This window comes from Brassica rapa, chromosome A10 (genome assembly GCF_000309985.2).
Source record: "Brassica rapa cultivar Chiifu-401-42 chromosome A10, CAAS_Brap_v3.01, whole genome shotgun sequence".
NCBI lineage: Eukaryota > Viridiplantae > Streptophyta > Magnoliopsida > Brassicales > Brassicaceae > Brassica > Brassica rapa.
The window spans coordinates 19,873,093-20,140,820 of NC_024804.2; the positions used below are offsets into that span (position 1 = coordinate 19,873,093).

At 35.8% G+C, this 267,728-nt stretch overlaps 53 protein-coding genes, 3 long non-coding RNA genes, 2 other non-coding genes and 1 pseudogene across 89 annotated transcripts; 27 read left to right on the forward strand and 32 right to left on the reverse strand.

Moving 5' to 3' along the window:
• The first annotated feature begins 6,213 nt into the window (after window positions 1-6,213).
• Window positions 6,214-7,926, forward strand: LOC117129340. Its single transcript, XM_033282948.1, has one exon. The coding sequence runs from the start codon at window positions 6,214-6,216 to the stop codon at window positions 7,924-7,926; it is 1,713 nt and encodes a 570-aa protein (XP_033138839.1).
• A 15,426-nt stretch (window positions 7,927-23,352) lies between these two features.
• Window positions 23,353-25,308, reverse strand: LOC103847588 (heterogeneous nuclear ribonucleoprotein 87F). 3 transcript variants are annotated; one of them, XM_033281531.1, is made up of 4 exons: window positions 25,109-25,308; window positions 24,726-24,886; window positions 23,825-24,648; window positions 23,353-23,752 (listed from the first exon to the last, which is right to left on the reverse strand). In XM_033281531.1, the coding sequence occupies exons 1-4, from the start codon at window positions 25,145-25,147 to the stop codon at window positions 23,583-23,585; spliced, it is 1,194 nt and encodes a 397-aa protein (XP_033137422.1). In that variant the 5' UTR covers window positions 25,148-25,308; the 3' UTR covers window positions 23,353-23,582. The 3 variants fall into 3 exon arrangements, with proteins under 3 accessions (XP_033137422.1, XP_033137421.1, XP_009122930.3); XM_033281530.1 differs by having other exon boundaries at window positions 23,353-23,680; window positions 23,729-24,648; XM_009124682.3 differs by having other exon boundaries at window positions 23,353-24,648.
• A 1,259-nt stretch (window positions 25,309-26,567) lies between these two features.
• LOC103847310 (SHUGOSHIN 2) lies at window positions 26,568-37,819 on the reverse strand. The gene is made up of 21 exons (XM_009124367.3): window positions 37,551-37,819; window positions 37,111-37,256; window positions 36,983-37,020; window positions 36,783-36,891; window positions 36,648-36,671; window positions 36,481-36,549; window positions 36,349-36,390; window positions 36,179-36,233; window positions 36,040-36,097; window positions 35,775-35,951; window positions 35,550-35,654; window positions 35,363-35,467; window positions 35,178-35,258; window positions 34,819-34,983; window positions 34,593-34,697; window positions 34,396-34,500; window positions 34,211-34,291; window positions 34,045-34,125; window positions 29,826-33,948; window positions 27,233-29,228; window positions 26,568-26,920 (listed from the first exon to the last, which is right to left on the reverse strand). The coding sequence occupies exons 1-19, from the start codon at window positions 37,594-37,596 to the stop codon at window positions 33,642-33,644; spliced, it is 1,899 nt and encodes a 632-aa protein (XP_009122615.1). The 5' UTR covers window positions 37,597-37,819; the 3' UTR covers window positions 26,568-26,920; window positions 27,233-29,228; window positions 29,826-33,641.
• A 1,146-nt stretch (window positions 37,820-38,965) lies between these two features.
• Window positions 38,966-43,928, forward strand: LOC103847312 (probable pectate lyase 18). Its single transcript, XM_033281526.1, has 5 exons — window positions 38,966-39,877; window positions 40,056-40,766; window positions 40,860-41,076; window positions 41,490-41,695; window positions 43,545-43,928. Exons 1-5 carry the CDS (start codon window positions 39,675-39,677, stop codon window positions 43,780-43,782), a joined length of 1,575 nt encoding a protein of 524 aa, XP_033137417.1. The 5' UTR covers window positions 38,966-39,674; the 3' UTR covers window positions 43,783-43,928.
• A 262-nt stretch (window positions 43,929-44,190) lies between these two features.
• On the reverse strand, window positions 44,191-51,288 carry LOC103847311 (protein RNA-directed DNA methylation 3). The gene is made up of 16 exons (XM_009124368.3): window positions 50,961-51,288; window positions 49,992-50,245; window positions 49,748-49,903; window positions 49,513-49,671; window positions 49,338-49,421; window positions 49,176-49,243; window positions 48,715-49,098; window positions 48,585-48,639; window positions 48,362-48,514; window positions 48,099-48,242; window positions 47,922-48,030; window positions 47,685-47,834; window positions 47,547-47,601; window positions 47,364-47,428; window positions 46,013-47,181; window positions 44,191-45,929 (listed from the first exon to the last, which is right to left on the reverse strand). Exons 1-16 carry the CDS (start codon window positions 51,178-51,180, stop codon window positions 44,478-44,480), a joined length of 4,677 nt encoding a protein of 1,558 aa, XP_009122616.2. The 5' UTR covers window positions 51,181-51,288; the 3' UTR covers window positions 44,191-44,477.
• Window positions 51,289-59,695: 8,407 nt separating this feature from the next.
• LOC103847314 (probable protein S-acyltransferase 15) lies at window positions 59,696-62,108 on the forward strand. The gene is made up of 7 exons (XM_009124371.3): window positions 59,696-60,451; window positions 60,976-61,068; window positions 61,152-61,253; window positions 61,333-61,404; window positions 61,522-61,620; window positions 61,698-61,793; window positions 61,889-62,108. Exons 1-7 carry the CDS (start codon window positions 60,038-60,040, stop codon window positions 61,979-61,981), a joined length of 969 nt encoding a protein of 322 aa, XP_009122619.2. The 5' UTR covers window positions 59,696-60,037; the 3' UTR covers window positions 61,982-62,108.
• Window positions 62,109-62,199: 91 nt separating this feature from the next.
• Window positions 62,200-63,487, forward strand: LOC103847316 (thioredoxin-like 3-2, chloroplastic). 2 transcript variants are annotated; one of them, XM_009124373.3, is made up of 5 exons: window positions 62,208-62,540; window positions 62,663-62,737; window positions 62,829-62,895; window positions 63,027-63,044; window positions 63,137-63,487. In XM_009124373.3, the coding sequence occupies exons 1-5, from the start codon at window positions 62,245-62,247 to the stop codon at window positions 63,239-63,241; spliced, it is 561 nt and encodes a 186-aa protein (XP_009122621.1). In that variant the 5' UTR covers window positions 62,208-62,244; the 3' UTR covers window positions 63,242-63,487. The 2 variants fall into 2 exon arrangements, with proteins under 2 accessions (XP_009122622.1, XP_009122621.1); XM_009124374.3 differs by lacking the exon at window positions 63,027-63,044 and having other exon boundaries at window positions 62,200-62,540.
• Window positions 63,423-66,522, reverse strand: LOC103847315 (OVARIAN TUMOR DOMAIN-containing deubiquitinating enzyme 9). 4 transcript variants are annotated; one of them, XM_033281534.1, is made up of 10 exons: window positions 66,347-66,519; window positions 66,053-66,118; window positions 64,915-65,471; window positions 64,758-64,831; window positions 64,549-64,603; window positions 64,383-64,457; window positions 64,106-64,300; window positions 63,919-64,003; window positions 63,779-63,835; window positions 63,423-63,695 (listed from the first exon to the last, which is right to left on the reverse strand). In XM_033281534.1, the coding sequence occupies exons 3-10, from the start codon at window positions 65,368-65,370 to the stop codon at window positions 63,643-63,645; spliced, it is 1,050 nt and encodes a 349-aa protein (XP_033137425.1). In that variant the 5' UTR covers window positions 65,371-65,471; window positions 66,053-66,118; window positions 66,347-66,519; the 3' UTR covers window positions 63,423-63,642. The 4 variants fall into 4 exon arrangements, with proteins under 4 accessions (XP_033137425.1, XP_009122620.1, XP_033137424.1 ...); XM_009124372.3 differs by lacking the exons at window positions 66,053-66,118; window positions 66,347-66,519 and adding an exon at window positions 65,613-65,728 and having other exon boundaries at window positions 64,106-64,154; window positions 64,227-64,300; XM_033281533.1 differs by having other exon boundaries at window positions 66,053-66,522.
• A 260-nt stretch (window positions 66,523-66,782) lies between these two features.
• On the reverse strand, window positions 66,783-73,935 carry LOC103847317 (probable lysine-specific demethylase ELF6). Its single transcript, XM_009124375.2, has 7 exons — window positions 70,295-73,935; window positions 70,045-70,123; window positions 69,871-69,938; window positions 69,438-69,588; window positions 68,844-69,337; window positions 68,603-68,767; window positions 66,783-68,523 (listed from the first exon to the last, which is right to left on the reverse strand). Exons 1-7 carry the CDS (start codon window positions 71,298-71,300, stop codon window positions 67,031-67,033), a joined length of 3,456 nt encoding a protein of 1,151 aa, XP_009122623.1. The 5' UTR covers window positions 71,301-73,935; the 3' UTR covers window positions 66,783-67,030.
• Window positions 73,936-74,165: 230 nt separating this feature from the next.
• Window positions 74,166-77,247, forward strand: LOC103847319 (synaptotagmin-3). 2 transcript variants are annotated; one of them, XM_009124377.2, is made up of 12 exons: window positions 74,166-74,460; window positions 74,603-74,701; window positions 74,799-74,849; window positions 75,060-75,183; window positions 75,272-75,390; window positions 75,462-75,563; window positions 75,640-75,714; window positions 75,819-75,895; window positions 75,967-76,216; window positions 76,290-76,649; window positions 76,725-76,853; window positions 76,951-77,247. In XM_009124377.2, exons 1-12 carry the CDS (start codon window positions 74,350-74,352, stop codon window positions 77,077-77,079), a joined length of 1,626 nt encoding a protein of 541 aa, XP_009122625.1. In that variant the 5' UTR covers window positions 74,166-74,349; the 3' UTR covers window positions 77,080-77,247. The 2 variants fall into 2 exon arrangements, with proteins under 2 accessions (XP_009122625.1, XP_009122626.1); XM_009124378.3 differs by lacking the exons at window positions 74,166-74,460; window positions 74,603-74,701; window positions 74,799-74,849; window positions 75,060-75,183 and having other exon boundaries at window positions 75,373-75,390; window positions 75,640-75,740.
• A 40-nt stretch (window positions 77,248-77,287) lies between these two features.
• LOC103847320 (metacaspase-9) lies at window positions 77,288-78,810 on the reverse strand. The gene has a single exon (XM_009124379.2). The coding sequence runs from the start codon at window positions 78,452-78,454 to the stop codon at window positions 77,483-77,485; it is 972 nt and encodes a 323-aa protein (XP_009122627.2). The 5' UTR covers window positions 78,455-78,810; the 3' UTR covers window positions 77,288-77,482.
• A 159-nt stretch (window positions 78,811-78,969) lies between these two features.
• On the reverse strand, window positions 78,970-81,302 carry LOC103847321 (protein PHYTOCHROME KINASE SUBSTRATE 4). Its single transcript, XM_009124381.3, has one exon. The coding sequence runs from the start codon at window positions 80,327-80,329 to the stop codon at window positions 79,118-79,120; it is 1,212 nt and encodes a 403-aa protein (XP_009122629.1). The 5' UTR covers window positions 80,330-81,302; the 3' UTR covers window positions 78,970-79,117.
• A 260-nt stretch (window positions 81,303-81,562) lies between these two features.
• LOC103847322 (alpha carbonic anhydrase 3) lies at window positions 81,563-83,325 on the forward strand. Its single transcript, XM_009124382.3, has 7 exons — window positions 81,563-81,788; window positions 81,875-82,098; window positions 82,188-82,294; window positions 82,385-82,487; window positions 82,580-82,747; window positions 82,864-82,917; window positions 83,016-83,325. Exons 1-7 carry the CDS (start codon window positions 81,725-81,727, stop codon window positions 83,124-83,126), a joined length of 831 nt encoding a protein of 276 aa, XP_009122630.1. The 5' UTR covers window positions 81,563-81,724; the 3' UTR covers window positions 83,127-83,325.
• Window positions 83,326-84,462: 1,137 nt separating this feature from the next.
• LOC103847323 (probable calcium-binding protein CML50) lies at window positions 84,463-86,471 on the reverse strand. Its single transcript, XM_009124383.3, has 5 exons — window positions 85,626-86,471; window positions 85,279-85,325; window positions 85,012-85,187; window positions 84,897-84,915; window positions 84,463-84,776 (listed from the first exon to the last, which is right to left on the reverse strand). The coding sequence occupies exons 1-5, from the start codon at window positions 86,374-86,376 to the stop codon at window positions 84,672-84,674; spliced, it is 1,098 nt and encodes a 365-aa protein (XP_009122631.1). The 5' UTR covers window positions 86,377-86,471; the 3' UTR covers window positions 84,463-84,671.
• A 1,082-nt stretch (window positions 86,472-87,553) lies between these two features.
• LOC103847324 (UDP-URONIC ACID TRANSPORTER 1) lies at window positions 87,554-89,525 on the forward strand. Its single transcript, XM_009124384.3, has 4 exons — window positions 87,554-88,148; window positions 88,576-88,679; window positions 88,870-89,098; window positions 89,182-89,525. Exons 1-4 carry the CDS (start codon window positions 87,693-87,695, stop codon window positions 89,326-89,328), a joined length of 936 nt encoding a protein of 311 aa, XP_009122632.2. The 5' UTR covers window positions 87,554-87,692; the 3' UTR covers window positions 89,329-89,525.
• Window positions 89,388-91,079, reverse strand: LOC103847325 (F-box/kelch-repeat protein SKIP6-like). The gene has a single exon (XM_009124385.3). It carries the CDS (start codon window positions 91,018-91,020, stop codon window positions 89,956-89,958), a length of 1,065 nt encoding a protein of 354 aa, XP_009122633.2. The 5' UTR covers window positions 91,021-91,079; the 3' UTR covers window positions 89,388-89,955.
• Window positions 91,080-91,231: 152 nt separating this feature from the next.
• Window positions 91,232-99,180, reverse strand: LOC103847326 (ferredoxin-dependent glutamate synthase 1, chloroplastic/mitochondrial). Its single transcript, XM_009124386.3, has 31 exons — window positions 98,755-99,180; window positions 98,359-98,671; window positions 97,698-98,140; window positions 97,490-97,621; window positions 97,309-97,407; window positions 97,114-97,184; window positions 96,836-96,932; window positions 96,624-96,716; window positions 96,398-96,543; window positions 95,827-96,313; window positions 95,598-95,755; window positions 95,379-95,508; window positions 95,237-95,295; window positions 95,052-95,157; window positions 94,870-94,966; window positions 94,678-94,793; window positions 94,413-94,610; window positions 94,235-94,345; window positions 93,924-94,163; window positions 93,745-93,843; window positions 93,562-93,657; window positions 93,285-93,482; window positions 93,136-93,210; window positions 92,936-93,064; window positions 92,768-92,866; window positions 92,560-92,702; window positions 92,385-92,478; window positions 92,056-92,294; window positions 91,899-91,977; window positions 91,734-91,817; window positions 91,232-91,651 (listed from the first exon to the last, which is right to left on the reverse strand). Exons 1-31 carry the CDS (start codon window positions 99,022-99,024, stop codon window positions 91,490-91,492), a joined length of 4,863 nt encoding a protein of 1,620 aa, XP_009122634.1. The 5' UTR covers window positions 99,025-99,180; the 3' UTR covers window positions 91,232-91,489.
• A 1,180-nt stretch (window positions 99,181-100,360) lies between these two features.
• LOC103847327 (metal-independent phosphoserine phosphatase) lies at window positions 100,361-103,216 on the reverse strand. Of its 2 annotated transcripts, none has more exons than XM_009124387.3 (6): window positions 103,147-103,216; window positions 102,210-102,360; window positions 101,672-101,834; window positions 101,472-101,582; window positions 101,130-101,261; window positions 100,361-101,007 (listed from the first exon to the last, which is right to left on the reverse strand). In XM_009124387.3, the coding sequence occupies exons 2-6, from the start codon at window positions 102,221-102,223 to the stop codon at window positions 100,717-100,719; spliced, it is 711 nt and encodes a 236-aa protein (XP_009122635.1). In that variant the 5' UTR covers window positions 102,224-102,360; window positions 103,147-103,216; the 3' UTR covers window positions 100,361-100,716. The 2 variants fall into 2 exon arrangements, with proteins under 2 accessions (XP_009122635.1, XP_033137426.1); XM_033281535.1 differs by having other exon boundaries at window positions 103,005-103,215.
• Window positions 103,217-106,280: 3,064 nt separating this feature from the next.
• On the forward strand, window positions 106,281-113,270 carry LOC103847331 (DNA gyrase subunit B). Of its 5 annotated transcripts, none has more exons than XM_018655622.2 (10): window positions 106,281-106,429; window positions 107,332-107,367; window positions 107,655-107,743; window positions 107,837-107,947; window positions 108,023-108,235; window positions 108,306-108,404; window positions 108,512-108,640; window positions 108,723-108,828; window positions 109,236-109,312; window positions 109,565-113,270. In XM_018655622.2, the coding sequence occupies exons 3-10, from the start codon at window positions 107,702-107,704 to the stop codon at window positions 110,324-110,326; spliced, it is 1,539 nt and encodes a 512-aa protein (XP_018511138.1). In that variant the 5' UTR covers window positions 106,281-106,429; window positions 107,332-107,367; window positions 107,655-107,701; the 3' UTR covers window positions 110,327-113,270. The 5 variants fall into 5 exon arrangements, with proteins under 5 accessions (XP_018511138.1, XP_033137418.1, XP_033137420.1 ...); XM_033281527.1 differs by having other exon boundaries at window positions 107,333-107,367; window positions 107,825-107,947; window positions 109,565-110,641; XM_033281529.1 differs by having other exon boundaries at window positions 106,282-106,429; window positions 107,311-107,367; window positions 107,657-107,743; window positions 109,565-110,641.
• A 7-nt stretch (window positions 113,271-113,277) lies between these two features.
• LOC103847330 lies at window positions 113,278-114,198 on the reverse strand. Of its 4 annotated transcripts, none has more exons than XR_001956797.2 (3): window positions 113,811-114,135; window positions 113,617-113,707; window positions 113,278-113,503 (listed from the first exon to the last, which is right to left on the reverse strand). XR_001956797.2 is itself a non-coding variant. In XM_018655625.2 (2 exons), the coding sequence occupies exons 1-2, from the start codon at window positions 113,854-113,856 to the stop codon at window positions 113,613-113,615; spliced, it is 156 nt and encodes a 51-aa protein (XP_018511141.1). In that variant the 5' UTR covers window positions 113,857-114,198. The 4 variants fall into 4 exon arrangements, 1 of the variants encoding a protein (XP_018511141.1); XR_001956796.2 differs by having other exon boundaries at window positions 113,617-113,722; window positions 113,811-114,120; XR_628763.3 differs by having other exon boundaries at window positions 113,617-113,713; window positions 113,811-114,086.
• A 503-nt stretch (window positions 114,199-114,701) lies between these two features.
• LOC103847332 (short-chain dehydrogenase TIC 32, chloroplastic) lies at window positions 114,702-116,791 on the reverse strand. Its single transcript, XM_009124389.3, has 9 exons — window positions 116,557-116,791; window positions 116,366-116,432; window positions 116,083-116,111; window positions 115,795-116,003; window positions 115,599-115,717; window positions 115,432-115,527; window positions 115,263-115,338; window positions 115,032-115,185; window positions 114,702-114,954 (listed from the first exon to the last, which is right to left on the reverse strand). The coding sequence occupies exons 1-9, from the start codon at window positions 116,770-116,772 to the stop codon at window positions 114,814-114,816; spliced, it is 1,107 nt and encodes a 368-aa protein (XP_009122637.1). The 5' UTR covers window positions 116,773-116,791; the 3' UTR covers window positions 114,702-114,813.
• Window positions 116,792-116,932: 141 nt separating this feature from the next.
• Window positions 116,933-119,615, reverse strand: LOC103847333 (probable methyltransferase PMT7). Of its 2 annotated transcripts, none has more exons than XM_033281540.1 (7): window positions 119,273-119,615; window positions 118,740-119,154; window positions 118,356-118,645; window positions 117,940-118,293; window positions 117,628-117,886; window positions 117,411-117,549; window positions 116,933-117,319 (listed from the first exon to the last, which is right to left on the reverse strand). In XM_033281540.1, the coding sequence occupies exons 1-7, from the start codon at window positions 119,442-119,444 to the stop codon at window positions 117,161-117,163; spliced, it is 1,788 nt and encodes a 595-aa protein (XP_033137431.1). In that variant the 5' UTR covers window positions 119,445-119,615; the 3' UTR covers window positions 116,933-117,160. The 2 variants fall into 2 exon arrangements, with proteins under 2 accessions (XP_033137431.1, XP_009122639.1); XM_009124391.3 differs by having other exon boundaries at window positions 117,628-117,874; window positions 119,273-119,613.
• Window positions 119,616-120,061: 446 nt separating this feature from the next.
• Window positions 120,062-123,583, reverse strand: LOC103847334 (nuclear intron maturase 3, mitochondrial). Its single transcript, XM_009124392.3, has 2 exons — window positions 123,365-123,583; window positions 120,062-123,208 (listed from the first exon to the last, which is right to left on the reverse strand). The coding sequence occupies exon 2, from the start codon at window positions 122,683-122,685 to the stop codon at window positions 120,430-120,432; it is 2,256 nt and encodes a 751-aa protein (XP_009122640.1). The 5' UTR covers window positions 122,686-123,208; window positions 123,365-123,583; the 3' UTR covers window positions 120,062-120,429.
• On the reverse strand, window positions 122,945-127,023 carry LOC103847335 (glutamate receptor 1.1-like). Its single transcript, XM_009124393.2, has 5 exons — window positions 126,257-127,023; window positions 125,218-125,921; window positions 124,820-125,132; window positions 124,217-124,542; window positions 122,945-124,134 (listed from the first exon to the last, which is right to left on the reverse strand). Exons 1-5 carry the CDS (start codon window positions 126,516-126,518, stop codon window positions 123,805-123,807), a joined length of 1,935 nt encoding a protein of 644 aa, XP_009122641.1. The 5' UTR covers window positions 126,519-127,023; the 3' UTR covers window positions 122,945-123,804.
• A 231-nt stretch (window positions 127,024-127,254) lies between these two features.
• On the reverse strand, window positions 127,255-131,491 carry LOC103847336 (triacylglycerol lipase SDP1). Of its 2 annotated transcripts, none has more exons than XM_009124394.3 (4): window positions 131,232-131,491; window positions 129,234-130,687; window positions 128,450-128,593; window positions 127,255-128,364 (listed from the first exon to the last, which is right to left on the reverse strand). In XM_009124394.3, the coding sequence occupies exons 2-4, from the start codon at window positions 130,659-130,661 to the stop codon at window positions 127,468-127,470; spliced, it is 2,469 nt and encodes an 822-aa protein (XP_009122642.1). In that variant the 5' UTR covers window positions 130,662-130,687; window positions 131,232-131,491; the 3' UTR covers window positions 127,255-127,467. The 2 variants fall into 2 exon arrangements, with proteins under 2 accessions (XP_009122642.1, XP_033137430.1); XM_033281539.1 differs by having other exon boundaries at window positions 131,107-131,459.
• On the forward strand, window positions 130,720-131,226 carry LOC117128881. Its single transcript, XR_004452277.1, has 2 exons — window positions 130,720-130,753; window positions 130,927-131,226. It is a non-coding gene; the product is annotated as an uncharacterized LOC117128881 (long non-coding RNA).
• A 322-nt stretch (window positions 131,492-131,813) lies between the features above and the next one.
• LOC108870218 lies at window positions 131,814-132,820 on the forward strand. Its single transcript, XM_018655550.2, has one exon. It carries the CDS (start codon window positions 132,152-132,154, stop codon window positions 132,395-132,397), a length of 246 nt encoding a protein of 81 aa, XP_018511066.1. The 5' UTR covers window positions 131,814-132,151; the 3' UTR covers window positions 132,398-132,820.
• Window positions 132,821-132,942: 122 nt separating this feature from the next.
• On the forward strand, window positions 132,943-139,070 carry LOC103847337 (calmodulin binding protein PICBP). Of its 4 annotated transcripts, none has more exons than XM_033281536.1 (4): window positions 132,943-134,443; window positions 134,547-136,274; window positions 136,311-138,775; window positions 138,854-139,070. In XM_033281536.1, exons 1-3 carry the CDS (start codon window positions 134,198-134,200, stop codon window positions 138,726-138,728), a joined length of 4,392 nt encoding a protein of 1,463 aa, XP_033137427.1. In that variant the 5' UTR covers window positions 132,943-134,197; the 3' UTR covers window positions 138,729-138,775; window positions 138,854-139,070. The 4 variants fall into 4 exon arrangements, with proteins under 4 accessions (XP_033137427.1, XP_033137429.1, XP_009122645.1 ...); XM_033281538.1 differs by having other exon boundaries at window positions 132,944-134,443; window positions 134,547-136,297; window positions 136,361-138,775; XM_033281537.1 differs by having other exon boundaries at window positions 132,946-134,443; window positions 134,547-135,432; window positions 135,496-138,775.
• A 263-nt stretch (window positions 139,071-139,333) lies between these two features.
• On the forward strand, window positions 139,334-141,154 carry LOC103847338 (probable F-box protein At5g04010). Its single transcript, XM_009124398.3, has one exon. It carries the CDS (start codon window positions 140,139-140,141, stop codon window positions 140,970-140,972), a length of 834 nt encoding a protein of 277 aa, XP_009122646.1. The 5' UTR covers window positions 139,334-140,138; the 3' UTR covers window positions 140,973-141,154.
• A 208-nt stretch (window positions 141,155-141,362) lies between these two features.
• On the forward strand, window positions 141,363-144,477 carry LOC103847340. 2 transcript variants are annotated; one of them, XM_009124399.3, is made up of 4 exons: window positions 141,363-141,569; window positions 141,778-141,836; window positions 142,245-144,122; window positions 144,232-144,477. In XM_009124399.3, the coding sequence occupies exons 2-3, from the start codon at window positions 141,806-141,808 to the stop codon at window positions 142,565-142,567; spliced, it is 354 nt and encodes a 117-aa protein (XP_009122647.1). In that variant the 5' UTR covers window positions 141,363-141,569; window positions 141,778-141,805; the 3' UTR covers window positions 142,568-144,122; window positions 144,232-144,477. The 2 variants fall into 2 exon arrangements, with proteins under 2 accessions (XP_009122647.1, XP_009122648.1); XM_009124400.3 differs by having other exon boundaries at window positions 141,367-141,569; window positions 142,251-144,122.
• Window positions 144,478-144,493: 16 nt separating this feature from the next.
• LOC103847342 lies at window positions 144,494-146,236 on the reverse strand. Its single transcript, XM_009124401.3, has 2 exons — window positions 145,814-146,236; window positions 144,494-145,430 (listed from the first exon to the last, which is right to left on the reverse strand). Exons 1-2 carry the CDS (start codon window positions 145,929-145,931, stop codon window positions 144,661-144,663), a joined length of 888 nt encoding a protein of 295 aa, XP_009122649.1. The 5' UTR covers window positions 145,932-146,236; the 3' UTR covers window positions 144,494-144,660.
• A 529-nt stretch (window positions 146,237-146,765) lies between these two features.
• On the forward strand, window positions 146,766-148,527 carry LOC103847343 (GDSL esterase/lipase At5g03980). Its single transcript, XM_033281547.1, is given in 3 exon segments — window positions 146,766-147,080; window positions 147,185-147,241; window positions 147,243-148,527. Coding segments are annotated over 3 exon segments (999 nt in total). The 5' UTR covers window positions 146,766-146,924; the 3' UTR covers window positions 148,029-148,527.
• A 244-nt stretch (window positions 148,528-148,771) lies between these two features.
• Window positions 148,772-150,819, forward strand: LOC103847344 (F-box protein At5g03970). Of its 5 annotated transcripts, XM_018655730.2 has the most exons (3): window positions 148,772-148,972; window positions 149,346-150,577; window positions 150,611-150,815. In XM_018655730.2, the coding sequence occupies exons 1-3, from the start codon at window positions 148,873-148,875 to the stop codon at window positions 150,614-150,616; spliced, it is 1,338 nt and encodes a 445-aa protein (XP_018511246.2). In that variant the 5' UTR covers window positions 148,772-148,872; the 3' UTR covers window positions 150,617-150,815. The 5 variants fall into 5 exon arrangements, with proteins under 5 accessions (XP_018511246.2, XP_009122654.1, XP_033137433.1 ...); XM_009124406.3 differs by having other exon boundaries at window positions 148,930-148,972; window positions 149,380-150,815; XM_033281542.1 differs by having other exon boundaries at window positions 148,952-148,974; window positions 149,346-150,819.
• Window positions 150,820-151,060: 241 nt separating this feature from the next.
• LOC103847345 (protein IQ-DOMAIN 14) lies at window positions 151,061-156,817 on the forward strand. Of its 3 annotated transcripts, none has more exons than XM_033281544.1 (5): window positions 151,061-155,039; window positions 155,138-155,226; window positions 155,308-155,598; window positions 155,770-156,078; window positions 156,149-156,817. In XM_033281544.1, exons 2-5 carry the CDS (start codon window positions 155,152-155,154, stop codon window positions 156,620-156,622), a joined length of 1,149 nt encoding a protein of 382 aa, XP_033137435.1. In that variant the 5' UTR covers window positions 151,061-155,039; window positions 155,138-155,151; the 3' UTR covers window positions 156,623-156,817. The 3 variants fall into 3 exon arrangements, with proteins under 3 accessions (XP_033137435.1, XP_009122656.1, XP_033137434.1); XM_009124408.2 differs by having other exon boundaries at window positions 151,061-154,941; XM_033281543.1 differs by having other exon boundaries at window positions 151,061-155,226.
• A 1,102-nt stretch (window positions 156,818-157,919) lies between these two features.
• Window positions 157,920-159,692, reverse strand: LOC103847346. The gene is made up of 2 exons (XR_004452275.1): window positions 158,572-159,692; window positions 157,920-158,494 (listed from the first exon to the last, which is right to left on the reverse strand). It is a non-coding gene; the product is annotated as an uncharacterized LOC103847346 (long non-coding RNA).
• Window positions 159,693-159,948: 256 nt separating this feature from the next.
• Window positions 159,949-167,439, forward strand: LOC103847347 (signal recognition particle 54 kDa protein, chloroplastic). The gene is made up of 14 exons (XM_009124409.3): window positions 159,949-160,208; window positions 160,289-160,424; window positions 160,744-160,811; window positions 160,900-161,001; window positions 161,073-161,225; window positions 161,300-161,377; window positions 161,485-161,610; window positions 161,689-161,791; window positions 161,868-161,968; window positions 162,047-162,184; window positions 166,554-166,773; window positions 166,846-166,931; window positions 167,016-167,141; window positions 167,218-167,439. Exons 1-14 carry the CDS (start codon window positions 160,050-160,052, stop codon window positions 167,320-167,322), a joined length of 1,701 nt encoding a protein of 566 aa, XP_009122657.1. The 5' UTR covers window positions 159,949-160,049; the 3' UTR covers window positions 167,323-167,439.
• LOC117128879 lies at window positions 163,124-166,479 on the reverse strand. Its single transcript, XM_033281541.1, has 2 exons — window positions 163,839-166,479; window positions 163,124-163,775 (listed from the first exon to the last, which is right to left on the reverse strand). The coding sequence occupies exon 1, from the start codon at window positions 165,912-165,914 to the stop codon at window positions 164,421-164,423; it is 1,494 nt and encodes a 497-aa protein (XP_033137432.1). The 5' UTR covers window positions 165,915-166,479; the 3' UTR covers window positions 163,124-163,775; window positions 163,839-164,420.
• A 396-nt stretch (window positions 167,440-167,835) lies between the features above and the next one.
• LOC103847350 (ABC transporter B family member 29, chloroplastic) lies at window positions 167,836-170,824 on the forward strand. Its single transcript, XM_009124411.3, has 9 exons — window positions 167,836-168,561; window positions 168,649-168,735; window positions 168,993-169,100; window positions 169,180-169,446; window positions 169,529-169,829; window positions 169,903-169,988; window positions 170,084-170,271; window positions 170,341-170,470; window positions 170,556-170,824. The coding sequence occupies exons 1-9, from the start codon at window positions 167,974-167,976 to the stop codon at window positions 170,700-170,702; spliced, it is 1,902 nt and encodes a 633-aa protein (XP_009122659.1). The 5' UTR covers window positions 167,836-167,973; the 3' UTR covers window positions 170,703-170,824.
• On the reverse strand, window positions 170,801-172,422 carry LOC103847349 (iron-sulfur assembly protein IscA-like 2, mitochondrial). Its single transcript, XM_009124410.3, has 4 exons — window positions 171,965-172,422; window positions 171,481-171,605; window positions 171,291-171,399; window positions 170,801-171,050 (listed from the first exon to the last, which is right to left on the reverse strand). Exons 1-4 carry the CDS (start codon window positions 172,163-172,165, stop codon window positions 170,985-170,987), a joined length of 501 nt encoding a protein of 166 aa, XP_009122658.2. The 5' UTR covers window positions 172,166-172,422; the 3' UTR covers window positions 170,801-170,984.
• Window positions 172,423-172,503: 81 nt separating this feature from the next.
• LOC103847351 (uncharacterized protein At5g03900, chloroplastic) lies at window positions 172,504-176,178 on the reverse strand. Of its 3 annotated transcripts, none has more exons than XR_004452274.1 (15): window positions 175,688-176,178; window positions 175,418-175,525; window positions 175,243-175,343; window positions 175,073-175,156; window positions 174,910-174,985; window positions 174,752-174,817; window positions 174,466-174,555; window positions 174,265-174,330; window positions 174,021-174,157; window positions 173,846-173,932; window positions 173,705-173,768; window positions 173,473-173,616; window positions 173,228-173,388; window positions 173,006-173,110; window positions 172,504-172,734 (listed from the first exon to the last, which is right to left on the reverse strand). XR_004452274.1 is itself a non-coding variant. In XM_009124412.3 (14 exons), the coding sequence occupies exons 1-13, from the start codon at window positions 176,081-176,083 to the stop codon at window positions 173,245-173,247; spliced, it is 1,563 nt and encodes a 520-aa protein (XP_009122660.1). In that variant the 5' UTR covers window positions 176,084-176,178; the 3' UTR covers window positions 172,787-173,110; window positions 173,228-173,244. The 3 variants fall into 3 exon arrangements, 1 of the variants encoding a protein (XP_009122660.1); XR_004452273.1 differs by having other exon boundaries at window positions 172,582-172,699; window positions 172,967-173,110; XM_009124412.3 differs by lacking the exon at window positions 172,504-172,734 and having other exon boundaries at window positions 172,787-173,110.
• Window positions 174,460-175,011, forward strand: LOC117128880. Its single transcript, XR_004452276.1, has 2 exons — window positions 174,460-174,602; window positions 174,674-175,011. It is a non-coding gene; the product is annotated as an uncharacterized LOC117128880 (long non-coding RNA).
• A 474-nt stretch (window positions 176,179-176,652) lies between the features above and the next one.
• On the reverse strand, window positions 176,653-179,814 carry LOC103847352. The gene has a single exon (XM_033281545.1). The coding sequence runs from the start codon at window positions 177,303-177,305 to the stop codon at window positions 176,790-176,792; it is 516 nt and encodes a 171-aa protein (XP_033137436.1). The 5' UTR covers window positions 177,306-179,814; the 3' UTR covers window positions 176,653-176,789.
• Window positions 179,815-180,054: 240 nt separating this feature from the next.
• LOC103847353 lies at window positions 180,055-182,450 on the forward strand. Its single transcript, XM_009124415.3, has 11 exons — window positions 180,055-180,480; window positions 180,731-180,803; window positions 180,906-180,924; window positions 181,077-181,196; window positions 181,322-181,391; window positions 181,477-181,520; window positions 181,611-181,652; window positions 181,748-181,807; window positions 181,899-181,966; window positions 182,069-182,126; window positions 182,209-182,450. The coding sequence occupies exons 1-11, from the start codon at window positions 180,117-180,119 to the stop codon at window positions 182,296-182,298; spliced, it is 1,008 nt and encodes a 335-aa protein (XP_009122663.1). The 5' UTR covers window positions 180,055-180,116; the 3' UTR covers window positions 182,299-182,450.
• Window positions 182,451-182,469: 19 nt separating this feature from the next.
• LOC108870210 (F-box protein At4g00893) lies at window positions 182,470-185,643 on the forward strand. The gene is made up of 2 exons (XM_018655536.2): window positions 182,470-183,770; window positions 184,148-185,643. The coding sequence occupies exons 1-2, from the start codon at window positions 183,742-183,744 to the stop codon at window positions 185,178-185,180; spliced, it is 1,062 nt and encodes a 353-aa protein (XP_018511052.1). The 5' UTR covers window positions 182,470-183,741; the 3' UTR covers window positions 185,181-185,643.
• A 390-nt stretch (window positions 185,644-186,033) lies between these two features.
• LOC103847354 (40S ribosomal protein S28-1) lies at window positions 186,034-186,805 on the forward strand. 2 transcript variants are annotated; one of them, XM_009124416.3, is made up of 2 exons: window positions 186,034-186,196; window positions 186,406-186,805. In XM_009124416.3, exons 1-2 carry the CDS (start codon window positions 186,089-186,091, stop codon window positions 186,607-186,609), a joined length of 312 nt encoding a protein of 103 aa, XP_009122664.2. In that variant the 5' UTR covers window positions 186,034-186,088; the 3' UTR covers window positions 186,610-186,805. The 2 variants fall into 2 exon arrangements, with proteins under 2 accessions (XP_009122664.2, XP_009122665.1); XM_009124417.3 differs by having other exon boundaries at window positions 186,172-186,207.
• Window positions 186,806-187,049: 244 nt separating this feature from the next.
• On the forward strand, window positions 187,050-191,538 carry LOC103847355 (protein TERMINAL FLOWER 1). Its single transcript, XM_009124418.2, has 4 exons — window positions 187,050-189,937; window positions 190,209-190,270; window positions 190,437-190,477; window positions 190,570-191,538. Exons 1-4 carry the CDS (start codon window positions 189,728-189,730, stop codon window positions 190,791-190,793), a joined length of 537 nt encoding a protein of 178 aa, XP_009122666.1. The 5' UTR covers window positions 187,050-189,727; the 3' UTR covers window positions 190,794-191,538.
• A 3,841-nt stretch (window positions 191,539-195,379) lies between these two features.
• LOC103847356 (probable glycosyltransferase At5g03795) lies at window positions 195,380-198,288 on the forward strand. Its single transcript, XM_009124419.3, is given in 4 exon segments — window positions 195,380-195,870; window positions 196,281-196,591; window positions 196,951-197,299; window positions 197,393-198,288. Coding segments are annotated over 4 exon segments (1,575 nt in total). The 5' UTR covers window positions 195,380-195,621; the 3' UTR covers window positions 198,059-198,288.
• A 5,260-nt stretch (window positions 198,289-203,548) lies between these two features.
• LOC103847357 lies at window positions 203,549-211,242 on the reverse strand (annotated as a pseudogene).
• A 4,092-nt stretch (window positions 211,243-215,334) lies between these two features.
• On the reverse strand, window positions 215,335-218,966 carry LOC103847359 (putative homeobox-leucine zipper protein ATHB-51). Its single transcript, XM_033282596.1, has 3 exons — window positions 217,349-218,966; window positions 216,178-216,533; window positions 215,335-216,050 (listed from the first exon to the last, which is right to left on the reverse strand). The coding sequence occupies exons 1-3, from the start codon at window positions 217,464-217,466 to the stop codon at window positions 215,832-215,834; spliced, it is 693 nt and encodes a 230-aa protein (XP_033138487.1). The 5' UTR covers window positions 217,467-218,966; the 3' UTR covers window positions 215,335-215,831.
• Window positions 218,967-231,671: 12,705 nt separating this feature from the next.
• Window positions 231,672-231,744, reverse strand: TRNAR-UCU. The gene has a single exon. It is a non-coding gene; the product is annotated as a tRNA-Arg (tRNA).
• Window positions 231,745-232,035: 291 nt separating this feature from the next.
• Window positions 232,036-234,445, reverse strand: LOC103847360 (probable 3-deoxy-D-manno-octulosonic acid transferase, mitochondrial). Its single transcript, XM_009124423.3, has 11 exons — window positions 234,253-234,445; window positions 234,071-234,164; window positions 233,946-233,988; window positions 233,617-233,739; window positions 233,384-233,503; window positions 233,218-233,296; window positions 232,940-233,056; window positions 232,773-232,870; window positions 232,583-232,676; window positions 232,368-232,487; window positions 232,036-232,274 (listed from the first exon to the last, which is right to left on the reverse strand). Exons 1-11 carry the CDS (start codon window positions 234,443-234,445, stop codon window positions 232,036-232,038), a joined length of 1,320 nt encoding a protein of 439 aa, XP_009122671.1.
• A 5,335-nt stretch (window positions 234,446-239,780) lies between these two features.
• LOC103847361 (glucomannan 4-beta-mannosyltransferase 9) lies at window positions 239,781-244,411 on the forward strand. Its single transcript, XM_009124426.2, has 9 exons — window positions 239,781-240,477; window positions 240,768-240,866; window positions 240,943-241,195; window positions 242,974-243,084; window positions 243,161-243,297; window positions 243,390-243,503; window positions 243,695-243,894; window positions 243,978-244,169; window positions 244,249-244,411. Exons 1-9 carry the CDS (start codon window positions 240,148-240,150, stop codon window positions 244,409-244,411), a joined length of 1,599 nt encoding a protein of 532 aa, XP_009122674.1. The 5' UTR covers window positions 239,781-240,147.
• Window positions 244,412-247,923: 3,512 nt separating this feature from the next.
• TRNAL-UAA lies at window positions 247,924-248,006 on the reverse strand. The gene has a single exon. It is a non-coding gene; the product is annotated as a tRNA-Leu (tRNA).
• Window positions 248,007-248,195: 189 nt separating this feature from the next.
• On the reverse strand, window positions 248,196-250,040 carry LOC103847362 (histone deacetylase HDT3). 2 transcript variants are annotated; one of them, XM_009124427.3, is made up of 7 exons: window positions 249,929-250,040; window positions 249,746-249,816; window positions 249,452-249,669; window positions 249,207-249,357; window positions 248,904-249,008; window positions 248,685-248,775; window positions 248,196-248,600 (listed from the first exon to the last, which is right to left on the reverse strand). In XM_009124427.3, exons 1-7 carry the CDS (start codon window positions 249,939-249,941, stop codon window positions 248,395-248,397), a joined length of 855 nt encoding a protein of 284 aa, XP_009122675.1. In that variant the 5' UTR covers window positions 249,942-250,040; the 3' UTR covers window positions 248,196-248,394. The 2 variants fall into 2 exon arrangements, with proteins under 2 accessions (XP_009122675.1, XP_033138490.1); XM_033282599.1 differs by having other exon boundaries at window positions 248,227-248,600; window positions 249,207-249,338; window positions 249,397-249,669.
• Window positions 250,041-251,207: 1,167 nt separating this feature from the next.
• Window positions 251,208-252,473, reverse strand: LOC103847589. Its single transcript, XM_033282949.1, has 2 exons — window positions 251,855-252,473; window positions 251,208-251,713 (listed from the first exon to the last, which is right to left on the reverse strand). The coding sequence occupies exons 1-2, from the start codon at window positions 252,471-252,473 to the stop codon at window positions 251,208-251,210; spliced, it is 1,125 nt and encodes a 374-aa protein (XP_033138840.1).
• A 698-nt stretch (window positions 252,474-253,171) lies between these two features.
• Window positions 253,172-254,251, reverse strand: LOC117129341 (glutathione S-transferase T3-like). The gene is made up of 2 exons (XM_033282950.1): window positions 253,442-254,251; window positions 253,172-253,273 (listed from the first exon to the last, which is right to left on the reverse strand). The coding sequence occupies exons 1-2, from the start codon at window positions 254,249-254,251 to the stop codon at window positions 253,172-253,174; spliced, it is 912 nt and encodes a 303-aa protein (XP_033138841.1).
• A 3,978-nt stretch (window positions 254,252-258,229) lies between these two features.
• CTR1 (serine/threonine-protein kinase CTR1) lies at window positions 258,230-263,343 on the forward strand. Its single transcript, XM_033282586.1, has 16 exons — window positions 258,230-258,894; window positions 258,978-259,279; window positions 259,383-259,524; window positions 259,780-259,883; window positions 260,002-260,207; window positions 260,508-260,771; window positions 260,961-261,001; window positions 261,278-261,346; window positions 261,431-261,531; window positions 261,622-261,706; window positions 261,820-261,918; window positions 262,154-262,222; window positions 262,337-262,468; window positions 262,588-262,682; window positions 262,771-262,975; window positions 263,118-263,343. Exons 1-15 carry the CDS (start codon window positions 258,307-258,309, stop codon window positions 262,865-262,867), a joined length of 2,394 nt encoding a protein of 797 aa, XP_033138477.1. The 5' UTR covers window positions 258,230-258,306; the 3' UTR covers window positions 262,868-262,975; window positions 263,118-263,343.
• A 918-nt stretch (window positions 263,344-264,261) lies between these two features.
• Window positions 264,262-266,086, forward strand: LOC103847365 (heat stress transcription factor A-3). Its single transcript, XM_009124431.3, has 2 exons — window positions 264,262-264,549; window positions 265,125-266,086. The coding sequence occupies exons 1-2, from the start codon at window positions 264,262-264,264 to the stop codon at window positions 265,998-266,000; spliced, it is 1,164 nt and encodes a 387-aa protein (XP_009122679.1). The 3' UTR covers window positions 266,001-266,086.
• A 336-nt stretch (window positions 266,087-266,422) lies between these two features.
• On the reverse strand, window positions 266,423-267,509 carry LOC103847364 (phytosulfokines 5-like). The gene is made up of 3 exons (XM_009124429.3): window positions 267,341-267,509; window positions 266,846-266,931; window positions 266,423-266,744 (listed from the first exon to the last, which is right to left on the reverse strand). The coding sequence occupies exons 1-3, from the start codon at window positions 267,441-267,443 to the stop codon at window positions 266,634-266,636; spliced, it is 300 nt and encodes a 99-aa protein (XP_009122677.1). The 5' UTR covers window positions 267,444-267,509; the 3' UTR covers window positions 266,423-266,633.
• Window positions 267,510-267,728: the final 219 nt, after the last annotated feature.

Below are 267,728 nucleotides of genomic sequence, written 5' to 3' on the forward strand. Positions count from 1 at the left end.
GTTTGTATTTTTCAGTTCAATCAAGTTGATCTTTCAATTTTGTTCTACTTCAATTAAAAAATGTGATTTATAAGAATATAAACAATCACCATTTTACACTAAATCATTATTTTCTTCGTATTTAAACGTAAAATCAAACATCACCAATAAATATGTTGAAAATGTAATCTAACAATTTTATATTATAATCTTCAAACCTAATATAAATATTATAAAATATTTTTTTCGTTTTGATGTTAATGTCTGAGTTTCATATTTTTTTATTTTATTTTTGTTGTGTTTATTCTATTCATTTAAAAATAAAATGTATAAAATTATGTTTAGTTATTTAGGCTAAATGGTTAAATATATCAAATCTCAATATTATTAGTATATTTAACTAATATATTAAAAAATACTTTGGTTTTCGATTTGGTTCGGTTTACAACCAAACCGAACCATTTGGGTTGATAAAATCTTGAACCAAATGGGTTAGACATATACTTTGGTTTAGTTTGGATTGGTTTGGGTTCGGTAGGGTCAGTTCGGTTTGGTTTGGTTGGTTTTTTTGCCTACCCCTAAGAGTAACCTAAGTGGCTTAGAGGCCAGATTTATGTCAGCGTGGCATGGGTTCGAAACTCTCTGCCTTGATGAACTTTTTTCGGCAATTTGTTTTTGTGTTTGGCTCGTAGCCATAAATAAACAAGGAAGGGCTCTGATCTCATCTTCTCTAGCAAAATCCACTTACAAGTAGCCTTAAGAGCTTTGCTCCACGAAGCATCATACGTCACAAACCTCTGTGATGTTTGAAATTAGGACCTTGATCCATTTTAACTAGTCGTTCCGAAAATGTTACCGCCAAAAATAAATTTCATATTGTATTTGCCGATCCTTCACAAGTTTTTTTACCAAACCTTGAGGAGTTTGCTGTGTTCCAACTGGTTGCTTAAAGTTAACGTAATTTTGTTTTCTCCTATCATGTGTAAATCATTGCTTGAGCCAATGCATAGACCTAATAGAATCAATATCATCAAGAGAATGTTCATTTTTTATGTATCTATATGGTAAATATATATGATGAGTATTTACATTTCACTTTTTTTTTTGTTTATGAAATATGTATTTACTTTTACATTACTAATTTCAGCCAAAATGGAAAATCGATCGGATATGAAATTATTTTCTAATAAATAGAGGAAACAAGTTGTGGTCGATCCAGGGGAACTCTAGAGACTTCCTTGAACACACAATCAACACTCTCGGTCAAAGCTTGCTGCCGGGATAGACTTCAACAGCGATCTTTTTGCAGGGCTTGGACAACTTTGCCACAGAGTTCTATCCTTATTCCTTTAAATATGCTGTTACACCGTTCTATTTGCTTTTGCGCATTTGAAAACCAGAAGAGAAGAGTGATCTTGATGGTTTACCGGCAATTAAGTTCCAACTGAACAAAAACATGAGACTCTTCAGAACATCACCTAACGCGACGGCAGTTCCAAATCACCATAACCCTATTTGAGACGGCTGTGTTATATGCGTCAGTGCGTCATCGTACCCCGATTAAGTTACTACAAGTTTCTATTAATTGATGAGAGCAGTTTTGAAAAGAAGATAAATTCTTATAAAATCTAGAAAACGCTTGATATTATTATTACACAAAAGTTTAAATAAAGTTACGTAGCCAACAAGTTCTATCATTACACACAAACCATTTTTGCCTCATAAAACATAAGTGACGACTAGATAAAATTATAACAAGCGATAACACATGAATCACAAACCACACACCACTCATGTAAAGATATCTCTCATATTAGACTCCTGCATATGGGACAAGAAGGAGTAGCAGAGTTTCTCCAGACCCACTGAAGAATACAACTTCTATGAAAAACATGTCGACAAACCTGCAACCCAAGAAGATAGTCTATCGGAGTGTAGGTAAGAGGGTCTCCACAAATAGTGCATTCTCTGGATAACATAGGCTCTGGTGCATTTAGGCGCCAAGATTCTCTGTGCCACCTATTATCCTGTCTCATAAGGATTACTGTGCCAAAAGCTTCATCACCTTCAACAGCAAAAGGGGTAATATTGTTGAAGACAACGTCATGGACATAGTTGGAGAGCACAGTTGCAGTATGATACCAATTCCAACCTAGATCATTAAAATGATCGGGTATGACCCTTATGTTTTCCGGAGGTGGGTATTCAAGAATGCACTGATGAAGTTTTTCTCTGTTTTCCAGTGCATCTAGGGGTAAGTATGGCGAAAATTCATACATAGGTGCCTCATCTCTTACTTGGCCAAGTAGAAGATCAAAACCTACTGTTGGACGAAAAATCGTTCGGGTAAATGATCTTCCCCGGACTCTATAAAATGGCACGCTGATTTCTGTCTCGGAGTTCTCACTTGTAAGTACTTCGGTCCCATAACATTCTACCACAGGAAACATTTCACGCCCTGCCATACTATAACCTGCAAATGAAAATATAAAATGTGAGTATAATTTTTTTTATACTTCACACACCATCAAATTACATATTTATTCCTTGAAACTTCCATATAATATCATATCTATACAAAGTTTAAGTCTCATTATATTTCTCCATAAATTGAATATTTCAAACCTATTTATACAGGAAATGGAAGTTTGAAACATATATACACGTTGCCAAAAAATAAAAATGCAGAGATGAAATTTCGAATGAAGACAAAATAGAGAAGACGAATAGCGTTGAGATGCGTAGACCATAAGATGGGGTTGTGAAAATTTTATTTTCATCAATTTCAATGGAATTATAAGCAATGAAGTCAACAACGGGAATGGGAATGCAGAGAAGGAAAAATGATTTTATTCTTCTAGGTAGAGAGAAACAATGTCGTTTACAAACAAACATTCCAAGCAATCTACTGAAATATCGAAATAATTTGAAAAAAAGATCTTACGCGAACAAGAACGGTTGGTCGTTTCTCCAGAAATACGAACCGTACGTAAGAAACTGCAGCAAACACGAACATGGGACTCTTTAAAAGACGAGGATAAAGTTAAGCAATCGTCATTCAAGAAAGAGGTTCAGAATCGAAAGAAGGGTGAATATTACCTTAACCCGGAGAATTAGATACAGCAGCTAGCGAGTGATCTGAATGTTTGTCGCGAGAGAGAGAGAGAGAGAGAGAGAGAGAGAGAGAGAGAGAGAGAGAGAGAGAGAGAGAGAGAGAGAGAGAGAGAGAGAGAGAGAGAGAGAGAGAGAGAGAGAGAGAGAGAGAGAGAGAGAGAGAGAGAGAGAGAGAGAGAGAGAGAGAGAGAGAGAGAGAGAGAGAGAGAGAGAGAGAGAGAGAGAGAGAGAGAACAGAAGTGAGTGAGACGAAACACAAGAAGAAATTCTATCGCTGATGAAATAAACTCAAGTTTTTATAAGACTATTGGTGAGGAATGGAACAAGAAGATGTGGTCGGTTATATAGGCGTGAGGTTGGATTTGGTATGGTTTGTCAAATTAAAAAGGTAATACGATTAATATAAGTAACGTGTTACTATGCAGTAAATCATATCCACCTACGTACGTTATGTATAAATTTTCAAAAAAAAAAAAAAGAAGAAGAAAAAAGTACGTTGTGTATATGGATCGCTATATAAAGCTAGTTGGGTAAACGTAGAACAATAAAAATAGACATTTGTAACTATAACAAACTCTTACGTTTTCACTGGTAAACAACATTAAATAACTACTCACAATGGATTAAATTTCCAAAATTGAATTACACAGAATCCAAACCAAACCACACTGGAAGTATATGAAATCGAAATAATACAAAAGTATTACCGTCACACGGCACGAGTTAAATCATTGTTTTGGTATTTTAAATAAGGGTTTTTAGTAATTAAATCCCTCGACTAAAGATGAATCGTAAAAAAACTCTCAACTAAAAATTCAGTGAAATAAACCCTCAACTTTAGTTTCGTTAACATATGTTACCTTCCGTCTAAAAAAACCATGACGGAAGGTGACATATGTTAATGGTTTATAAGTTGAGGGTTTATTTCACTGGATTTTTAGTTGAGGGTTTTTTTTACGATTCATCTTTAGTTGAGGGGTTTTATCACTAAAAGTTATTAAATGTTATTAAATTATTTATTATCATTTATATATTGTTTTAAGATTTATAAGCCTTTAAAACTAATTTATAAATTTTAATACATTAATATATTATAAAATTAATTTATACATCTTAAATTAATAATTTTCAGCACTACTTACAACTTATTATAACTTTGAAATATTAAATTATTTGATATTTGGCAATAGTGATATAAAAAAATTTGTGTGTTTATATCGTCATTGTCAAATATGAAATAATTTATAGTTTCTAAGTTATATTAAGTCTTAAGAAGTGTCGAGATAATTTATCCATGAAGTCAATCTTTCTATTTAGAGTATGACGCACTTTTTCCTATTTTCATGATTTCTGTCATCCGGCTCATACTTCTCCCCCCTCTAAAATAATGCCTTATTATTTTTATTCTCATTGATTTCTGAATAACTACGTTATAATTTTATTTTCTTGATCAATAATATATTTGAAACATAAAGTAATACAATAAGTCAAGAACAATATAGAAAAATAGGAAAGTATGAGCCTGATGACGAAAATCATAAAAATAAGAAAAAGTACGTCATACTCCAAATAGAAAGATTGACTTCATTGATGAATTATCCTCGACACTACTTAAGACTTAATATAACTTATAAACTTTCAATTATTTGATATTTGACAATGACGATATAAACACACAATTTTTTTTATATTACTATTGCCAAATATCAAATAATTTAATATTTTGAAGTTATAATAAGTTGTAAATCGTGTTGAAAATTATTAATTTAAGATGTATAAATTAATTTTATAATAGATTAATGTATTAAAAATATAAATTAGTTTTAAAGGCTTACAAATCAATCTAAAACAATGTATAAATGGATAATAAATAATTTAAAAACCCTTTAATGACTTTTAGTGATAAAACCTCTCAACTATTTTTAAATCGTAAGAAAACCCTGAACTAAGTTTTTAACATTATAAACCCTTAACTTATAAACCGTTAACATATGTCACCCTCCGTCACGGTTTTTTAGACGGAGGGTAACATATGTTAACGGAACTAAAGTTGAAGGTTTATTTCACAGGATTTTTAGTTGAGGGTTTTTTTACGATTCATCTTTAGTTGAGGGGTTTAATTACTAAAAACCCTTTAAATAATTGCACTCTTCTTTGTCCAAAAAAATAAAATAATTGCACTCTTCTATTATGAGATATTTTACCCTTCGAATTCAATTTCAACTGCCCTGAAATGCCATGTGCCATTCTGTATTGTACATTCAACTGCCGTCAGTTTCCTTGTCCCACTCTTCTTTTGAATCATTTACCACGCCTTCTCGAATTATTGTACTCTGCTATTGATCAATTTACATTTACCACGCCTTCTCGAATTATTGTACTATGCTATTGATCAATTTACTTGTCCAACTGTACTCTTCTTTTTTGAATCATTTACGGGTGTCTTCTTCCACTATTATACTTTGTTTTGTTCACCTTTTAAGTGTTTGGAATTAAACGGTTGAACATGTTTAGGGTGAAGCTTCGAACTCGAGAGAGTTTTAACTTTTAAGTAAAACCTCTAAAGTAAATAAAATATGATAAGATCTGAATTGCAAGTGATAATTTCTCTCCCAGGCGACTTTCTCGAGGCAGTATTGGTAGAGCTGGTTTGACTTTCCCACGGTTTTAACCTTTCTGGTTTATTGCCTTTCTAATCATGGGTGCTAAACAGACTTTTGTCTGACCCCCTTACCAACCCGGTTACTTTCCCCCTTTTAGAAAGTTTTCAAATCTCAAAACCACCTCTGCTCCATTTCCGACGAACTTCGGCGGCGGAGGCCGTGTAGGCCTTTCCTCTGTATCTCAAAACACTCGTGAGATGGAAAAGAAGTTTCTGAGACGTAATTTCATAGTTCTATACCACAGGACTTTTTGAAGAAAGGGTAGAGTCGACAGTTACTCCTCTACCAAAAGCCTCCACGAGTCATCGTTTCAGATTTCCCCGGTTCGCTCGTCTACAATCAGCATACACAGCACTTACAACTCGGCATATTCAAAGTCACTCTCAGTTTCTACGGTCTAACACAAAAGCTTCACAAGACGGACATAAATACTCTGCTCCTTGAGTATTTCAGCAAGATGACAACAAGATATACGGCAGCAGAAAAGGGTAAAGCCCTTGCTAGTAACCCTCCATCTCTAGGACCACCACGACTCCGCATGCGAGCTCCCGACTTTGATCCTACAGACCTAATCAAGGAGAACTCTCTGACCTTGGTGGGACGATTGACAAATACAAGGGAACAAAGGATGAGTGCTGTTCTACCTTACCTTGCGAGAAAATGGAACTTGGACGTTTCTTCAGGCTCAGACCTAGGCAACGGCTGCTTCCAGTTCCGTTTCAACAGAGAGGAAGACTTAAGAGACACCCTCCACAACAGACCCTATCAATATGGCAGGTGGATGATTATAATCCAAAGATGGGAACCGGTTATCTCGCAAACGTTTCCTTCCCAGATCCCTTTCTGGATCTCGCTTAGAGGCATTCCTCTTCACTACTGGCACGAAAAGGTGGTGCGCAACATAGGGCTCGAACTAGGAGAACTGGAGACGTACGAAGTAACCAAAACCTTAGCTCGGGTTCGAGTGATAGTAGATGGCCTCAAACCACTGATAATGGAGGCAGCTATGGATTACGATTCAGGAGAGGAAAGCATTATCTCATTGGAATATGAAAACTTAGGTAACCATTGTTCTCACTGCTACCGTCTCTCCCATCTACATTCCCAATGCCCAGAGAGAACCACTACTGCTCCCCTCCGAACAGAGGACTTTGTCTCAGAGCAACTAAAGGACCAAAGATCCTCCACACCCCCTCAGCCAAAAGCCAGAGAAACAAGAGAACCAGTTGAGCGTCACAACAAGCCGTTCCAACAACGCTTGGACCGACACGGGCGAGCCTTTGGTAATAGAATCTCCTCTACTACTTTGCACCCCCCGGGACCGCGCAACAAGCTAGCACCAAGTTCATTCTACCAGAATAATCCCCGCACTACACAAAGGCAGAAGGATAACAACCCCTATAACTACTCCTCCCCTCCATACACGAGGCGTCGACATAACAACCAGGAGGATAGACATGGAGATGGAAGTAGCGGAGAAACCAAGCGCAGATCCCCTGTTCTCCAGTGGAAAGCTAAATCACTATTACTTGAACATGAAGTTACCCCCCCAAGTGCCCCTTTTCAGCCTCCAAGACAATCAGTTGGGCGCAACTTGGAAGCTGTAGATTTCCCACCTAGTCATGAGCAACCTACAAGAGAAGAGGTGATGGAAGAGATTAGAGAGGCTACACTGCAATACATAAACTGCCCTGACCCTATGGAAAGTGCAGCAAGAAAGCAACGGGTTCTGCAGAGTGAGATGAATGGAGAGGTAGAAGAAGCAGCTACAAGAATCCTTCAAGCTTCAACATCTTCAGGAATGGCTCGATCTGAGACATTACTAATAGCAGATGCCTCAATTGCAGTAGCTCAGGTAGACACAGCAGCTGATAACTCAGCCAGGCCAGTAAGGAAACGTGGGCGCCCCCCTAAGCCTAGTGAAAGGAGAACTACTGTAAGGGTAAGCCCAAAAACCTACTCCGGCATGGGCTCAAAGAAGAGAAACTTAGCTCGACTTCAAGGTTCACCGGGGGTAACCTCACGAGCTGGAACTGCACGTGCTGGAACAAGACGGACTACTCAACAAGCCGTATCAGCCGCATCAGCCACTACACCACCAATAGTGTTGATACCGGCAAGTTCGGGGAAAAAGACGGATTTTCCTCGGCTAACTCCCGATCTTCCTTAGCAATGTTGAGCTGGAACTGCCGTGGGTTGGGGAACCCCACGACAGTCCAGCATATTAGGGAGCTGCGACGCCAAGCATCCCTAGATATCATCTTCCTCATGGAGACCAAGAATCCTAATTCATTTGTGCTTAAAGAACTTGAGTTCATGGATACGGATCAACACTTTTTAGTTCCCCCGGAGAGACCTAACAGTGGAGGACTTGCCCTTTATTGGAGACAAGATATCGACCTTCGTGTTTTATCTTCTTCAAAGAATGTAATAGACACTATTATTACTCATAAAGGAGCTACTGTCTTTGTTACCTTTGTGTATGGAGAACCGGAAGTACCTCATAGAAGTAACATATGGGACTATCTGATTGAGTTATCACTGCAACGAAACGAGGCATGGCTTCTAACCGGTGATTTCAACGAAATTGTCGACAATAGCGAGAAATCAGGGGGACCGGAAAGGGCAGAAGGTACTTTTGGAGCCTTCCGAAACATGCTCGCTAGCTGCGATCTGTTCGACCTCAAACACTCGGGTAACAGCTTGTCGTGGAGAGGCAAACGACGAAACTATATGGTTTACTGTAGACTGGATAGATCACTGGTTAATCCGGCCTGGTCTGATAGATTCCCGACTGGAAGATGTCAATATCTCAACTTTGAGAGCTCGGATCATAGACCGCTGATCACAGTCTTCGACTCAGCAAAACGACTCAAAGGGCGTCTCTTCCGGTATGATAGGAGACTTCGAGACAACATTGATGTGAGGAACTTAATCACCGAGATTTGGAACTCCAATACAGAAGCCTCGGTGAACACCCGACTGGCTATGTGCCGAAGAGCTATCTCGGACTGGTCTCGCGAACAATACTTCAATAGCAAGGAGGAGATTAGCAAGCTAAAACAAGAGCTGGAAACAGAATTGACTAACCCGCAAGGTGATGAGATTCTCATTGCTTCCCTCAACGTGAAGCTAAGAATGGCCTACAAAGCAGAGGAAGATTTTTGGCGACAGCGGAGCAGAGTTATGTGGCTATCATTAGGGGACAAGAATTCGGGCTATTTCCACGCTATAGCTAAAGGACGACAAGCTCGAAACCGTATGACGGTAATAGAAGATCAAGATGGTACAGCATACTATGAAGAAGATCAAATTGCTAGCCAGATTAGCCTCTACTTCTCTGATATTTACTCATCCGTCATTACAAGCGAAATATCTACAGAGTCAAGAGCAATTGTTGCATCAGCCATCACTCCATGCATCTCTGCCTCAACAAATGATAGAATCACATCGATACCTGAGGGACCTGAGATTAAAAACGCCTTGTTCCTCATTCATCCGGATAAAGCACCAGGCCCGGATGGCTTCTCAGCCAGCTTTTTCCACTCCAACTGGAGCACAATCGGACCTGCCTTGATTTCGGAGATACAAAGCTTCTTCAGAACCGGATATATGTTGCCTGCTTCAAACTCTACGCATGTTCGGTTGATACCTAAAGTCACAGGGGCTAAATTGGTGTCCGAGTACCGCCCAATAGCCCTGTGCAACGTCTCGTACAAGATCATCACAAAGATTCTCTCTCTCAGACTCAAGCCTATACTCCAAGATATCATCTCAGAGACACAGTCGGCATTCGTACCCGGGAGAGCTATATCCGACAATATACTCATCACCCATGAGATCCTCCATACACTTAAGACGTCGGAGGCGGAAGTTCATTGCTCCATGGCAGTAAAGACTGACATGAGTAAAGCCTACGATAGACTTGAATGGCACTTCATTGAAACAGTCCTAGAAAGGTTTGGGTTCGCAAGCACCTTTGTGAACTTGATTATGCAGTGTGTGAGTTCCGTCTCGTACTCTTTCCTTGTCAACGATTCAGTACATGGAAAGGTGATCCCATCACGTGGAATCCGGCAAGGAGACCCTCTATCTCCATATATATTCATTTTATGTGGAGAGGTACTGTCCGGACTGTGCAGGCGAGCTCAAGGCAGTGGACATCTCTCGGGTCTGAAAGTGGCCACTTCGGCTCCGCAATTGAACCATCTTTTATTCGCTGACGACACCATGTTTTTCATGGACACGGAGGAGCAGAGCTGCGCTTCATTGATGAAGATTCTACAACAGTATAAAACATCCTCCGGTCAGCTAATCAACACTGATAAATCTTCGATCTCCTTCTCAGCAAAGACCCCGCAGGTAATACGGGAACGTGTTAAATCACACCTCGGGATTGCACAAGAAGGCGGAGTAGGAAAATACTTAGGACTCCCGGAACATTTCGGTCGACGAAAGAAAGATCTGTTCACAAGTATAGTGGACCGGATCAAGATCAAAGGCGCGAGTTGGGCATCTAAACACCTCTCGAGTGCGGGTAAACTTGTTATGTTAAAGGCGGTACTTACTGCAATGCCGTCCTTTGCCATGTCTTGCTTTCTCCTACCAGTAAGCTTGTGTACTCGAATTCAGTCCGCTCTTACGAGATTCTGGTGGGACTCGTCTCCGGAGAAGAAAAAGATGTGTTGGGTAGCTTGGGATAGAATTACCGCCCCAAAGGCACTGGGAGGTTTAGGGATCAGAGACATCCAAGCCTTTAACAAGGCCCTGCTAGCGAAGCAGGCCTGGAGGATCATCACGAAGCCGGAGTGCTTATTGTCAAGAGTTTTACGAGGTAAATATTGTAGTAAAGCCCCCTTCCTACAAGTAGATGCACCGAAGACTGCCTCACATGGATGGAGAGGGATCCTGGTGGGGAGAGATCTGCTTGTAACCAATCTGAGCATAGCCATTGGAGATGGAGAAACTACACGGGTGTGGAAAGACCCTTGGCTAAGTATGGACAAACCGGTGAGACCAGTTGGCCCTATGCAGGAGCAACACCAAGATCTTTACGTCGCAGACCTCCTTTGCAGAGGAACTTTGGAATGGAATCTACCAAAAGTAATGGACATCCTTCCCCAACACGTACCAGAGATATTGCGCATCAAACCGAGTGTCACAGGGGCGACTGATTCCTATATGTGGTTGGCTTCCAAATCAGGAGTGTACTCAGCCAAGTCTGGCTATTATGCAGCAACAGCAGCGGAAGCAGATGCAACAGTTGAAAACCAGCGGACCTTTAAAGCAATTTGGAATCGCAAGACCTCGCCAAAACTACAGTTGTTCTTATGGAAGGTAGTCCAAGGGGCCTTGGCCCTAGGAGAGAACCTGGCAAAGCGCGGCCTCATGGCTAATGTGCAATGCAGGTATTGCGGTGAGTTAGAAACTGCAGAACACATCTTCCTCCACTGCCCCCGTACGAGACATATATGGAGTAACACGATTTGGTCCTCAAATTTCAACCCTGCAAACTGTGACTCCTTTAGTGCAGCTCTCTTGGCGTCGGTCTCAGGTATCATGCTACCACCGTGGGGACTGGCCGGAGACATCTTTCCATGGATCGTTTGGGGCATATGGACAGCAAGAAACCTCTACATCTTCGAGAACAGAGATTCGACGCCTGTGGAGATCCTCACTAAGGCCATTCGAAACGCAAGAGAATGGCACCAAGCTCAAGCATCCATCCTACCGCAGCGGAATGTACTAACACATGCTCCGATCCAACCCATAGACCCCGCAAGTATTCTCTGTTTTACTGATGCAGCTTGGCATGCTACCTCATCTAGAGCAGGATGTGGCTGGATCTTCTTATCACAGCAGAACGACCAACTGCACCAGGGAACAACGTCTTTTGAGAATACATCTTCAGCCTTGGTAGCGGAGGCGCTAGCTATCAGGTCGGCTCTTCTCAATGCCCTAGAGGCTGGTTTCACAAGAATCTGGATTAAAACAGATTGTCAAGCACTTGTTGCTCTTATCAACTCGAAGAATCACCCGAAGGATCTCTACGGAATCTCCCGGGACATCGAGCATCTATCCCTTTCCTTTGATTGTATTGCGTTTTCTTATGTCTCTAGAAACTTAAACTCCTTAGCTGATTCACTCGCTAAATCAGCATTGTATTTGGCTACCACCAGCTACTCTTAGTTGGGCTGCAAGTTTAATATATGGTTTGGTTGTGTTCAAAAAAAAAAAAAAAAAAAAAAAAGTAAAACCTCTTACAATCTCAATCAACCAGCTAATTAGTGTTTTGCCATAAAAAAAACCCAAAAATTAGTGGATACTTTTCTTAAAGTGCTGGTCCACTGGATTCGCGAACTAGCATTCTAGCACACGGGTGAAGTATTACCGAAACCACATTTGAGTTTCTACACTGGTGCTAACTTGTACAGCTTAATCTTGTTTCATTTGTGATCCAAACTCATTCTTCAAAATCATTAAAAAAATTCGCCACTTTGATTGTGCTTGTTCATTAGTGAAAATGCATAAGCCTGTGAAGGCAGACAAGCAGAAGAGTTGTAGCAAATGTCAGCTTTCGTTCACATAAATTCTCTCAGAACTCGAATACATATAACTAGTTCTCTCACACAAGCTTTAGATCACCACCAATACACATTTTGTCTTCACTTTGTCTCTTAAGGTCATGAGGCAACCAAAGGTTGCACATCTATATGAGTATTCTTCTATACATCGCTTAACATTTGGTTTCATCATTTTCTTTTTTTCATTGGCGATTAGATCTACACGTTCATAGAGTAAGACTGAAACGTGCCTGCATATAGTGATGTTATTTTTCAAAAACATCTAAATTTGGGATCATTAAAATTGAATGAAAGCAAGTTTTAATCAACTTCTTCAACAGTTATTAGTTACAAATAAAAAATTTGTAACTATGACATCAGATCCTCAGAAAATATACTCATATTTATGCTCTAATACATCTCTAGAGATTTGATTCAACATAAGGAAACATTAAAAATCGATGGGAACACTACACTCCAAATTAAAATCATTCAGAGAAATCTATAAATAACACTGGAAATGGTAAACATAATCGTGACATAAAGTGGAAAGTACTCATCCAGAGTCTAGGGAAATATATGAAACGTCTTGTAAATGGCTCTCGTGATTGTGCTTTTGCAAAAAAAAAAATGGCTCTCGTGATTGTGGTTGTCATCAAATATAAAGAGAAAGCAAAAACACTCATGTCGACATCTACGGTTTCTTTAATTTGCCAAACGAATCATCAGTTCTCACATGTATCTTTTTGTGCCCACTCAACATTTTTCCAAAGTGTATCGTATGCCTTTATTTATTTATTTTTTACTATCGTATGCCTTAATTTAATTGGCAATAAATTCTTCAAAAAAACTAGAAACTCGGTATGTATTTTTTTAAATAGACAATAGTAAATGAGTTATTCTTGGGTTCAATTTATAGGGTGAACCTCTAGATTCACCAATTAATAGAATTTCATTATTTCAAATTCGATATATTTTAAAAATAAAACAAAATATTGTCAAATTATATTATGTTTTTAAAATAAAAAGGTAAAAAGAAATAAATAAAAAATAATAATAATTAAAAAAAAAATATTTTTAACATTATAAAAATAACTAAACCCTAAATCTTAATCCCTAAAACCTAAACACTTGGGTAAACCCTAAACCCTTGGATAAATCTTAAACTCTAAATCAAAAACACTAAACACTAAAACACTCAAGGGTATCGTATTTAGGGTTTAGGGTTTCAGTGTTTAGTGTTTTTGATTTAAAGTTTATGATTTATCTAACGGTTTACACAAGGATTTAGGATTTCAAATTTAGAGGTTAGGGATTAGAATTTACGGTTTAGTTTTTGCTGATGATGTTAAAAACAAAATTTTAATTTTTTTTTTCTGCAACTACTATTTTTTCTTAACTTTTTATTTTAAAAACATAATATAACTTGACAATATTTTTTTTACTTTAAAAAATATATTGAATTTGAAATAATAAAATCTTATTGGTTGGTGAACTTAGTGATTCACCCTAGGGGGTGAACCCAAAAATAACTCATAGTAAATAACCGTTACATTTGATTTTGGAAAGAAACAAAACATTTGATTTTGGAAAGAAACAAAACATTCAACTAGGTAATAACCCGCGTCTTATGCGGGATGTGACTATTAGTTTCACTATTTTTAATAAAAACACATTAAATATGTTTAGTCTGTATATCGGTTCGGTTTTAAGTTACTTTTGTTTTTTAATCTCCTAAAATATAACTATTATTTTAAATTAATATTTTTTTGGTTCAAATCAAAAGAATCAAAATTTATAAATATTTTTCTCAACTTTATCCGAAAACAATAAAAATAATATATATATATATATAGTTTAGCTTTTGATTCGTTATTTGTATTGATTCAAACCGAAAAATCAAAAGTTTTATTTGAACCATTCATGTGACATTTATATTAAAAAATAGAAAATATATAGTGTGAACACATTTATGAATATAGTGTAAACGCATTAACATACTTATTATCAAATTATTGTGATGATATCACTGTTATGTGTTTATTATAGTGTGAATGTATTTATTACAACGCTTCTCCTTTTAATATATAAGGGATGTTACATTGTGTCATAGGACTAGGAGTAATATTAACTAAAAAACTTTTTAAATATAGTGATACAATTGTGTTATAGGAGTAATATCAATACTATTAAATTAGAAACATGACCTATTGATAAAGGTTATGTCCAATTTATTTTATAATAACTTCTAATTAATTATCTAAATATATTACATTGTGTCGTAGAAGCACCGTGGCCTAGTGGTCAAGGTTTAAAGGCTTATACACCCAGGTCTGGGGTTCAAACCCTAGACAACGCAATTTCTACAGGAAGAGGTATGGGCTTCAATTCCCGGAGAAGGCGAATTATGCAGAAAATTAGAGAAAATGTTTACAAGAGATCTTAAGCATGGCGCAAGGAGTACCGTCAGGAATGGATCTCATAGGGCTACTCAGTGTGATGCAGTCAGGCGTAAATCTTCATAAGGCAGGTAGAATTGTCGGCTGTAATATCATCTATGTAATATTTCTCATAATTTGTAATAGCATAATTAACGAGACAAAAAAAAAAACTACCCATTATGTGGGGCCCAACATTATTTACGTTAATAGAACTTACAGTCCTTTAGTGATCAAATCTTATTGGCTAAGTTCAATTTTTAATTTCCAAAGATTTAAGTTTTTCTATTGCAGTTGTCCCAAAAAAACTTTTACTATTTATACACTTTTTGTCACCTTGAACTTAATGCAATGGTAAAGACACAAAAACATACAAAACTTTTATGACATTACTATCACTATATATGAAATCATATCATGTAAAATTTAATGAAAATATTTTATCTATTTATACTATTGAATTACTAAACAAAATTGTAATTATACTTTATTATTAAAAAAATTAATAACTGTTTAGTAATAAGTGTAAAATTAATGTGTAAAATGGTTATGTTACAAGCGTGTAATTATGCAACATCACAAATTCAATACAATTATCAAAACCAATTATTATTAATTAAAAAAATATTTTATACAAATATGATATAAAGAAAAACAAATTAACGTAGACAATTTATCTGGATCCAAAGACTCAAACCGGAACCGACTCAAAAATACAGGTTCGGGTCCATGCTAAAATGCCTATTGGTTCTTTTTTAGACTTGCGGGTCTCTGTTCGGGTCTGAGTGTACCCGAGACCCGATCGGGTACCCAACAAATCCAAAAATTATTGTATATATTAAGTTTATTTAGGTGATTGGATATTTTTTTGGTATTTCAGATGTTTTTTAAGTTTGGGATTCTGATTTTTGGGTATAATTTCAGGTTTTAGGTAAAATTTTAGATATTCATAAAATATAATTTGGGTAATCAACTAAAATTTCAGATATCTTTAAGGTTTTTGGATCTAATTTTGGGTAAATTTTCTGGTATTTTTGCAATTCTTTGGATATTTTTAGGGTTTTCGGGTATTTTCCAGTTTTTAGATCCAGTTTAAGTAATTTAGGTCTTTTTGGATCTTAATACCTGAACCAACCCGAACCAAAATATATCCAAAATTCAAAATATTTTATCGGTATTAAAATTATCATTCCAAACCGATCCGAATCTGACAAGACTGATTCAGAATTGACCCAAAACATTATAAATACATATATGGGTTCAAATTTTCAAGACCCAAAGGTCTGAGGATCAAGATGCTCATGCCTAATACAAATATAATTATAAAAATACAAATATAAAAATTAAAATTAAAATTTTAAAAATATATAAAGCGACAAATATTCGCTTACATATTAAACCAGGCGATGGCTTGTGCCTTGCACGATCATCTTTAGAATTCGTAAATCTCATCCTGTAAGTAAGTAGTAGCTAAGCTCGAATGCATATGAATTTATTGAATAAATTTAAGAATACAATTAGAAATTTTAAAATATCATATACACGTCTATTATTCACTATGCATAATAATTTGTGAATTAATAAATATTATATTATCAAATCTAAAAATTATCGATAAAAGTAACCGCATCATATGCGGGCAACCAACTAATGTGAAATTTAAACACCTTTGTGATGTATAAAAGAGTCAAACGACTAATACGATTATGGTTGGATATTACATCTTATTCCTTTTACGGAATACATAAGGAAAGAAACTTGTATTTAAATAAAAAAATGGTTATGCATATAGGCTATAGCAATTGCTTTATTTTAACTTTTAATCAAACTATATATCATATAGGCAATGTCCTATTAGACGGTTCAGTTCCTAAGGTGCTGGACTGGACTGTATGCCGCTTCTTCGCCAGCAAGGAGCGAGAAAACAAAGTGGGCTGTAATGATGTTAGAATTTGCACCAATTTCTATCATTACTTCATTTAAATATACCATACATTCAGTGGTTAAGGTTTTGTGTTTGCTTTCGTAACAATCTTTACTAGATTTTTTACCCGCACATCCGTGCGGATAGATTTTCATTTAATAAATATATAACAGATACCATCGCGAAACTTTAAAAGATATTTACATTTTAGTATTATATATTGTATAAAGCTATAATGTTATTGGTTATGTTTCTTATTCGATATTATTAATGTATAATGATTTGTTTTATATATTTTACTTTATTATTAATTGTTATTATATATTAATATATTTTCGAGTTTGGTAAAATAAATTCATAGTATGAAATAAAAAAATGAGAATCTCCTTCATTTTTTCTAATTTTTACAGACTGAATACAATATATTTTAAAATTTTATTTAGTTATACTATAAAACTGATATTTTCTTAGCATAATTTATATTTCTATGTTATTTATTTTAGTATATTGTGGGATTTTATAAGTAAATAAATTATAATAATACTATATTACTAATTATGAAATCAATCGCTGCATTAATTTAAAAATATTTTAAAATTTTATTAAGATTTTGTTAGGTTTTTTAACATATTTTGTTATAAGTAAAAATAAAATTTAAATTTACAGTTAAAATTTATTTATTAATATCTATATAATTTATAAGATTTTTTAGAAATGTTATATATTAAATAGATTAACTTAAATAGTTAAATAGATGTAATTGATGAAATAGACCTAGTATGATTTTTTTATGGTATTTCTTTTAATAAAGAAGATATAAAATATAATTATAAAATTTAAAATAGCATACACTTTTATTTTATTTTGTTTCATAATAAAAATTTATTTAAATTAATGTATAATAGTATATATTATTAATTACGAAATTAATCAATGGTATTACTTTTAATAAAATATTTTAAAATTTTTAGAAAGATTTTGTTAGATTTTTTCTCAACATTTTGTTATAACTAAAAATAAAATTTAAATTTACAGTTAAAATTGATTTATTATTAATATCTTTATATATTGAATATATTAATATAAATAATTAAATAAATGTAATTAATGAAATGGACATAAATAAGGCTAGTATGACTTTTTTATGGTAGATAAAAATGGTACTTCTTTTTTAATAGAGAAAATTACACACAACACGTCTTTAGTTAAGAAAAATGTCAATCTAACAAAAAAAATTCTTAGTAAATGGAAACTTGTTTTAAGCGAGTCAAAAATTAAAAATGATTATTATAATTAATTATTCAGTTAAAAATAATTAATTATTTAATATTAAAATAATTAATTACTAAAATTGATAATATAATTAAAATGTTTATTATATGAATTTTGTATTTTAGCATGTTTTCAAAAGAAAATTAAAGGAAATCTGTAATATGTAAAAGTGTTAATAATTTAAACTTGTATATTTTATTTAAAAACTAATTTGTATTACATTGTGGATTTAGAAGCCCATATAAATAAAACAAAAGGTAAGTGTTCTTTCTTTTTTGGAACGCAACTTTTATAAAATCATCAGAGTTATGCAGTAGGAACTGCTACAAGGTCCAAAAAATCAAAACCTAATTTGAATCCAAACAAAAACTAATTTAGATCCAATAAAAACAATATTGGACTTAAGGACCGGACAAAAAACAATAATTTTATAAATAGCTGCATGAATAAGAATTGAACCGGATTTAGCCGGTGTAAGAGGAAGCATTATCGACCAACTGAGATATTGTCAGCTCTCTCGCTACGACAACAATCAACTAAAGTAACAATTTGCTAACTTGAAACCGTCCCGACCAGTATTGAGACCAGAGCCGATCCTTGTTTTGTTGAGGCTACAAGCTAAAAAAAAATAATGTGGCTCGTTGGGTTTGAACCTTTCACCTCTTATGTAAGATGGAAGACATTTAACCACCGGACTAAAGTCACTCACATTTATTTTGTGGCCGATACTATAGTTAATAATATGAAAGCTAGAAGCCCATGCTTCATTGGCTTCAGCCAAGGCCAGCTCTGATTGAGACAAGAAATCATCAAGATTTTGTATAATGAGACACTAGTTTTTCACTACAATGAGGTCTAAAAATTGTTGGATATTATACCACTTTCCGATTTGAGCATCAAAATTACACCATTTTCAATTTTGAAAATGTTATACTTTATAGTCTTGGCGAATGAGATTAAAAATGACGATAAACTAATCCGAATTAAAAAAAAAATTAGAAACGAGTCTACGTCTATGTAATATTTTTTAATATGTAAGCGAATATTTGTCGCTTTATGATGTATATTAACATGTAGATGTGCAACCTTTGGTTGCCTCGTGACTTTAAAGAGACAAAGTGAAGACAGAAGGTGATATAAAGCTAGTGCGGAAGAAAAAGTTATACGTATTTGAGGTTTGAGAGAACTTTAGGTGAATGATAATAAGTTATGGTTGGTTATAAAAAGTTATATATATTATGTTTGGTGGTATAGTCCTTTTTTTGTTTGGATTTTTTTTAAATGTTTTGTCATTGGTGGTATAGTGGAGAAATTAAAATTGTACATATCCCACACCATTTACAAAATTGTAGAAATATGGATGAAATATGCTAGAAAATATTTTGGGTATTTATGAATTGGCTGGAGTACTTTATTTACCAGGGGTGTAGCTCCCGCGCTTGGGGTTGTTGATGTAATTATTGCCCTCTCGAAGTGATGTCGTGTTTGCGAAGTTTGTGTTTCATTGTTGTCATTGATTCTAAAGGTTTGTATTGTAATAAGGTTGAGGTAAGGTGATGAATTGTGCTATTTTTCTGTGGTTCGTGTTGTATAGGCAGAATAGTTTACATGGTTGAATTTATTTGATGTTGTATTTATTTTTAAATAATGTTCATTCTCCTAAATTTGTAGATATTTGTGTTATTTTTTATAATTTGTAATTGATCATAACTTGTGTGAAAATTGGTGTAAGTGGTTGTTGTGCCTTAACAAGCCAAAAATATAATGAAGTTTTTTATAGAAAGATGAAAATGTACGGCTCGGATCAACACTGGACATTTAAGCCCAATTCATAAGAAAATGTAAGTCAACAGTTGATGGTGATATTGTTTCCTTTGTGTAGCTTGGAAGCGATTTCTGAATTTTCCTGATGTATCTATGTTGTATTATTTGTTGGAGGGTTTATTTGTACTTGTTTTTATAATAAGTTGTGAATTTGTAAGGTATAACTGATAATCCATTTTGTACTGATAAAAACTGCTTTTTTTCTCGCAAAATTAACTTTAAGCATATAATGGATGTTTAGATTGGAATTTGTCTAATCTTTGATTTACAACATCTGATCGGTACAATTATAAAATAGACATAGGGCTCAAGCATGATTCACCATTTTCTCCTATTTTGATGTTCAATTGTTTTCATCTCATCGTTTTTATTAACTGACATAAAGTCATCAAAACAAAAATAGCACGCAATACATTATTTATGCTCTTCTTTCTTATATACATCTCGGCCGCATTGCACCTACCGTATTCCAAAGTCTTTCGTTCGAATGCATTTACTCTATTTATACGTACAAATTGATGAGGGACAATTTAAAATGATGATCAGTCACAATTTCTATCTATAGCGACTAAACCAACATAGGTATAATTCAAATGTATATTGACCACTAAAAATGATTTTCATGTATTTTTCTTGATCATAAACTCATAACTCTCGTAGTTTTTTTTTAAATCCAATTTTTTTTGACAAAATATATTATTTAAACTTCTAATAAAAAACGAAGATATACCATCATGGACACACAGAAGAAACATCATGAACATATAGAAGAAACTAAAGATCAGAGAACATTGACATGAAAAATATAAAACATTTTTGTAAGATCAAGACCCGATTATTTATAATTGAAAGCCTTGCTAAGACACAATCTATATTCAAAAAAAAATTCGGCCGTACTGGGTTTGAAACACATATCAGACTAGTTATATTAAATTTTTAGTTATACAATAAATTTTCCCTGTTAAGTATCTTTGACTCATAAAATTATGTGTTGATCATTTAAGAGTAGGATGATATTTAACTAACAAACCCCATTTATAATCATTAAATAAGAAACAAATAGAACATAAATACACATATGAGTCGCACACTCTTATATTTTCAATTCATAAGGACAGCACAATATATAATGCTTCCTGACAATGTCCTGAGAGCTAATTGCTTTGTCTCCTTTGTCAAATGAAAAATGTGCCTCCGAAATCCTCCCAATAGACACAGAGGCTTTAATGCTTTTAACATGACGAGTCAAATTTTTGGGTGCCTTTTAATCTTGCTTGGAGGAGATGCAGCCATGGTCTCTCTTGATGTAACTACAACAAAACAGTGGTCATCAGCAGTTTTGAAGAATGGTTTTAAGTAGTTAGAAGAAGATATGAGAGGCTTCTGATGACATGCTAACCTTCAGGCTGGCTTTGTACAGCAGGTTCTTGAGTCTGAATTTGATCCTCTGTTTGGCTTTTACCAGGAGACGAAACTTTGAGCTGGTCTTCAGTGATCTTGAGGTAATCCTCGGTTGTGTAAGCTTTTGGTGATTCAGCATCATCTGCTTATTTCAAGGAAATCACCTTCACTAAAACTCCATTCATGAATATGAATATGGAAAACAATAACAGTAGTTACAAATTGGCCAATATAAAAAATTTAAATTTACTAAACCGGGCGCATCAAAGTATGCCTGCAACATACCCAAATATTGTTCATTAGATCACATCGTCTGGTCTGTCAGAAAAAAATAAAAGAACCAAACATGTAGCCAACTAAACTCGTTGGGCATGAACTGAAAGACCAAACCTTCAACAACAAAAAAAATATTACACGAACTGCACACTGCTAAACCCTCAATGCGTAACTTGCAGACCACAGAAAGTCACAAATTAATTTATTTATTTTATTACACTATATCAAAATTTATAACTTTTGATGATCTATAAATAGATACTAGTTTTATATGATTTGGACATATACGAAAAAGTATCATAAGTTTTAAACATTTTCAGTCAAATTATATTATATTTTTATTAAATATTTCATACAGTTTCAACTCTAACTATTTTTATTTAATTTTATAACTATTTGTCTTTAAAAAAACAGTTGTCTATGTTTGAACTGTTATTACTAGTTACAAAATCAGAATGCAAAATATGAAACAAATAAATAGATAAGGTGTTGATTTTTTTTTTTTTATAAAAATTATTGTGAAATATAAATATTAGATGTATATATGGAAGAAAGAGAAAATGATGTGTTAAGGTAAAAGTGTAAAATAGGATGTTGAAAAAACTAAACCAATGTACATAGTCTAAGAAGTTTATATTTTGTTTTCATCTACTCAGTGAGCTTTAATTGCTTGAGACGTACTAATGAACTGGAAGAGATGCGTCAGAGGCTGGAAGCAAGAAAGATGCTTGTGGAGAAGACATCAATTGCTTGTAAAGTCACTACACAAGATGTTAAAACGAAAGAGGATAGTCTGAGTGCAGAGGTGAGATCTTTGCTAGTTGGCGGCACAACGCTTTCAATCGCTAAAAGCAAATTGCAGGTACGATCTCATTCAACTGTCTCTTGGTTTTGTTATTAGTTAGTGATTTTGGGCGAGTATATATTGTTCGTGCTATGACCAATTGGTGAATGATTGACTACCTTATACAGTATGTTCTAAAATCTAATCACTCAATTTCTAGAAAAAAAATTTTTTTAAGAACCTCTAACAAGAGTTCTCCCATTTAACCATGAAAAAATCAATTACACTAACAAGAGTTTTAAATTTTTCAAATCACCCAATTAACTATAAAATTATTTATTCTCTTTTCAGATAGAACAAAATGGTATGGCCAATATGAAAACATCCGGAGTCCGACTATATAAAATTGTTGATTCTCTTTTCATAACTGATTCTCGAAATGGCCTTTTCATCTATTTAAAATTATTATAGTTACAAAGGGAAGCTATGAGAAAGCTATGAATCTCTGGTACTTTCAACTTTATGATTGTATTCCCGGCTGAGCACAACATTCTTATGCACCCATTTCACATATTAGGTGTAGTTGGTGTATTCAGTGGTTCCTTATTTAGTGTTATGTATGGTTTTTTGGTAACTTCTAGTTTAATTAGGAAAACCACAAAAAATGAATCTGCTAACGAAAGTTATAGATTCGGTCAAGAAGAAGAAACTTACAACATTGTAACTGCTCAAGAGTTTTAAATTTTTCAAATCACCCAATTAATTATAAAATTACTCATTCTCTTTTCAGATAGAACAAAATGGTATGGCCAATATGAAAACCTCCGAGTCCGACTATATAAAATTGTTGATTCTCTTTTCATTACTGATTCTCGAAATGGCCCTTTCATCCATTTAAAATTATTATAGTTACAAAGGGAAGCTATGAGAAAATGAAGATTTTTCATGACACAACATGAGTTTGGAACCAAGCCAACTTCAGGAAGCTTATCTTCTTCCATTGTCTTATTTCATTAATTAACTCATACAGAACAAAAATATGGAAGTCCAATTTGAAAACACCCGACTATATGTGAGAATAAACGAAGCTGTGATGCGTCAGAATAATCACAAGTAGTAGTAGTAAGCATTCATAGTAGATTAAGGAGATGAAACTCCGATATGTGTCAAAAGGGCTACAAAACCAGAGGCCTTTTTGGTCACGGCAATAAATAAACCAAAGAGTTTTCAAACCATAACATAAAGAAGAGAGAGCCCCAAAAGACTAAAGTTGGGGTTAGACTAGATAGAGAGAGAGAGACAGATAGTCAGAGACCAACTTAAAAGTCAAATCAGGTCTTTTATTTACTGATCTACCGTTACCCACGAGCCACTTGATGACGACGCTCCTACGTTTGGTTTGCATCCCCATGCATCATCATCCCCAGTGTTGGTTTCCCAGCCTCCACCAGTGTTGGCTTCCCAGCCTCCACCAGTGTTGGCTTCCCAGCCTCCACCAGTGTTGGCTTCCCAGCCTCCACCAGTGTTGGCTTCCCAGCCTCCACCAGTGTTGGCTTCCCAGCCTCCACCAGTGTTGGCTTCCCAGCCTCCACCAGTATTCTTGGAACTAAAATCCCAGCTACCCCAGTATCCTCTTCGTCCACCAAACCCACGACCGCCATCACCTAGACTGGACCAGCTTGGACCCCCACCACCATAGTTGTTGTTCTGGCTACCCCAAGCAAAACCACAACCATCCTGTTGACCCCAGCTTGATCCAACGACCTGGTTGCCCCAGTTAGATCCCCCACTAGAATAATTGTCCTTCCCCCAACTTGATATGCCATCGTTTGCCCTACCCCAGTTAAAGCATTCGCCAAATCCACCAACAGCATTCGCTTTAGCCCAGTTTGAACCGCCAATGCCAGCATCCCATCCTCTTCTTCCATCAAACCCCCAACCACCAAGCTGTTCAGAACTGCCATAACCTCGTTTGCACCAGTATGGAACCTGTCCACCATCTTTGTTCTCCTTAACCCAAGCAAAACCACCACCATCATGCTTGACCAGGTTAGATCCTCCAACTAGTTCAGCGTCTTTCGGGATCCGATGTGTTCCCCATAACAGTTTAAGCATCTGACCGTTGACATCAACCCATGAGGAGTGCTCTAGCATGGCCTTCTCTGCAGCTTGGCGGGTTGTGTAGGTGAGAAAAGCACAGCTCACACCTCTCATGCCAAAGTAGACAATAGACTCGATTTCTCCATAAGGAGAGAAACGATCACGTAGGTGCTCCTCCTGGACATTGGAGTTGAGACGACGGAGGTAGAGGGTTTTGACGGTTTGATCCCTAGGTGGATCCAAAGGGCCCATGTAAACCATTTTAAACAGTAAATCAACGGTTCCCGGATCTGGATTTGGATCACTTAAACTGCAGAAAAAAAAAAAGTTCATGTTAAAACAGAGAAGAAACATCACAAAAGTGTGTTTGAGAAAGAGCGAGCTTACCCAGTAGTACGATGAGCATTTGAGTTTCTGGGAAAACTATGTGAGAAAGGACATTCATCACCAGCACTACACGTGCGACCCGATTCGAAGAAACCGCAAATCGCTGGTCGGTTCATCCTAAACCGATCAACTTGGCTCTGCATATAAACACCAAGTTTGCTCTGCATATAAACAACCAAGCAGCAAAATAAGATTAAAACCTCTTTTTTTTTGTGCGAACACCAATCTATGATTAAAACCTAATCATATATCGTTCTAAGCAACCCATTCATTATATATTAAAACAATTCCGATCCAACACACACAAAATTTTCAAAACCCTAAACATAGACGAAGAGTAGCAGATAAAACATCGACAAGGTGAGATCCACGAAAGTTATTACCTTTGAGCGACTCAAGATCCGGTTCCTCTGATCCTTCATTCTCGACGCCTTCTCCTCTCTTACAAGCCCAATGGCGAAATAGGCGACGGCTCTTTCCTTACGAAGCGACAATCTTAACTTCGGATGAACCTAATATATATACGCGACGGCTGCTATTTCTTCATTAAATGCCCTTACGGGCCTCTGACCTAGTGTGTCTCAGCCCATTTAAGTGTATACCTTATCAAACTAAAATCTTCATCATTAAAAAAAATATATATAATCAAACATATTTTTCCCTAAAATAAGAGTATTGGTTTTATTAAAACAAGTAAATGAGTTTCTAAAATATGTGATATTACACAACTATATAGTAATCTTATATATTTTAATAAAGTTGAAGTACCATTTTGAATTCACCCTTAATATTTACCAACTTGTGCCACTCTTTTTAATTAAATTTTTTTAACATACACGATTGGGCTCAAAATCTTTGCAAATGGGCTCAAAGTCAAATTGTTCCATTAAATTCATTAGGCATTAACTTTTTTTCGTGTTATTTGGTTGATCTGAACCGAATTTAACCAATCGTGTGTGTTTGGTTATCAAAACCATTATAAATAAAAAAATCGATTTATATCAAATGTATTTTAATATATCTATAGATTTAATTCACTGATCATGGCATTAGCTATAATGGAATGGTTTGCTAAACCATTTATTTATATATTATACAAAAGGAAGATTTAGAGAGTTATTAGGTATTTCTTTCAGTATATTTCCCTACTATTAAAACTACATTGCCAAAATTTATAAATATTCGAATGAGATTTAAATCTATTGACATCTTACATTGTTGTGTAAGTGCAAGCATTACATTATTGTGTTTTGACATGTCTATATATTTAATTTAAAACTAGCACCCGGAGAGTCAAAATCTAAGTATACTTCTTAAAGAAACAACTTAACTAAGATATTTTTGAATAACTCTTACAAAAACAGGAGAAAATAATAATGTAACCGCTGCTTAAATACATACACAATACAAATAGATAGTTTAAACATAACAATATTTCTATTATTGTTATGAAATGAAAGTATTATTATAAAAAGAGGAAGCCAAATTTTAAAATCACTCTTGCACTAACAGTCATAAATGAATATAAGAACTGTGCGATTCCTTGCTTCTATTGATGTTGATCTACTTGATTCTTGATGTATGAACTATAGAATGGAAACGAGAACACACACAAGCTGATTACCCAGGTTCACCCCACTCCTCCAAATTGGAGATGCCACTATATCTCCTAGGGCTGAGCCTTGATCAGCAATCCACTACTTAGCTCTAATCTTGAGTTTGGATTACACTAACAGTACCAGAAATGACTAATGCACACACTAAATAAGAAGTGTAGATTATCAGCTTATACAATCGTTTTTAAGTAGAAGAGGAAGTCAAAGATAACCTTTGACTTGGATATACAAAAGCATGAAGTAAGCTACTGAACCACCAAAACAAAAAAAAACAAACATCACCACCAAAAGTAACGCTCAGAAACCAACACATTCTAAAGATGAAGATGGTTACTTGCAACCGAGAATCAACAAAATAACAGTCAGCCACCACAAAAGGCACCAAAATAAAAGTGCAAAAGGAAATGCCTTTTCAAGCTTCTCAGCATATTCTTTACAAGAGAAGAGTATATCTTGCTGCTGGTGCGTCTCTTCTCTGTTCGTTTGCTTTGCTTGACCCTCCAAATTGCTAATATCCGCTAGTTTTCACTTTTCTCCTCTGTGCACTGCTCATCAAAGATTCATTACGAATACAAACCTCTGCATAAATTTCACCACTGTGTTAGCAAAACCCCCAACACTAAGGTCAGAGCTAATAACAATCTCACCGAAACGAAATCAAAAACCCTAAATTCCAATAAAGGCATTAGTCGCGAGCAGCGAATGGGACGCGAGCGAGGATAGAGATATAATAATCCAATAGAAAAGACTCATAGGTGACCCCAAAGTTTTCGAATTTGATCGAAAAGGGGCAAAATACGAAAAAAGGTCTCACGAGATGAGAACAGTCAAATCCGGATAAATTACAAAGAGAAATCGAAAATGAGAAGAAGTAAGATTTTAAATTCGAACCTTCAGCAGCATAATTATCGCCGTCGAGAACCGTGGCGGAGCTCATGGTGGAGGCGGGGACGAGAAACCCTAAGTATTAAGGACTGGATCGGATTTTGGAATTTGAATCGAGGAGGGAAGACGAAGCAGAGTGAGCGGAGTGTAGGGTAAAACCGTCAAATTTTTATTCGATTCTTACTGAAACGACACACTACTTGTCGTTTTGATATATGTAGTGATTCGAATTATTCTTTGTCATCACTCTAAATATATTCCGAGCTGTTATGAAAATTTCATAACTTGAAAGTTACTTGAAAGTTTTAAAATACTAAAACTATGATTGCCTCGTAGCTTGCTATCTTTTAACAAAAAAAAAAATATGAAGTAGTTAAATTTATTCTATTTTTCCCCTCTTTCTTTTCTTTTCCCTTTTTAAGTTTTGTATGTTTTCTTTTTTATCTTTTACTTTCGAAGATATAATTGACAGCTTAATAATTGCACCAAAAATCTATCATTATTTTTACAAACTAAATGATATACAAGCATCCTTGACAAAAAAAAAAAATTGATATACCAGCATCATAGTTAGATTCTTAAATGGGTCACTCTAAATAGAGGAGCCCCAAGGAGAGGTTTGGATTGCATATTTTGCTAGTTAGAGCCATTTTTTTAGCAGACTTGGAGACCTTTGGAGATAAGTATCTGATGGTGCCGAGTCTTTGTTCTCGAACAGCCAGTTGCAACCTACCCTAATGAACCAACAAATCCATGGGAAGACTGTGATTCTATATGGAGAGAGAAGTGAAATTGTGTCAAAATCATTGGTACGAACGCTACGTTGAGAGAGAAGTTTGATTGGAGATCATAGTTTCAATCCATAGTCGGAAGAGGTGTTCAAATCCAAAGTAGCTCATTTTCTCACCACCATTTTGTATCAGAATGTCTCCCAACATAACTATTATCTTTAACTGAACTAAAAGAATCATAATTCATCTCAAGTTTCTAAACAACAAAATTTTATCGATCTACAGCCTTGCTCATGCTCGTACTTGTATTTTCACGTCAGAGGTATTCACCTAATCAGATATAGAACATAGAAATGTTATATTTATTGCAAGTTTAGATTAATAATTCGTTTATATTTATTACCATATTTAAGAAACTTCTGTTTTCTAATTTGGCTGGTCTTTTTCAGAAAGATAAGAGGAGAAAAAGAAGGGGATGTTTATAATGGTGGCTCATAAGAGGGTCCATATACTCAAGAGGACATCTATCACCAGCTTCTTCGGGCCTTAACCGTCCTTTCAAACAAATCCTCTCCAGAAGGAGACAATGTCAATGCAATACGTTATTGTCTGTCCATTCAGAGTTTACAACAATATAGGTAATGAAAATGGGAAGAGGACACACTAGATAACAAACCTTGCGGTTTCTTTAGTTTCTATAGCACGCTATTACTCCAGAAAATCTCCTACAAGATATTATTATCTAATCGTATCAGACTGTCACGGCTAAACAAAAGTGTTTACATGGTTTGTGGTTTCAGTTTCCTAAGAAAGTTTCAGAATTTTGATGCAACGCTAATCATTCATTGTGTAATTAAGCTGTTGTGTTCAAACATATGTCAAAGGGCAAAGGAATTGAAAACCCCAAAAGATGAACGGAGACTAATATGTTTTGCCAAATCCAAATCAAAATCCTGAGCAAATCTTGGCAACAAAAACAGTCTACAAACTAAGAACTAAGTTAAGGATCAACCCTTATGTCTCCTCGATTCCCTGCATAGGTAGAGAAGTGAATAGTGATTTCACAGTGAGTGCTCTGAACTCGGAACGTGCCACCTACACAGTTCACCAGAACCTCCGGGTAGAAATGTGGCTCCTCCACGTGCATGTAGGTGTGTCCACTCCGGAACACTTCCAGGCTGATCACTGCGCCACACTCACCACACTGATAATCGAAGTTGATTACTCGAGGATGCCAAAAGGAGTCCAAAATGGTTGGTAACTCTGACATTCTGCAAAAAAAAAAATCAGTATATAAGAATGGAAAGATAACAATTTCAATACACACATAGCAGTAGAGAGAAAGCATTAGCGATTGAATCTACCACATGCTTTTTATGAAAAACTGGAACTTTGAGCTCTATTCATGCTTTTTATGAAACAAGAAGCAATAAAAACTGGAACTTTGAGCTCACCACAGGTCACAAAAGAAACATGCTTTTTATGAAAAACTGGAACTTTGAGCTCACCACAGGTCACAAAAGAAACATGCTTTTTTATGAAACAAGAAGCAATAAAAACTGGAACTTTGAGCTCTATTCATTATCCCTTAAAATTAGGGTTTCAAGATTCAAAATCGCAGCGATAGACTCTCACAGGCTAATCTTTTATATAATGGGAAAGGACTACTAGGTATAAGAGAAAGATGGAAGAAGCTCTCACTACGTAAGATTACCTACATCACACCCAGAAACTCATCTATCTAATCCTCAGCAAAACACAGGTGCATCAAAAGACAGATCCAGCGACTCAAAACGAGATACTTGAAGATATATTCCGAAACCCAGAATAAAAGAATAAAGAACAACAGAAAAAGAGTAAAGCTTTACCTGAGAGGAAGGATTTGCTTTCAATCTCTGATTCTTGCTTGCTTCGACGAAAAGGCGAGGTTCTTGGGATGTGAACTTTGTTTGTTCGCCAAGACAGACAAATATAGAAGATTTTATTTTACGAGGAATTTGCTATCAATTGGGCCTTTACTGTTGTATAGCACGAAGCCCATACTCTAAGATAAAGCCCAGTAGTAGATCATAACGGTCAAACGTTTCGTACTTCAAATTTTGAAAAAAAAAAAACATGTTGTACCTGAAATAAAAATAAAATGTGACACTTGTAATGATCAAACAATAAAAGACATTAAAATTTTTTTACATTTGTTTTACTAAAATTTAGATAAAAATATTAAAAAAATGTGTCAATACTAATAATGTTTTCGATTGCAAGAACAATAATATTTAAGCTAAAGTACATAATTTTGGGTTTTTGAGCCAGTCCTAACCCAAATGGGCTTAGATCCATAAAATCCAAAGTCTCCGAAAGCCCCAATTTTTTGGGCTTATAAAACTAAATCCAAACTCGATAAATTTTAGGAGTAGACGAGTTCAAACTCCAAGAGTCAATCCTAATTAACATGTCTAACTGCTATTTTGGATTTTTTTATCCATTATGTTATATGTGTGTTGATTGGATTTAGGAAAGCTCGAGATTGTGCAACAAATGGAAGGATGGATACTAATGATAGGTTAAGGGTAGCCGGTTTATGGCACTTAATGCACATTATTCCTCAATCGCTTTTCAGTAATTAAATTCCTCAAAGATAAATCATAAAAAATCCTCAACTAAACATTATGTGTAATAATCCTTCAACTTTAATTTCGTTAACGTATGTTATCTTTCGTTTAAAAAACCATAACGGATGGTGACATATGATAACAGTTTATAAGGTGAAGATTTATAATGTTATTAACTTAGTTGAGGTTTTTTTACGATTCAAAAATCATTTTAATTTTTTTTTATCATTTATACATTGTTTTAGATTGATATAAACGTTCAAAACTAATTTATAAATTTTAATACATTGCTTTATAACCGATTTATAAAGCTTCATAAATATTTTAATACTTTTACATATGATTAAGTGTCACAATGATTTTATAAGTTTTTATAATTTCTGCTACTTGTTAGGATAATATAATCTAACATTATTTGTGATACTAATGAAACATAAGTAATTCAATAAATCAAAAATAATATATCAAAAATATTATCAAATTTATGAAATTAGTTTTAAAGGCTTATAAATCAATCTAAAATAATGTATAAATGATAATAAATATTTTAGAACATTTAATGTCTTTCAATGATAAAATTCTTCAACTATTTTTGAATCGTAAAAAAACTCATCAACTAAATTTTTAACATTATAAATCATGAACTTATAAACTATTAACGTATGTCACCATGCGTCACGATTTTTTAGACGGAAGTTAACATATGTTAACAAAATTAAAATCGAAAGTTTATTTTACAAAAATTTTAATTGACGGTTTTTTTTTACAATTCATTTTGAGTTTAGAGGTTTAATTACTAAAAACCCTTGTTATAAAAGTAATATTATAAAATAGTATGGGAAACCCCCATTTAATGTCTCTCTTGCATTATCAGGCAGAAGTGAATATAAGTACGCTAATCTGTAAAACATATATAGATTTTTTTTTTTTTTTTTTTTGTCGTCTTCCCATCTAAGCTAGATCAAGTGGAGAGCAGACGAGTCGATTCTCCGAGGAGCATCTCCATCTGTCCGGGTCTGATCTATATGGGAGAAAATATAATCTCTGGATCTTGCCTCTTTCGCTAACGCGTCTGCCCGGCCATTCTGACTCCGAGGAATATGAGATAGTCTCACATCCTCGAAATCATCTTGTAACCTCTGGAACTCTTCGAACTCTGTCGCGAATGCTGGCCAGTCCATCGGGTTTGTAATCATGTCCACTAAGTCCAAGCAGTCCGTCTCGAACCGTACCGAAGTGATCCTCCTGTCTCTCATACATGCGGCTGCCCAAAGTAATCCTTCCATCTCAGCATGTAAGGCTGAGAGGCTCCTGTTATACGCCCGTAATCCGAAGTATTCTACGCCCATTTGATCTTTAAGACTCCACCCTAAGCCACTGACACTGCCATTATTGATCCATGATGCATCAATTTGACAGGTAGGGATTTGGGGTATCCCATGGGGCACTGTCTCAACCTCTATAGTAGGAGGATCGTCATGATCTTCATCTGCTTTCTCCTTTTCATTAGCCTTCCTCCAACATTCTGCCTCAAGAGACGCATGTTGGAGGGTGGCAAAGGGAGATACGTCTCTCCCATTGAAAAGTTTATCGTTCCTCGCCTTCCAAATGTACCAACAGATCCATGGAAAGGTATCGAATTGTGGTCTCAGAAGAGCCACCTCTTTTCTCTTCCATAATAGGAAGTTCATGTTTTGATATATAGATGTACTCGGGAAGTAACCCGGAAGGGACGGATAGTCCGATAAAGCCCAAACCTGAAGAGCTGGTGGGCATTCAAAAAGAAGATGATTAATCGACTCCACTGGGCCAGCACATCTAGGACAACTCCTATCGGTGCCCAGGTGTCTATACATAAGCCTCTCTGCCGTCGCCACACAGCCCGAGATAGCCTGCCACAAAAAATGCTTCATTTTACTCGGGGCATTTATCTTCCACACATGGCTTTGTAGGCCCGTGATACTTGGTTCTAAAGCCCCTTCCTGTGAAAGACTCAACTTGGTCGATCGAAGTAGGTCATAACCGGTTTTAACTGAATAAACTCCTGATTTTGTGTGGTTCCAAACATATCCATCCGGAGCACGAGAGCGGGAGGGCTTGAGCCCAAGTATCAAAGGGATATCATCTGAGTGGAAAAAATCCCGTAGAAGTTGTATATCCCACTCCTTGGTATCATTCCTAATAAAGGACTGAACAAGGAGTTGGGGTAGTCTGTATACAATGTGGTCAGCAGGTTTAGGCGGTCGAGCCACTATATCTGGGACCCAAGACTCACTCCAAACCCTCGTATCTTGACCCGTGCCAATTGTTTTCCGTAACCCCGAGATGAGTAGAGGTTTTGCTGCCATGATACTACGCCATCCATATGATGGTGAGTATGTACGCCGATCTTCCAAAGGAGAAGTGTGATTATAGTACCTTCCTTTTAGAACATTTAATGTCTTTCAATGATAAAATTCTTCAACTATTTTTGAATCGTAAAAAAACTCATCAACTAAATTTTCAACATTATAAATCATGAACTTATAAACTATTAACGTATGTCACCATGCGTCACGATTTTTTAGACGGAAGTTAACATATGTTAACAAAATTAAAATCGAAAGTTTATTTTACAAAAATTTTAATTGACGGTTTTTTTTTACAATTCATTTTGAGTTTAGAGGTTTAATTACTAAAAACCCTTGTTATAAAAGTAATATTATAAAATAGTATGGGAAACCCCCATTTAATGTCTCTCTTGCATTATCAGGCAGAAGTGAATATAAGTACGCTAATCTGTAAAACATATATAGATATGCAAACCAGAATTAAATTAAACCAGTGTGTCATCAAATCAAAGGGTTGACTTTTCAGAAACAAGAAATGAGAAACACTACCAGAAGTAGTCACTTAGTCTGACTAATGCACACACCCATTAAAAGTGTAGATTTTTTCTTAGCTTACACAATCGTTTGTAAGTAGAAGAGGAAGTCAAAGTTAACCTTTGACTTGGATATACAAAAGCACGAAGTAAGCTACTGAACCAACAATCTTTAGCATATTAAGAACATAAGCTAGAGGCTAAGAGGAGATTCAGCAGTCTCGCCGCAACTTCACTTTAAGCGAGACTTCTCTGTATGATTGCACTTTCTCAGCGGCATGTCTCGATGTTCTTCTCATGGACGTTCTTCTCATCATTCCTCCGGTTTCCTCAGCTTCAGGCTTGTTCTTTGATTCTTTTTCATGGTCCTCCGAAGAAACCGTCGATGGTAAAAGATCACACTCTTGGACTGTGTTGATGCTTATAGACGGGTCTGTCACTACAACATCTTCGATGGCTCCATTAGTTTCTGTAGCTGTTTGGGAGTTACCCTTTGCTGATTGCCTTCTCGTTGTGACCCTGACGAGTAGACCACAAAGACAAAACTCACATTACATCATTGACACTCTAACCTCATCAGCGGAAATGCAGGAAGTTTCAATCCCACTAACAAACCTGCGTGTCCCGTTTGTATCTTTTGTGTCACGTCTGCTTTCAGATGGTTCTACAGCTTCAGATCCATCGCTTACTAAGCTTCTGAAATATTATCAAAGTGAGAAAAATCCAAGTGGTCTTAGCTAACTTAGACAGAGAAAACCAAAAACAGTATGTTTCAACAAACCTTGCATCATCAGCACTCAAGGTTTCAGTCACTTCCGGTTCTTGGAAATCAAACGTTGCAGACTGTTGTCTTGAAGAGACTCTGCCCATTCATACAAGAAATTAGTGACCTCTGGTGCATTGTTTTAAGTGACATCTATAAAGGATGCTACTAGTAAATAGTAGGTTATTCAAGCTGTTACAAACCTTCTCCTCTTGATCGTCTCCTTGGCTTCGTCTCTCTCATGGAAGCTTTTACATGGTTCAGCTTCTTTGGGCCTTAACCGAGCTGACCCTCTTCTCAAAGAAAGCCTGTTCGAAACGGACACAGTGTCAGTGCGATACATACAACGTAGGAGATTGAAGTGGAAAGAGGACAAAAGAATTAACACTAACTAACAAACCTTGCGGTTTCTTTAGTTTCTTTGACATCATCCATCTCAAGCACTGTTTCTGTTTGTTCACCTACTTGCACATCAAATCTGGAAGATTTCTTTCCCACACATTGCCTATGACAAAACAACCAGACAAAGGAATCGAATCACAAATAAGATATTCTTGTCTTCCTCTTGTTTCGGAACAGAAACTGATATTTTAGAAAAATGTAATTCTCGGACTGAGTATAAGAACCTCTTGCTATGCACACTGTCTTTTACCGCGTTAGCTGCATCAATAAGAACCTTATTGTCAACAATAAGGCTGGTCCCTTGAGAAACAAACCCTTTTTCAGCGTCATCTTCAGTCTGACACGTTACTTCGGGGATAACAGTAGTATCTTTGACTCCGGAAAGTTCCCTACAAAACAAACAATGCCAATAAAGGTTTACTTGACTGCTAAAAGCTTTCACACAAAACATGTATTCAACATGAAGCAGATAGGGGCCTTTCAGTGTTATCCAGGGGAGAAAATGCAAGTGATTTAGCTAACTTAGCTATATACTATCAATCAACGGGATAGAGAAAGCCAAAAACGATGTGTTTCAACATACCTTGCATCATCAGCACTCACGGTTTCAGGCACTTCCGGTTCTTGGAAATCAAACCTTGCAGACTGTTGTCTTGAAGAGACTCTGCCAAGTAATACAGGAAATTAGTGACCTCTAATGCATTGTTTTAAGTGAGATCTATAAAGGATGCTACTTGTAAATAGTAGGTTATTCAAGCTGTTACAAACCTTCTCCCCTTGATTGTCTCCTTGACTTCGTCTCTCTCATGGAAGCTTTTACATGGTTCAGCTTCTTCGGGCCTTAACCGAGCAGACCGTCTTTTAAAACAAATCCTGCTCCAAACGGAGACAACGTCAGTGCAATACGTTATTGTGCAATGGGAAGAGCCCAAAAAAAAAACACTAGATAACAAACCTTGTGGTTTCTTTAGTTTCTTTGGCATCATCCATCTCAAGCACTGATTCCGTTTGTTCAGTTTCTTGAACATCAAACCTGGTAGATTTCCTTCGTACACATTGCCTATGAAAAAACAATCAGACAAAGAAATCGAATCACAAATACAACATTCTTGTCTTCCCATTGTTTTGGAACAGAAACTGGTATTTTAAAAAATTTAATTGTCGGAATGAATATAAGAACCTCTTGCTATGCACGCCGTCTTTTATGGGGTTAGCTGCATCAAGAACAAACTTACTGTTGACAATACTGTCAACAATTTGGCTTGTCCCTTGAGAGATAACCTCTTTTTCAGCGTCATCTTCAGTCTGACAGTTTACTTCAGGGATAAAAGTAGTATCTATTACTCCAGAAACTCTCCTGCAAACCAAACATTACCAATAGAGGTTTACTTGACTGCCAAAAGCTTTCACAGAATACATGGATTAAACATGAAGCAGATATGGACCTTTTACTGTTGGCGTTCTCTTTAATCTGTATTGGCTTAACAACGGAGCTTTCTGAGGCTGAAAATGAAACGATATAGGGTAAGTATGAAAAAATATATACATCTAGAATCAATAATGAAGATATGATAAACAGTTTACCTTTTATCCTTGACGTTCGCTTTCTCTTGGTATCTTTGGGATTCATGTCATGCGCCTGAAAAGGTTCGCAATATCCATCAGAAACGTTTGATGGAACCTTGAAGTCGACAACAAAGCCAAATACAGTGCTCAATAAAATTATTTCATGCTCAGGAAATTCGAGTTAGCACCTTATCTTTCGTAGAGTCATCTGTAGATGGAAGTCCTTGCTCCTGGAAGAAATTAGGTGACAAATTCTCAAGTTAATAACTCTTCTTCCAGGTAACTATAGTCAATGGAAATATACTAAACAAGTAACTTGCCTCAGTCTGCATTTTCCTGGCTTCGAGTAACACATTCTTGCAGCCAAGTTCATGCTGAAGTAGCTTGAGCTAAAAAGGTACACACAGTGTCAGTTGATCGAAGAAGTTGTAACATAATGAAATACGAAAGCCTAGTTTTAAGCAACTTCAGTTCCAGAAAAACATACTCTGTCTCTGTTTGTATTGAGTTCCTGCTAGGAAAAAGAAAAGACAATGGAGCCAAACTTAGATCACATTATTTTAAAAAAAATCTCTTAATCTCTCAAAAACTGAACCATGAAAACTAAAGATGGAGAACACACCGCCAACATATGACTGTTAGCCTGTGCAAGGTGCAAATTCTTTTCCTGCACATTCCGTAAGTTAATCCTCAGTTTCTGAATCTCAACACCGCTCAGCTCAATAATTTTACTGCAGCCACAAAAACAAACATCACCACCAAAAAAAAACAAAAGCTCATCAAACTCACAAGCCAACACATTCTAAAGATCAAGATGGTTACTTTCTGTGCGCTAGAGCTTTCATCAGCGTCATGTTCTCCTGAAAAACCAATAAAGCAATCGAGAATCAGCAAAATAACAGTCTCCCACCACAAACGCAACAAAAAATCAAAGTGCAAAAAGGCAATGCCTTTTCAAGCTTCGCAGCATATTCTTTAGAAGAGAAGAGCAAATTTTGCTGCTGCTGCTGCGTCTCTTCTCTGTCCAAATTGCTAATATCCGCCAGTTTTCTCCTCTGTGCACTGCTCGTCAAAGGTTCCTTATGAATACGAACCTCTGCACAAATTTCACCAGTGCGTTAGCGAAACCCCTAACACTAAAGTCAAAGCTAATAACAATCTCATCGAAATAGAATCAAAACCCTAAAATCAAATAAAAAGGCATATGTTGCGAGCAGGAGCAGCGAATCGTGTACGAACAATAATAGAGATGCAATTCAATAGCAAAGTTTTCGAATTTGATCGAGAAAGGGGGCAAATTACGAAAAGTCTCGCGAGATGCGAGGAGTCAGCTCCGAACGAATTACAAAGGGAAATCGAAAATGAGAAGAAGTAAGACTTAAATTCGAACCTTGGGCAGCATAATTATCATCGTCGAGAACCGTGGCGGAGCTCATGGTGGAGGCGGGGACGAGAAACCCTAAGGAAGACTGGATCGGATTTTGGAATTTTGAATCGAGGAGGGAAGACGAAGCAGAGAGAGTGTTTGGGACTTGGGATTGTTTTGCACCACTGCAGGTTTTGTAGGGTAAAACCGTCAAATTATCTATGCGATTCTTACTGAAACGACATACTCTACTTGTCGTTCTTTGTATATGTGATTATTCGAATTAACTCAGAATTATTCTCCGTCATCACTCTTAATATATTTTTGAGCTGTTATGAAATTATTCATAAAATTTTCAAAACATTCAAATTTAATTGAAAATTTAAAAATACTAAGACTATGACTGCCTCGTAGCTTACTATCTCTTTAACAAAAAAATATATGAAGTAATTGAATTTATTCTACTTTTTCCCTATTTATTTTCTTTTTGCTTTTAAAAAAATTATTTTAAATTTTATTTTTATGTTTTACTTTCGAAGATATCATTCACAGCTTAAGAATTGTATTACATTTTTATCATTTTTTATAAAAATTGATATACATATATAATAGTTTGAAAAGTTAAATAGTGAGATTGTGTTCAAATCATTAGTATGGATGGTTATGTTGAGAGAGAAGTGTGCTTTGAGATCATAGTTTCAATCCATAGTCGGATTTTAAGCTCAGTGAGTATGAATGTTATACTTATTCAAAGTTTGGATTAATAGTTCGCTTTAACCGTACTGGCTATCACACGGGCAACAATGCCAACTTGGCCTTGAATCTCACCAAACGAAATTTGGAATTATGATATTTTCTCCAAAGATCTTTTTTATGGACCCGATTTTATTGAATTATTTGTACATAATTTCATTTTGTAGTTATGTCTTATTCTACCATTATTTTATTCACAATTTCAACATATTGTTCCTTAAATTGATTAGGTACTCCAAAATACTCCAATTGCAATAAACAACTGATTACAAACAAGTTGTTGAGAGCGCCACCTTTTGTCGATTAAAATTACCAAATAGATTATTAGCTAAACAGATGCAAAATTATTCACAAATTTATTTTCAGTTTCATTAAAACAACTGGAGTAATAAGTAAGGGTGGAATTATATTTTATTCTGGACATGATCCCCCTGATTATATGAAGGGCCATAATTGCATGACGTATACAATACAAATGTTATGGTAAGTTTTCAAAATGTAACTTGAGTAAACCTATATTAATCAAATCCTCAAAGCTTTCAGCCATACTGGGATTCCTTTGGATCATAACCAAGCTAATCAAACGAGATAAGCAAAAAAAAAAATGAATATTTGCATAAAATAAATAAATCAGAATGACGATTCGTAACAAAAAAGAATCTAAAGAGTTTATTGAGCAAGAAGGATAGATGACTTTCCAAAAATGACAAGTTTCCATTATGCGAGATTGCAAAACAAATTTTCCATTTGTGGTTGAAAAACAAGAAGAACGTATTTATGGAAACTTAAGTAAAACTCCTTTCCAAGAGACAATTCCGACAAAGACGGTCTTCACGAACAACTCTGTTCTTCGAGTTTGGACAAAATATTTAGAAGTTTTTTGCTCTTCTTGTGTGTTCACATCGAACCAGAATCTTTGACAGAGAGTTATATACATCTTGCATTCGAGGTAAAGATTCCTTTTTTCATATAGTATATCCTTTTATTTACGTAACTTGACCCGAGTTTAATGACAATAAAATCCATTTAAAAAGATAGTTTCAGGGAGAGGGATGTGTAGATGATCAGGTAATGCAACCTAACTGAGTCACTCTTACAAAAAAGTAAGAATCAGTTTGGAAGAAGGAGAGAGAAAGAGTCTTTTAAGGATTCTCTGTCCCTTCACACACTATCTCTATCTCCCTCCTTCCCTCTCTAAACTTCTTTTCTTCTACTTGAAACAAACTATAGAGAGATTAGATAGAGATTGATAGGGAGGAAACACAAATAAATTCTTTTTGACCCTTGATTATTATATAAAACACCAACTTGCACAATTCCCCTTAATATCCATATTTAAGAAACTTCTGTTTTCTGATTTGGCTGGTTTTTTTCAGAAAGAAGTGGAGGTTTATAATGGTGGCTCATAAGAGGTTCCATATTATTCAAAAACCATCATGCATTTGGATAATCTGGTTCTGCCTCTTGGTTTCTCTCTCTCGCCATGGAAGAGCATCTTACTCATTATCATCATCAGCCTCAACCTCAACATCTTCCTTCAATCTTTCCCTCCCACACCAACACCCATTCCCTGAAGATATTGTTCTTAATGTCCAAAGGTACAATATAAACTACCCTCTTACTCTCCTTGCATTTTTAATCTTTTGGGTCTTTATCATTCTCAAGTAATCCAACTTATAATTTGAAAAGGAGGAAAAAGTTGAAATTTTTAAAAAATCCTCTGTTTCTCAAGCCATAAGAAAACAGAGCATTAACATCCTCTGTTATCGAATGCAGGAAGCTCAACGATTCTCTCCACAGAAGAAACCTCCTCACTTACCAACAAGGCGACGGCGACACGACGGCCTCGGCGCCAATACCTTCTTGCATCACCGGAAACCCAATCGACGACTGCTGGCGCTGCGACCCAAACTGGTCTCAAAACCGCCAGCGCCTCGCCGACTGCTCCATCGGCTTCGGACAAGGCACGCTCGGCGGCAAAGGCGGCCGCTTTTACCTCGTCACCGACTCCTCCGACGACGACGCGGCGAACCCGACCCCCGGAACCCTCCGCCACGCCGTGATCCAGCCTGAGCCTCTCTGGATCGTCTTCTCCGGCGACATGGGGATCAAACTCAGGCACGAGCTCATCGTCGGAAGCTACAAAACCATCGACGGGAGAGGCGCGAACGTGCAAATCACCGGCCACGGATGCCTCACGATCCAGCAGGTGAGCCACGTCATCATCCACAACGTCCACGTTCACCACTGCAAACCCTCGGGGAACACTCTGGTCGCTTCGTCGCCGACGCACGTCGGGTTCAGAGGAGTCTCCGACGGTGACGGGATCTCCGTCTCCGCTTCGCATCACATTTGGGTCGATCACTGCTCTTTAGGGTACTGTTCCGACGGACTCATCGACGTCATCCTTGCGTCAACGGCCGTTACTATCTCCAACAACTACTTTCATCACCACGACGAAGTTATGCTCTTAGGTCACGACGACCGGTAAAAACAAAGCCCTTTGATTTTGTATCTTTTTAAATTAAAGCGTGTAAGTTTTGGATTTATCAATCTAACCCAATTTTTTTTTTGTGGAAGGTATACGGCGGACACGGGGATGCAAGTGACGATTGCGTTCAACCATTTCGGAGAGGGGCTCGTGCAGAGGATGCCACGGTGTAGACATGGTTATATTCACGTGGTGAATAATGATTTCACCGCATGGGAGATGTATGCAATTGGTGGAAGTGCTAACCCTACGATAAATAGTCAGGGTAATCGTTACACCGCACCTATTAATCCCAATGCTAAAGAGGTAAACATTATACTAATTCATCTATATTTTTGCCAACAAAATATATACTCAAACATGATTTTACAAGAAAATACAAGCATGATTTTACAAGAAAATACAAGCATGAGAAAAATGATGTGAATATTTTCCTCAAGTAAGGTAACTATTATATTAATCCATCTATTTATGCCAAGAGATACAATAAACCAAAATCAATTATCCAAGAAAAATACATAACTGAAAAAATAAAAAAAATACATAACCAAACATTCATAGTTCTCTTTAAAACTGGATATGTATTGGTGGGGACACTTTGTTTTTTCTTGCTGATGTGTCGGCAATAGTGGGCCATTAGCGCCTAGTCCCACGCGCCGGCAGAAGTCTTGTTTGCCGGTTACGATTATTTTGTCTTTATAACGTTGACGCCGTCACAGGTGACGAAGCGAGTGGACACAAACGAGAAACACTGGGCGAAATGGAACTGGAGGACGGACGGAGACGTTATGGTTAACGGAGCGTTTTTCGTGCCGTCAGGTGACGGAGTCAGCCTAGCTTACGCCCGAGCCACTAGTCTTCAGGCAAAAGCCGCTGGATTCATTGACCAGCTAACGGTCAATGCCGGCGTTTTCGGCGACCCCAGGTATTATATGATCTACTCTACTATTGCTCCATATCCACTGATCCACCCAAACAAGCATCTTTCTTATTACTGTTTTGCCAATATTCTTTATTGATTTTTTCCTAAAATAGCATTCACATTTTTATAAAAAAAAATTAATATTATCTGAGGAGCATATATACCTAATCCTTTTATTTTTATGAGAAAAATAAGTACTATTTTGAGTAATTTATAATAAAAATAATCATAGATTCTTTTACACAATTTCACTCCTGATTCTTAAGAGTAAATAATTTTTTCAGTTATATATTTTTCTGACACAGAGATAACACTTTTCTTTTTCTTTATCCAAGAAATATAGAACATGGATGTATATGCATGTCATAAAATGTTTTGGATATCAAATAGTTAGTGTACGTTACACATCAAAGTGTTGCGACAATTCCGAAATGGCAACAAAGAAAACCAAGACGTTAACATGAACATGCATAAAGCCTTTCTCTTTTCATTTCTTTGTTCTTTGCATGTTAAGAAAATATTATCTTTTACCCTTTTGAAAACCTCACACGTGCATAGCGTGTGGATCGGAGATCTAAAACTTCTAAAAGATGAAAAACCCAAAAAGCTTTCGTTTTCTTTTTTCTTTCAAAAAAAAAACCCAAAAGCCTTTCTATAGTGTCTAATCTATTTATATATATGCTTTTCTTGATGCTTTGTCGTATTTCCTCTACTACATGCAAAAAAATGAATTACCTATTAAAAATATTCATTTCCTTATCACCATTTCTTCAGCAAATTAGGGTTTGTTGGTTGTCTTTGTTTGACGACATGGTATATCCTTAAAACCAAACAACGAAACTATAATTATAAAATAAAAAGATTCATGTCCTTATTAGCAAGTTCTTCGCCCGTTTAGGGTTTGGTGGTTCCTTGTTTAGCAACTTGGTGTATATATCTAAACCCCACATATTGGAAGAACTTTAAAAACAAGAAAATAATATTCATTTCCTTGTTTAATAGATTTTTTTAAACTCATTCCTTGTGAAATAGTTCTTCACACACTTAAGGTGTGAAGTCTCATTTAGGGTTTGATTATCGGCTTTAATGGTAATGGACCGATATAATTGACTTTGTAAATGGATAGGCGATAAGACACATCTATATAATAAAGATGGGTTTATAGAATCATATTTCGTAATATATTCTTGAATCATCTGCTTTCCAGCAATAAAACAATACCTAGTGGGACCAGTTCAAAGACTATATAATATATAGATTCGATCTACTTACAGGATGTGGAATAAACAGTCATAATATGTATATATTATACGTACCTCCATCACCTACTTGGTGCTGCAATTGATCTTTTTGATATTTAAAATTGATAAAAATTTACATTTGACCCTCTTTTGCAAAGTTAAAGTATGTAAGAATGATGCGGATTCGCTTAGTCGTCTTGTTGTCAGAAATTCGATATTCCTTGTCAAACTACTTTAGAAGGCAGCTAAATATTTTTCACTCGTCACAATATTTTGTTTGAAATGTGAATTTCAGAATTATTTACTTGAATATATTTAGGGGAAAAAAACTTCCACTTTTATTTGATAGGAGAAGTGAATCTAAACGTAAAGTCGTAAACTCTTGCATGTGAAGAATTTTTTTATGTGAAACATGCATGTGATGGAGCAACTTGTTTCGTCTTTACTCCCTCTTTTGAGCTTTTTACGTTGATTCGTCCATTTTGATCAAAGGCTCATGTCACTGTTAGTATCCAATGATACAACACATTCAGATGAATCGTAATTATAAATAAGATATTGTTATTATGATGATTATAATAGTTGATGATATATATGGTTTGGTGGTACAGTGGGAGAAACGGCCAAGGAGGAGGTTTTTCCGGAATCACTGACGGTGGTGGGACCATCACACGCGGTTATAGTAAAGATGGACCCAGTGGTGGCGGGAGCGACAGCGATGGTGGCCTTTTCTCAATGATATTCGGTAGTAATACAAATGCGGCGTCGGCAGCTTTGAGGCAGGGACATGTCTGGTCGATTTTGTTCACTATCTTATTAAATTGGTATTTTTCAAACCATAGGAGATGATATTGGTTCAAGAGGTTTTATTATTTATTTAACCGTACAAAACAAGGGAATACAAAAAAAAAAATACATATATGTACACCACACACCCGTTTGCAAAATTGTAGATATATGGTGGAAATATATACAATATTTTGGGGCTTTATTAATTGGCTGGAGGAATCTTTTTAACACTATTTTAGCTCTCTATTTTTCATTACTAATTCTCGAATTGGCTCTTTCTTCTCTTTAAAATTATAATATTGTACATGAGTTTGGTACCTAGTCAACGTCAAGAACTAATTTTTACAAAACAAAAAATGATGTTGCAATAAGAAAACATCTGAGCAGGAGTGTGAAAATTGTGAAACTGTCAATAAATCAAAATGTGATGGGTCAAAATAATCACTACCAGTGAGCATCCATAGTAGATAAAGGGAATGAAAATGAAACTCCGATATGTCACAAAAGTCAAAAGAACCTACATAACCAGTTCTTGATGAGCCTTTAGTCACGGCCATAAACAAACCTAAGAGTTTTTCAAACCTCGAGGGTCATCAACAATAACAAGAGAAAGCCCACAAAAGACTAAAACGAGAGACATTTCGTAGCGTTTCAACTAAACATGGGCTTATAGACTAGATAGAGAGATAGTGAGACCTACTTACAAGTCACTCCAGGACTTTTTATTACCATCCGGATTTTTTTTTGGCTCCGGTTCACCACGCAGAGCCACTTGATGACGATGCTCCTGCGTTTGTTTTGCCTCCCCATGCGTTATCAGCTGCTCCACTCGTTTTAACATCATCACTTGGCTTTTTGCCCCAACCATCATTGTTGTTTCCTGCATTCTCCTGATCGTTAGCGGGGGTTCCCCAAGCTGCTGCTGCTTTGTTTTCATTGCTTGGTTTGTCACCATCAACAGCATTGGTTTCTTTCTTTGAGTTACTACCCCAGTCTCCACCAGTACTGGTTTCGTTCTTGGAGTTAGCACCCCAGCCTCCACCAGCATTGGTTTCTTTCTTAGAATTAGCATCCCAGCTACCCCAGTTTCCACCAGCTGATGATGAGTCAGATGGCTTTGCAGTGTTTGAATCCTCTCCCCACGATTTTTTCCAGTCTGATCCACCGCTCTGGTTGTTGCTCTTCCAAGTGGTGTTTTCTTGATTGTCTCTCTTCCAGCCAGATGATTCAAACGAGCGTCCTCCTCCATCTCTACCTAATTGGTTTCTACCTCCGCGGAAACCTCCTCGGAATCCCCCTCCTCTTCTTCCTCCAAACCCACGACCACCACTCTGTTCTCCCCACGGTTTAGAACCGCCATCATCTTGTTTGGACCAGCTTTGTCCTCCACCACCATCGTTGTTCTGCTTATTAGCCCAAGCAGAACCACCACCACCCTGTTGACCCCAGCTTGAACCGCCGCCACCACCAGCATCATTTTTCTTCCCCCAGCTAGAGCCTCCGCCGTCACTGCCTTGCTTTCCCCAGCTAGATCCACCACCAGCATTATTCTCTTGACCCCAGCTTGAACCACCACCACCACCATCACTTTTCTTCCCCCAGCTAGAGCCTCCCCCGTCACTGCCTTGCTTTCCCCAGCTTGAACCGCCACCACCAGCATCATTTTTCTTTCCCCAGCTAGAGCCTCCGCCATCACTGCCTTGCTTTCCCCAGCTAGATCCACCACCAGCATCATTATCTTTACCCCAGCTTGAACCGCCGCCACCACCGGCATCATTTTTCTTCCCCCAGCTAGAGCCTCCCCCATCACTGGCTTGCTTCCCCCAGCTTGATCCACCACCAGCATTATTGTCTTGACCCCAGCTTGAACCGCCACCACCAGTATCATTTTTCTTCCCCCAGCTAGAGCCTCCACCATCACTGCCTTGCTTTCCCAAGCTCGATCCACCACCAGCATCCTTCTCTTGACCCCAGCTTGAACCGCCACCACCAGCATTATTCTGCTTTCCCCAGCTAGATCCGCCACCAGCATCATTATCTTTACTCCAACTTGAACCGCCGCCACCACCAGCATTATTCTGCTTGCCCCAGCTAGATCCACCACCAGCATCATTATCTTTACCCCAGCTTGAACCGCCTCCACCACTGTCTTGCTTACCCCAGCTTGAACCGCCACCACCACCTGGTTTACTCCATGGAGCTTGATCCTACAACATTGCATACGTACAAATATGAGAGTTGAACATACTAAAAAAAACAGCAACAACAAAAGTTTTTCTTTCAAACTAACCTCCGAATGACCAAAGGATCTTCCCCTCCCAAACTGATCCCTACCACCTCGACGACCGCCACCTCTTCTACCACCAAACCCACGTCCTCCCCTATCAAATGTTTGTTCTGAGTACCCTCCATCATCCTTTTTGGCCCAAGAAGATCCACCATCTTTGTTCCCCCAAGAAGATCCACCATCCTTGTTTCTCCAAGAAGATCCACTTTCAACCTTTTTACCCCAAGCCGATCCTCCATCATCCTTATTACCGTCATCCTTTTTGTTCCAAGAAGGTCCACCGTCATCCTTTTTTCCCCAGGACGATCCTCCATCATCCTTATTACAGTCAACCTTTTTACCCCAAGATGATCCTCCATCATCCTTATTACCCTCAACTTTTTTGCCCCAAGAAGATCCTCCATCATCCTTGTTACAGTCAACCTTTTTACCCCAAGATGATCCTCCATCATCCTTATTACCCTCAATCTTTTTGCCCCAAGATGATCCTCCATCATCCTTATTACCCTCAACCTTTTTGTCCCAAGATGATCCTCCGTCATCCTTGATAACGTCATCAACCTTTTTACCCCATGAAGATCCTCCATCGTCCTTCTTACCCCACGTTGAGCCTCCATCATCCTTCTTACCCCAAGAAGACCCTCCATCATCTTTAACACTGTCGTTCTTCTTACCCCACGATGATCCTCCCTGGTCCCCGTCAGAGCCTTTATCATGTTGCCCCCAGGAAACTCCCTCTTTGTTACTTGCGCTGGAATTTCCATCTTTGTTTCCCCAAGTAGATTCTCCATTTCCTTTTCCCAAATCAGAATCAGATCCCGTTTTCTTTCCCCAAGAAGATTCTTCTTTCTTCTGGCTTGATTCTTCAACTAGTTTACCCCATACTGAGTCATCGTTTTGTTTGTTACCATCAGAGCTTCCACCATGCTTACCCCAAGAACCTGAATCTTCAACATTGGAAGTTGAAGCTCCTTGTTTTCCCCAAGAAGCTTCAACTTTTGGAGTACTTGCATCTCCCCAAGCACCAACAGTGCTAGCTTCAGGAGCAGGTGGTTTACCCCAGGCATTCCAACCACCGGATTGATCACCAGCAGAGTCAGGTTTGTTCTCAGCTGCTGTACTGCCCCACGTTGAAGTATTATCTTCTGACGTGCCTGCTCCTTTTGCCCAGTCTACCAAACGAGAAAGATGGAAAGTTAAAAGAATATAAGCTGACTAATCAGATAAAATAAGTTAGCAGGTTAGAATATCTTATAAAATGTTCATATGCTTCAAAGCATCTAAGCTCAAAGACGCATGTCATGTGTACTTGAAGTCTAATGAGTGAAATTGAACGTCAGCAAGAAACACCAACCTCCATTGTTGCCTTCTGTTCCAAGCATGTCAAATTGTTGAAAGGAACCCATCCCAGCATCCCCACTTGATAGCAACAGACAAGAGTAGTGTAAGCGAAGTTGGCATTTAACAGAAAGGACAATGGATGATATAACTACATAGAGGAAGAAATGTATCAGAACAGAGTATTCTAGGAAATTACCTCATACTTGGCACAGTATTTCTGTCACGAACCTCAGCAAGATGCTCACTTTTAACTGAAGCACACCATTACAAAAATTCAGAAGCAGAGCAGAAAGTATTGAATCGAAGTCGAAGGTGTTAACACATGAAAACAAACCTGTAAAAATTTTATGCTGGGAATCAAGTTTCACTGTGATATCTGAATAGCGCAACGCTATTACACGGCAGAGATACCCCTTCAGTGGACCTACACGTATCCTCAGCTTTTGGCCTATGGAATACATGCTACCTTTGTCTCCCTGGTTGGCTGCATATGATGATAACTCATGAGAAGGCTAAAAGGGCATTAATAGAAGCTAGGTAATAATAACTCTCCAAACAATAAAATGCATACAGTTAATGTATTTCTCCTTGGGCTGCTGCTGCCACTCTTTTTCAGGAGATAGTGGCGATTTAGGAGAGGATGCAGAATCTCCAAAAGCAGAAGCGTCAAATCCACCAGTCTTAGAGAAAAAAGAACGTCATTAGAATATGAAGATCTGTCAATTGCAGGGACTGGACTATCTCGTACCTTGTCATTGGATTCTTCAGTGAAAAGTTTAACTTTCTCACACGATTGTGATTTGCAACACAAGTATCCACCATTTTCTTCCTCACCCTCAGCATAAAGAAATATAATCCCTCTGTATACTTGCCTCACAACTCCTTGTTTACCCTGAAATTGTATTTTATGCATCATAAGTAAGAAGCGTTTACACAATTTCACCACCAAACCATGTGAAAGAAAAGTGCTACAGAAACAAACGGGATGATAGGATATATTAATAAATATACCTCAGATGGGCCTTTGGCAATCTTCACAACATCACCGATCGAAATTTGTTTGTTATTCAGATCCAGGGCAGAAAATTTTGAATCGAACGGTTCCTGCATCTCCTTTTTTCCAACACTGACTACAACAGGTCCATCAGAACCTTCTTTCAGAACCTGGTATCATGCAACTCATCAGGGACAGGCCATATAGTAATTATGAGAAGTTGAATAACTAACTACATACCTTGTAGCCGTCGCCTTTGTCATCCACTCCCACAATCAGACCGAAGTCTTTACGACTACAAAGGGAAAGAGATGAAGTGATTAACATATGAAATTACAACAAAGAAGCAAAAGTATGAACGACTCCATACCTGAAACAAACTAGATTATATAACTCATGGCTACTCTCTGACTTAGATTCTGATGATCCTTCTCCCTTTCCACCCCCTGATCCTTCTCCTTTTCCACCCCCTGATCCTTCTCCTTTCTCAACCCCTTTGCCAGCGGGAATACTCTTCTTCTTCTTTTCTTCACCATAAATTTCGGAAATCCACTCCACGTCGCCAGTTTCTTTCTCTTCTAAAGGAGCGAATTTTAGTATCTCCTCCTTTGATGGTTTAACCCCACAGGAAGTTAGTGAATCCAAGGATACTTTTTTGTACAGGAAGCCATCTTTCAGCATCAGGCTATCAAGATGCTCAAAAGTCATTCCAGTGTCACGATCACGTCTCACTTGAATGATAGGTCTGAACTCCCTGTGAAAAAAAAATAGGAGACAAGATATATTAATAATTGTTTTACCAAACGAGAAGAAAAGATCAAGTTTTCTTACTCAAGCTCGCTTGAGCTGATCAATCTTGGAGCTGGGTTCAGGCCTTTTTGAACAGCAACTCCTCCACCCTGCACAAAAGGTTACAAAGCAAATGATAAGCTAAGGAACATATGTAGAACACACGACAACGGTGGTAAATGAGCGTGAAGATAGGGTAGATACATATTTTTGGGTCAGTGCCGCTATATCAATCCTTGGAATCAACTTTATCAGAGCTTTTCCCCGAGTGTCACTCACAGCCACAACCTACAAGTACATAGAGCATAACAGTTAGTCAGCCATAAGAAGACAACAAGCTTAAAAAAAAGAATTAAAAAAAAAACAAAGGAAATTGTACCTGAGCAAGATCTCCTTTGTATTTACCACTCTTAATACGAGCCCATGTTCCCTCAGAAAAGGTTTTGGTTTTTCTTTGTACAGTGAGCAGATGTGGAGCTTCAGATTTAGGAAGTAGCATCATCCGAGTGGCGTAGATTCCGTTCAAACTCATGCATGCCTAGGAAAAACGAAAATCAGAATATCATACACGTTATAATAATCCCAAAGTTACATACTCTCAAAATGTTTATTACCTCAAGAACATCCTGTTCCTTGTCAGCTTCTATGAAGATAAACCCCTTGACATGCTCCACAAAGAAGACAGACAAGATCTTTAGTTTGGTGCCTATCTTCCTCAGCTCCACAAATTTGTGCATGAGACAGAAGACTGAATGCTTCTCCCGTCCAATCTACACACATTAACCAAAACGCGTCAGCAGAAATATAAGAACATATTGGGTTAAAGCATAAGCAGAAGAAGCCTAAGTATTAACATACCGCACACTTTATTTTCCATATCGGAGGATCATGAGCAGTAGGAACAAGAGCATCCATCTCGATGGAACTTTTCACATCATCAGCTGCGTATCTAACAAACCCAGAACCAGGCTTGTATCTTTCTTCCATCATCCTATCGTAATCATCCTCATTCATCTCCTCTTCCTTGGGAAAAACAAAGGAAGAGCTGCCTTTTCCCTTTCCCCCCTTGTCATCCTTTCCACTTGTCTCTACCTCAGGCTCATCTTCCATATCTGCTTCAAATGAATAGTTAGAGAAAGATGACAACTTTCTGCAATTTTTAGGCACGCAAGCCTTAAAAACAAGACATAACAGCTCGAAACTCAAACGAGAACTAACTCAAACACAAACCCAAGTCTCGCAAATTAGCGATTTGCAACAAAGATAGACACTTTACATCAAATGTGACAAAAACAGAGTCCCACACAAGACGAAACACGACAAAACAGCTCGAAACTCAAGCGAGAACAAACTCAAATACAAACATTAGTCTCGGAAGTTAGCTATTCCATTTCCAACAAAGATAGACACTTTACAAGGTTGCGAACAAAAAGCAGACATGAATCATCAAATGCGACAAAAACAGAGTCCCACACTAGACGAAACACGACAAAACAGCTCGAAACTGAAGCTAGAACTAACTCAAACACAAACACTAGTCACGGAAATTAGCTATTTCAACAAAGATCGAAACTTTATCAGATAACAATCTCAGTGCGGACAAAAACAGAGTCCCACACTAGACGAAACAGCTCGAAACTAACTCAAACACAAACCCTAATCTCGGAAATTAGGGATTCCAGCAAAGATCGACACTTTACCAAGTAAAAACCTCAGTGCGAGCAACAAACACAAACCCAAATCATCAAATGCGACAAAATCGAAGTCGACGAAACCAACATTCACGAACAGACAACGCATGCAAGAGAGGAAAAAAAACGAAATTACCGTTGAAGAGATCATCCATGTCGCATTCCTCGTCGGAGCTACCTCCATAGTACCCAACCTCGGCGGATTCCTCGAAGAACTGAAGAACCCCAGGTTTTTTACGCTTGCTGTTAATCCTCAAGCCTTCGTCTCTAAACTCGACACCTCCTCCTCCTTTTCGTTTCTTTCCGGAAGACGATCCAGCTCCGGCGATCTGTTTTCCCTTTCCCTTACGATCCATCTTTCTTCGCGGTGGTGGGTTTTAGGGCTTTCTCTCACAGTTTCATTCTACTCCGAGAGAGAGTGATGAAGAAAGCTTTTCGTCTGCAGGGTGTTGTGTATGATGATCGTACGACCTTTGACTGGGTCTTCTTTTACTCTCTGAGGCCTTTTGGGCCTGTTAAAAAGCCTTTTAACACTAGAATCTGCAGAGTAAAAAAAAGAGAGGATAAATATATTGGTGATTTGCCCTCGTATTTCTCTATAATTGTGGTTATGCCCTCGAATTACTCCATGTTTATGGTTATTCTGTAATGATGTGTTTGCCCAATGGTTGGTCTATAATCAATGTTGTACCCTCTCGCGTATTTAAGTTACCTTCAGTACGTTCTATAATTATGGTTTTACCCTCTGTTTGGTCTATATTTGTATGTTTACGCACGTGGTTTGGTTTGTATCATTAAGGTTTAACTCAAACGTAAAACTCGAAGCTCAAAAAGTCTTTGTAATGTACCAAAACAAGTAACAAACGTATCATCGTGACGCCCAGGCCCGTTATAAATTTCCTTCATGGACCAGAAATAAGGGCAACATTTGTGGTAGAAACACACTGTGTTTCTCAAAAAAGACAAACTAATATTATTTTATTTTTCTTAATTTTTTATTTTGGCAATTAATTGATTGCCACACGTAGAATTGGTTTCTAAAGATTTAAAAAAAAAAGTTTTTCATGAAGGTACTCTCTTGCTTCTTTCTAGTCTTTTTTTCTTATTTTTAATGGTGATATGCTCTTTTGGAATTCACTACCAAGAACACCATTAATGTTTGATATCTCAGAAAGAGTACCTAACAAATAAAATACTAATAATTTGAGTATAATTTAATTAACACCTTAATTTTAAATCAGAAAAATAAATCAAACCAATAATTTAGTAACATATGGAAGAATAATATAGAGAAGAGAATCGATTCTTTTGAACAATCGTCTCTTCTTCTCTCTCCTAGTTTTCCAATTATTTTTATTTTTTAAATTTGTAGAACCGGTATAACATACATACGGTGCGCTTGCTCTAGTGATGCTCTAAGTCTCTCACTTAAACCACTGAAAATAACTTGTGCTTAATTAATAGTATGATTCAGGTTTAATCATTACAAAATACAGCATATCTTAATAACATTATGCCATTTGACACGAAAACATCCTGTATTTGTAATTTTAGTATTTTACCAAAACACGTCTTTCACTTAATGGGGTTGACACTTTTATGGATGTATAAAGGATTATTTTCTTCCATAAACAGATGAAATATTGTTATTTTAACAGACAAACCAAAAGCTGTTTGTTGTTGGGGTAGATTCCTACTAAATATTGTCGAATGTCTAAAATGGATCTGCCTTTATCGAGGGATTTCTCAAGTAAACTATCTTGCTAGTTTTTACTTTATGATTAGACCATGCATAGAAAATAAATAGAGGCGAATATTTTTGGTTGAGAAATATTGTTTGCACTTTAAAATAAAATAAAATTAAAGACAAGATGCTTGACTCCACGTGAGATCCAAGTCACAATGTTTAAATGACCTAAATCACGCATTCCTCAATAAAATGGCTCTAATCAGCCCACAGTTTTGGAACAAAACAAGTCAGAGGAACTGGATTCAACCGTATATATATATTATTTTAATTCAGTTCACATACTATAGTACTATCCTTGTAGACCATACAGTACATAACCTCTAATCATAAAAGATGATGTTTTTCATTTAACAGTTTGAAACAAAAATACTGCCTCAATTTTAAAAATTTTAGGTGTTTTAGTAGGCTAACAAAGGTTAGTGAAGTTTTCTGAATTTCTGATGGTTTTAAAAAGATTCAGTATCTCTACAAGCAGGAAAGAAGCCTTTGTATTCTAAGTGTTTTATGATATGAAATTTTACAAAATCGAATGTCTAGCTTTTTTTTGTCGTCTATTAATAAATTAGAGCAAGACCATATCTAGCTTTACTAAATAAATATATACTTTTTAGAAAATTTAAATAGATATATACATATGCAGGATGTATAACTTCTGCAGTGCATGTGCAGCAGTGTAGGGTATCGTGTTGAATAGTATGATGAAAAAGTGTTCAATAGTATTATTAATTGTTTTACATAGATTTGCCAGAATAATTTTGGAGAAAATCAGAAATACCATGAGTCCATGACGTACGGGTAAACACTATGACAAAATAAAGTAATAAACATCACTTTGGTATAAACTATAAAGTATTACAATTTTTCAAGGTCTTACATGGGTAGTAGCAGATATATAAAAACGATGCTCTTTCTGACAAATGACGAAGTTAAAAAATAGTAATCATGTGAACTGGTTCTAACCATCCATGTTCCCATGTGGACACATGTAATTGACTTAGATCACTAATTAAGAAAAGATATGAAAGAAACAAGGCTCATCAGTCGTAGCACACAAAATTTGTATGGTCTATGATAAAAAAAAGTTCATTCATCATTGGGATAAAATATTTAAGTTAATCCGGAAAATATAAGCTTGCCAAATAATCATTTCAAAACTAAGAATTGAAAGGATTATTTTTTTAGTTGAAATGTTTTGTGTAACTGCAAAAACAATTGCGTTAAAAAAAACTGTAAAAATGATTATATCGAACGAACATGTCGTGATTGTGATGGAGATGGTCACGTACCTACATAAAATATCTTACCCAAGGTTTGCTTCACAATTACTAAAATGGGCTGTCAAGATTCAGAAAAAAAGTTTTCAAGATACAAAAATAATTGTAAAACGATATCTCAGTACACCACTGAGTCGGGGTCTGTACATTATGTACGTTCACACTGTGGTTTTCCTCTTGATCAGCCTTGAGTCAAGATTCGTGACCTAATAAACATATTAAATGTCATTAAAGATATCTACAAAGAATAAAGAATGCAAATTAAATTCTTGCTAAGAATTTTTTTCTTTCTTTTGAACAAGGCTTACTAAGAAAAAAAAAAGGCTTACTAAGAAAATGTTTCAAGTAGAAAATACGGAGTCATGGAATATACAACCAGATATAACCTATCAAAACGTGGAACGATGCAAAGGTACCAGGTTGTCTGCCATGATACGGGTGGAAAACCCATCTTCCCAAACAAAATAATTGCCTGCAACGTTTTTTTGACAATTATCTAATGCTTTTAATAAAGTTGAGTATTTCTAAGAGTTTTGAATATCTACGTTCAGATAATAGTACTAGTTAACCTATATAGATCTAATCGCAGGTGTATAAATAATATTTATTTCCAATCCGAGGTAGGTCTTGCTTAGAACCTGCGCCTGGTCGATGTTATTCATAAATAAATTGTTGTTACATTATGTCTTAAAGTTGTTGTTATGTATTTACTTAACCTATATAGATCTAACATAACTACCACTTTCTAAAACAAAAAAAAACTACCACTCTTTCACCTGTTTTTACCTTTTACTCATCTATTTGTCTGTTAATGGCATTAGCATTGCTGATATTTTCTCTGACACCATGTCTTACGAGTAGCAACTTAGCATGTCAGATTTTTTTTTCTCTTCTTGGTAGATTTTGTTTGATGATGTTGAGTATATATATTTTGTTCACTTATTCCCAGAAAAATACATTACAACAACTTAAACTTCTTCTTTTTTTGAAACACCAACTTAGACTTAATGTAACAATATTTTCTTTTCTTAAGAAAAGTAACACTCTTCTTCTATGCCTAAATTTATTTCCAAACATTCAACTGTATTGGTATTCTAAGATCCAAATAATATTTTAGCTAGTTAGTAGTACTGCCCTGACTATTCTCTTATTTTCATTGTTATTATTACTTTTTATCAACACTAAGTTATACACATCAGCAAATGCATAATAATTATTAATATACCAGCTTTTGGAGAAAAGACATCACTTTAATGGCAAAAAGAGGATAGAAAAAGTGGTGTCCATGTGAATGAAGCATTTTATCCACTTACGTGTGTTTTTTTAAGTTTTTAAAGTGGTAAATTTTGTAATGTATATTAATATTAAGAAGGAAAATGGTAGCATGCATAGTGGTTTTTATCTTAAAAAAACATGCATAGTTGTTCTGGTTTCTAGTTTTATAAAGCCTTGTGGTCTTTGGTGATCTTCAGGTGATAGTGTGGGAGACAAGGAATATCTCTCTGTTTGATGTGTGGTGTACTATGTTTATCAACTTGTCCTGAGCACTTTACGTGTATACACACTCACTTCCAAGCATTTTTTTTATAGTTAAATCAAATGCTTATGTCATCTAATTGGTAGATGTAGTTGTATGTACTAGTTAATGCTCTAGATTAGCCGAGAGTCGATGAAAAGTTAAAACCCACCATCATCTTGAAATCGGTTTTTATCCCATAAATTTTGTAAGTCTTCGGAGATGCACATCATTATAAGACCTTCATTCTAAATTTATTCACATATCTCTACACTATAGCAAGGAAACTGATATGTATCGCAGTGGTAATTCTTTTCAGAGGACATGTTGTTCATTTGATTTCATTATAACTCACCAAGACGGTCTTGGCAAGACCAATACGTTTGTAGTGCGGCCGCACTCACGATGTTTAATCTTGGGATCATAAGGGCCATCCTAACCTTGAGTATATATCAGTGTCAGCTTGAATGAAAACTAGCTCGATATTCTTTTCTTTTTAACACAATCTAGCTCGATATTCATCATCCATATTTTATAGGAAATTGATATTTGGTGTATGGATAGACAATCCAAAATTTGATCCGTTTTAAATGTTTGTGAAACTGTTTAAACTAAAATTCAGTAAAATATATATATAATGTAGCATTCATATGAACATTAACATGAACAGTTTTTTTTTATATGAAATAGGTAGAGTTTATATATATATATATATATATATATATATATATATATATATATGTGTGTGTGTGTGTGTGTATGTTACAGCATAGCTCTTAATGCACTTAGCGGAATTCCCTATACATAACCGAAAGAGAACTACATTATATGTTAATCCATTGATCTATAATTAAAATTGAACAGTAACACATAATGACGACATCATTAAAAACATACAGAATGATAGCATTCCAAATTACTAAATTAATATACCAGTAAGAAACAATAAAAATTAGAACATGTAAACACCTCATCATATCAACTATATAGAGAAACATATCTCTTTTTTTTTTGCCAGTGTAAGTGGACTATTCGAACTTGGTGTTAATTATTTTGTTTATAAACTTATCTTAACAAAAATGCAAATAAGGTTTTTAAACAAACAAGATATCTTTCTTAATATGAAATATCAAAAACAAACAAGATATCCTTCTTAATATGAAATATGAAAAATCTAATATTATTGGACACAAATACAAAATAAAATTTTTATATTGTTTGATATTTGAATGAAGGATTTGTAGGGTTCGGATCCGAATTGACTGTTCGGTTAAAAAACGATAAACGAAACAACAAGAAAACCATAAATATGGTCCGGTTCCGTTCGGTTTAATTTACCTAAGGTATTGTGTCTCTATAAATACCTTGCTCCAAGCCTCTTCTTCACTTGCCCATCTCACTCCCTGTCTAGTGCTTATCGTACACACCTATGCATATGTATGTTATGTATACGTACATACTCTTCTCTCACTTAAAAGATTTTAATTAAATAAGCATTTTTTACCAAAAAAAAGTTAGATCAGCATTTATGATAGAAAGTTAGTACAATATTGGTTTGTTGCGTCTGAGACTTTTCGACAGATCGGAAAATAACTAACCAGTCAGTATTTTTTTCACGCAATTTTATTTGTCCCTACAAAAATGAATACGGTCTAAAACAGAATATTCCGTATTTTGTTTGGAAACGAACCATTTACAGATAGACACGTCAGCCCTTGGATTCTGGAACGTATTTTCTCAACTTCAGCTATATATCTACTTTACTCGTCCCCTTGTTTCTTTCACTTCTTCTCAGATAGAATAGATATTGCGAAAAGATAAATCAGATCTTTTTCTGCTTGTTTAGTTAGCGATTATAATTATTGACTACTCAATCAAATTTCTTTTCCTTCTGTTAATTTGTATAGTAATATATACTCGATCTCTTTAGTGTGTGTGTAAATCTGATATAAGTTCTCGACGGATCCGTGGAAGAGAGCTCATCAGTCGTTTTCTGTAGGTGCAGCACCATTAAGATTCACATGGAAATTGAAAAAAACCCTAATTTATATTAATTAGGGTTCTGATATGTATATGAGAATCTTGATGATGCTGCATCAACAACCAACGGCTACCAAACACCTAACGCTTCAGAAAGAAATGATGTCTGGATCTTCGGTAAGAAACTGAAAACTATATTTCCATCTTGATTACTTTTATAATCTCTATTTTTCTTCTGTGTTTAAACATGTTTTACAGCTTTACATTTATATATATCGCATATATCTCATCCATTTTGTGTGTTAACTATTTTTTGTTTGACTTAGGGATTTATTACAATGAAATGAAAACTATTTTGTATTTGATATTGATGAATGGATGTATAAAGTTATGCGATATCTGAACTGTATTTCAGGATCTTAATACTTTAGGCCCCATTTGAATTGCGTCCTTATAGGTAATGCGATGATCAAGAACAACACGACATTGACCACAAATCGAATACTTATGTCATTTTAATGTTTTTGCTATCTGTTATAAACTTCGTCTCCAGACATTTCTCAGTTTCATAACATGATTGTAGTAAATTTATTCAATAGTCTTTCAGCTTCTATTTCTGAGTTATCACTTGATCTTAATTCTCTGTTATTGTTCTAATTTTGTAGTATTATAAATATGGTTTGTATGCCAAATCAAATCAAACATTATGGAGTGTTGTACATTGTACCAGAACTTTGTTTTCAAGTGGCTCAACTTGAGAAATATTTGTCCCTTTGTTTTCGTTTTAAATATCTCTAAAAGAAAATAAGAAGAGAGCATGTGAACACATTTTCGTATAATAATTTAGTTTCGTGTGAAAAAAAACTAAAAAAGTTTGGACCAAAAGGATTCGAGTAAGTCAGTACATCAAGATTGGTGGAGTCATCAACAAGACAGGTATAGAAAGTTAGAGATAATATATATGTACACGCCATATATAGACTCTTAGTCGAAACATATACACTTAACATTTAAATGATTGATGCTATCCCACGTATACATGGATACTATTACAGATGATACCTAATCATTAGTAAACTTTGGAAAGAGACACACCACAACTTGATATATGCATCGTATCGAAACATTAATGGAATTAATACTGGTTCCAAAATAAAAGAAATTAAGTTCAGAAAAATGTGAATTGCCCCACAAAAGGCCATTGAAGAAGATGGAGAATCTAAAGATATTGTGTCAGGTAGGGCATGCAATTAAGGACGATTTTGAGTTGGTTTGTCTTTTTGGCATAACTGATGAAAGGGAAATCAAATAGCTAGAGTAAAGGGTCAAAAAGAGTTGGTGATGATTTGGGATCAAGATCTATTGCGCTGATCACTAACATCTCAATTCTCACTAAGTACGAAGTTATTCTGTATATCTCACCAAAAGACCCAAAACCAAATATTATAAGCATTCTCAAGTATTTGATTATAAATTGCCAAAATATTTATTTTGTTCCACCAAAAGCCAGAGAACAAGTACAAGGAGTTAGTCAATACGAAATAGTGGTGATCGAGTGTAGACGGTACATTTGATACACACACACAAACACTCAGACCCAGTTATCTATGGCCTATGGGTATCTACTTTATTCTATGTTTCTCTACGTACATATTACATTTGTTATATACAAAAATTAATGAAAAGAAGTAGGAGTTAGTCTTATCACATTTTAAAGCTAGTTTCAGTCTCAGTCGCTGCATGTCTATATATAACATAAGACCAACATTGACTGTAATCTCAAACTAATAAACATATTTTCCTTCTTTTGTATGTGAAGGACAATAAACCGGTTCTCTATCAATCTATAGCCAAGTCTTAGTATACATGGAATATAATGTACACATATGTCCATGAATATTGTTGTTCAAAATTGACCTAAACTAAAAGTCTTTTAGTTTTACACTAGGCTAATGGAATACTGATTAGGGTTTTTCTCTTACACGAATAATAATCTGCAAATTAAATGCGCTCCAGCATTTATAAATTGGAAATTTTGATAACCAAAAAAAAACCTATATTTCACTAACTAACCATATCACCCCCTTTCTCATACTTTTTCTTCCCACCTCTCTCTACTCTCTTACTACAAATCTAATATTTTTCTCAATATAGTCATTCACCCTTATAAAGTTCCTTAAACATTTGTATAAACAGTAATTTTATTTTATTTTAAAAGAATTATAGGTATTGGTGAAATCTTTAACAAATCCAAGATGTATAGCATAATATTGATTTGCCTATAAGATGAATTTTCTTATCAATGGTTAATTAAGCATAAAATTTAACAATGTTATAGTGAGAGATAGAATAAAACACGTAGAAACAGATTATACCAATAAATGTAAGGGACACCGATCACATGGTAGACAATGAACTTATGGTAGCAATCCATTCATAGTACAATCTCCAACAAGTTATTTGTACTATATGTGTTGTCATACATACAATGTATACACTATTTTGAATTCTTCTGACGTATTACTTGATTGTGACATACCATTCACAAAAAAATCACACATACCACATTTAAAACTCTGAAAGACCATAAGAAACGTCATTTGTTCCCCTACTCGATGACGTATTCCATTATTTATTCAAAAAAAGTTGATGGATCTTAATGTAAGCCCAATAATTCAGAAAGAAGCCCATTAATGAAACTACTAAACATTTCTGACGGGCTTCGTCTCGACTGCGAATCACGTACCGCCACGTGTTCATTTCTTGTAAGTTTGACTCGCTTGATTTTTCTTTCTTTTAACATAAACCGGTGGCGAGTTTGCGAGCGACGGAGAGATCTGGCGATGAGTTGCCGGAGATTCTTCTCGATCCCGGTCCTTTCGGTGATTCTGGTGATGGGTTTGGTCTACTACATCACACTCTTCGTGTTCATCGACGATTGGGTTGGTCTACGAAGCTCCGCTGGGAAGCTAAACGCACTGGTCTTCACCTCCTTGGCGTCTCTCTGCATCTTCTCCCTCTCAATTTGCGTTCTTTTAGATCCGGGTCGTGTCCCTTCATCTTACGCTCCTGATGTTGAGAGTTCTAGCTGGTCCGGTAGTCATAACGTAAGCTCCTCTGTGTTTGATGATCTCTTGGTTTGCTTGGGAAGTTAAATGTATGATTGGATTAGGGTTTAGAATACGATAAAGGAAGAGACTTTGTGTGTTTTGATGCTCTTAGAATTATAAATCTCTAATCTTTTGAGCAGATTGTTATATTAGAAGCTGATCCTTTTTGTCTTGAATGATGATGATGAGTAGCTTAATTGATAAAATTCAATTGATTTTGTTTCTTAGGCTACAGAAGCAATGAATGTGATAAGTTCTTTGCGTATAAGCCCCTGTGTCCCTCTGTATATGATGATCTCTTGGTTTGTATGGAAACCAAGAGTCTTTGTGTGTTTGGTGCTCTTAGAACCCTAAATCCTAAATCTTGTGAGAAGATTCTTATATGAGAAGCTGATCCTTTTTGCCTTGAATGATGAGTAGCTTAAGTGTTTTTTTTTCTTCTGGTTGGTGTTAACATTATGATATAAAGTAGTCATGTTGTTCTGATTTGATGTTTTGGGTTGAATGAAACTTTATATTAGGGTACAGAAGCAAGGAAGTGTGATAAGTGCTTTGCTTATAAGCCTCTTCGGACTCACCATTGTCGAGTTTGCAGAAGATGCGTCTTGAAGATGGTAGGTAACACTTTTGATCGAGTGTAACTAGAAGATTCTTTTCTTTTTTTTTTTGTTTCTTAGATGTGTCTGTTTATGTACAGGACCACCATTGCGTATGGATAAATAACTGTGTTGGCTATGCAAACTACAAGGCTTTCTTCCTTCTTGTGTTTTATGCAACTGTTGCTTGCATCTACTCCACTGTACGTTATAATCCCATTTCTTGTGTCTTTTCTTATGGGGTGAGACTCTCCTCTTAAGTGTATGAATGTTATTATATAGGTATTGCTGGTTTGCTGCGTTTTCAAGAACGGGGAATCATACGCAGGAAATGTTCCACTAAAAACTTTCATGGTAAGTAATATCTATCAGCAAATCTAGCTTTATTTCGAGATAAAGAGTATTGCTTAAAAGAAGAACATGTTACTAGTCCATAGTCTTACACCTATCAGTGTTTTGTTAACTGTATAGGTTGCTTGTGGGGTCTTCATGATTGGACTAAGCATAACACTCGGGACTCTCCTTGGTTGGCATATCTACCTGATCGCCCACAATATGACCACCATTGAGGTATGTATACATTCGACTTCTTTTTGCCTACAATAGATTAATTGACAGTGCCTAAATGGTCAAATTTTTCTATGTAGCATTATGATTCAAAGCGGGCCTTATGGTTAGCTAGAAAATCAGGACAAAGCTATAGGCATCAATTCGATCGTGGCGTTTACAAAAACATCACCTCGGTACCTTTTCTTTGCAATCTAACTCTCTCTCTATCTTTTGTGTTCGTTCTTCAGATCAAGAACTTGACAGTAAAATGTTTGATTCCTTTTCACAGGTGTTAGGGTCCAACATAATCAAATGGTTATGCCCAACATTCACTAGGAATACTGAAGATGGTATCAACTTCTCTGCGTCTAGAGACAGCTAGCTATTCATCAATTGTATACACACTTGTACAAAATTTTGAAACAAAGTTCCTTAGTCTTTAAAGATTTTCTGCTGTAATATGAATAGCCTTGAGAGAACTCTCATGATCGTCTCAAAATTGGGTTTTATTGTCTCATAAAAAAGAAATGGAGTTAATCTGATACTTTCATTAAAACATGGGGGGCTTTTTGCTAAAACTGAGTACAGTGACCATTTATTATTTACTAATCTTGTTGGTGAGAAGTCTTTTTGGAGTGAAAGAGAATGTCAGAGATTGTGAACTTGTCTCCTTCTCTGAGATCTTTAAACCCAAAGATCTCACCTTTGGTTCCTCCTCGTCAACTCTCGAGCTCGTTCTATCAGTTGCCGAGATTAAAGTTTCTATCTTTTCCCGGGAAAAGCATCTTGGCAACGGGGAGAATCCGAGCAGTCGATGCCAGGAAGCAAGAGGTGGATGACTCGCCGGTGTCTGTCGAGCTAGGTCCGATAAGTAGCGAGAGCCACTTCGATGAGGTGATGGAGGAAGCTCAGAGGGTCGGTGAATCAGTTGTGATCGTCTGGTGAGGCTTTTAGGATTTGTGAAAAAGACTTTGACTTTGATTTGTTTGGTTCTGATTCTTTAACATAAAGCTCAAGTCTTTATGTTCTGTTTGTGTGTTTTATATGGATGGTTGTTTTGTAGGATGGCAGCTTGGTGCAGGAAATGTATATACTTGAGGCCCAAACTCGAAAAGCTCGCTGCTGAGTTCTACCCAAGGTTAGCTTTTTTTTTTCTGTTATTGTTCTTCTTCATTGGCAATGCTTGCGACTGCTGTGACAGGCTTTAGATCTTGTTTATACTTTTCCAGGCTGCGGTTTTATCATGTTGATGTCAACGCTGTGCCATACAAGCTTGTTTCTCGTGCAGGAGTTACGGTAATGAACCTTCCTCTTTTGGTTAACTCACTCTTTTCGAAAATACTTCTTTGTCTAAACATTTGGGGAGTCTTTACTATTTGATCTAACGACTACTGAATGAAACCTTTGTTTGGAACACTCTAACGCAGAAAATGCCAACGATTCAGGTGTGGTTTTATCTGTTTCCCATGCCTTGAAAATGATCTTATATTTTGGATCTTAAACTCTTTCTAATTTACGTGTCTTGTTCCCTCTACAGCTATGGAGAGATAATCAGAAACAAGCTGAAGTCATTGGTGGCCACAAGGCGCATTTTGTGGTTAATGAAGTGCGGGAGATGATAGAGAACGATTCAATCACTTGAAACTTAACAGTCTCAAGACTCTGCTGCTCTTTTTTCCCCTCTGATTGTTCTTAGTATAAGGTCGGTTCCTCGAGTAGATTAAACAGATACTGAAGTCTATTGCAATATCAAACGCTTCTTTTTGTCACATGTAATTATCTACTATAGTAACACACTCAGACTGGGATCTTTGGCGGGCAAGAACTGTAACCTTCCTTTTATCGATTTATTCCAACAACATATAAAAAAGTACACAACTTTTCAGCACACTATGGGGTCTATGGTTTAATGGGATTATGTTCAGTATACACAAGATCATTTTTGCTCTATAGATTCTAAGTTACGTTAGTAAAAAAAGAATAAACATGATGATGGATTTAGACTTGTTTCCTCTTTGTGCTCCCTTCAGAAGAAATCAGAGCTCAGAAAACCCAAAATTTCTTCTTCTTCTTCTTGCCCTCCGGTGCCGGCAGCTCTATACAAAAGTTAAAACTCAACTTAACATTTGATTCAACATAACTCCATGGATGTTTATATCATATAAGAAGTATCACATACCTCCTTCAGGATAGATTGAATTGTAATGGACCTCAGCCCAGAAGCTTAAACATATAACTGATTCACAAGCCAACACATGCATTATTATTATGAAGAAAAAAAAGGACTGTTACTAATTAGAACATTGAGAAGTAACTTACGGCGATTGGACTTCTGCAAATGAGGCAAGATCTCAATGTAACATGTATCCTTGAATGAAGTTATCACAAACATCCGAACACCAAACTGCCAATCACATCAAAAACAAAATGTCAAGTCTCTAAAGATTCTTTCTTCTTACACAAAAACTTTGTACAAGCTACGAAGAGCAGAGGTTATGGTAAGTACCCAATCCGCAGCAGCCTGAAGAGTCACGTGATCACCCCATTCTCCATTCCTATGTTCCCAATAATTCACTGTTAAGCATATATAAGTGGAAAGAACTGAGAGAAGAGAAAGAGTTTCAGACCGTTTCATTGTTTTAAGATAGTCGTTGTACGCCATTGGAACATAACCTTCATACATCTCTCTATTATACGCAAGCTGAAACAACAAACTAGAATGTCAAATCATCACTGAGACAATGGGAGAATTAGATTTCTTTTCTTGGCACTATATAACCAACCTGATTAACAACTTGTTCTCTAACAGCACTATGGTGCTCTGGAGAGCGGTAAAGCTGGTCTGATAGTGCTCGAAACTGAGAAAATATAATACAAAAACAAGTCACACACTGCTAGAAGTTACATCTGCAAACAACAATCAAAAACAAGAAGAAGAGAGAAATAAACCTGGCAGTTTCCATCTCCTTGAATCTTATTCTCCACCAAGCCATAAAGCTGCAATCTGTAGCGTATAGTTACCATTAGAAGAAGAAGAGTTCTCTCACTATCCATTCAAATAAATCTATAGAATTAAAGAAGACCGCTCTATAATGTAATCAAGACAATGATCATTTAAAACAGCTAACAGGTTACAACAGAACCATAACCAGACATACCTCTGAGAAAGCCGTTGATGATCAGAAACCTGTTCATCCTCTGACGGTAACTCTCCATTGATTTTAGGCACATGCTGCAAAAATCACAGATTTTAAACTTTTACATAGGCTTATGAAGACTTAATCTAGATCCATGACAAAGAGAAGATGAACTTACAGCAATAGGAATCATTTGGTTAAGCCGCTTCCCAAACTCAGACCAAGATTCTTCCTCTATCTCTACAGAACAAACTGATTCATCATCATCACGACCTGGTGAACTTCCCTCTCTTAACCTTGCAGCAACGTTCTTATCAATGTCTTCTTCCCCTTGATGAGGCCACTCTTGGTCAACAACTGAAGTTCGACTAGGATCATCAGATGCTTCAGCTCGATCAACTCTGGACAACTCGTCTTGGTAAAACTGAGCGATGACCGCATCATTGTCTACATAACTACCAGTCAAAGTGTGGTTGTTGTTGTTGTAACCTTCTCTAACATAGCCTTGAGCAACACCATCCGTCTCGTAACGCGTTACGCTGCGGCAAGAGCCAGCGTTTGTGAGTGTACACACCTCCAGGTCATGGAGACCCCACCGAACAGCATCCGGATCAGGCTGATTATTATACCCCATTAAATCCAAAAAAAAACTGAAAAGTATCAAACTTTATAATCACAAACGAGCCAAAAAGATCGAGTCTTTGGGGTTTGGTGTTGCGTGTAGTATTGAGTTTCCTGCAAAAGAGGGTAACGCGTGATCAGATGCATGCGTGATCCGGAGAAGGAGAAAGAAACCGGAGTTTAAATGAAATCAACAGATTGTTCAATTGGTAACATGATCATAGCGCAGAAACAAAGAAAGAGAAGAAAACCTACGAAGATGGGTTTGGTCGGAGAGAGATAGAGAGAGAGAATCGCAGCCGTTGATATAGAAAAAAAAACGAAAGAGCGATCGAGAAGACGGCAGAGAGATATTTAAAAGCCGTTTCACACCGTCGTGTTGTTGGTTTATCGGGAGGCGGTTTGTTTGTTAATCCTAAAACCCCGCTCTTTTTCCCATAACCCGTTACGATTCGTCCACGTGTCTTATTTTAAAAAATAGTTTTTTTAATCTCTAAAGCTTACCCCCTAACCATTGTATATGATAATAAATCCATAAAATTACCTAATTTCCATTTGTTTCCCATATATTGTAAATTTTTTCCCTGATAAAAACTAATTTTTTTATGGTCTATCTTAAGAGAATCTGGATTAAAATCTTTTTCTATATATTAGTTATACTAACTTGTAATTAAAGAGAAATTGGAATTACTTACTTAGATAACAGATGTTTGTATATTGGTCAATACTCCCTCCGTTTTTTAATATAAGTCGTTTTGGAACTATACACGTAAATTAAGAAATCATTAATTTTTTATATTTTCTAAATAAAAACATCATTAATTATTTACCTAACCACAAATCAACCAATAATAAAATAGAAGGTATATTATCATTGGTCATATAACATTAAGTGTTAATAAATTTTACATAGAAAACCGAAAACGTCATATAATTTGGAACATAAAAATTCTTCTAAAACGACTTATATAAAAAAACGGAGGGAGTACCTTTTTGGATTAGTTTTTATTGTCAGCACCTTTTGGATTAGTTAAAAGCCTAATATCGTGAATGGGGTTAGTATGTATTACTAGTCGCTGCCATGCTGAGGTACGAGGTGGTTTGCTACAGAATGCCCCTATCATTAATTAAATAATTACATCTCATTTCTTTGTTATTTTTTTTTAAGATACGTAATCGCTTTCGCTATAGATATTCGAATCCTTCATGGAACTGCAAACCCAACCTGCATATATAAAAATTGAGGATAATGGTGAACTCACGTGTACGTAATAAACATCATCTGATTCTGACATACATTCCAAGTTTATACACGTGTTCCTCAAATCCATCTACACATAGCTCATACTTCAAACGTATCTGACATAGATTCCAAGTTTATAAGTTATGTTTCAAATTAAAAAAAATTACATAAAATTTTAAGCATACAGTAAGAGATTTTGTACGAGAATCATTCACATTAACAACATTTTAAAAGCCGATTGTGACTTAGTTAAAAAACAAAGCAAAAACAAAAGAGTGTGAGGCAACCTTCATGAAAATGAAACACTACAGAAAGAGACATGAAAACACTAGACAATCAAACTAAAAAGTAAAACAACAAACCAGAACTAAAGTTTACAACAATTCCACAGAGAGAGGCTCTTTTAACCTCTCTTGCATCCCCACAATCTCTATGTCACATAATGTCCAGTCTTCCGTCTGTGACGGCTATAATCCGACACAAACCTAAACGAAAGCCCACACTCCTCGACCTTGCATTTGTACGGTCGTTCCCCAGTGTGCAGACGCAGATGCTCAGTCCTCGCCCATTGCCATTTGAAATTCATTGAACATCCTTTCCAAGGGCACGCCAATGGTCTTTCATCGTTATGAACGCGCTGATGAAGCACCAGATACTTGTGAGCCCTGAACTTCTTCCCACACCCTTCGTGCGTGCATCGGTTCCTCTTGTGAGCTGCTAAGTCCGCTTTGCTCTTGAACGTCATCTTGCATCCCTCTTGGTAACAAAGGTTGTGCTGAGTTGTCGTTGAGCCAGTATTTGGAGTTTTCTTGAGCCTTTTCGCAGTGTGTTTCTTCTCTTCATCGCTCGCTTCATTGAGATTGGATGAAGTTTCTTCGCATGTCACTTTCCTCTTTCCCCTTGACCTCAACCCTTCACAAGGACTCTTTATGAAACCAATGCTACTCTCTGGATGATAATCATTCGTCTCAGACTCTAATTCTATTTTCCGCTTCTTCTTTGCTTCCACGATAACCTTGGTGTTTCCTGAGCTTGCAACTTCGCTCTCCATGCTATTTTCATCATCTGCAGCTTGCAAGCCACTTGAAGAAGCTTCATCACCGTTGCTTGCCAGAGGGTCATCGTCACGGACCATGTCCACAACTATCTTCTCACTAGCAATGTTGGTTTCAGAAACTTCTAAACCCACTTGAGCTGAAGAATGTGTTTGCTCTTCTTGTTGCTCAGTGTGCCTTATATCTTCAGATACAGCTTCTCTATTGGTAGGTAGCACCACCTGTGATTGCTCTTCCTCCTCACTGTTAGCGTTAGTAGTTCTAGGTTCTAGGGCCACAGAGTGTCCCTGGTGCTCTCTGGTTACGGAAGTAAGATCAGCAGAGTCTCCAATCTCATTATTCATCTCAGAATCAACTGCACTAGCATGACGTGACCTATTGGCATTGGGATTCAACTTTTTCTTTCTCGAGTACTGGATGATCTTTTCTTCCTTTCTTCCCCCTTGTGATTCAACTTCTTCTTTCTCCCCTAATCTTCTCTCTGCTTTTACCTCAAGACGTTCACGAGATGTGAAACCCGAGGTAGTAGAGCAGGGTTTAGCTTTTGAGCGTGATTTCCTCTGCAGCCATTTGATAGTTGACATATCCAGCACGTGGCTCGAGTCCGAGAACAAGCCACCTAGAGACAGCGCATGCTGAATCTTATTAGTAGGAGAATTTTTCCTCACTTTGACACAGTACCGTAAGTTGATGCCGAGTTTCGAGGTCCAGTCTGCGCCGTACTCGTTATTTTCTTCACCTTCGATTGCAAGATCAATTAGACTCAGCTCTTCTTTAGACGCACTCTCTAACAAGACATCATCATATCTGAAAGGGACTTTCACTTCCTCTGCCACTATAGCCGCATGCGCCTTAAATTTCTGAAAGTCTGCAAACAATTCCAATAAAGGTTACAAAAAAGAATGATCAACAACAATCAACGGACTTTAACACAATCTTATACTTACCTTTATGGCAAATTACAAGGAACTTCAGTCCACCTCTTGACTGCAGCAGTCTCTGAAGTTCGATAGTGTGTTCAAGGCAGAAAATGCGAGGTCTTATATATCTGGATGACGTGTTCCACTCACAGTTAGACTTTTCTGATGACTCTGCCTTATCTTCCAGAGCATCTGTAGGATTAATAGAAGTACAATTAGATACCGTAGTTAGTCCATGGTTTAGATTAAAAAATGAGGGTTTGGTTACCTATCTCTCCTTGTCTCTCTGAGAGATCTTTTAATGCATTTTCAGAAGGCTGTACCACAGACATAAAAGGGAAGCCAAGAACGCCACACGCCACACATGGCAAGGTTCCAGAATCAATTTGGAAATCATTAAGCTGACCGTCATCATCGTCGTAGTACACATCTTTCAGCTTCTCCATGAACAAACTCAATTCCTCTAAAAGACTAGGGTTCTCCTCCTTATTCTCAATTTCACTTTTTGCCTCTGCTGGTGATGAAACCGCAGGAGTGGTAGCAACTCCAGTAGCTGCAAGAGCCAGGACACTATGACGCGGAAGTAGATCAGGGTCCCACATCACCAAACGAGAGCCCGGTTCTCCAAGTAGAACAGATAGATTCTTGTTTTCGTTCAATATATCTTCTACAAAAGCTTTCTTCACAAGGAACTCCCTTTCTTCTCTCTGTCGATCTCTCAGCCGGGAGCTACGACCACCTGGCAGCAACGAGCGTGGCACTCTGGAAAAAAATAATATTTACATGAATATGAGAACAAAATATGGTCCAACAAAACTTAACGGGTTCTATGTACAAAGGGAAAATTGAAATGTTGCCTTGCCTTGAAACAAAGGACATGGTCAAGAGATATAGAAGCTGCTGATGGGACAACATGGGGAGATAATTCATGGCCGCCCTACGCACAGCAGCTTCCTTAGCTACGTTGAGCCACTGTGGAGTTCCAAAATTGGCGGCTTCCCCACAGTTAAAACCTAGAAAACGTCAGATTAAATCTCCTTAGTTAAGGATTTTTTAAATTTTTTTGGCAAATATGTAATCCTAATCTAAGCCAAACTATCCACTTATACTATTGTGACTGATATAACTATATGGTTCTTCATTCTCCTGATTAGAAGATCAATACCTCATGCTATGTCGTAAAACACCCCTTTTCTCCAAAGCTTTATTCATTTTTTTTCATTTTCCCAAACCCTTTGAGAAGTGCAAAATGGAAGGAACAGACTGCAATCACTAAGACTTGAAAGAATGTTTACCGTGGCTGAATCCTACATGATAAGACCTTGGGAAAGTCACAACAAATTCACCAGGATTTTGTACCAACCTACATAGAAAATATAGCAGAACAAGAAAGTAAGAAAATTTTCACATAGTGCCTCACATCTCCACATAACAGAAGTTAAAGGTCAAATAAAATAAAAAAGGCCTACCTACAGCAAGGAATGTCAGATGAAACTATAATCTCAGGTGATACAAGAGTTGTCTTTTCTCCTAGTTGGGTGAGAGCAGCTGACAGTTACAAAGAATAGAAAACAGTTAATGAAAAACAGAACAAGTGTGGCAATGTCTAGTATCTATCATTACGTTAAAGCAATGAGATCTTAAGGCATTTTTCCAAAGACTAAACTATCAATCCTCATATGTATCATCTTTAGCAGTGTTTTTTCAGAAAGAACGTACCCAGTTGATCAAGGTTACTGCCATAAGAATTCTTGCGGATAACCTCTTCGAAATCGAGCGCATAATCACCAGGGACAGCGTACCAAGTCTTTGGCGAGCCAGTGTGAAGATAATTCATACTGTGAAGCTCATGGTCCTCAACGTGCCAGGCAAACCAGCTGAACAACATACCGATATAAACCATGGGAGACGTCACACCAGGTATGTCATCCGGCATGAAGCGTGTCACAGAGCCAGGCGAACGTGCGATCATCTGAAGGTTCCACGAACTGTTTGAAAGCTTCCACCCTGCAGTACCTTCCATTTCATCAACAACAACAACATCCATATTCTTCTTCTTGGATGGATCTTGAGCTGATAAACTCGGAGACACAACAGGCAACGAACTCTCACCATTCTTCCTCTGGTAAAACCCTCTCCCTCTCCTCTTCCTCTGCCGGAAATGCCTGAAATGCCCCTCCGGCTCGCCAAAGGCCGAGCCAGGGACATCGTTCGCATACTCTATATACATAGGCTTCTCCGAAGCCGCTCTCCAGAACAACGCCTCAACCACAACCGGCGACACTTCCTTAACCGTCCCTAACTGACTCTTATAAAAAGCCTTCGACTTTGACTCAAACTGCTCCAACGTGTACACGCCACCACTTTGCCACACCTGCTTAACATCACCACCCTCTCCTCCTCTGCTCTTTTTCCTAGCCTGGCCTAGCTCTTGCTGTCTAGTGGTGAACACAGCTCTATCCTCTTGCCCAAGCTTAGAGACGTCTACACCAGAAGCTAACTCAGGACACCTCAAAAGAGACTTGTTCAAGTTGCAAAAGACATACTTTTTCGATGGCTTGGGGATAGGAGGAATGATCTTGCAGATCCCAAAGGCGCTTGCTTGTTTCTCGATCTTGGAGATGTAAGCAATGGGATCTGCGAACTCGGTGTCTGTGGGTCTGAAGACGGGTGCCAAAGGCATGGCCTTTAGCCAATTGGGGATTTCGACATTACTACTACCCATCTCAATGGATCAGATTAAACCATGGACAAGACCACCCACCACTCTAAAACCCTAGATTCGAGATTCCGATTCCGATTAACAAAAAAAAAAGGTATTATCTTTCCTTTCGTTTCCTAACCAAATCAACACTGTGAAACCGTTGGGGCTAATACAAGCAATAGCGGTAGAATCGTTACTTGGGGAAAAGAGAGAGAGAGGAGAGTGAAACGATATGAAACTGTGCGGTTGCGCAACGACGGAGAAGAAGAAGAGGAGGTGGAGAGAGAGAGAGAGAGAGAGAGAGAGAAAGTATTTTAAATATTGAATTTTTTTTTTCCTAAAATTATTTTAAACTCCGCCGTCGGTGCATGTTAGCGTGGGATTACCAAACTTTTACGAGTGTGCGCGCGTCAAATTGCACTAACTAACCGGGGTGTTGTTTTTGGACCGGGCTCGGAGGCCTTTTTCTTTATTAATCATATAAAATAGCCCGTTACAGAATGGCCTTTATTCAATAATTTTTCTTATAGAAAAAATAAGAAGACATCTTAACATTCATGATTTGAAATGTACATTTTTTTAACAACATATTTGAAATGTACATATATACGCAAATGTCTGAATATACAGTTTTTTGACTTTATAATATACATTTGAATAACTCTGATAAATGATATCAATAATGACTCCAAACTAGAAAACATGTTTGAAATTAAAATTGGAAAAATAAGGATAGTGTATGAAGATGCACATCATGGAGATTACTCAAACAGGATCGACGAGTTTGGCTTCAGCAGCGATATCCAACATCCAACATCCAATATCCAATATCCAATATCCAATATCCAATATCCAAATGAAGTTCAGATACATTTATACGTATTAGTTTGTGAGATAACGTTCATATTCCATTTTAGCCATTAAAAGGAACATTAACACCTTCTCATTCGAATAAAGTGCTTTCTGACAACTTTTAAAAAAGTTTGATTAAAAGTACTAGTTGATCATATTGCTAAGAAAATTTTACCGTATGGAGTAGAGGCAAAACGTTGGCTACTTGGCTTTGAAAAGCTAAATTGCTGGTACAAAAACTTTTCGAGCAAAAATATCTAAGGATATGGAAAGCTAGTCTATCTAGATATTCAGAGAACAGGTTTCATAATGGAGTATCCTTTTACAAAAACAAAACTTATAGGAATCTACAGTTGTTGTTTCCAACCGAGAAAACAAAAAAATAAGAGTGATGTTGACATATATAAAATCGAAAATAAATATATATGATGTTGCAACTTGAAAGTACACTTAAGATTTTTTGAACAAAACAACATAATAATAATTGAAGCCAGTTTCAAAAAAAAAAAAACAACATAATAATTGAATGACCACAAAGTAGGTAAAGATATGACAAATGTCAGATTCAAGAAAAACAAATTTTCAAACACATATATAGATCGTAATTTCATAAATTCTGAACCATAATATTTGTTGTGGGAAGACAAGTAGCCTAGTGGCGGCTCTTGCTCTCGTCTCGTGTACATGACAGCTTGTGGTGGTTTCTAATCTCTCATCAAAGTATATATTGTATGGTATTTTCCTGGATAAAGAGAGGGTCTTTAGATAGTTTGAGTCGTTTGACCAATAATGAATATGTCTAAAACTATACTGAAAATGATACTATTTAAATTATTTTCATAGACTATTTAGATTTTTGACCATATCATTTTCTTAGTGTTGAATTTTTTTTTATAACCGTTTGCCTTAATTACACAATATTTTGAATAAATTGTTTTTTTTTTGTAACTTTTGAATAACTTGTTTTAGTTAGACATCAATTGATATATTTTCATATAAAAAGCTTATAGGCAGCACATGATAATGTACTTAGAAATGTTTGAGATGCTACCAAAAGAGCTCATTGAAAGAAAAAAATGGAGGACGCAAATGATACTTTATACGTCAGAAGTATCATGCTTCGCGTGTTTGGAATGAAAATAACGTTTGAACAAATCAATTCAAATGCAACACATTTTACTAGAATATAGAAAGATTGTAATGTCAAACGTTTTTTTCAGGTTTCGCGGTAGATCTTGTGCTCTCTTTTTTTTTTTTAGTTTCTGTCTTTTTCACGATTTTCCGTTGATTTGCATATTATTATCATAAGACACTTTAGTTTCTTTTAGTATTTTTGTTATCGCTTAGTTTGAAATATGATTTTAACATTTTTGTTAATGGATGTTGGAAACAAAATATTTAAGATTCATAAATCAATTTTGTTTTGCCACAAAATATTTAACTAGAATACTAAGAAAAGAAAATATTACAAGCTATGACGTTTTATTAATAGTTTTGGAAAGAAATCAAAGAGAAGAAAATTAAACAAGTGTTCTAGAAAAATGTCATTGTCCTAGAATTAATGTATCCAGATAATAAGATAGATAACACACGCAAACACTCGAAGACCGCGTTATCCATTCACATAATAATGCCTACAAGGTACATCAACTTGGTTTGAATTTTCACACATTGTCTACGAAATTCATTTCAACTTTATTTATTTTTTAGAAATGAATCACTGATCTTAGTATAATATATATAACCATTTTTTTTAAAAAATAGTATGAAGAAACTTATCCATAATAATGTAAGGACATGATTTATTTCAAATATCATAATAAATGATTAAAACTTGTCATCATCACCCAATCAAACTCGTATTCATTTCTATCTCCAGTATTCGTCAAACAAGTTTTTGTTGGGACCATAAAGCAAGTAAATAATCTTCTACTTGAGCTAATAATCAAAGTTTAATTAGGCCAACCAACAAAGAAAGGGTATTAAAGTCATTTCAACACCCCCAGTGTCATCTCGTGATTTGTTGATCCTTTAAATGGCAAATAAATAAAACAATAAGAAACTCTCGTCACGAAAAAATTGGCGGTTGAATCAGAACGTTGTTCTCTTCATTACCGTTTTGGACTAGATTCTTTCTCCTCTGTCTCTCTTTACCATTTACATATACACTCATTCTTCGTTATCATCGAGATCATCTAGAGAAAAAAAAACGAAAAAGATGGGATTTTTCGGGAGTGTGCTGGGGATCCTCGGTTTCGCAATCGGAATCCCTATCGGACTCGTCGTTGGATTCTTCGTCTTCGTATATTCTCAGCCTTCACACGAAGAGGTAAACAAAAAAATCGAGTCTTTCGTTTGATTATGTGGTTTTCATCATCTGGGTAGCTTAAAGTTTGTTACTTTAACGTGTGTGGTGAAATGGAATCTGAGGATTTGATAATATGTGGACACTGTTTGAAACCATTTGCCAGTATCCACCAGCGAGGCCACTAGTTGAGACTAGCATCACTCTCCTTCTCGATCTTCTCCCTGATATCCCACTATGGATGAAGAATCCTGACTACGAAAGAGTAAGTTAACTCAAACATTTAATCACCCTACTTTCTTAATTACTTCACACTAATATACTCTTTCTTTCTATTGTGTGTTTTTACTACATGCATTCAGGTTGACTGGTTTAACAGGTTTCTCTCATACATGTGGCCCTACCTCGATAAGGTTCTTTTCTTGAGATTTTGGAGGCTGTATGCGATTTAATAAAAATTTCAATAGAATTTTTTAATACAAATTTGCGCGATTTTCTTCAAAAATTGTTTGAGACAATAGACGAATGTTTCATTCGGCTTTGCGCATTCTTATATAAATAAGCTTATTATCAAATTTTGCTTCTGTATATAAGTTTGAACTTTTTATTTATTTTGTTTGTAGGCTATTTGCGAGATTATCAAGAGCTCTGCACAACCCATTTTTGCTGATTACATTGGGACTTTCTGTATAGAATCTATAGAGTTCGAAACACTGAGCCTTGGATCGCTTCCGCCCACAGTTCATGGCAAGTACTAGTCCCATTTTTACTTAATTGTCACATCTGTGAAGATTTTCTAATGGTGAAAAGGGCATTGTGCCTAATCTTAGTGCAGGTGTTAAGTTCTATGAGACCAACGAGAAGGAGCTTCTGTTTGAACCATCAGTCAAGTGGGCAGGCAATCCCAATATAGTTTTGGTTGTAAAGCTCATGTCTTTACGAATCAAAGTTCAGGTCAGTAAGAGAAAAGCTTAAACACCAAGTTGTAGTAGTATCTTGACTGTTTAAAATACTTGCTTTTGAAGCTCGTAGACCTCCAAATTTTCGCTATAATGCGAGTAGCTCTGAAGCCTCTTCTACCAACCTTCCCTTGCTTCGGAGCCGTTGTAGTTTCATTGATGGAAAAGGTATTAGTTACATTCTCTCAGAACAGATTTTGAAAGTTGTCTGCTTTATTACCAACCATGAGGATTTTCTTTGCAGCCGCATGTTGATTTTGGATTAAAAGTGCTTGGTGGGGATCTCATGTCCATACCAGGTCTCTACAGATATGTTCAGGTGCTACATTGATGACTCTCCTTTTGGTAGGAGTTGGAACTATGCTGTTTCATTGTTATTATATTTTCTCAGAGGATTTAATCTAATAATAATGATTTTTGCAGGAAACTATTAAAAGGCAAGTCTCAAGCATGTACCACTGGCCACAAGTTCTTGAGATACCTATTCTTGATGCTTCAACGTAAGTGCTGATAATAATGATTCTGCAGGAAACTCTTTCTTTCCCCCTCTGATTGTTTACTTCTGATGTAGAGCTTCTGTGAAGAAGCCTGTAGGGTTGCTTCATGTGAACATCATTAGAGCTCGCAATCTCCTCAAGAAGGATTTGCTTGGAACATCTGATCCTTATGTCAAGCTTAGCTTGACCGGAGAGAAGCTTCCGGCAAAGAAAACCACTATCAAGAAGAGGAACTTAAACCCGGAGTGGAACGAACACTTCAAGCTCATAGTGAAGGATCCAACATCACAAGTCCTTCAACTAGAAGTCTTTGACTGGGACAAGGTCTCACTCAGCATCTCTTCTCTTAGTTCAAATGTATTGTGTAACTCCTTACTAGACCTGCTCTCTTTGTCAGGTTGGTGGGCATGATAGATTGGGAATGCAGATGATCCCCTTGAAGAAAATTAACCCTGGGGAGAAGAAGGTGTTTAACTTGGATTTGATCAAGAATTCAAATATTGTTATGGATGTACCAGAGAAGAAACAAAGAGGAAGGTTAGAGTTAGACCTCAGGTATGTGCCATTCAGAGATGAAAGCCTCAAGTACAGAAACGATGTTCAGGATGAGAAATCATCAGAGGACGATGATGAGTTTCTCAGCAATGCTGGTCTACTCTCGGTTGCAATCCAATCAGCCAAAGATGTAGAGGGCAAGAAGAAATATACAAATCCTTATGCTCTTGTTCTCTTCAGAGGAGAAAAGAAAAGAACAAAGGTATATACTCATAAACTTAAATATACTATTTGGCTTATAATTTAGAGTGCCTCAAAGCTATGTTTAATTGATTAGATGCTGAGGAAGACAAGAGATCCGAGATGGAACGAGGAGTTCCAGTTCACACTAGAAGAGCCGCCATTGAAAGAGAGTATACGCGTTGAGGTCATGAGTAAAGGAACCGGTTTTCACTTTCGTTCCAAGGTAAATAACTTAATGCATTGACCTGAGCTTTCTATAGACCCTGTCTGCACGTTTGGTTTGGCTTCAACCCATGTCTTGGCATGATCTCTATATGCAGGAGGAACTGGGACATGTAGATATAAATCTAGACGATGTTGTTGCCAATGGAAGGATTAACCAGAAGTACCATCTTATCAATTCAAGAAATGGTGTTATTCACGTTGAGATCCGTTGGACCACTGGTTAAATTATATGTATTATAGCTATTGTGAGCAAACGCGACTTATAAAAAAGTAAAGAAACTTAAAGAGAGCAAAATGAATCGAGGCAAATATTTGTTTAGAATTTGTCTAATTGATTATGTGAATGAATGAATTAACAATATGTTAGACAAGTATTTATATTAGTCTCAAAATCAGATTTTTTTTAATAGAAAAACATCATTCGTCTAACCCTGACCCAATGAATGTTGGCTTTTTATTGGCACAAAAAGATTTAAAACATTTTCAAAGGGACAATAGAGACATGATATATCCTTCATCAACAGTTTATTATTCTTTCTTTTAAACTGTGGTGCGTACCACAAAAGACTTTTTGAAGATACAAATTCAAATAAAAGAGAACAACGAGATGTAATTGCATAATTCAAATTAAGGTAGAGACAGGAACGTAGCGTCAGCGTTCTGATCGCTGCAGTAAAGACAAGGGTGTTGCTGGAACCCTAGTCTCTCAAGCACTTTTCTAGCCATCATCACTAGTTCCTTGTTCTTCAAGGCACCTCCGTTTTCCTTCAACACCGTTTGAATCGCGTTGCTAAACGCTCCATACGCCTTCCCGCCACCACCGCCTACGTCAGCAGACGTTTCATCGGCCTGACACCCGCTCAGCAATATCCCGGAGTCAACGTGCCTTTCACGCAACGTCATTTTTTCCAAAAGATCCATCAAATCTATGGTCGGTAGCCGGAACTTTAGACCGGCGTCGCCACCGAAGAGCTCGAGTAGGTGTGTTCCAATGTCGGAAGTGAAGATTCCGGTGAGAGAACTCAAGTGGTCGAGGACTTCCTTGAAGGGCAAGGCACGCAATGTTGTTGTTGTTGTCTCCATTTCTAGAGATCTATTGCTAGAGGAGAATGGTCCTATTTGTTCTTTCTCCTTGTCAATGAGACCACCACTATGGCAAGAATCCGAGATCATTGTAAAGCTCGTTCCCTTAGGAAGTTGATTAACCAATTCTCTGAAGTCAACATCCGTGATGAGGTTGAAATCACAAGGAACAATAGCTTCGTCTTGTCTAAAAGGATGAGCAGGCTTAACCGAAGGAATCCGAGTTCCATGGCCACTATAGTGGAAGAACAAGACGTCTCCACCAGATCCATTTTGAGCTTTCTCCACCATCCTACGTAAAGCGGCCTTGATGTTGGCTCCAGTGGGCTTTACCTTTGACTCTGGCTTGTCCGTTAGCACCTCCATGTCTTCTTGTTTGAATCCAAAACGTGTCGTTAGAGTTTCTTGCATGGCTAAAACATCGTTGACGCAGCCGTGAAGCTCGTTCCTTGTGTTGGGGTAGTTGCAGCCGACGAGAACGGCTAGTCTTCTCTTGACAACTCCTTGTTGATCCATGTGAGTCTTTAGGGGTTTAGAGGGAAATTTTAAACAACTTTAATTTATGGACAATTTTTGTTTGTTTGTTTTGTTTATAATTAGCTTTTTTTCATGTGAAGTGTTGTTGTTTTGGAGCCAATATGTGTATTTATGATTGAGGTTTCTTGTAGTGAAGGTCAAGTTACATAGTATACCAACATATATTTTCTTTTGTTTTTTGCTTTAAATCCATGGATTTTTTTTTAATGGAGTATTGGCTGTATTATAATGGAAACTATACCTTAAACCAAACTTTTGAGATAGACATAAGTAATCTACTAATCCTGAGTCATGGACTCATAGTCCCACCAAACCTTATATTTAATCCAAGGATTATAAAAAGTAAAGGAATTGGTTAACTTGGAATTATATATAACCAAAGATTTACACCTAAGTCATCTAGCTATCCAAGGCAAGAAACGAGTTACGTCTTATATATAGATATCTTTATGTTATATGAATGTGTAGATAGTGTAAAAGAACCGTCCATACTATAACGCTGGAATTAATATTTTTTATTCACGTTGGTTTTGTTAAACTCATAAACTTAAAAGTACACAGGTTCGAGAAAAAAAAACAAAGCAATTTTACATGAGAACACACACAACAAAACACCAAGAGAGTGGAGTAGTTAAACCGGTCCTAAACCAGAAACGACGATTTATTATTCAACATTTTTAGTTTAGAGCTGCCATTGTTGCACAACACCTTTTGCATGACGTCATCCTGAACGCTAACGCTCCTAAGCGGCTGAACCAAACGCTGACCGCCACTAACCATAACCGCTTTCTCACAACGACAGTCTAACAACGCCGTTCTCTTCTTATCGCAACCGCCGCCAAATGTCAGCGACGGCTGTGATAAGTTGATTCTTGAGAAGCTAGCCGCCGCTGCCGAGACCGGTTCCGCGGTCGTAACGCTCCAAGTGACACTTGCTTCGCTCGGCTCGTAACCGTACTCGGTCGCGGTCTCGTCTACCGAGTTTCTGACGAGATCAGCTGGTGGTGGTGGAGCACTGGGACGAGCTATGTGCTGAGTAGAGAAGCTCTCTATCTCGAAGAGGTCGGAGCTGGCGTCGCTCGCGGCTTCTTCGTCTGTAGTAGTAGTAACTCCCTTGGGACTCGTTGGGTTCAAAACCGGTTTAATCGGATGCAGAACCGGTTCGGTTCGATTAAATTCCGGTTTAATCGGGTTCAGAGTCGGGAAGCTAAAATTACTAACCGGAGCTGAAGATTCTCTACTGTTTCCCGCGTAATTTATGGTCCGAGTCACATTGTTTGAAGGGATCGTTAGTCTAATCGGATCAGAGGATGATATGGTCTGGTGATTATGATGAACGATTCGGTTGGATATGGTTCGGTCAGAACCGGTTTTAAACTCTGCAATTCTTGGTTTGGTTTCTCGGACCTGGACCGACTTGGAGCTAGAACAGGGACAAGTCCTGCGTCTGAAAAACCACCTAGGGCCTTTCTTGCTGCTTCCACGTCCGTTATGGTCCGATCCTTGTCGGTTGTTGTTACGGAGCAAACCGGTTTGGCTGTTCCAGCTAGCTTCGGAGGATGCCGTATGTCCCACGGTAAAGGAAGACACTTTAGCAGATGAAGCCGAAGAGAATCTTGGACCATTAAGATTCGTAGATTTGGATCTATCGTTGCTTCCGCTTTCGCTAAAGTATCTTCGAGCTTCGAATATGCTTATCTCAGTATCTTCTTGCTCCTTTTGTTCGTTGTTGTCTGGCTTGAGGTATGAGGAGAAGGAGACATCGATGTCGAGGGACCGACTTTGAATGATCTTGATGTAAGGGTCTAGAGCATCGCGTTTGGTCGCTACGACAGTTACAGTAGTTTCCGCCATTGGACTTAGCTTTGTGTTTTTTTGAATCGTAGAAGCTGAGATGAAGGTTTCAAGTAGCTCTCTAACTCTGTGTATATATATACACTTGAGACTTGAGGGATGTGTCAGGAGTTAGTTATGTCCGAGAAAGTTCTATCTTTCTCGTTTAACAAGGTCATCATGACGTTCTTACATGTAACCATTGTTTTCCTTTTCAAATGTAATAAAAAAAAATGACACAAACAAATAATTTAATGGTTGGAGATTTAGGGTTTTTGAACAACACAAACAAATAATTTAATGGTTGAGGGTTAGGGTTTTGATATATTTTTCTAATATTTAAGATTCTCACTGATTATACTAAAACTAATTCGAGTGTAATGCTACTTGATGTGATGATTGAAAGTTATGGATCCACCACAATTATTTTCAATTAGTACTAGATTCTTTTTAGGGCCTTCTTCTTATAAGAAAAGTATAGACTAAAGGTTCAAAACTTCATAGTTATAAAAGAAGGTTTAGTTGAACTATATATTTTAAGCTTAATCTCTATCATTTTCTTTTAAAAAACACACACAAATCCTGCAATATGAAAAGAAACATAAAGTTTTTTAATGTATAAACATAAAGTTGTTTGCGCCCTATCTCCAAATTTGGGAACGTGAGTGTTTCCCTAGGCCATAATCGGTACCATGTGGCTTCTCCATTATTATGTTCTTCTCTACAATGCTTTTGAGCAACAAGACAAAGATAACTCCAAAGAAGGTGACAAATCTCTATAGTGATTACTTCCTATTGGACAATAGACAGATCAAAAGAGAGGATAAGAATCATCATTGTAATGATACTTGGGTCCATTCTTTAACAATACTATTTGAATTTTTTGACATTTAACGGACAAATGCTCTGAACATGATTAGATTTCATAGGCTGTCAATTATATTGTGTGTTTTCCACTTTAGCTTGCTCATTTTCAATGTAAAAAACGTCAATGCAGTAATAGTAGAGGAATTTAATTGCTGTGAGACCTAACCGGTAAATGAAGTTGAAAATATTATGTTGATGGACATGATTAAAACCTAAACTCTCTTTCTCTCTCTCTCTTGAAGATTTAATCCCAACACAAACTTCTTGAAATGGAGTGAAGCCTTAAAATTAGACCCCACTTGATCAATAATAGGTCTCTTACAGAGGTATGAGAGCCAGCCATAAACCCAAATTTTAACCATTTAAAAAGAACCGCATATTAAAATAGAAACGAGTGCTATGCCAATTTTCAACCTTAGAATTAGTAAGGTTTTCAGACGACTAAAATAATTTGCGGTCAATAAATTTCTATGCAAGATATTATAAAGGAAGAAAATATTAAACTTCTTACAATACAATAAGTTTGAGAAGAAGAAGAGAAAACAAAAGATGAACAACATTATTATCCTATTTGTGACATTTCTTGCTCTTTCTTCTTCATCTCGAGCAGCAGGTAATGGCTGTGTTAAGCTTTGGAGCATTTTGTATGATAAAATATACTTAAAATTAATGCAAAACTTGAGAATGACTTTCATGCAGATGAGACAGAGACTGCGTTCCATTACAAAAAAGGAGCACTAGCCGATCCATCGAAATGGAGCATGACCAAGAAAGAATGGAAAATTTGCGGGACGGGGAAGAGGCAATCACCAATCGATCTTTCTCCAGGAATAGCTCGCCTAGTTCACAATTCTACAAAGCTTATTCAGACATATTACAAACCAGTTGAAGCTACTCTTAAAAACCGTGGATACGACATCATGGTATATAACTATTCAACCTTTAAAAAATCTAGCATATTTATTTTTCTACTACCAATTAGTCTGCATGACCGGTACGTTGTGTGGATCAGGTTTCATGGGATGACGACGCAGGGAAGATTGTGATCAATAATACTGACTATCAATTGGTTCAAAGCCATTGGCACGCACCTTCAGAACATTTCCTCAATGGAGAAAGGTAACGAGGAAAAAAATGAAAATATTGACATCATTCTTAGACATACATTCGACGTAATAATAACATCATGAAACATGAATTTGTTATTAGGTTGGCCATGGAACTTCACATGGTACATAAAAGTGAAGCAGGACACTTAGCAGTTATTGGAGTTCTCTTCCGAGAAGGTGAACCGAATGCTTTCATTTCAAGGGTAATATTTATTATTTTCTGTGTATAATTAATGGACGAGACCAATTCGATCTTGTATGTTTTTATCATTGTCTTGGTTAACAATATCGACAGATAATGGGAAAGATCAATACGATCGCAAACATCCAAGATGGCGAGGCGACCATAGGAAGGCTACACCCAAAAGATTTCGGATGGGATCTTACAAAATTCTATGAATATCGTGGATCTCTCACCACTCCTCCTTGCACTGAAGATGTCATCTGGACCATCATCAACAAGGTATATATCCAATTTCAAAACCTTTATTGTAGTAACAAATATCAAGAATCCAAGAATCTAAATATATCAATCGACTCAAATCTTGATTTTTTTTTTAATTTCTTTTCTAAATGCAGGTGGGGACTGTTTCACGTGAGCAGATTAAAGTATTAGTCGATGCTCGCCGCGGTGTAAGAATATAAAACTCTCTCACATAAGCATTTGCTTAGAACGTATTTGAACTTTGTCCTTACATAACTAATTAAACATGTTTTGTTGATAATATTAGGGTTATGAGGAAAACGCAAGACCGGCTCAGCCGCTGAATAAACGTGTGGTTTATCTAAACGAACAGCATGTCAGATCAACTCCAAGCTCCCAAAAACAAATTCATATATAAATGAACTTTGAAGATGTTTGTGGATTGGCTGCTCCATTACTATTTTTTTCTTACAGCGTTTAAATATATTTTTATTAAAAGATTAAAACAAATTAAGCAAAGTGATATATCAATGTGTATAACATTTTGTATATATATGTATTAACAGCAAATATATAATACTCAACCATAACATGAGTTGATTGATTCTTTTATACCACAAGATGTTTTTTTTTGTTTACATCTATCTTATATATAAAACAAGAACATTGTGTTAGACCCAACTTTTAGTCATGTGTAACACTATATAAATTGTCATTAATGTTTAATTAAAACATTATATCTACATTAAGGTAATTATGGAAACAACATTATACTACTATGTTTCTAAACAATTAAATAATTATTTTTATGTCCAAACACTTTGAAACATTAAGTCTCACCCTTTAATAAAATTTTACTAATCTTTTTTTTTTAAATGATAAAATTAAGTAATTGACTAACATCCAAATAATTTAAAAAACAAAATAAAAAATAAGTATAACTTTTTTGGGTTTGGATACTACAAAATAATTTCATTTAATACGAAATCAATTAAATGAATAGATTTTATTTAAACTTAAATAAAATTTTATACTAAATTAAATATTATATATAAATGAAATGTTAGAGTTAATAATTTAACATCAAATCAATTTTATAATTCAAAATTTATCAAAAATATATATCACACAAATAATCAAATAAATTACAGAGATTTAATTATAAATTCATAACGAAAAAAATAATTTTTTTCGTTATGATTATTAAATTAAATAACATCTTATATAAGTTCATATTAATATAAATAAAAAATAATATAATATATATATATATATATATATATATATATATTCAAATATATTAGAATAAAAATGTTAAAACATTTTATTTCCTTAACAAATTCTGTTAAGAACATTTATGCACTTTTAAACGCAGACCAGAATCTAGTTTGTTTTAAAAACTCCTCGGTCAAACTAAACTGGAAAAGTAACTTGTAACAATAGCATTCATTAACAAACCGTTTCACAAAACCGTTTCACACCAGCGACGAACATACAACAACAACATAACAAAATCTGAAAATTTGCAAAGGGGTACATCTGTTATAAGAAACTTTATGCGATGAGGAAAGGGAGGACAGTGAGCATGAAGGCTTCGGATAAATTAATTTGATGTTTTTGGATTGGCTCCATTACTAATTATATTTTACAACATGTAATTATATTTTTGATTAACATTTTTAATATATATATGTAGTTATGTATTAACAACAAACAAGATGTAATACTCAGCCATAACATGAGTTGTTTGAAACTTTTATACCCCAAAATGTAATAATACTCAACCATAACAATGAGTTGATTGATTCTTTAATACCGCAAGTTTGTTTTTTTACACTTGTTTTGAACTCTGGAATCCAACCAAACCGGAAAAGTAACTTGTAACAAAAGCATTCACACCAGCGACGAACATACAACAACAACAAGATAAGAAGATGTGAAAATGTGCAAAAGGGTTCATCCGTTATGCGATGAGGAAGGGGAGGACAGTGAGCATGAAGGATTCGTAAGTGAAAGTAGCTGAGCCTGAGTATCCTGTGTCCTTCTCCTTGAACTTCTCTGTTAATCCCTGCAAATTTTCATCATCAAAATAAATCAAAACAAGTAATAAAGAATCTGCAGTTGATGATCAGGAAGACAAATCAAAGAACAACTAATCTATGAGCAACAGAGTAAATAAGAGACGTACCTTAACAGTGAGACAGCACCTGCATCAAGGCAAAGCAGAATGAATAATTAGCAACAAATCAAAACAGAGCAAACATAAGGAAAGAGAGGAGGGTATTGAGCGAATGATAACGTACTCAATGAAATTGTCATATTCAATGGCCCTGTTCTTGCCACCGCTTTTGTCGAATTTGGAGACAAGAAGATCCAGAATCACAGGAGAAACTGAAAACCCGAGGCTCAGAAGCGCATCTCTCAGCTCACTCACATCTATTCTCCCGCTCCTGTCCTTATCAGACCTCTCAAAGATGGACTGAACCAAATCACATGTGCGTCAACATCACAAACCAATCTTCCTATCCTACTAAATCATAATAAAACGATAAAAAAAAACTCAAACTTACCCTCCAGTTTTGAAGACTATAGAAAAGTGCAGTAAACTCCTTAGGTCCTACAACACATAGAGATTGCCATAAGTCATTACAGAACACTAATTCAAAACCAGCCTAGCAAGAAAGCAACTAGAATTATTATTTATATGATCTCAACTAGAACTATAATAATGAAAAACCAAAAAAACTCTCTTGCACGTAGTTAACGAAATCACCCAATTAGTATGAATAATAAAAAAAATGATTATTGCCGAACCTAAACACATAAGATTAATTATTTCAAAAAAAAAAAACACATAAGATGAAATGAACACTGAACAATAACATATCATAGAGATGGATAATTAGAGAAACGTTACCTATCTTCATGGCATTGGTGTTGGTGAATAGATACATAAGAAGATGAACAGTCCTCATGCTGAACCTCTGCTGATAAGACGATAAAGCCCCTTGAAGCTCCTTGTCATCGATGAACCCACTTCCGTCCTGATCCGCAGCCTGGAAGCAAGCCACTATGTTCGGATCCGTCCCCGGAGCAAAACCTGACGGAACCAGAGAAGCGAAGGGGCTTCCATAAGAAGACCCCTGAGGAGAAGGATAGCCTCCGTATCCTCCTCCTCCTGGACGAGGCGGAGCACCACCGTAACCGCCGTACTCAGGAACCCCCGACGGCGGAGCAGCAGCTCCGTATCCGCCGTAAGGACGCGGCGCAGCGCCGTAACCGCCGTATTCGGAATGCGGCGGAGCAGCTCCGTATCCTCCCGGACGGGGAGCCTCAGCAGAACCGTAAGGCGCAGACGGCGGCGAAGCTCCGTAGCCGCCGCCGAAAGGCTTCTCCTTTGGCGGGTTGAAGTCCCCTGGAGGAGGAGAGGGAGCGTACGGTGGTGCAGAAGGAGCAGACGAGGATTGGGGCTTCGACGCGCCGTAGGGGACAGCGTAAGGAGATGATGATCCGTACGGAGGATTGTTTCCGCCGCCGTAGCCGTAACCTTGGTTCGTCGGAGGATTGTTTCCGGTGGAGGAGGAGTAAGGTGGCTGAGGAGGGGGAGGTTGATTTCCGCCGCCGTAGCCGTAACCGTAGCCTTGGCTCGTCGGAGGGTAACCTGACATCGCTGAGAAAGAAAAGGAACTTTTTTTTTGATTGATTAAAAGAGAGATCGAAGAAGAAGAAGAAAAGGTTTGACCTTCCTTTAGCTTTGTCAAACAGATGAGGACAGCTCTTGTCATTTCGTCTCTTGTTCCCAAGTATTTACAAGTTATGCCATTGGGATCTGATCTGACCGACAATCAGATTAGTGGTTTACTAAAGAGTTCGGTTTTAGAAACTAGAATCAATCTAATTTGGTAATGATATTACAAGTTCGTTTGTTTTTCTGTTAATCTATTTCGAATTATTTTTAGATAAACTGATTTATTCTTCTTCAACAAATTACACATTGAACTAAGATCTTAAGTACCATACAAATCAATTTAATATGATATAAAATCACCAAATTAAAATCAAATTGAGCCAAAACTTGTCTAACCCATCCAATCTAAACTAAACCAAAACTAAAACTTGTCTGGTCGATTGAAATTGGAATAGATAAATAATACTTTTCTGTGTTATTTTAACAATTTTTTTTATTTAAAAAAATATCATTTTAGAATATCGATAAAAATTTTACTTAATTTCAACTGAAAATTAATTGCAATATCATTGATTTTATAAATAATTTTATTTATCTCAAATATTATTGGTCAAATAAGTATAATTAATAACCATTTAAATATATTTTTTAATCTGTGTAAAAAATGTAATAATTTTGTTAAAAAATGAAGGAAGTAATATTCTAAAATTTGGTTTTTGAGGCATGGATATCTAGGAGGCAAATTGATTAGAGTAGATTTTTTTTATAATTCAATTTATACAATTTAAATTAGTTTAAATTAATTTAAAGTAGTGTAAATCTGTAAAATTAAGCAATGATATAAGTATAAATCTAAAATTTATACAGTTTAATTGTTTGTATATGTAATTTTTATTCATCAAAACAATTTTATAATTAAATTAATAATTTTTTTTTAAATAATTTGTTAATTTCTACACTTTGCTTAGATCCCAAATAACAGGCATGTGTTACAGTCAATTTTTTTTTTTGAACATTGATAAATATTTTTCTTCAATTCTCTATGCAGTATACGCAAGATTATAACTAAAAATACACACTATGATTGATTACTACGTTACATAAATGTAAAAAAAAAGAAGCAATTTACATATTTAGTAGAAATAATTTAAAGTTGCGACAAAAAGGAAGACAAAAACTAAAGGCTTTTGTCCTTGCCGTTCCATGCTCCAAGTGAGGACCTGATTTATCTCGTTTCTCTCTCTTTCTCTCAACGGATCTCGATCTCGCCGAGGAAGAAGAAGAAGAAGAAGAACAATGTCGTCTTCCTCCTCATCAAAGAAGCAAACCCTCTTCATATCGACACTCATCATCTCATGGTACTCCTCCAACATCGGCGTCCTCCTCCTCAACAAGTTCCTCCTCTCCAACTACGGCTTCAAGTTCCCCATCTTCCTCACCATGTGCCACATGTCCGCCTGCGCCTTCCTCAGCTACATCTCCATCGTCTTCCTCAAGCTCGTCCCTCTCCAGCACCTCAAATCTCGCTCCCAGTTCCTCAAGGTCGCCACTCTCAGCGTCGTCTTCTGCGCCTCCGTCGTCGGCGGTAACATCTCGCTCCGTTACCTCCCCGTCTCTTTCAATCAAGCCGTCGGTGCTACGACGCCGTTTTTCACCGCGCTCTTCGCGTATCTCATGACTCTTAAGAGAGAGGCTTGGGTTACCTATGGTGCTCTTGTCCCTGTCGTTGCTGGTGTCGTCATTGCTAGTGGGGTAAAGCTTTTATCTTTTATTCTTCCTCTGTTTTTGATTCTGTTAATAATAGTAATAATGCTATTGTTTAGGATTCAGATGACTTGATCTGTAGAAAGATGATAGCTTTAAAGAGATTGTATATGTTCTGTGAAAGGATAAAACTTTGAAATGGGATCTTGAAAACATGAGTCTTGTGTTATCTATAAAGCTTCAGCCTTTTATGGTTTAATCAGGTGTAGAATTTGGTATAACATCATCATTTTGGGATCTAATGACCTTTGTGCAAGGTGATAGCTTTTTGAACTGTCTGTCATTATACTTTTTAAGAGCTTATATTATATCCTTGTTTTGTTTTTTGTTGTCTGATCTTTGATCTCGGTTCTTAGTTTTTTGTTGTTGTTGTTGTTGTCTGATCATTGATCTAATCAGCGTTTTACTTTTGCAGGGTGAGCCAGGGTTTCATTGGTTTGGTTTCATAATGTGCATTAGTGCTACAGCTGCAAGAGCCTTTAAATCTGTTCTCCAAGGCATCTTACTTTCTTCAGAAGGGTAAAATAATTATCCTGTTGAATTTTTACATTCGGCAAGTAGTTAAATGATCTAAATCAGGAAACTTTTGCTAACTAATCAAGAGATCTCATAAATGATTAGTTCGGTAGGATGTTGTGTATCAGTTTAATCATCTTTAAATCTGTTATCAACCAATGATAGCGCATTTATTTTCTTTCCCTTCGTGCAGGGAAAAATTGAACTCGATGAATTTGATGCTGTATATGTCCCCTATAGCTGTTGTTGCTCTTCTTCCAGTGACGCTAGTTATGGAACCAGACGTGATCAGCCTGACCTTGACGCTTGCAAAGCAGCATCAGTACATGTGGATACTTCTCCTAGTCAACTCGGTTATGGCATATTCAGCCAATCTGTTGAATTTTCTAGTTACAAAACACACAAGCGCCCTCACTCTCCAGGTACATTAAACCTAATTGCATCTTATATCCTTGTTTGAATCCTGGAGATATTAATGTTGATTTGTGTTTCACTATTAATACAGGTTCTTGGAAATGCTAAAGGAGCAGTTGCGGTGGTGATATCGATCTTGATCTTTCAAAACCCGGTTACAGTAATGGGAATTGGCGGGTACTCCATAACGGTTCTTGGGGTGGTTGCTTACGGAGAGACGAAACGCAGATTCAGATGAACTATTCAGTTTCAGCAACATAGCGCGCTTCACACTCCCTATGTTTGGTTCTTCATCTGTTTTTTTTTTTATCAAGACTCATTAATTAGTGAATTTTTTTTTGTAACTATTTCTTATTAATATACGCACTATATAGAATTATATGTATCAGACTATGTTAGATTCTATGATGAGAAGCCCATTGTTGTTCATCTCCACACAACCCCCTCTCTGTCTATGATGGGATACCATATTCGTTGTTTAATTTATTAGCTTCTTGTCCTTTGCCGTTCCATTATTTTGTAAAAGAACTCAAGTCTTCCTCTTTAACCAACGGTCATCTTCTAGAAAAGATCAAACTATACACTCAATACTCGTATTGGAATGGAAGCTACGGCAACAGAGACACACTGGTAAAGACAAGTTCTAGTTTCACCTCACGTTGAAGACACAGGTCTTCTATGATATACCAGCTCTCTTTTGTTTTTCTTTGGGCTTTGTGTATTTGCTCAAGTCCTATATTGTTCTGTCTCAAACTCGACCCCAGTGGTCTTTTAATAGTACAAACCAGCATTAAGGGAAAAAAAATATCAATTAAAGCCAATATAACTGAGTTCAAAGATCATCACAGTGCACAAAAATAACGATTCATTTAGGAGAGACAAGAACAGAAGCAGAGTATAAGACATTTAAACGAGATGATGAGTGTTCAAGTTCGAAGACAGCATCGAACCATTCGACCTTACCCCAAATCTCTCCTTGTTTCCTCAGCAAGGAAATCTCGGCAGACCAAAGCACGCTCTGCCCAAGATGGGAGTCCAACTTCCAGAAGATGACAATGTTACCAGCAGAGTTGCTGCAGAGTCTGCATATATCAATATCATCATAATGCTCTTCCAAACCCTTGACTTGTTTCCAACGCAACTCATTAGGATCACACCACAGTATCCTCCCTAAAGGATCACGACAGAATAAAAGCTTCCCTACAGCACACCAATCGTCTCTCTTTCCTGGAAAAAAGTCTACCTCCCAGTCCATTCTCTGAAACACACACTTACTTGGCAACAAGTAGAAGCTTTCACCAACCGTGTTAACCACGTAAACCTTCTTCTCCTCCTCGATCGCCACACTATGGGAGATACTGCTTCTCATCTTGGGGAGAAGCCAGGTACCCCAAGTTTGAGTCTGTAGATCGAAAACCTCTGCCCAGTTTGTGGAATCAGCTTCCTCTCTACACCCACCACAAACGTATATCTTCCCGTCGAGGAGGTTCGCCGATGCGGAAGCGCGAGGCCTCTTCATCGACGGGACACGGTTCCACGTGTGAGAGAAACAGTCGAGGAACCAGACATCACTAGTGAGACGGCAGTTTATGAGTCCGCCCAAGACATAGATACCTCCGTCCACCGCAACGAAGGAGGATAACAGCGGAGCCTGGTTAGGGTTCGAAGGGATAGGGTTCAGGCGGCGGTGTTGAGGGTTGAGGACGAACCAACTTGGTGGGTTACAAGAGATGCGCATGCATACGTAGAGACACGGCTCGGTGCAACCCATCCGCCGTCTCAGTTTCAAGAGCTCAGGGGAAGTTACGAGAGCGCGGTGGCTCTTTGAGGCTATAGCTAAGGCCGCTAGGTCAAATCTCGAGATCTGAGCCAGGCAAGTAACTGCCACGTCATCTGGCAGCGAGCATAATCCAGACTGAGTCACTTTCATCTTCTTGACCGGTGGTGGCTAAAAAAATTTATACTCTCTAGTTATTGACTTTCTGAAACTATTCTTATTAATATACGCACTATATAGAATTATATTACATACGTAATATTTACCAGACTATGTTAGATTCTATGGTGAGATACATCAATGATATATTTTCCTCCAGAAACGCCCTCTCTGTGTCTATGGATGGTCTGAGCTGCCAGTTTGGTTGTGTATTAAAATACTTTATTTAATGAAGATAATATAATATGCAAATTTTATGGAATTTTTCATGGCAGTTGAATTCAGTTATTTAACTGAATAAACTGTACATCTATAGCAATCATGATGGTACTGTTAAAGATCACAGGACAATTAAGAATATTGTCTCCACACATTGATGATCTATGAATGACACCATTGATGTATCAATCCTTCTGTTTCCAACTGCAACATGTTTGAATGGTGATTGATGATGACCTCTCCTCTATGCCGATTGGAATGTGACTTCACCGGTGGCTGTTCTTACATAAGCAGCAGAAGCTTCAGGAGTGTCTTCCTCGCTCGGTGGAACAAGCTGCCAGAAGAGAGGTAGATACTTTTCCCATTCCTTCAGGATCGTCTCTCCTTTGCTGCTTCCGGTTTTTTCCTTTTTTTACCAAAACAACAAAAGAGAGGTTTATTCATATATGAAGTCATCAAAGTCAAAGTCACTCTTCCTAAGGACTTACCACATGGGCTTCGATTAAGCTCTTGAGCTGCAACTCCCCTGCAGGTGCAGTTACTCTCTGGATCTTCACTATCTCTCGGTTAATCTGTTAATAACATAGTTTTGTTCAGACAAATGTGGAAAGCAAGAATGTAAACAAGAAATGGATACAAAGAAAGAAAGAAACCTTGGGAAGAAGAGTGTCGTCTTCATCAAGAAGATAAGCTAACCCTCCTGTCATACCTGCAGCTACGTTTCTTCCCACTCTGTTTCAATGTGAAAACAATGTCAGTTTACAAAGTTTATCTGCAATCTCATCAACCAGTTTTGAGTTATTTACTCACTTTCCAAGCACTACGACACAGCCACCAGTCATGTACTCACAGCAATGGTCTCCAGTGCCTTCAACCACTGCTTCAGCGAGTGAGTTTCTAACAGCAAACCTCTCCCCAGCTTTGCCTCTAGCGAATATTTGACCGCCGGTTGCACCATACAAGCAAGTGTTCCCAACTATGGTTGCTTCCTCCGGCACAAAGCCGATTTTATCCACAGTAGTTACCACTATCTCACCACCAGCCATTCCCTTTTTTTAAAAAGAACCAAAAACACTTAGCCGATTTGCTAACTTGTGATGCAAGAAACTGATATTTGATCGATAGAATACTAGTTTTACCTTTCCTACGTAGTCATTGGCCTCTCCTACGAGTCTGATGTTCATACCGGGAATCAAGAAGCATCCAAAGGACTGTCCAGCACTCCCAAGGAAGCTGCAGATAAGACAAAGAGTTAAAGCTTGTTTTACTATCACCTGAACTGTAACATGTAGTTTTAGTAATCTTGTTTCTCACGTTAGGTTTACTTGTCCGGCAAAACCAGTGTCTCCATACTTCTTTGCGATGACTCCAGCAACACGACCACAAGCAGCACGGTCTATGTTGCATATCTTAACAGTTTTATCAACCACTTTTTCGTTCTCTATCGCATCTTTCACCTGGAGAGATATTAAAAAACTGTTAGCAACTAGAACATAGTGATAAAGTGAAAGAGTCTTATTACCAATGGATCTTCAAGAATATCATCATCCAGAACAGGTCCATTTGTGTGAACCTCCTGCTTCCTGATCTCAGTACTGCTCATCGAAGGTACTCCAACAGACTGAAAAAGTGAAAAAAATTTAGAAAAGTTATAACAAGCTTGTTGAGTTTAGTAGAGTCTAGTTGATACCGAGAGAAGGTAGCTCAGGTCGAGATGCTGAGTTTTCACTAGCGAAATGTCTCGTGGTTTCAGTAACTCGGTTCGTCCAATGATGTCATCTAACTTGCTGTATCCTAACTGAGCCAAGATGCCTCTCACCTGCCGAGAAGAGATTCTCCTTTTAGATGAGATTAGTGACGGGAGAAGTCTTAAGGATTGAGATGACTAACCTCTTCTGCTACGTATAAGAAGTAGTTGACTAGATCACCAGGCACACCGGGGAATCTTGCACGCAGTTCTTCTCTCTGAGACCATTCAGAAGTGGTATAAGTGAAACTCAAGAGAAGATGAATAAGAAGTCACTTGTTAGTGTTTTTACCTGACTTGCCACACCCACTGGGCAGTTATTAGTGTGGCAAATACGAGCCATGACACAACCAGTAGCAATCATTGCCAAAGAACCAAATCCGTATTCATCAGCACCCATAGCTGCAGCCATTAGTACATCAACACCACTCTTTAAGCCTCCATCCACTCTTAAAATGACTCTCTCCCTAAGCCCATTCTCAATAAGAGTCTGCAAAACGAAAACAAATCAAGTTTTTATATGAATCTCCAATAGAACTAGTGTACCACATGGTTTACAAAAGGTTTACTTGGTGAGTTTCAGTTAGTCCAAGCTCCCATGGACCACCAGCGTGTTTAATGGAGCTTATTGGACTAGCACCAGTTCCACCATCATGCCCTGATATCTGAGGATCATATCAAAAGGAACAATGAAACTTCTTTGCAACATGAGATCAAGAAGAGGCAGTTCTACTTGATATTCAAGTTGATACCTGGATAATATCAGCGTTACCCTTTGCAACACCAGAAGCAACTGTTCCAATGCCAGCTTCTGCAACCAGTTTGACTGATACTTTTGCATTTGGATTGATCTGTTTGTTCAGGTGGAAATTACATTATAAGGATTGTTTGTCACAACTTTTTGTTAAGTTCTTAAAAAAATATTGATCACCTGATGTAGATCAAAGATCAACTGAGCAAGATCCTCAATGGAGTAAATGTCATGGTGAGGAGGTGGAGATATAAGAGGAACACCAGGTTTAGAGCTTCTCAGCCTTGCTATGTAAGCACTGACTTTCTTTCCAGGAAGCTGACCACCTTCCCCGGGCTTAGCACCTTGTGCAACTTTGATCTCCAGCTGATCTGCATTCACCAAGAACGTTGGTGTGACTCCAAAACGCCCTGAAGCAACCTGAGAGTATACAAAATGCATTAGATGAAGGCGAAGCAGAGTTGTTTGAAGTACAAGAATGAGAATATGACCTGCTTGATAGCACTTGTTGCAATGTCCCCATTTTGAAGACCTTTTAGATGTGGCAGTGTTGGTGAGTATCCATCAACCACATCCGTAAGAGGCTTCCAGCGGATAGGATCCTACAAAGAGAGACAAATTAGATTTTGATTTTTTTACTAGAAGGTGTGCCTTTTGAATATACTTTACCTCTCCACCTTCTCCAGAGTTTGATTTACCACCAATCCTATTCATTGCAATAGCAATTGCTTCATGAGTTTCTCTTGAAATAGCACCAAGTGACATTCCACCAGTACAGAATCTCTGAACTATAGAGACAGCAGGTTCTACTTTCCCCACTGGGATGGGTGCACGGTCACTCTTGAACTCAAGTAGATCACGTAGGACCTATAAAGAGAAAGTAAGGTAAGTGAACTTCATCAAGCTTGATAAAGACTTAACTATATATACTTACATTAACAGGCCGGTTAGCGAGATGCTGCTGATAGACAGCATATGCAGTTTCACTCTTTTCGCGGACAGCCTTGTGGAGCAACTTTGACATCTCCGGGTTGTTTGAATGATACTCACCTATAAAAAACAATAAGAGTTGTGTAAATGAAAATGCATAGAACATACTGCAATTTGTATCCATACAGCATATTACCTCCAGGTCTAAATTGAATGAACCCGAAGTTTTCTAGTCTCTTAGTTGTATCCTCAGAGAAGGCCTTCACCCAGAAAGACAGTGTCTCCCTTGCCAACTGCAAGTAGATTAGCATTTTCTTTGAAGCAATGTTGACTTGATCAGTAAAGTAATTAAAAAAGTCACTGTGATGTATTCCTCACCTCATCAAAGGTGAGTCCACTGATTTTAGACACACTACCAGTGAATGCAAGATCAACAACCTCCTGCCCCAAACCATATATCTCAAAAATCTGAGCACCACAATAACTGCAAAAGAAAAATGTTTAGCAGAAGTTGTAGAAAATGAACATAACATAAGTCGCAGGTAAGAAATATAAAATGGAACCTTGAAAGCAATGAGATGCCCATCTTGGACAAGATTTTAAGAAGCCCTGCATTAACCGCCTGCAAGATAAGCCATTGTAAAAAAAATCAGAATCCATTATATAATATGGTTAAACAGCTAAAAGATGTAGTGAAATACTCACCTTGGTATAGTTCTTCTGAGCTTGCTCAATGGTTACAGTGGGGATTTTACCGTTACGCATTAAGGCCACAGTTTTGTTACTTAAGCGCCATTGTCTACATGTCTCCAATGCCAAGTATGGGCATACAGCACTGTAGGGAAATTTTCACAAAGCATAATCTTAGACAAAGAAACAAAGACATATTTAGAAATATTCAGAATAAGACCAAAGAGACTAAACCTTGCACCATATCCAATCAAACAAGCAAACTGATGTGTGCTAAAGCACTGAGCCGTGTCAGCAACAATGGAAGCTGACATCCTCAAGCCGTTCTGAATAAGATGTTGATGGACGGCTCCTACAGCTAACATTATGGGGATTGCAGGCCGGGTCGGTTCCTGAAAGAGCCAAGATTGATTATTAGCAGAAAGTGTAACATCATAAGTGAAGAAAGTGTATTACAATTTACCAGGCTATCGGTTCGGTCTGAAAGTATAAGCAGCTGAGAGCCACTTCGGACAGCATCATCAGCTGCTTCACAGAGATAATAAAGAGCCTTTTGCAAGGAGCCTTCAACACCTTTTCTTATATCGAAAAACGTGGACAGAACCTTGGGTTTCAAGTATGTATCCTTCATCAACTCTTCAATCCCTCCTTCGTTCAACACAGGGTTTGAAAGAATGACTTGGGAGGCGTTCTCAGGCCCAAGCTCCAATATGTTTCCACGCTTGCCGATGTTTACTTCAAGAGACATAACCAAGCCTTCCCTAAGGGGATCAATGGCAGGGTTTGTAACCTGTGCAAATCTTTGCTTGAAATAATCATAAAGCATGTGTGGCCTTTGAGACAGTCCTGCCAGTGGAATATCATCTCCCATGCAGAAGGTTGGTTCCTTTCCTTGGGAGGCCATAGACTCAATAACCATTTGCACATCCTCACTTGAGTAACCAAATGCCCTGATAAGATGTGATTTGTATAAGGACTAGCTTCTGAATGGTTAAAAGAAACAAAAGATGAAAGTTTCATGTGTTTTTTTTTACTGTTGGGTTCTTAAGATTTCTTCATTTTCCATGACAGTTGAGGATTTGAAGTTCACAGGCTTCAAGAAACGGAGGTTTTCTTTAACCCATATTCCATATGGATTCAGTGAAGATACTCGCTTCTTGACCTCTGTGTTCTCATATACCTGTATGTTGGACGAGTTATTATAAGTCAGATATAGAGTAAGAATCTGTTCACCAAGATTTGGACCGGCCATGTACCAACCTGGCCATTCACTAGGTCAGCAGCAATCATCATTCCGGGTCCTAGACGCCCTTTCATGGTGACTTTCGCCTCATCAACTGGTACTACTCCGACCTAAACATGAGAGTGATGTGATAAGTTTCTCAGTAAGTAAAAATGTAAAAAAAAAACTTAGGAAAAGAAGGTTGTAGTCACCATAAAGTGCATTTTACTTGTATAGGTTAATGGAATACCTCAGATGCAACATAGACGAAATTGTCACTAGTCTTCCAGTAACGAGCAGGACGAAGGCCATTTCGGTCAAGACAAGCCCCAACTGTTTTTCCATCACTAAGTGACGAGTTCAAGTAACAAGTGTCAGATAAACCTGAAGAAAAGCCGTAAAAAAATAATGGAGAAACTCCAAGGACTAGAAGCCTGAGCTCATACCCAACAGGCAAACCACAACAATGCAGTGACCCTACCCAAAGGTGTAAGAAGGTTAAGTATGGCCAGCCCTCAAAAGATTTACCTGAACAAAAGTAATGCAGGACCATCCCAAGCCTCCATTTGTCCTTTGTAGTAGTCATAAAAGTCTAGAACCTACAGTGCAGAAAAAAAAAAGAGATCTCATCTCATGAAGAGATAATAAAAAAACATTTTATGCAGGGATATATATCAAATGTACTATTAAGCATGTCTAATAAGCCTAGAAGAAAACAATTACCTCAGGATATTTGATAGATAAAGTTGGATGGTTTTTGTATGCCTCAGGGACAAGAATCATTAGAGCTTCCTCTGGTGTTCTGCCACTTCTTATTAATATCTGATTATGATTTTCATAACAAGTTAAGAAGATATCTTAACATTAAAAAATACTCTATAGACAAGAAGGCTGCACCACTTACTTCCGCAGCACTGTCAAGGTTGGCAGAGTCTGAACCTCTGGGATTGCCAAATGGACGAATCTCATTTTCACGGCCATTCCAAACAGAAGACTTCAATGAAGCTTCTCTAGACTGCATCCAGTTTAAGTTCCCCTGCAAGATTCAAACAAAGAATCTCCTTCAACACACTTCGTTGTAAAGTTGAAAAATGTCTAGAAATTATTCTAACCTGAATGGTATTGATCTCCCCGTTATGTCCAAGAAACCTCATAGGCTGAGCAAGAGGCCACCTAGGACTAGTGTTTGTGCTGTACCTTCTATGATAAATAGCAAAGGGAGACGTGTACAACTCATTCTGAAGGTCTAGATAAAACAGTCCAAGAGCTTCAGATCTAAGCATGCCCTTGTACACTATAGTTTGATTGGACAGTGAACAAAAATAGAGTTCAGTTCCCCAAGTCTCAGCAGCCACTGCTCTTTCAATCAACTTCCGACAGATGTAAAGCTCCCTTTCAATGTCATCAGTACTATCATCCTTTGCTATCTTCACAAACACTTGCTGTATGTTAGGCATTGTCTCTCTAGCGTTCTTACCAACTATGGGAGCATTCACAGGAACATCTCTCCACCCAAGAACCTCTAAGCCTTCTTTTTCAAATATATTTTCAATAACTACAAAAAAATAAAATACTTTAGTAACATATTGTCTCCATCTACTATAAAAAAAAATAGTGTTATAAAAATCGTTAAATTGGGTCTGAACAAAATGATTTTTTTAATCTCGTTCAAAAGATTGATGTAGCATCCACCTAAACAATAATCTTCTATAAGGCCACTAACCACCACCGCCTAACGATTTCTTGAACATTGATGAGAGATATAGGATTCACCTTGTTTGGCTTCTTGCATGAAGGTATCTTCTTGTGGAAGAAAGATCATTCCAACACCAGTATGCAACTTATCAAAGGGAGCAAGGCCCTGTTCCTTTGCCCACACGTTAAAGAAGTCCCACGGGATGGAAGACATAAGACCAGAGCCATCACCAGAATCATTGTCGGCTCCACACCCTCCACGATGTTCCATACACCCGAGAGCAATAAGAGCATCCTTGACGACTCCATGTGAAGGAATGTTATCTAAGTTTGCTATAAACCCGACACCACAAGCTCCTCTCTCAGACAATATATCTTCCAAGTTAGCAACCTAAAACGTAACAACAAGAAACTTAGATTCTCAAAGAAACGTATCGTCATCATCATCATCTAGATCTCAGTGAACGAACGTACCTGAGGTTTTAAGTAGGAAGGAGAAGAGAGATCTTTGTCATGAACGCGTTCTAGGTCGATGACGGCACGAACCGAGGAGAGACGAGAGAGAGGAGAAGCGCGTGAGGTGGAGGAGGAAGAGTCTCCACGAAGTCTGCGTCTGGTTCTCTTGGACTTACAGTAGAGCCCGACGAAGTCGACGAAGAAGAAGTTCTTGTCGGAAGAGAGAACAGAGCTTGGTGTTGTGGAGAGAAGAAGCTTAGGGACAGGGGAAAGGGATTTCATCGCCATTGTAAGGAGGAATGAGAGGCGTGTGTGTGGAAAATAAGATAAATGGGTTTAAACATTAAAAACCAATATAATAAATAAGATAAATGGAGGAAAAAAATAAAAGGATGAAGTAAGAGGAAGAGGAAGATAACAGATGAGTGATGAGAGCTTACTGGAGCCTCTTCTTTCTTTCTTTCCTTTTCTCTCTGTTTTCGTATTTATTCGTTTTCACAAGAATCACTAAGGGTATTTTGGGAATAATATATCACTGATTGTAGTAAGTGACAATATCGAATTTTCTTTTTGAGGAAAAATACAAGTGTTTTTGAGTGGTAACGGTCGGGAATCTGGGACCGCCATTTTCTAGTGCTTTAACCGGTTTGATACGGCAAATTTGGTCGTTAAACCGGATTGAGACATGAACACGCGGGTAAAATAACTGTAATTTTTTTTTGGTAGTTGAGAGATGGTGACAAAAATAAGGATTATATAATTCGTTGCCAAAAAAGGATTATATTATTCATTTATTTTGAAATGTTGTTATTTATGGATAAAATAAAAAGAAATAACTGTGATATATACGTTTTTCAATGGATATTCGTGACGTTATAAATTAAAACGTACATATCGATATCATTTTGGAATAGATTCACACTGTTTATTTTTTTGGTCAACTTTGAGAGTTTGGTGTTTGATACTAAATATATGTGAATTTACGAAAAGCCACGTAACAAGGTGTGGGTTGAGATGATAAGTGTGTGGCTGAAATGGACTTGAGCTCTTAAATAAGCCTTTGGGATATGAAACGACCTTAAAGTTGTTCTAAAAGCCACCTTCTCTCTAATATCTCTACTGTATCATTCATGTTGTCTAGCTCTCTCTTCGCTTTTGATAAGATAAGAACTACAGCTTATAGTCAGTTTGCGTATCACGAGACCAACACCCAAAAAGGAGGGAACACAAGCACCAATCTGAACAGATATGAGACAGACACAGAGACACTTGCTGGAAAAATCAAAGATATAAGGATAGATATAACAAGGAGTTTGATAATAAAAAAAGTTTCTTATTGTTTAAGTTTACCAATATTTTTTCTTAGTACAGTAGCATTTAATGTCACTTTATAGATAACGTCAAACAGTTAATTTGTATATTGATTGGAGGATATATTTATGTCGTTGTAATTTGTTTTTTTTTTTTGCTATCGTTGTTCACCTCTTTTCTAGTATAGTTGGAGCACAAGAGAATATCTAAATCTTGGGTTAAAATGTAAATTGCCTCAAAAAAACTACCCATGTTTAATGCTTTTGTCGTAGTTCAGATGAATTAAACAATGGTAGTTGTTTTCATGATCATGTTAGTTCTTCCCTGTGACCAAGCATAAGTAACCACTCTTTACTGCCCAATAGTGAACACATTATCTTCTCAGTTTAAAATTTTATTATTGGAAATTTTCAAGATTCATTTGGTATGATTTCTTTTTCCTTGGAACTCTTTGTATCTAACAATTTGGAAATTTAAAGATCTTTTATAAATCGATTATTGCAAATTACAAGAAGATATAAACTTTTACAGAAGGACATCGATCTCATAATCGGAAACACATCTTAGCAAAGGAAAAAAAAAAGACAATCAGAAAACATCAAAGAAGTACATTATAGAATATAGAAGACTTTTCTCGCTCGAAATAAGCATAGAGAAGAGGATAGCTCTCTAGGGCTTGGAGTCTCCATCAAAACCACGTTGGAGAAAACCAACGGAGGAGAGATGCGAGACATCGCTCCACGAATCAATGATCCATTTCTCCTCATTGAAGTGAACAACATTCACCGAAGCATTAAGTAGTTTTCCAGCTGATGAAGCTTTTGTGATCATCAAGTAAATTGCCCTTAACACTCCTCCATGAGTCACCACTATCACTCTCTCTCCTTTGTGCTTCTTGGCAATTTGCTCAAGAGCATTCATGGATCTCTCACAAAGTTGGTCAAAGCTCTCTCCTCCTCCCTATTGATTTGTATAATAGACATGCGTTAGAAATAAGACCATGCATTTAATATAAGATGTAATTAAGCAATTGAATAGATGAATATAAAAATGATGAGAGATCAAATATGAATTAGGCTTACAGGAATCTCGAGGTCATTTTGGGAAGAAAAGAAAGCAGAGTAAGCTTCAGGTTCTTTCTCTGCTCCTTCTTTCCAGTACAACCCTTGAAGACTACCCACATGCCTCTCCTTTAAGTCAGGTACTTCAGTCACCTGTATAAGCATATTTTAATTACACCATATAATCACAACTCCTAAAATTTTGGAATACTGAAAAATGTTTTTGGTGTTTTTAAAAACAAACATGTGAATACTATTGAATTTCTCTATTTTTCTTTTAAAAAGGAATTTTCTAATACTGTTTAATTTAAACTCATGTTATATGATTTTATTATATAGGATCGATAAAGATATTTTACAGACCTCGGGACAAAAACAAGCTTCTGCGATCATCAGAGCAGTGTCTTTCGCTCGCTTGAGGTCAGATGAATACACAGCTACGGGTCTCTCCTCTTTCCCCAATCTCTCAGCGATCTAATGATTATTTAAACAAAAGAGAATTGGTGTCAATAAAATAAAATATAATATCGAAGGGGAAAGACGTGGAAAGAATTGATCTTAACTGCTACAGCCTGCTTTAGCCCAACTTCGTTAAGGTCTGACTCTATTTGTCCCTGGATTCTTCCAGCAGCATTCCAAGTGGTTTCTCCATGGCGAACAAGAACAATCTCAGTCACTCCACTTTTGACATCCTCACCAAATTTGAACTCCTTCGATGCATCGATACTACATATTTATAAATTCTCTATTAGCCACACATCAAAAATACAATGCGATATATTTTGCATGCATTCAAACTCTCACAGCAAGTAATCATGATCAATGCGCTAAAGACATGCTGTGTAATTATGGACGTTTGCTCTTAATAATCGGAACACTGGAATAATACAACTAAACATTGTTTTCACAATAACGATATATTAACGCTGAAAATAGGTACAGTGGACTAACAAGCGAATCTGAATAAGCTATGTTTTTAAGACGTTCATGATATATATAATATAACAAAATAAAATGCACTAGCTATAAACGTTTTACTTAGTGTATGTATGAATAATAATTGTTGAAACTATCCGATATTAACTAAGATAGAAAATGTACCATTCATGACCCATGCTAGTGGTCGTTTGCCGGTCGAAAAGTGAAACGAAAAGTGAAAGTTCGAAGCCAAAGAAGAATATAGAAGAGAGAAAGATGTGTGTTTGTAGTTATGATAAGTCGATTTGGGCTCTGCTTTTATAACCTTTTTCCCCTGAGGAAAGAAAAAACAAATTTTTGGTTTGTCATTTTTTTATTAAACTTAAAGGGATCAAAATAATGAAATAATTAAAATTCGTGCAGCTCATCGATTGGTAATGCTGTCATATTTGTTAATTACTAAAATACTTAATTATATGGACTTTTAGAAAAATCATTTGATCGATAGGTATTGTAACCACGTGTGATGTCGATATTTCAATATTTTGTTCAGATCGGAATCTCTTACGAGATCAAGGGAAAATACGTAGGGAATCTCCTAGAAGCTAGAATATGACTACTCCATGATTATAATTTATGTTAACGATTATTTTTTATTAAGTTAATTTGCAATTTGTTTGCCACCTGATGAGTAAACCATAAGCACCATCAGGCAAGAGCAACACATTTTTTACTTGTGAAGTTATTTTGACAAATCGTTATATCAAAGCCTATTTAGATAAATATTATATCCAACATTTTTATATATCCAGCATTTAATTTAATATTGAGTAATTAAGATATATATTTTAGTTTTGTAAATACGCGAGAATCCAAATTGAAAATTACGAATCAAAGTGTGATGATAACGCAAAGTGATAAAACATTTTAAAAACCGATATGAAAATAGACGAATACGTGGAGTCGTGATTTGATCACTTTCCTTAACTCAATAAATCGCCCGTAGGTGAAACGGTTTTTGTACGATTTTGAGTCTCATGATAAAACCACGTGAGACTGTTTTGCTTCACTCAAAACAGAATCTGCAAACTAACTACCACGATATACTCTCGAGATTTACTTTGAAAGACTAGAAGTATTGCTGGAACTTTGTATGTGGAAGCTTATGTATGAATTTGTGAGTTCTCAAGTGTATGAGCGTGTGTCCTCAATGGAAAGGTAATATGTTTATTTATAGGAGAGATTTACAAAACTTAATCATAAAGCAACTTGACTTGTATCATTGGGTTTGTTTAAGCTTTTGACATTTGTCACTAAGTCATCAAGGTTAAACCAAATGAGTTTTAGCATTTGCCATTTGTCATTAAGTTGCATAGCTTAATCACTAAGTTAGATAGTCATCAACTTTATTTAGCTTAAGTCATTTGTCACCAAATAGATTTAGCTTAGTCATTAACTTAATAAAAAGCTTTTTCATCATTTTACTCAGCCCATAGACTTGCAAATGTGATGGATTTTCTCCATATAAAGTACAACATTTACATTACATTAGATTTGATTTTTTTAACTCAGCCCAGTAAATTTGTAAAATTATATTTACACATATTTAATTTTTACTCAACCTAATAAGCTTGTAAAAATAATTTCAACAAATCTTAATATATAAAACCTTGGGATCGATCTCCCATCAATTTGTAGTCTACAATAGCCAATAAAAAGCTAACCGTGGAGATTCATTTATCGGATTTGCTAAAATGCACATGAAGAAATTAACATGTCTTTTATATATGCATGTGGCATGTGTGTAATAATAACTAAATAACGTATAGCTTTAAAAGAAAAAACTTATCACATAGACACCTAGCTATAAGACACCTAGCTATAACCAATAACGGTAGTTCAAAAACAGGTCATGCATGTGGAGTAGCGACACAGAAATACTAATAAATGAGATTCAGTTCCTCACAATGAGGATCGGTGGTCCTATTGTATCTTGCCACATGGAGGAAATAATGAAGCTCGTTTTTGTTTTAAACTTATATCGCCATCTTTCTTTGTCGCATAATCTATTAACTGAACTGGCCATGTTTAATCGTTTGAGCTTTGAATCTGTGATCCTATATTGGATACTTTTGAACATCCCTTTAGTTCAGAACCGTGCAAAAATAAGTATTCGCTTTGAATTGTAATCAATCTTTTGTTTTGTTAAAGTGAATTTAGATTAAACATTATGTTAATTGATTAAACATATATTATATTTATTTATTTTTCGCAATGATGATTCCATATTAGTCAATCTCTTCTAGCTTTTCAGTAACCGGTTGGCAGGAAAAAAATAGAAATGGACTCGAGAAACGGTAACTAACAAAAGAAAAAAAAAAACACATGTTGAAGTTCACCGACAAAAGAACTAAATGTTAGATTATCGTGACGCGCGTTAAAAAAAAAGAAAAAAAAATTAATATCCCGATCTAGCAACTATTGATTTTATTTCATTTCAGGTCAGGTGGGATCCTCATATATTTTATACAATTTGCCCTAAGAAGTGTGGCACTGTCTGTAACGAATAACGTGGGGGAAATGACAAATTGCCAGCGTTGCGTATACTTGTTTGGCTCCAATCTTTAAGGATTCGTATCATTTTCCTCGTTTTTCTTTGCATATGTCTTAATAATGTCTTGATTCCCTAATCAGCCACACACTTATAACAAGAAGACATCATGATATATATAAACAATATGAACAATTAGTTGAACTGTAACAGATCGCCATAATATTCAATTTGGAAATTAACCCATGTTTTTAAACTTACAAACTTATTTTTTATACGAGGGTTGATTACAAATCAGGTTATTAATTCTGATGAATATTATTCACACCTAAGGCTAAAACAATGATTAGGAATTTCATTTTTGGCGACGGAAACCCTGTAACCAAAAATTAACGTGTGATCAATATTCAACTCCTTAATCACTAGATAATACATTTCTTATATTTTATTTAGCTTGTTGAAATGACAATTTTCTTTTAACACTAGTTTAAATTTATATTTTCTCAATCAATCATTGATTTGTTAAGCTTATTAATTGAAACTAATCAATTATTGTATAAATTAATTTATATTTTTGTATATTATTCTGTAAGATTTTAGTGTTTTATCCTTTCAAAATTGCTTCAATCAAGAGCAGTGGTCTGCCTAGTTGACAATTATTTATAGACCAGATCAGGCGCATATATACTTTTTTTAACACTATCAATATTGGTTCAAAACCATTACATCATGAAAAAAACTCCATATATGAAGTACAAAGAGAAAGCTAATACCCACACTAGAAATACCAGAGATAATCTTAATGACACATTAACAATATCACGATGATCTTATAAGAGTCTAAGGATAATAATTAGATGTTCTCATAGCTACAATAGCATAAGGACTTCTAATATCTTTAAGATGACATAACACTTATCATGTTTTGAGAGATTTTCTTCTTTGATTGCTCTTGTTCATCATTAGCTTTAGGAAGCCCTACGAACAAGTTGAAAGCAAAACAAAAACCAGAACAACCTAAAACCCCAAACAGGTTCTTAGAGATAGAAACTTAAACACCAAAAGAAAAACTTAGACTTAAAACATAAAAGATAACAATCTGGTTATTAAAAGATGCAATCAGAAACCACCAATAAAATATCTTCATTTCCAGATTCTGCCAAAATCAGAGTCAAGTGTATAAAAAATTCTTTCATGCATACCGTAGATTTTTAAGCTCTCATATAGATCAAATTCTCCAAAAAATAATAAAAATAAAATAGGCACAACACTAGGCCTAAAAACTACCAGACGTTGACTTTTTTATATTCTCAAAAAAAAAATGATTGGGCTGCCTAGTGATGAGTTTTTACATCACGTGAGTTTATTTTGTTTAAATTTATCGCCTCCTTATGTTACCCTTAGGGCAATATACCAAAGGCTTGAGGATGTTGGGCTTAATATTTAGTTGGGTCGATCCATTACTGCTTCACCCTTCGTGTATCCGGCTCAGTTTGGGTTGGATCTTCAACGTTTTGACTCCAAGATAGGCCTAACATGACAAGATGAATCACTTATAGGCTGGCACATTATGGAATATGTCTAATACTAATAATTTGTTCTTAAATTATGTATATCTCATGGGCCTGATAATTAAGGTCCACTAACTTATGTAATTATTTTGATCTAGGGTTTCAGAATTTTGTACTATAAATAATAGTTCATATGGATTGTTTACTAAGGAGATCATCACCATCACCACCTCCTCCTCTTCCCCTAAAACAGATCTTGCAGAGAAAAAAGATCACCCTAACTCCTTGAAAAAGTTTATCTTCTAAGAACATAATTAGACTGTTCTCTCCAAATTCAAAAGGTATGTATATGTCTAAATTCTTTATTTATTACAGGTATTCTAATACATATATGCAAAACTATTGTTCATGAATTTCTAACTTAAAATTGATCGATGATCATCGTATTAACATGTTTGTTATATCGAATCATCTAAAACTCAGATGGAATATTCGAATGATGAGTTATCTATATCTATCGGAAATTGATTTATGATATAGAATCATCTAAAATCCATGAGTGAGATTAAAGCGCTGAATAATATATGTGATGATTGTGAAGTCAATAAACATATATTAATTAACGCACCGGTTCCAAACCGAGCTGTGAAACCTCTAAACCAAGTGATAACTAAAAATCTGAATGATAACATGCGGAACAACTGTTACAGAATAATTACAGTACCATTTTAATCTTAACAAAAATATATAGATACATAAATATATGTAGAAATTTTTGTTAATATTAATTGCATGGATTTAACCGTTGTGTGGTGTAAACAACAGAACCCTAAATTTTATACGCATCATTAAGTGCTAGATTTTGGATGTGATTTGGATAAACTTTAGTGTAAAATTTAGGTAGTAGAATTTTTTGATTTTTTATTTTTTTTGCTGTACTTTTAAAAGAACAAAATAAAATATTATTGGTGATTTAAAGACTTTAGATTAATATTAAAACTAAAGTCAATTCATACCGTCCATCCAATCACCTCTATTTTTTAATAAGAGTTTTAACCATATCTAGCACTTAAAAGCTGCTTATAAATTTATTTAGAAGAAACTCTTAAATGTTTTGAATCTAATCGTTGAAAATAACGAGGCAAAAACGATGGGGGTGGTTATGGATTTCATATCTCTGTCTCCGTATTATCGATGTTTGTTCGTTATAAATAACTGACAGGTTTCGTATTTTCATTTTCAGGAGACACATCGCTGCAGATGATTCATTAAACTTAAGGTTGGTTTCCTCTCTTTTTCTCTCTCTGTATGATCTCTAGCGTATTCTTCGGATTCGATCCATTAGGTTGATGCAATTTCCCTTACTATCGAATACGTTGTTCTGTTCCTATTTGATCCGTTTTGAATTGGCTTTGTTTTGAGGAATACATCATGTTTGGTTGCTCCTTGAATATTAGTTTTAGATTCTCTGTTGTTCTGTCTTTTCCTGTTGGCCTTGATTGATTATTTTTAGTTTTTTTTTATCCGGTATTGTTGTGGATGATTGACATTTATGCAATTTTACAGAAAAAACTTGCGTATATAATCCGTGAAGTCAGTTGGTAATTTCAGTAATGTACGGTGGAAGAAGGGTATCACTGCATGAGATCAAAATGGTGAATTTTCTGTTTTACTTCAAATCTACTAAGGATTTATATATATATATATTGTTGCCGTAAGTGATTTATATATGTTAGTGTGTTTCTCAGGTTAAAGTGTCCATGGAAAGGGAGGATAACGACTCCAAAAACAACCGTTATAAAGAATGTTATTATGCTGGAGGCTCTAGTGAATATATCAGTTGCCTCAATCCTGATAAGGTGAGAGAGTTTTTGCATCCCTTGGTGGACGTTAATTTTTGAAAAATTAATTCACTGGTTGATTATTATCTTCAGAAACCACTTCATGATGTGATGGGTTTCAAAAGAGAGTTAAATGGTATCATCATGGACATTGCACTTCAATGGTACGTAGATGGATATTCAGACACAATGCTAGGATATGCTAATGGCATCCGCACCAACGATGGTGGAACACATATAGATGGTGCGAAAGCTTCGATAACAAGAACTCTTAACAACTTTGCGAAACAGTCCAAGGTGTTCAAGGTAATAACACTAGTCACATCTACTAACCATTATTAGCTGATGTTAATATATTTTGCTGGAGATTTTGAAGGACGAGGATGTTACTTTCAGTGGGGAGCATGTTAGGGAAGGACTGACTTGTGTTGTCTCAGTTATTGTTCCAAATCCTGAGTTTGAAGGTCGAACACAGGTACGTATGATCATAGTCCCCTTGTGATCTTCTTCTTTGGCAATGATGTTTTGTGGCTTTCTTCGTTTTCTTGGGCTAATATTTATGTCTATTTTACCATCTGGAAGACGAGATTAGGGAATCCATATATCAGAGAAATTGTTGACCAATCAGTTCAGATGTACTTAACGGAGTATTTTGAATTGCATCCAGATGTGCTTGAGAGCATTCTCTCCAAATCTTTGAACGCTTACAAGGTATGCCTATTGATACTAGTACTGTATCTTCATATGAAGACATCCACAGTTCTATATCATTATTGTTACTTTCTCTTTATAGACTGCATTGGCTCTCAAGAGGGTAAGAGAAGTGATTAGATCAAATAGTGTATCAACGCCATGCACCATTTCTGAGAAACTAACCAACTGCTCTTCTGAAAAACCTGGTATGTATTAGCCCTTCATGAGATTTTTTTTTATAGCAGCTCATAACATGAGCTCTCTTTGATGAACTTTTGGTAAGTATAATATGATAAACTACCACATGGGTTGACCAAGTGGTAGGAGAAACCTGGGGCAAGGCCAGAAATGCGGATAATCCGTTGTTATCCCCACGGTTGTAAACAACATTCACTTGTGGTGAGCTTGTAGGAAACCCCCTTGTTGGGATCCTACGCACCACACCACAAGTATTGCTTTATAACAAACACAAACCAGACACACAGTCCCAATAAAAATTTCTGAGATAGAATATGTATATAGTGGCTAGAGATTTAATCTCATAAGATTCAAAGTGTGAGGTAGAATAAGGAAACAAGATAGTTATAATTAAACTTTTTTCCAATACCTCCAGAGATTTTAGTAGGCAGAGGAGTTATTTCTGGTGGCGCTGCAAAACATGGTTGTGACTCTCTTGATAAGCGTTTCCAAGTAAGACATTCTTTGATTATAGTTTTATATATGGCTTCAGAATAGCCATACTTGGGGAAAGATCTTTCCCCCTTTTTAAGTTTAGTCAGGACAGCTCGCGAGAGCTGTCAAGATAGACATATGGGAAAATGGGATGGAAACTAATCATTGGTGACTCCTTATGAGCATGCCAATGCCAAAGCTTCCTCTCTTCCACCAGCCAAAAAGACATTTGTCTTGGTGGCTCTTACGGTTATCTCTATCTCTTGCCAGAGCAAAAGGATGCGGGAACAGCCTCGACGTAATAGTGCAGTCTCTACAGCTCATGGAAAGTCTTTAGAGAATACTAGTGATTCAAGCTCTGACAAGAAGCGCCAAAAAACGGCTGCTGCTTCAAACCCACGAAACAGTAAAGATGTTAGCGTCAAGAGTGACAAAGGTGGATCCCCTGGTTCAGACAAAATCAAACATATCCCAATAGGTCATGTTTTCCAGGCTGAGATACCAGTTTGGATTGCGCCAACCAAGAAGGGCAAGTTCTACGGCAGCCCCGGAGATTCCGACACACTTAGGTGGCTAGGAACTGGTGTCTGGCCAACGTACAGCCTCAAGAAGAAAGCTCACTACAAAAAAGTCGGCGAAGGAAGAAAGGACACGTGTTCTTGCGCTTCTCCAGGATCAACCAGTTGCATAAAACAGCACATTAGAGAAGAAAGGGAGCTTCTAGAGAAAGATATAGGGCGTGCTTTCTATACTTGGGAGTTTGATCAAATGGGTGAAGAAGTGGGATCAAAGTCATGGACTGCCAAAGAAGAGCAAAAGTTCAAAGCTCTTGTGAAGAATAATCCTTTGTCAAGTTGTGATGGGTTTTGGAAGATTGCTTCCAAGTCTTTCCCAAGGAAAAGTGAGAAGGATCTCACTAGTTACTACTACAATGTTTTCCTCATCAGACGTATGAGATTGCTTGCTAAGTCTTCTTCTGCTGACCACATCGATAGTGATGATGACCAAAATGAGCACTTCTTAGGTGGATGAACATGTTCCTTATCTAGTAAGCTCTTTGGTCATAGGATCCTTATAGGGCAAAAGCATCAATCCAAATGTGTTGTTTTGTTTTTTCAAAAACTAATACATCTTTGTTTTCTTCTTCATGAACCTTTGAGAGTTTGAAATATTTTAAATTTGGATTTTCTGAGTTAGGGCTTTAAAAGTCTAGGATTATCCTTTTAATTCTTCTCCTTTCTAATTTGTATTACCTTTTTTCATTGCAAAAACTTAACATCCTTGTTGACCTACCTAGGCCTATGTTGCACTGAGACGGATACGTGGACAGAAATGGATGAAAAACAAGAAAAACTAAAAATTTATAGATGCAAATATAAGACAAAATAGAAAAGATTGTGAAAAATTGTACATAATTTACCAATCAAGCAATAATTATTAAGTGGAATCCTGTGTGAATCAGCAAGGACCCGAAACATAACTTATAACTTTCATCGTACTATTCTCTCCAAAGAGCAACTCTTCTCATTGGATAGATGTATGTTATACTTGAAAATTTCACATAGCTTTTCTGAGTATTTTAAGGCTTTAAAAGTCTAGGATTATCCTTTTAATTCTTCTTCTTTTTAATTTATATTATCTTTTTTCATTGCAAAAACTTGAGAATCCAGCCCAACATCCTTGTTGACCTACCTAGGCCCATGTTGCACTGAGACGGATACGGGAACAAAAACGGATAAAAAACAAGAAAAACCAAAAATTTATAGATACGAATATAACACAAAATAGAAAAGATTGTTGTAAAAAATTGTACATCATTTACCAATCAAGCAATAACTATTAAGTGGTATCTCGTGTGAATCAGCAAGGACCTAGAACACAACTTAAAACTTTCATCGTACTGTACTACTATGCTCTCCAAAGAGCAACTCTTCACATTGGATAGATGTATGTTATACTTGAAAATGGCACATAGCTTTTACCAAACTAAATTTATTTTGTCACCAAAATAAATTAAAGTTGTATTAACCAGTCTTTGTCCTGGCTTCAACGGAGAATATAACTCTTGCTGACTGATTTCAATAAGGTTAGCGGCATTGCACACCAGCCGAAACTGAATGAGACAGAACCTCTTCTTCAAGACGACAACGAATTTTATCCATCTCCAAGATATGATTATCGTTTTTTTGAGAACATAACTAGACAGACTAGCTATCTAGTTCTCGAGGAACGACTTCCAACGAGTAAGCCAACAGCTGCCTAGACCACTATTTGCAACTTTGTACATACAATATGCAGACCTAACTGGAAATTTCTAGAACAAAGCAATGGAACTATAGATATACAAACTTAACCAAGTTTAATAAAGCGTTTGATTAGTTTTCAAAGATATCACACATGAGTACAATCATAAAGAAACTACACTGTTTTCAAACATGAAAATAGTCACTGTAAATTGTCACGTTGAAACCTTCAAAACCTCCATCCTCATCGAAACGTGTCTTGTTGTACCTTCCAGTCCTAAATGAACCATTACACAAAGTGACAAACAGTATGGAAAATCACAATGCTTTTCGGATTTGAAACTAACAGAAGAGTACCTCTTATGAAGAGGGATTTTGATGGGGAGAATCTCTTCGAGGGAGGTGGAAGAGACAGACATCTCTAATTGCATAAATCTTGAATCTATTGACTTCCGGTGTAGGGGTAGGTGTTCGAATACATTTTTGGGTTTGAATTGGCTATTTTGGTATTTGGGTATAGAACCTATTCGGATATTTTTATACTTTAGATTGGGTTCATCTATTTGTACTTAAAAAACAATAAATCTGAATTAAATAATAATGTGTATGTTGTAAGGCACAACAATATAGTATTAATCAAACAACAAGAAAATAGGTTGTTAACCAAAGAGCATCAAGTACTCATATACTTCACCAAAGCAACCTTCGAAAAAGATTGTATCTTCCAATAGAATCGAAAGGTGTGGAGAAATTAAAGAAGAAACCATTAAATCCATGGCGGAAGTGGGATTAGGTCTAGCGTGAACTATGAAAAATAAATGAATGAGTATAAATTATTATGGATTTATCATTACTATATATACATTCAGATATTTCGGATATCCATTCGGGCATTAAGTACTACTCGATCGGGATCGAATATTCAATCTCCTCTAACTCAATATATGTTCAGATATTTTTATAGATCGAATAAGGTTTGAGTTCAGGTTTTTCTGATCGGATTCGGTTCTAGGTATAAGATAAAATTCAGACCTACACTATACTAAACAATCTATTTGATCTATAAAAATATCCGAACATGTATTGAGTTAGAAATGTATTGAGTTAGAAGAGATTGGATACCTGATTGCGATCAGTTAATACCCAAAATATCCGAACATGTATTAAGAAGCTAAGAGAGGATTCTGGGGAGCTATGATAAATCAACAAATCCTTTTGGCCGATGCTGACAATTTCCTGAACTCTAGCAAAAGGGTAGAACGTCAAGGTGAGCGCTCAAAGATTTGTTAATCGTTACAAACAAGAAGATTTATGTCGAACTTGTGGTCTCTCTTAATTGTTTTTCCTTATTTCAATATAATTTGTTTAGATTATTTGTGGCTTATCTCAGATATTATACGAAGAGCGGAAGTATTCTCATAAAAATTAAAGAATTAGAGACTACCAGAAAGCTTTGCAGGAAAAGAAAAGAGTGATAGTAACATAAGGTGATTTATTTCTGAAGATATTGGGGGACATGTCTGAAGGCTCCAGTTACAAAAACTTGGTCAAAGTACAGAGATAGCAGCTAATGTTTGAGTTTGGTGAATACTAACATTATTTAATGTGGAGAATTTTGGTTTTAGTAGTAGTATTGTATAATTAATTTGCACTTATGTGGCCTAGTCTGTAAAGCTTGTATGATATTGAATTTCTTTGTATAGAGTAAGCATGAATCTAGTATCAATTCAGAATCCTATATCGTCAGAAAATATGATCATGACCTTTACATTATTAAGCATAATAATAATCTCTGTTTAATACATACAAACACCACACAGATAGTACAAGAAAGTTCAGATTGAGCTGCTATATTAAAAGCCACTAATAGTAATAGATAACATAAGGAAGCTTGACACACTGTATTCATCTTTTTTTGTCTTAGAAACACATCTCACAAATCCAGCAGCAGCATAGTGCAAAGAGACTGCATAGTAAGAAACAAACAAAGAAACACATACACAAGAGTTAGTCTTAAAAAAAACAGAAACAGAGTTATTGATCTGTTTAATGATTTTATTTGGTACGTATAGCTTTTACCATCCTTCAATGAAGCCTCTGTCTCCTTTCTGCTTTGTCTCGAATGGCTTCTTCTTATTCTTGTCTTGTCCCGGTTGTTCAAAGACTTCTTCTGCAGCTGGATACCCTGTATATAGAGGTAAGTACTACAAATCTTCTACTTTGCTTCAGAAAAATGTTTTGATTGTCATAATCCCTAAATGAACAATACTGACCTGGTGGAAGATGTTGATCTTCTGGGGTTCTCATGTCCTTCTGCATCTTTTCTTACCGAGGAAGCTTCACTCTTTCAGTTCAAGTGGAAACACAGACAAGGGGATTGTGATGGAGTGATTGGGGAATATAATTCTTGGCTTGGTTATAATAAGATAAAACATTATGTTGTGAGTATACTTCTCTTTATATAAGCTGTCATCTAATAAAGCTATTGTAGTGGCGGCAGTGGCAGGTGTAATATTCTTGTATTTTTTAGACTTTCGGCTTATTCGTTTATCATCTCCATACCTTCCTTCACACTTGTTTTTCTTGGCTTGCTCTTGTCACAGTCTTATTGGAGAGTTTTACAAACTGAAGCACTTCTTATCTAAGTTTGAAATGATTTTTGATTGTCAGTTTTAGAAAACTATATAGTTACCCTTATGTTGGTTTAAATTTTATTTTTATTTGGAATCTTAATTTTCTGAAAACATTAACTTTTAGTCACCACGATTGGATTAAAAGTAGTATTGTTATTGTAAGATTAACTCCAGAAGTAATCTCTGCTGGTAGGCCAATGTAAGGGGCATCTTATAATCTTTTGATTTTCTTGTCCCATCTTGTTGAATGTTAGGTCTAAATAATCATACTTTAATTTGGATGGCTCAAAAGTTGACAACTAAATCCCCTCTTCAAAAGTTTCTTAACACGAAGAATCTACTTTTCACAGGAAAATTTTAAATTACGGAAAGACAAAATGTCACTCTTCTTTTAATTGATTGAAGGAGTTAGCCCACAAGGAGAAGAAGGCCCAAAAAAAGTTTTGTAATAATCGAAAAAGCCCGTCTAAGGCCCATGACAGGCTACTCTCCCAACGCTCATGGAGCAATGATTCAGTCCCTGAACCAAGATACTTCCAAACTGCCAAGAGGAGGCAAGGCCACATTAAACTATATATCTCTAAAAGACTCTTGAACAAATCAGAAAGTTTCTACAGTTTGGATTCTATGACTATGTCATCTTTCAAGTGTGAGTTTGCTGCAGCTCATCAAATATGAGACATGAAGTGTCCCATAGTTCCTTAGCAAGTTTTGGATCACGAGAAACCGCTGAGGATTCGATGGTCCTCCCGTTTCCTCCAAAGAAATATGTGCCTGACACTTCCTGCACAATGTTCATCAAAATAGATCTCATCAACCACATCAAGATCTGATGAAGAATTCTAAAACAGAATGTCTTACAGGTGGGGCTAAAGCAGCATCAATGACAGATTCAGCTGCACCCTCTGAGGACTGCATGAGTCTAAAAACCTTGAGACTGCAAAACGCCAAGACTTGTATATATGAAGGAAGCTCATGCATTATGTTTGTTTTCACTGCTCCTGGATCTACCGCTCTGCAACAAAAGAACCATAATCCCATATCTTACAAGGTTGGCAAGAAAGATCAAAGATAAATGATAGAAGTGCGTACGCAACAGAGATGTGATGTGAATCATCCGTGAGGCGAAGCTGTCTATGAAGCTCGTATGAGAAGAGTAGAACGCATACTTTTTCAATAAAAAGAAAGCAACACTATATAAGCATCATCATCATCATGATCATCATGATGCAAAGGAAAAAACGATTACGCTTGGCTTTACATTTGGAATACTGATAGATACTAGCGCATGGATATTGCTTTGATTCAGAAGAGTACACTCCCGTAACTGAATCCTTGTCAAACCTCGCAGAAAAAACTACAGAACAAAGATGTACACATCAGGTATCTCTTACTTACTCTCTCATAGTAGATGGAGAAGATGATCACCAGAACGATGTGTGAAAGAAGTAACATTAACGACACGTGAAGGCACAGGGCTGTTTCTCAGAAGCGGTAAAAGTAGTTTTGTCAAGGAGAATGCACCGATATAGTTTGTAGCCATCATCCTGAGAAATATAAAGAGTGTAACTAACCAATAGAGTTCAAACAGGTTGTAAAAACCATAAAAGACAACGAGCTTTACCTGTCAAAGCCTTCAACGGTTGGTCGGCTCGATGTAGCTAGTATTCCAGCGTTGTTAACCAACAGTTGGATAGAAGAATGTAAATCTGATTCTAAAAGCCACTGCTCTAGAGAAGTTTTGAACTTTGAAACCGATTGAAAAGAAGAAATGTCAACTTCAAAAGCTTTGAGTTGAGCATCTTCGTTCTGCTTCTTGATTTCAGTCAACGTCTGCCAACAGAAAGAGGCAAACAAATCAAGAAAAATGGAAATGAGGAAGATGGGAAATCAAAGGGCTCGTAGAAAAAACCTTTGATAGTAAGTAAGAGGACCGTCCAACTGCAATTAGAAGAAAAATTCAAGGAAGATTAACACAATGAAGAAGACATGTTCCAACAAGTTAATACTCTACTAATGCATTGTCTCATATTAATAAAAAAACATCTATTCCATAACAAGTTATCCTCTGCTACTGCACTGCCTCATATATATAAACATCTATTTCATAAACAAGATGTACTGAACAATGCACTTTGGGTAAGAATCACAGAACAAAACAATCTTGCTTCTAAGTGAAAGTAACAGTGTTTTACCAAGAAGGACGTAGAAGCCTTTCCTTGAAAGAGCAAACGCAGTTGCCTTACCAAGACCCGAAGTAGCCTGCAAATGAATTCAACACCAGACAATAGTACCTAAGACTAATAAGTTTAATTGTAGTCAATGCATAACATCACACAGTATGAGTCTCAATGTTACATTAGGAGAAGAGAGAAAAATGACTTACACCAGTGATAACACAAATAGGTCTCTGTGAAGAAGAAGAAGTATTCATGGAGGAAGAAGAAGAAGAAAAGGAAGTTGTTGATTTTGAGCCAAAGAACCTTCCTTTAAGCAATTGAAAGTAAGAAGAAAGTAGAGCAAAGTTCCAGAACAGAGCCATCCTCAAGAAATCAGAAGAGCAGGTAAAACGCAAAGCCTCCTTCAGCTTCTCCATTTCCATCAGCTCAATCACTAACAATTGAGATAACTTAGAGATGAAAAAACCCTGTTTCCGGATTCAAAGGATCAGCCTTTATCAGGAAACAATCAAGCCCAGGAGGGCGAGAAGAAAGACAGAGAGAATTGGTGAATATAGCAAATTCAGAAAACCACAGGGACCAATATGAAACATTTGTGAGTGTATAGAAGCTTTGTCAAATTACATTACAAACCCCAAACTTTTCTTTTTGTTCAAAATTCACCTAAATTTATGAATGTGGAAAAAAAGAAAACATGTGTACAGACTGGTCAATGGATGAACATTAAGTTACATACGTAATCTTTTAATTTCTTTTCTCTTACAAACAAAAAAAATAAATAAGATTTTCTATGTCAAAAGCTTTTGTGTATCAGACGATTGCCCAGAACTTCTTTCTGCAAAATAAAACAGTTTCTGCCTTCTTGTACTTGTCTTGAAGCTCATGTGTCTCAACTTCCCACATGAACTTAGGAGCCAAGTCTTGTACTTTTGAGATCATTGCTTCCTCGTCTCTAATAATGATGAATCCCTGCAAACACCAAAAACAAGACATGGCTTATGCAACATAATGAGATGGATTATTTCACCAAGAAGACATGGCTTTATGTAAAATACCATACCTGAGGGCGTATGATGCGGTCCATCTCAAGCATGATATCCTCTAGTACACAACCTTCACCGTGGTTTCGATAGTGAGACAAGAGCCTGTCCGCGTGTAGCAGATCGTATGTGCGTGGATACGTTGAGAACGGCTCACACCTAAAACAGCATACAAAATATTAACAACCGGTGCTAATGAAAAAACGGTTTGAGTATGAGAATGTGGATCATATTTACCAATCATGGTAAGCACCGGTTAAGCCTCTCTGGTAAATTCCTGATAAGGTATCGTTCGTGGTAGCAGGCACAACGTTCATGACCCAAACGGGGTATGAGTTCATAGCTGCAGCAAATCCACCAACGTACGCGTTTGTGTCCATCACATTCCTCACTTCAGTCTTGTTAACCTTCATCAACTCCCAGTAACGGTTCACTTGCTCTCTCCAGAAGTTTGTGTCCAACGTAAACTCATCTTCGCTGATGCCTAGTGAAAAATCTTTCCAAATGAATCAGACAGAACATAATGTGTTTGAATAAAAGACAATGTACCTAGTTTTGTTAGACTTGCTGGATATGAGGATCTCTGTGGTGTGTTCTCACTAATGTCGACACAGTCTCTAAGAGGAACTTTCCATGATGGTTTTGAAACATCTTTTGAATCACATATAGTTATAAGCTCAAGCTCTGCGTTCTTCATAAGGCAAGCCTGGTCGTCTTGTTTAACCCATATTGCAGTCTGGACCTTTCGAGAAATGAGCTTCCAGCACATTGCGGTTGTTAGGTTGACCAACTTAGCCCAAATCAGAGGGAAGTCTTTATCCTTTCTGTAAGCAGGTGGTGCTGAGTAAACAAAGTATCCATTGGGTCGGAGAAGTCGATTAACCTCTTTAATCAAGACACCATCTGCAGAATCAAGCGCATGCATTAATACAGAACCAAGCAAGGTATTGACAAGAGGGATATACCATTTTCATGCCAATCAACACGACATCTTGAGCAGTGAACCATATCAAAGGAGGATGAGGGATACGGCATTTGTTTGGTGGCAATGGCAGAGATCATTGCGCCGATTCCTCTCTCCAACGCAAACTGGATTTGGTTCTCATGACCATCTTTAGGAGCAAAAGACATCGTCTTAATACCCAAAGGAAGAAGGTAAGCAGCAAAGCTAGCAACTCCACATCCAACATCAAGAACTTGCTCAACACCAGCTGAACGTAAATCACCTGTTTCGTTAGTCGTCATGTTTCCTAGCCTGAAGTCACATAGAGGAATGCATTAGATGTAAGAGTTACTAAATGATAATTAAAGTAAGCAAGAAACTAAGAAAATGATAGTCATTACATTACCTCTGGATGTATTCAGGAGCTCCGTGTTTGAAATGAGTCCCACCACCAGGGAACCACCACAGCTCCCCTTGTTCATGCACCCAGTTCTGCCCGCCTTTAACCTCAGCAAGATGCGTATGATTCACATTGCTTCTCCACACATAGTCTCTGCTGGTGGGCCAGCGTATAGGTACCTTATAATCTTTCGGAGGAGGTACAAGACAGAAGAGACGTTGTTGAAGTGGAGGGCAGTGTCTCTCGAGCTCTTCTCTTCTAGAAAGGTTCAAGCTTGGGAGAAGCTGCTGCACGTAAGTGACGTTGTGACAAGGGATGTACTCATTGAACTCCAACGGACACACATTCACCCCTCTTTGTGGGATCACGAGAGGAGTTTTCCGGTAAGTTACCTCTATTCTGTTGGCAAAATCTGATGGACCTGTAATAACAAAGCAATGAGTTGGTTATGTCTTAATTCTAAGTGTTCGATCTAAGAACAGAAACCATATGGGTTTGGATCTAACGATATGCATAGAAAAGGAGAGACATTAACCAACCAGATGGCGATGGAGAAGATGAAGACGAAGAATTGGAAGAAGGTTGGGGGATGTAAATAGGTGCGTTGTTTCCGAAGATGTAGCCGGCGAAGAATGATCCAACCACGAGGACGAGAGCCACCATTGCTGTCTGTCCCGATCTGGCCGAACCAAACACATAGCCACCTCCCATGGCTTCTTATTCTTGAGAAATCTTCCTCTTCCTCTTCGTCTTCTCCTACTCACGCTCGCTCTTCGATTACAACCTTTATACTTTGCTTACTGGAATCATGTGAATCTAATCAGTGACTGAAACCAAGCAAAGTTCTCAACTTTGAAGAAAAAAAGACAGAGACGAGATTAAAAAAAATCTCATTTTTATTACCTCTTCAATTGCTTCCTGTCGGTAACCCATGTGACGGACACGTGAGAGATTGTAATACTTTGTCACTTCTCACAGATTGTCCCCAAAACTTCTATATTTGCAGATTAACCCCCGACGTTTTGATTATTGTTCTAGACGTCCTCATGAGTTTCTTTAGCCATAATAGGCATAGATAGTTTATTAAGGGAAATTTAGCCATAATATATACACAAATTTGTGTATATGGATATTTTATCAATTATTTCTATTTTTTTATAAAAAAATTAATTTATAAAATTATTTATTTCATCAAGTTTTAGAAATAAAAAAAAGAAGTAAAAAAGACAAAAATAGACAAAAAAATATATACTTGACAACCGTACTATTTTTTTTTCGTTTTAACAAATTTCCCTAGTATTAACCTGTCACTTCTTACACGGTACAAATAACACCCTTCTCTTGTAAAACTAAAACCCAAATGATCACCTGCCTTAGCTTCAAGGTATTTATAAACTATCTGTCTAACAACTACATTAACAAACATACTTAAATGTCAGATTGATACATTACATAACCGATAAACTAATATGTATCCAGTTCGACAAATATTATTCATCTTCTCCCCACCACAAAACCTACACTGTTCAGCTTCCAGAAACAAGCAACTAAAACGTTTCTCACCATTGCTGCGTAGTTAATGCCCAAACGCTTTTGACACATATGAAGCTTCCATTGCATTGCGCAGTCAAGCAGTAGCTTACGAAGTATTCATCCATTTGGCCATCAAAAAGTGTGTGTGTGTGTGTGTGTGATATCACTTGAGATCGATGAATGAGCTACCATCGACATCCTGAAGAGTCATATTACCCAAGTATACATCACTGATGTGAGCTGAACACAAAGGCAGACATTTCCGATTCAAAGCTGAGTGGATTGTGCCCATGCCACGAACCCATTTCTCTTCGTCAAGTGGGTTGATTTGCAAACGGTTTTGCAGTAGATGTACGCGGTACATGGTTGTATCTGATCTCTCACAGAAACTAGCAGCACAAGAATGCAAGGGCTCATCAGATGCAAGCCTGATCAAAAGCAAAGACAGTGTCCCATCCACAGGTCTGGGGTCTGAAAGGTTTTTATCTCCCATCATCTTAACCTCTCTTTCCAATGGAAAATACACCTCCTCGCTCCCGTAATGATCAGACACTTTGAGATCTTTCGTGTAGTGTCTAATAGCTTCACGTTTGGTGGATCTGTGCTTCTCCGCTAGAGTCAAAATACAGGAGAATCTCAGATGATAACTTACAATGATTTTGACCATCTTATAGTTGTGGCAACAACAGAAGAAGTCAAGCCATTTACGCCCTACACCCGCATACCATTTGATGATATCAGAATCCTCAAGAGCCAGAAGGTGGCTGATAGGCCGTGGCCGTCCCATGTTGTTTGTGAACCCGACTAATTTAACAGCCTTTCTGACAAGTTCTTCCGGAGCTGACACCTTCATGCACAACTTAGTCAAATCCTGAACCGTCCGTTCAGCATATCTCTGTTCCTCTTCTTCCTCTACTCTCCTCTCCTCATCGTCTAGCTCCTTTCTAGCTTGGGTCGGTGACAAGTGTTTATCCACCTGCTCCTGAAATTCATCATAAGCATCGACAATGTCTTGTGGTAACTTCTCCCGTATATGTCTCAAAGAGAGAAAATCTCCTCTAGTGAGCAGCCAATGCCATTTCCACCGCTCTTCAAGAGAACCCATAAACTCCTGCATCACTTCTTCTCCCCACGTCCGGAAAATATCCCTAACCTCATTCTCTATCTCATATTCACATTTGAAACCGTTACTCTGCTTGAGCTTCTTCAACACATGTCTAAATATTTTCAAACCCAGCGTCTTCCGATTCCTCTCCTTAGCATTTCTAATCTCCACTCTCCTAACTTCCTTCTGCCTCTCGTACTTCTTCATTGCTCTCACCGCCTTCTCGGACATAGGCGGACGCAAAACCGAAGGTGGAACAGCTTGAAGATACATCCCTAAAAAGCTAATCTTCTCCGAAACCGCACTGTGAATCGATGTGTTCACTCTATCTACTCTCAGGTCTAGTCTCTCCTCCAAAACGTCTACAACCTTCTTCTTCAATTCCATCGTCAGCATCTTCGAGCCAGACGTTATCAGAAGTATCTCATCCAAGTACCTAACTGCATAAACATTTACAGGCTTATAGAAAACACTATCACTACCTGTAGCATCCTCCTGAGGATTCTTGAGCTTCATCTTCAACCTCAAATCGTGAATCTCTTTATCAACTCCATCAAAGTAAACATTAATCAAAATCGAATTCAATCCACACTCTTGAGGAAACCCTCTCCCTTTATCACATCCCCCAAGCTCAATCCTCAGAACCCCAAACTCGAATAGCTTCTTGATCATCTCTACCAACAAACAATCGTTAATCTTCTCCTCAACAAACACACAAAGCCTATCAACATTCCTATCACTAAACACCTCTCTAACAAACGAAACGCGAAACCACCACCGCGGATTCTCCACCGAGTTCTTCAAGTAACGAATCGCTGTATGCCTACCCATACCAACCCTCCCGCCGTAACTAAACGTCGCGAATCGATCGTCGTAGACTATCTCGAGAACCATCCTAACGGCTTCGATCAGCACTTTGAGTTTGAGATTAGGGAGAACGAGAGATTCGCTTTCGAATCCGACGCAGCAGGAGGGGATATCGAACCTGCCTTCGCGTATCTCGCGTCCCATTTCATCGACGGAGAATCTCCTGGAGACGCGATCGGTTAGCTCGGCGGAGGAGGAGAGGTTCTGGCAGGCGGTTAGAAGGACGGAAGGTAAAGCGACGGCGTTTTGGACGAGGTTGTAGAACTTCCCGTGGGAGTATTGTTTGAGGACTATGGATTCGAGCTCTGACTTCGCTAACGGCTCGGTAACGGTTTGGTTGGAGTTTAATGAAAGCGACGCCGTACTGAGGTTTCTCGAGGAAGGAGAGAAGAGGAAGGAGATTCGACGGTTGTAGAGAGAGGGATGAACTCTAAGATGAAGAACCATGGGAGTTTAGCGAAGTGTCGATGGAAACTGAGCGGAGAATAGTTTACCGGCGGGAAGTGTGGAGCTGCGGAGGTGGAGGAGAAGAGAGGGAGAAAGAGATTACTACTAATCTTTGGGCTTTGATGTCCGTTTTTAAATTTAATGGGCCGGTCCCTACATTTGGGCTTTGATGTCGAACATCCTCCAGAAGAACACAGTAAATGCCATGAAACAAGTGATGCAACAGATAAGTTCCTCAAAACAAAATATTCTTTTTCAGAAAAAAACAGCTTTGGACGATCGAGAAGAAACAACAATTCTTATAAAGAAATTAAAGAGGGGGAAATTTTGATGTTTCAAGTGAAGTAAGAGTGAGGGTATTTATAGGAAAAGTGTTAAAGAAAATAGGGAAATGGATTCTGTCCGTTGTATTATTTTCCTTCAGTTAATGCTGCAAAAGGACATTAAGTTTTCTTACCGTTACACGGTCATATTTTTTTCGGGACTTGGTAATAATCTATCATGCATGCGACCAGTGGCGGATCTAGAAAATTTTATCGAGAGGGGCAACATTTTCAAATGTCAAAGAAGAATAACATTCAACCCTATATTTAAGATTTGATGGGGGCAAACTTAACCAAAATTTCCAAAATCTGTTATAAATGGTAAGAAAATCCATTTTTTATAAAATTTATATGACAAGTGTATTTCCTTTTGTCAAATAAGAAAGGAAGAAAAATTGATCACAACTGTAAAAAAATTACCTTACAATTTCAACGGTCGTATTTTCCTTTTGTGAACAATAACGTTGAGACCTCAGGTACCGGAACGGTGTGAAGCAGAGTGGAGAAAGTTGATGGAGCAATGCTGGTCGTTTGATCCTCTGGAGTAAAACCATTTTTTCAATGAAAATAATAAAATATAAGATACTGGAACGTTCAATTTCTATGTTTCCTTCTTAATTATGTGAAGCATATATGCATGGCATTTTCTTTTGTTGTTTTGTTGTATTGATCTGACTGTTTTATTATATAAAATTTAACATTTCCCAAAAATGTGTTAGTATGACAAAAAAAAATAATAGTCTAGTATTGTGGTTATATGATTTTTTAAAGTGGAAAAGATATATGATGAATTTTTTTAGCATCTCCAGAGACTGGCAGAGCTTTTCAGCTTAGTTAGCAGTCGAGATTCGTACAAAACACGGTAAATCTCACGACGTGTCTGAAAGAGATGCATGACTAGCACAAGAGCATGAGCAGCTCCCGCAATGATGAACAAACCGCCCAACTCACCGAAGGTGAAGCGGTTAGATCCGTCGTCGTCATCATCATTGTCGTTGGAATTTACATAGAATGAATCCATTTTTTGGAACCATCTTTTCTCCATGTCTTTCAACGTTCCCGATGTCCTTAGCTTCGCTATTTCTCGTGACACTTTAGGAGCCAACCCCGAACCTTTCTGGAACATCTACAAATAAATAATAAGCGCAGTTAAGCGTATACGTAAATAAGTAAAGAGATAATTAATATAAGAAAAGAAATGCACATACGAAGCCAAAGCCATTGGTAATAGCCTCTCTATCTGTCATTGCGAAAACGTCTGGATACTGTCCTAGAAGTATATTGAGATACGGTATTTCATCGACTACATGACTGAGAGTTCCATCTCGCAAAACCTGAGCGTAGACCTCAATCGCATTGACGGAGTTGCTAATCTTCATCATGGAAGGACCAAAACTCAGGGGATTATCTAATTGTATGCGAGAAATGGTCTTGGTTGATGTCAAGTTGGCGCTGTAACTTGCAGTTAATATCAACACAACAAACATCCAAACTATCACTAAGAATCTTGATGACATTTTTTGCAGCTTCTCTCCTGTCAAGAATGTGAGGCCCGTTACAAAAGGAGAACCATTATATCAATGTTTAAAAAATTGATAGGCGGTAATTAGACACTTTATAGGAAATTAGTGATTAGATGGATGCCTAAACCGATTTTTTTAATGCCTAGACGAACTTTAAAAAAAAAATTAAATCGTTAAAAAAAATTGTTTTGTTTCGATGCATCTGCCTAGACATCACCTATACCGATATTTAGAACACTGCATTCTATATATATGAGGTAATGAAGTGTCTATAAGAAACATACTTACTGTGAGCAAATACAATGGTAGAGAATCCAAACCATAGCATTGTACCAAGTTGTTGTTTCCAAGATCCCTGGAACTCCGGATTAACGGGCCGTTCAACCAACCAGACAACGATCCCAGTCAAGATGAAGAAAGCTCCACTTGCTAGCCACAAGAGTTTCTCAAAAGGGTCAAAGAAGGCCCACATGCCATGTTTCTTCTTCTTCAGTGTCAGGGCACCTATACCAATGTCTGTGAAAGGCAATGTAAATTCAACATATGAAGACCTGTTGGAAGTGATTGTTAAATCACCAGCAGCTGCATCATATTTGTCTCTCTGTCAAACACACACACATTCATTACCTGAAACATACATATACTATATGGTTTTATATTGGTGTTTTTTTGCATTTCTAACAAACCTGAGTAGAGAGTAGATAAGCGAGATTGTCATAGCTTCCATTATAAGGTATGAACTCCAGCTCGTACTTAAGAGGATCCATGCAAGTCTTGAAAATCTCCATGCATAATCCAGTGACAGTAACAACACCAGTTTCAGGATCAGGACTCACCCTCACTAGATTTGGGACCCTATTTACTGAGGGAACTAACACCCTGAGCAACTTCTTCTTTTCACCACTCTCTGCCAAGAAACGGTGCCTTGGGGAGACTTTGTTAGATCCACCAGGCCTCCATAATCCTATCCTTCTCTCTTTTCTCCCTACAATATTGGCGATTTCAAATGTCTCTTTGTTGATTTGGCTGTCACCATTGAATCTTCTACTATGTTTGATTAGCCTTACAAGATCCGACATATTCCAAGAGGCTTCATCAGCAGCACCACTACGTGTTGCTGCTTTAGCTCTTAGACTTCTCCTCTCTACTACATTTGCTAGAATGCAAGCGATATCGTGCACGAGACTCGCAATTCCTTTTGCCTCTGATGCCGTATCATGCGTCCATTGGATCAAGTGACTGTACTTGTTCAAACATAACGTATACGGCAAGAAAGGAGATATCACTACAAGTTTAGTTTTATCGCTAAGCGCCGCTAACAGCTTTGCTTCTTGTGATGATTGTCCACCAACAATGACTTCCACTCTTGCTTTCTTGACAAGATATCTAGCTGTTTCAGACAATAACGAATATAACTGTAAACTAGTGTCCAAGTAATTCAACTACAGTAATAATAATATAAGACCACAATAACTAGTGGACAACAACACGGTCATTTTTAGCTTTTGGATAAAAAAAACCAAACTTAAGTATTAAACAAAAATTTTTAGTTTCACATTTTGACTGCTTCTGTTTTTTTTTTATATTTATATCAGTCATACATTTTCAGCCTGGTTTACTTATTTCATCAACTAAATTTTCAGTACAAACTTATAAACTAAGGATAATTAACAGAACAAAAAGTTTTAAAAGAGAACAGAAAGCAATAAAGAAAATGAAACTCACCGGCAGCAAGAGCAAGGAGAGGGTCTCCACGGGTGTCTCTTACTAAAATAGAGACTCTTGTTCGATAGACACTGTTTACACCATAGAAATCTGAAAGCGCTAAGGTAAAAGAGGTTTTGAGAATCTTGCCTTCTACGGAACCCAAGTCAACCACCAAACCAACCTTAACCTCTTCAAAAACACCATCGTTTGAATCAGTTACTCTTGATTTAGTAGTCGAAAAGAGGAGAGTAAACATTAAAAGAGAAATCAGAATCTTCATATTGTTTTGTATAGCTGCAAAAACCCCTTCGCATTGATATTATAACAAATGGTGTTTCTAGCTTATAATATATCTTCATATGTGCAATATGGGTCAATGGACTAATACATAGAACGTATTGGAAAAGAAATTTGAATGTGGTCGTAATCATTTGACATCAGTATTACACGGTATCACAAAGTCAATTTTAAATTTGTCTCTGGTGATGAATAATTAGCTAAGTCGTTTGAAGACCATAAAATTTGCAGAAAAATTGTTCGTGATGTTCCATAGAATAATTCTATTAACTATTCAAAGTTTCTTCATATTCTACCCACATGTCAATGTCAAAGTCAATGAGTGCTGTTCTTCTAATTTTATGGAGCAAATTCTTACGAAGTAAGAAACACGTTGTTAAATATACATTTAGGTCCATTAGAGCATGATTAATCCAAGCTCTTAATTTAAGATTTTTAATTCATAATTTCACATTTTTTTGATATTTTCCGGTTAAAAACCAATTCTTATATTTTTTATTTAATAGAAACAGGTTTTAGACGAAGCTAAGAACCTCACGGTTTTAGACGAAGCTAAGAACCTCACCGTAAAAACCCGGATTAATCATGGTTGTACCTGATCTCTTTATAAACTTCTTCAAGATAGAATAATTATACAGAAGAAAACACTATTTATTTTGTATGATAACTAAATAAAAAGCGATATGTATTTTACTTCTTCTTCAAAGCTAAAGTAAAAATAAAAATAAACACGACTATTCACTTTTCTTTTTTGGAGGAATTTACATATTCCAATTTCACAAATGAATTTAAGTGAAATTTTCAAACAATAATCAATGCAAACATACACAACATGCACCTTACTTGTGGTTTATAGTTGTACTATTTACAAAGTACTAAAACACTCCAAGATCTTTGCTGAACAAGAATCTCTTCACTCGGATCAAATCAGTCTAAGCATCTATTACACTACAAGAATCTTGTAAACCGGAATCTTTAACCGGAACCGAGCCCTTATGTTCTTCTTCTTCATCATCATCATCATCATTATCATCTTCATGTTCTGAGACAGAGCTATTATCCATCTCCCTCTCAGGTATATCTATCTGTACACTCTCCGGCAGCTCACCGCTCTGGTTCCCCACAGGCATCCCCAAGTTCTCTCTTCTAACAACGTTTAAAACAAAACCGTTACTCGTTCTCTCAGGCTGTAGAAGATCACCTTCACTAACTGTTATACTCGAACTGTTGCTACTTTCCCTCTTGTCAGATTCGCTCTCGGATTGAGCCGCCAAGGATCTCGATCTCGGACTAAAACTCGGACTAACCGGGCCAGGAACCGCTGGAGAGTTAGGGCTGCTAGTAAACCCTCTTGTCAACGCAATGTCCACGTCAAGACCATGGACAAAGTCAGTGAACCTATTAGCAGAAGCCGTTCTCATCAACGGTCCACCAGTCCTCGTCCAAGAACTCATCTCCACGCTCTCCGTTTCGCTGTCGCTTAAGTTCCTCCCCGCGTGGAGATTGTTATTATTACTGTCGGCGACGAGGTCGTCCAGTGAGCCGGTTGAGTTCTCTCTAGCGATGACGTTCCAAGACGGGATTCTTCTAGAAGCATTGAATCTTGTCGTTGAAGCTAATCCGTGATGAGACGAGGAAGCTGTGGAGGCTCTCTCTGCGCTTCTCTTGAGCCTCCGCATGTGGTTGAGAATGGCTACGCACTCGTCAAGCGCAAGCTCGATCCCGCAGTTTGCTTTGATGGCTGAGAGCTTCTCCCAAGTGCATCTCCTTCCTTGGTTAGCTGCCTTTTGTAGCTCCACGTGTGTAGGGTTCTGTATGATCTTAGAGTACTGCACAAGACACACAACACAGTAAGAATCTAGCAAGTCCAAACTCTCTGATTCTAACCAAAGTAAGCTCAACATGGATCAGAACCTGAGCAAGAGTAGCAGGCATCACAACTGTTACATCACCTTCCCACTCCTGAGCAAATAGCTTAGCGAGTCCACCGAGTGGAAAGCCAAGCTCTAGTACTTGGTTGCATCTATGTTTCACCTCCATCTCCACTAGATGCGCAAGCTAAAAAGGTAAAAAGACAAGTAGAGCGGTTATAACAAAAGAGACCGGAACATAACTGAGTTGAGTATTAGACATAAGCATGGAAGTTCAATTTTCGGTTGTGTTCGGTTCTGGTTCAGATATTTTGGTTTTCGATTTTTTTTTTTTCTAGAGATTTAGGAAACGTTCATTTATTTGCAAAATTCGAATATTTTGGTTTCCGTCTTTTTTTTATTTCTAGAGATTTAGGAATCGTTCACTTATTTACAAAAAATTCTGTTCGGTTTTGGTTCAAGTATTTTGGTTTCCGGTTTTTTTATTCTAGAAATTAAGGAACCGGTCAGTTATTTACAAAATTTGGATCAGTTATTTACAAAATTTGGTTCGGTTTCGGTTCTGATTATTATGATTTAGGAACCGGTTAATATCCAAAAATAATATGAGTCCAAGTCGGTTTCGGTTCTGTTTTTGGATAACTTCGGATAATATGGATAAACAAAATTAGGAACCGGTCAAATAATTCAGATTTTTCAGGTTAAATATTAGGTAATTTAGGTTGTTTGAACAAAAATGTTGGAAATTTCATATAATTTTTAATATTTAGGGTAAAAGAATATTTGGATAGTTTTTAAAAAGACTTGAGCTAACTATATACACATACCTTAGCTGCGAATCTACCACCATAAGCTCTCACTATATCCTTCAAACGCAGCAACGGAGCAATGTGAGGATTAGCCTGACTCACAATAAAATGATTAACATTAAACAGCTCCTTAAGCTGCATCATCGGCAAATCAACCTCCAAACTCCCATCTCTCCACCTCCTCGTAGACGCTTTATCCCCACCTTCCTCCGGTTCCAAATTAAAAGGCGGATGATACGGCACTATCTCCCCACTCCTATCCTTAGCCATAAGCTCCTGAGCCTCAAACAAACCAGGGAAAGCACAAGAAGCGGTCACCGCGCTCCATATAACAACGTGAGGAGAAGTGAGATAGTTTAAACACCGAGGCGGCTCGTGCTTCCTCGGTGAGCAAACCGTTATCCCGAGTATCCTCCCCGTCAGATCATAAGCCTCTTGGAACGTGAGGTTGCACGTGAGGTTCCTAAGCATGCACTGAAGCTGTCTGATGTCGTGCAACGCTCCTTGCGTCATGACGCGTTTCACGATCGTGAAGACGCTTCCTAGCTGGTCAAAGAACTGGAGAGAGTGTAACGAGTTCTCGAAGAAGCTCTGCAGTTCTGGCCAGGATCTTGACGCCACGACGGAGCAGATGATTGAGCCGACGCTAGAGCCGGCGATGATCCGAGGTAAAAGCTTGTGCTCGACAAGAGTCCTGACAACACCTACATGAAACGCGCCGAGAGAGGCCCCGCCACTTAGAAGCAAAGCAGTTCTACCAAAGGCGTGACGCGTCTCGTGCATGAAAGAAAGCTTCTCATCTAAAGAAAGGTCTTCTAAGGACTCAGAGTTGTTGCATACCATTCTCAGCTGAGTAGAGACTTCGTCTATATACTCTTTGATATGTCTCGGAACTTGGAGTCTCCCTTTGTGCAGCTCAGGGTTACACATGTTCCCGAGGTTCCTCACGAGATCAGCTCTCATACAAAACATAATGTCTCTCAAAGAGCCTTCTTGACGTCGATGACGAAGCTCCATTAGCTTGTTCTTAACCAACTCTTCATCGTAAAGATCGGACTCGTTCATCTTCGGAGTCTCTTTATCCAACATCTTAGCGGCGTGAGCCCATTCCTCGTAAGTCAACGCCGCGCGCATCATGTTCCTCCAGAACTTTCTACGGTAGGCCATCTCGGCCTTGGCCTTCACGTTCGTGTAGCGTTTTAGGACGAAGGCGATGATCGTGACGACGGCGAGGATCCCCTGGGGGTTCCGGGGGTGGAACCAGGAGACAAAGGGGGAGACGGCGAGCTTGAGTGTGAGGAACCAGTGGAGGAGGAAGCGGAAGAGGTCGCGGCGGAGCTGGAGCATTGATTTGCAGAAGAGGACTCGGAAGGCGATGGTGCGGCCGAGGAGGGAGGTTGGTCCGATTGAGAAGGGATCGACATTGGCCTCGTTGCTTATATCCATTGGAGGTTATGTGTGTGTGTGTTTAACTATAAAGACAATAAAGACAGAGACTTTGAGTATCAGAGAAACAGAGTTTGTGCAGAGAAACAGAGGTTTGTGATCTATTCTTAGAATCTGAAACCAAGTTAGCATTTTTTTTGTTTGTTTCCTCAAATTTCACTATAACAGAATCTACGACGAGCTAACAAAAACTGCAATCAAGCAAAGGAAATTGATTTTATAATGAAAGTATGATCCTTTTTGCGTGTAGAACAGAGAAACAGAGTTTGTGTAGAGAAACAGAGTTTGTGATTTATACTTAGAATCTGAGACCAAGTCAGCATTTTTTTTTCTTTGTTTCATCAAATTCACTATCAGAGAAACTATGACGAGCTTCCTAAGATTGAAACCAAGCACAGAAATTGATTTTAATAAGGAAAGTATGATCCTTTTTTGCAATTAGAACCTGGAACAAGAGGTTCAAATCGAGATTTCGTCAAGATCATGAGCTCGGGAGAGGATAATCAAAAGCCCAGGAATCAAAAGAGAAACTTGAATCGAGAAAACCCAGAAAAAATAAGGAAATTTTACCTGAGCGTGGGACTTGGAAGGTCAGAGAAGCAAAGAAGAAACGTGAAGCAGAGAACTTTTTACTTGGGAGAGAGAGACGTGAATAAATCATAATAAATTGTGGAATTTAAAAATAATAAAAAAGGAAGGAGATTGCATTGGGAATCGCGACGAGATAAGAGAGGGCGATGATAATGGGTGACGCGGACGCTGGACTCGGCCGATCACGACGGCTTCTTTTTTTTTTTTTTTCTTTTCTGCACTTTTTTGGATAAACGTGAGAGAGAAGAGAGAACAGACAAGCAAAAAAGTCGTTGGATAAGATTTTACGCAACTCGCCACGTGGAGTGTGAAACCTCAAGGCGTTTTCGTTTGAATAGGTTAAACAACGTGTTGTTGTTCTAAGGAAAATGACAGATTGTTTTATCTGAACGCCGAGTACCTTTTTTTCCCTTCTCCATACGCTGCGTTTAGACCAAATATTGACATCGAGACATATGTATTATGTATGCATGGGGATATTTGGCAGCAAGCAAACGCTAATTTACCATAACAATATGCAAGTTATTTTATCGGAATCGAATACTGTTCTCTCTGCGCAATCACGTAGTGTAAATCAATATGTAAACATCTTTTCATATAGAGTGCTACCTATAGAACAAAGAGTAACAAAAAAAAAAGAATTAAGAAGAATATACTTATGAAAAACTGTGCCGGAATTTTACTTTTTCAAAACTTGGAAAAACAAAGTTTTGTAAATGTAAAAGCAGCGAGAGTCATAAACCTGCATGCATCCAATTATATTCTCTTGTTATGAACTTTTCTTCGAATTTTGTGTTACATTAGTATACAAGAAGAAAAATTAAAAAAAAAAAAGAACTTATAAATACATTCTACAGAAGCTGAAGAGCCCTAGATATCTAGTTAATCAAACACGAATCATGGCGCTTTGTATCAACAACGTGAGGTTCCTTCTTGTTATTGCTACAATGCTCGTGATTGTGATCGCTTCCGTAGCCGGAGAAGCTTTCCCGGATGATTACCAGGTGAAGCAAGATTCAGCAAAAAGAGCTACGGTTTGGGAAGATGTTTTTAAGGATGACTATGGTGATTGGAGCCCGACTCCAATAGTTCGAAGAGGAAATCCGAAACCTATTCTTCGAGATATTACACGGCCACCACCTTAATCGATGGCCTAAGGGATATATAACCAATTTCGAGATTATTGATTGCTTTGTTAACGATCAACTCTCGATTATTGTTCGGAATAGTTAATGGGATTTCTTGATACGCTGTGGTGTTTTACGTTTTAATGGCGATGTCATGCATATGGACAAATTGTATAATCAACACGAGAGAAAGATTCAATTTGTAATAGTTTGATGTTATTTACTTTTCACCTTGTTCAGAATAGTTAATCTGTAAAAAAACTTAACATAACTTTCATATGTATTATGAACATGCAATATGTTCTTTTAAAAAAAAAAATGAACATGTTTTAATATAAAGAACTGGAATATATAACAAGAAAAACTAACTTGTAGAACATATATTGATCTATTGTATGCTAAAGCAACATGCATGTTATAAACCAAAAAGTATCAGTGTGTGAGTATTTAATTAAAGCATGGAGGTTATTAAATCTATGAAATATTATGCTTTTTGTAATAAAGTGTAAGTTAAACATCACTTAATTAGTTGTTAAAAAAAAAGAATATATTGAGTATGATTCATAACATGTCGAAATAGGTTATGTTATTTTTTACTCTTCCGCGGTTGATAGTGTCGTGAATTTATCATAATGAAAGGTAGAAACAATCGGCCGATCAAAGCGGTGATCTCGGCGGAGAGATTTTGAAGTCACATCACATGGTATAGGTGTCATGAAACACATGTTTCACAGGGTCCCACATTTACGCGTTCTTGTTTATTTATTTTTATATTCGTTAGATCTCACTACGTTTATGGACCTGGTTGAGCAACAAGACCTGGTTACTTTGGTTATCATGTAAAAATGATGGCAAGGAAAAGGTCGGAATCTAGAGCCTTTAGAACTTTGGAAGATTATTTTAAAGTGACACACGGCAGACTAGAGTATACATCACAACACAATACATTTCAGTGATTATGAAATTCGTTACTAATTACTGTATCCTCTCAAGTCTCAACAAATTCATGTATACTTTTACTCAACTACGTGTTTTTTCTGTCTCACAATATCGCTTAATTGAAATATGAATAATTATGGAACGAACAACCACATTCATTGTCCAATTAATACTCTGCATCAATTATTTCTCTCTATAAGCAACATAATAACGAAGACAGACAGATATTTTGTGCATCGTGTTGTTTTTTTTCCTATTTCATTAATGTTTTTTTTTCAGTTTATTTAGTCAACGAAACCTCTTTATTCTCTGATTTATATCAACACAAATAAACTGATGTGCAATCCCTTAATTAAGTCCCAGATGTTTATAACTAAGTAATTGACAAATAAACTCTTAAAATGTTACAAAATAAATTTATTTCTATAATTAATTATTAATAAATTGTTTTATACTGAATAATTTATACGTTTTCATATAAACTAGTTATGCAATATAGTAAAAATAATTTAAGTTTCAAAAAAAAAGAAAAAAAAAAACATTTTGTACTACTATAAAAGAGTTTGACTTCGTAGCTTATGTAATTTACTCTCCGTCCGTCGCGTAAGAAAGCGAAATAATAAAATTTATCAACGACACCAGAAGAAGATGAAGACGGTGGAATAATAAAATTCAACTCTCATCAATCATCATCTCCCAAGAGTGTTCAAACACGAATGAAACCAAATATTGTTTTTTTTTTAAAAGTTATGATCCTTGACGAACAGAGAGAATCATACCAATGTCAATTGCGTAAATTCTGATCATCTAAAAAAAAACAGAGAGATTTGCGCTGAAAGAATCAATAAAGGTCGAGACTTTAGACGACGACAAGAGAGAATGTCGAACCCGATGCTGTCGGAGAAATGGGAGAGCTCAAGTAAAACCACCAGAAGAGAGCTCAAAAGGAGAGAGAGGAAGATGTGGAAGAAACCCATCAGGATTTCTAAATTGCCCAGTTTCACTTCCGATCAGGTTCCGGTCATCTTCTCCGGCTACACCGCCGAGTCTGAAGACTCCTCTTCCTCCGACATGTCTGACGATTCTATCTCTTACTCCACTAAATCATCTGAGGTTGTTGACCAGGCAAGTCAAACACCTGTTCTTGTCGGAATCAAAGAGAATCAATCGCTAAGGTGTAGTTAGAATCTAAGATCTGTAAAGTTGAATACTTTTTTATTTATTTTAGGTTGAGGAAAGTTCAAAATCTGTGAGGAGGATGAAGAGTGTTAAGGTTCTTAGGAGACAGTCAACGAGGAAAGGAGGAGGACTGATGAAGATGAGATCTATGAAGCGTGTGACTTCACATTCGAGACATACCCTGATGAAGAAGAAGAATCTTGATTTGATTTCAAGGGAGGAGTTAGGAGGGCTGTTAGAGCCTCATTACTTGAGACCAACGAGCTCCTCAGCTTCAAAGAACGTGGAGAACGTTCAGAAGAATCTCCAAGCGGCTAGGTTGAAGAGGATGACGAGTTTGAGATACAAAGGGCTGCTCAAAGCTACTTGCTCTTCGGCTATGAAAGGTTCTCCTTCTTCTAAGAAGAGTGATGATGTGTGCAATTATAGGTATTGTTCTCTGCACGGTCGGCCTCATAGCCACGGTGGGGATGATGAGAGCGGTGTTGTTCATGTTCCGTCTTTGAAGCGGTTTGTGTCGATGAGGAGGAAGTTTGTGAAGAGGCAGAAGAGCGTGAACCGGCGTTTGGTGCTTTTGAAGCGGAGTTTGAGTAGGAAGAGAGGGTCTGCTGATCAAGAATCAGAGCAGGTGGCTGATGGTGATGATAATGCAGATGGAGAGACCGGTCAAGAGGTTATTGAAGAAGAGGTTTCTAGCTGGGAGAACTGTGGAAGTGATTCAGAATCGAACAGAAGATCTACTGAGACGGTGATGGTAGATGTTGATGATAATGGGGATGGAGGAATGGATTCAGTGGAGACTCTTGCATCAGCTGGAAGAGAATGTGTTATTCAGGAAACTATACCGGAAGTTATGGATGATTCAGATGGTAGAGTTGACAAAGATATGAAGGTGAAGAGTGAAGAAACTGTGGGAGATAATGAGGAAGTTTGCAGGGATGGTTCTTCTGGTGAACTGAGAGAAGAAGATGGAAAGAAAACTGGAAATATATGGAATGGTGAAGAATCTAAACCGGAGATAATGGATGATTCAGATGGAAGAAGTGACAAATATTCTAAGGAATCTAACATGACAGGTCTTGATTATTATAATGGAGAGATTGAGGGAACTAAAAGTGTGGAAGATGATGATGATGAAGATGAAAAGAATACAGAAGATGTATGGAACGATACCGTTACTCTTGTTAAGCAAGCGTTTGATGAGATACTTGCTGAAATCACCGATGATGATGACTCGTCTGATGATGCTTTAGAGGGTGAATTGGCGAATGAATATGATGATGTTGCAGATGATTCAAGTGCTATTGAAGGGAGGGACACACATTTGACTGTAATTGTTTCTACTTCTCATATGGAAGAAGGATCTGATCATAATAAGAGAGGTGCCAAGAAGTGGAGTTTCTTGAAAAGAGTAATCCTTCTCAAGAGGTTTCTCAAGTTGCTGGATCGAAAAGAGAGGCGCAAGCGTACTGATGCTGAAGAGAATGAAACAATCATGAGGTTGAGAAGAGAGTTGGTTGGAGAGAGGAAGAATGCAGAGGAATGGATGCTTGATCATGCTCTTAGGCAAGTCATTAAGACTCTTGCTCCACCTCAGAGAAGGAAAGTGAAACATCTTGTCAAAGCTTTTGAATCTTTGATTCCTATGAATGGTAGCTCTAGAGGTCATGGTGGTCTTGGAAGCTCTGGAAGAGAAGAGAAGGAAACAGTGAACTCGCATACGATCTTGAGAGACACTGATGACACTACTGAACTACCAGAAGTTTTATCAGGAAAGGATCTTGAAGAAACAAACTTAACTAGAGAAGTAAAGGATCTTGAAGAAAAAAAGTTAACTAGAGAAGTTTCATCATCTCTTTCTCTTGGTATGAAATCTGATGAAGATGTGGAAACAATAGAAGATTCAAGTTCAAGTCATCAACCTGCTGTGGAGGAAGTATTAGATGAGTTGGCTTCAGGTTCATCTATAGAAGAAAAAGAAGAGAAGACAGGAGATTCAACTATAGAAGAAAAAGAAGAGAAGACAGGAGATTCTGAGAAGAAAACTCTTTCTACATGGAGGAACCTTATACAGAAGCACATGGTTTCAGGAGACAATGAAGAGAGAAAGCTTGATGAAGCTGAGAAAGAAGATTACAGGTGGTCCTATGGAAGTAATCAGGTGACAGGTACTGAAGATCATGGTGATGCTGCTGCTGCAACTATTAAATCGTTTCAGCAAGCATTTGAAATGATCCTCTCTGAGATCCCTGACGATGAAGAGATTGTTTCGGAATCATCTAAGGAGAAAGAAGAAGATCATGGAGAGACTAAAAGAAGAAGCTGGAACAGCGTGAGAAAGGTGATACTCTTGAAAAGATTTGTGAAAAGCTTGGAGAAAGTACATGTTTTCAATCCGAGGAAGCTGCGGAATCTACCTGTTGTTGATTCTAAACTGGAGGAGGCAGAGAAAGTATTACTAAGAAGACATCGGTCAATAATTGAGGAGGGAATAAGAACAGATGGAGAGGAATGGATGCTGGATTACGCTATGAGACAAGCGTTATCAAGATTGGCTCCTGTAGAGAGAAAGAAAGTAGAACTCCTTGTGCAGGCCTTTGATACAGTTCTTGATGGCCATGACACTCTTAAACAAACCAAGAGCACTAACAATGATGCAACTATCAAAGAAGGAACACAGACAGTAGAAGATGAGCAGAGGATCAAAAATGTCTTTTCAAGTTTTCAGGTACATCAAAAGGACTTGAAACAAGAAGAGGAGGTTGATGATACTCCCAAGAACAACGTTGAAGCTGACACAGAAGGAACACTGAGAGCAGAGAAAGACGAGCAGAAGATTGCAAATGTCTTCTCAAAGTTTCAGGTGCATCAAAAGGACTTGAAAGGAGAAGAGGAAGTTGATTCTACTCCAAGGAGATCCAGCAGTTTGCTTCCTCCTATAGGAAACGTTAAACAGCGAATCGTCGTTGAGAAAGAGAAAGATTCAAGAATGTGGAAGCTCATCTACAAACACATGGTAACAGAGAAAGAAGAAGAAACTAGTTCAGTTGATGGTGAATGTGATGACGAAACTGCTAATCTTCAGATTGATGCTAGAAGAAGCGGAACAGTTACACTTGTTAGAGAAGCACTTGAGAAGATTCTCTCTGAGATTCCAGACAACTCCTCTGATGATCAATCTATAGACAGTGCTACTGATCAAGAACTAATGGAAAGAAACTCTCAAGTAAGTGAAGAGTCTTCTACCAACTCAAAACCAAAGAAAGGATGGAACAATGTGAAGAAAGTCATTCTACTAAAGAGATTCGTCAGCGATTTAGGAAGACTCAGCCCCAAGACGCCTCGGTTCTTGCCTTGGGAGCCTGATCCTGAAACAGAAAAGATCCGTTTGAGGCATCAGGAAGTTGGAGGGAAGAGAAACTCAGAGGAGTGGATGCTTGATTATGCTCTGAGACAAGCCATATCGACGTTACCACCGTCTCAGAGAAGAAAAGTCTCTCTTCTCGCACAAGCTTTCGATACTATAAGCTTTTCTTCGACTCCAGGCTCGGCAGCAACGTCAAGGAACATCTCTCGTCAGTCCAGCCTTTCTTCTATGACGGTCCATAATGAAAACGAAGGTAACGCTGAGATCTTAAGAGGTAAACTGAGAAAACTACAAGAGGATCTCAAAGAGACTACCAAAGTCGATGGTGATTTGGATGAGAAACAAGAGTGTTCGAGCTTGTGGAGGTTGTTATGCAAACAGATGGAAGACAACGAGAGAAACCAAACATTGCCAAAAGAAGAACAAGAATCAGAGGAAGACACAAGTGTGGATGGTGAGAAGATGGAAGTTTACAAAACCGAAGCAGTGGAGCTGTTAGGAGAAGTCATAGACGGAATCTCTCTTGAAGAGAGTCAAAAGAGTGGAACTTCACAGGCCTCACAAGTGAAGATTAACAGATGGAGCAGCGTCAAAAAGGCGATGCAGCTGAGGAAATTCGTCAAAGCGTTAGAGAATGTGAGGAAGTTCAACCCAAGGGAGCCTCGGTTCTTACCGTTGGAGCCTGGAGTTGAAGCGGAAAGAGTGAACCTTAGGCATCAAGAAACTCGAAACAAGAGAAACGGGGACGAGTGGATGGTCGATAACTCGCTTCAAGAAGTTGTTTCCAAGCTAACACCAGCTCGGAGAGATAAAGTTAAGTTGTTGGTTCAAGCTTTTGAGTCACTTTCGGCTACAGGGAACTGAGGCAAACAATATGTATTGTTGTTACACACCGTTTCCAATTCATTAAGGTAAAACAAAGTCTCATAACACTATAATCTTTACTTGTTTTTTCTACATTTTTTGATAATTTCTATATAAATTTACAGCTACGGACCATGAAGAACAAGATGGACAAGACTAAAGACTTATTAATGGTCCTTGCAATGATCTCTACTCTCATTTTTGTTCTTGCAATGACAATTCATTATGTTGACATTACATGTAATGTGTGTGTACAAAAGGTATTATACTGTTATTATTCAAAGGAGTTGAATTACAAAGTTCTCCAAAAAAAATTATGATTACGGGTAATTTTTGATGTGATGAATAATTGTTTCTATATATATGAAGTAAGCACTAACCTTGGTGATGATTGAGTTTGGAAGATAGGTTTAGCTAGCTTTGTACTTGTATTATTGAAATAGTTAGGGACATGTTTGGTGGTGATGCTAATTTTGGTGAAGATCGAATTTGGAAAATAGGTTTAGTTGGCTTGTACTTTTATTATTAAGATACCTAGGGAGTTTGCTTTTGTAAACAAAAAAATATAATTCAAAACGACTTTTCACTATAATTTTTTAATAACCTTTAAAAAAAAATTTGAAAAGAGATTTTATATTACTTTGTTGATGATGAAAACTTGTGTTCTTTCAAACTCAATTCATTATGTTGACAATACATGTAATGTGTGTAGAAAAAGGTAATTATACTGTTATTATTCAAGGGGTTGAAGTACAAAGTTCTCCAAATTTTTTATATATATTTACAGTATCCAAATAAATATAAATATACAGTGTTATAAACAAATTTATAAATTCACATTCAGTCAACCAGCAACCACGTATTATTTTGCGGCAATTTTGTCTCCAGAATCGTCTCTGCTTATCTTGGACCAAGTACTTTTTGCCATATATCTTTCAAGATTAACATTAGTTCAATGTCAAAAAAATGATCTTTCCAAAGGCTAATTTGACAGATGTATCCCCACAACATCCGTATTATTTTTGCAGCTTCAGTATACAAACAGCTACATAAGCAATTACCCTTAATTAATCAGGCTTATGTATCATTTATTGGTTTATGATTATGAATATTTTTTGATGTGATTAAATGATGCATTCATAACTAAAATTTATTGTTTTTAATGGAGTATTATATACTCTATGAAAAATTGGGAAATCAATCTATTAAAATCTATTTTTTTTTTTAAATTACCGATTTATATTCGTTTTATCCTTTTTTCTTTAATATGGAAAATAATTCACCGTCTACATTTTTACGCGTTATGGTCGTTTTGGGTTAAGAAGGTAAAATCTAAAGAGCTATAAATAGGGATCTTCAGTAACACTTGAGTTGAATCTACACTAAACAAGTGCATTAGAAAAATCACACATGTCTCTCTCTACCTCCGTTGTTGTTGCACGTGTATTGTCCTCTTCCACCGCCGTGAAACGCAAACGCGAAGACGAGATCCCTCGAGATAAACCCATGCCTATGGCTATGCATAAAGAAAACGACGAGCAACCGCCTCCTCCATCTTGGGAGGTTCTAAACGCTATTAGTCATTACATGGACCCTGAGACTCTCGCCGTCGCCTCTTGCGTCTCGACCACGTGGCTAAAGTGTTTCTCCTCGGAGAATCTATGGAAGTCCATCATGACCGCGCGGTCCTCACAACGCTCTTGTCCATACGAGATTGCCTTGGAACACACGGAAGGGGGCATCATCTCGTACAAACGCCTCGTCTCCGCCGTTGAAAGAGACGCGAAACGTAGACGCAAAGGTCAGCTCGAGGAAGCCGTCAAGATATCACTCTCTGATCTCAGCTTCATCATCCACGTGTCAACTAAAACAAAGAAAGCGTCGGTTTACAAAAAGGGTAAAGATCTCGTGTTTGATCCTAACGACAAGTTTCAGATTGAAGTCGACGTAAGCAAGGCTGGTATCACTGCAGGGGAGGATGAGGTAAGAGTGACGTGGCAGATTATGTACAAGGAGAAGTTCTTCACGGTGGCAGATACTGTAAGATCGTTGGACACGAAGTATGGGTGGTTCGTTGATAAGCTGGAGTATAAAGATAACCGTAAGCTGGTAGGCGACGTTAAGACGAGTTTTAAGGAGGATGTTCTTGAGAAGATTGGATTTGCGATAGTAGATTCGGATGGTTGGGGATCTCTGTTAGTTGACGGGTTTTTGAGGTATCTTCAACGGTTTTTGTTGGAATAATAATAGTCTCGGTGGAGTAGATCAGTACAAGTCTCAAGTAGATGGTTTAGCAAAGTTATTTTAATGTTGTTGTAGTTCCCTCTTTGCTATGTACTCTATAACCAGTGAAGTTCAATAAGCTATACACTTGCCTCTTGCTTGAAAGAAAACTATATAATATAAAACAAATAAGTTAGTATTCATTAATCTCGATTTGCTATGGTGTGAGAAAGTCCCGACTCCATAATTAAGAGTTACTGTTTCTAGTAACAATGGTGACTGCCGTTGCTGAAAGTGATCTAATCCATTCGTTTATCCAAAGCAAAAACTTTAAGAATATTACAGTTCCAAGAAATATATGTCCTGACACACACACACACACACACAGAGATAGAATATAGTACTATCCTAATTTGTTTTGTAAGAATACGTCATCAAAACTAGACGCTGTGGGAAGGACACATGTACTATAACAGCTACGGAGACGCCACATCACACGGCGTGTCTTCTTATCCAACAAAAAAGAGTTTTTATTTCATCTTTTCCCAAAAATAAAGAAGGAAGAACAGAACCAAGAGAGAATATTATTTGCTCTTCTTCTGTGTATTGTTTTACAGGGTAAGTGATCTTGACACTCTCATGCCCAGCTTGTTTTTGTTTTATGATTTATGAATTTCTTCAGAATTATAAATCTCCTGTTGCAATCTTGATTTCTTAGATTAGGGTTTATTAGTAGATTTGGTTTTTCTTCTTCTGCTCCTATTATTCCTTTCTATGTGTTGTCATACGTGAACTTCCTAAACCCTTGCTTGAATCCTCGTGACAGTTTCCAGATTTTTAGACAGTCGAACCACATGAATCAAATTGACTCGGATGTCTCTAATGGTACGAAACCCCATCTACTTCTTTTACTCATTTCTTTGTGAAGTGTTTGATGTAATACCTAGCGGAAGGAATAAAAAGACTTGTTATGATTTATGATAAAAAATATTCTTACATGTTAGTGTCTGATCGCTCTTAACTGTCTGGCTTAAGATTACTTGACGTTGCATTCTTGTTACATTACTCTGTATACTTGCCTTGTAACAAGTCCCTAGTTAGCTTGTGTGTCAGGCTATTCATTAAGTTATGATTTATGGCGTACCCTCTGATTATACATTAACACATCATATATTTGTTTGTAAACTACTAACAAATTACTAGTTCATGCATGTTCCGGACTAATCAGTTATGTTGGGATATTTAGAGGTAGAAACAGGAAAATAAAAAGACAGACTAATCATTCCGAGATAGGTGCAGGTAAAGGAAAAGAGCCGAGGGTAATATCTCCGGGAGGATCCAAGACCGAAGAGAGGCAAAGTCAGAGTGTTACTAATCAGATTGACATGTGTCAAGATGGTAAAGAGCAACCTCATGGAGAAGTGAACATGGAAGCTTCCATATCAGCAGAAGATGTGATAAGAGCTGGAGGGTTTGGTGCTAAAGACGACATTGGAAGCTTCCTTCCCGTGGCAAGTGATTCGACTGACTTTGAGGAATCACTCCGCTCTGCACGTGACTACGAAGAAGCTCAACCGGAAGTTCAAAGACCTGGTCTTGGCTGGCCTAAAGAGTAAAATATTTGCCTCATAGGCTTCAGTGCTTTGCTGGTTTAGTTCTTGTTCGGTTGATTGTTATGTGTGATGATGGCAAAGTTGGACTGTTTCAAAGTATAGAACTCACTGGTCGTTGCTCTGCTTTTGCCAAAACGTTTTCAAGGATCTTTTTACATTGTTGTTCTGATTAGGGTCAAATACACTTTTGTCGTAAATAAAAATCTCGGCCACAAATTATATGTTACAAATTGGACGAACTATGGAAACCACTTTATTTATATATGAAGTGGTCAATATTGTTTATAATAATTATAGATCATAATGTGACAATAACATTGAGACCATTATCTGCTGATGAGTGGGAAGAACTAAACACCAATGAACGAGAGAAAGAAAATGGAATCATATTCAATAAGTGGCTCAAGTTGAGAACACTTCACAAATTGCTTCTTTAGGTCATATGTCAATCCAAATGTCTCGTGTTTCCAACTTCTGTGAACAAAACCTTGCATTTCTTTATATATATGAATTTAATGCTTTTATAAAAAAATATTAAAATATTATTTGATCCATTTCAAAGTGGCTAATCATAGCCTAGCACTCAGCTACTTGGATATTATTTGATGGCCATCGTATTGGTAGCTACTGTATACTATTAATTTTTTCTGTCGCATTTGCTAATTTGGAAGCTGGTAACGTGTTCAAGTTGGTGAAAGTGGAAGACTTAAAAAAATTAAATCTTTACTTATCAGTTATCATAGATAGATAATCTCAATAAAACTGATCAAAGAAATCAAACAACCGATTTGACCACCCATTTAAAAGCATAAAGATTCGTTAAGATGAATGACAAAAAACACACTAAGCTATTAGTGTATTGGTTAACTTCAAAATGATATAAAATATTGGGATTATACAGACACAAAAATAAAAAACAATAAGAGTACTTTTCAAGAAAGTAACCAATTCTAATATTCTAAGATTGAACTTTCTAATTACTCAATAAGATAATAGATTCATGAATATTTCTGGAAAATATATATCTTTGACGCATGCATGCACTATTTATCATGCGTCATCTGTGACGTGTTATCCAGGAACTTGTAGTAATTTCTTCAAAGTTTATCTACAATCTTTTTGAAAACGTTAAAATAACTCTCAAAAGGCTTTTAGAATATGAATTTTAGAACAACGATGACTTGAATGTTGCTTACAAATTTTTCACGTGTGATTAGCAGCATTGACGCGTAACGGCGTAAATATTTTCGTTCATGATACTTTTAGAAAAGCTGTATTGTTAATGAATCAAGAAAGACAAAGGAACCTAATTTTCCGTTAAATAATATTTTGATGTTAAAAAAAAGAATAAAATAACATCCCAACTTGTCTCTTGAGGTCACCAATATCGAATATTATACCCCTATTTATATCTACACATCATAGACTTTCACTCTCTTATCACAAAACAGAGAAGCTAATGCTTTCTATATGAGGAAAGAGAGAAACAAAGGAACAGTCTTCATTGTTATGTTCTTAGCTCTAATGGTGGACGACATCTTTCACACGATTCGCCCAAGTAAGTTCTCATATATACGCCTGTCAGAATTTTTTTTTTTTCCTGTACTATATTTTGGGGTTAAGATTCTTGGTAGTTTGGAGTTTCTTCTGATCCAATAGTGTTTCAGGTACAATTTCCTCAAGCTACCCTGAAGTATACCAGAGAAATTATTTGGAGGAATATTCAGGAGACTCTCTGTTTCTCTCCAAAGGTTCGAGAAGATGACAAACAACGAAGGCATAGGAGTATAAATTTCCTAATTTATCCCGATCATCACCCTCCAAGCGTTTTGTGTAATATACTAGAACTGAAAACCATAAACATGTTGTAGATTCTGAACTCCCATCATTAAAACATCCAGAAAATTTTAGTATATAGTTAACTATAACATGCATCATTTAGAGTGACACACTCTCTCAAAAACGTTTAGAACAAACCATCAACACGAATAATCCTTAACTTCTACACATACGCTCACTATATAGTTAATAAACCGAAAACTATGTTGATTCACTCCTCGCAAAAAATATTTATCAACAGAGACTCTCTGATTGATTCAGAAGGTTTCAGTCCACCCCCAACCATTGGAATGCTGCTGAAACCCACCTCTGCTTCTCCCTCTCCCATTTCTCCATCGACAATCATCCACCTGCTCTCCTTCACGTGGCACTGCTCCTCTCTTTCTCCACTCTCTTCCCTGATGATGATGATCATTACCGTTCCAGTTCCCAACCTTCTTGTAGTTGAAGCTGCTTCTGTTCTTATACTCCCAAGTTTCTCTTCTGAAGCTGTTATTGTTCTCGTCCTCATGACCCCAACCTACAGGTTCCTCCTTTCTCCCCCAAGAATCCTGATTCCATCCATCACAACCCTGATCATCCCAACCGACATTCTTCTCTTTAACCCCCTCAGCGTCTCCCCATCCTGTTCCCCAACCTTGTCCACTATACTGTCCAGACGAAAACAAAGCATCAAGAATCACCACACGCTCTTCTCCTTCTCCTTCTCCCTCTCTCGTTCTCGGGTCTGGACCACCACGTTCAAGGTCAAGAACCAGCTCATTGTCAACTTGAGCGTCCCAGTCAACATCGTCAATGTAGACATCAGGATCAGGCAAAGGCAAGTCGCAAGAAACTCCATTTATCTCTGCCCAGTAATGAGACTTAGCCTTGTTGAACGCGTCTTCACCAGCTGAATCGTCCCATTGGACCACCCTCTCGTACAGATGCATAAACCGCTTCGCTTCTAGGACTTTGGACCATGGAACTGAACCAACCTTAGCGCAGAAGTCCTTCTCCCACGCAGGAACAGACTGTTTGCTGTTAGCTGCAAGAAAACATACAAGAAACAGAGAGTTAACAACAACTCTGTTCTCAAATCATTCTTTAAAAAAAAATAGTCTTTTTTTTTAAAAGCTAATCAAAGTTTGACCATTTTAACTGTTGATAAACTACTGTTTATACATTGTATGAATCTTGTTCACACAAAGGACCAAACTTTATAAACCTAACAGAGATGAAGTCAATTATGGTGTGAGATTCTCTAATTTCACTCAAAATTGATTAACAAACACAAACCCTAATCAAGACAACAGTACAACCCTAATCGAGAAAATCTGAAGAGATTAATCACTAATCCGCGAAATTAAAGATGACTTAAAGGTGAGAAAGCACAGAGAAAGAGAGAAAACAGAGCAGAGCAGAGCATACCAAGAGGCGGCTTTGGCGATTGAGTCATCGTCGTCCCTCGTTGTTGATGATGATGATTATTATAATTGTTATTATTGTTGTTGTTGTTTCTGGGCTTTTGTCTTCTCCAATTGCTCATTATGACCCGACAAAGATCGAATTTTTTTCAGAAGAATGAACGAACACACAAACAAAGAAGAGAGAAAGGTGTGATTTTTTTTTGTTCTGTTCTGAGTTTTTCACCGAAGAGGAAACAGAGAGATTGTATAAGAAGAGAGGAGAGGGTCGAGTGATCTCAATATGAAAGAAGATCAAAATCTTCAGACTTATCAAAGCAATTTCCTTTCTTGTTTTTTTTTTTTTGAATTTTCAGGTGATTTATTCTTTTTTCTTTAATGTTTATGAGATTTCCTTTTCGTCGGAATAATAAAAGACTTTCCTTTTCTGAAACGGGATCTTCATTCTTTTTTCTTCATTCTAGTTGCTTCTATTTATAAAAAAATTTATTAATAACGAAATACTTGTATATAATAATTATATACTGTCTTGTATAAAGGCTCCTGGCCTTAAATTAACTAAATTCCAATTAACATGAGTGTGTATATGTAATGCCACAGTTATCTCTTTTCTTGTTGAGATTGAGCAAATTAATTTGTGTCTAATTGTTTATAATTTGATAATTTCCTTTTTTTTGGTCAACTTAATTTGATAATTTAAAACCTTGGAAAAGACTAAATTAAATCTTAGAAAAAGGAAACAGATTATAAAAAAAGTTGTTGGGTGGATCGGATGTTAGAGTCGGTTTGACCATTAAGTAAATGCAAATACAGGTAGAATTATAGTTTACAAAAAAAAAATATAGGTAGAATTTGAATAAGCTACCTAAGAGTCTTTTTTTCCCTCTGATTTTTATATTTTTTTATATCTCATTCGATCCTTTGTTTTACTTCAATTTAATGAAATTTATCTTCTTTTTTATTGGACAAATTATTTGATAACAGAAAAGGAAAACTAAAAGAAAAGGAAACTCTAACAAAATCATACTCAAAAAGGAAATAAGTACCTCTTTTACTCTATAGTCTCCTATAAATACAGCACACATCAACACCAAAACTCTCATCCTTCTCAAACAATGCCGACAGCAACAACCAAAGCATTATCGCTTCTTGTTCTTCTCTTCTTCGTGTCCCTCGTCCACGCAACAGACCCATGTCTGATCAACTCCATCTACCAATTCGGAGACTCCATAGCCGACACCGGGAACCTAATCCGCAACGGTCCTATCGGAGCCAAATCCCACGCCGCTAGCTTCCCATACGGTCAAACATACTTCCAACAAGCCACCGGTCGTTGCTCAAACGGTCAGCTTATGATAGATTACTTGGCACGCAGGCTTCAACTCCCTCTCCTAAACCCTTACCTCAACGTAAACACCACGCAACCGTCTTCCTTCAGTAACGGAGTTAACTTCGCCGTCGCCGGAAGCACAGCCTTAAACAGCTCTTTCTTCACCTCAAGGAACCTCCACGTACCGGCGACGAACACACCTCTCTCCACTCAGCTCTCTTGGTTCAAGTCTCATCTACGTTCCACGTGTCACAACCCATCCTGTTTGAAGCAGTCTCTCGTCATGATGGGTGAGATAGGAGGAAACGACTACAACTACGGTTTCTTCCAAGGCAAGTCAACGGAAGAGATCAGAAGCTACATACCTCACGTGGTCGGAGCCATCGCAGCCGCGGCTAGAGAAGTGATCAGAGCCGGTGCGGTTAACGTGGTCGTACCGGGAAACTTCCCCGTCGGATGTTTCCCGATTTACTTGACGTCTTTCCCCGTGAACGATCCAAAAGCTTACGACGATAAAGGATGCTTGATTCGTCTTAACGAGTTCGCCATGGACCACAACAACCAACTCCAAGAAGCTATAAGTTCTTTGCAAAAGGAGTTTCCCGGTGTGGTTATCGTCTACGGAGATTACTACAACGCGTTTCAGTATGTTCTGAGCGGTTCTGTGGGATTCGACAAGAGTGTAGCTTTGAAGTCGTGTTGTGGGATCGGTGGAGGTTACAACTACGATGGAAAGAGACAGTGTGGAGCTGTGGGAGTGCCGGTTTGTCAGAATCCAGACAAGTTTATAAGCTGGGACGGAGTGCACTTGACTCAGAAGGCGTATAGGTTCATGTCTAAGTTCTTGAACTACAAGATTCTTCCGCAGATCAAGTGTGGTGGAGCTTAACCAAGCAAGAGTGTTTCCTTCTAGTTTGATAGTTTGTATTTTCCTTTCAGTTGATTAATTAATGCGATGATAACATGTAATTTTTTTTTTCAATGTGTATAAAGTATAAACTACTTGCAAATTAATGTTACTGTAAATACAGTAAAAATTCTATAAATTAACAAACACGCTAAATTATTAAATTTCTTCGGTTTCGAATTGAGCCAATTCAAAATATGACACAAATCAATAAAATAATAAAATAATAATCTTTAAAAAATATATGTAAATATATAGTTTCACTAAAACTATCAATCAAAAATATATATAAGTACAACAAAACATTATATTATCTGTTTTATAATTACAATGAAATTCATCTCTATTTTTTCGTAACACTTCAAAATATTTTGATAATATTTAGTTAATTATATCTAAATCTAAATTTAAATTCTATGACACATATTTCGTACCAAATCCTATAACAAAAACGATATAAAAATAGAATTTTTCAAATTTAATTAATATATATACAATATACTATACAAAATATATTCTAAAATAGAAAAATATTTTTTTTTGTAAATTAATATAATTTCATAAACTAAATATTGTTAATTTATAGAGTTTTTACTGTATAAACATAGCTAACCTAACCGGGATGTTAAAAAAACAAAGCTACGTAACCTAACCGAATGGGTCACTCACTGCACAATTTGGGTTTAGTATTTATTCTCTTCTCTCCAAAATGAGCTAAACCGAAACGGAATCAAGCCTCACTAAATCCCGGTTAAAGCGAAAGCTGAATCCGGTTCAAACAGCGCGTTTGTTTGGGTTTTGGATCCGGATTCGGATCCGGGTCTGGATGCGAGTCCAGGTCCTTTTATACATGTTGACATCATGTCACTGCAAAGGTAGTTGTTGCGTCTTACAAAGCTCTCTTCTCCGCACTACGTCTTCCTCAGGTCTCTCTCTCTCTCTCTCTCACACTCTTCGTAATCCTTTGTTAATAATATTCAAATCCTAACTTCGGCATTAGGCTTTTCGACGATCTCACTCTGGGTAAACGAAAAAAAAAATAGATTCTTTTGTGTAAAGTTGCATGCCGATTGTTAGATTCTCTTTCGCGATTCGTAGATTCTTAGTGGGTGATTGAAGAAATTAGGGTTTTGTTTGTTCTTGTTATCTCTAGCGTTTGTGAAATTGATTTAGGGTTTTCTCTGCACCTTATGAATCTCTAATGTTCCTTTTTTTATTTTGATCTTTTTGTTTATTGTTTGATCGCTTTGGTTTGGTTTGGTTTGGTTTGGTTCTCTTTACTAATTATCAAAGAAACAGTTTTTTTTTGTTCTGCAATGTCTTGTTCTGTCAGGGCGAAAACAAGATTGGGGATGGAGTCTAATCTAAGCGTTCACGAGGTTCTCAACACGTTCGACACTCTCTCTGAGATCCTCCTCTTGCTACCACCTGAGGAGACATACAAGCTGATCCTCGTCTCTAAGCGGTGGCTCCAGATCATCTCCAGCCCTTTCTTCCGCCACGCCTACCTCGCCAAGTGGAAACCGAACTTCCACCTCATCGGCTTCTTCATCTCCAACACCTCCTACGTCGGCAAGAAGCACGTGGAGCGTGTCCGCCGCCCTCGCTCCGAGTCCTCCATGCCCTTGCTCTCCACCAGCAGTTTGGGCGACGAGGTGGAGACCTCTGGTGCTTTGAAGAAGCTCGGTTACTACATTGACTCTTCGAACGGTGTGCTTCTCTGCGGGAGGCATCCGAAAGCTTACTACTTGTGGGATCCGGTTACGAGGAAGCAGCATAAGATCCCGCGGCATAGGGTTCATTTCGAGGAGGTTTGTATGTCTTTGATCACTGAGGATTGTCCTGTTGAGGGGTTTAGCTACAAGGTGGTGCGTGGGGAGTGTGTTTCTTATGCGGCGCAGAGTAGTAAGGTGAGAGTGGAGATTTATTCTTCTAAGACCACCACGTGGAGCTACTCTGAGCTGGCTTGCAATGAGGCGGTGTCTCTCACTCCCTGGACTGCAGGGAGAGTGATTAAAGGTGTGGTTTATTGGTATGCTACGGGAGGTAAAGTTGCTATCTACGACACAGAAGATGAGGAGAAAAGGATCGATGTGATAAAGCTTCCGAAGACGTTTAACTACGATGAGCAGGTTCTGGGAGAATCCTCTGATGGGTGTTTGCAGTACGGATGGAGTAATAAGTCTGTGATGGAGATTTGGGAGCTGGAGAAGGTTGGCGAGGTTCTTGAGTGGAGCATTCAGTTTAAGGTGAATTTCAAGGCCATGTGGAGGTTGAACCCGGTGGAGTCTGCGAGGTTCAGCACTAGGACTAAAGAGACGCAGCTGCTTGCGTTCTTTAACCAGAACTCTGACTCGGTTTTCATCAGATGCGACTCGCACATCTACGTGTTTGACGTTAAGACTCAGAGGGTTCAAGAGGTTCAGTACCAAGGACGAGGGTCTTCGTTCGTTTGGGATTACTGCAAAGTCTTGCCTTACTTTCAGCTATCGTGGCCTTGTTGTTCTTCTTCTCTCTTGGAAGAAGGAAACATCTGAAGATCGACACTGTGATGTCTCTTTCCGCAGTAGGTAGCTTTATGATAATAATAATCAGTTAGTGTGTAGGCCTCTAATATCATTTTGGTGTTATGGCCAGTGGATTATATGGGATTTAATGTTTTTTGTTTGACCATTGATGAACCTCTGATGGGCTATTGAACTACTGTTTAGCTATTGAAAGATTGTGCTTTTTGTAATGATGATCAAGTTTTTGCGTTTGCGTTTTTCATTGATTTGGTTTGTGGAAAGATTCCGATCTATTATGAATTACATATAAAACAAGTTTAATCTAACAAATCCTAAATCAGTTTGAACTTTGAATGTACAGTCGATATCACTTGTACATTGGCTCTTTCAAGTGTTTGGTTGATTGAAATGATTATAATCACCCATCTAGAATGTCCCACATCATCTTATAAACTCTAGCAACTTTATCCAATTAGTTAATGTACTAATTTTGCCAAGCAACTAGATTGTGAGGGTATTCATAATTAATAAAATTTTCAGTTGTTTTGGTGAATAATCAAGTTTCAAATTCAGAATATATATAATACCAAAATAGTTTATATCATTTAGCACTGACTGAAATATATTTTTACATTAAAATAATATTCTTTTATTAACCAATAAAAGAGTAAATTGGTTAATAAAAGAGTATTCTCATGATATTTTTGGTTGTACAATTTACTTTTTTAGAATTTCTTATTAGTTGGCTATCCTCGATTTTATTTTCTAAAGATATCAATCTTTACTTTTATGAATTGAACAAAGTTTTCGAAAGGAATGAAGATTGGAGCTTTGCATGATTGTTAGCACAATTTAAGAATAAATGTTTTGACAAAGGTTGTATCTGAAACGTTAATAACTTCTTGGTAAAATTCACATCCAGCGAAAAGATTGAAAACTACAAATGGAATGAAGCTTTGGTTGCTTTGTTAAATCAGACGTTTTTGACTCACCCGAAGTCCAAATCGATGGCCGTTCCGGCGAAGAAGCAACATGGAAGGAGATGGTTCTCTTCTGTGCAACACGTAATTCCCGGTTTGGACCAGCTGTTGACACATGCTTAGCTTCCATTTGTAACATATTAGGCCATTGGGCTTTATAATATAAAGTTGACAAAAAAAACAATTGGTTTAATTCAAAGAACCAACTAAAATTAATGAACCAGCAAAAAAACAGTGAACCGATGCGGACTGAATCGAGGTTTGTGACCCCCTATAAAAATCTGAAGATCACGCATGGGAGCTTCAGTTCCAAAATCTGCAGCACAAGTCCATGATGATGCGGTTGCTAACCAGCATAAAGTCGGAGATGTACTTCCACCATTTCACTACAAGCTTCCCAAAGATGGAAAAACTGGAATGTATTTTTTCTAGGACTTCAACACAGCACCCCTACACCCAAAATGTGATGTAGTCAACCTTGCAAAAAATCTGAAATCTGCTCTTCAAAATTGCAATCAAGAGTGCACTAAATTTGTACCGGCGGCTAGAGAGACTTACGGTGCTTCACCGCAGAGCAGTTTAGTAAGCTGACTTCTCAGAGATTCAAATAGCGCCATCTCGTCAGTATAAGCCTCAGCAAGTGTGAGACTAATGGCTGTGAAGCTAAGTATGTTTTGTTTATAGTATTACTCTTTGTTTTGTAGGATCATTGTTCTTACAGATTTCTTTTTTTCTCAGGTACTGAAAAGAGTGATCAACCTAAAGCAATGATACCAATGTCCATATACATCTACGCAGCTTTGCATGAGCTGAAGCACAAGCAGAAGTCTCACATATATGTCATTTCAGAAGATCTCGATCTTGCATCAACAATTGCATGATTGGTGGACAGAGATCACACAGTGTGTTGCAGTGCCCCAATGTTCGGACTACATACTTTGCGAGCTCAGCATTGAAGCTTGGTATTGGTATAAAATGCAAGAAGGAAAAAAAACAATTGAGAAGTTAAAAAGAATATGTAGTTAGCTCTTTATCATGTTAAAGACATTTATTGGATATTTGTGGTAGCATCGATTTTTCAAAAGAAATCACACCTTTAACCACTCTCCCTGTGATGTCTTTATTGGATATTTGTGGTAGTAATTGATATTCATGTTAAAGACATTTCTTGGCCTTGTTGTTGTTCTTCTTTTTCTCTGTTGGAAGAATGAAACATTTGAAGATCGAAACTGTGATGTCTCTTTCCGCAGTAAGTAGCGTATGTTAATAATCAGTTAGTGTGTAGGCCTCTCTAATATCATTTTGGTGTTATGGCCATTGGATTATATGGGATTTTATGTTTTTTGTTTGACCATTGAACTACTGTTTAGCTATTGAAAGATCGTGCCTTTTGTAATGCCAACCAAGTTTTTGCGTTTGCGTTTTTCATTGACTTGGTTTGTGGAAAGATTCTGATCGATTATGAATTACATATAGAACAAGTTTAATCTAACAAATCCTAAATCAGTTTGAACTTCGAATTTATAGTCAACATCATGTGTACATTGGCTCTTAAGTTTCTGATTGATTCAAATGATTTCGGTCACTAAGTAGAGAGAGATAATATCATAAGCTGTGTTGATGGGTCACTAAATGATGATGACTAGGTAAGGTTGTGGAGAATGTCCACATTCTTTGAAATGGAATTACAAAAGCGTGCTTCTAATTTTGAAAGAATAAAGATAATATTTATAAATGCCATGTTGTGATCTAAGAAACAGATCATGCAATCTTAGGTACAGATAATCCTTTATGATCTCATTATTGGTTCATTGATTTTTAATTTTTTTCTTTTTTTTTGCTTGCAACCTTTTTCTTTCTTTAATTTGGAAAAAAATTAAGCTTCGCTTTGATGATGATGAGTCTTTCCTCCTGATTCTTTTTAGGAACGACCATCTTCCGAAATATTTTTTTGAAAGATATTTATTTGTATAGTATAGGTAAACTTCAAGTGAAAATACATTATGAAATTATATGACCATATTAATAAATACTAACATAGGATTAAACACAACATGATTTTTGTAAGTTTATAAGACATATTGCTTGAGATGATGATTTAACTGATTGATGACAATTTATCTGAACTGTAAGAACTTTTTTTAAGAGTTTATATGATATATTTACCTGATATGATAATTTATCTGAACTATATGAACTTTGTAGCTATTTTTTCTCATTAAATTGAATGCAAATAAATATTAATGGATTTTATTAATAAGGTGTTAAAAAGTGGTGGGACTGTATAACAACTCAAAAGGATTCTTAAACTCAAATGCATTATTTTTTTTATTTTTTTTGCATCAACATTATTTAAAAGCTAGTTGAACCTAGAGCTCACTCTATCTTCATATCACATATGAATCACATCACATGGCTCATCATTGTTTCAATGACGTGATAACTAAAGTTGTAATGATCTACTCAACAACGAGTTTTAGTCTTTATGGACCACCATCAGCTTTAATTATTTTTTCATCCGGTAACTAGATTTGTGATAAATTGAGCTAATTATTATGGAATTTTGTAAAGTAATAGATGAAATTCATTCCCACATGTTTTCTAAAGTAATAGATGTTCATACACTATAGATTATAAAAGAAGAAATGTTTCTTTAAGATATAACCTTAGCAGAAAAATTGAAGTTCAATTATCTGTTCTAGAATATTTTTCTCATAACTAAAACTGTCATTATTATTTTTCTTATAATGTCATTTTAGTAGATATAAACATTCATTTTGAAAAATAAACATCCTTTTCGAATTTTTCAAAAATTACCTCCAAGTACAAAGAAATTAAACCCAATAAAATAGTTCCTGATTTAAAGAAAAAACCTTCAAAGCTCAATATATTTATTTTGCTTTCTATCAATGATTAAACTGTACTATCACTCATTGTTGTCATTATTTTTCTTTTCTCTTGAAGCAAGAATATTTCACGAGATCCATTTTATATATGTTTCATGGCGATATCATAACAATAATTACATTAAAATATGATATGACCCAACTTTACATCTTTACATAATTTCTCAAGTTTTTGTAAGTATAGCTACGTTGACAAGCCACATGTTCTTTTATCACAAGCTAAAAGTGGCAATAGAGAAAGAATTCATGAAATGAATAGTTTATTTTGTAATGAAGGTGGACCAATTTCAAGTGATTGGTTATGAAGCCAAAAGAAAAAAAAGGAGAGTTTGAACAAGTCAGTAATCATAGATAGTGAAAGTGACAGTTGGAAAAGGAGACAAGAGAGGATCCTATATTTAGACATCAATTAGAACTCATCTCTTCACAATTGTCTGAATCTCCACATCATCACTTCTTTCCTCTCTTCTACAAAATTCGATTCAACAGATTGTGTTCACAGGTAAAAGGGAGATTATGTCTTTGTGTTTCTCTGCCACATCCTATTAGACAATGCATTGTTACATCATCGTTTACTGTGCTTATGTGAACCATATTTAGGTTTTGTTCTTGTAAAGAGTCTAATGATATTGAAACATATAATAAAATGAAACAATATATGGACACTCATTGTGATTCTCTTGGTGATCTGTTTCCAGGGAAGTTCATTGTAATGGCAAAGAGAAGGTCATGGTTTGGTTGGATAAAAAGATTATTCATCTGCGAGGCCAAAGCAAAATCAGAGAAGGTTTTGTTCCTATTCTCTTGTGATACCATTAGTTGTCTTATCCATGCTTCTGAATCTAAAATGGTTCTTTGTTGTTAAAAGCCAAGGAGATTGAGATGGGTGTTTAGAAGACTAAAGCTGAGACATCAGATTGCAACTCCGGCACAAGAGACAAGGACTTTGAACAAAGCAACAGAGGATCAGAGAAAGCACGCCATGAACGTAGCCATCGCCACGGCAGCAGCAGCCGAGGCGGCGGTTGCAGCCGCCAAGGCAGCTGCTGAGGTTGTCAGGATGGCGGAAAACGCCTTCACGTCACAACATTTTGTCAAGAAGAGTAGTGATCCTAATTTGGCAGCTATCAAGATTCAGAGTGCCTTCAGAGCTTATCTGGTTAGACACTCTACTTTGAGATTTTCAACATGACTCAGTCTGTTTTTTTTTAATATCGTCCCAACGGCCACTCGAACGGGGACCTTTAACACAATGACCATGATCCTTTCCAGTTGAGTTAATGACCTCGGGTCTCTTACAGTGTTTGATTTTATGTATTGGTTACAACAGGCGAGGAAAGCGTTGCGGGCACTGAAGGCACTTGTAAGGCTTCAAGCCATTGTCCGTGGCCGCGCTGTTAGAAGAAAGGTTTCTTCTAACAAAGCTTCAACATCAAGCCTCATCCAGAGGAAACACTTGTCTAAGAACAAAACTGAGATCAAAGAAGAACTTAAGATACCAAAACGTTCAATGTGTAACGGTCAGAATAGTTGGGACAGTAGCGCACTCACCAAGGAAGACATCAAAGCCATATGGTTAAGGAAGCAAGAAGGTGCGGTCAAGCGTGAGCGTATGTTAAAGTACTCCCGGTCTCATCGAGTAAGCTCTCACTCTCTTGATATAACCGGTTAGTTTCGGTTTGGAGTCTTATCTATAGTTTTATTTGCAGGAGAGAAGGAGTCCTCACATGCTTCTGGAGTCATTGTACACAAAGGACATGGGGATGAGAAGCTGTCGGCTTGAACATTGGGGTGAATCCAAGTCTGAAATGGTTGTTGTCCCTACAAAAGTAAAGCTTAGAAGTTTGCAGAGACAAGACTCCGGTGACGGACAAGACTCTCCGTTCTCTTTTCCAAGGAGATCATTCAGCCGTCTTGAGCAGAGTCTATTGGAGGACGAGAGCTGGTTCCAAAGTGGGTTCCAGCCTTACATGAGCGTGACAGAGTCTGCAAAGGAGAAGTTTAGATCGCTGAGCACACCGAGGCAACGTGCAGCGGTCATGGAGTCTTGGTTAGATGAGAATAAGAAGGATGGAGATAAAGTATCTCTCTGGTCTTCCTTTGTCAGTGAAGAAAATAGTAAGATGAGCAGCTCTAAGAAGTCGTCTCTTGCCACAAACAAACATTTGTTGTTGAAATATTGAACATTCATGATACTTTCTCTTTTTCTTTTCTTTTGATGGGTCTCACATCTCATGCTCTTTATAGATTTATATTCTTTTGGGTTTGGGTCTGTGCTTATGTTCATTTATGTTCTTGAGGATTTGGAAGCATGTTGTTTTATCAGTGTGATTCTTTTGTTTAATTTTTGATTAAGAAATGAGACATGTTTTTGGCCAGCAGATCTTTCTTTAGGCAAAGGTTGAGCAAGAAATTGCAACATGCTTCTTTTTACAACTTACAAGTTGTAAATCTCTTAAATAATTCTTATAACTAGAAAATCCGATTCTTATTTGATAGTTTACTAATATTGTCTAGCATCATCATAATATATGTAATCATTACAAACACAATTGGTCTACCTACTTGGTTCAAGACCAAGACAAAACTAAAATCAGTAACTTTGATCTAAAAGAGAAAGAACAGAACAAGATGCAAAGAGAGAAAAAACAGCCTAAACTGGCTTAAGTTGATTTAATCCAAGAGCCAAATTCTTGTGAAGTTTGGTAGTGATCAAATAACCACCAAGCATACGTTTCTTTGTTTTAACCTCAATGGTCATACATGTTATCTAGGCAACACTTGAGAACTCCAGCTCGGCTACGACGTTTCTTCAATCCCCATCGCTTCAATACTCTCCAAACCGGTGATCTTTTCTCTTCTCCGACCACTAAGAGAGTAACTAGTTGTTCTTAAGCTACTTCTACAATCTTCTCTTCTCCGACCACAATCTTTTCTTTTCCTTCTAGTCTTCTTTTCACTACATCTATCTGTTACTATATATAAACATAATCACATATTGGGGTTTTAAAACGCTGCAAACGCATTTTTAGCATATCAACTCACCCCGGGTGGCTTTGACTGGCAGAGTTTCTTTAAAGTATGGACGAGTTCGTCAGTCTTAACTTCACGTTTCCAGTTATTCTTGTCTTTATATCAAGTTCAACATTTTACTACATAGTACTAAGTGAATTTTTACCGAGGCTAGCTAGATCAGCAAACATGACATAAACAATTATTCAAAATGTTTTGATGATGAATTTAAATGTAAAAAGAGATATAACCTTTTCTTAGGGTTCGGGGAAGTATAAAAGGAAAAGATAGTCTTGACATTACAATGTGTATTTCAACCATTCAAGAGCACAAGTTGAAGCAAACACTTTATCCACCACCACCATCACTCTGGTCCCTTTAAATGGAACGTGAAACCGGTTTGAAACTGGATGTTATGACGGTTCCGAACATGTCTTAAACTCAATTAAACTGATTTCTTGAGCGATCTAGCAATCTTTCTTCTACAAGTATTAAATTGTAACAACAATACATTGATCTTGGTTAATTATAATTAAGTGTAAAACAAAACAACAAAAGAATTACTACGACTTGCTAACCACTAAATAAATTCGTCAAATTTTGATAATAATCATTGACTCTTAACTACTTTTGACCAAAAAAAAATTACTGCCAAAAAATTGAATTACATAAAGTGTACAAAACATATAAAAGTACGTAGACGCCAATATGCATCCAAGAACTCTGAGCATTCCTCAAAAATTACATGCATTATAATGACTGTATTTCTCTCTCTTTTTACTATATCTTGTAAAATCTAAGTGAAATTAGAATAACGTGAATCACAGTTCTGTTGAAATAACGAGTAACACAAACTATCCAAATTAAAAGCAAAATACGAAAAAGAAGAGATTGGTACCAAGGATAGATTAGAGGAGCGATGGTGATATAAGAGAAGCTGCAATGGTGAAAAACGTATTCTATTGGTCTATAGACAATATGTAAGAGGCTAAGAGCCTGTACAGACGGAGGATATCTATCAGGGTGGCCTCGAAATCGATAACCTGAAAAATAAACAAAGAGAATTAAATGAAGTGAAATTTAGAGGCGGGAAAGATATATTTCAAGACTGATATATTACCAAAAACTATGATTAACGCAAAGGCCGAATATATATTGTTCTCTAGAATATCTTTGTAGCTCTGATCAAACGCTAGAACATCAGCTTCATCATCCGTTGACTGCTTTTGTCTTTAACACGTTTCCAAGAGAAAAACAGATCACAAAATGCATACATGCAAACATCACTCAGTTCGTCTTCGTTTGATAATGTGGATGATCTTCCTTGGAATAGTGTCGACACAGCCATTGTGGAGAGTATAGAAGTTTATTGTCAAATGTTTTGTGAATGAGTAGAAAACTACTCGTAGTGGTGTTATTTATAGAGAGAGACATCGAGACAGAGCATTTTGAGCCGTTAGTGACAAGTAAAGTGGTCAAAACTAGGGTTTCACAAAGTATGGTTCCAAGGCCGAATTACATTTAATTTAAGTCTTTAACTAAACTACTTCCAGTTTCCAATGTTACATCGAAGCTTTTCAAGACGAGTTTTATTGGCTTCCCAAAATATGTTTCTCATTTTCTATAAAACGGCTATTTTGTACTAGTTAACAATGTAGCGTGGAGAAAATTACTCTCGAACACACGCATTGTTCATTATGAAAAGATAATTAACACATAGTTATCTTTCACGATAATCCATTAAATACATGGGATAACTGGGGGAAAGGATGAATTACATACCACAACAAAGAAACATTTTTGTTGAAAAGCTTTTAAAAGAAAACATTTTGATGAAGATGAAAAATAAATTATTTTAACGATTTGGATCATTTGTTGATATTAGGTCAGAAATTCTTTATATTAGGCTATTAGCTAGTACTTTGTAAATTTGTAAAGTTAAAGAATGTAAGGTTAGTATTTGTTCATTTGTATTTGGTTTCAAGGCGAAAGTGTTAAATCACTTCCAACTTTCAATGATTCATCGAAATTAATATCTATTTAACGGCTACTTTGTAGTTAATAATGTAGGCCTGGAGAAAATTACTCTCGAACACAAAAACACATTGTTCAAGAAAAAACATTTGCATTTTCGTTCATATGAATGAAATGAAGTTAAAATAATGTAGGTTTGGTGTGTGCTTATGTTCATTTATATAAGTTCTCGAGGATTTGGAAGCATATGTTTTTACTTTTGATTAAGAAATGAGACATGTTTAGCCTCCAGATCTTTTCTATAGGAAAAGGTGGAGCAAGAATCACAAAGGACATCTCTTACAACTTATAACGATTAACGAACACTGATGAATATGATAATAACACTTATCTCTCTCTTAACTGTACTTAGCTTGCAGGCAACAACTTCAAAAATAATAATACTACTAACAAGGACTCTGTAAAACGGCGGCGTATTTTGAAATGAACAGAATCGACGGCTGATAAAAGGACACGTCATTAGAATTGGATAGAACGGAACCAATCAAAAGGTTTTGATTCTTTGCGGATAAAATTAAGACAAAGTTTTTGAGCTTCTTCGATCACTTCACTTCACTACTGCTTATGGAGGCTCTGCAAATTTCGAGCCGTTTCTCGGTGAATAATAGAGCTCCGTGTACTCAGAATTTGACGGCGTGTCGATCAAGTAAGGCGACGTTTCGTTCAGCATTCGCCGGAACCGCCAATTCAGCTTCTTCTCTCTCTTCTAAGAACACCTCCACGGTTTGGCTTCAAGCTTGTTTCTTTTTTTCTCAATTTGGTTATGTTTTTTTGGTTATTTAGTGTTTTTATTTTGGTGTTAGAGAGAGATATGGAGTTGGGTGAAATCGAAGACAGTTGGCAATGGAAGAAGTTACAGAAGGAGCCAAGTCAAGGCGGAGATGTTTGGTCAGTTGACTAGTGGACTCGAGGCTGCTTGGACCAAACTCAAAGGAGAAGGTTCGACCTTTTCTCTTTCTATGTAATTTTTTTGCTTAAGGAGTGAGAAGATTAGTGAGATAAAGCAGTTTGTTCTTAGTATATGTTTAAGAGAAAGACTATTATAAATAATAGTAGATTAATAATAGGCTGCTACGAACCGAACACTCACGGCTAGTCTGTATCCACTTCGGTCGGGGCCAGGATACACTGGATTATTCAAAAAAAAATAATAATAATAATAGATTAACATGTGGAACGAGTAATGTATTAGAGAGAGATGTATGAAGTGAACAACATCACATTATAAAACTAGTTACGTTTATTTTGAACATTGCAGAGGTCTTGACAAAGGAGAATATTGCTGAGCCAATGAGGGATATTAGAAGAGCTCTCCTTGAAGCTGATGTGAGTTTGGTGCCTGTTGTTATGTTTTCATTTAATGGTTTCTTGTATGTAAGTTTTGTTAGTTGCTTAGGGCGGTTTTGGTTAACAGGTGAGCCTCCCAGTTGTTAGAAGGTTTGTTCAGTCTGTTAGTGACCAAGCCGTTGGAATGGGTGTCATCCGAGGAGTCAAACCAGACCAGCAGTTGGTCAAGGTAAATACTAGCAATGAACCTGTTGTCTTAAGCTTGCTCTGGATCTGTGATCAATTAGAGTTTTATTGCAGATTGTACATGATGAGCTAGTGAAGCTGATGGGTGGAGAAGTATCTGAGCTCCAGTTTTCTAAGTCAGGTCCTACCGTTATATTGTTGGCTGGACTCCAAGGAGTTGGGAAGACAACCGTTTGTGCTAAACTCGCTTGTTACCTAAAGAAGCAGGTATGCTTTTGATGGGATTGTTACTCTCTTGAAAATTATACTGACATCTATTATAAATTGATCATATTTTACAGGGAAAATCTTGCATGCTTATTGCTGGAGATGTGTACCGACCTGCTGCCATCGACCAACTTGTCATTTTAGGTGAACAGGTATTGAGATTTAAACTTTTAAATCACCATGTGCAGTGTGTATGAACATGTGACGATATTCTACTCAGTAAACAAATGTCTTTTTGCTGATTCTCTCTTTGTGTCAGGTTAGTGTGCCGGTTTATACAGCAGGGACTGAAGTAAAGCCTGCAGATATAGCTAAGGAAGGTTTAAAAGAAGCTAAAAAGAACAATGTGGATGTAGTTATTATGGATACTGCAGGGAGACTTCAGGTAAATCTTTCTTTCTTTCTTTGTGGAGTTATCTGTATCACAATGCTCTTTAGTCATGAAATTGCCTGTTTGTGGCAGATAGATAAAGGGATGATGGATGAATTAAAAGACGTGAAGAAAGTTTTGAATCCCACAGAAGTGTTGCTAGTTGTTGATGCCATGACTGGACAAGAAGCTGCAGGTACGCACTTGTAGCATGTATTAGTTTCTTGATGTATAAAAACCTCTTTAACTTTTTGGTATTTTTTTTACCGCAGCATTGGTGACGACATTCAATGTAGAGATAGGAATCACAGGAGCCATATTGACAAAGCTAGACGGTGATTCAAGAGGTGGTGCTGCTTTGAGTGTCAAGGAGGTTTCATTCTTCTCCTTCCTTACTATACTTTTTTTTTTTACTGTAATGTTATATATTGAGTGCACATTGCTTTACTAGGTATCTGGAAAACCGATAAAACTTGTAGGACGTGGAGAGAGAATGGAGGATCTTGAACCCTTCTATCCCAATAGAATGGCTGGTCGAGTTCTTGGAATGGGAGATGTGCTCTCGTTTGTGGAGAAGGCACAAGAAGTTGTAAGTTTTTGAGTAAAAACTAGGATTTTTAATGTAAAACCCCCCCAATTAGGTTTATTTCGGGTAAAACCCCCTAAATTAAAGATTCAACATCAAAATCCCCAAGGTAACTTTTCTTAATGAATTAAACCCTCCGTTACTTATTCTGTTAAAAATTTAAAAAACTCTGTTTAATTAAAACGCAACGTATGATAAATGTAAAAAACAACCAGACTTTCTTCTTCCTTGTATACAGTCACGAAATTCCCAAATTAAAATTAGGGTTCTTCAAGTTTTGGAGTTTAAATTTGTTCCTTTTCTCCCAAGTAATTCATGTATCTTATACCATTTGTTTTCGAATTCCTCTCTTTTGATTTTAATTTTGTATGTAATTTTTTCAAATGTTTTTAAGGTTTTTGTTTCAGTTGAAATTGTTCTTAGGCAAAACTTTAATGGATTTAGTTCCTGGAATACGTAGAAAATATCATTGTGTAGCCCTGACAATTGTTTTGACATAAAAAACCAGAGAAAAACCAAGGCGAAAGTTCTATTGTTGTGGAGCTTTTTTTGGTGAAAATCATGTGTTCATAGCTTGAAAAATTAAAGGTTTTGGTGGAAAAGAGTCAATGCAAAAATCATTTTTTAAGAAGAAGCAAGCGCACTGGTTAGCATTGAAACAAAGAGTCGATGCAAAAATCATTACTTCGTTGTATGTCGGATGATCTTTTTAAAACTACACAACAAAAATTCCCAACGATTAAAAGACAACTTAAGCTTGTTTGGCTTCGACCTTCTTCTTCTGCCAAAGCATGTCTACGCCACTGTCTGCATTTCCCTGGGCACGAACTAACATATATACTTCTATGTACGTAATTTTAAAAAGAAAGTTAATTTTTGTTGAACATAATTCATGTGAATAAGCCTAGTAAATCTGAAACACCAAAACATGATTAAGCCTAGTTAATCTGAAACACCAAAACATAGTTTTAAAGCTGAGGTGAGGTACAATATTCAAAAAGAAAGTTTTTAAGAGTTCTAAGACGAGCCAAGTTCAATGGTTGGTTCTCCAACTTCAGTTGTTGTTTCTCCTACTTCGGTTGACTCGCCAAGTTGAGTGGTTGTCTTCTGTTTCTTAGATGGTCTTCCTGCTCGCATATTTGGTGGCTTGGGCACATGAGGTAGCTTACAATTGCGTTTGTTGTGTCCAGTTTGACGACAGTTACTACATGTCTACAAACAAAGAACAAGCTGAATCAATCCCAAGGAATAAAAGAGAGATGAAAAAAAATATATGTTACATTACCATTACAATGTTGGCATGAAAGGAAGGAAATTCTGAAGATGGTTTGGGTGGATTGGGGGGATTGACCGGTGGTTGCTTGCACGTTCTTTTGTTGTGTCCAGATTCTCCGCAGTTAGAACATTTCTGCATATAACAAGCATCACATACCCATATTAAAACCAACAAAAGAATACAGAGTTCTGCGTATAACAAGCAACACATACCACAACAATTTTTTCTGAAGGTGTTTCTGTTGGCTCATCTTGAGTTTGACTTGGTTCACAACCTGTTCTTTCACTTGGATCACGGATTCTGTCATTATTTTTAGGTCTACCTGGCATTATTCTGTCTGGAGGAGGCATGACAATAACATCAGAATGTTTATCCCATAACTCCATCCCATTGACAGGAAAAAGAAGGGAGTTGTAGCAGAGCTTCCACTTCTCAACAGTATACCAGTCTGAAACAACAGTCTCAGGTAATCTTGTGTCTTTATATTCAGCATACATTGCAGACATGATGTGGCAGCAAGGAATGCCACTTACGTCATAGGCCCGACAAGTGCAGCAAATCTTGTCTCTAACTCCAACAACATACTTGTTTCTTCCATGATCAACCTCATAAATGCCTCTGCCATTTGAATATGGATGACACCATTTCAGGCTCCTCTTGCGCTTCTCTATTATAGCTAATGCTTTTGGTGTGATCAATCCCTTAAAATTATTCATCTCGTTGATCTTCACATTGTTGCTTGACATAATATGCCTCCTAATGTCTTCAAGCAATGCAATGATTGGTTTTCGACGAGCTTCTTTCAAGATAGCATTGTAAGACTCGCTAATATTGTTTTCAACAGCTGGAGACTTTGTAACGTCACTGAAAAATGCCCTACATAACAAGAATAACAAGATGCATTACGACACAAAATAAAAAAAACCAACCAAAATATCATATATATATATATATATATATTATTTAAAAAAACACATACCTAGACCAGTTTGACTTCACACTCCTTTTCACTTCCTCATATGCATCAAGTTTAACTGTCTTCATCTTCTCTAGATTTCTCTCAAAGACATGCTTATTGTAAGCTCTTGCACACTTCCAAAATAGCTTATGCAGAGGATCAACTGAGCCGTGCCTTTTCTTCAAGTTGGCAAAGATATGCCTCGCACACATTCTATGCTCCGCATAAGGAACCACGTTTTTGATGGCATGTATCAAACCTTTTTGCTGGTCCGAAGATAATGCTAAACCATTTCCAAGATCTAAACCTAAGTCTTCTCGCAGTAGCTCCATGAACCACTCCCAATACACCTTGTTTTCCACAGGAACAAGAGCCCAAGCAATGATGAACATTTGGTTATTCGGATCCCTTCCTACTGCAGTCAGTAATTGCCCTTTCATTCGGCCTTTTAAAAATGTTCCATCCAAGTGAATGATACGCCGACAAGCACTCTTCCAACCAGTTTTTTGAGACTCGAAACAAGTATAAAACTTCTCAAAAACTCTCTCTTTTGTACCTAATATGACCGTTGAACCAGGATTTGTCTTCTTGAGTTCTTCAACATAGTCATACATCCTTGTAAACTGCTCAGCATACTCATCACTGATAATGTGCAACATCATTTGCCTTGCACTCTGACATTTTGTCTTAGGAACACGAAGACCTTTAAGAGCCAACCGCTGCATTATTTGGTCAGCTTTGAGGTTCGGGTTTGTCCTAAACTCATTTAGAAAATCAGCAGCTATCTTTGGAGCAGTGTAGAGAGCAACGTTTCCTGTAGGGTAGCAAGAATGAGTACTTTTGTACGATCTAACAACCATATTAGGTGACCTACTATTGATCGATGCATATAGCCTCCATGAGCATCCATCCGCTACACACCCTGCTGCTACTTTCTTCCTCTCTGATCTCTGAAAACGGATATTAACCCTCTCTTTCACTGCATACTTCTCTATAGCCTCTCTACACTTGGCTTGTGAAATAAATTCTTGGCCAACTCGAAACTCAACTTTTCCCTCATCATCATCTGAGTCTTCACTCTCAACATAATCATCTCTGTAAAAGTCCGTCCATTCATCATCACTCTTCGGTTCTTCCTCCTCTTCGTCTCCTCCAATGAGAACATCATCGAGATAAGGATCATCGGCTCTTACAACAAAAAGATTTATGCTTTCCAGTACACTTGTGGCGTTCACCATCTCCACCACATCTGTATCACAACATACATCTTTCCTACTCTGATCCACTAGTCCAGACGGAAAATAAGAGAATTTATTCATGTTCTCTGGAAAACCGCCACTAGCGATCATACTTTCAAGCATTCTGAAAGTTGGTTCTTCAAAATCAATCCTACAACATTTTGTTTCACCACCATTGTATGTTCCATCTGCTGCCCAATATCCTCCAATGTGTAAACGAATATGAATTTTTCTGTTTACCAAAAAAATAATCAAACCCATCAAAACACATAATCAAACCAATAAAATCACAGTGAACAAAAAAAACCCAATGAAATCACAAAAATACAAATACATTCAAGATATAAATAAATCAAACTTACCTGTTCATCTTCCAACGACTCTTTCACTTTCGCACCAGACTCAAACCCACATGAACGTAGTTAATCGATTTCAACTCTTGCACCAGACTCAAACTCACCCTCTCTCGAACTCAGTCTCTCTAGAATTCTCACAAGAACCAAAAGAAACTCAAAACCTCTCCCTTTTACGAATTAGGGTTCATCATCCAAAGCTTTGTCGACTTTGAAGTTTTTTACGTGGCTTGATGATTTAGAGTTGGAATTATAAAACTACATGACATTCTAATTAAACAGCATGTTGTTTTGTTAACAAATCATGTTGTTTTAGGTCTTTCAAATACGCTGCGTTTATGCTTTGACGGCACAAGTAACGGAGGGTTTAGTTCATTAAGAAAAATAAGTTTGGGGGTTTTGCTGTTGAGTCTTTAATTTAGGGGTTTTTACCCGAATTAAACTTAATTGGGGGGTTTATACATTAAAAATCCTAAAAACTACTACTAGGCAATCAAAACTCTCTTTCTTTCTTTCTTTCTTGCTGATGTGTTTTCATGTATAATAGATGCGTGACGAAGATGCGGAAGATCTACAGAAGAAGATAATGAGTGCAAAGTTCGACTTCAACGACTTCCTAAAGCAGACTCGTGCTGTTGCGAAGATGGGGTCGATGACGCGTGTTCTTGGAATGATTCCTGGAATGGGGAAAGTGAGTCCAGCGCAGATACGAGAAGCTGAGAAGAGTCTTGTCATCATGGAAGCAATGATCGAAGCCATGACACCTGGTTTTGTTCTCTTTCTTCTCATTTCATTTAAAAAATAATAATGTCTTATTCTGGTTTGGTTGGGTTGGGCAGAGGAAAGGGAGAAGCCAGAGTTACTAGCGGAATCCCCAGAGAGAAGGAAAAGAGTTGCTAATGATTCAGGAAAAACAGAACAACAGGTACTCTCTCACTCAGAAGCTAGTTTCAGATCTCAGACAAGAAAAGAAGATTCAGTACTGTGTTTGGTTGTTGTTGTTGTTAAGGTGAGCCAACTTGTAGCACAAATATTCCAAATGAGAGTGAAGATGAAGAACTTGATGGGAGCAATGGAAGGAGGATCCATCCCTGCATTGAGCTCGCTCGAGGACGCAATGAAAGCACAACAAAAGGTTTCTTCTTCTTGTTCACCTTTCACATTGTGAACAGAGTTTAACTGATTGTTGTGAATGAATGAATCTTTATCAGGCTCCACCTGGAACCGCAAGGAGGAAGAAGAGAAAGGCGGATTCAAGGAAGAAGTTTGTGGAGTCTGCCTCAAGCAATCCAGGTCCTCGTGGCTTTGGCAACTAGAACAAAGCTGTTTCAGTCTTTCGAGAACACTTGGTACAAACTCTAAAATGATTGTCATATTTGAACTTAAAATTAATTTCAAATATCTAATGCATAGAAACATAATTCAAACCAAAATGCAAAATGACATAAATTTCTCATATACATAATTTAGTTTTGGATTTTATTATACAAAATATAAAAAATGTTATTAAAATCATTTGAGAGGCCAGCCCCCTAGTATCAAACCGAATAATCATGGTACCAAACATCGTCCAATAATCTGGTTCAATACTTTTTAGATATAGAAATTTAACAACAAAATTAGCAAAATATGATGCATAATTAAAATATTTACATATGATTGGTTTATATATTTTTGATATGTTAATGATTTTTATAAAGTCCAATAACATTGAGATTCAATCCGATTATTTGACTGGTTCGATTAGATCCAATATGGTTCATAATTGAATACGGTCTAACCACTGGATTGGCTCGATTTTTAAAATACTGTTTCAAACCCATTACAACCCCTCTATTGTTAACCGAATTAACCAAAAATCGAACTAAACCATATCCCGGTTTAGTAAAATTGTCAACCCCAAACTGAAATCTAACGTTTATTTGATTTGGTTTAATTCTCTCTGTTTCGAGTAGGAGAAAAAAAAAATGCCATCTCTCCTCCTCCGCCCAACGACGCCATGTTTCCTCCTTCCTCCTCCACCGCTACGCCACCGACGGAGCTCACCTCTCTTTCACAAACTCTCAATCCAACCATCTCCCACCTCCAGAAAATCCTCTGTTTCCCTTACTCGCGCCAACACAACCATCATCAGCTCTCTAAAACCCTTCGAAAACGTTAAACCCTATCTCCAATCCGAATCCAGAACCATCCTCGCCGGCTGGCTCTGCAGCTTCGTCTCCGTGGTCTCGCTCTCTCAGATCATCCCCAGGATCGGCTCCTTCACCTCCACCCTCAACGCCAACGCCGCTTCCCCCTTAAAGCTCAGAAACTCTGCTCTCGTCCTAGCCGCTCTGTTCCTCGCCAGAGTCGTCGCCGGCTATCTCCAGCAAGCGTATCTCTGGGAGGCTGCTCTCAGCTCCGTTTACAAGATCCGCGTCTTCGCGTACCGGAGAGTGCTGGAGAGGGAGCTGGAGTTCTTCGAAGGCGGGAGTGGGATCTCGTCGGGAGATATTGCGTATCGTATCACCGCCGAAGCTTCTGAAGTTTCCGACACTATCTATGCTCTTCTCAACGTGTGTAATAATAAATAAATAAAAAAATCATTGCTTTGCTAAAAAGTTCTTTTTTTTATTAACTGACTGTAAAACTGTTTATTGCAGACAGTTGTGCCCAGTGCTTTCCAGATATCTGCTATGGCTACACATATGGTTGTTGCTAGTCCTCTACTCACACTAGTCTCTGCAATGGTTAGTGAAAGTTATTGTCTTTTATTTTATTTTATTTTTGAATTACCAGTAGGTTCGGGCCGGAGCTATAATCCCCTGGTGTAATATTAGTTTCGTCCTAGCGGTCATTTGAAGCTATAGTATTGTAATATTAGTTTCGTCCTAGCTGTCATTCGAACTGGGGACTTTTGACACAATGGTCAGGATCATTTCCGGTTGAGCTAATGACCGCGGGTAAGTATTGTCTTTCTGAAGTTTCTTTGTTTTGATTTTCTTAGGTGATCCCATCGGTTGCGCTAGTCATAGCATTTCTTGGTGATAGGCTTCGCAAGATATCAAGAAAAGCTCAGATTGCCTCTGCTTCACTCTCCGCCTACTTAAATGAAGTATTAATCTCTCTGATTCCTCTCTTCTTCAACTTTGAGTTTTTTTTTAACTAAAGTGGATGCTTTTGTTAATCTACAGGTGCTTCCTGCGATTTTGTTTGTGAAGGCGAATAACGCAGAGGTTTCCGAGACTGTGAGGTTCCAGAGGTTTGCTAGTGCTGATCTATCTGAGCGTTTTAAGAAGAAGAAAATGAAGTCGCTTATCCCTCAGATTGTTCAAGTTATCTATCTCGGATCTTTGTCCGTGTTTTGTGTTGGAGCTGTGACGCTTGCAGGCTCTTCTTTAAGCTCCGGGGCGATTGTTTCCTTTATGACATCCTTAGCTTTCTTGATCGAGCCTGTCCAGGTATTACATATACATCTGCCTAAGGTTCTATTACTTTAAGGAGCTGTCTTATTGGGATTTTGAATCTAAAAGAATGATGCAGGATCTTGGAAAAGCTTATAATGAGTTGAAACAAGGAGAGCCAGCGATAGAACGTTTGTTTGATTTAGCCTCCTTAAAATCTAAGGTGATCGAGAGACCTGGAGCCATTCAACTTGAAAAGGTTGCAGGAGAGGTTGAGTTGCGCAGTGTTTCGTTTAAGTATGGAGAAGAGATGCTTCCTGTTTTAGATGGGTTGAGTCTTCATATCAAAGCAGGAGAGACTATAGCTCTTGTTGGTCCATCTGGTGGAGGGAAGACAACGCTGATTAAATTGCTTCTCCGCCTTTACGAACCTTCCTCTGGTACACACAACTCTTGTTTCTTTCACTTCGTGGTCACAATGTTTCACCAAAGTTTCTGTTTTCACTTTAATAGGCTCTATCTATATTGACAAAAAGGACATCAAGGATATCAAACTGGAGAGTTTGAGGCAGCATGTTGGTCTGGTTTCACAAGACATCGTAAGTTCCACTCTTTTGTTTTGTAATTCATCCCAGGGTTGTTTATAATGGTTTATTGTAGTAACTTGCTTATCTTTGTCTACTACATATACAAGACTCTGTTTACAGGGACAGTTGCTGAGAACATTGGGTACAGAGATCTCACTACAGGTATTGACATGAAGAGAGTTGAGCTTGCTGCCAAAACTGCAAATGCTGATGAGTTTATCAGAAACTTACCAGAGGGATACAACACAGGAATCGGTCCCAGAGGTTCAAGCTTAAGTGGAGGCCAGAGACAAAGGTTGGTCTGGAATAGTTATTAAAACTCAGGTGCTTATGGTGTTGTTGTTAACAATGGCAAATTGTGCAGACTAGCTATTGCAAGAGCGCTGTATCAGAACTCATCCATACTGATTTTGGATGAAGCGACATCAGCATTGGATAGTATGTCGGAGTTGCTAGTCAGACAAGCGCTTGAACGTGTAATGCAAGACCATACGGTAAACAAGAAGCATCCCAGCTCTCTTCTCTTCTAAACAAACATTTTAAGTGTGTTCCCATCTGATGTTTTGCATTTATTTACAGGTAATTGTGATAGCACATAGACTGGAGACAGTGATGATGGCGCAGAGGGTGTTCTTGTTGGAGAAGGGAAAGCTGAAGGAGTTGAGTCGCTCTTCTTTGTTAGGCACTCACAAGGACTCGCTTTCATCAGCTGGATTTGTAATTTAAAAATCTATGGGGTATGATCAAGAGCAGGTAGAGAGATCAACTGTTGTGTATATAAAGAGAAGATACAACTTTCCTCTTTGTGTAAATCAATTCCATTATTATATAAAAAATAGGATTGAACATATGATTTTGTTTTTTGTTTGAGCTAGAAGCCTACAGAGTTTTTGTATCTTTCCCCTAGTAATGCCTTTTGATGATACATAGCAAAAACTTGTGAGACATTGTACAAGTAAATAAACAAAAGATCAAATATGGTTTCTAGTCATGTAAAAGAAGAATGATTCACTGTTTCACCATGAAGGAGCTTTTACAACTGCATCCACCCACTGCTGCCGGATTTTCAGCTACCTGAACACATCAGAGATCAAATGAAAATATTGAATACAAAAACACAGGCCACCACAAGGAAGACATGTTGTGAGTTAAGGAAACGGCTTATGAACCTCCAGTCAGTCAGCTCAGGTCAAACATAAAAGAATGCTTACACTAACGCTATATAAGCAAGCAGTTGATGAAAGAAGAAAAGAGTCAAGATGGTAGTAGCTAGCTAGCTATCTATAGATTATAAGTCTCGAGAAGGGTTTTTACCACGAAAGCAGAACGGATGAGCTCCTCGACGTAATCAACAGTAGCGCCTTTGACAAAGTCATATGAGACATTATCTACAACCAACTTGACACCGTCCTTCTCAAACACCCTGCAATGTATAAGAAGAAGAGCTATAAAAATAAAGGATCTTGTGCAGTACTACTGGAGAATCAATCGTGAGCAAAGTAACCTGTCATCAGGGTTGGTTTTATGATCAAGCTCAAAGACGTACTGGAAACCAGAACAGCCTCCAGTTTCTACACCCAATCGAAGCAGCTTCTTCTCCGGTTCACTAGATTGTAACTCTTTTATTCTCTGACCCAAAAAATAAAAAAAAAGACAAAACTCATAAAAAGGTCAAGACAAAACACACACACGCAATTAAACGTCTGTCCGAATAAGGTTTTTATCCAGAAAGTCACGTCATTAATTCGTTACAGACAGATATGTTCATCATGTTCACAGATCTCATGATTACAAATTCAACACATAGCCAAATGTGTATATCTTTGGAAATAAAACTATCAACTTCATAAGAACCGAACCGAACCTCCCATGTTTCATAATATCGTTATTTCAATTCAAGCAATTAAGGTCGAAAAAGATATTCCTTTTTTTTTCCATTTCCATTGAAAAATTGTTGTGAACTTGTTAGATTGGAGAAGATGACATACCCGGATACAATTGTCGCTGAGATGAACAGCCTCGAGAGAAGGTGATTCAGATTGGGAGGAGGACGAAGAAGAAGAAGAAGAAGAAGAAGCTTCTTTGAGAGCAGAAGAAGAGGAAGAACAATAATAATTAAGCATCCGATGATTCTCTCTTATACGAGCAGACACATAGGGTACAAAACGTTTCGCCAGAGATCTCGACATCTTCTTTTCACAATCTCTCTCTCTTTCTAAAAATATTCGATTTAGAGCTTTCTCGCCATAGAAGACAAATCTTTAAAGCTCTCTGGAGATGATGATGATGATGGAGGAGGCGAGAGACGGAGGATTTGGTCACCACGCTTCTCCTGAGAGCCTCCACGTAATTTGTTTCTATACTGCCCCACAATTTCTAATATTTTTCCAAATTGGTCCTATTGTTTTGTTTTATGATCAATTTAGTCCTTTATATGCATTGAGATCTCTTAAACCCCACTCGAATAGCAGATATCGAAAGAAAAGACAAAGAAATGAAGAATACAAAGAGAATCATATGATGAATATTCTCATGACCAAGAAAATGGACTTTTGTGTATATATATATCACTGTACATAATCTTCTACTGCATATGTTTTTTGTCACTCTCCCCAACAAGCAAATATACTTGGGATCTCTTGAATGCATAACATATAAACAAAGAGTACAAGACCCAGTGCATGTATGGTTTGTGTTAACTTAAGAGACCTTAATGACTTTCTCTGTCTCAAAGAGAAGAACAATGTCTATATAGTATGTACCATGCCCTTGTGTCATCTTCTACTTTGTATATATGATGAATATTCTCATGAGCAAGAAAATTGACTTTTGTATATATGTCACTGTACATCATAATCTATTACTGCATATTTTTGGTAACTCTCCGGAACAAGCAATATTCTAAGGATCTCTTGAATGCACAACATATAAACAAGAGTACAAGACCAAGCGTGCAGCCAATGCAGATTTGGTTGTGTCAGTTCTTTGACTTTCTGTCTCAAAGAGAGCAACAATGTCTATATAAGTATGTACCATGCCCTTGTGTCATCCGCAGCAACTTGATGCGTGTCCAAGTAAAGTTATTGAGACAGTTCATGTGTTGCGGATCAAGTGTGAGTTGCTGTCACAAGTCCCTGGGATCAAAATTCAAAATTGAGATAATGATATTAATACATGCACGCCACTCATAATAGAACTATTACTAGTTGCAAGCTAAAGACAATGTGAAGCTGGGTCTTCTCACTTATTACCTGATTTCACATTTTTTTTAATCTGATTTTTCCACCTCACGGAATCGTCTGTCCCATTCCTCTGCCTCATAGTCTTGTTCAATCATATCTTTATCTGTAGTATACACTATCCTCTCCTTCCCTATCACTGTATTTTGAGCCATGTCCCTTGCACTTAGTAGCTGCATTGCATCAGTTTCAAAGGCGTTGTTTCAGAGTTCATTCTCTCTAGATATATATATATAACCACTGGAGTGAGTGCCTACCTTACGGCGTAGAGCGATATCAGGAGACTCTAGTGCTCGTGCAAACTGTAGCCGAGCTTTGTTTCTATTCTCTATCTGGTCATTCTTTCTCTTGATTGAAAACCACCGAATCAAAGGGATTGCAAAGAATGAACCTGCGTATACCTGCATGATCTCGTTTGTACTAAGTCAATAGAAGTTGGAAACAGTTTGATAAAAAGAAGTAACCATATGAACAGAAACTAAATCAAACCTGAAGTAGTGGATATATGTTCTTAACAAATGTAAGAAACCCACTTGGTGTGACAGCCATCTCCCTGGAAACAAATACAAAAAACAAAGTTGCGTTAGAGAATATTAGGTGGAGTGTTATTATAATCTAGGAGGGGCTTACTTTAGCAAGGAGTTTAGAACAATGACACCAAAGAGATTAAAAGCACCTAGGCCAACGACCAAAGCTCTCTCGGATGAACTAGTTTTACTGTTGAAGAAAAAGAAGATTCCATTATCACCAACTGAACCAACCAAAAGCTATTAAACACTTTTCAGGAGGAGGGAATGATAAGAACCTAAATTGCCATTTTTTCTCCTTGAAGAACTTCTCCATATCTGCAACAAAGTCAAACCATTTCCCCACGTATTCCTTTCTTCTACCAGATCCAGAAGCTGTGCGTTGCAGGGATGGAAAGCGATACAGAATGTTTCCCTAAAGAACAGATGATAGTTTTTATAAAAGATGAACATGGAAGATACTGCAGATCATGTAACATTGGCATCATATATAAAGCAACCAAAAAGAAAAAAATTGTATACCTCATCATCCAACTCAGGTTGACCATCAAACCGAAGAAGAACAGGAAGAATGTAGGATTCATCGCTCTGTAAACATTAAAAAGAAAACTTAAGAAGCTGAGAAGTAAAAAGGGAACAAAGGGACTAGCACAAACAGCTAGCAGCATATGAAGTTAGTTTCATTAGCTCGCCTTTGAAGAAGAAACAGTAAGCAAAACATACCATAGCACTCTTGGAAGATGACACATCAAGGTATGGAGCAAGCTCGTCAGCTGCAACAACACCTCCTCTAGAAGTTATATACCTCCCAATCTGCAAATAGGTGACATATGCGAGTTACATCACTAGCAATTCATTATGTGAGTGATAGATCTTTTCATATTCAAATCTCATTTTAACATAATAACATCATCTAAGATGTTTTCCACAGAATGGAACTAAAGACTTGAATAGGTTCAAAAGCACATGAAGAAAAAGAACATGAGTAGGTTAGAGCACTGCACATTACCATCTGCCACCTCTCTTCTTCAATCCCTTGATTTGGGTCTCCATCTCCAAACACAAAGGAGAAAACCTACAAAACAAACCATTACTAATTAATCCAAAGTCATCATGACTCAGCAGCAACTGGGGAAGAAACATATAGCAAAAAGCATGAAAGCTTACAGATTCAATGAAATTCATTCCCTTTCCTTCATCTTCTCGAGCTCGCCGCCTTCTGTAATAGTTGGGATCCCAATACCTTCCATCAAAAACACTAGAACATGACTAGAAGCTTCCCATTATATCAAATTATCTCTCTCTATTGGTTAGAGTTAGATCAAATTACCAAAATAAATCGATAGGATTGATATAGAAATTGAATCCAGAATCATATCCTCGCCCACGTCTCCTCTGACGATTATCATCCTCACTTTAAAACCAAATCCAAAAAAAGGTTAGTGCACTGCCACTGTCCATAATGATAATACAACAAGTCACACACACACACACACACACCTTCTGCTTGAAATCAAGACTATAATTGTTGTGTAGACGATAACAATAGACGCAATAAGCGCAGTGCCAAATGAGACACGAGTCAGATAGTCAGCAGCACCCTGATAGAGACCTCAGATGATATAAGTAACAATTCAAAGTTCAAATCGATTTGAATTACAGCAAAAGACAATACCTTTGCCTTCTCAAGAAACGGTTCAATCTGTACCCTTAACGACTTGGTAGCTAGCTTAGACCGATAGTCCCTTGGGAATACATAAAGCACATCACCTTCATCTGAGACCTTCAATGAAGAAACATTAAACACATAAAAGATCAATACTTTATCTCAATGGGCATGCCGCATGAAACATAAAACAGATAAAGATCAAAACTTTATCTCAATGTGAATGAAACATCATAAACACACATAAAGATCAAAACTTTATATATCAAGTGGACATACCTCGAGAAACCCATCAGTGTCCGCGGCGAGAGCCTGAAGCGCTGTCTGAGCTTGTGTAACGTTCAGACCAGCTCTGCTAGCCACGTCACCGACAGTGACTCTCCGACCACACTCGTCCACAGCTTCCATAGCTCGTTTTCGGACATCAGTAGGTATCTTGTCGCTCTCCACCAGTCCTCCCGGTCTGATTGCGCCGCCGGTGAGCTTATTATCTATACTCGCCGCCCTCACCACCGAGATTCGACGGTTGTTGAACTTCCGGCGACGGCTCGGGGACCTCTCCGTTAGCTTTCCACTGGGAAAGGGAGATCTGAGGCGAATCGAAGGCTTTTTTGATGAGAGCTCCGATTGAGTTAGCCTAGGGGAGATGAGTAAGCATGTCGAGACACAAGCCATTCTCTAGTTACAGCTGCTTCTTCTCTAGTTACGAGTTTCGAGTTTCCGCCATGGGAGAGATGTTTGTATGGTTCAAAATCGAAAGCTTTCGGATTTTTCCCCAAGGCCACGAAGTAGAGCAGCGAACCCATAACCGATTCAAACCGGTCGGTACACCTCCTATAAATTTACCGGTTATTGTTTCATAGACTAATTTTTACCTATTTTTGGTGAGGAAATTGAATCTTGAAATTGGAAAGAATTAAAATTCCTATTAAATTAGTGTTATTCCCATTAAAAATTGTTATTAGACAAAGTATTTGTAATTTTTTTTCTATAAAAATTAAAGTATAGTATTGTTCAATTTAATATTTTTTAATTCTATTAAATACTTGTGTTATTCAAATTTTGTGAATTTTGTGGTACTTATATTTAAAAAGAATTTATTGTTCATTTGTTATAGTTTCACTGGTAAACGGTGACTTTCAGACTCTATCTACATAATATCAGACAAGTCTAAGATCAATAGTTTTCTTACTCTATGTATGTGTTAGCTGCTGATTACTTCTTGTGTTCTTGCTGCAAAGATAATATAATATTGGTTATTGATAACATAGCTTCAAAGGTTATATACAACAAAACCTCAAAAACAACTGTCATTGAACAAACTCAAGACTGTTTTGTATATATTATCTATGATCTATCTGTTCTATTCTTGTACGAGTATTCAGATTTCAGGTATGCTATCTAACATAGGTCTCCAACCTGTATTACATTCAAGATTATCATCATCAGAAAGCAAAGTTTGCTTCTCAAGAGTTTGGTATACCATTTCATGAACCGACCCTCCTTGGAGCAGCTTCTCCAGCTCTTGTTTACTCACAACGATCTTCATTCTCATAATACTCGCGTTCTTATTGTCACCACCATCGATATTGCTTTCACAAGTGTCAAAAACTTCTTCTCTTAGTACTCTTGCGTCTTCTTCCACCTCAGGATCCGCAAACGTTACTTTTTTGGTCTTTTTCTTTTTCATTGTTGTAGGAACAAGATAGTAGAGACGACCAGAGAAAAGCTTAGCATCGGGAAGAAGATGACAAGTACTGTTGTTGTCAAAGAGAGAGTGACCAGAGAATTGCGTAAGGATGTGACGAACAGTTGTGGGTTCTCTATATTCAAGTACCTTCCCATCGTTTCTCACTATCTTTATCACTTTCTTCTCCATTACTAAACAGTTCCCCATCTTCTTGTTCTTCTTCGTCTTTCTTGCTTTTAGTTTGTTTCTTTTGTGTTTTCTGTTGTTTGCTTGGAGATTTGTATATATATAAGAGTGTTTGGATTTTCGTTAAAGTTACGTTTAGTGCCATATCATGTGGGTCCTGATTTGATTCTTTCCTCTTGTCCTTTTTAATTTTTAAATGGTGGGTGGAGTGGTGTGGTCGGGGTGGTGCATTTTGTTCATTTCTCTATGTATCCTCCTCCTCTATATGATTTTTCTTTTTATTATGAAATATAAGATCGAGTTAGTGGTTCAAGAGTACAAGGCCATGGTACTTTATAGGACAGCTGATGTAGTATTTTAGCAATGTGATCCCAAGTTATACTGTTTGATCAAATGTTGTTTTGCAAGGTGTTACTTTTGTTTTTCACCAAGACATATGTATTAGATATTGTTTTTTTTTTTTGTTATTCACCATGACCTATGGATTTTGTTTTTTTCAGCATCATATATAGAATAGTTAAAAGTTTTTTTTCTAACACCGAATAGTTAAAGGATTAGTAATAATTTGTATTTGTGTGTACGGTAGAAATGACTCATTGAGAAGTAAAGGTGCAACCAGAAGATGATAAGCAAATAAGTAAATGTATAGTCAACACAAGTTAACCATTAAATGATTAAGAATTAATGGGTGGGTATATAAGAACTATATGTGGTTCCAATCAAATGTTTGTGCCACAATGGTTTCACTTTCATCTTATGTATTGTTTCAAGGTCAACGATCAAGTAATTCCTGTATATGTATGTGTAGCGAACATGGACAACAACTAAGAAGCTATGTCAGCATGCGGAATGTTTTTTTCCAAACCGTATGCAAGGAAAAGGTTAAATAAAATGTTATGGGGAACTAAATGTAAGACAATATATACATATGTTCAGTGTAATGCACTAGTTTTTCAGGCAGTGATCATAGACTTAGAAAATAGTGCGTGTCTATGGATGTCACTGTCTCTAATTGGATGTCCTAGGAAAATTTCTTCAAAGAGCATAAGCGGTCCACATTCAATGGCCAAATCAACAGATGATTTGCTTTGGTTCACTTTTGACTATTCAACACTCTTTTTACAAATCCTGTATTATTAATTATTTAGTTTGTCTTGGAAATAGAAAACTTGGAATATTTTCATGTTTTCGGTTATACAAAATGTTAAGTTAATCACATTTAGAGGATTCATGTGACATCAATTATACAAGATATATCTACCATAAGCACTTATTAGAAACTAACACCAAATATTTTCCCTAACAAAGTAATTGTTGTAGAAGTTAAATACATTTTTTTATATAAATCATGTAGAACTGGTTTTCGGTAGAAATACAATCTATGAATCATATACCAAGACGAGTAAAGGGAAAAGAGTTTAACGCAAATGAAAGTTAATTATACAAAATATTGAAGTCATTTACACATAGCTACAGTATATTGTTCATCGTATAAGATAACAATGTGAGTAGTTCTTGTAAGTTGTATAAGAAATACTAGAAGTTAGTGAATAAACATTACTATAAAAAGACATTTCACAAAGGAAGGAAGGATGGGATTCCTTTTTCATTCTCTTTTGGAAAGTACAGGACACTTTTTGTGATCCTGTGGACAAAAGCACCAAGTGACGAAGGCAAAAGGAATTTAGATTTCTCGGCTTAAGTTCGCATGCTTTTGGTCGGCTCACGTGCTACGCTCCAGCGAATCTAGTTACGGCACGTTTTGGTCTTGTGTTGGTAGGCACCGTCCAAAGACCTCTTTTTGAATTGTGTTTATTGTTTTTGCCTCTAGCAAAGCTTTTACTATTTTCTTTCTTCTTCAATTCTTTAAACGAGTTCGTCCCTCAAGACTCGGAACATTCCAGTTGCGTTTGTTCCCTTAAACACGTTTAGATTACTCTAACACTAGTTTCTTGTATACATGCAAGCAAGAAATGCAGCAGGAAATCAAAGTTTTGTTTAGGACGAAATTTTTTTCACTAAAACATCTTATTGTATTTTCCAAATTTTAGCAAAAAAAAAATTGTAAGAATCTTTATTAAGTTTCAAAAGCTATAAACACTATTAAAAATTTCATAATTTTTGAAAGTGTAAACATAGAAATCTAAAATTTTCGGAATTCATCAATTTTTTAAAATATCATCTCTATCTCAAATATATCAAAATAGAAAACTATAAATAATTATAATAAAATATTATATATTGGAGAGATATAATGACCATAGTCTCTGTTTCGAGTTATCCTCTTACGGAAATGTTTCTCATCAAATACTCACTTCAAGCAACGGTTCATAGTATATGGAGGGAACACAACTCGAGCCAACATGAAGAACAACCAAAAATGCTGGTATTCTGAGCAAATTTGTGGATAAAACCATACGGCTTCATCTGCTTGCAGTGAAAGCAAAGGGTCATAGACTCATACGTATTTGTGCCAAGTCCACCATATAGACTGAGAATATTTTTTATTATTTTATTGACCAGCTGGGTGTACGAATAAACAAAAATAGTTGCAATAGACACAGTTTTTTTTTATTGAATAGAATTTTATATTCATTTAAAAAAAGTATAATAATTTTGGATATTTGAGGTAGAGATGTTTTCACAAACTCAATCTGAGAAGGCTTTAGGGATCAAAGTAGACCCAACTATATAGTTTGATGCCCATTGAAACTATATATGGGCCCAAAAGTAGGCCCATGTAGATCTCATCTGTTACCCAAAATCAGAACTCGCAGTGAGATGAGTGACACACAAAAATAAACTAACCAACAAAAAAAAAAAAAAAATTCGATGGCGGGGATACTCGCGAACACTATCCTCCTTCCTCAGCCTCCGATTCACCTTCCCGTTTCTTCATCTCGAAGCAGATCAACCCGAAGAACCCTAATCATGGTCAAAGCTTCCTCCGAACCTTCTGATTCAGCCTCAGTCTCCACCAAATCGAGCGAACCTGTAGTATTCACCGCTCCTCCCAATTTCAAGCCTCCGGAGCCGCAACGCTTCGCCGTTAAACCCGGGAAGCTCTTCGACGTCTTGGGCGCTTCAATCGGATTGCTCTTCCGCTTCGGCACCGGCGTCTTCGTCTCAGGGTACTCCGCTTCTTTCGTCTCCGAGGACGAGGTTCCACCTGACCAGTACGCGTTTCGTCTTGGCGGTAAAATCATTTTAACAGTTGCTTTCTATTAGCCGGTTTAAGGGCTCTGGAATTTGAATTGTCCGGTTTATTGATCTAATTATGATGTTATTAAGCAGGTTTACATTTTCGGTTTAATAGTTTGTTAGAGTACATATTAGTTAGTTAGTTAGTTAGTTGTAACAAACTTTAAGCTCGTTAATGAAAAGCTTTGGACTTTTTTTGTTTTTTTTTTCAAAAGGCTAATGATTGGTGATGATGCTATGTGTAGGGATCACTGTAAAGGAAAGCTCAAAGCTTGGGCCTCGTCCCGAGAAACCCATCGAGATTTACGAGTTTGAAGGGTAATGTTTATAATCTATTGAATGTGTGTGTTAATCCATTTTCACTTGATATTGAGTTGATCTTTACTTTTTTTTTCATTTCCGGAATGTGAATAAATATAGCTGCCCCTTCTGTCGCAAGGTAAACTCTCTATCATTGTCTTTATATGTTTCACCATTAGCCAAGTTTCTCTAGATTTCCTTCTACTTATAATCATTTTAGCTTTTCCTCTTTGGTCTGAGTCTCCTTTAACAAAATGTGTGTAAGTGTACTGGTGTGGGGGAATTGTGCAGGTCAGGGAAATGGTTGGAGTGTTGGATCTTGATATTCTATACTATCCTTGTCCCAGAGGGAGTCCTAATTTTCGCCCCACGGTTAATCAGTTGGGTGGCAAACAACAGTTTCCCTACATGGTTTGTCTTTTCTTCTTTTTTTTTACCCTAAATGATTTTTCTATTTAAAACTCATGTCTCTTTGTCTTGCCAACATCTTTATTCAGTAAGAAATAAAGTTTTTTTTTTCTTCTTTTAATTGTTAGGTTGATCCAAATACTGGAGTGTCCATGTATGAATCAGACGGAATCATCAAGTATCTGTCCGAGAAATATGGTCATTCCTCAATGGCTTTTGACAATATCATCTTTTCATTTTCTTTAGTATTTTCTTATCTTTATGTTTTGTTAAACTTGTTTAGGAGATGGAACAGTTCCTTTAAGTCTGACACTTGGTCCACTTACGGTTAGTTTTCTTGCACATGTTGCCGTTTATATTCCTTTGCTTCAGAATTCAAGAGTAAAAGTTAATATTGACTACACTTCGATGTTGCAGGCTATAACAGCTGGCTTTGCAATGATTGGTCGAATGGGAAAGGTAAGAAGAAGTTCTACTAAGGATACTATGCAGTGTAGGTATCAATATAAGCAACGGTTTTGTCACAAAAATGCTTGAGTTTTTAACCAATGCAGGGTAACATGTACACACCAGCAAAACTACCACCTAAGCCACTAGTATTCTGGGCATATGAGGTTTGAATCTTATTCTCTTTTCTTCCATCTTCAGAAACCAACATCTTATTTAAACAAACAAACAATCTCTCTGTTTGAATTGGCCCTGCAGGGCTCTCCGTTTTGCAAGATTGTACGCGAAGTTCTCGTGGAACTGGAGTTACCACACATTCAACGCAGGTATGGTAACAACAGAAACTCTTAGGACACCCACACCATCTACTGTTCTTGTATATTTGTTCAGAACCAAAGTTATAATGTATTTTGTTTTGTCTTCATAAGTTGTGCTCGTGGTAGCCCCAAACGGCATGAATTGCTCCAGAAAGCAGGTCACTTTCAGGTGGGTTAGAGAATACATACATATATATATACATTGAGAGAGAGGAGGTTGAGATGTGTTTGTTTTTTGTATGTGAAAACAGGTGCCTTACTTGGAAGATCCAAACACTGGAGTAAATATGTTTGAGAGTGCAGAGATCATAGAGTATCTGAAGCAAACTTATGCCGCTTAAGTTTATCTTCTTTACTGTTAGAGCAAATATAGACATAAATGTGAATGAGTGTATGTATGTATAAACACACTTATGCTGCTAAATTTAGCTGCTTTCTGTTGCAATATAAACTCAACTTTGTTATTTGCAAAGTTGTAGGGGTTTAAAGATCAGGAAATGTACTTTTATATAAACCAAACAGATTGTGACATAAACATGCGATGGAAGGAAATAGGTTGACTGAGAGAGATGGTGAAGAAGTGGTCCGGGTCCGAGTTCTAGTTTATGATTACAAGGTGCAGCAACTTTGTTGCTTGCTATGAAGACGGATCAATGTTAGTTAACTGCTTCTAATCCGCCTCCCAAACAAAACAAAAAACTTCCCTCAGTAAAATTAGAGACTAAGATGGGTTGTTTTTCTTTGAAAATCGTCAAGATTACATATAGAACGTTTGGAGTGTAATGAGAATAACTTGGTTAGGTGCCAATTTATGCCTAAAATGCCAGACAAGTTTGCATGTGGTGATCGGAGTCTAGTTTCAGTTGTGGCTTATGTTAATTCAATTTCCCTGGTTTGATTATCCATTTCCACATAGTTAGTGTCATGTTGACAAAAAAAAAAAATTAGATTTAGGGTCTATACAAATACTGTTTAGTCTTCAAATATAAGCATTTTGAATTGCAAAAGAAAAAAATACTAAATAAAATTAATTCAAACAAAAGCTTTCAATAGATTACCTTAGTGTTATTCAATAGGTGATTTAAAATCAATTTTCAAGTTTTGCAATCAAATAAAATTCCAAATGTAAATATAGTTTTTAGTCAATGAATTCTAAAATCTCTACAGTTTACCTTAGATTTAGATTTCAATTATTTATTCATCGAAATCCACCACAAATGATTTGAAATCAATTTTAAATACCAAATCTTTCTAAATTCTTTGAAGTTGAATAACACTAAATTTTAAATTTTAGATTTAAATTATTCGCTGAATAATACCAATTTAAATTAGATTTATAAATACCATATCCAATAATACTAGATTTTAAAATAGAATTTAGAATCATCATTTGAATAACATTAAATTTTACTTAGATTTAAATTCTATTAAAATATATTATTGAATAACACAGGAAAAGAACCCAATTCAATCAAAAGTTGACCATTTAACATTTGGCAAAAAATTAATTAATATTCAAAATACACTAACATTTGAAATTTAATGTATTTCTATGTTTGCATTATCATACTAATTATTATGTTGAATTTTATTGTATTTCCAAAAAAAGTTATTGACTTTTCTGCGAAAGCGTGCGAGTCTTAAGTTTATATGGGAGTCTTAATGTGTATATAAGACTTGTTAGCTGTTGTTATATGACAGATATCTACACCTTATTTTAAAAACTTCACTTCCTAAATAATAAAAGTTAAAGATATTTGTTTTCATCTTCTTCGTATTTCACTATGGCAGATGAGAGACCTAACCGCCCTATGTAAGTTTTTAGGATTTTTTTGTTTTTCTATTTCTTATTCTACAATATTAATAAGAAAATCTGTCAAAATTGATTATTTTCTCTTAAAATTAAGAGTGGTTTATTTTTTATTTTTGGTTGAATCAGATAACAGAATTTTTATATATATATTGTTAAAAAAATTATGCTCATGGTTAAATATTAGTAATTTATGCTTTAATTTTGTTATAAATCTAAGTTTTTCATATATAAATACATGAAAATTTACATCATTCTTTTATTTAGTTAATGTCATATCTTCCAGTTTAATCAAATATTTCAAAATAAACATAAATATTACATAGTGAATAATACATAAAATGACAAACCATTTTCCTTTGTGTTAATGTCTTCATTAGGGTGAGGATAGATTGGTCGAATCTTCTTCCTGAACTTTTGAGATTGGTAATGTTTCGTCTCCTTGTGAAAGATACCATATGTGCATCCGCAGTCTGTAAGGCATGGTATGAATCTAGTGTTTCTTGTCTGATGAATAACCGTCGTCCATGGTTTATGAAATACTCTTTAACATCACATAGAGGGCCTTGTGAGTGGTATGATCCCATGCAGAGGATGTCATACCTCACATATATCCCAGAAATAATAGGCATGTCGGTCTATCACGCAAAAGATGGTTGGTTGCTTATGTACAAAGATGGTTCATCCGAGTCATTCTTCTTCAACCCATTTACTCGAAAGCTTATAAATCTGCCTAGTTGCGAAGATTATAACGAATCTGCGGCTTTCACATGTGCACCCACGTCAGAAGGTTGTTTGGTTTTTGGTGTGACAAACATCGACAGAGACAACAACTTTGTTGGAATCAACACTCTTAAGATTGGAGAAACCAAATGGGAGACTACTCATTTTAAGAGTTTTGGAGGTCTTTTCACTTCTAAAATCAATATTATTTTTTTGGAAGGTCTCGTTCACTGTTTTGGTTGGTTAGATTGGATTCCGGTTTTTGATCCATCCAACCGAACCTTGGTCAACCACATGGCAGAATATGATAGGAGCCTCGAACTTTCATCTGGATGTTACTTTGTAGAGATAAAAGGAGATATCTTCTTCGTAAAAACAGGTGGTGAGAAGCTACGATTTTTTAGATTAAATCGAAATGATAAAGGTTGGAGTTGGGAAGAGAAGGACAAAATTGATGAAACGTCAACGATCTTCGGGGCTTCTTGCGGATCTGTATGTAGATCAGACCTTCCAACCAGTTTGAGAAACAAGCTACTCTTATCCAATGCACCTCACCCGATGATCAAAACTTATTTTTTTGATGGAGAAAAGTATCTCACAAATGATTCAGGCACTCCGTTTTGGGATAGACATCCCAAATATCAATGTGTTTGGATTGAACCTCCCAAACAATGCATAGATTTTATTTGAGTCAAGCATTTGACAAAGATAGCTCTGCAAAACTTTTATTTTCTTGTTGTTTCTGGTTTATTGTTGTCAAGTTGGTTTTGTTTTATTTTATTATACATTTCAGTTATATCTATGTTTCTGCTAAATCTATAAAATAATTTGGAAAAGAATAATTTACTGTACTTACAATTGATTATCCAAAAATCATAACAATGTTTTTTTTTTGTTTTTTACGACTTAATACAGAATTAGTGTTTCTTAAAAATATATCAGAATACTAAAGGTTATTGCTCTAATATCCTTTTTGTTTGTATTATTTGTAAAAAGATCAAATGTCTATAAACCCTAAAGATAAACCATTAATCTTATGTTGATGAAAAAACATTTGATCTTATGTTGCAATAGAAATTCTAATAAGATGAATTTTGTAATAACACCAAAAATTAACACTAAATTCTGAAAAAACCTTTTCAAAAAATTAAAACATAAGGTCAAAAAACCTATTAGTCAATGTACGAATTTTGCTAAGCAATTAAATTGTGAGGGTGTTCATAACTAATAACTTTGAATTTTTCAGTTATTTTGGTGAATCATTAATTTTCAAGCTCAAAATATATTATATACCATTGACTAAAATATACTTCTGCATTCAAAAAAAATAAATGCTATTTTATTAACTAATGCCACTATTGAGTCAATTGTACATCCAAAAATAGCATGAGGTTTAGAAAATCTGACCAACAAGCATGGCTAATAAATAAGTGAAGAAGAACAAATCTAGTACTCTTAAAAACACTAAACTCCGATAGACTGAAAGTAAAACTTTGGTTTAGTTCAAAGAATCGGCTTAAATTAATGAACCAGCTGAGAAAAATAGTGAACCGATGCGGACCGAGTCGAGGTTTGTTAACCAAGTCGCAGTATAAAACATGAAGATAACACACTTTGTACTCTCTTCTCTGGAAACTTTTAGGGTTTTTGACTCTTTGCTTATCGCCGCTAAGCTCTCTAGCCTCCGCGAACCGCGGTTTCTACAGGTTTGTTCATCGTATGTACAACCTTCTTCTGCTTGTATTGATTTGCAATCTCTTAAATTTGTCTGCTAAATAATCTTGAATCTGTTTAGAATTCTGCTATGTTCGTTAGGTAAAATGAAACCCAAGAATGATTCAATTGTTTAATGATTAATGATTCATAAATATGATTAGATTAATACTTCAATTGTTTTATCATGGTTTCTGTATAGTCAAGCAGAATGGATTCTCAGATTAAGCACGCCGTGGTGGTGAAAGTGATGGGACGCACTGGGTCAAGGGGTCAGGTGACGCAGGTTCGAGTGAAGTTCACAGACTCTGATCGTTATATTATGAGAAACGTTAAGGGACCCGTGAGAGAAGGCGATATCCTCACCTTGCTAGAGTCTGAGAGAGAAGCCAGGAGACTTCGTTGATTCGCCTTTTTATTTTTCTACAAGTTGGAGAAAAGAAAACAGAACAATGTCTACTTATTTGTCTTTATGGTCTCTGTGAGCGGTTTAGTGATTATGCTTTGGTTTGTTGCTATGAGACAGTGGCTGGATTGATATGGTGTATTTTGGTATTCAAAGTCTATTCTTATCTGTTTGTTTCAAATCATTACTTTGGTTATGTTCTTAACTTGTTTATATCATGGCACTGTGATGCCATCTACACTGCACTGGTCCCCTGGCCTGCTTAACCGAGTTTAATTAACCTCAGATATCTACAAGCCTTTTTACATGTAATACATAACATAAATGGTGCCCAAGTTCTTCTCTGCTTCAAACTTGCTTGTGAACCGAAATGTATTATACTTGATCACAATCTTATGGCTTTAATCCGTTTGAGGCCTGACAATGGTTTTAACCCTATGGGTGGACTTCGTCTAGACCTGTAAGGGGGTTAGACATGAAACGGGTCAGTTTGGAGTGGCCTTTTAACTTTCCATGCAGAAAAATACCCTAAAGGTCCAAGGGTTTGTGGCTGATCGTAACATCACTACTTGTCACTCTTTGTGTATTCCATTTTGTAGTTCTTATCATTCAATACGAAGAATCCAGAAATGTCTTTTGTTTTCAGATGCAATGGCAGAAAATATCATGCCGGGGTTAGAGGCAATAGCCCGGAGATTGAGAAGATTCGGTTGGTAGTTTTGGGGTCATAACTCATTTTGTGTAGCTTGCTAAGCTAATTGTTACATTGTCTACTTGTCTTATTGATGTTTTGATTTGAAATATTTGATTTTTTTTAATCACGTATGTGATTATATAAACAAGCGTATGTAATAAGTTATCCATTTTGGTTTGTGCCTTTATTCTTGTTTCAATTACCCAAACTGAGGTAAATTCTCGATCAAGATTTGCCTATTTAAGAAAAATATATAAACAATTGTTTAGAATCTCTGCTACATAAAGCTTTTTTTGTTTTTAATAAGCTTTTAATAATGCATTTTTACAGATTTTTGTAGGTTCCACAAGAATTGTATATATGGTATGATTATGAATCTCATGATTGACAAATATGTGTGTGGAACTTCTGTAAGGTTATAGAATTACATCATACTGTACATTACACATGTACAAATCATACAATACAGTCTACACTATAAGAATCGGTTCTTCACGTAAACTCTTGGTGTAAATGATTTTCGATAAATAAGTTTTCCATTGATGTTTCTTTTGAAGAATCGATGCGTTGTCGTTCCACGAGTGAGGAGTCCCAAATTCTGCGATCGATATTTTTCATTAATCTTTGGTTTGTTACTTTTTAATATGCATTTTGTACGATCTATGATAAATGGTATTTAAATTCATAGAAGTTACCATTTTTGTTTTAATTAGGTTTATTCTTAATACAAAATGACAAAAAATCCCATCTTACGACAGTGAAATGACCTCTGGGCAATAATTTTATCCGTGGTTGTAAAAGAATCAAGTACGATAAGAATGTTAATATAACAATTTCTTAATCTTTGCCACTTAAATATTATAGTGATATTTTTTTCGAAATCATGGACGTGTAAAAGGAGATCGAGTTAATTATTCAGCGAGATATATAAAGTCTTGGATATTTTTGTTCTTGATGTCACTAAAGGTTTTTAGAATCCTGTAAGTTAATGGACACCGATTTTGCGAGTTTATTGATATATAAAAGGTCTTGTTCATATGGGTTGACTTGAAATCATGAAGTTAACATGAGAATGATATATGCTGACAAACAAAACATAAGAATGAGGTTTACCGGGAAAAAGAAGTAAAAAAAGAAATTAAGAATGAATCTCACTGGTCACATGAAACCGCATGAGTTTGTTAACGGTAGAAGAAAAGAATGTAAAAGATGATAGTTATAAGTAGGTATAAGAACAGCAGAAAAGGACAAATACGCTTTCACTATAAGTTAGATGGTAACACACCGTATTGGTTGAATCGCTTTGTGTTTCCGATTTGCTTTCTCATATGAAAGATATATGCTTTGATCGACAAAATATTTTCTGCACGTTGTATCATTTTTTATCTTTCGATCTTAAAATCGTGTGTATGACTTAAGCTACGCTCAGGCCCGGCCATGAAAAACTCTAAGAAATAAGACGTATTGTATTTTTAAGCTACGTTCTACACTAATGATTAATGAACACATCAAGACTAGAACGTCGAATTTCTATATGTAATAAGTCGCTAACTGCAGAAAATTTTAAGTCTATGTACTGAAATCTAAAAAAAAACTATTTGAAATCTCTATATACATAAGATATATTTCAAAAAAAAAAAATCTCTATATACATTCAGCACGTGAAATGAGAAAGAAAAAGGACAATGATTGGGAAAAGGGATCAAATATGTACTTTAAAAACACTTCTATTACATATTTTTGATATATTTATACACTGAAAATTTTAGTTAAATTTAGACATTCGTGATATAAATATGAGTATGATAAGTGATAACTAAGACATTCGTGAAATAAGTCACATTAGTTAACCTGTAATACGCGTTTCGTTTTATTGTAAATTGGACCATATTGTCAATCATTCTAATAAATCATATTAATTAATCCAATTAGTAAGTTTTAAAACTACATTAGATATATTGCTATTGAAATCTATTGATATTACATTTAAAAAAAAAAAAACTTGGACTATGTGAGGTCAATCCTGTAGTCCAAACTAAAAACACAGTCAACATATGATGGTCACATTTCTTTAAATGGTTCCGATTATGACCATCATATTTATTTCAGTAAAAATTTTACCATAAAATAAACCTTAAAATCAATGACTCATTAGTTCTCACTAATTTATTTTCCTACTATGAAAGATACATAATTGGCAGTAGATGACTATTTGTTCTTTAGATTTGTCCGAATCTTACAACCATGATAGATAGAGAAAGCTTGGCCCCTAACATCGATCTCTCTCCAGCTTACAAAAGCCCTATAAATAGATGTCTTGGTTGCCTTTGGTATCAAACACCACTACAAATATCTCTCTTTCCCTAAGCTCACTTTAAAACCCACAGTTGTTTAGAAAGAGAAAGAAACCTTTACAAAATAAAAATGGAGAATATGGGAACTAGAGTGATAGAGCCATTGATAGTGGGAAGAGTGGTCGGAGATGTTCTTGATAATTTCACTCCAACAATTAAAATGAACGTGAGTTACAACAAGAAGCAAGTCTCCAATGGCCATGAGTTTTTGCCTTTAGCTGTCTCCTCCAAGCCTAGGGTTGAGATACATGATGGTGATCTCAGATCTTTCTTCACCCTGGTATGTAAACATATGTTTAAATTATTTTAAAATTATCAATAATGATAGGATTGCTGGTTGTATAGTTCTAATATCTTGTGCCAAAACATATCACTCAGTATCTTTTCATCTCATAAGTCATTTATTTTCTGACTCCATGATGAAAAAGAGAGTCTGATCAATAATCTTATATATTGTACCTTTTAGTAAAATAGTATGATGCTGTTATGTACTTTTATCATTTTTTTTTCTTTTCTTCATTGATGGTAATAGCAACTGAATTGCAAAACAGGTGATGACAGACCCTGATGTTCCAAATCCTAGTGACCCCTTTCTAAAAGAACGCCTGCATTGGTACGTTCAAATTCTTGTCGTTTCATTTTCAGCCCATATCTCGGTCATATGTATTTCATTTGAATTATTAATAACCATCTCTACATTATTTTTTTATAAACTTGAGTTGAGTTGGTCATAGTCTTCCATCACAGCACTAAATAATTGCATGTAAATATTTCAACAGGCTCGTCATGAACATCCCCGGCACAACAGATGCTACATTTGGTATGGGCTCGTCATGAATTTTGTGGTTTAAAATACTTACAATAAAAGATATATCCAAATAAGTATTAAAAATAATTGAACTGAAATTGTAGGAAAAGAGGTGGTGAGCTATGAGCTGCCAAAGCCAAACATAGGGATACACAGGTACGTTTTTGTTCTGTTCAGGCAGAAGCAAAGACGTGTTAAGTTCCCAAGCAATATTATTTCGAGGGATCAGTTCAACACTCGCGAATTTGCGATCGAGAATGATCTTGGTCTCCCTGTCGCGGCTGTCTTCTTTAACGCTCAGAGAGAAACCGCATCTCGCAGACGTTAATTACGTCTATGTCCATCAAATGCATAAAAAATGATAACATGTTTATCTCTGTTCTTAATTATCCATGTTTATTTCTGTTCTAAATTCCCGTATTTTTAATAAAATATTGTTTTCGTATATATATTTAATCTCATTATAGGAGATTAAATTCCCGTATTTTATTTCTGTTCTAAACCCTTATATATGTCTCGATAGGTCAAATCGAGTTAATCTCATTATATGATATATGATACATGGAAAACAGAAAAACAAAATTGTAAACAAACAAAAATAGTTCTGGTCAAAGTGACAAGACCTTGGTGACCACCTATAATAGGACGCTCCTTCTCACTCGGCGATCCGAATATTATCAGTTATCATTATGTCTAGCTATCTTTCTCACATGTTCAGTGTTTGGTATTGTATAGAAATACGTTGCGGCTCCCTAAATGCTAGTACACCAAACTTGTGTATCTTTTGAGAAAATGTAAATATATAGTGAATAAATCTAGCTAGTGTTCTACTACAATTGCTTTTTCTTTGAGTATGATAATATTTAATTTACTGGGTACATTACTAAGTTCTAACTTCTAACCAACGTGCATGGTATAAAGGAATAACTTTTTATCATGAATTTGAAAAAAAAAAACACATTTCATTGCAACTGATCGAATCTATTAGCACGACTGTGAGTCTGTGACAACACTACTACAAATTTTAAATCATAAAAATGCTGATATATATAATATTTACTTTTTCCACCAAAATAAATGAATCAATATTATACTTCTAGCAACAACAAGTTACATTCTACATTCAATGTTCAAATAAAGAAAAATATTAAAATGGATTGGCCATTTTGGGTGTACGGCATGGATTATAGAGCCCCATGTTGGAGGGATGCAAGTGGGAAATTTTATTATTTCAACGGTAAACTCAAGAAAGGTAACGTGTCGCTATTAGAGTGGTTAGCGGCTAAGTACTGTTACACTTATCCTCCATCCCTGGCGACTACTACTTCTCTACATGTATATTGGCTATCAAATCAACAATTTAGCAAAATATTACTAACTTGTTTGGAGTTTGTTAGATTACTATATAGTTTGGACTCTTGCTTGTGAAAATAATACCAAATAGTATAATCATCTTCGTTCAGATGATTAAGGGAAATGATCGAATTTCGGTTATAAATCTGTAGTTTAAGAATTGGAAAGGATAAGGGTTACCTACCCATGTGTGTTAACTTATACCACAGTCTCATTCAATGATTGCTTCCAGGACTTAACACCTAAGAGCAAATGGATTTCGCTACCAAATCAAGGGCATGCAAAGACTTTAGGATTTGCCTGAAAAAGAGACTGTGAACTATGCATAGAGACATAGAGTATTATCGCAGTAAGACATAATGTGCATGTATTTTGTTTAGCCACTTATGGTTATTTTCATAGCTAAATCATTTTCCAAAAAGAAGAAACACCTTTTAATAGTATGTTACAATAAGGACTGGCCCTCTTTTTTATTATATTGATATCAACACGTGCTCTGTTCCATCCCTGGGTTTACTCAAAATTTGCTACATCTAGAATACTCATTGCCAAAAAATTGTGTCAGTGTTTTTGGGTACGAATCGATCGGCTTTGAACTACGCTTATGGGGTCATAAACTAAAAATTGTTGGCTCATGATTTTTACTTAAGGCATATAAATATATGTTGACGCTAATCATTCACACGCATAAATCTTTCTCGAGGGTTCGGTTTCTAGTTTCTACTACACCGCAAGCAAAATAACTTGGCCATCACTGGATTACATGTAAGAATCACATCATTCAAATCACACATTAATTAAATAGTTATATCTATCGGTACATAGAAAATATGTACAAGTACGTACATCGTGAAATCTTCTATTTCACCGGTACGAAACCGTAAAGCTGGTGATTAACCAGCAGTGCAAATCATTAGCCGCCATACTTCGGTTTAGGATGAATGTCGAGGACAAACCAACATGCAATAACCTTGAAATTAAAAGAGACGACCTGTCATGTTTCATGTCATAACAAATTAAGGAAACAAGAAACATACTATTATACTAACCCTTGGACCAAATCCACTGGTCCTTCGTATAAAGGCCTGATGATTATAATCTTTTTAAGAAATTACGGTTTTCTAATATATAAAGGCTGTCTAAATTTGATTGGTTGACGTGTCGTTAAGTAGTGCCAGGCCCCCCTCAAGAATCATGTGTTCAGGTTTGATATATCCTCGTATTATTTTGGATTTGATGAGTTCGAATGTGCTCCACAAGAAGTAAACAACATAATGTGAAAGGACATTTACAGCATACATCTTGTCTCAAATGGGGGAAGTCCTTTTGTAAACAGTAAGTAAATACATGTCTCCGTAAGTTTCAATATATCTCTTGCATGTGACTTATCAAAATCTAATTACATATTAATACTTTTATAAATTAATACAACCCCTAATAGATTAGAACTACAAATTAAGATGATTACAAAACAAAATTCAATTATAAATATAATCATGTATATTAAACGAAAACTTAAGTAACCCCGTTTTTATAAAAATATCTTTAAATTGTAGGAGCTTCTTCTGCAATGCTTTTGTACTGCGTAAAGCTGCAGAACAACATGCATCTCTTACTTTATTTGGATTTACTTTCCTTTCTATGGTAAAGGTTCAAAAAAATTTACTGTCTTATGCAATCTGAAAAGACTTTCGTTGGGAAGAATCAACTTGCGACTAAAATAAAAATTACAAGAAACTTGTCTTTTGGGAGAGTCCAAAGGTTAATAAAGAGAGTATTAAACAGCAGTGACACCTTCGCTGTTCACAATCTTGGTTCTGATTTACACAGAAAAATTAGTACGGAAGTTCCGGTTAGTAATACAGATTTTTGAAATCATTGTATACGCTAAGTATATTGTTTATTCCCATTTCCCAGTCTACCAAATGTATAACAGTTAACAACACGGTGTGAATGTGATTATGTGATCCACACATACCATCAAACTACGTATCGGGCCGGACCGGGTATGTAATTTTTCAAATCCAAAAACCCAATCTTTGTTTCCTCTTGTATTTTTTTTTCCTCTTGTATAAATTTCGCAGGCCACAATTTATAGGAGAGTATTCTCGTTCATTAATCTCACTGATGTATAAAAGTTACCACCAAGGAAATTGACCCGGTAGGAGCCTAAACCGGAAGAAGAAAAGTGATGTTGAAAGTGGTACAGATAAATGCACTCGATTTACTCAATTTAAAATTTGTAACAAAACGAAAAGCCAGCTTGGCAAATTAGAGTTTTTGGTTTCATTTGGTTTAGTACGACACTTGTTGGAAAACCGAAACGAAATGACGTAGGAGACTCGAGGAAGAAAACAAAAAGGTTTGTTAAGATGGAAAAGAAAAGTAAAGGTTAAGTGGAAGTTAGTTTCATTTACATGCTAAACACGTGTGATCTTAGTAGATCTTTTGACTAATTAAACTCAACCGACTATAAGCTACTGAACGAAATATCTCGAAGTATGAATATTTTTTATTTATTGTGATTGCATGAAAAGTGCGGGCTCTACTGATTATGCATTCTTGTGGATGCATTGCGTATCAAAGGTAAAACATCTTATCCCCACTGCTACGTTACTATAGAATCTACCGAAAATGCCGTAAGGTTAAACCATAATATATTGTTTGCTTTTCTATATCAGCAAGTACAAATATCTGTTTACTTAGCACATTTCAACCAATATTCTTGCTTAGATTGAAGATGGTTTTACTGAGTTTTAACTTTTAAGCTTGAAGAGAAGACTATTGATTGAAAGAGTACTACATAGGCATAAAACATAACTAAATGACATAATCAATAGAGATTACAGAGATTAATGTAACTAATGACATAATCATAAGTGATACGAGGATACTTTATTCTTAGTAGTTCTAACAAATACTTTATACATCATAATTAATTAGAAAATTCACTGATATTTTTTAATGCATGCATATATCCTTTGCTACTCTATTGATCATGGCTTTAACTCTAACGTGAGAGAAATATATTCTTACCAAAAAAACATATATATATATATATATATATACTTTTCAGGATCCTTAACCGGATTTTCACGCTTGATCGATACACAGATCGTCTCATGAACTTTTATCCTGCCATCATCCAAGTAACTAAAACATTCCTATAATGTACCAATTTTCCATTCTACGGTTTACATTGAATTTTCTAGCCAATGGTCGACAATTGCGCTTTTTGTGTGTAGAATTGTGCAAATTGGTTTTAGGTATTTTCCGTTTGTAAATATTGTAAACTGTTAGAACATTTTCATTTACGAATATCTAACAAAAAATGACAAAAAATCTTAAATGTTAATAGCTCTACTCGAGTAAAAATCAAATGAGATATTTCAAAATATTTTTGAATGAAATTCCAAGCATTTGAGATATTGACATTTGACTTGCTTTTATTTTTAGTTTGTTTTGTTATTTAATAACTTTCCAATATAGATGATCTTAATTATATACCAGAGTTTTGGTTTGATAGAATTAAGAAGTTTGGGGTAAACAAAGGAAATAGAGAGAAGTTTGCATGTGAGAAGTAAAGAGAATGTGGAACGATGACGCTTGGCACGAGGGAGCAACCACTTATTACCAAATGTTATTCTTCAATTCACCGGCTTTAAACCCTCTTGATATGCTGCAAAAACCGAAAGAATAAAAGTGAATTAATTATAAAAAAAAACTTCTTTGCTTTGATTCTTTGTCTTCTTCTTCAGTCTTTATCATCTTCTTCTAAGAAAAGATAATTAAGACAGAGAGAAATGGGAGATGCAAATGTTGATGGGAAGTGTAAAATGATGTCTGCATGTTCCTCAGCAAAACTCTTTCTCTTCATGGTTCCTCTTGTTGTCGTCTCTGGTTTCCTCTTTGTAAATCCAACATCTTTCTTGACATCTTTGTCCACTAATCAAATATCTCCTCCTCTTCCTTCTTATCCATCTCTGCCTCCGGCGGCACCATCTCCGTCGCCACCAACATCATCTTTATCAACTAACGCGGAATCTATTCAGGTTAGAGAAATCACTTAGGAATATCAAATTATTCCTTTCTTGTTTCTACATCTTCCTATCTTTGCATGTCTTTTCTTTTTAGTCTGCCTTTTAAAAATATTTATCTATTTATTTTCTAATTCTACACTACCAACAAATATTTGTTTTAAATTTTATGTTTCAAAGTCTGGGTCAAACTACAGACAACTGTTTATAATACTTTGTTAACTGTAAATTATAATTGTTTTTACTGAGGATGAGAAACGGGTCGGCAAAACCAAATTAATGAACAAAGATTATGGAGAAATGTTTTATGATATGTTGTGCGGTCGGGTGGTCTAACAATCAGCTAATTAATCAACAACCCGTTGGTGAAATTGTGTTTTATACATTCATAACATTCTACATCAACTAAATAAATATTGAAACAGGGTAACTACAATCGGACAATTCAATTGAACCCTACCAACATTGCTTCAACGAGTAGTAACGTCACCTCTACGGCATCATTGAAACTAATGAAGAAAAAGAGTTATCAGCAATAATCAACAACCCGTTGGTGAAGATTGTGTTTTATACATTCATAACATTCTACATCAACTAAATAAATATTGAATACAATCGAACTGAATTCACAGAAGGCTCGAGTCGCCATTAAAGCCGCTTCGATGAACGATCCCCTGGACGACCCGGATTATGCACCTCTTGGCCCGATGTATTGGAATGCCAAGGCCTTTCATCGGTAAGTAAAATGATACTACTACCATCTTTTTGTCATGTTTTAATTATGATGGTTTGAAGTTCCAAAACATTTAGATTCGCTTAGCATTTATTTGAATTTAATTAAAAGTCAAAACGGATTGGAAACATGAATTTATTCTCTCGTTAATTAAGAATTTATTTGAATTAATTAAATTCTAAGCCAAACGTGTTGGAGATATAAAACACAATTCACAATTAACGTAGAGAAACGTATAGAAGGAAAAAAAACTTCTATAAATGTGCATAAATTGTTATTCATGTAATGTAGAAAAAGGTATGATACGCATGATCACGACGTGCTAATGCTTTTTTTAATCATATTTGTCTTGGATTGGTTAGGAGCTACTTGGAAATGGAGAAACAGTTCAAAATATTTGTTTACAAAGAAGGTGAGCCACCGTTGTTCCACGATGGTCCATGCAAAAGCATATACTCTATGGAAGGAAACTTCATCTACGAGATGGAAACAAATACACGTTTCCGTACCAATAATCCAGAAAAGGCCCACGCCTTTTATTTACCTCTCAGTGTTGTCAAGATGGTAAGATATGTGTATGAACGCGACTCTCACGATTTCAGCCCCATTCGAAAAACCGTCAGGGACTACATTGATCTTGTGGGCGATAAGTACCCGTATTGGAACCGTAGCATCGGAGCTGACCATTTCATACTGTCTTGCCATGACTGGGTACGCTACTAGTATAAATTATGCATATGTGCGTGTAGGCGTTACTTGTTGTATATTAATACGGTTATAATCTTGAACTTCATTTTGGTATAGGGTCCTGAGGCAAGCTTTTCTCATCCACATCTAGGACAAAACTCTATACGAGCTCTATGCAATGCCAACACGTCGGAGAGATTCAAACCGAGAAAAGATGTCTCCATACCTGAGATCAACCTACTAACAGGTTCCTTAAAAGGACTAGTCGGTGGCCCATCACCTTCCAGCCGTCCGATCCTTGCCTTCTTCGCAGGAGGTGTACACGGACCGGTAAGGCCGGTCTTGCTCCAACATTGGGAGAACAAAGATAGTGACATTAGAGTACACAAATATCTACCTAAAGGAACGTCTTATTCGGACATGATGCGGAACAGTAAGTTCTGCATATGTCCGAGTGGTTACGAGGTTGCTAGCCCTAGGATCGTCGAGGCGCTTTACTCGGGGTGTGTTCCGGTTTTGATAAACTCAGGTTACGTTCCTCCTTTCAGCGATGTGTTGAATTGGGCATCGTTTTCGGTTATTGTTTCCGTGGAGGACATACCAAATTTGAAAACGATCTTGACGTCGATATCTCCTAGACAGTATCTAAGGATGTACCGGAGAGTGTTGAAGGTTAGGCGGCACTTTGAGGTGAACTCTCCGGCTAAGAGGTTTGATGTGTTTCATATGATTCTTCATTCTATTTGGGTAAGGAGGTTGAATGTGAGGATCCGTGAGGTATAAGTTTACGGGTGGGTTTGTAGATTTTTGTTTGTTTGGGGTGTGAAATGAAAATAATCGAAAATGTCAGGGAAATTGTTCTTGTATAAATGTTTTCAGGTCAAATAAGCTCAATGTTTTTCTTCATTAATTTTGTAATACTCCCTCTGTTTTTTATTGTAAGTAGTTTAAGCAAAATTTGTTTGTTTCAAAATATAAATAGCTTTCATAATTTTAAGTAACTTTTACTTTTATTGGTTATAGTGTTACCAATCAAATAATAGATACTTATTTATGATTGGTTTAACTACATCTAATTTATATATCAAATGCTACTTTTGAAAAAATTAACAACTTTCTTAATATTTGTGCATTCATTTAAAACTACTTACAATAAAAAACAGAGGGAGTACATAAAAACTGTTTTTTCTTATTTATTTATTTATTATTTACAAATAATCAAGCGTCAATAGGAAAATTCGAAGAGAAATCTAGCTGAAAATTTGATGTTTTATTTACTTTGTTAATTAACTAGGGATTAACCCGGGCTACGCCCGGGATTTTTATTTTTTTCTAATTTAAGTTATTAAATTATTTATATTTAGGCTATGATATATATTTATATAAATGTTAAATGCATGTCATAATTAAAATTTATTTTTAAATTTTAACACGTTAAATTAACATATTTTTTACTATTTAAATATCTTTTTGTAATTTTATTGGCTATCTAGTTATCAAAACTATCTTTTGAGTGTTGGAATAAATGTTTTAGAAATTTTATTAAACTCCAGTGTATTTTCGGATCGACCACATGCTCAACATTCGATCGATCCGTAAAAAGATGGTCGATCTCCTTGGCCAGGTAAGTACAATTTTAGCAAAAATATCTTTTATTTTCAAATATTAAGTATATAACTATTCTTTTTAATATTTTTATTGTATTTTTTGATTAAATTATTGTATTATAATGGTTATGTAAATATTTTTTGTGATGTTTGAATTTGTGTTGTTCGTATACTTAACTTAGATGATATTGATGTTTAACAATTTATTGTTTTCTGGAAATAGAAAATAATGATATATCAAAACGTATCTAATACTTGTTAAATGATAGTATAATGTAAATTACATCCATTATTTGAAAATAACCATTTGTTATTTTTATTTTTATTTTAAATCGGAAATTATTTTTATTAAAAAACATTATTCATATATAATATAATAGTTTAAGTTTGGAAGATTAATATATATATATATATATAAATTATGTATATTTTTAAAAAAATAATTTAAGATATTATATATTGAGTATCTAAATAAAAGCTGAATTTCTTATCTTGAAAATCAGATATTTATATTTTTTTTCTTCATGTTATACTCACCAATCCATCATTGATATTTATAACTCAGTATGTTTTTAAAAAACTTAGTTTTAAGTAATAAACGAATTTAATAAATTAAATTCATCACCTATATTGTTCTGTAAACTATATTTGAAAACTCTCTAAAATTATATTTTAAGCATAATATTATTATTATTTAATTTAAGTTATTTTAAACATAATATATGCTAAACCAACTTAAATTATATTTACAATAGGACCATCCTAAACCGGTTAGTAAACCAAAAACAATACTAAACCAACATGAACCAATACCTGATTCGGCGATGAATAAAGTGTTTCGGGATAAACGCTTGAATGTTTATTAACTGAACTGGTTTTATCATGAAAGAGTTAGTATGAATATTAACAATAAAATTATGGATTAGATTAATTTAAATTTGTAAGAATACCTTTGAGTCTATGAAAAGCAATTCAATTCCCATGAATAAGTTTGGCTTTTTGAAGTTGCGGATTTCCCAACAATGAATCCACCTAACAAAAAGTTTGTTGTTATAAAAAAATCTCATTCAAGATCATTAAAGGTTTCTGGGACGGCAAGAATTGATGGTGAAACCATTTTTTTGCTCAAGTGCTTTAAATTTTCCTTAATAGTGTGAGGTTGATGTGGATGGAATAATGAGTTTTATAGGGACTTTCTTGATGAAAAATTATACATTTTTATTTTTTTTTGGTTTAATGTGGTATTTCCATTTTTATATAATTTACTACCATTTTAAGATAGAAATATATTTTAAGATAGATGCTTAAATCTTAATGTACTTTTTCCATTTTTTAAAATGTTTATTTCCATTTCTTATATTTTTATTTACGTAATATCTATATTTTATATTTTAAAATAGATATTTAAATATTAATGTAATTTTTCCATTTTTTTTAAATTGTGTATTTACTTATATTATATATTTTACATTTAAGATAGATGTTTAATGCTTGATGAACTTTTTCCATTTTTAAAAAATTGTGTATTTACTTATTGTTACATATATAATTCATATATTATATATTCACATTATTTAGTTATTATTTATTTTCGTGTATATGTATTTCCATTTCTTGTACTTTTCATTTACTTAATATCTCTATTTTACATTTTAAGAAAGACGTTTAAATCTTAATGTACGTTTTCCATTTTTTTTAATTGTATATTTCCATTTGTTATACTTTCTATTTACGTAATATCTATATTTTAAATTTTAATATATATTTTTAAATCTTAATTCAATTTCCCATTTTTTAAATTTGGTATTTATTTATATTATATATTTACTTATTATTTACTTTTCTTTATATTGTGTATTTCTATTTCTTATACTTTCTATTTACTAATAATTTTATATTTTAAGATTGATTTACATTTTAAGATAGATGTTTAAATACTAATGTACTTTTTCAATTTATTTAAATTGTGTATTTCCTTTTCTTATACTTTCTATTTACTTAATATCTATATTTTACATTTTAAGATAGATGTTTAATATTTAATGTACTATTTCCATTTTTAAAAAATTGTGCATTTACTTATTATTGTATATATAATTTGTATATTTATATATTTATAATATTTACTTATTATTTATTTTTCTATATATTTAGTATTTCTCTTTCTTATACTTTATATTTAGTTAATGTCTATATTTTACATTTTAAGATAGATGTTTAAATCTTTACGTATTTTCCATTTTTAATGTAAAACGGTAATGTTTAATAGAAGAACTTGGACAAATAGTCAAATAGTTATATTTATGTTTTTTTTCTTTTTTTTAATAAAATGGTAATGTTACATTATGAAGATAACCCGTTTTTTTAGTGAACAATTGTAATCTTACATATGTTTAATGTAATTTTTCCATTTTTTATGTTGTATGTTTACATATTATTGTTATTTTTAAATGTAAAATGGTAATTTTGTATATGTTTAATGTAGTATTCCTATTTTTTATGTTGTATGTTTACGTATTATTTATTATTTTAGAAATTATATATAATTTGTTTTTTACAAAATAGTAATGTTACATTATGGAGATAAGCCGTCTTTTTTTTAGTGAAAAATGGTAATCTTACATATGTTTAATGTAGTTTTTCCATTTTTTATGTTGTATGTTTACATATTATTTTCTTAAAATAAAAATGTAAAATGGTAATCTTACATATGTTTAATGTAGTATTTCTATTTTTATGTTGTATGTTTTACATATATTTATTATTTTTGAAATTATATATAATGTTTTTTATTTTTTATAAAACGGTAATGTTACATTATGGAGATAAGCCGTCTTTTTTTTTTAAGTTAAAAATAGTAATCTTACATATGTTTAATGTAGTTTTTTCATTTTTTAAGCTGTATGTTTAAATATTTTTTTTATAATTTTCGAAAATAATAAAATTAAAATGTAAAACTATATTTTATGCCACGTGTCATCTTTCGAGATTATATTATATATTTACTTATTATTTATTTTTCTTTATATTGTGTATTTCTATTTCTTATACTTTCTATTTACTAATAATTTTATATTTTAACATTGATTTACATTTTAAGATAGATGTTTAAATACTAATGTACTTTTTCCATTTTTTTAAATTGTGTATTTCCTTTTCTTATACTTTCTATTTGCGTAATATCTATATTTTACATTTTAAAATAGATGTTTAAATCTTAATATACTTTTTCCATTGTTTTTAAGTTGTGTATTTCTTTTTCTTATATTTTCTATTTACTTAATATCTATATTTTACATTTTAAGATAGATGTTTAATATTTAATGTACTCTTTCCATTTTTAAAAAATTGTGGATTTACTTATTATTGTATATATAATTCTTATATTTATATATTTAGAATATTTACTTTTTTTTATATTGAGTATTTCTATTTCTTATACTTTATATTTAGTTAATGTCTATATTTTATATTTTAAGATAGATGTTTAAATTTTTACGTATTTTTCCATTTTTAATGTAAAACGGCAATGTTTAATAGAAGAACTTGGACAAATAGTCAAATAGTTATATTTATGTTTTTTTTTTTTTTTTTTATAAAATGGTAATGTTACATTATGAAGATAAACCGTTTTTTTAGTGAACAATGATAATCTTACATATGTTTAATGTAGTTTTTCCATTTTTTTTATATTGTATGTTTACATAATATTGTTATTTTTAAATGTAAAATGGTAATTTTACATATGTTTAATGTAGTATTTTCATTTTTTATGTTGTATGTTTACATATTATTTATTATTTTCGAAATTATATATAATTTGTTTTTTACAAAATAGTAATGTTACATTATGAAGATAAGCCGTCTTTTTTTTTAGTGAAAAATTGTAATTACATATGTTTAATGTAGTTTTTCCATTTTTTATGTTGCATGTTTACATATTATTTTCTTAAAATAAACATGTAAAATGTTAATCTTACATATGTTTAATGTAGTATTTCCATTTTTATGTTGTATGTTTTACATATATTTATTATTTTCGAAATTATATATAATGTTTTTTTGTTTTTTTTATAAAACGGTAATGTTACATTATGGAGATAAGCCGTCTTTTTTTTAAGTGAAAAATAGTAATCTTACATGTGTTTTATGTAGTTTTTCCATTTTTATGCTGTATGTTTACATATTTCTTACAATTTTTGAAAATAAGTAATATTAAAATGTAAAACTATATTTTATGCCACGTGTCATCTTTCGGGAGAGATTTTTTTCCGCTTATGTGGACGCCCTATGGAGCCTCAAAAGTTCTCTTTTATTAGTAGAGATTTTATAAAACGGTAATGTTACATTATGGAGATAAGCCGTCTTTTTTTTAAGTGAAAAATAGTAATCTTACATGTGTTTTATGTAGTTTTTCCATTTTTATGCTGTATGTTTACATATTTCTTACAATTTTTGAAAATAAGTAATATTAAAATGTAAAACTATATTTTATGCCACGTGTCATCTTTCGGGAGAGATTTTTTTCCGCTTATGTGGACGCCCTATGGAGCCTCAAAAGTTCTCTTTTATTAGCAAAAAATAAGTAATATTAAAATGTAAAACTATATTTTATGCCACGTGTCATCTTTCGGGAGAGATTTTTTTCCGCTTATGTGGACGCCCTATGGAGCCTCAAAAGTTCTCTTTTATTAGTAGAGATTACATTGTGCATACATTAAGTTTGGGCTCAGCTGATCTAACCTGCAGATGGGCCAGAACCAGCAGCGCTAGGTCCATGAATAATCAATAGTGGCAGATTCGTTATTTCTGTATTTACTTGAGAGCTTTAACGTCATCAACGTATTCGTGAACGAGGCCAGGTTTGAGCCTCGGGAGTGGGAATCTTGACGACGACGGGGCATCAGCAGAGAAACGATTATGACCATAGTGAACAATTTAATTTTTATCTATCTCCTCTGCGTGTACTTCTATATTGTTTTGTCGGGTTCTTGAAATTGGAACTTATCTAATAGTTGCGAATTATTTGTTATGATTTTATAGGGATTCACGCGTTGGGTCTAATATTTTGATCAGTCTGAGACATGAACTAGATTATGTTTGATCCGACCTGAAGTACTTTGCTTTCTGTCCACAAACACATGGCTCTCTATGTCAAATTATTTTACTACAATAATTGAGGTTGTTTCAGACGTCAAAGGACAGAATTTTAAAAATTAACTCATTTAATTAAGTTTGAGCTTAATTATTCAAAAGCTCAATTTTAGCTCAAAATGGATATCATATATGATATATATATGATATATATATATATATATATATATATATATATATATATATTTTTAAAGAAGATATAGTGAAGATCTTTGATTCATCTTCACCTAAAAATCAGAGCAATGATCTTATGCGGAGAAAAGTAATCTCTGATACCAATAAGTTCATTGTCTTGGGGTGCTTGATGTTGACCATCTTAAATTATACTAGCTTGTTTTGTTTAGACATTCTTTTAAGATTGTTGGTCTTGTGACCCAAGGCCACCGATTTGCCCTAAGTACACTGATCTTCTATGAACCATTTACAGATCCAAAATATGGCTAGGTTTTAGGACACAAAAACATTCCATTCATATGATAAAAGTCTGCCTTAGTCTAACATTACTTAAAATTTAAAACTCCGACAAATCTTAAGCTTGACGTGAGTCTCTCTCGCTCTCCAAGATCCGAAACACCTACCATGGGTAAGGCTGTTGCGATGATAACGGGGGCCAACAAGTTGAAGCAACACACATTGGATTATTATATTGATCTGCAGTACCGTAAATTTGACTCCCTCCGGCTATTTGATTGTTGTTCAGATTCATTTGCCTCTTCATCAAATGGTCTTTTAGTATTACACCTCTCAGATTCATCACCTGCGTCACAAAATCAAAAACTAAAGGGCTAAAACAACAAAGGATGAATAGTTTAGAAATCACATTGGTGTATCTCAACCGAATATCTGATCATTATAAAATAAGAAATTTTGAAAATGTAGTGAAGAAAAAAAAAGAACTCAAAAAGTAGAGAGATAAATGACGGAGTTTGAGAAACTTAAAAAAAAAAAAAAAAACTGGAGATACTCTTAAAGTTATATGGCAATCCATGATTTGCTTACTTTTAGTATGATTTCTAATGTAATCATTAAATAAACTATATTAAATAACTACTAGTAATATTTTATCTATCAATTACCTAGGTGAATATCTAAAGGGAGACGGATGCTCTAAGATCCCATGATTTTTTTTTTTAAATGGTGCATATATATACCTCATCGTGCGTTGTCAAAAAAAGAAAATATATATATATATATATACCTCATCGTGTAGCATTTGATTCTGTCTTGAAACCACGTCGTACTCTTTCCTTAGCGAGTTGTACGACTCCTCGAGATGCTTCACCCTCCACCGTGCACGGCGGTTCTGGAACCAAACAGCTACCTGACGTGGCTGCAGAGAAGCTCCTTCGACAGCTTCACCTTCCTGTCTGAATCAAGTTTGATATCTTCTTGAAAACTCTGTTCAAGTGAAGCTAATTGTTCAGTCGTTAGTTTCTGCTTCTTCTTTATCATCTCGTCGTCGTTACTTGGATATTGGCACGCATTGGTGATCTTTTCTGATGATTCCGGTACAGAAATAACCGGTCCGGTTTGCGTAAGGACGGGCGTAGACGAATTTCCTGGTAAAACTTAACAACAAAAACAAAGAGAACGACACAAACGCTCAACAATAATAATTTCAAATACAATACAAAAAAAAAACTTTCCAGTTTTTCTTGAGCGAGAAAACGAATCTCAAAACATTTGAAAAGCGACGTTTCTACTTTTGAAACACTGAGCATGGTTCCAAGAAAGTCATAAGAATATCGGTGGTCTATATCCTACTTCTCATAAGAAAAGCGTGATAATTCCAAGATTTTTAGAATTGCAAAACGTTTTTCCCGTTCCCTCAAAAAAGTCATATACTGGAGTACTGTATAAAATCGAATCTTTTCCAAAAATGGAAATAGTAGGCGTATTTCTCTGAGTCTCTCATAATTAAAATTAAAGAAAATAATAAAAAGAGGAAAAATGGTTTCAATTTTAAACATTTTGCACAAATTTTGAGAATTCTATTATACAAGTGTCATTCAACTGACCATTCATATTTCTTTAATTTTCTTTAAAAAAATCATAAAAATAAAATACTAATATTTTCTTTTTAATCTCTCGCCATTAATGGTGCTACCTTTTCAAAATTTAATGCAAACCTAGCTATATTTTGGTGGAAATTTTAAAACTCAACCGGAATTACAACAAATCCACAAAAAGATGGATATAAAGATGCATGTGAATGAATATACCTGCATAAGGATCATAGCTGAAGTTTTGGAGCGAGTTGGATGAGTTAGACTCCAGCCACTGAAGTGGCATAAAAGCAACTCTCGTGTTTTCAACATTGCTCGTCGTTGACCATTCCATTTCCTTTAGTCTTGCTGTTCTTGTGAATCTAATAAAAAGACATGATAAATGATTAAGAGGAATAGATTTTAGGGTTGTATACTACAGACGAATTTTAACAAACAAAATTAGGGTTTTGGTGGACCATACGAGCGGGTCAGGCGTGACGATAAGTTTCTTCTTCTATACACTTTTTTGGAGGTGCAACGAAGTGTGAGAGCATGCAGTGAGAAAGAGATAGTTATACACATACTTATATTGAGATAGAGGTTGAGTATGGAGATAGAGGTAGAAAGAGGGTGAAGTGTGATTTTTTAGTCTCACCTTGCACGTCATCATACGTCATCTCCCTAAGATTTACGTAAGATGATATAGTTGTTGAATCTTACTTTTAAACTTGGACTTTTATTGATTTTGCCTTGAAAAGACCACTAGTAAACAAAGCGGATTTGGTGGCTGAGATTTAATCAACGTTATTGAACGGTTTATATAGTTATGTATTTGCTAAAGTGCGTTTGCTAAATACTCCTTATGTTTTAAAAAGAATTAAAAATTTGTTGTAAATATAGAAATTTTAAATTTTCAACGCATTATTTAATACTAAATTTTTGACTTCAAAGGTAATTGTGTTTATTAAAATTATATCGATTAAAAATTATGAAAAATATTTAATTACAAAATAATAAATTAATAATCAAAATTTAATACAATATATTTTTAATAGGCGTAAAAATTCTAAAACATAACACATATTTTTTTGAAATAGAAGGAATAATAATAACGGAGAAAGATTACATTTTTATTGCTTCTACTTAATTACTGTTAACGATCTCCCTACTGATGTAGGGGAAGCTACGATAACACAAAAATCTTATTTAATCTAAAAATATATAAAATTAATATCTTTTTTTAATTCTTTGAAAACACCAATGTTCTAACTGAAAACCAGGAATATAGACAAAACTCTTCATTTGTATTAACTAAGAACAAAACTTAGGTTCACCCCCTAGGGTGAACCTTTAAATTCACCTCACCTCTAAGAACCAATCATAATGCCACATAGATTAATGGATAAAAACAATTAAATAATTTTTTTAAAAACTAAAATAATTAAAAAATAATAATAATAACGTCAACTTTACGATATTAAAAACCTTAACTAAACCCTAAATCCAAACCTAAACCCTAAATCCTAAATCTAAACCCGAACTCTATACCCTAAAACCCAAACCTAAACCCTAAACCCAAACCTATACCCTAAATCCAAACCATATACCCTAAAACCTAAACCCTAAACCCAAAACCCAAAACCCAAATTCTATACCCTAAACCCGAACCCTATACTCTAAATCCAAACCCTATACCTTAAAACCTAAACCCTAGATCCAAACTCTATACCCTAAACCCAAACTCTAAACCCTAAACTATAAACCCTAGATCTTAAATCCTAAACCCAAACATTAGACCCTAAATTTAACCTTAAACCCTAAACCCAATTCTATACCCTAAATCATGAACTTAAATTGTAGATTCTAAATCCAAACCTTAAATTCTAAAAGAACAATATCAACATTAATCTAAATATTTTAGTTTTGGATTTGGGTATAGGATTTACAATTTAGATTTAGGGTCTAGGATTTGAGTTTAGGATATAGGGTTTGGATTTATGGTTTATGGTTTAAATTTAGGATTTAAGGTTTGGGTTTAGGATTTAAGGTCTAGGGTTTAGGGTTTAGAATTTAGGATCTAGAGTTTGAATTTCGGGTATATAGTTTGGGTTTAGGGTTTAGGGTTTAGGTTTTAAGGTATAGGGTTTGGATTTAGAGTATAGGGTTTGGGTTTAGGTTCGGGTTTTAGGGTATAGTATTTGGGTTTAGGGTTTAGGTTTTAACGTACAGGGTTTATATTTAGGGTATAGGATTTGGGTTTAGGGTTTAGGTTTGGGTTTAAGGGTATAGAGTTTGGGTTTAAGGTTTAGAGTTTAGGGTTTAAGGTTACGGTTTGGATTTAGGGTATAGGGTTTTGGTTTAGGGTTTAGGTTTGGGTTTTAGGGTATAGAGTTTAGGTTTAGTGTTTAGAGTTTCGGGTTTAAGGTTACGGTTTGGATTTAGGGTTTAGTTGGCGTTTTTAACGTCGTTAAAATTGGCGTTATTATTATTATTTTTAACTATTTTGATTTTTAAAAAAATATTTAATTGTTTTTATCCATTAATCTATGTGGCATTATGATTGGCTATTAGAGGTGAGGTGAATTTAAAGGTTCACCCTAGGGGGTGAACCTAAGTTTTGTTCATTAACTAAATATATAAAATTGAATATAAACTTAAGTCTAAAATGCTATATATAAAAAAACCATGAAAACTTTAAAACAATAAAATTAATTATCATATTCAATATTAAACTAGATAATAATAATGAGAAAATCTTTTAAATATTTTCTCTGCATTATTTTCTCGATTCGCCCTAGAATCTTAACTGTGGTCTTCAATTGTTTTTTTTTTCTTTCTCTTCCATTGATGAGATTTAACATCCTTGATCTTCCCGTAAGCAAACAAAAATCACATGTGGAATACATGAATTTTGTCCACGAATTCAATCATCTTTGTTGAACCTTCTCTCTTCACAACCCAAATCCCCCACAAGACACGTAACTACTTCAATTTTTGCTTTGATGTCAGCCACCATCACGTGATTTGCTTGTATTAGAGCACTATTTTCCATGCTTATCACAAATGCACTATCTTGTATGGAACTAGCTGAGTTGGAGTTATGGACGCCTTCATGCACGACGATGTCTTGCGGTACTTTATATTTGATGAACTGTGCATAGTCATTATCATAAGTATCGTAAACCGGCTGTCCAATAATCTCTATGTAACTGTTTTTTTAGAACAAGTCCTCCATGATTCCATAATCAAATTACGATAACTACAAGAATTTTATTTAGTTTACTAAAATTAAGAATAAAAAGAAATTCTTAACTTTTATTAATTAATCAAATATACAAAACTGAATACAAATTTAACACTAAATATATATATATATATATATATATATATATATATATATATATATATATATATAAACCCATAAAAATCCTAAAACAATAAAAATAATTATCTTATCCGTAATAAACTAGATTATAATAATAAAAATATCTTCTAAATATTATCTCTACATCATCGCCGCCTACTTTTATTCTTTAGGTCACCAGTTTTGTAGACAATATATATTGTTCAAAAAGAAGAAGAAAAAAACAATATCTATATATACATATATATATATACTTGATTAGAAAATCTATATAGCAAAAGCATAGGCAATATAGATTAACTATATATATAGAGAGAGATAGAGATATACTTGAAAGCTCTTCTAAACCTGATTAGCATTTACATAAACCTACTTGTGGGCTTTAACATTTTAATCACATTCCTATACCTAGTTGTAGACATGGAAGCGTAAATGTAGTTGAAAAGAAAATTGATTTATTCCAAAAAAAAAAGAAATTGACGGAACAACAATCATCTTAGATGGCTGTCAAAAAAAAAAAAAAAAAAACAATCATCTTAGATGAACTTTTGTAACTTCTACATATTTAATACAGGGTGGGGGCATCAATGGTCAAAGTCAAGGTTAAAATAAGTGAAATGGTCCCCTAACAAAACTCCATAGAAACTGACAACATGACTTCCCTCTCTACTTTCGGTATCATGCATATAAATAGATATGCATCCATTTTAATTAACAATAAGATTTTGTATTCTTGCTTTGTCTTATACAAACACACAACTGTCTAAATATCCCAAAAAATTATAATGCAAAACCTATGTTTGTCACTATTGGTAACTCACAGAAACGTTTATATGTGCAGTTACCTGAAAGGCCAAAAGCTATGACAAACGTACATATGTGCAGTAAGATGAAAGGCCAAATGCTATGGTAAACGTACATATATGCAGTAACATGAAAGGCCCAAATCTATGATAAACGTACACATGTGCAGTAGCCTGAAAGGCTAAAAACAAACTTTGAAAGCAACTTTTGAAAGTGAAGAATCAACACAAACAGCAAAGTAGATCATCTATATAAAGAGTGTATAACCGATAAAAAAATTAAAATATAGCTTTATACATTTAACCAAAAAAAAGCGAATAATGAAATTTTTGTTCCCCATATATTTTGATTTAAAACACTGTTTTTTCCTTACTTGCCAGTTGCCACGGCCCTTAATTTTCTACGCTAAGAACCGAAGGTAACTGATTGACTGGAATCATGCTTGGTTAACGATTACACGTAACTAGATAGACCCCTCAAAAGTACATTAATTAACATTTTGATGCCATACGGTCAAATAAATAGATTTAAATTAAAATCCCCATAAGAACTTTTGGCAGAGTTTGATGCATGCATTAGACAAAAAGGAAGCCCCCAAGAACTAAGATCTCAGAAGGATCAGGAGAATCCATCCGTTGTCATTGTTTTGGAAACTTTTCAGAAATAATTTAGTAGTTAGAACAAATTATTTATAACTCTATTTTCCATTATTATCAAGTAATATCAGTAAATTAATATTTAGATATTTTTAAATTAAGAATGTACAGTTAAAAGTATTTGCAAATGAGATAGCAAATTTTTAGTGGAAAGTTTTCAGATGGTTTTGTAGGTTTGTTTTGCCTGTATAGTGAAACAATTAAAAGGGGTGAATTGGTTTAAAACCCTAAAAAAATGAAAATACCTATGATGTGACTAGTTTGTGTCTATGGAAAAAAGTATAACATTGTGGGATTTAAGGTATCTATACTATACTAAAAGGGGGATATAAGCCATGGAGAGGGTGTCCACATAGGATAGAAAAATCAACCAATCAGAGAACCCGAAATTGCCATGTCATCTCATTTTTTTTCGTAAAAAATAAAAAAAACAATGCGAAGGTGAGGATCGAACCCGGGTTAGTATGATATATATATAGGACAGTTACCACTAAGCCATTGAAACTTTCTTGGACACATATACAAGAACCACTAAGTATATAATCACAAACTCTTATGTACATTTACAATAATATGAATTCAACTTTCAAGACTCCGATACTTTATTTTATAAAAAAAAATAAGTAAGTGACTAAGCTAATATATTCTTAGAAAGTGTGAGAACGTTGACAAGTATGAAAAAGCATAGATTTTTGTTTTCGTGACAAAGTTAAGAATTTTGTAAAAGTAAGTTTAACATATAAATTTTCGTGACAAATATGAAAAACCATAGATTTTTGTAAAATTTTGACAAAACAACTCATAACATACTTCTCTAATGTCTTAATAAAATATTATTTAAGGGTGCAATAATTAAATATATTAATTCAATAAATTTTGTAATTTATAGACAAAACAATAACAGAACAAATTTTGAAACATTTGTTTAACCTATCGATTTTTTTTCATGAGAATCCAACTAAACAAGATAAAAAATAATCAGATTTACAAATATTTAATTACCATTTTATTCAATTTTGATTAATTTCAAATTATCATAATGTATCTTTTTGAAGTTACAAATATGAAAAAGCATAGATTTTTGTACAATTTGACAAAACAACTCAAAACATATTTTTCTAATGTCTTAATAAAATATTATTTAAGGATGCAATAATTAAATATATTAATTCAATAAATTTTATAATTTATAGACAAAACAATACCACAACAAATTTTGAAACATTTGTTTAACCAATCGATTTTTTTTTCATGAGAATCCAACTAAACAATTAGATTTACAAATATTTAATTACCATTTTCTTCAATTTTGATTCATTTTAAATTGTAATAATGTATATTTTTGAAGTTACAAAAAAATAATGTTCTTTTTTTATTACACTAGAATTATATATAGATTATATATACACAAAATAAATATATTATAACAACATAAATTTACTTTCCCCGATTCATATGAAAACTTTTTAAGTTATCCACCAAAGCAAATTAATTAAATCAATGAAATTGTTAAAATACAGCAAATTAATATATTATTTTATTTTAAATTAAATTATTTAAAAAGTGTATTTTTGTTAAAACAAAATAATAAATAAGTAAAACTGATTTGATGGTAATTTTTATGATATATATATATCAATTCTGTGAAAGAAACAGAAGCTTAATATGGAAAAAAATCTTAAATACAAAAACCTCTAAAAATTAACAAAAAAACTAATAAATTAAACTATGATATCACTTAAAAGCTTCTTAGACCATATTAATAAAATATTTAAGCGATAATTAGACAAATTTGATTTTTTTTCCAGCAAAAAGTTTATTATTAATTAGCATCAGTTATTTCAAGATGTTTAAGAAATGGTGGACAAAAAAATAGGATGGACATTAATGATATATGAACTATGAATAGTACTTTGTGAAGCAGACTTAGATAACATATATGCACATACATTTTCAGTCCTTTTTGATGCCTAAATTCAATTTCTTCAGAGTAATTATTCCACAAATAGATCGTATGAGATATTGTTTTGATATGTAGATTTGTTTTTTCAATGTTAAGAAGATTGATAACTGTAAAAATGTCTCATTCGTATATGATATGTCTATAACCGAGTCCCCAACATGAGACAAGTTTGTTTAAAAAGTAAATAATTTTATTTTTCTTATATTATATAATAAATATATATTATTTACTGATAATAAAAATATAGTTATTCATCTATCACAAATATCTATGCAAATATGTGAATCAAGTACAACAATCAAACAACATAATGATTTCCACAAAGAAAATTTAAAAAATATATTTATGTTATGTAGTCATATTTTATATTTTTAAAATAATATAATACAATATTATACATTATTTTTTAGAATTGAGAAATACATATAATATCTTATCCGCGCGTAGCGCGGTTAAAAAATCTAGTTTGGTTAATTAGGGTAAAAGTCTAGTGTATGGGGTGCAATTTCCCTTAAAAGATCTAATATTTCTTTTTGCAAATTATCAATATTATTTAAAGTAAACAAAAATCTCATTATTTGTTTATTTCTATATATATTTGGTAGGATATTCAAACTTGATCCATGTCATTGATCCACATGATGAGTCTTCTATCCACTTAAACCAAATTGGTTTTCGATGATATCATGTAAAATGAAATTTTATATCAGGTTCGATTTTGCAAAATAGTATTACCATTGTTTTTCTACTTGAAGTTTTTAGTTTGAAAGTGGAAGAAAGAAACATGTTAATTACCAAACTTGGGCTCTCAGGTTCACTGACATGTGATTAGGCCTAAAACAGCAAGAGTGGCAAGCTTCGAAATTTAGCTGATCACTGGCTTCCAAGTCATAATATCGGATGGTTCTCAAGTCATTTTCTGCTGCCGCTTTAGTCGGCTCTGGTTCTGTTCTCCCGAGATTTCGAAATCGAGAGTATCATTATTCGACCTCTTCTAGGGATACACGTCTTGCACCTGATATTTTAACTTCTTTCTTATTTACTCCCCATTTTACATATTTTAAAATTTTTACACATTAAAAGTATATATTAAATGTTGATTATAAATATATTATTATTATTATCACAATTTTTAGTTAATCATATTCAATAAACACAACTAATTTCTTTGTAGTTTACAATTTTATCATTATTATTTAATAAAAATATATAAAAATATAAAGATGTATCTTTTTGAAATAATTTTTTATTCTAAATTATAGAATATTTTAAAATGAATAAATATTTATTGATAAAGATATCTAAGTCGAAACCAAATAAATATCGCCAAAAGATAGTACCAAAAGAAAGTCTTGTATTTTTTATTTTATGTCGTTCAACCATACAAATAATTATTATTATTTTTGTTGAATTGGATCCAAAACAGAAGAATTTACGTATATCTCAAATTGTTTTTACAACCATGCTACCATTGACTATCAGTGCTTAGTTAAGAGATTTAAGAAAATTGTAGCCGAGAAAAATGAACCCTTGCTAAGTTTTTTTTGAAAAAAATGAACCCTTGCTAAGTTACTCAATTCTTTTTTTTCTGATATTTTTATTCATTGGCATCGTAAATATATTAGTTATGTTTTTTTCCGTAAACACTCGGCTTGTTTTTGCCCAACTTTTATCTAATTTCTTCTACTGAATGTAAGAAAATTATATATTTCACGAAACCCTTTTTCATGCAACTTGGATTCCGTATGGGCTTTACTTAATGGGTTAAATTGTATTGTTAACGGCCGACGAAAAAAAATTGTATTGTTTACGTGTTAGTATATTGTAAATTTATAATGTTTCTAATGGCCTGACAAAAAATAAAAATACGTTCCTATGGGCCCGATGTAGTTTTTAACAAGTGAAAACGAATTACTCCTCCCATAGTCAGTCGTTGCCCTAGATGGATATTCTTTTTCTTTTTACAACTGAAGCGTTATTCAAAGCTCATGCATCAAATAACGAATAACGAATACTGTGGAATGAAAATAAATGTAATACTATTGCAAAAATCAAAGGGCATGAGCATTAATGAGTATCTCAAAGAGTTTATTGAGAATAAATAATAATAAAAAAAAATAAGAGAAAAAAAGAGAGTCTCTCTCCATGAGAGACTCAAATATTTCTTGGGATTTTTTTTTAACAAGTGTTACAATTATAGGAGATCTGTTATTATTAATAGATATAAAAACATGTGTTAAGAAATCTAAGGAGTCTTTCAACCAATGTTGATGGCCTAAGAAGCAAGAAGTTGCAGGCAAGCAACACAACAACACATAAGGAAAAGGCAACTTTCAAATAGCAATAAGATAATAACTACTGTGGAATCTATACTATTAAAAGAGAATCATTCCTAAAAAATCTATTTAAACAAGTTGTTGGACCATTTCATTAGACTTAATTATTTATTTGGTCTTAACTTATATTTCTTTAACTATATAAATACTTTACATAATTTAAATGAATTCATTTATTATTCTCTCATAATCTATTATATAATTGCTCTAACAATAAATCCATATGAATATATGATAGATTATTCAAATGTGATCATTACCACATATAATTCTATTAATAGTATAAATTTTCAATGGTTTAGTTATGTTTAATAGGTATATAATTTGTATTTTAAAAATTTAAGTACTCATTTGGTCCTTACTTTCGTTTCTATTTTTTCTATGCTCGATTATTTATAGAATTCAGCTTAATTTTGAATTTTTTTTTCCAGTTTGGTACGGTTCAGTGCACTCGGATAAATGTACTCAAACTTATACATTATCTCTTATATAAGAAGAATTTATTTAATTTCAAAAATAAACCCGCGCTTTCTATGCGCGGATCAAAATCTAGTGAATATATTATTTGGCTTGGGACACAAGAACGTTCCATTTATGTTTTAAGAAAGTGCAGTGATATAAAATTAAAGCGTGTCTTAATCTAACATTAATGTCTCTCTCTCCCTCTAAGATAAGCACAAGCTATTACGGGAAAGGGGGCCAGCAAGAGGAAGCGATGAGCATCGGGTTGTTGTACTGATCAACAACGTAAATTTGATTTTCTCCATTGATTTGATTGTTGTTTAAATTTTCTTCTCTTGGATGAGCTATCACCACCGATGGAATCTCCGTCATGTCTTCACCACCGGAGATCTGTTTCTTGATCAATCCCTGGTCTCTTAGTAGAGCTCTTAGCTTCTTCACCTGTGGTACAAATCAAGTTGTGGGATGGGGTCTCTTTGATAGAATCAAGAACTAAGGGACAAAACAAGTTAATGAAAATATCTATGATTTTGAAAAATATTGCAATATGGTAAATGGTACACTAGACCTCCTCGTGCAGCATCTGCTTCTCTCTAGAAACAACTTCGTACTCTTGCCTGAGCGAATCGTATAGCTGCTCAAGCTGCTTCGCCTTCCACCGTGCACGGCGGTTCTGGAACCAAACCGCGATCTGACGTGGCTGCAAACCAAGCTCTCTCGACAGCTTCAGCTTCCTGTCTGAATCTAGTTTGATCTCTTCTTGAAAGCTCCGTTCAAGTGAAGCTAATTGTCCACTCGTTAGTCTCTTCTTCTTTATCATCTCGTTGTCGTAGCTTGGAAATTGGTACGCATTGATTATCTTTTCTGATTCCGGTACAGAGATAACCGGTCCGATTTGCGCATCTGTCGGTGTGCATGAATTTCCTAGTGTAACACAAAAACAACAACAGCAAATAGTATAAGCGAATCACAACTTATCAAAAGTGACGTTTTTAACTTTAGAATTTGGATCCCAAGAAAAAAGTATTCTGGATCCCAAAAAGAAGAAGAAATTTAAATATTAAATTTTCTAGACTGAAGATAAGAACATCTTAAATTCTCATCTCAGAAAGAGTAACGATTTTAGGTAACATATATACCCCCAAGCAGTGGCGGACCCAGGATTTTTATAAACCTGGGTCAGAAATTAATTGGGCTTTAAAATCAAAACTAAAAAAGGAAAAAAGTGGATGTCAAGAGAGGTTTGAACCCTGGTTTAGAGGTGTCAGCCGAAGTCAAAACACCACTAGAGCTAGCGAAATTCAGTTGTACATAATTAACAAACCAGATTTATAAAATTTAAGGGGTGTCAGCTGAACCCCCTTCTTTATACATAGGTCCGCCACTGCCCCCAAGGTCTTTGGAATAAAGCCTATGAATACTTTCTCAAATAAATAGTTCACAACAAAAGAAAATAACTTAGAACTTAAGAACACTTCCAAGAAAGAAAAAAAGACAAGTGAAAGTGGGAAAGTACGTTTTTTTCTACTTTATGGATTTGTTGGGACAAAAAAAAAAAGGTTCACGGACTTGTCAAACGTGAGATCAATTTGGAACTTACAATATAAACGAACATTTTGGTGAATATATATATGAATTGAAGCCTTAAGCCAAAAGAGATAGAACAATGTATGCATCTAATTAAACAGAAACAAGAGCATCTATGTAGTCAAATGATCTATAAATGTGTGCATATATACCTGAATAAGGATCATAGTTGGAGCTATGGAGCGAGTTAAATGAGCTTGACTCCGGCCATGGCGGTGGCATAAAAGCAACTCTCACGTTTTCTAAGTTTCTTGTCGTTGTCCATTCCATTTTCTCTCAGTTCTTGTGAATCTTAATATGTATAAGATGATATGAGAGACGGCTAAAAAGCATGAAAGGTATATATGATCTAATATGACGGAGAAATTGAAAAGAAAACTAGGGCATAATAACCTTTTTTGGAGGAGCAACAAACTGTGAGACTATGAGAGCATGCAGTGTACTCCAAAGCAATATATATTGTTGGATGCATTATTTTAGGGGAGATATAGACATAGCGTGGAGAGAGAGTGAGATGTGTGTGTGTGTGTTGTGTGAGATTTTTTCACCTAACAAGGGAGCAGCCCAACTGTACCTTTTGTTTTGGAATGCAAAGATTGTAAAGGAAAGTGTGATATAGTTTTGTCTTACATGCACATCATCAACATCATCCATATTATTTCTCTCATTTGTATAGGTTAACATATTTTGTTGTATCCAAGGGGTCAAGCTTGGAATTTTAACAAATATTTTCGGATAACTATTTTTCTTTGAATTAAGAACATACCAGGACACTTTGAAAAATTTCAGACCATGTGCCAATTTAGATTAAAAAGAAATTTATTTACTAAAGAGATAGAGGTTTCAATATAAATCTAGTCATAAGATGATAGGAATAAATATTTTTTTCTTAAGTAATTAAAGATGTATAAAACCAATAAATGATAATCACATTTTATTTAGACTAACTATTTTAACAGGATCTTCTAAACTTGGAACGTTTTAACATTTACATAAGTCTACTTGTGGCATTAACATTGATACCACCGTCTTAATTGACTGATTTTCTAGACGTGGAAAATAGATGTAGCTGAAAAGAAAAAGAAGATTTATGAGATTTTTATATAATATTTGCAATGTCATGTATTAATAATTTATACGGTGGGGGTACTTATTTTTGTCAAAGTTAAGCTTAAGAATGTGAAAGAGAAAGAGTGAAACGTAATTTAATGGTCCCCCAAAACTCCACAAAGCTGACAATGTGGTTCCCCTTTCCATTGGTTATGCCTCCATTCTTGGTCCTAAGATTTTTTTTTTGGTCCTAAGATTTTCAGTTATAGCTTTGTCTTATTTACACACCATCTATGTATACCTTATATATATTTGTGTGTGTGTAAATTAATATACAAAAAGTTGTCACTTCACTTGTGGCAAAAGCTACCTTTGAAAGCTAAGAATCAACACAGAGAGCTATGTAGATCATTCGTTGAAAAAAAAAAAAAGAGCTATGTAGATCATCTATATATGAAGAGTATAATATGACCAATAAAAGCCAAAACAAAGAACAAGTTTGAAAACTAAGCCTCACTGTCCAAAAACTAAGTTTGAAAGCTCGACCCAAAAAAAGTCTCATTGTCCTCATCTACTGTGTACTTTTTTTCTCTCTCTTTACCCCCCCCCCCCCCCCCCCACATTCTCTTATTAACTTGCAGTTGAACAATCTCTCTCTCACTCCATATTCAATTGCTTCTTACCAAATGCTTGATGTGTAACCACTACAAGAAAACATCGGGATACTGAGGAAAAAAATCGTCGGTATGTCGTCGGAATAACGCTATTCCGACGACATACCGACGAAAAAAGTCCTCGGAAATATCTCCTCGGAAATTCATACTTCCTCGGAATTCCGTCGGAAATTTCCGACGGAATTCCGAGGAAACAAAATTCCGAGGAAACTCCGAGAAACATATGTTCGTCGGATGGTTCCTCGGAATATACCGATGGAATTCCGATGGTCAAATCCTCGGAAGTTTCGACAAAACATTCCTCGGAATTTATCGGAAAATTCCGAGGAACATATTTTCCCTCGGAATTTTCCGAGGGAATGGAGTTCCTCGGAATATTCCGAGGGAAGAAAGTTCCTCGGAATTTTCCGAGGAACTCCATTCCCTCGGAATTTCGAAAAAATTTATTTTTTTTAAAAAAATTTAAATTTTTTAAATTTAAATTTAAAAATTTAAAATTAAAATTAAAATTGAATAAAACATTAAATAAAACATAGTAGATAATATTCAAAGTTAAATAAAACATTCAGAGTTTTTGGTAAAAAAAAAAAAACTACGGGTCTTGGATGTTCGGGAACACCTCGTTCGGGTACATCCTCTTCATCATCTCCATCATCTGCTCGTTGAGCCTCTTCTGGGTCTCATAGCCCGCCTGTTGACCTGCCATCTGGGTCTCCAACGCAGATATCCGATCATCCTTGTCCTTCAGCTGAGCCGTAAGAACTTCCGGATCAACATATGGCGGTGGTGCAGAAGAAGGAGCAGCCGACCGGGAGCGACGACCCAAACCGACCATACGTCCCTTCTTCTTTGGAACCGACTGAAATATAAAAAATCAAATTTAGATAATATAAATTGATGATAAAATAAAAATCAAGAAATAAATAAATTGAACTTTTTAAAAAAAAACTTACCGATTCAACGATTTCGTTGATTCGAACCCGGGACAAGTTGGTCGAAGCCGTCGAATCGTCATCATCGGTTTGAAGCTGAGACACTTCGTCGTACACCTGAGTTTGGACCAGGTCGACCACGTCCCTCACAAGACCATCATCAATCTGACCGGTCTTCTTGTTGGTATACGCCTTTTTCATTAGGGCGAGATCATCAACCGGCTCGCCCTCATTTTCTTCCGCCTTGAAAAAAAAATAAATTAAACAAACATTAGAAATTTGAAAAAATGCATAAAAAATAAAATTCTGAAACTTAAATAATTAAAGAAAAAGCGGTTGAACTTACCATGCGATCCGCGAGAGTGGCAATAGATTGGGCACCCAAGTTATGCTTGTAGATGCCCTTCCCTTTACGGTCGCTCCTGCGGTTGTTGGAGTTGGTAGAAGAAGTTTCTTTCGTCTCTTCCTTATCCCAATGCTCACACAACTCCTTCCATACCGTGTCGTTCATCGACTTTGGGACCTTTTAATTTAAAAAAAAAAAGGTTTAATAATTTAAAAAATAGTTTAATAAATTAAAAATTGTTAATAAATTAAAAACTACCTTGTTTACTTCCCACTTCTTCTTCCACTCGTACATCTGCTTCCCATAGTTGTCCATAACTTTATGGACAAAATGGTTATAGATAGAGAGCGTATCATCGGAATTCCAGTTGAATTCTTGCTGAAATAGTTTAAAAATAGTTTTTAAGCACAAAAATATAAATAGTTTAATAATTACAAAAATAGTTTTAATAAATAAAAAAAAGTTTAATAAATATAGAAAATAGTTTAATAATTACAAAAAAAAAGTTTTAATAAATAAAAAATAGTTTAATAATTAAAAAAATAGTTTTTAAAATATTTAAAATGTTTAATAAATATAGAAAATAGTTTAATAATCACAAAAAATAGTTTTAATAAATAAAAAATATAAGTAAAAAATTTGAATACTTACCGCAAACTGACGAAACCACAGATGCTGCTTCTCGACGGGGAAGTGAGTGAAAGTCGGATGTCCCTTGTCGAGGGCAGAGTACATCATACGGTTGATCCATGCGCTGATCCCGTTCCCGGATCGGTTGAACCTAATAAAAAGAACAAATTATTAATAATCAATCAAATTTTAAGGAAAAAAAATAAAAGTTTAATTACCATGTTTGACCATGTCCATGTGGATACTCAGTGAGATAGGGAAGATGGTCACGACCGGGCTGTCGAACCAACTCCGCAACACTCATCACTCCCGGAGGACCCGTAGGAGCAGGAGCGGGTATAGCAGCGGGAGCGGGAGCAGCAGGAGCGGGTAATGGAGAAGGAGATGTATGGTAGGAGCTGTGGGGCGAAACGGAATCCTGAACATGGCTGGACGACCCCGAGACTGGCTCCCCATACCACCCCGGCTACGACGCTGGCGAGGCCGGATCTGATCATCATTAGACCTGTAAATTAAAAAAAAATAGTTTTAATTAAAAATAATTTTTAATCACAAAAATATAAATAGTTTAATAATTAAAAAAAAAGTTTTTATAAATAAAAAATAGTTTAAAAATTAAAAAAATAGTTTTAATAAACCCCAAAAACAGTTTAATAATTACAAAAAATAGTTTTAAAAATATTTAAAATGTTTAATAATTACAAAAAATAGTTTTAATAATATTAAAAATGTTAAATAAATATAAAAATTTATATTTTATATATAAAATACATAGAACGTTTTATTACCACAAAAAAATGATTTTGAATATTATATATATATGATTTTTAATCACAAAAAAGTTTTATAGATTTTAAAAATCATTAATAAATATATAAATGATTTTAAAATGCAAAAACTAGATTTTATATACAAAAAACGTTTTGAATATATACATATATAATTACAAATTCGATTTTTATAACCACAAAATCAATAAAAACCAAAAAAAAATCCAAATCAAGTGAAATACATAATCAAACTCGATTTTACACAATCCTACCATTCAACCTAACAAAAATCTATAAATCTCATTCCAAAATCATCAAATCTACTTCAAAACCATACAAATCTACCCTAAGAGAGTGGGATAGGGTTCTTACATGATTATGGGAGTCGAAATCGCGAGGGAGAAGAGAGAAATCGCCGGAAATCGCAAGGGAGAAGAGAGGAGTCGGCGGAAATCGCAAGGGAGAGAAAGTGAGGCGGAGAGAAATGGGGAAGAAGATCGCGTTCGACCTAATAAAATGACGCGTCCGACGGAAACTATCCGTCGAAATTTCGTCGGAATTATTTAATGCATCCGTCGGAATTTCCTCGGAATTCTTTGATTCAATTTTCGCGAAATATTTGGCGGCTTGGTTTACCCGGTTAAATGAAAATATTCCGAGGAACCATGATTCCTCGGAATACCCTCGGTAATTACCGAGGAAATTCTGAGGAACCAGGGTTTGGGGTTTTAAAACATCGATTATTTTCGCCGTATTTCATTTCTTATACAATTATAATGCATACCATTGAGGATTCTTTGTATAGATGATCATAAACCATGAAATAACACAATTTCAAAAATAATTGTAAGTATTCCCTTTACCGTTTATTAAAGTGTATAAGTGTTTCTCTTATGTTGTGTGGTTTTCGTTCATGGAATCGTAAAAGTGTTTGTTATTGGATAAAACACCAAAGTTCCTAGTTCCAAACATCATAATCTGGTTAAGACACTTAATGAAGGTTATATACATGTTATTCAATCCGTAAAACGTTGTTTTCGGTTTAAAACCCCAAGTTCCTCGGAATTTCCTCGGAAATTTCCGAGGGAATTCCGAGGAAACAATCAAATGCCCATGTTCCTCGGGATTTCCTCGGAAATTTTCGAGGAAATTCCGAGGAATTCTTTACCTCGTCGGAATTTCCTCGGAAACTTCCGAGGAGATTCCGAGAAAGAGGAATCTATAATCAAGTCCCTAAATCGAGAAGATCTATTCCGAGGAAATTCCGAGGAAAACCTATCTGTCCTCGGAATTTCCTCGGTATTTATATTTAAAAAAAAAAAAAAAAATCGACGCTAGTCTGTTTCCGAGTCGTCATCACCAGATGAATCTGAATCTGGATCTTGGTGAAACTCTCCAATCACTGGTTCATCCTCTACGTGAACGGCGGCTTCCTCTCCGAAGTCGGTTAAATCGACTACAAGGCCAACTCCACCTAAATCTTATGCTGCACTTAAGTTGCCGGATGTGCTTGGTTGTAGTGGGTCTTCCAGCTCAGAACTTCCCTGAACTCGGCCTCTCGGGTTGAGTCTTGTAACAGTAACCCATGGATCATCTCTGTTCTTTACCCGGGGGTACTTGATATAACTAACCTGATCGGCCTGAGAAGCAAGAATGAAAGGATCATAATATTGCAGCTTCCGTCTTGAATTTACTGATGTAACACCAAATGCATCTGTTCTCACACCTCGATCTGGAATGTTGTCGTGCCAATCACAATAGAAAACAGTACAGCGCAATCCAACCATGCCCAAATACTTGATTTCCCAAATCTCATTTATGTGTCTGTAGTATACATCATCTCCTGATGCAGAACAAACACCAGCATCGTAAGTCGTACTCGAACGTCTCCTCTTCTGAGTTGTGAATGCATATCCTCGAGTACAAAATCTCGGATATGACTTCACAACAAAGTTTGGTCCAACGACCATCTCGCGTATCCAATCGTCAAATGTTTCACCTCTTGCCAAACCATCACTCACATAAGTAAACATCCATCCACCAAATTCTCTCTGCTTCATTTCTTCTAGTTCGTCCTCTGTGGCGTATCTATATTCGAACCGCTTTTCTGCCATGAAAATCCTTTCATATTGAAGAACATCTTCGCAGTTGGTGAGTAAATATGTTTGCAAATGACTGCGCTCCTGATCAGTAAGTCGACGGTCCTTTGGTTTTCCGCTAAGTCGTCCAACGTCTGTGAAAATGTCTGGAACCTTCCATTGATATGTTGCCCGTTCGCCTCTATCATCATGCCGAGCAGGTCTTCTGTTTTTGGTCTGAACTTCTGCTGGAAAGTAGTACTCGGCAAAGTTTGAAGTTTCTTCATTGATCATCTGTGCGACTATAGACCCTTCCACCCTACTTAAATTTTTCACCATCTTCTTCAAATGGAACATATACCGCTCATACAGATACATCCATCTATACTGCACAGGACCACCAAGTTCCAATTCTCTTACCAGGTGAATAACAAGATGCTCCATAACATCAAAAAATGAGGGAGGAAATATCTTCTCAAGGTTGCACTGAATCATAGCTATGTTAGTCTTCAAATTTTCAATACCTTCAAGAGTCACTGATCTTGTGCATAAATCGCGGAAGAAACCACTTATCCCTGCAATTGCTTCATGAACATTTCGTGGTAATCGTTCCTTGAAGGCAAACGGAAGGAGGCACTGCATCATTACATGGCAATCATGGCTTTTCAAGCCAGTAAACTTTCCTTCCTTTCTGTCGATACAGTTACGCAAATTAGATGCGTAACCGTCTGGAAATTCCACATCGTTTGAAATCCAGTCAAAGAACGCATCCTTTCCCGCTGCATCAAGTCGGTATATGGGAAAAGGAGCCCTACCACTCTCATCAACATGAAGTTCTGAACGATCACATATATCGACTAAATCGAGTCTTGACTTCAAATTATCCTTTGTTTTACCTTGAACATTAAGGATCGTGTTCATGAGATTGTCAAAAAAGTTCTTCTCAATATGCATGACATCTAAATTATGCCTTAGTAGATGATCCTCCCAGTATGGCAGATCCCAAAAAATACTTTTTTTGTGCCAGTTATGTAGGTTTCCAACACCATCTACCGGAAAACGCTCATGTCCACCGACGTCTGGCGTCCTTTCTGCACCAAAATCTCTAAGTTGTGTCTTCAAATCTTTCCCACGAATTTCCGGAAGTGGACTGTCAAACACCCTCTTGTTCTTCGTAAACAAATTCCTACTTCTACGATATGGATGATCTGGTGGTAGAAATCTCCTGTGACAGTCAAACCAACACGTTTTCCTTCCGTGTTTTAGTTGGAAAGCATCAGTGTTATCTTGACAATATGGACATGATAGCCTTCCATGCGTTGTCCATCCAGATAACATACCATATGCTGGAAAATCACTTATTGTCCACATTAGTACTGCCCGCATTTGAAAGTTTTCTTTACACGAAACATCGTATGTTTCAGCACCTTGAGCTCATAGTTGTTGCAACTCATATATTAGTGGCTGAAGAAACACATCAAGTGATCTCTTAGGATGCTCTGGTCCGGGAACGAGAATCGAGAGAAACAAAAACTCTCGTCGCAAGCACAAGTTTGGGGGTAGGTTGTATGGTGTAAGAATGACTGGCCATAGAGAATACTGTCTTCCACTCTTGCCAAACGGGCTGAAACCATCAGTACATAATCCAAGGTAGACATTTCTTCTCTCATACGCAAAGTCGGGATACTTTGATTGGAAATGCTTCCACGCTTTTGCATCTGAAGGATGTCTGATCTCACCATCTGTTGAGTGCTCCGCATGCCATCTCATTGGTTGCGCTGTGCGTTCAGACAGATACAGCCTCTGCAACCTTTCCGTCAAAGGCAAATACCACATCCTTTTATATGGTACTGGAACTCTTCCACTCGTATCTTTATAACGAGGCTTCCCACAAAATTTGCATGAAACCCGCTGTTCATCCGCCTCCAATAAATCATGCAGTTGTCTCTGCATACATCTATTACCTGATACGATAAACCAAGACCAGCTACGAGTTTCTGAACCTCGTAGTATGAGCCAGGAGCTACATTATCTTCGGGTAGAATACCTTTTACATAATCAGCAATCGCATCCACACAGTCTTCAGCCAAATTATAATCCGTCTTAATGCCCATCAATCTTGTAGCAGATGATAAAGCTGAATGACCATCTCTGCAACCTTCGTACAATGGTTGCTTTCCAGCATCCAACATATCATAAAATCTCCTAGCTTCGGCAGTGGGTAAATCTTCCCCTCTAAAATGATCATTTACCATCTGCTCAGTACCTACACCGTAATCTACATCCGTTCTAATTGGATCTTCTAATCTAACCGCTGGCTGAGGTTCGCTAGTACTACCATGTTCATAATCAGTTTCTCCATGATGATACCAAATTTTGTAACTTCGTGTAAACCCACTCAAATATAGATGAGTCCAAACATCCCATTGTTTAATAACTTTTTTATTTTTACAATTAGAGCAAGGACATCTTAACATACATGTTTTTGCTTCCGGTTGTCGGTGAACTAACCCCATGAATTCGGTTATACCTTGTTGGTATTCTTCCGTAAGCAATCTCGTGTTCGGATCCAAATTAGGTCGATCGATCCAAGAACGAAAATAATTTGAAGAAGACATGTTTTTTATGAATCAAATTCGTGTGTAAAGAAAGTGAGAGGGAGGATGAAGATATGGAGTGAATGAAGAGGAAGAGGGGTGCTTGTATTTATAGTTGAAATCCTGCCGACAGTCCGAGGAAGTTCCGACGGAATTCCGATGCAAACGGCTAGTTCGTCGGAATTTCCTCGGAATTTTTAAAATCCCCCAACGGCTCTCCAACGGCTCTCTAACGTCTATAATATTTCCTCGGAATTCATCGGTTTTTTCCGAGGAATACTAGTTTCCTCGGTATTCCGTCGGAATATTCCGACGAGATGAATTTTCCTCGGAATTCCGTCGGAATATTCCGAGGAAATTCCGAGGAAGCCAAATTTTGTGTTTCCTCGGAATTGCCTCGGAAATTCCTCGGTATATTCCGAGGAATTCATTTTCCGTCGGAACGTCCGTCAGAATACCGCTGTTTTCTTGTAGTGAACAGTGTAAGAGAGAAAGAGTGTTTGAGGGAAGAGAAGAAATTAATCTTTTTGTATGTTAAAAGCAAGTAGATAGGGTTTAAGCCGATTGATGGTAAGCAATGAGTTTTAAAACTAACGACAGTGCATAAGGGAAAAGGGAAGGTTTTGAAAGAGATGCATGAGACATTACAATTTTTGCTGTTTTTTTTTAACTTTTTCTGAGAAATATGAATGGACTTCGATGATTGCATTCATTGCGAAGGACTCGTTTGATAACAACTCATCATACTCTCTCTTTTTCTTGATGAAATTCTACTATTTCAGCTAAAGACATATCATAAAAGTCTTCGATATGGACCAGCAAACACGTGTTTTATATACAACCCAAGATAATACGATTACGTATGTGTTAGGAGGAACAAGATCCACATCCTTCTCAAAATAAAATAAATTTAAAATATTTTTTTCATAAAGGAAAAACATCGATATTAATCATTAAGCATGAAACTTCAAAGTTTTCCTATCCATTTTGACCTAACGACTCGTTTATGTTATAAGATGATCACCTCTCCTTCAAACTTTTGTATATTATTAAATATTCACCTATGAAAATTGAAAACATATAGTGAGTGTATTTTATTTGAACAGACTATAGCTAACAATTGATGTTAAGAACCCAGAAGGTAATCAATTGGGCTCCTTTCTTAAAATTATCAATTGGGTTATGATAAACGATTTTCAGAAAAATTACAGCCTTTGAATAATAATAATAATAAATCATTTTGATGTGAATATGGTCAATGAAATTAAATAATATCCGCATACAAACTTTTTTAACAGTCTCATGCATTAGACAGAGGAAGAAATAAGGCGAGGCATGACTAGAAACTCAGATATTGAGGAGAAACCAACCCCGTATAGAGAACATGTCATTGCTCTTCGGGGCTTCTAGTAAAAAAAAATCATTACTCTCTTCTTTTTTTGTTAACAATATTCTTTTATATATATATATTTATTCATTTATATTTATTGCTCTAATATAATATATATACGATTTCATATCTTTGATCCATCAGTTACTAAGAAGTAAGATCGGTAATCAAGAAAAGGTCCCCACCATTGAACTAATTATTACACAATACCATGCACCGATAACGATAAGTAACGATATAACTGTAAAGGTAAAATATTAGTAGTATGAAGAAACCTATAGATGTACTCTCTTTGTTTACAAAATTTAAATTTTCTAGAGTGTACACGTTTATGAAAAATTTAATAAATATTTATAATTTAATTTAATTTATTTATACTTTAATATATGATTTTTAATATTTTTTTACCAATAAAATTTAATTAATTTAAATATTCTCAATTAATGTTTTTTAAAAATATAAAAAAATATTTTAACAATATTAGAAAATCTATCTTTATGAAACAAAAAAAATCTAAAAAATATTAATTTCGGGAATAAAATGAGTATATAACAGTGAAGGTTAAATGTTGGTACAGTACATGCCTTTACTATTAGTTTCAATTTCTAATACGTAACAATTAAATCCGCCGTTAAAGTCAGACATTAATTTAAGACCATATGTATATATAAACAGGCAAATTTATTGTGTGTAGTAATTTTACCAGACATATATAGTTAAAAGGGGGAAACAAGTCCCATAAGACTACCCATTTATACTTTTAACATTTATTAACAAAGTCAAAAATATTTTAAACTTAATCACGGAAAAACAAATTTGTTTCAATTAATTGATGGAATACTGTGGATCCTATTTAACATTTTACCGAAAGATAAAAAATACTGTGGATCCTATTTAACATTTTACCGAAAGATAAAAAATACTGTGGATCGAAATAGTAATGAGGATTATAGTAACATGCTGACATATTTTGATGGATAACTGCTTATAGTTTTTTTTATATATTTTGAAATTGTTTGACTTGAAGAAAACAGAAAAGTATCTTGTAGGATAACAACATATATGTAAGAATTTAAAATTACTTGTAGAATAGTTATAAAATTACAAATTTAATATTTAAAATGCAAGAAGCAGAATACAACCGGGGCTTCTAGCTCTAGTGGTAAAGGGCTTACAGCTGTGAGTACCGCTACCTGGGTTCGAGTCCCGGCCACTGGAGAATTAACATTTCGGTATCGCCAGGGACAGAGGACCGACACGTGGCAACACGTGACTAGTCTGGATCACTTCTGTGAGGTCAGGATACCCTCCTGTTTCAACAATATTTACAGATTTCTGCCATTGAAATATTTAAAACCTATGGTTTTTTATTTTATTTTCCAATTTTACTTTTAATTAACCATATTCGTTTTTGATTGAGATCTTCATGGGTTGGGTGCGATTCGGATGGCATGGAAAAAGGGGCTTCACTTTTTGTGGTTTTCGAATGGTTGTGACTCGAGATTTCGAGCTCCAGTATATATAAACTAAGGAGGTTCGGAAGATCCGTGGGATTGATATGGATTGTGGTATCACTACTGCAGCTTTTGTCAAGATTCATGGAATCTCAGATGTTAAAGAGATGGAGTACTGTAAAGGAAGTGTTTTTTCTGGGTAATTTTTTGAAACTTAATACTCTCAAGGGATTTGCAATCGGGTTAAAAAAGGAGTGTACAGATTCGATTGATCTTTTCAAATTGCTCTGGTTATTCACTCTCATGACTGAAGTGGGGAAAGAATCTCTAAAGGGGGAAGAAAATCTATTAGAAGCAATGGCTTTCGGGATCACATCAAAACAAAGGTTTCTCTAATCTGTTTCTTTCTGATGCAGAACCAAAGAAACAAAATCAAAGGAAATATTAGGAAGAGGAGTTACCTTCGAATTAAGGTATAGTAGGGTCGACCCAGGCTACACAGTGTATGTTTTTTTGGAATGTACAGGTCACCTCTTTATTGTTATAGTGCAGAAGGATAATGGCATATATTTGGTCTGTTAATGTATTGTGGTTGTCTTTTGGTTTTTGCACGTTATGTTCTTTGGGACTGTCATGATCTGAACAGACAGAGATATAGAGTTTATGTATCTGGTTTACGTGGGGTTAAGGTGGGGAGAAAGAATAAAGAAATCCTCACTGGAGTTTGGTTTCCTGAGACAATAACTATTCATGTTTGGGTTTTATATGCAGGAGTTTTATGCCAACTGACACAACTTGGTCAATCGAAGTGGCTGGTGATTTAGAGAAGAGTGATGGAGGGGCTAAGAGATTCAGTCTCATGAAGGATGATTTATGATATTGGTTGAATTTGTGGTACATCATTGGTGTTTTCTAGGTCCAGATTATTTTGGAAAGAGTCAAAAGGACACTTTCAGCAAATCGGCCTGTTGTTGTTTGGAGAGAGCACTCAGATCGGATGTGTTTGAAAGAGTGACTCATTGAACACCAAATAGAAACCAACAAGAACAAGAAAGAAAACCCTTTTTTTCTTCAAAAAAAAAAGACACTTTCGTTTCCAAAATTAAACAGATATATGGACTTACACAACAAAGCTAACACAATTATTAGACAATACATGTTTAATTTTGAAAATATTTAAAATGGTTAAAAGCTTTGTTGTGTAAGTCCATATATCGTTTGGTAAAAAAAAATATCTGGGTATTTGTTTCTTTTGTCAAAAATGAGTATTTGTTTTTTTTATTTAGAATGGTCACTGTATTGATATAATTTTTAAACTGCGTCATTGAAATAATGTGTTTTAAATTGTATTAATATTGTTGTTTCCAACATATAAATACATGTAGCTATATAATGGCTTCTTATTTAGATTATTTTTTTTAACAATTTTGTATGTAATTACATTTTAAATTGTATTGATATTGTTGTTAAATTTATTCTTTTTAAATAAGATAGATTGATAGAAGACCTGTATATGTGTGATAAAAGAGGTGATAAATTACTAAGAAGTGAAATCATATTTATATTTACGATGAAACTAATATTTACAATGAAAATGTTTAAATAAATTATTTCATAAATATATAATATAATTCTCATACCATATAAATATATATAGTTGGATTAACATAGACGTAAAAGATCAAACTAGGGCTGGGTAAAAAATCTGAATTTAAGGAATCAACCGAATTTGATCCAAAATATTATATTGAATCCAAACCGAAATTAACTGAAACTCAATTCGACTCAAACCTAAGTATTTTGGGTTTCTGAAATAAATTTATATACTTAAATATATTAATTATTTTATATTTCATATGTTAAATATCTAAAATGTATAAGATCTTTTTTCTAACGGCTTATAAGATATCTTGAAGTTATCCAAAATATTTGAAAATATTTAAAATAGTTAAAAGTAAATGTCTAAAATGGCTAAACAATTTTCAAAATACTAAAAATATTTAAAATATTTATTGATTCTTTATCCAAATATTCAATACAAATCAATTTATATGTTAAATTTAAGTATTTTAACAAACAAAAATTCATATTTAAATGTAATATACTGTTTTTATTTTTAGATTTTGAGAAATTTAAATATATATATAAATTTAAATTTAAAAAATAATTTAAACGGGTTATTGGAACACAAACTGAACCTGTAAAGATCTGAGACGAATCTGAACTAAAATATATAAATATCTGAATCGAGCTAAAATTTATAATCTCAAAAACCCGAAACCTAAGTAGACCCGAAACGAATTCAAATGGGTACATGAACGCTCACCGTAGATCACACATTGAAATCTAAATGTTTTGCCTCTCATTGAATCGAAGTAAAATAGATTAAATTAATGATTTAACTGAAATTATATCCCGCGCTTTTAAAGCGCGGGTCAAAATCTAGTTATTTACTTAAATTGCTAAATCAAAACTGTAATATCCACGAGTCAGGAAGACCGATAAAGTGACATATCCAATGAAATACAGAAAAAAAAATGAAAATGAAAATTAACACGCCCGGTGGGACTCGAACCCACAATCGTTTGATTAGAAGTCAAACGCCTTATCCATTAGGCCACGGGCGCCTTGTTTGCTAACTGAAAAAACAGAAATAAATACTATATCTGGACAAAGCCTACTCTTATACAGCTTCTTACCCACATTACATTGCTTATAGTGCAAAAGGATTTTCAATAAAATAGTCCTGAAGTTTCACAACGTTCAAAACAAGCCTGAAGCTACACAAAATTCAAAGAAGAAAGTTTTCTACTTAAAAAAAGAAGCATAAATTCTACATACATGTTTAGAGCTTCAACTACTACAGATGTCAGATGTCTACATCTATTATTCAGCTGTTAATTAGCCACGCTAACAAATCATTTCCCTCTAAAGATATGGAGATTGAGAAGATTCCAAACATTCGAGATAATGCAGCTCGATAGAGATTCATATACCTCTTTAGAAGCTCTCCGACGTGCTTCCAGGATCTCAGGGTTACTCATGAGCAATTCAACCGCTTCTTTGAGCTCTAGCTCACTCGATACCTGTGTAATCGATAAGGGATTCTCCTGCTGCATTGCCTTCACCATGTGAGAGAAATGTCCAACATGACAACCTAACAAAACATAACACAAATGTTCAGATAAAAGAGAGAAAAAGTGAACTATACTAATACGAGCATGTTAATCTTATTATCATCATTGAGCACCTGTAATAACGGCACAGCCAGCGGCAGCTGCTTCAGACACGTTATGACCAGTTAACTCCGGGAAGAAAGAACCTCCAATGACGGCTATTGGAGCTACTCCGTAGAATTCTCTTAGTTCACCTGAAGAAAACAAGCAGAACCAGATCATGTCAATGGAGAGAGTACAGAGAGGGGTATAGCCACTAGGAACATTAATGCAAGGGAAAGAACCCAACCTAGTGTATCAACCACATATATATTCGTCTTCTTTGATGTAAGCTTTTCATTTCGAGACCTTAGAGCTACACTTTGGCCATCGTTCCGCAATTTCTACAAAAAGTAGCTTGACATATTGAAATTTGCCAAAAGTTATAACCTAAGCCAGGCCAATAATCAAAATAAGTAGAAGTTGGTTTTGGAACATACTTGAGCGATCTGGTGGCCATGATGTGGATGTCGAGGCACAATTATCACAACGGAGTCAGGATGTGACTGGAGAAGCAAGTTGTGAACTCCTAAAATGACTGTGCATACAACTTTGATCATCAATTTTGTTAAATACATTAAAAAAAAAAAGAGAAGATAATTTGTACCTTCTTCTTCGCCTCTATGTAATGACGATGCAATCCATACCTTCATATCTGAGAGTTCTGCTTTTAGATCTCTTATACTTTCAGATGTTCCACTAGATACATAAAACTTGTTTACCACTGGAAGAAAGAGCAGACAGGAGATAGATCTTAATATCGCCTTACACAAGAAGAATATGAGAAATTCAGCAAATGAAACTAAGTAGCGGATCATTAATCAAACATCAACAACTCTAGATCTCAATGAAAATAATCTTGAAAGCATAGGTGGAGTGCATTACCGTATTTCAAGTCTCCAGAAAAATTAATGACAAAGGGTGGTGCCTGCAGCAGCTGGTAATGTATACCCTGCAAGGTGCTCTGTCCCATTTTGAGGCAAAAACAAAAAAATTAATATAAGCCAAGATCAGATAATCCTTGGATTTGATGAAGTTATAGCATACATACGAGCGGAGCAATTAGTGAGAATTTGGAGAGAAGCAATGATGCCAGAGGTAGTAAGAGAGGACTAGACCACCGTTTAAAGGATTTTGTAGACATCCTAGCGTTCAACAACGCCAACGGAATCTAAAAATTGGAATTAACAGAAAACACTATATTAACCAATGCCAAAAGAGTCAAGTACATGTTACTACAAAGCATAAGCATGAATATCATTGAGTTTTATTTTGAAGAATTACTCGAAGTTGTGAAGCAGACATGATGAGATTAGGCCACAGCTCGTTCTCCATAATGACAATCGCATTTGGTTTCCAATAACCAAGGAATCTATCAATAGCCACCGGTGTATCCAGCGGTGCAAACTGCTCAAATTTTATAAACTTTTAGGACATCAACAAGAGCTCAGAGATATTATTATATCATCAAACAATGGTTAAAGAACAGTGAATCATAGATAAACGAAGGAAATGAACTGGTGTAACTAACTTTCTGTTATTTCCGGTTTACATGTAACAGACATTTAACCAATCTAAACCATATAATCGGTTTACTATTCTAATAATAATACCTGATGTAATACACCAACAGGAAGCTGCTTCTTTATCACTTCACTACAAACGAAACAAAAAAAAGATTGAAACTTTCAAATTTCAATCCCGTTTTTAAAATTTAAGTGTATGAAAGAAACAATACAATGCAGAGACTGTCGTCGTGGTCATCAAGATAGTCATCTCTGGCTTCATCTCATTGCATCGTCTGATCACGGGAATCGCAGCCATTCCTTCACCTGAGAGAGAGAGAGAGAGTCACCACAATAAGAAGAGCTTGATTTCTCGATTTGAAGGTTAATCGGGATGATCAATTGAGATTCTAACCTAAGGAGACGGCGTGAAACCATACGAGATATCCCGGTGGTCGTACGGCGGAGGGATGACCGAACCGTTCGGGCCACCGGCGGGAGTGTTCTAGGCCTCGGAGCCTGCGCCACCGCATGTGGAGGTGAAGAAACGGTGAAGCGCTGTAGGTTAAGGCTCTGTATAATCTGTATACGAGCACTCCGAGCTCCATCGCGCATCCGCCACTCAGCGACGGCGCCGACGTCTGCTCTGCTCTATTCATTGAAGACTGCTTTTAATTGTAATCGGGCCTTTAAAGCCCATAATATTAGTAAATTATTTTTTCTAGCCCAATGATATTCAACTTTGGCCCAACAAGGATAAACGCTTCAAAGGTCAAACGCATGCATAATCACGACTGTCATGTGAGAGACCAAAACTAAAGGGAAGGTTCTACTCCTTTTAGCGTTTACGACAATAAAGTACACATTATTCATTACTTGTCCGAATGATCTTAAGATTCTTCAAAATGGTAGCCAGTATAATATTCTGAACACCTAGAATTTTGTTTAAAAAAAAAAAATATATATATAACAGTAAAATAAAAAAAATTAAATGAGACAATCCTTTTGCCTTTTCTCACTGGGTGAGGAGGATACTCGTTTAAAAAAGAAAAATCACAAAGAAGGTTGAGAAAAACGTTAGCGGAATAACTTTGATAGCAAGTTTAGCTTCCCACGTGCCATGTTATTGCCTGCTGTTTGTGCCTTTGTCTATGGTTTCAGATGAATCTGGAATTTACATTCGTCTATATAGTCCATTTTTAAAAGTTAAATATTAGCTAGAGAAATTCTCTGAAATGTCTTACTTTATCGTTGCTGTAAAAATTATGACCAAGTTGTAGTTTTCTTATACTATATAACCAGCATCTTAGTCTTATACGATTGTTTGATTGATGGACGTAAGAGCAAACAATTAATGAATAGAATGTCAAAGATGGCTATAATTTCGTTTAAAGCGGCAAAAGAAAGTAATATATGATAATCCACCTAAAAGTTAAACATACAAAAAAATTATTGACTTCGGATCTATCCCATTACATATATATAATCAGAATTAGTAATGAAATTGAAGTAGGTGAGAAATTGAGTGATGAAGACTTGGTCTTGAAGACTAAAAGGTGCGGTGTCTCCTTCCCATATTGGAGCCAAATTGCACACATCAACTAAGTAGTTCATAGACCTTAACCATTTCCAATTATAGCTTTTCGAGTCGTATTATGTAATGCAAGCAAACAAAATTAAATCATAAAAAGACGTATTAAGATTCCTTTTATGTTTTTCTTATTTACTTACGGTGATTTGAGTTTTTGAGGTTGAATACGTATTAAGATATTTAGAGGTTCTTTCGATAAGAATGAAAAATATCTATAATTTCTTTAACAAAAAAAAAGAAAAAGAAAAATATCTCTAATTCTTTGCACATTATGTAGAAAATCAAATTTACTATTTTACCTAATCAAAATACATCACAATTCACAATTCACAACATTACTTTATTACTTGTATTCAAAGTCAAGTATTCAATCATAAACTTATGTTTTGAGAATCAAATTTATTACGTAAGCTTTGGTTTTATGATTTATCATAAGTTTGTAACAAGCGTAGCTTACTATCTGCGATACACACAACATGCAACATCATGATGAACGATTATATTCCCAAAATTTTACATTATTTACATCTATAGTATATAAGAAAATGCATGATATCATATCGAGCTTCATGCGTATTAAGTATAGGCCATTAAAAATTCAACTAAGAGTCAAGAACTTCATTGTAATCATTGTAAAAAATTGAAATATACGTGATGTAATATATATATATATACACAAAATATATGTGCCGACAATTAAAAGTCGAAATAAGACCCTAAAATAAATGGAGAGAGGGGGAGTTTCAGTTCCAAAGTAGATAGGATATCAATTCTATATGAAGTATGGACATTGGATCCCACCAGTTGTTCTGAATTGTGTTTTCTACAAAACTTGATTGATTCTTTGAATATTTTCAAATTTATTATAGCTTTTTGCAAACATATTTATCATAACAAAAGTAACAAAGACCCATTTTATTTTGAATAACTAACAATAGGTGTATACATACTTTTTTCTTTGGAAAATTAATATATAGTCTATCTGTTAATGTTTTGTTCCTGGAGTAGATATGAAAGGTCGAGTACACGTTAGTGAGTAGGAACCTTCATAAAGAGATACACTGATAGTAGTTTCTTTTAATTTTGTTTTGAGGTATACGGTTTAGTTGATGAAAATATACTCGACTGTGAAGAAAAGAATGCTTTTTTTTTTGGACAATAAGAAAAGAATGCTTAAGAAGTCTTTGCTAACCAAAATCAATTCACAGTTTTATACAGATGATATATCAACCTCTTTTTAATTTATTTCGCTTTTACAGTTTTTACGTAAACAGCTTACGACGGTTTATAAGCGAAATTAAACCATTAAATTCAAAATCTATTGGCTTAAGTTTTCTAACTTTTAAATGGGACCAATTGTGAGCACTGTGTATATGGGTATATTCCTGAGCAATAATGTAATACGTAGGGTGACCAATAATATATATTTACGAATCTGTTGCTCAAAGTCTTTTTTCTTATAATTCTGGTTATTATATGCCAAAGCCAAACAGCTCTTCAGTGAAGGGTTCGAAGTTGTTCGTGGGGTAATCTTGTATTTAGTCTACCATTTTTTGTTTGGTTATTCCATTTTATCTAATTATCGGTCATTATTTTTTCCAAATCTATTTTATACGTGTGTGTCATGATAAAAAAATCAGATGTTATATCACACTTACTAGATAATCAGTTCTCTGTAAAAAAAAACCCGTAAATTATCATTAATTTTAGTAACATGACTCAGAATTATTGAAAATGATGAAAAATGAAAGGAATGGTGACAAATGTGAGTGAAAGAAGCAAAGTCCATCTGTAAGAAGTAAGAACCCATGTGTTATTTGGTCCTTTTACATTATGTTTACTTGCAAGGCACTGCATGTTACTTCCTGGCTGCATGCAACATATGTAGTGCTATTTTACTTCTCCAACTTTTGTTTTTATTCATATTCCATTTTTCATTATTATAACTCTGCACACAATTTTATTGTTGTTTAAGTTACCATGATAATATAGAGATATAATCATACATACTTGTTTCACATTCAAAGAAATCAAAAGCCAATGGTGAATATTAGGTTTGTGTGTTAAAGAATGGCAAGTAACATATTCAAAATTAACAAAGATGATTGAGATCTCGACAAATTATATGATTATAGTTATTATGTATATTAGTTAACTCAAGTTTGTTTATGATATCACTAAATCTATGAATATATGTTAGATAATGGTCTCGGCATGTGTTCTCCACATGACATGCCAACCAAATACAGACTTTTATTTGTCAACTTACTGACTTGATAACTGATTACAACACGAAATACGCTATAAGAAGTACAGGCAAAAAAAAATCAAAAATCAAAATTCTTAACTATTTAAATTATAAATAGGTGTTTTGGTACTGGACCGACAGAAAATGAATCATTCCGTATGAAGTATCTTCATAAACTGAAATGTTCGTTTTAGTGTTGTAATGTCAGTGTTGGCTAAAGTATCCGAATAAAATATGACTAATTTAACAAGTGTGAAAAGATGATTACTAAAACCACAGTGTTTTATAATTACGTAGAATTGTCTAATGCTAATGCAAGGTGATTACTAGCACTGAACGACCGTCTAGGTTCTAACAGTCAACCTCAGCCGTTGGACAGTCCTTTTTATCCAGCTGTGTATTTCATCTTACTACTTATCACCGCTTAAAATTAATCGAGATCCATTTTACTTTTAAAATAACATTATCTCGTTAAGTTCTTAATTACTACTAATATATTAGTTTGCGAAGTATATGAAATAAAATGATTGATGGACGAAGTGGAAACGTGGGTCGAAGACTCGAAGTTTATGAAATAATTGACTTTTCCTACTTTTACTTTAAAGAATTGACTTTAAGCAATGTTTTGAATTTGTTAATATTTATGATATTAAATATAATAAGCTTAATATTTATGATACTCATTAAATATAATAAGCTTAAAATTTTCATATAAACATTTACAAACGGACCGTCGGCGCGCTATAAATCAGCATCGCAAATTAGCCATAAAACAAATGTGCTTTGTTAGATATCTTTGAGTGTTTTTCTGTGCAAAATGTCTTATTCATTTTCTACACGGGAGCTTTTGGTCAATTTCGACTGGTTAGCAACATTCCATATCATTTCCAAGAGAGGTGACCATATCTGTTTTGCCTCAAGTCTTGAATTGTTCTTTGGTTTTAAAAAATTGTAATACTCTAGAGTATGGTGTCATTTTATACGATTACAAAACTAACACTAGTACTTTTATATCGATATGACTAACTTACCTTCATAATCCAGATCAAAGCTGGAGAGCTCCTTCGTGGTTTATATTTGTTTTTTTATATAAATAAGTGAATATATATTAATATATAATAATGTTACATTGTTACATATGCGATCAGAATGCATATAAAATAATATTGTTACATATACTTTACTGGATTTCGCAGACAAAATTGGGAATCCTATATCTGTTTCTCTACATATGGACCACTGCATGATTTCAATATCTTGTTCTATAGAATCGATCATTCGATAATCTTGAGAGATTTTCATTATCCTGTAACGAGATGAGGACAACAATACGAGACATATTATATCATCGAGAAACGAACCGATGTAATCACTTTACTATATCAACTGGTTATACAAGTTATGGGGGTATAAAACTGATATACACCATGCATTTACAATGCATCATTTTCGTTTAGTTTTGAATCACACACAGTAAATAGCATTTGGCCTTCAACTGTTAGCTCTGTATTAAATTACCAAATATGATATGTAAGGCCGAACTCTTACGAATAATGTATACGATATATATTATACAACATTCAAAATATTGCTTGACTTTTTGGGGTTAAATATTGCTAGAAGTTAGTCTACCGTTTATGAAATTAATCTAAAATTATTTAGTCGTTGATTTCTTTCTTTTTAAAATAAATTTAAACATTAGTCAGAATAACAAATATTAACTATAGCCCAGATTAATTAATCAGCGTTGTCTACCAATTTGTTTTGACTGAGATGGTCGTATATTTACGAACGCCTAGACGGCTAAAATTTGGAACATATTCTACATTTTTTTCTGGAGAAACAGATTAAATTAGGATTTAAAATAACATTTTGCTTAACTCAGACCTGGACATCATTAATGTTTGCGACGTTCAATAATGTTTGGTAGTTATATAGAAAGAGCAAATGGATGGTTGATGGGGCAAACATTTATTTGTGTACAATAAATTATAAATACAAACTACAGTATAAAATAAACCAAAAATTAAAAGTGGAACCATACAATACAAGGGCAAAGGCTTTATATAAAGACATTCATCTCTGTTTCATTTTTCACACATACACTGATACAGACACACTGTCTCTTCTCTCTCTCTCTGTTTATGTTCACAGATCTCTCTCCTCTCCTCTTCCTTTCCAAAACCATCTCCTCCTTCACCACCTTTCATTATAATCTTTCCTCTCTTACCAAACCATAAAACAAGAAACAAACCTAAAAAACAAAAATTAATTCTCCTTTTTGTCAGACAATCTGAGTTTCTATCAAGTAAAACCCTGTCTCTCTGTATTGTCCTCCTCTTTGATTACTTGATCAAAAGAAACTCCTTTAAAGTATCACATTGTACCCTATCGCGTGTCTCACAAGAAAAGATCTAGGGTTCTTGCTTCCTCCTCTGTTTTTATTCTCTTTCTCACCGGAGTAAGGAGAGATGGAGCTCGGTGATTCTTCGGCGGTGATTCCAGACTCGTTCATGGGATACAGAGACGACATCACAATGCAAATATCAATGATCTTGGATCAGATTCGAGCTCCGTTGATCGTCCCAGTCCTCAGACTCGCAGTTTACATCTGTTTAACGATGTCGGTGATGCTATTTGTGGAAAGGGTTTACATGGGAATAGTAATCTCACTCGTGAAACTCTTTGGTCGGAAGCCAGAGAAACGTTTCAAATGGGAACCGATGAAAGACGACATCGAGCTCGGAAACTCTGTTTATCCTATGGTTCTTGTTCAAATCCCAATGTACAACGAACGAGAGGTACCAAATTAAATCAAAACTCTCGTCTCTTTTTCTTTTTTTTTTTCTTTTTTTACTTTGCTTTTGTTATGAATTAACACGAATTAAAATTGAAGAAAGCAAAAGAACAAAATGATCTAGGCAAATACCCATTTAAGTTTAGTATATTATTATTATGTGAATAAACAATTTTACAATTTCAATAACTACTTCCGGCCAACCAATGCTGGTATTTTACGGGTGTACAAAGATTTAAGACACTTCTAGAATTAACAGCTTTGTTTATTAATCTTGTTATGTTGTTAATGCAGGTTTATCAGCTATCTATTGGAGCTGCTTGTGGGCTCTCGTGGCCGTCTGATCGAATCGTCATTCAAGTTCTTGATGATTCCACTGACCCAACGATCAAAGTAAGCTCAAGAACTGGTCTTTTGATTCTTGAAAAAGATCCAATTTACGAGCTTCTTGTTTTTTTTGTTTGGGCAGGATCTAGTGGAGATGGAGTGTAGTAGGTGGGCGAGTAAAGGAGTGAACATAAAGTATGAGATCAGAGACAACAGAAACGGGTACAAAGCTGGAGCTTTGAAAGAAGGTATGAAGAAGAGTTACGTCAAAAGCTGTGACTACGTGGCGATTTTCGACGCTGATTTTCAGCCTGAACCGGATTATCTCTGGAAAACCGTACCGTTCCTCCTCCATAACCCTAAGCTTGCTCTCGTTCAAGCTCGCTGGAAATTCGGTAAATTTTTATTTTTGACTGTTTTACGTGGTTGACCCACTTTTATTGTTGTTGTCACGTGATTGGTAAGTGCTAATAATCAGTGACCAGTGCTTAGTTAGAAAGTTACACACGGTTTTGAGATTCGTTTTTTTTTTATCTCAATTACTACTCACTTTTTAGGCTAAGTAATGATAATTACAGAATCATTTGATTAGTGAACATTAACTAATTAGGAATTACATATACTTTGTGTGTTAATAATGTTCTTCTTTTTTTGTTTAAATTATGACTTTTTGAATGGAGGACTAATTGGAGAGGGTAGAGATGGCTCATATTAAATTAATACATATAACTAGATTTAATTGTAAGTGAAAAAAACTTAGAACCTATGTACTTATTATAAGACATCATAAACTAATAGCACATGAGTTGATCACTGTATTAAGAGAATCTTATTTTATACTAGTAAATTAAAAGCATGGGGTTTAATAATTTAATAAGAAAATTATGTTTACATAAAGAAAGTTTTTATTACATTAACAGAAGTGTCGGTGGGTGTTTTATACTTTTATTGATAGGTCCCAATATAACCTAACCTAGCGGATCTTGATGTCGACGTATCGATTTTGTTCGTGATCTTCGTGCGCTAGCTTTAAAATTTTAAATGTGGAGCCACTTTCTTTTGCAAATAGTTTTTATTAGTACTAACAAATTATTTTTGAATGATCTAGAGGCATATTCCATGTAATATAGGCAATATCCCTTCTAACAAATCCCATATTAAATAGAAGAAAACATTTCGGGAAATATAAGAAAACATCAAGGAATATAAAGTTTAATATTTTGTTGTCCTTTGTGTTAGGTATGTCTGCAGTAGGAGTTGGTAAATATTTGGTTTGTGTGTCTGGCTTTTTGTTGATTTTTGATGAAAAATATGCATTGTCCACACATTTTCAACAGAGTGATGTTTTTCCACATTAGTCAAAAGATTGTCCACCAGTGAATCTATAACTTCTGGCATTCAAAAGCTGCAGCGTATTTAGCTTTGAACGATCTAAGCCGTCATAAAAAAAACACCCGAATTTGAAGTAATTTCTTCGAATAAAAAATAAGTTTTGCATGCAAACATTCATCGACATATTAAAATTTAGAAAACCAAAATATAAATAATCAGATTAGTGTTTAGTGGCGTTGCTTCACTGGCATCGTGGTCGTGTCCCATAATGAGTGCAGAGAACATATAGGGAAGGGGCTTGTTTTGTCATTTAGTAAATATAGTATTAGGTAGATCAGTCATTTTTGTTAGTAGATACGCCACGTGTACTTGCCAGCGCCCTCTATCTTCCATGTGCAATATCTGGGTCCCACACTGGTCTCTTCTCTACTAGTCTCTGTCACTCTCATCACTCACTTTTCTTTTTCAAGTAAAATTTGTTTGTTTTTTTACTTCCAGTACTAATACAACCAATTATTGAAACTCGCTTTTATTTTATTAACGATGCTTTTAGTCTCACGAGCTATTTTATTTTAGACAATAAAAATAGTAATAATAAAAACAAATCATGTGAACTTGTGACAAAATCTAACGAGTTGTTGAAATCTAATTGGGGAAGAAAGAGTCTGAGCTGTCTTTAGTTTTTTTTTTGAGCTGTCTATAGTTTGATAATTGAAAATATTTATTTCAATGTCACCAACTGGTTTTTAATGTCTTCATCAATACCACATTAATTGATTGTTTGCTACGCAAATATTAATTGAAATCCATTATTCAATTTTTGTTCCTTCCAATTTTGCAGTAAATTCGGATGAATGTTTGATGACAAGAATGCAAGAAATGTCGTTGGATTATCATTTTACGGTCGAACAAGAAGTTGGTTCTTCTACATACGCATTCTTCGGTTTCAACGGTACTTACTTTGTTTCTTTTCATTATATATTGTTGTCTTATTCCAGTTTCATAACATTTGCTTACTATCATTTTAGGGACTGCGGGAATATGGAGAATATCGGCATTAAACGAGGCTGGTGGTTGGAAAGATAGAACGACCGTAGAAGATATGGATTTGGCCGTTCGAGCTAGTCTCAAGGGTTGGAAATTTTTGTACCTTGGTTCTTTGAAGGTATACTTTGCCTCTTCATGATTCAGTAATGTGTATTTATTAGTGGTTGATATGCAAATAGTTTTATTGATACATGTGGTTGTTAAATATAGGTTAAAAACGAGTTACCAAGTACATTCAAGGCGTATAGGTATCAACAGCACAGGTGGTCATGTGGTCCAGCAAATCTTTTCAGGAAAATGGCATTTGAAATCATGACCAACAAGGTTTTTACTTTAAACTCTTTTCTTCTCCCTCCACACTAAAATAGAAAAATGAACTGGTTAATCCAGTAAGTTAACCAATACTTACATTCAACATATCAAACCCAAAAACGTTTCTCTAGTTTTGTAGTCTTGGTTGGTCTCCACATTTATTTAAGTTCCCGTTTAAATAGATTTTTCTTTCTTTTTGGCAGAACGTGACATTATGGAAGAAAGTTCATGTGATATATAGCTTCTTTGTGGTGAGAAAGATCGTGGCACACATTGTTACATTCATCTTCTATTGTGTGGTCTTACCAGCTACGGTTCTTGTACCTGAAGTTATTGTACCTAAATGGGGAGCGGTTTACATTCCGTCCATCATTACTCTCCTCAACGCCGTCGGTACACCTAGGTAAATAAATATCCCAAAGAGTTTCTGACGGCTCAAGTGACGTCTCGTTTAGCCTCTCATTGTTTGTTACACGTATCTTATAGGTCACTCCATCTCATGGTATTTTGGATTCTGTTCGAGAATGTGATGTCTCTTCACAGAACAAAAGCTACTTTCATCGGTTTACTCGAAGGAGGAAGAGTTAACGAGTGGATTGTCACTGAGAAGCTCGGTGATCTCAAGGCTAAGTCAGCAACCAAGGCTCCAAAGAAGCTTCGTTTTAGATTTGGAGATAGGTAAGCTTCTCCACGTTTCCTATAGGTCACTGAATCTTATTTGCAGTTTTGTTTCATTCTAATACCTTTTCTTTGGCAGAATCCATGTCTTGGAACTTGGTGTAGGAATGTATCTGTTTTCTATCGGATGCTATGACGCGTTATTTGGGAAGAATCATTATTATCTATACCTTTTCGCGCAAGCAATCGCCTTCTTCATCGCTGGATGTGGGCAGATTGGGACAGTGGTGCCTAACTATTGAATGGAAAATGGATTTATCGAGCGACAAACGTACTGCTCGAGAATAAGATGATGATTTTATATTTTTTCTTGGCTACTCTTTAATTTCTTGCTGGTGTGAATAGAGAGAATTGATGATACGATTGTTACAGAAGATGGTGTGTGTAGTTGTGGAAGATATGGATACTTATAGTAAAGAAGAATATATATATATTTTCAAGGGGGGTTTTCATATTCCTCAAAGACAATAGATCATTTCTTGCAAGACAAAAGCTTTTGATTCCAATTTCTTTGTATTGTATTTACAAATATGGAGGAACACGATAATCACATTCTATGAAATAGCTTGCAACATGTAGGATTTGAAAGAATTGTCATCTTTTGCATCTTTTATTCAAACAAACATTGCCTTTGTGGTCGCTACTTCTTATAATGTTTGAAGGTTTTCTTTCGAATGAGAAAGAATGATAAATTATAATCTTTATTGCATATAGTGGTAACTGAACTTTTATATTATTTGGTTTGGTTTCTTCAGTTCAGTTGAAACATAGTTTCTAGATGACCAAATTTTTATGGGTTTGGATTCAAAAAGAATTATTAAACCACCATACACAGAATAAAACATATCAAAAATGATATTAGTGTAAGTTTTTTTACTCTAGATTGGACATCTAAGCCCAAATACAATGGTTTTGTAAATTCAACATCCTCAATTCTCATTTTAACCATCCACATCCTCTTTTTTTTCTTCGGACTGATTATTCAACAATCAATTCATTTTTAACCACTACAATAGTTTTGTTTAATAAACTTTAACTACATACCCCACAATGTTATTTTGTATACTTGTATATCTACATATTAACTCCTATGAAAAATATCTAAATATTAACCACAATAATTTTTTTTTTAAATCAATTAACAGAATTAACTTAAAAAAAATTTCTTGTTATATATTTTTGCATGTAATAAAAATTAAACTAGTTTACTAAAAAGTAGTAGAATTATGTATCAAAAATATTTTTAACCAAATTAAACAAAACAAGTTTCTAGTTGTAGAATATGAAAAAAAAATTATATAAAATTACATAAATTAAATCAATCTATTTATATAAAAAAACTATTCACAAACAATTAGGAGGATAAAAAATATGAAATATATCATCCTCTCTATTCTTTCTCATTGACTAATTGACATATGTCACTTGTGGGTCTTATTTTTTGTTTTTCAACATGTTGAAAAGTTTGTTGAATCCACGTAAGCATTTTATTTTTTTCAAAAGGTTTATTGTGAGAGTTTAACTGTTGAATTAAAAATTCAATAGCCCCATTGCACATGGTCTAACAAGGTTCAGAAAAGATAAAAAGTTTCTAGGTGACCCAATTTTCATGGGTTTGGACTCAAAAACCATTATTAAACCACCATACACAGAATAAAGCTGGATCTACAAAAAAAATGCAATCATATCAAAAATGATATTAGTGTAAGTTTTTTTAATCCAGATTGGACATGTAATAACAAGGTTTAGAAAAGGAAAAAAATTTCTAGATGACCAAATTTTTATGGGTTTGGACTCAAAAAGAGTTACTAAACCACCATATACAGAATAAAACTGGATCTACAAAAAAATGCAATCATATCAAAAATGATATTAATGTAAGTTTTTTAATCTAGATTGGACATGTAAAACCATGTACAATGGTTTTGTAAATTCAACACCCTCATTTTTCATTTTAACCATCCGCATCATCTTCTTTTTCTTCATACTTATTATTCAACACCTAATTCATTTTTAATCTCTACAATAGTTTTGTTTAATAAAATTCAACTACATACCCCACAATGTTATTTTGTATACTTGTATATCTACATACTAATTTTTTTTTTAAAAATATCTAAATATTAACCGCAATAATTTTTTAAAAAAAATCAATTAACAGAATCAACTTTAAAAAAAAATTCTTGTTTTATATTTTTGCATGTAATAAAAATTAAACTAGTTTACTAAAAAGTAGTAGAATTGTATATTAAAAATATTTTTAATCAAATTAAACAAAACAAGTTTCTAGTTGTAGAATATGAAAAATAATTTATTTATATAAAATAAAATAAATTAAATCAATCTATTTATATAAAAAAAACTATTCACAAACAATGACGAGGATAAAAAATATGAAATATATCATTCTCTCTATTCTTTCTCATTGACTAATTGACATATGTTACTTGTGGGTCTCATTTTATGTGTTTCAACTCAGTTGAATCCACGTAAGCATTTTAATTTTTCAACAGGTTCATTGTGAGAGTTCAACTGTTGAATTAAAAATTCAATAGCCCCATTGCACATAGTCCAACAAGGTTAAGAAAAGGTAGAAAGTTTCTTGATGACCAAATTTTTATGTGTTTGGACTCAAAAGAATTACTAAAGCACCATACAGAGAATAAAACTGGATCTACAAAAAAATGCAATCATATCAAAAATGATATTAGTGTAAGTTTTTTTAATCTAGATTGAACATGTAATAACAAAGTTCAGAAAAGGAAAAAAGTTTCTAAATGACCAAATTTTTATGGGTTTGGACTCAAAAAGAATTACTAAACCACCATACATTAAATAAAACTGGATCTACAAAAAAATGCAATCATATCAAAAATGATATTGGTAAGTTTTTTTAATCTAGATTGGACATGTAAGACCATGTACAATTGTTTTGTAAATTCAATACCCTCAATTCTCATTTTAACCATCCACATCATCTTCTTTTTCTTCCAACTCATTATTCAACACTCAATTCATTTTTAACCTCTACAATAGTTTTGTTTAATAAAAATCAACTACATACCCTACAATGTTATTTTGTATACTTGTATATCTACATACTAACTTTTATAATAAATATCTAAATATTAACGGTAATAATTTTTTAAAAAAAAAATCAATTAACAGAATTAACTTTTTTTTTAAATCTTGTTTTATATTTTTGCATGTAATAAAAATTAAACTAGTTTACTAAAAAGTAGTAGAATTATGTATTAAAAATATTTTTAACCAAATTAAACAAAACAAATTTCTAATTGTAGAATATGAAAAATATTTTTTATATAAAATAAAATATATTTATATAAAAAAACTAATCACAAACAATTCGGAGGATAAAAAATATGAAATATATCATTCTCTATTCTTTTTCATTGACTAATTGACATATGTCACTTGTGGATCTCATTTTTTGTGTTTCAATATGTTTGAAAAATTTCAACTAAGTTGAATCTACATAAACATTTAAATTTTTTCAACAGATTCATTGTGAGAGTTCAACTGTTGAATTAAAAAATCAATAGTCCTATTATCCATGGTCTAACAGAAAAGGAAAAAAACTAATCACAAACAATTAGGAGGATATAAAATATGAAATATATCATTCTCTATTCTTTTTCATTGACTAATTGACATATGTCACTTGTGGATCTCATTTTTTGTGTTTCAATATGTTTGAAAATTTTCAACTAAGTTGAATCCACATGGAAAAAATTGCAGGCTGTGGGGTTCGAACCCACGCGCACTTATGTGCAGAAGAACTTAAGTCTTCCCCCTTAACCACTCGGGCAAACCTGCTGGTTGCTATACGCTAACATTTATCATTCTCTTTTATGCCAATGGTACCCAACGGAGAGTACGGACCCCAAATGTTAACTACGTTTTATTATTTAACCCTTTCATGGCCCATTGGGTTTGCCTTACTATGTTTTATCGACGTTCCGTTATCTCAAGTTCTCCAATTGTTTGAATCCAAGACATTTTTGGTTTTTGCGACAAAAGCCAACGCAATATCATATCCACCATATTAGCACTAAACGTAAAGGGTCTAGCAAAGTTTCGTCTACCCGACGATTAGGAAAAAGATAACTAAACTGGTTCACTCGCAAACTCAAGTTTTGAAAACCGAATTACATCAAAAGTCTAAAAACGATTATGGATAGTCTCTTTTCTTCTTCATCAGATTTCAAGCAGCTGCACTGTGTTTGGCCTTGGTGTGAGACTGCAAGCCCATCTCCGAAGTAAATGTTCTGTTGCAGGAGCTGCACCCAAATGCATTTGCAGACTTTGGTGTCTGCTGCTGCTGCTTCGACGACTCTCCATTGCTTCCAGAGCTCTTTCCTCCTTTTGACGGATGCGGAGTCGCAACGTGGACGTGTGGCTTCTTCGATTCTGTTTTCACAACGTTTAAGATTATTATATCAAGACATCTTTATAACTCACAGTAAAGAAAGAACAAGGATCAGATAGAGTTACCTGATTTCTGAGGAGTTACGAACTTAGCCTTCTTGTTTGAAGCAGTCTTCGAGGTGGTGGCTTCCGCAGGCCTCTTCTTGGCTTCTTCAACCTTTTTATAAAACAAGCAAATTATAGTCAGAGAAGTGAAATTGCTCCTTGAAAAAGGCAAAAAGGTAAGAGAACAAATATATATAAGTTTAGCATCAACAATGACATATAGAATGGAATATAATGTACCTTCTTCTCTGGGGTCTCCTCGTCTGCTGAATCATCTTCCTCATCGTCAGATGAGTCTTCATCATCATCGTCCTCTTCAACTTCAGCAGTAACCTTCTTTTCTTCCTGAAACAAAGTAGATTTCGTAACAATTAAGGGTTCATATGACACAATACAGGCAGCATATTTATTCACCAAACAATAAAAGCAGACACGTTTCTCTAACTAGGATAATAAACACAAGAGCTAAGGGTTCATGTGTCATCATCAAGCGCAAGTTTAATTCTACAAAGTGATCACATTATTATATAAACAAAAGAGTACCTCCTCATCCTCAGAGTCGTCATCATCCTCATCATCATCACTATCATCCTCCTCACTATCTTCCTCGGCCTTGGCATCGTCATTAGGCAACTGAAAGTTCACCTGCTTCACACCTGATTTCGCAACAGCTGGCTCATCATCATCAGACTCAGTGAAACAGAACAAGAGAGTCAAGGATATCAAAGACAGCAAGTCCCAAAAGCATATTCATAAATAAATTATCAAAGGCTAAGCGATAAGGATATGAATCAGAATCATGAGCATCAACTCTGTAACCAGAGAAGTAAACGCTCCCATCCTTCCAACTATGAGACAGCTCAAAACTCCTCTCCACCACAATCTCCGTGCAGAGCTGAGGGACCTTATCGTGTGACAGCGTCCCAATCACAAGCTTCTGGTCTCCCACTTTCATGTATAGCCTGACCGGCTCGTTTCCACCGTTCTTCTTCTCGCCTAGAGCAGCCTAACAAACCGAACAAAGCTTCCATCAAAAACGGCGTCGTTTAAATCAAAAAAACAATTATCGCGAGGGGACGTACCAGTGAGATGTGCACAAGCATCTCCTCCCCAGGATCCACCCTAAGTGGTGAACCACTCTTAACCTCAACACCTGCGAACAAAACGCAACACAAACCAGACGGAGATTACTAAAACCTAGCTCAAGACGATTCCAGAGTACATCAAAATTGAAGAAGACGTAGTAAGTTAGGAGATCGTTTTACCCCAGAACTCCATTGACACGATCGGTAACGAGCTGACGGCGACGGATGCGACGGAAGAGAAGGTTCTAGAAGAAGACGAGAGCGATTAGAGCTTTCTAGGGCGTCGAGTAAGGGGTAACAACGGCGAAAACCCTCCATATAAGGGGTTTTTCGGTGATCCTCTGTTACGTGGGCCTTTTAATGGGCCTGGATCTTTAAGTCAGCCCAACGAAATTAACGTTTTAAGCCCAGATCTTTTACCATAAACGGTGTCAAGACGGATCGTAACGGGCTTGGGACGATTTATTTGACGCGACGGAAATTTCCGTTTTGGTCAACATGTGGGATCCACTCTCGTTCTTTTAAGTAAGTCCCACGGACAAATAGGACAGTATTACGTTAATGCCCTCGACTTGTTTAATTTATTGTTTGTGTAAAAGCTGTCTAATTCCCCTACCATCATCTATCATTAGAAAACTAAACAAAATCTATGAAGAATATGTGATAACATTAAGTACAGTCTACGAATAATTAAATGGGTCATTTGCACGAGTGGGGATTGAGCAATGGACAACCAAATCCTGCTTATGCCAACTAGTTAATGATTAAGTTAATCAAACTACATATAGACTGTTACATCTATCCGAGGCCTCTTGTGTATAGTTTTACTTATAAGATGTAGGTAATTCTTTCTTGACATGAGTCAAATGAGTATATTCTTACAAAAGTGTTCAAAAAAACATATTCCAAACTCCAAAGGTACAATTTTATATTATTTTCTATACGCAAACTCAAAAATAAAATATAAGATTTTGAAGACTTCTAGTTCTAAATATATAGTGTCCCATAATTTTCCTCCATATATTGGACTACTACTTTATACCAAGCAGACGTAATATAATAAAATTATGAAGATGGCAAAGCGTTATAAATAAAAGAAGCAATGAAAATATCTACAAGGCGATGGCTAAGAAATTACTTAATGACAAAAATGCGAGTGCATGAACCTGGCAATATTCGATGAACCTTAGAGCATCCACATTAGTGAACCCCCCTTTGGGGTTCATAGGATTTTTTTAATATTTTTTAGGTAGGGTCATGAATAGTGCTGAACCTCTTAATATTGTGCTTCTGCATTAGTGAACCTGAGAAGGGGTTCACAGGAATTAAATAATATTTTTTTTAATTTTTTTTTGTTTTGAAATTATTTTGAAAACATGTATAAAATATTATGCAGTAAATTATTTAAATATAATTTATTCATGACATTGATAATTGATAATTGATGAACATACAAAGATTATTGATCGTTTCCAAATGTTTGCCATACATTTTCAACTAAATCAGCTTTCAAACGTTCATGTTTTCCTGAATCTCGAACTTCATTGCGCATGCCTAGCATGTTAGTGGAATGCAAACTTTCTCGCCTTGTGACCTTCGAACCTCTGCTCGACTCTCCTGACTCGAACTGAGAAGTATCAGTTAGACTGTATTTGCCTCGTTCGTTCTCCACAATCATATTGTGCAATATGATACAACATCTCATAATCTTCCCTAACTTTTCCTTGTCCCATAGTCGGCCTGGGTTTTTGACTATTGCAAACCTCGCTTGCAATACCCCAAAAGCTCGTTCGACATCTTTTCTGGTGGATTCTTGATGTTTAGCAAACAGCTCTGCTTTATCACCTTGAGGAAGTGAGATAGATTGGATAAATGTCGACCAATTTGGATAAATTCTGTCAGTAAGGTAGTACGCCATACGGTAAGTGTGGTTGTTGACCTTGAATTTAACTTTAGGTGCTCGACCTTTTATGATGTCATCAAAAACAGGAGACCGATCAAGAACATTGATATCGTTAAGGGTACCTGGTAATCCGAAAAATGCGTGCCATATCCAAAGATCTTCTGATGCCACAGCCTCTAAGACAATTGTCGGCTTTCCTGAACCTCGTGTGTACTGCCCTCTCCAAGCCGTTGGGCAGTTTTTCCACTCCCAATGCATACAATCAATGCTGCCAATCATCCCGGGAAACCCGCGTGCCTCTCCAATATCGAGTAATCGTTGAAGATCTTCTGCCGTAGGTATTCTTAGATACTCATCACCAAAAAAGTGTATTATCCCATTAGTAAAATGTTCCAAACATAAAAGAGCAGTACTTTCACCGAGTCGGAGATATTCGTCATACGTATCTCCCGATTGACCATATGCGAGCATACGTATAGCTGCCGTACATTTTTGAAGTGGTGAGAGCCCTTTCCTTCCGTGAGCATTTACTCGTTGCTGAAAGTACGGAACACCTGTAGTTAGCCGCTCGACAATGCGAAGGAACAATGGTTTGTTCATTCTAAAACGCCGCCTAAACATGTCCGTTGTGTAAGTAGGATTTTCGTCAAAATAGTCGTTCCATAGTTGAATGTGGCCTTGTTCCCGATCTCTTTCGATATAATTCCGTTTCTTTGGGTTGGTGGCTTGTTCATCAAGTAGGGAGTTGAGGATATTATCAAATTCTTCGTCAAAATATTCTTCAAAAGCTTCATCTACTCCATCGGATGATGAGGACGACATTATTTGGCTACATTTGATTTTAAGATAAAAAAGAATAGTTAGATAAGAAAATATAAAATGGATTAAGAAAAATAAATCAAATGGAGATAGAACAATAAATGTGGTTTTAGAAAAAATGTGGTATTTTCAAATGGAGATACAACAATAAATGTGAGTTTTTTTTTTCATATTGCAATTATTATTTTTTATATTTTCCAGATAGAACATTAAATATGGTTTTTTCAAAAGGAGATAGAACAATATATGATGACATTTTACAATTCCCATATATATTATAGTCTGATTAATTTAGAAACAAAGAGAGTGGAAAAACAATTTCCATATATATTATAGACCGTGGCTGTCTGAAATTAAGCAAAGTGTGCTTACTAGAGAAGAGATGCTGTCTTATATTCGAGATGCTGTCTGAAAGGAATTACCAAATTCGAGATGTGGGCTTATGTGTGCTTCACTGTTGTTGTGTGATTACTTACAGAGAAGAGATTGGAAAGATGGTTTTGTTCTGATTGTTTTGAGAGAATAGATCGAGATGAAGATGAGAGCAATGCATAAAATGAGAGATAGATTATATAGTGTCTTTCTTGACATCATCCGCGACAAGTACAACATTAAAAAAAAAAAACAAACGAGTTTCTCCCGTGAACTGAGCACATGTTTTCTCAGTAGTACAACCCGTGAGATGACCCATCAACCTCAGACTAAACCTTGTAGAACCCGTGACCTCCACAACCAACAACCCGTGACCTGTAGAACCAACAAACCTTGTAGAACCCGTGACCTCCACAACCAACAACCTTCACCTGTAAAACGAGACAGAAGAATATAAGTTAAAGTCAAGTAATCAACAAAATCATCATGTAGTGAACAAAGTTATCAAGTAATGAACAAAAGAATCAACTAATGAACTAAGAAAATCCTCAACTAAGCACAAGCAGTTGTCAAATTATCACCTAGAGCATCTCAGAAACGAGTTTCTCCTTAAGAGCCACCTCACTTTCAGTTAGAGTTTCATGTTTCTTAGAGAGGAGACGATCTAGAATTTTTTGTTTGGCTAGGTTGCGTTTCAAGTCTAGAATGGTTTCTAGTCGATCAAAGGCTGCTTCATTCCCCTTTTTCTTGCGTTTGGCTGCTTTGCAAGCCTTAACACCAGGAGGCCTAGCCTCATCCGAGTCAGGGACTGACTCTGCAGCTTCCTTCCGTTTCTCCTTTGCACCATCTTTTGAGACAGAGTTGGATCTCCACTTTTGATCAAACCTCAACTCCCTCCAGCCGTGTTCAAGATTGAACTTCGTCCCGTAGTCGTTGAAGAAGATGTCATGAGCAGACTTCATGACATCGTTCTCATTTTGGCCACTAGCTTGCTCCTTCAAAGCCGCCTCATAGCTTCCCACAAACTTACAAACCTGCTCATTAATTCTTCCCCACCTCTGCTTACACTGACTCCACTCTCTAGGAACAGCGCCAGTGAGCTGAGGGCTTGAATTAAAATAATCCTCTATTCTTTTCCAAAACGAACCTAACTTCTGCTGGTTACTAACTATGGGATCCTTGCTGGTGTTCAACCAGGCACTGATGAGGACAATGTCCTCTTGTGTTGTCCACTTTCTCCTCTCTACGGGTTTAGAAACACCTGAGGACCCTACATCTATGGTTTGAGTTGTTTGAGTGTTTTGAGTGTTTTGAGTGTTTTGAGTGTTTTGAGTGTTTTGAGTGGTTTGAGTGCACTGGGAAGATAATAGGGTCACAAACCCGACAGAATTATGAGAAAAGTGATCCATTGTGGTTTCACGTTTTTGGGAGTTTTCACAAGAGCGTGGTGAGTTAGAGTGATTTGTTAAAGTTGGTTTGTGTTTACAGTGGTTGGTTTCAGTATATATAAAAACGATTTACTTCCTTTGTGTCTCTAACTACCAAACATTCATTAGCCTTAATTACAGATGAAGTAGTTCACAAAATGTATTCATTACACATCAAATCAATATTTTTAATGAACATTCATCACAGCAACCAACCAACACCCATTTAAATTAACCTAGGTGAGTTCATAGTTATAATCTAGTACAGATACTACTCTACATATTAAATGAACCTAGATGAGTTCCTAGTTAAGTTTCAGTTCAACTACAGCAAACAACACACCTATCAGTACACGGAAAGAACTACTTCGGTTTAGTTTCTGTGTTTACCTGTTTGGATTTCACTCGAAACACACCCTCTCCAGAGCAGCCACCTGCACTGTGAGGTTATACACGTCACCAGTGAGCTTATCAAGCAGCAAACTCAGCCTTTTAACTTGTGCCTGCACAAGAAAAAAAGAAACGTTGTAAATGACTTTTTAAAAACCTTAATTAAAAAAAAAAATCAACTCTTAGACAAAGTGACAAACCTCGACACTCTCAACCAGCATTGGCACCGACTTGATCACCTCATCAGCCTCCTCCACACGCTTACGCAGCATTTCGATCTCCTCCTGCACACCACAAACCCAAGGCTGACGATAATGTAACCCATCAGCCTTGGTTAAACAATAAACACATCAGACAACACATTCCAAATATTGAACTAAAGCACAGGTTTGTATCTAATAATTCAACTGGGTAACAGGGTTTGTATCTAACCTCGTAGTTTACACAGCTGAAGAAGCGTTTCCCTGGCTGAGTGTCGAACTCATCCTTCACTCGAACCTCGTGTATCATTCTCCCACCACAAGCGCATCTTTTGGGCATCCCATGTTCCGAATCGGAAACGTAACTCAGGAGGTTTATGTGCTCCAGTTTCCTCTTACAATCTGTTCTCTCATCTGCGGGATCCATCTAAAGCACAAAACAAAAATTGATTAGCACAAAAAAATGAAAAATACGATCATACCAACCGTCTATCCAACCCAGTTTAATATATCAAACCACAAATCGAAACCCCCAAATTTTTTTTTAACCCTTAATCGAAAACCCCTATTGGATTTTCAATCCGCAAATCTCGAACCATTAATCGATAAATAGAACCCGTAGACGAGGTTATACAACCCTAGATCCAAACACATCTCGATTTCGAACCCTAACCCGAGATCATAAAATCTTTTGACAATTCACAATGGCGATATCGACAACAGAAGGCTAATATCTAAACGTCAATCGACTCGGAACTCACCTCTGGTCCTGGAGGAGACAATCCGGCGCCGAATCGATCGAGAAAAGGGGAGAAAATGGGTGAGAGCTCGGCGTCGCAAATAAAATCGCCACACAGAGCAAACCCTAGCTTTCTCGCAAAAATGAGAGAAATGATTCTCTCTCCGCGTTCAAGCGCGTGACCTCTACTCCCCTTCACCAATCAGAATGCGACACCTGTGCTGAACCCGTATCGGACGGGATCACAGGTAAGAGGCGGGTCGCCAAATTAAACCCAATTTCTCATTTATTTTTATCCAAAAGGCCTCAAAACCTGAGCCCATGAACCTGTTTAAAACCCTCAATGGGGTTGCTCTTAGTGCTATTGATTAATGATATACATAGTGCAATATTTTAAATTTATTTATTTATCGTCCAACTTGCGTTAATAACTTCGTACATAAATTAATGACAGCTCATTGACCATCCGGAAGAATCTGAACATCATCCTCCAGGGAAAGATTTTTTTTATATAACATAATAATTTCATATATTAGATTATACAGTAGTTTGATCTTAAACGTAAACCATATCAAATCATATCATGTAACTAGATTAAAGTTGGGAGTAGTTTATTTAGTTGTTAGCAACAACTCACTAATTTTTCTAAAAATCACTATTTAAAAATTTGTAATTTTTGTAACAAAGTACTTAGTATAGTTAATGTATTTTCCACATTTATGTTCACTACTAGTTAGTGTTGTCTGTTGTTTTAAGTGTTTTCTGTTGTTGTCGTTGTGTTAAAGTTTACTTTTATTATGTTTAAACTGCTATCTTCAAGATCAAATATATACGAATTTTACTTTCTTTATACAAATAGTACTGTTTAAAATTTCCACGCCAGCTATTTCTTCATGCTTATATATATAATCATATTTATTATACTTGAAATGTAATGAAAGAAATTCAAAACTAATTAGGTTAAAATTTCCACGCCAGCTATTTCTTCATGCTTATATATATAATCATATTTATTATACTTGAAATGTAATGAAAGAAATTCAAAACTAATTAGCTTTTTTTTTAAAGGGTAAAACTAATAATGTAATGCTTGCGGGAAGCCTCTATGGCAGTCAACAAAACAACATGATTGTAAGACAAGACGGCAATCTCTATTAAACACGTATAACTGACTAACGAGTGTATTTGATCTTGAAGATAGCATTTTAAACATAATAAAAGTGATATCATTTCAATCATACAACGAATAAAAAACTGATGGATGACAAAAAAAGAAGTAAATGAACAAAGAAAAGATGCAATGGAAAGAAAAATCTAAATACGATTAGTTTGAAAAGTTATAGATAATACTGGTTGAAAAACTTGCTCATATAATACCGTAAAGTTAATGGTACTATTTCTGAATTCAGGAAGAGGAAAATATATTCTTGTTTCTTTGCTTGTCAATTGTCAACATAAACGAACAAAAAAAAAGTTTTGACGAGAGAAGATGCATGCATGGTGAAGTCACACGCAGAGATACGAATGTTTGAAATAGACAAAGGAATATAGATACATAAGAGCCCATCACTTTCGCATACACGAATACATCCCCCTCTAACCCGATACTTAACCCATTCCTTCATTTACCAATTTATTTTTCAAAGTTCGTTCTCCTTTATAAAACACTTCATATATCTGCAGATTCATACACTTTGGACGTTTAATGTCACATTTTGGACTTTAAAAAGCATATTTGATTTTTTTTTATAAACATGTTTGATGAGTGGTGATACGACAATGACATTAGCACAAGCTTGGTTTCAATGTCCTCAACTCGGATTGGTCTAGAGATTTATTTATTACAACATGGTTTATATTTTCTAACTTGTTTCCTCTTTGAATACCATTCCTACTACTTAGATTTACTTTTTTCTTTTTTTTTTTAATCTTGAAACCAAAGTTTATTTTTAGAACGGCAGTTGCAGTCCACCAAGAAAATGAATACCAAGTTAGTTGTTTAGATATAATATTTTTTCTTCCTCTTTGTAGTTTACAACAAAAGAAAATCGGCTATAACTGGATTGTTGATTTTTTGAAATGAAATAATGTGAAATAATTTATTTCATTAATTTTTAAAAGTTCACGATTTCACATGAATGAAATAAAATACTCATTCTATCAATTCCATAACTAAACAGATAAGATATACAAAAAGTAATTTCATAACAAATTTGGTTATGAATACATAAAATAAATTATATTCTACTTATTATTGTATTTTATTCCTAACATTCTGTTTATATTAATTCTACCAATTCCTAATTGAACTTGTAATTATTTACGGATAAATCATTTACAAGATGCTATATACTCAGCAATAGTAGATTAAAAAAAAAAGCCAAAACAAATGGATAAACCGATTTTTTTTTTTTGATTTTCCTTAAAAAAGAGGGTCAACAAAAAGGAATATAACAAGATTATATCAACAGAAACGCACCGAGCTCACAGTTTCCTCTGATAACGCAAAAAAAAAAAAAAAAAAAAATCAAATTCATTAAGAGAGAATTTTAAAAAGGTGCAAATTGGAAAACCAGAGAGAGAGAGAGAGAGGAAAACAAGTGGCTTGCTAGCTCGCCGAACTTTGTTCAACAATGGCGGTTTCTTAGGGTTTGAGCTTCTATTTGATCGGAGAAAAAAAGTCTCTCGTCTAGATCGCGAATCTTCCGATGGAAATGCCCGGCGCTAGAAGATCCAATTACACTCTGCTTAGTCAATTCCCCGACGACCAGGTCTCCGTCTCCGTCACCGGAGCTCCTCCGCCTCATTATGACTCCTCCTTGTCCAGCGCCAGCAACAACAACAGCGGGAACAACGGAAAATCCAAATCCGGATTCGATTGGGATCATGGTGATCACAGGCAACCGAATCGGGTTGGGAATATGTATTCGTCGTCGCTCGGTTTGCAGAGGCAATCGAGCGGGAGCAGCTTCGGCGAGAGCTCGTTGTCAGGGGATTACTATGTGCCTACGCTCTCCGCGGCGGGTAACGAGATCGAAATGGTTGGGTTTCCTCAAGACGTCGGGTTAGGTGATTCGAGGATGCAGATGGGGATGGATTCCGCTGGGGGTTCGTCGTCTGGGAAGAGCTGGGCGCAGCAGACGGAGGAGAGTTATCAGCTGCAGCTTGCGTTGGCGTTGAGGCTTTCCTCGGAGGCTACTTGCGCTGATGATCCGAACTTTCTGGATCCTGTACCGGACGAGTCTGCTTTGCGGACTTCACCAAGTTCTGCTGAAACCGTTTCTCATCGCTTCTGGGTAAAGAAAAAGAAAAAAAAAATAGATTAGTAAGAGATGGGATGATGCATTGCAGAATATGATTCTTTTGTGTACTGTATCAGGTAAATGGATGCTTATCGTACTATGATAAAGTTCCTGACGGATTTTATATGATTGATGGTCTGGATCCATATATTTGGACCTTATGCATTGATCTAAATGAAAGTGGCCGCATCCCTTCAATTGAATCGTTGAGAGCTATTGATTCTGGTGTTGACTCTTCGCTGGAAGCCATCTTAGTCGATCGGCGTGTTGATCCAGCCTTCAAGGAACTTCACAATAGAGTCCACGACATCTCTTGTAGCTGCATAACCACAAAAGAGGTTGTGGACCAGCTGGCAAAACTAATCTGCAATCGTATGGGGTTTGTACTCATACAATCCTCGTAATCTTTTTTGAAGTAATAATTTTATATCTCCCCCTGGCTTCTCACTTTGTTTGGTAATCATTGTTTTCACCTCCTTCAGAGGTTCAGTTATCATGGGGGAAGATGAGTTGGTTCCCATGTGGAAGGAGTGCATTAACGGTCTAAAAGAGTGCTTTAAAGTTGTGGTTCCCATAGGTAGCCTCTCTGTAGGACTCTGCAGACACCGAGCTTTACTCTTCAAAGTGAGATCCCAACTTCGATGCTATTGCCAGGACATTTAAGACGTATCTTATGAAATGATCGTATAAACTATTCTGCTTCATGGATTTGTTTGTACAGTAATACTTGTGAAGACACTTTTCTTCGAACAAATTAAAAAAAAAAAGTGGTTTTACTAGCTTGAAAACAGTGTATTTTTAGCCGGTTTTTTATTTATCCCGTAATGTTTTCTTTGTTTTTGTTTTTAAGTTGTTTATCCCCGCATTTGGTGCATGCAGGTACTGGCTGACATAATAGATTTACCCTGTCGAATCGCAAAGGGGTGCAAATATTGTAATAGAGACGATGCTGCGTCGTGCCTTGTCAGGTTTGGGCTTGATAGGTACGGGTCCAAGTGATTGTGATGGTGCATTCTCTACCTTTTTGTTTCTGTAGGAACAAGTATGGCACCAATGTTTCTCATTATGTTGATAACATGGAATACATTGTTTTGGTTTCAGGGAGTATCTTGTTGATTTAGTTGGAAAACCAGGCCACTTGTGGGAGCCTGATTCCTTGCTAAATGGTCCCTCGACTATCTCAATTTCATCACCTTTGCGGTTTCCCCGACCCAGGCCAGTTGAACCTGCGGTCGATTTTAGGGAACTAGCCAAGCAGTACTTCACCGACAGTGAATCTCTTAATCTTGTTTTCGATCCTGCATCAGGTAGTCCGATGAAAAGAACATGAATTATATTTTAACTATATGCATGCTTCTTACATCTCATTTTCTATCTTTCCTGAAAGTAGAATCTCCTGTCATTGTATATATTCTTTTATTATGTCTTCGTTATCTGAAGGTTAGCAGTCTTAGAATTGTTCTATTGTTTTTTTTTTGTGTGTGTAATGGTTGTGGATGTGGGTGCGTTGCTTTGGAATTGAAGTTCTTTTTGATATTTTAGTTTAAATTCCTGTTGTACTTGTCTTCTGGACTCTGATTTCTTATATTTTGTTTGAATTCTTGTAGATGATATAGGATTCTCAATGTTTCATAGGGGTGGAGAAAATGATGGTTCGGCAGAAAATGGGGGTGGATCTGTGCCTCCCGGTGCTAATATGCCTCCACAGAACATAATGCGTGCCTCAAATCAAGTCCAAGATGCAGTACCTATAAATGCCCCACCAATCAATCAGCCGGTTGTGAACAGAGCAAACAGGGATCTTGGACTCGATGGTGATGATATGGACATCCCATGGTGTGATCTTAATATAAAAGAGAAGATTGGAGCAGGTATTAGTTTTATCCATCAAGCAGTCATTTAGTTTATGAAAAAGATATATGAAATTCTTATGTAAGTGGGTTTGCTTTGGCATTTAGTCTCAAACAAAATAATAATATACTGCCATTTAGAAGTTTATTTCTTCTCTGAGAGTTCGGAATTGTCTTATCTGTCCGCTTATATTCCTACTGCTTTTTCAGGTTCCTTTGGCACTGTTCATCGTGCTGAGTGGCATGGCTCGGTAAGAACTTTTTATCTGAAGTTTGCATGGCTGATTTCTAAAAGTATGGTGGGTTTTAACTAGTAATACTTGGATCTGTTGGATGATAAAAGGGGCAAATTATTTAATCGGTATGGTCTGACATAAATTATATTCTTATTTCCTAACGAAAAAGTATCCTCAAATTAGTTTTATGTCTTTCTATCATAAATATATCTTCCTGTTTGAATCTTCCATTGCTATCACGAGCGGAATTCTAACTTTGATTATTGGAAAATTGTCCACCACCAATTTCAGGATGTTGCTGTGAAAATTCTCATGGAGCAAGACTTCCATGCTGAGCGTGTCAATGAGTTCTTGAGAGAGGTGCACAACCTAAAACTTTCTCGTTTTTTCTTGGTAACGAACTTGGTGTACTAAACCCTTCATGATATCTTGATTCACCGCTAGGTTGCAATAATGAAACGCCTTCGCCACCCGAATATTGTTCTCTTCATGGGAGCTGTCACTCAACCTCCAAATTTGTCAATAGTGACAGAATATTTGTCAAGGTACTGTTTACATGGATTTCGAAGATTTTGTGTCTGCTGTAGAGTTTTAAGCCTATTCTATTGCTAATGCAATCGTCTCTTTTGAAACAGAGGTAGTTTATTCAGACTTTTGCATAAAAGTGGAGCAAGAGAGCAACTGGATGAGAGACGCCGCTTGAGTATGGCATATGATGTGGTATGTTTGACCTTCTTCCTTTACCACTCCTGAACGGGTTTCAAATTGAGTTGATTACTTTGTGATCTTGGGTTTATTTCTCATCGAGTTTTCTTACCATTTCTGTGTTGCAGGCTAAAGGAATGAATTATCTCCATAATCGCAATCCTCCGATTGTACATAGAGATCTAAAATCTCCAAACTTGCTGGTCGACAAAAAATACACCGTCAAGGTTTGAATCTGAATTACAAAATTGTTTTGTCCAGAGTCTTTAGTTTGTTTCAGTATATATCATTCTTCTTGCGGGACCAGTGTAGAATTTTTATGTTGAATCATTTTAAGGACATTGCGAAAAGACATTAGTCTGCTGTAACCCATGAAAGTTGGCCCCAAGCTATTGTCTGAAAAGGCATCTCTCTTGCAAAACATTATTTCTTTTAAGTCTTCGATTGGTCTTAAAATTTCAGGTTTGTGATTTTGGTCTCTCGCGGTTAAAGGCCAGCACGTTCCTTTCATCAAAGTCGGCAGCTGGAACTGTAAGTTCAGTTAGTTTGAAGCTGAATTCAACTGAACAAGTCAACTCAATTTTGGGTCCTATTAACTATTTGTTCTGTAGAAGAAACAAAACTGATTGGCTTTTGATATTACAGCCCGAGTGGATGGCACCAGAGGTCCTGCGGGATGAGCAATCTAATGAGAAGTCAGACGTGTACAGCTTTGGGGTCATCTTGTGGGAGCTTGCTACATTGCAGCAACCATGGGGTAATTTGAATCCTGCTCAGGTACTCTCTACTCCAAAAAGTTATTTTGCACTAGAAAGTTGCTCATCACATGTTTTTTTATCAGCAACGATGTTTCATAACACGCTATATTGGTCATTAAAATAAAAACTGGTCCACAGGTTGTAGCTGCGGTTGGTTTCAAGAATAAACGGCTTGAGATCCCTCGGAACCTGAACCCTCAAGTTGCAGCAATAATCGAGGGTTGTTGGACAAAGTACGCTACAAAAGTTCTTTTTTTTTTTCTTTCTGAAACTTCATTTATGATTCCTCCCTTGAATCATCCTTCATTTTTGATTTGCCAGTGAGCCGTGGAAGCGTCCATCATTTGCAACAATTATGGACTTGCTAAGACCATTGATCAAATCAGCGGTTCCTCCACCCAACCGCTTGGATCTGTGAAACACCGGCCCACTTGGAAACACGATATTAATAATTGATGATGTGCACATATACTCTCAGCATTATTTTGCTGCCCAGGAGGGAGACACTAGTTAAGATAGCTGTAAGGTACATACCTCGTGAGCTATGGTCCATACACACTCGCTGTTCTAGTGCCACTCTTTTCATTTCTATTTTTTTTTTGCCTTCTCTTTTGTTGTTGTTTTTCTATGTTGCAGATTGTTAAAAGTGTACATGATTATTGTCACAGGGAAGGAAAAAAAGTAAATCAAGTAGTAAGTGGAAACAGTAAGGGATATTCTATTATCTACCTCCTAGGGGTGTGAGCAATATATTGTTGTAAGCCTTTTGTAGTAGTGACACTTTAAGCTATCTTTTTTTGTCTAATCCTTCATGTGATATGTTTCTTTTAAGTTACCTTGTTGTACATTTAAGCTACTAAATTAGTAGCTCCTAGTAACTAAGAGAGTCCAAACCAAGAAAAAAGAGTCGTGTGTCAGTGTGGTTTTGCAAATTCAGTATGATTCATTGGATTGTACATTGTATTTGTCAAGTGTGTAAATCACAGGAGATTATCATGAGGATTTGTGATTGTAACTCGTAATGTTAAAAGGTTGCTCATGGTTTAAGTGGAGCTTGTTCAGGAAAACGAAGAGTGAGAAATGAAAGAAGAAAAATATCTCAAGATTGTGAAAATATCTACCAAGAATTTTTTGATAAAAAAAAAAAAATTCTACCAAGAATTTTGTGTTGCCTTCGCAAGGAAGTAAATTTGGCCTCACCTATTGATAACGACTTTACCTTAATTACTCGTCTTTCATAATTGTATAAAAAATTAAAAAAACAGAACAGAACAGACACTGTGTGTTGATGGGGCTAGTGACCAATAGGATTGCGTAAAATTCAATCTATGACAGTGAGGGTCCACTTGTAAAGCTGACCTGGCAAACACGGAAAATCACTCCTTCCTTTTAAAAATCTAAGATTACGTGGGGGACCCATCACCTCACAACTTTCTTTCTCCTTCGGATTGCAAAAAAAAAAAAACTAGAGATAGAGAGAGAAGCGAAGCGAAGCAGCAAGGAAACAACAGTCTTCTTCAATGTCGGTTTTCAACTCTAAAAACACAACGAATCAACGATGGAAGATGACACAAAAGATGAATCCACGGTGGCTGGGAACTGCCCCACCGCACCGCCTTTCTCTCCCCCAGATTTTTTCTTACATATCTCACTAACAGTTTGTCGGTTACATCCTCCCCTAAACCTTTATAAACCCCATCATCTTCCCCTTAATCCATTTTCTTAAGTAAACTCCTTTGATTACCACACCCACTCCCATAAGTTACTTCTCTTCCCTAAACCAATATAACTTCTATATTTATATTTTTTCAAATGAGCCCAGAGAAGGATGGTGTTTCCATACCTCTCCACGTCGACATAACAGACGTGGCTTCTCCACTCCCCATGCCGCTAGACATCTTGCACGGGAACCCAATCCCGCCGTTTCTATCCAAAACGTTCGATTTGGTGGATGATCCGAGTCTCGACCCGGTCATATCTTGGGGGCTGACCGGCGCGAGCTTCGTCGTCTGGGACCCTGTGGAGTTCGCCAGAATCATACTCCCGCGGAATTTTAAACACAACAATTTCTCCAGCTTCGTCAGACAGCTTAACACTTATGTCGGTATCTCTGTTATGTCTCTATGTCTGTAAATGTTATAATATGTTCCTCTGCTTTTGTTTTGTAGATTTGGATATATGACTCATGATGACTCATGGATGATCATTTTCTATTGTTCTTTACCATTTGTTAATTCTTACCTGTTTTTCTTTCTTTTAATTTTTGTTATCTTTTTTTGTAATTTAATTTGTTGTATAGATTGTTGAAACTGGCTTTTTTTTTTTGATAAAACTGTAAATACCTGTAATTATGCTTTTTGGGATTTGTGCAATCTCTATAGTGTAAATATTTCTGATTATGTATCTATCAATTTGGGCTTGTGTTGTATGTTATTTTTACTGGTCATGTGAAATAAATTTTGTAATCTTGTTCTGTTGAAATGATCATATCCTCTTGTGTAATTAGTTTTGTTCTTTCCCTCATGGTAAACTTGCTCACTATACAAGTTCAAAGGTTGAAATCTTCTCACTATAACTAAACAGACCAAAGATCTAGTTTTGCAATCAATCTGCTGTTGTAATCTTGATGTGATTGTTGGGGGATTGATGTTCTTTGTGGGTTTGAATGTGTTCAGGGATTCCGGAAGATTGATACCGACAAATGGGAATTCGCCAACGAGGCTTTCCTTAGAGGACAGAAGCATCTTCTCAAGAACATTCACCGTCGCCGTTCGCCACAATCCAACCAAGCTTGCAGCAGTAGCATCACCAGCCAACAAAGCCAAGGGTCACCCACCGAGGTCGGAGAAGAGATCGAGAAGCTGAGGAAAGAGCGCCGCGCGTTGATGGAAGAAATGGTTGAGCTTCAGCAGCAAAACAGAGGCACTGCTCGTCACGTGGACACTGTGAACCAGAGGCTGAAAGCTGCTGAGCAGCGGCAGAAGCAGATGCTCTCTTTCTTGGCTAAGTTGTTTCAGAACCCAGGCTTCTTGGACCGCCTCAAGAGCCTCAAAGGAGAAGGAGGGGGTCTTGGATTCGAAAAGGCGAGAAAGAAGTTCATCAAGCACTCCCCAACAGGAGGGGAGATTGTGAAGTATGAAGCTGATGACTGGGAGAGACTGTTAATGTCAGAGGAAAAAGACACTGAGAACATTCTACCCTCAAACCAGGGGATGACTTCAACCGATCCAAAAGGGAAGAACCTGATGAATCCATCAGAAGAAGAAACAATGAATCAAGATTACTTCTTACCTTTTCCAACTCCTGAAGGACTTATCAAACAAGAAGAGACTTGGAGCATGGGTTTCGACACTACAATACCGAGTTTCAGCAACGAGGATGTGTGGGGAAACACAATGGACTATAATGTCGCAGAGTTTGGTTCTGTTCCAGAAACATCAAGTGGTGGTTGTTTGCCTGATGTATGTTGGGAACAGTTTGCTGCAGGGATGACAGAGACTGGATTCAACTGGCCACCTGGTGATGATACTACTCCAATGGATGATCCTTAAGACCTTTCATTATATATTTTATTAGACCAATCACCCGTTTATTATCGGGTGAATTATTAATTAATTGATTGTTTATTTTGAGATGCACCTTTATACATATATAAATAATGATTTTGCACTTTTTATTTAGAATCAATGTCTCTGCACTAAGGTTTTACTGGAGGACACAAAATTATGCTTTTGTTTTGTTTTGTTTGGGTTCTATCTTGCAGGGGTTTGAGGACTCTTCTTGAAGCTGACTATCACACTCTTCCATGGAAGAGAAGATCTTTATGTTCCAGGTTAGCTCTTTCTCCTTGCTCTGGTATGTTTTGTCTTGGTTTGGTTACAATTTACAGGTGATAAACCGTAAGACATGATAATCAAAATGTGACAGAGAATGAAAAAAACTTGGTGATATTTTAACGTTTGAGGCTTATTCAAACTTGGTGATCATTATTCACATAAGTTAAAATTGTCAAGAAGGGATCCCTGATATGTACTATACTAGTTTATATAAATATAGATAAAAGTCCCCATAATCATACAACCATTGTTATCACAATACAATCTTTTAAATATTTCTTAAAACACTATGGTGTTGGATTATTCATACTTAGTACCTCCTGACGAATGACAAAAGGTGGGTGGTAATTAAGGTTTGTTGTGGCTTTGAGTGTAGATGTAGTCCAAGTGAGATTCAGTGATCATCCTTCTCTTCATACACTCTTCATCACTCTCCTCGCATTTCTCTTCTCCCATAAGCTTAAATCACATTTCAGGGGAAAATATAAATCAATTTTTTCTTAAATAAACACAATGAATATGCAGTAAGATAATAGTATGAATAGGAGAAGAGTATTTACATGTGATAACTCTTGGGCCATGTCAGATGCCTTATCTGCTTGTGTAGTCCAGGCCCAATTATTGTTATTGACTCCTTTTTCTTCTACTACGATGGGAAAATTGGCAAGAAAAAAACAACATGAAATCAAAGCTTTTTCCACGAAATATGTAAGAAAAATGGATCTAATCACTCATGATATACACTCGATTTAATCCCAACAAGGTTCATGTGACCGAAACATAACATTGCATGCTATGGATCAGTGAAATATTTTTATATTAAATTTGTGTTTCTATGAATGATTTCAAGATCTAAACTATAGATGACCACAACTTAAAAATAATACCTACCTCTTATTAACTACATTTTTCATACGGCCGCACTAGAAAAGTAGAAATCTACGCACATATACACCGAAAGTCATAATCAAATTTGTAAATTAGGATATATACAACATATAGATACAATTTATAAAGGCATGCATGTGGGTCTGTATTATATGGCATGTAAATACCTTCTTTTTCCACTTGGGAAGGTCGTTGAGCTGTACGAAGCTCAGATAACTGAAGAAGGAGAAGAACATAAAGGAAGAGCATAATGCCAATTTTTTTCTCCATTTTTTCTGTTTCAGAGCGCTTGAGAATAGGATTTCAACATGAAGAAGAAGATGGAAAAAAAAGAACAAGCCAAAACTTTAAAACACGAAGGAGAAGAAGTCAAAAGTTTTAATAAACGTGTAGATCTCTCACATGCTCGTTACATTTACGTTTTGGTCCGTCTCTGATGTGTTGTGCAGTGGATCCCACTTTATAAAGCACTTCATTTAGCGAGAATGAGTCAGTGACTTCATCAACCAGACAAAACAACTAGTCAACAGCCACTTAAGAGTTTGTATTAAAATT

Coding starts and splice junctions, on each gene's coding strand:
- LOC103847355 (XM_009124418.2), top strand. CDS start 189,728: ATGGAGAATATGGGAACTAGAGTGATAGAGCCATTGATAGTGGGAAGA. Junction 190,271..190,436: donor CTAAAAGAACGCCTGCATTG/GTACGTTCAAAT, acceptor ATATTTCAACAG/GCTCGTCATGAACATCCCCG. Junction 190,478..190,569: donor CACAACAGATGCTACATTTG/GTATGGGCTCGT, acceptor CTGAAATTGTAG/GAAAAGAGGTGGTGAGCTAT.
- LOC103847310 (XM_009124367.3), bottom strand. CDS start 37,596: ATGAGCTCCGCCACGGTTCTCGACGATGATAATTATGCTGCCCAAG. Junction 34,984..35,177: donor GTGAGTGCTGATGATGCAAG/GTATGTTGAAAC, acceptor TTTGTTTTGTAG/GGAACTTTCCGGAGTCAAAG. Junction 34,292..34,395: donor GAGACGATCAAGAGGAGAAG/GTTTGTAACAGC, acceptor ATGAATGGGCAG/AGTCTCTTCAAGACAACAGT.
- LOC117129340 (XM_033282948.1), top strand. CDS start 6,214: ATGACAACAAGATATACGGCAGCAGAAAAGGGTAAAGCCCTTGCTAGT.
- LOC103847321 (XM_009124381.3), bottom strand. CDS start 80,329: ATGGCGGAAACTACTGTAACTGTCGTAGCGACCAAACGCGATGCTCTA.
- LOC103847336 (XM_009124394.3), bottom strand. CDS start 130,661: ATGGATATAAGCAACGAGGCCAATGTCGATCCCTTCTCAATCGGACCA. Junction 128,594..129,233: donor GTGGTAGATTCGCAGCTAAG/GTATGTGTATAT, acceptor TTACCTTTTTAG/CTTGCGCATCTAGTGGAGAT. Junction 128,365..128,449: donor TGCCTGCTACTCTTGCTCAG/GTTCTGATCCAT, acceptor TGTCTTGTGCAG/TACTCTAAGATCATACAGAA.
- LOC103847365 (XM_009124431.3), top strand. CDS start 264,262: ATGAGCCCAGAGAAGGATGGTGTTTCCATACCTCTCCACGTCGACATA. Junction 264,550..265,124: donor TCAGACAGCTTAACACTTAT/GTCGGTATCTCT, acceptor GAATGTGTTCAG/GGATTCCGGAAGATTGATAC.
- LOC108870218 (XM_018655550.2), top strand. CDS start 132,152: ATGGCGCTTTGTATCAACAACGTGAGGTTCCTTCTTGTTATTGCTACA.
- LOC103847314 (XM_009124371.3), top strand. CDS start 60,038: ATGAAACTACTAAACATTTCTGACGGGCTTCGTCTCGACTGCGAATCA. Junction 60,452..60,975: donor GCTGGTCCGGTAGTCATAAC/GTAAGCTCCTCT, acceptor ACTTTATATTAG/GGTACAGAAGCAAGGAAGTG. Junction 61,621..61,697: donor ACAATATGACCACCATTGAG/GTATGTATACAT, acceptor TTTTCTATGTAG/CATTATGATTCAAAGCGGGC.
- LOC103847353 (XM_009124415.3), top strand. CDS start 180,117: ATGGCGGGGATACTCGCGAACACTATCCTCCTTCCTCAGCCTCCGATT. Junction 181,521..181,610: donor TGACACTTGGTCCACTTACG/GTTAGTTTTCTT, acceptor TCGATGTTGCAG/GCTATAACAGCTGGCTTTGC. Junction 181,808..181,898: donor TAGTATTCTGGGCATATGAG/GTTTGAATCTTA, acceptor TTGGCCCTGCAG/GGCTCTCCGTTTTGCAAGAT.
- LOC103847364 (XM_009124429.3), bottom strand. CDS start 267,443: ATGGAGAAAAAAATTGGCATTATGCTCTTCCTTTATGTTCTTCTCCTT. Junction 266,932..267,340: donor TTCCCAAGTGGAAAAAGAAG/GTATTTACATGC, acceptor TTCCCATCGTAG/TAGAAGAAAAAGGAGTCAAT. Junction 266,745..266,845: donor TGGCCCAAGAGTTATCACAT/GTAAATACTCTT, acceptor ATGTGATTTAAG/CTTATGGGAGAAGAGAAATG.
- LOC108870210 (XM_018655536.2), top strand. CDS start 183,742: ATGGCAGATGAGAGACCTAACCGCCCTAT. Junction 183,771..184,147: donor GAGAGACCTAACCGCCCTAT/GTAAGTTTTTAG, acceptor TGTCTTCATTAG/GGTGAGGATAGATTGGTCGA.
- LOC103847359 (XM_033282596.1), bottom strand. CDS start 217,466: ATGGAATGGACAACGACAAGAAACTTAGAAAACGTGAGAGTTGCTTTT. Junction 216,534..217,348: donor CAACTATGATCCTTATTCAG/GTATATATGCAC, acceptor GTGTTACACTAG/GAAATTCATGCACACCGACA. Junction 216,051..216,177: donor AGCAGATGCTGCACGAGGAG/GTCTAGTGTACC, acceptor TTTGTACCACAG/GTGAAGAAGCTAAGAGCTCT.
- LOC103847311 (XM_009124368.3), bottom strand. CDS start 51,180: ATGGATCGTAAGGGAAAGGGAAAACAGATCGCCGGAGCTGGATCGTCT. Junction 48,031..48,098: donor CTGAAGAATCCAATGACAAG/GTACGAGATAGT, acceptor TTTTTCTCTAAG/ACTGGTGGATTTGACGCTTC. Junction 47,602..47,684: donor CCAGCATAAAATTTTTACAG/GTTTGTTTTCAT, acceptor GGTGTGCTTCAG/TTAAAAGTGAGCATCTTGCT.
- LOC103847360 (XM_009124423.3), bottom strand. CDS start 234,445: ATGGAGCTCGGAGTGCTCGTATACAGATTATACAGAGCCTTAACCTAC. Junction 232,871..232,939: donor ACATAGAGGCGAAGAAGAAG/GTACAAATTATC, acceptor TTGTATGCACAG/TCATTTTAGGAGTTCACAAC. Junction 232,488..232,582: donor ATATGTGGTTGATACACTAG/GTTGGGTTCTTT, acceptor TGTTTTCTTCAG/GTGAACTAAGAGAATTCTAC.
- LOC103847340 (XM_009124399.3), top strand. CDS start 141,806: ATGAATCAAATTGACTCGGATGTCTCTAATG. Junction 141,837..142,244: donor TGACTCGGATGTCTCTAATG/GTACGAAACCCC, acceptor ATTCCGAGATAG/GTGCAGGTAAAGGAAAAGAG.
- LOC117129341 (XM_033282950.1), bottom strand. CDS start 254,251: ATGGATCACTTTTCTCATAATTCTGTCGGGTTTGTGACCCTATTATCT. Junction 253,274..253,441: donor TGGCTCTTAAGGAGAAACTC/GTTTCTGAGATG, acceptor CTCGTTTTACAG/GTGAAGGTTGTTGGTTGTGG.
- CTR1 (XM_033282586.1), top strand. CDS start 258,307: ATGGAAATGCCCGGCGCTAGAAGATCCAATTACACTCTGCTTAGTCAA. Junction 258,895..258,977: donor CCGTTTCTCATCGCTTCTGG/GTAAAGAAAAAG, acceptor GTACTGTATCAG/GTAAATGGATGCTTATCGTA. Junction 262,469..262,587: donor GTAATTTGAATCCTGCTCAG/GTACTCTCTACT, acceptor ACTGGTCCACAG/GTTGTAGCTGCGGTTGGTTT.
- LOC103847342 (XM_009124401.3), bottom strand. CDS start 145,931: ATGAGCAATTGGAGAAGACAAAAGCCCAGAAACAACAACAACAATAAT. Junction 145,431..145,813: donor ATCGCCAAAGCCGCCTCTTG/GTATGCTCTGCT, acceptor GTTTTCTTGCAG/CTAACAGCAAACAGTCTGTT.
- LOC103847319 (XM_009124377.2), top strand. CDS start 74,350: ATGGGATTTTTCGGGAGTGTGCTGGGGATCCTCGGTTTCGCAATCGGA. Junction 75,184..75,271: donor GCTTCCGCCCACAGTTCATG/GCAAGTACTAGT, acceptor ATCTTAGTGCAG/GTGTTAAGTTCTATGAGACC. Junction 75,896..75,966: donor CCTATTCTTGATGCTTCAAC/GTAAGTGCTGAT, acceptor CTTCTGATGTAG/AGCTTCTGTGAAGAAGCCTG.
- LOC103847589 (XM_033282949.1), bottom strand. CDS start 252,473: ATGTCGTCCTCATCATCCGATGGAGTAGATGAAGCTTTTGAAGAATAT. Junction 251,714..251,854: donor GAGAGGGCAGTACACACGAG/GTTCAGGAAAGC, acceptor ACATCATAAAAG/GTCGAGCACCTAAAGTTAAA.
- LOC103847315 (XM_033281533.1), bottom strand. CDS start 65,370: ATGGGGTATAATAATCAGCCTGATCCGGATGCTGTTCGGTGGGGTCTC. Junction 64,604..64,757: donor CATCAACGGCTTTCTCAGAG/GTATGTCTGGTT, acceptor TATACGCTACAG/ATTGCAGCTTTATGGCTTGG. Junction 64,458..64,548: donor AAGGAGATGGAAACTGCCAG/GTTTATTTCTCT, acceptor ATATTTTCTCAG/TTTCGAGCACTATCAGACCA.
- LOC103847324 (XM_009124384.3), top strand. CDS start 87,693: ATGTCGTCTTCCTCCTCATCAAAGAAGCAAACCCTCTTCATATCGACA. Junction 88,680..88,869: donor ATCTTACTTTCTTCAGAAGG/GTAAAATAATTA, acceptor CCCTTCGTGCAG/GGAAAAATTGAACTCGATGA. Junction 89,099..89,181: donor CAAGCGCCCTCACTCTCCAG/GTACATTAAACC, acceptor CTATTAATACAG/GTTCTTGGAAATGCTAAAGG.
- LOC103847312 (XM_033281526.1), top strand. CDS start 39,675: ATGGTGGCTCATAAGAGGTTCCATATTATTCAAAAACCATCATGCATT. Junction 39,878..40,055: donor ATTGTTCTTAATGTCCAAAG/GTACAATATAAA, acceptor TATCGAATGCAG/GAAGCTCAACGATTCTCTCC. Junction 41,696..43,544: donor GGCGTTTTCGGCGACCCCAG/GTATTATATGAT, acceptor TTGGTGGTACAG/TGGGAGAAACGGCCAAGGAG.
- LOC103847325 (XM_009124385.3), bottom strand. CDS start 91,020: ATGAAAGTGACTCAGTCTGGATTATGCTCGCTGCCAGATGACGTGGCA.
- LOC103847354 (XM_009124416.3), top strand. CDS start 186,089: ATGAAGATAACACACTTTGTACTCTCTTCTCTGGAAACTTTTAGGGTT. Junction 186,197..186,405: donor GCGAACCGCGGTTTCTACAG/GTTTGTTCATCG, acceptor GTTTCTGTATAG/TCAAGCAGAATGGATTCTCA.
- LOC103847334 (XM_009124392.3), bottom strand. CDS start 122,685: ATGGTTCTTCATCTTAGAGTTCATCCCTCTCTCTACAACCGTCGAATC.
- LOC103847345 (XM_033281543.1), top strand. CDS start 155,086: ATGAAACAATATATGGACACTCATTGTGATTCTCTTGGTGATCTGTTT. Junction 155,227..155,307: donor CCAAAGCAAAATCAGAGAAG/GTTTTGTTCCTA, acceptor TGTTGTTAAAAG/CCAAGGAGATTGAGATGGGT. Junction 156,079..156,148: donor AGTACTCCCGGTCTCATCGA/GTAAGCTCTCAC, acceptor TTTTATTTGCAG/GAGAGAAGGAGTCCTCACAT.
- LOC117128879 (XM_033281541.1), bottom strand. CDS start 165,914: ATGGGTTTGATTATTTTTTTGGTAAACAGAAAAATTCATATTCGTTTA.
- LOC103847361 (XM_009124426.2), top strand. CDS start 240,148: ATGGAGCTCGGTGATTCTTCGGCGGTGATTCCAGACTCGTTCATGGGA. Junction 241,196..242,973: donor TCAAGCTCGCTGGAAATTCG/GTAAATTTTTAT, acceptor CCAATTTTGCAG/TAAATTCGGATGAATGTTTG. Junction 243,085..243,160: donor CGCATTCTTCGGTTTCAACG/GTACTTACTTTG, acceptor CTATCATTTTAG/GGACTGCGGGAATATGGAGA.
- LOC103847322 (XM_009124382.3), top strand. CDS start 81,725: ATGAACAACATTATTATCCTATTTGTGACATTTCTTGCTCTTTCTTCT. Junction 82,295..82,384: donor CATTTCCTCAATGGAGAAAG/GTAACGAGGAAA, acceptor ATTTGTTATTAG/GTTGGCCATGGAACTTCACA. Junction 82,748..82,863: donor TCTGGACCATCATCAACAAG/GTATATATCCAA, acceptor TTCTAAATGCAG/GTGGGGACTGTTTCACGTGA.
- LOC103847320 (XM_009124379.2), bottom strand. CDS start 78,454: ATGGATCAACAAGGAGTTGTCAAGAGAAGACTAGCCGTTCTCGTCGGC.
- LOC103847327 (XM_009124387.3), bottom strand. Junction 101,583..101,671: donor GGCTAAAGCAGGCTGTAGCA/GTTAAGATCAAT, acceptor AATAATCATTAG/ATCGCTGAGAGATTGGGGAA. Junction 101,262..101,471: donor AAGCTTGTTTTTGTCCCGAG/GTCTGTAAAATA, acceptor ATGCTTATACAG/GTGACTGAAGTACCTGACTT.
- LOC103847331 (XM_033281527.1), top strand. CDS start 107,702: ATGTACGGTGGAAGAAGGGTATCACTGCATGAGATCAAAATG. Junction 107,744..107,824: donor CACTGCATGAGATCAAAATG/GTGAATTTTCTG, acceptor TATATATGTTAG/TGTGTTTCTCAGGTTAAAGT. Junction 107,948..108,022: donor GTTGCCTCAATCCTGATAAG/GTGAGAGAGTTT, acceptor TATTATCTTCAG/AAACCACTTCATGATGTGAT.
- LOC103847317 (XM_009124375.2), bottom strand. CDS start 71,300: ATGGGTAGTAGTAATGTCGAAATCCCCAATTGGCTAAAGGCCATGCCT. Junction 69,939..70,044: donor TCTGACATTCCTTGCTGTAG/GTAGGCCTTTTT, acceptor TTTTCTATGTAG/GTTGGTACAAAATCCTGGTG. Junction 69,338..69,437: donor ACCATGTCCTTTGTTTCAAG/GCAAGGCAACAT, acceptor ATTTTTTTCCAG/AGTGCCACGCTCGTTGCTGC.
- LOC103847349 (XM_009124410.3), bottom strand. CDS start 172,165: ATGTCGAGATCTCTGGCGAAACGTTTTGTACCCTATGTGTCTGCTCGT. Junction 171,606..171,964: donor TCAGCGACAATTGTATCCGG/GTATGTCATCTT, acceptor TTTTTGGGTCAG/AGAATAAAAGAGTTACAATC. Junction 171,400..171,480: donor AAAACCAACCCTGATGACAG/GTTACTTTGCTC, acceptor TATACATTGCAG/GGTGTTTGAGAAGGACGGTG.
- LOC103847326 (XM_009124386.3), bottom strand. CDS start 99,024: ATGGCGATGAAATCCCTTTCCCCTGTCCCTAAGCTTCTTCTCTCCACA. Junction 97,622..97,697: donor GGGAGATCAATACCATTCAG/GTTAGAATAATT, acceptor TGAATCTTGCAG/GGGAACTTAAACTGGATGCA. Junction 92,479..92,559: donor GCCGGACAAGTAAACCTAAC/GTGAGAAACAAG, acceptor TCTTATCTGCAG/CTTCCTTGGGAGTGCTGGAC.
- LOC103847351 (XM_009124412.3), bottom strand. CDS start 176,083: ATGGCTTGTGTCTCGACATGCTTACTCATCTCCCCTAGGCTAACTCAA. Junction 175,157..175,242: donor GTCTTGATTTCAAGCAGAAG/GTGTGTGTGTGT, acceptor TTGGTTTTAAAG/TGAGGATGATAATCGTCAGA. Junction 173,933..174,020: donor GAGAAAAAATGGCAATTTAG/GTTCTTATCATT, acceptor TTTCTTCAACAG/TAAAACTAGTTCATCCGAGA.
- LOC103847333 (XM_033281540.1), bottom strand. CDS start 119,444: ATGGGAGGTGGCTATGTGTTTGGTTCGGCCAGATCGGGACAGACAGCA. Junction 117,550..117,627: donor ACCGGTGCTTACCATGATTG/GTAAATATGATC, acceptor ATGCTGTTTTAG/GTGTGAGCCGTTCTCAACGT. Junction 117,320..117,410: donor ACCGCATCATACGCCCTCAG/GTATGGTATTTT, acceptor TGGTGTTTGCAG/GGATTCATCATTATTAGAGA.
- LOC103847335 (XM_009124393.2), bottom strand. CDS start 126,518: ATGAAGATTCTGATTTCTCTTTTAATGTTTACTCTCCTCTTTTCGACT. Junction 125,133..125,217: donor CTTATCTACTCTCTACTCAG/GTTTGTTAGAAA, acceptor TGTGTTTGACAG/AGAGACAAATATGATGCAGC. Junction 124,543..124,819: donor TACCATTGTATTTGCTCACA/GTAAGTATGTTT, acceptor CATTCTTGACAG/GAGAGAAGCTGCAAAAAATG.
- LOC103847352 (XM_033281545.1), bottom strand. CDS start 177,305: ATGGGGAACTGTTTAGTAATGGAGAAGAAAGTGATAAAGATAGTGAGA.
- LOC103847344 (XM_018655730.2), top strand. CDS start 148,873: ATGCGAGTCCAGGTCCTTTTATACATGTTGACATCATGTCACTGCAAA. Junction 148,973..149,345: donor CCGCACTACGTCTTCCTCAG/GTCTCTCTCTCT, acceptor TCAAAGAAACAG/TTTTTTTTTGTTCTGCAATG.
- LOC103847350 (XM_009124411.3), top strand. CDS start 167,974: ATGCCATCTCTCCTCCTCCGCCCAACGACGCCATGTTTCCTCCTTCCT. Junction 169,101..169,179: donor TCTCCGCCTACTTAAATGAA/GTATTAATCTCT, acceptor GTTAATCTACAG/GTGCTTCCTGCGATTTTGTT. Junction 170,471..170,555: donor GTGTAATGCAAGACCATACG/GTAAACAAGAAG, acceptor ATTTATTTACAG/GTAATTGTGATAGCACATAG.
- LOC103847362 (XM_033282599.1), bottom strand. Junction 249,339..249,396: donor TGAATATGCTTTTGGGACTT/GCTGTCTTTGAT, acceptor GATGATGATGAG/CCAGCTGTTGCGAAATCAGG. Junction 248,601..248,684: donor CGTAACTCCTCAGAAATCAG/GTAACTCTATCT, acceptor TTGTGAAAACAG/AATCGAAGAAGCCACACGTC.
- LOC103847323 (XM_009124383.3), bottom strand. CDS start 86,376: ATGTCAGGTTACCCTCCGACGAGCCAAGGCTACGGTTACGGCTACGGC. Junction 85,326..85,625: donor CACCAATGCCATGAAGATAG/GTAACGTTTCTC, acceptor TATGTGTTGTAG/GACCTAAGGAGTTTACTGCA. Junction 85,188..85,278: donor ATAGTCTTCAAAACTGGAGG/GTAAGTTTGAGT, acceptor GATTTGGTTCAG/TCCATCTTTGAGAGGTCTGA.
- LOC103847316 (XM_009124373.3), top strand. CDS start 62,245: ATGTCAGAGATTGTGAACTTGTCTCCTTCTCTGAGATCTTTAAACCCA. Junction 62,541..62,662: donor GAATCAGTTGTGATCGTCTG/GTGAGGCTTTTA, acceptor GTTGTTTTGTAG/GATGGCAGCTTGGTGCAGGA. Junction 62,738..62,828: donor GCTGCTGAGTTCTACCCAAG/GTTAGCTTTTTT, acceptor ATACTTTTCCAG/GCTGCGGTTTTATCATGTTG.
- LOC103847588 (XM_009124682.3), bottom strand. CDS start 25,147: ATGAAGGATCAGAGGAACCGGATCTTGAGTCGCTCAAAG. Junction 24,887..25,108: donor GGATCTTGAGTCGCTCAAAG/GTAATAACTTTC, acceptor GTTTATATGCAG/AGCAAACTTGGTGTTTATAT. Junction 24,649..24,725: donor AATGCTCATCGTACTACTGG/GTAAGCTCGCTC, acceptor TTTTTTCTGCAG/TTTAAGTGATCCAAATCCAG.
- LOC103847330 (XM_018655625.2), bottom strand. CDS start 113,856: ATGCAGAAGGACATGAGAACCCCAGAAGATCAACATCTTCCACCAG. Junction 113,723..113,810: donor AGATCAACATCTTCCACCAG/GTCAGTATTGTT, acceptor CTCTATATACAG/GGTATCCAGCTGCAGAAGAA.
- LOC103847332 (XM_009124389.3), bottom strand. CDS start 116,772: ATGGAAATGGAGAAGCTGAAGGAGGCTTTGCGTTTTACCTGCTCTTCT. Junction 116,433..116,556: donor CTATTTGTGTTATCACTGGT/GTAAGTCATTTT, acceptor ATTCATTTGCAG/GCTACTTCGGGTCTTGGTAA. Junction 115,718..115,794: donor ACCGTTGAAGGCTTTGACAG/GTAAAGCTCGTT, acceptor TATATTTCTCAG/GATGATGGCTACAAACTATA.
- LOC103847347 (XM_009124409.3), top strand. CDS start 160,050: ATGGAGGCTCTGCAAATTTCGAGCCGTTTCTCGGTGAATAATAGAGCT. Junction 160,209..160,288: donor CTTCTAAGAACACCTCCACG/GTTTGGCTTCAA, acceptor TTTTGGTGTTAG/AGAGAGATATGGAGTTGGGT. Junction 167,142..167,217: donor CAATGAAAGCACAACAAAAG/GTTTCTTCTTCT, acceptor AATCTTTATCAG/GCTCCACCTGGAACCGCAAG.
- LOC103847338 (XM_009124398.3), top strand. CDS start 140,139: ATGTCTCTCTCTACCTCCGTTGTTGTTGCACGTGTATTGTCCTCTTCC.
- LOC103847337 (XM_009124397.3), top strand. CDS start 134,198: ATGTCGAACCCGATGCTGTCGGAGAAATGGGAGAGCTCAAGTAAAACC. Junction 134,444..134,546: donor CATCTGAGGTTGTTGACCAG/GCAAGTCAAACA, acceptor TATTTATTTTAG/GTTGAGGAAAGTTCAAAATC.